Source organism: Gopherus evgoodei, chromosome 3 (assembly GCF_007399415.2).
Source record: "Gopherus evgoodei ecotype Sinaloan lineage chromosome 3, rGopEvg1_v1.p, whole genome shotgun sequence".
In the NCBI taxonomy this organism is placed as follows: domain Eukaryota; kingdom Metazoa; phylum Chordata; order Testudines; family Testudinidae; genus Gopherus; species Gopherus evgoodei.
This window is the reverse complement of record NC_044324.1, coordinates 184,117,413-184,405,465: the sequence shown is the minus strand read 5'-3', so window position 1 is coordinate 184,405,465 and position 288,053 is coordinate 184,117,413. Positions and strand designations below refer to the sequence as shown.

The 288,053-nt window shown below is 42.6% G+C and overlaps 2 protein-coding genes across 8 annotated transcripts; both read left to right on the top strand.

Annotated features, from left to right (window-relative positions):
* Positions 1-35,447: 35,447 nt before the first annotated feature.
* Positions 35,448-58,063, top strand: KCNG3 (potassium voltage-gated channel modifier subfamily G member 3). 2 transcript variants are annotated; one of them, XM_030557644.1, is made up of 2 exons: positions 35,448-36,096; positions 52,154-58,063. In XM_030557644.1, the coding sequence occupies exons 1-2, from the start codon at positions 35,492-35,494 to the stop codon at positions 52,797-52,799; spliced, it is 1,251 nt and encodes a 416-aa protein (XP_030413504.1). In that variant the 5' UTR covers positions 35,448-35,491; the 3' UTR covers positions 52,800-58,063. The 2 variants fall into 2 exon arrangements, with proteins under 2 accessions (XP_030413504.1, XP_030413503.1); XM_030557643.1 differs by having other exon boundaries at positions 35,448-36,129.
* Positions 58,064-77,985: 19,922 nt separating this feature from the next.
* On the top strand, positions 77,986-257,451 carry LOC115649077 (cytochrome c oxidase subunit 7A-related protein, mitochondrial). 6 transcript variants are annotated; one of them, XM_030557646.1, is made up of 6 exons: positions 77,986-78,309; positions 94,867-95,001; positions 115,270-115,338; positions 117,022-117,145; positions 222,501-222,611; positions 257,340-257,451. In XM_030557646.1, the coding sequence occupies exons 1-6, from the start codon at positions 78,238-78,240 to the stop codon at positions 257,441-257,443; spliced, it is 615 nt and encodes a 204-aa protein (XP_030413506.1). In that variant the 5' UTR covers positions 77,986-78,237; the 3' UTR covers positions 257,444-257,451. The 6 variants fall into 6 exon arrangements, with proteins under 6 accessions (XP_030413506.1, XP_030413507.1, XP_030413508.1 ...); XM_030557647.1 differs by lacking the exons at positions 222,501-222,611; positions 257,340-257,451 and adding an exon at positions 168,424-168,599 and having other exon boundaries at positions 77,989-78,309; XM_030557648.1 differs by lacking the exons at positions 222,501-222,611; positions 257,340-257,451 and adding an exon at positions 118,795-119,326 and having other exon boundaries at positions 77,994-78,309.
* Positions 257,452-288,053: the final 30,602 nt, after the last annotated feature.

Here is a 288,053-nt window from a genome sequence, read left to right as displayed (position 1 = left end):
AGCAACAAACTTAATAACTTCTATAAGTGTTCAGTGAGAGTGCTGAGAACAGCAGAGCAGGCATTTTGGGGTAAATTTGGAACTGGGGAGGTGTTGGAGTCACCCTGCATAAAATAACTGAGCTGTAGAAGTCAGGGTGTGACCTGTATGTTTGTAGTCTGGCTGTTGGTGTCTGGACTGTGAGCCACAATGGCATAACATAGGCACCCAGAGTTGCAGGGCAGGTGATGACACAACCCCTTACTGGTGTGGTATGAACCCTAAAGTGTCATACCATATATTCTAGATTAGGGGTCGGCAACCTATGGCATGCATGCCAAAGACGGCACATGAGCCAATTTTTAATAGCATGCTGCTGCCTGCCGGAGTCCTGGCAGGCAGCAGGGTGCCATTAAAAATCTTGCCCAGCCCAGCCCGGTCTGGCCCAGCCCAACCCACTCTTCTCCGCCCTCCACTCCCCCACCCCCCCCCGGGGGCAGGTGGCAGGGGGCAAAAGGCAGAAGCTTGGTCCTCCCAGCTCCCCTGCCTCTTCCCACAGTGTGCAGGGTTCCTGTCCGTCCTCTGCCTCTCTGTCCCTCCCTCCCTGCCAGCCGATCAGCTGATGGCCCTTGTGAGGGAAGGGGTTGGGAAGGAGCAGAGTCAGCATGCTCTCTGCTCCCAGCGAAGGCAGAGAAGAAGCAGGGACAGGGCCTTGGGGGAGAGGGGGTGGAATACGGACATATCCCCTCCAGCCCCCTGCCTAACCCCCCACACACACACCCCAGCCCTCTGCCCCGATCCCCCCTCACACACACACAGCCCTGTGCCCTGAGCCCTGTGTCCTGCACACTCCCCAGCCCCTGCCCTGAGCCCTGTACCCCCCATACACACCCAGCCCTCTGCTTGACTCCTTCACACACACACACCATGACCCCAGCCCTGACTCTGGCACCCTCACACATATCCAGCCTCCCCCCCGATATCTGCACGTCCTCACATGCCTCCAGCCCTCTGCCCTGACTCTTGCACCCACCCACATACCCAGCCCCCCACACCCGATGCACCCCCTACATCCTGACTCTTGCACCCCCCACATCCTCACCCACACCCTGAGCACCGAACAGGAGCTCCTGCCCCCCCACACACACACATTCCCACCTGAACCCCTCAAACCAAATGGGAGTTGCCCAGGTAAATGCCCCACACCCAAACCTCCTACCCCAAACCTGAGCCCCCTCCCTCATTCTAGCTCCCGGCCAGACCCTTCACCCCCATCCCTGTGCTCAGTGCACTCCCACCCTCGGCTCAGTGCAGAGAGAGGAAGAGAATGGGCCAGAACCAGGGAGAAGGTAGGTACCCACTGTATGTGGGCAGGGTCGGGACCCCAGACTGGCAGCGGGCTGAGTGGGTCCAGCAGCCGGGATCGCAGCTGGCAGGAGCCGGAGGATGGAACCCCTGAGCGGCAGTGGGCTGAGCTGCTCAGCCCACTGCCGGTCTGGGGTCCCGGCTGCCGGCCCCACACAGCCTGTTTGCTGGTCTGGGATTCTGGCTGCCGGACCCTTGCCAGACGGGGTCCCAGCTGCAGGTCCCGCTCAGCCCACTGCCGGCCTAGGTGAACAGAACCCCAGACCAGCAGCGGGCTGAGCAGGCCGGTGGCGTAAGATCAATATTTTAATTTAATTTTAAATGAAGCTTCTTAAACATTTTGAAAACCTTGTTTATTTCACAATACAACACTAGTTTAGTTATATAATATATAGACTTATCGAGAGAGATCTTCTAAAAAGCGTTAAAATGTATTACCAGCATGCAAAACCTTAAATTAAAGTGAATAAATTAAGACTTGGCACACCACTTCTGAAAGGTTGCCGGCCCCTGTTCTAGATTTTGTGAAAATAATCATACCACAGCATCAGCCACTCGGCCACTCTTTTAATTTAAAGAGAGCTGTGTATTTTATTGATGATGTATAAGCAGCTGTCATTTTATTGTTGACAATGGCTAGAAAAGAGGCCATCTCTGCTAGAAGAGGAAATTCATTAAGTGTTTGTTGACTCATTCAGGCCTTGCCTGGTTGCCTCTTTCACTAAATAAAGCAGTGGTGTCAGAAATAAATTGTATAAAGGGAATAAGTATCTGTTAAGCTATCCAGGGCAGCATAATACTCGGTCTTTATTTATTTATTTATTTATTTTAAATGCAGTAGTGAAATGTAGCCCACAAAGGCATAAAATTTTACCAAGGAAAAAGTCTCACTTTTAGAATTTCTCAATAAAAATTTTTCAAAAATTTATTTTCACATGGGGGATTGGATGTTTTAGTTGCTTGATAATGTGCTATAGAGTCTTAAAGCCGAACTCAGTTTAGCAATCGCCAAATATAGTTCCCAATCATTGGCCATTCAGTGGCCTGTATAAAATGAGTTTGGTGAGCTCAGACCAGTTCCCAAAAGTATTCATATTACAGTCAACCGCTGCCACCACCACCCTTTTTGCCATCTCAGAAGGGAGATTAAGATTTCAAAAGGCTTGAACTATCCTTTCATCCTTACAAGTGGTCAGGTATTTTATCATGGGAAAGGAGGGGAACTTTCACTTCAGCTGTCACCCTGTGTTCCATTCTGTTCTAAATACAGAGCTTCAGTCCCCAGGAATCACACTCTAGCACCTTTCATCAGCAATAAGGTCTTGAACCTGCAAACTCTTGCCCATATTTACATGAGTGATCCCATTTATTTATGCACTTCAGTAAGGGATTGCAGGATCAGACTCACAATTCACTGGCTTAAAAATGCTTTTTAGATGTCTTGTTTATAAATATTATCAGGTGTATGTTCAAAAATGGTTAACTTCGCCATATCCCACATAGTTGGGACAGTTTTTAACTACAAAAACAAAAGTCCTCCATGTGAGTGAATTTATAATCTTGAAGGCCTTGCAATTTCTTACATTCATGCCATTCTTATTAAAGAAAATGGAAGCTTTGAGCCCAAGACCCTGCAAGGTGCTGACCACCGCCTTGGAGGCATTTGGCACCTTGACTGAGATGTGATTAGCACTGTGCACGGTCAAAGTTCCTTAAAACATCCATTTACTCCAATGAGAGTTTTACATAAGTAGGAATTCACTGGTAAGGAACAAGGATACATTCCAAGAGGTACTCAGCTGTTTGCAGAATCAGATCCTGCCAGGAGAACTCATCGTTGGGGCAGTGAAAGAGGACAGGCAGCATGAGCCTCCCCTATTGTTCTAGCAAGGTCTGGGGCCACTTTGAGTTGGTGTGTCTTGGTCTGTCGGGAGCTTACTTCTGCCACAGTGCCCACTTGAGTGACTGCGACAGAGCAATTGTGTTGTATTAATTCAGATGGAATGAATGGTACAAAGGTGTTAATATAACCCAGTCATTGTTTAACATTGTTTAATGTTGTACAAAGTCCAGTGTTTTGTATAGAGACCTCACCCCACATAATACCATGGCAAACATCATTAAAAATCATTTAAACATTTTATTAAAGATAAAGGAAAACAGTTAAAGCATTTGAAATGTAAATTATTAAGGCTTTAATTTTAATAACATCCTTTCTTATCTTTCTGTTTAGCTGGAGAGAGATATTAAAAGGAAAAATCCCTTTGGTTGAAAGTCTCTTAGAAGGTAATAACTATCCATTTGGAGAAAAGAAGAAGTTAGTTGAGATGCGCTGCATCGGTTTTTGCAGCTGCTAAAGTTCGATCCTCTTTCATCCCAGGTGGTGTTTGGGATTCAGCTGGAGCTGGTAGAGGTGACGATGTCATCTGGGTCCCCCTCTCTGGCCTGAACTGGTGAGGACATTTCTTAGGACAAGGATGAAGAAGGTCCGGGGTCCCAGGAGATGGTGTGGATTGCAGCCATGATGGTGAGGTTTGCTCCAGTAGGCATGCTCTCTCTTCAAAGTCTCTTTCTTGAAGGACTCTCGAAGAGAATGGTGGACAAAAAAGTCTATCCCCTTATTATTTTGTCCATCATCAATTAGGCATAGTTTCCAACACACCAATTTTAGTTCACTAATTTTTGGTTCCACACTTCCCTTGTTTACCAGACTTGATCTTAACACAGTCCTTGAATTATATCAGTAGACCTTTTTGGTCTAATTTAGTCTTTCTGACTCCCTTTCATACCTTTTCCCATCAACATTTGTTATTATAGGTTAAGTGATATCTTATGAACTTTCATAGGCGCCTACTCCGTGGCTGCTTTGGAGTTGGAGCATCTATGGAAAAAAAAAATTGGGTGCTCAGCATCCACCAGGCTCAGCTGATCGCTGGGGGAGGGTCTTGGGGAGGCTAGAAAGCAGTGAGTGGGGGCCTTAGGAAGAGGATGAAGCAGGAGTGGGAAGAGGCGGAGCAAGGTTGGGGACTTGGGAAGGGGCAGAGTGGGGGCAGGAAGAGGCGGGGCAAGGCCTTGGGGAGGAAGTGGTGCGAGTGGACTGAGGGTGGAGCACCCCTGGGGAAAAGTGAAAGTCAGCACCTATGAATTTTCATGTACTTTTTACTGTTGAGATCACAATTAGAGTAAATTTATAGGCACAACTATCACAACAGTGACTAGGGATATGAGCTTTCAGGAAGGAGAGGTTTCTGTCACTTTAATACTAAGTTATTTCTTGTGAGATTGGAAACCTGAGTTTGAAAGTTGAAGAAAAGGGTGAAGATTTTCTGTGCCACTTAGGGCTTGCTTGCCCTAGAAAATAAAGTTGTGTTGGAACATGACCTTGGGTAGTCATGCTAGCCAACATGATGTAAAACAAGACTTAGTGGTCCCCATATAAGAGCCATTGTGTTTAACATTGTGTCAGTTAGTCATGAGTAGAATTGATTTAAAAAAAACAAACCATGTTTCATGAAGATTTTTTCCCAAAAATACACCCAATTTTTAGCTAATTAGAACATTTAATTTTTGTATATATATTTTAGTGAGAATTGTATCTTTCTTTGAAAAATCTGAAATTGTTCAATGAACTCTAGTCACAAGTAAGATTTATTTTGATAACTATCCCAGATGACAATATTAAAACACAGTTTGACCCTTTCTACACTGACTGCGAACATGTACTAATTTTCCAATGATGACAACCTGGAGGAGCATAAGATTGAGTAAAGAGTTAAGATGAGCCACTTAACATGAAGTGATAGTCAGATATTTTGCTTTCTCTAGGTTTAATCTATTGAAAAGCAATTAACTGTACAGTCTGCGAATAAAGGGATAAACAGTTGTCCACCCACAAGAATTCAAAGTCTAAAACAATAAAGTGACATCATTTCCCTTTGCTCTGGCATGAAAGGAGTGGATTTCAAAGTGAGGTGATTCTAGACTAACGAATCAGGAAAGCCAGACAGAAGGTCCCCTAAATTGGTTTGTGCTCCCCTGATTAAACAGGAAATGTGGTGTGCTCAAGATCTCTTATTTTCCAGGCGCCATGGCCTCCTTAGACACAGCAATGTAGATTGACTTTCCTGGGCAGAAGGAGGGTGTCCACAGGGTGTTGGGAAAAACAGATAAGTGAATGCTGGTACGGAAGTTTGACTTATTTGACAGAGCTACACAGAGGTGGGTTGATGCGAGAGCCTCTGGCTTAACCCCTTCCGTAGATTGGTCCCAAGCCCTATAGAACCTGTTCTGTTGGTCTGGATGATGGGAGAGAGAGAGCAATGTAAAAAAATACAGTACTTTTTTGTTGATTTAAAGTTGATTTTTCTGTACATTTTTTAAATTTACATTTTTAATACATTTTGTAAACTTTTGTATAAGTTTATAAAACTGAAAGAATATATCATTTAGGAACTTACGTCACCATTCACATCTGCACATCCTAGATCTAGATCTGAATCTCATCTCCCCTACTCATGGGAGCAGCAGTGTTGTGTAACTCATATTGTAGTTTTCTATAATAGTAGATACACATGTGGATTCGAAATCTCCAGTACCTATCATTTGCAATTGCTCTGTGTTACTGAACCAGCTATCTGTGCATCCATTACCTATTTATAGGGCCCGATCAAATTCACAGTCCATTTTGGTCAATATCACAGTCATAGGATTTTAAAAATCATAAATTTCATGATTTCAGCTATTTAAATCTGAACTTTCACAGTGTTGTAATATTAGGGGTCTTAACCCAAAAAGGAGTGGTGGGGCAGGGGGACGGAAGGTTATTGTAAGTGGGGTTACAGTACTGCAACCCTTACTTCTGCACTGCTGCTGGCGGTGGTGCTACTTTCAGAGCTGGGCAGCTGGAGAGCGGCGGCTGCTGGCTGGGAGCCCAACTCTGAAGGCAGAGTTCCTTCCTGTGGGAACTCCACAGTAGCGCAGTAGTAAGGATGGCCTGGTATGGTATTGCTACCGTTACTTCTGTGCTGTTGCCTGCAGAGCCGAGCCCTCAGTCAGCCGCCACCGCTATCCAGCTGCCCAGTTCTGAAGGCAGCAGGACAGAAGTAAGGGTGGCATGGTATGGCATTGCCACCCTTACTTCTACACTGCCTTCAGAGCTGTGCGCCCAGCCAACAACCACCGCTCTCCCACAGCCCAGCTCTGAAGGCATGCAGAAGTAAGGGTGGCAATACTGTGACCCCCCCTAAAATAATGTTGTGACCACCCTCTAACTCCCTTTTGGGTCAAGTTCCCCAATTTGAGAAATGCTGGTCTCCCCTATGAAATCTGTATAGTGTAGGGTAAAAGCATACAAAAGAACAAATTTCACAGGAGGAGACTAGATTTCACAGTCCATGATGTGTTTTTCATAGCTGTGAATTTGGTAGGGCCCTACCTATTTATGCCCATGGTTCAGAAGACAGAAACAAATAGCCTGTCCTCTTCAGAAATCAGTAAAGAAACTCCCACAGAAGAAATGCATCTTTTGTTGACAATCGACAATAATGTATTTTTTTTTACATATCTATGGGTCAGATATCTCAAAAGACTCATGGCTAAATATAATACAGATATTTTCATTAAAAATATGAAAACAGTGGTTCAGTGATGATTGAATTATTACTAGCCCATATTTAGATTTTCACATTTAAGTTGAATGCTGTAAAAATGGCACCATATGTCTCTATTTTATAGAAAACTGGTGCTTATGCCAGTAACAACGCAGGCCAATCTTTATGAATTGACAGTTTCTGTAAATATAGAAAATTGGTAATTATCACTGAGCAGTGATCTATATAGGATATTGTATAGAGATAGTTGTAGATGCCTGTACAGGCCACTTGACCAGAGGCCAAACCTTGTTCACCTTACTCACGCAGGTGCTTGCATTGAAGTCAGTGGGAATATTTGTATAAACTAAGCAGGATTTGGCCCCACAGACTGGTTGTTAGCATTGAACCATACTCCTTGCACTCACATATGTTGTCTTTCATTGACTAGTTCCATTAACAAAAAACACAGTCTATGGGCATTCATTCCTCTGCCTTAGATTAGGGGGGGAAACTGTTCATTTTTTATCTAAACTTTCAATTTTCAGTGTGCAAGAAAGCTGCTTTTTCCTCATATGAATAATCCTTACTCACATAAGTAATCCTAGTGTGAGTAAGGATTTGCTATATGCAGTGTTGTTGTAGCCATGTTGTTCCCAAGATATTATAGACACAAAGTGTGTAAGGTAATATCTTTTATTGGACCAACTTCTGTTAGAGAGAAAGATAAGCTTCTGATTTTATACTGAACTCTTCAGGTTTAAGGATTATGCTGTAAGGATTACAATATCTGTATGTTTCTTTTATCAGTCTGGTCCTCTAGAACTTTCATTACACCTGCCAAGATATTTTCAATCCCCTTCCTATGAGAATTTCAGCCCAGAACAGTAACAGCCAGAGGTTTTAGGGTGCAGACTTGCTGCCATTTTCATTTGCTGGTGGATAGAAGATGTAGGCAGGGGCGGCTCCAGGCACCAGCATGCCAAGCGCGTGCCTGGGGTGGCAAGCCATAACCACGCGAGGGCAGCAGGCAGGTTGCCTTCGGCGGCATGCCTGCGGAGGGTCCGCTGGTTCCACAGCACCGAATTTGCGGGACCAGGGACCTCCCGCAGGCAAGCCACCGAAGGCAGCCTGCCTGCCACGCTTGGGGTGGCAAAATACCTAGAGCCTGTATGTAGGGCCAGATACTGCTTCCGCTGAAATCAGTGGGAGTTTTGCTATTGACTTCAAGAGGAGCAGGATTAGGTTTCTAGACCCTCTTTTTTGTTATCTCTGATGCGAGACTGAGAATCAGGGAGATTCACAGTCATAGTATAGAGACACACCTGCAGCAGTGATAAATGAAGCCATTTTTGCTTAAACATAATTATACTGTATATGGATCGAAACACACCAGATTGATTTTACTTTTGTCTTGTTTTTCCCTCCAACTGATCTATTTTCCTACTCAACATCTGCTAAAAAGCTGTTAAAGGTGCTTAATGACACATATTTAGGTACAGTACATTCATTAAACAGAATTAATTTAACTCAAGGACTCAGCATCTGTTCATTTCTTTTTTTTTTTTCAGATTGAATGATTGCAGGAAGGGAACATTGAAATTTAATGTGTTGATCAAATGTATATCCAGTATCCGAGTACCTTGTTATATCACTAAATGGGAGCATACAGCTCTTCACCTGTTGCCTACAAGCATTGCTTCCTGTTTCCACTGAGTGCCCTTTGGTTCTAAACTGGGTTTTAGAAATTAAAATCCTAATTAAAGTTATTTATTATGTAGCTAGTTGTTTTATAGGCCAGTTTTGTCACATGACAATAGCAGATTATTCTGTTGTTATAAGAGAACATGGTCCTGAAATGGTTTGGTGAATTTCAGGTTCAAATTTATCACTAGTGTAGTTACCACTCTGAAGAGTTAAAAGGCTTTCTGATTGGATGATTGGCTGTAAAAATCAGTGTGCAAAGGGGATGGTGAGCGGGGGAGAGAATGCACAAAGAGAAAAAGGGATACCATGCTGGACAATGTCTGACATCAACCAGGTCTTTGTCTATAGACAATCACAGACTTGGTTAAAACCAATCAATGTGCTAAGCACCCTTCTTTCAGACTAAATGGAAGGAGCAATTAAGCCCTTCCAGTAAGATAGCTAGAGACAATAAAAGCCATCCCCCAAGGCAATGGGACACATAACAAGATCTGATCAGAAATGAAATCATATTGACCGAGGATTCCGGAGTTACAAATGCAAGGACTAGTTTCACAAACTGTATGTGTGTTAGAGACAGAAACACAAACCAAGGGGAAAGCCAGCAGAGAATCAGTCATGACCATGTGAGGAAGCAGAACTTCTTGAGTCACAGAACTGACTAGAAGTACAGACTTGGAAAATGAGCAAGGAAACTGCCAGCAAGCCAGGCAACTGAAAGCCCCTAGACTTTAATGGATTATACCCTCATAGGCAGCATTTGAGCAGGTCTGAAAGGGAAACCAGATATCAGAGGTAGAGCTATACTTACAAGGAACACTCCCTGCTTTTATACGCTATAAGCCCTTCCAAAAGCAAAAAGCACCCCCTAAAAATATATATATATATATATTCCCTTCTACTATGTTCAGGGAAAGAGGACTTTGTATACATTCTGTAAACAGAATTGTATCAAAGAATATAGCTGACTCTGATAGTCAGTTTCTCTTCCTAAATTCTTGAGCCAAAGGCACAATAATGATAATCATCCACAAAGGCAAGGAAACTGAGGGTTAAGATGATCAAAGTATCCCAAATATACTCTAGAATATTGTCATCTATCAGGAGATCAAGAGAGTAATTTCTTTATGCATAGTTTTTCATGTGATATGAGTTGCTCCTATTATTTACCATTTATAGAGCAGTAGTATCTAGCGGTCAAAAGGACCAGGGCCCAATTGTGCTACACACTGTAAAATATAGTAAACAAAAGCCCTTGTCCCATGATATTAAGCATATTTGTAAAGGCACCCATCACTGTGGCTGTAACCCAAGGACCTCTTATTGCCATCTGGCAGAGTTCAAAGATACACACAGAGGCATAGGATCCCACGTGTTCACCAAAACAGGTCATGTAAAATCTCTGCCAAAAGCCTATGTCAGAGTGATCATCATAAACATTGTGAGATATAAGTACAGAAAATGTGAGGAGTTGTGTATATCTACTGCAAATGACGTTCTCTTGAGACAGCTCATCCAGCTAGGGTGGGAGACACGTATCTCCATGATAGACAAATGCTAATAAAGAACTGGCAGAGATTTCAGAAGGAAATTAACAGGAAGAGGTAAACACTTGGGGTGGGGAAGACACCCTATTTTGAGGTGTACACTAAAAGTCAGTTTTGGACACCCTAGCATCCTTTGTCTAGGAAGTAAACTGACAATGTGTTTACTTCGTGAAAAAGCAATCGCATCCAGGCTGGCTGAAAATACTGAGAAGAACCTTGGGTGAGCTAAACTTCGTTAGACAGGAGGATAATTTCTTAGTTAAATTTAGGCTCAAGAATGCATGTTATGATTTTGTTTATATGTAACCATTTGTTTCCATCTCACATCATTTTTTGTTTCAGTCTCTAATTTTTCTTCAATAAGATTCCTTCTGTTGTTAAATTGAACTCAAGTATTGTTCATAACACAGGAGCGGTGGCCTAAGATAAAACTGATAACCTGTAATACACTGGACCTGTTGTTTTGGTAACAGAGGATCTAAAGATTTCCATGTACATCCAATAATCAGAAAGACATTTTGAAGAGACTCAGAGGCTGGGGAGCAAATATCTGAAAAGCAAAGATAGGGCTGGTGTAGGCCAGAGAAGAGTGCTTATGTCTCTGACAGACTGGTTATGTTAAAGAACTAATACCCAGCTAGTACAGGCAAGACTTCCTCATGCTGGAGGCTGGTGGTAAGAAAGTAATAACTCCCAGCCCTGGAAGCTCTGAGAAGTGTCACAGTGGTATTTATGTTCCCTTCATATAATTTAGGCTGGGAGGCATGCTTGCCTCCCCCAAGGCTATAAATCAGCTACCCTGAAACAAGGAATATCAGCTAGGAGAATGGCTAAGGAAAATTCCCAAGTTTACTGTTACTAAAGAATCTGAACAAAGAGTTGCCTTCTACAGCATTGTCTTTGGGATCAGGTGGATTTCCTGGTCCAGTGGATCAGCAGTGTATCCCTAAAAACACCTTGTGCCTAGTTCATACGTTCTGCTTTTGGGCAGATAGCTTAAATGTTCCTGCAAAACCAGGTGTAAGGTCTGGAGAAGGAAACTGTCTTCAGGCTTGTTTAAACAGGTTTTTTTTATTGCTTATAAGTATACAGGAATAAGCTATACTGGCATAAATTATACTGGTAAAACTGCATCTATTCCAGTGGCTTCTACTGCTTTATCTGTTTAGAAACTAGTATAGTTAGAGTGATACAAAAACTGAGCATAGACCAGCTCTTAGAGAAAACTGGACCTTTAACCATTCAGGGCTATATAGATTGTAATTAGTATCTTGAATTTCACCTAGAAATGAACTGGCATCCAGTTAATTTTATGAACTGTATTTAACTTGGCAGATGACCGCTCAGAGAGAGCAGAAATATAGTTCACCTGTTTGTTTTGCTGATTCTTTCATGCTCTGAGTGAGGAAGACAAAGACACCCAGGGCCCTTTCTCAGAATTTCTTCCAGAGCCACATCACCTTTCCTAATGAGGAGCCATAGCTCTTTGAGGGCTGGCTGAGTGTGTGAACAAACAGTAGTGCTTATCTAGACAGCATAATCATTTGGGGCCCAGTTCTGCCAGGTGCTGAATGCCATTGGAAGTCAGCTGAAGTCAAGGGAGTTGTGCATAGTGTGAAATAGAAGGCTCTTTGCACCTTGCAGAATTGGGCCCCAAATACACAAATTTAGGGTTAAATCCTTCTCTGCTTACAGATGAGACTAGTACTATCGAATTCCATGAGAAATGGCAGAAATATTAAGTTATGAGCGTTATAAAAATGTTAACAGACACTCACTAGCAGAGCTGGTTGAAAAATGTCAGAAGTTGACATTTTGATGAAGCTTTCAGTAGTAATGCCCTACATTTTAGGGTGGCAGGGGTGTTGGACTGCTCCTATCCAAAAACATTCTGTTCTGGAAGTAAGTCAAAGATGGTCTCAATATCCAACTTTTCTGTTTAGAAAACATAATATCTGAACTGGTCATATTGTAATGAGTTGGCAGTTCTATATATGCTGTTATCCTCCACTTGACGGAATCAGAACTGCTCAGCTGGGTGCCATGGACTCCATGTTGCTAATTACTAAAAGAGATTCTCATTTAGCTCAAGTAGCAGTATCTGAATTCTGTCTTGGCTCCTGCTGTAAGGCCTTGGCTACACTGGCACTTTACAGCGCTGCAACTTTCATGCTCAACAAGATACAGCTCTGTAAAACCTCAGTGTAATCAGTGCCGCAGCTACACCTGTAGAGGATGTAGTTTACGTGCAGCGCTGGGAGAGCTCTCTCCCAGCGCTGGCGCTCCGACCACACTCACACTTCAAAGCGCTGCCGCAGCAGCGCTTTGAAATTTCAGGTGTAGCCATAAAAGTTATCATCCTGGGCAGCTTAATGACACCATGACTCACAAGTGACCAGCCATTTTTACAGATCTTTGACTCCTGTATTCCCTCCCCAGCCATACATGTCACTTTAAAGGTATAAGTCAAAATTAACAATATTTAGTCATGATTTCAGCTTCTCTTTTGAGAGAAATTGCCCCATTGACTAGATTCTTCTTTAATCTCGAAATTCAGAGGCTAAAAAGTATTCTAAGGCCATGGCTACACTTACAGTTTGGAGTGGGAAAGTCGACCGTTGGAATCGTGTTGATGCAAGTTTGCAGGGCCATTAATCGCATCCTGCTAAGAAAAACCATGACTCTGGAGAACGTGCAGGACATTGTGGATGGCTTTGCACAAATGGGTTTCCCTAACTATGGAGGGGCGATAGATGGGACGCATATTCCTATTCTGGCTCCACCCCACCTAGCATCCGATTACATTAATTGGAAGGGGTATTTCTCTATGATTCTCCAGGCGCTTGTGGATCACCGTTTCATTGACATTAACACAGGTGGCCTGGAAAGATGCATGATGCACGCATCTTTCGGAACAGTGGCCTGTTCAGGAAGATGCAGGCCGGGACTTTTTTCCTAGATTGCAAAATCACAGTAGGGGATGTCGAAATGCCCATTGTGATCCTTGGAGATCCCGCTTACCCATTAATGCCTTGGCTCATGAAACCGTTTACAGGGAAGCTTGACAGGAGCAAGGACCGGTTCAACTACAGGCTGAGCCAGTGCAGAATGACAGTGGAGTGTGCTTTTGGCCGTTTAAAAGGGCGCTGGAGATCTCTGTACGGGAAGCTAGACTTGGGGGAAAGCAGCATCCCTGCGGTTATATCCGCGTGCTGTACCCTCCATAATATTTGTGAAGGGAAGGGTGAAATATTCAGTCAGGAATGGACCTCCGAGGTTCGACGCCTGGGTGCTGAATTTGCACAACCAGAGAGCAGGGCTACTAGAGAGGCCCAGCACAGGACTACAAGGATTAGGGATGCCTTGAGGGAGGAATTTGAGGATGAAAACCAACAGTAATGTTTGGTTCCTTGCATGGAAGTGAAGTGTAGTGGTTACAATGTTAGTAGGAATCTGTTTTTCCTAAAATGATTTGCAGTGCCTGTTTCTTTCCTGGGCTACGGTATCTTTCACTTTCTGCAATAATAAAGACTGTTTTCAAAGCCAAGAATTCATTTATTGAGAAGAAAATAACTTTCTTGACAGACACACAACATTTTGGGAACCTAAAAGGGCAGGGGGGTGGGGTGGTGAACTGTATAGTCAGAGGTTTGAATATGTCCTGTCTGAAGTGCTGTGCAATGACTGCTACGCTTCAGGATGAAAATACTGCATGGTGATGGGGATTGAGTGCAGAGGGTAAGAGTCGTAGTTCTCAGGGCTGGTTGATGAACTTACAGGTGTTGGGGGCAGCTGGTGGTGCTAAGAACCTGGATGCTGGGGAAGGGGGTTTGGAACTGACATTGGGGCACAAAGGAAAGAGCTTTGGGATGAGAGGGGGGGCCGGCACGGTAGTGCTCTGCCTGCATGGCTACGAGTGACTGGATAGAATCCGTTTGGTGCGCCAGGATGCTTATCAGCTGCTTTGTGCTTTTCTTCTTAGCCGCTGCGTTTCTCTGGCGGAGCATGCTTTCCCTTTCTCTCCAGTCCTGGAGTTTTTTTCTCCAGTCCTACAGTTTTTTACTCTCTCTGGCAGAGTGATCCATAACTGCTTTCAGCATGTCTTCTTTGCTTTTTCGCAGCTTCTTCCTGAGGTTTTGTAGCCTCTGCCCAGTGGATGATACGGGCAGTCCAGTAGTCAAGGACACTGTTCGAAAGACAAAAATGGCAACAGTTAACACAGGCTGCATTCTTTATAATCTCACCCAGACAGTTATTCCCACACAGTGAAGGAGTTTACAGTCTTCACTTTAGCATACCTTTCCCATACCAAACAGAGCGCATCTAACCCAGAGGAGGCAGGAAATGGTGAGTAAGGGGGAATGATTGCTTCAGGGATGTGCAGGGGTTTCTGTGCATTGGGGAAAGCAAAGTACTGCAGGGGGCATCTACACTGAACACTCTCCCAACATTTTCCACAGGAGTTAATCCTGGAAGCTATCTCGCTGCTGCGGGTCATTTGGGAAGAGTGGGAGGGTCTTCTGCAGCAATGCGGATTCCGCCCTGGCCCCTGTGCAGCTTGCCTGTGTGCAGCAGTGGTCCCCCCAACCCTCGCGGCACAGTGGCGTGGACGCGTTAGCCTGACTGGGACAAGGACCACAGTGGCTCTCCCTATGAACTTGCGCAAGTGCATTGCCCATGCTCTGGCTTAAACTTTTGAAGAGATTACCGAGGCCGATTACCGCGACATGATAGACCACATCAATGGGCTATTCCACATCTAGGCATCCTTGCATGCAGCCCTAACCCCCTCTCCTCTCCCGAAACATTTCCATCCTGAAAATAAAAGGTGCTTACCGGGAACCCGCTCCTCTGCTTGTTCTTCACCAACAAGTTCCAGCTGTTGCGACTGGCTAGCTTCCTCCTGGCTTGAGAAGAGCTCCTGGCTGCATGCCTCCTGGGACTCCGGGGTGTCTCCCCCCACCACAGTACCCTCAGTCTCGGTTTGCTCCCCCCTCTCCCTCCCACCCTTCCTCCCTCCCGCTCTGAAATGTCCATCGTGGTCATCAGATTGGCAGTGGGGTCACCCCCAAGTATTGAGTCCAGCTCCTTGTAAAAACGGCAGGTCGTAGAGGCAGCACCTGAGCGGCGGTTTCCCTTGCGGGCTTGCAATGGGCACTCCGCAGCTCCTTTACTTTAACCCTGCACTGCACCGCGTCCCGGTCATGGCCCCTTTCCAGCATGGCCCTTGAGATCTGCCCATAGGTATCGTAATTCCTACAGCTGGAGCGCAGCTGTGACTGCACAGCTTCCTCACCCCAAACACTGATGAGGTCCAGCAACTTGCCATTGCTCCATGCTGGGGCTCGTTTGGCGCTTGGAGGCATGGTCACCTGGAAAAATTCTGATTGCACTCCACACCTGGCTGAGCAAACAGGAAGGAGATTTTTAAAATTCCCAGGGCATTTAAAGGGCAGGTCACCTGAGGCCAGGTCAGTAGAGTGCGAACTTATGAGCAGAGTGGCTGAACAGGCATTCTGGGATACCTCCGAATACTCTGGAGGCCAATTACAGTGCTTTTGGTGGCCACACTTGCAGAGCAGCGCTGCATCACCAGCTCTGCAATCCTTATACCCCAGGCAGAGCAGGAGTACAGCCAGCGCTGCAGCCAGGAAGATGCAGCTCTGTATGTGCCTTGCAAGTGTGGACGGTAAGTACGTTGCAGCGCTGTAAACCCACCACCAGCGCTGCAACTCTCCAGTGTAGTCAAGGGCTAAGGAAATTTTTGCTACTGAATTAATTTTCAATGAGTTCCTGTTTCTGAAGGTAATACTGCATGGTTCAGCAACATCAGTGTTCACGGAAAACATGGCTAATAAGAAAGACACCTTACATTCAAAATTGTTTCACCAGCAAAAAGGACAGATGGAAAACTAAAATTCTTCATGTTCCTTATAAAATGGAATATTACATCCAAGTATTAGCTTTGTGCTAGAGGCTGCTGTTTTAAATGAGGAAAAAAGAAAATGTTATACTATTTTATAGATTCCAATCCTGCCAGCCTTTCATGTGCAGAACTTCTGAGCACAGAGGTCCCATTGTGTCACCATTCATTACTCTAAAGATTTCTCCATCACTATTTCCATTATCAGCCTCTATACAAAATTTTATAACTTTGCAGTAAAAGTTCATGCTGGGCTGAAATTTGTCCTAGGAGGTTTCAAGAACCCAAGAGCAATTATTTTCTTTTTTGATATAAATTATTTTTCTAGTTGTGTGAATGGAAAGTGTGGTCGTTTTTTTTGTTTTTTTTTTTATTGCCGCATAACTCAAAAAACCGTCTAATGTCTCAAAGTTTTTGCAAAGCAAAAAGTGTATCATGTTGCTTCTGTTATTCAAAATATCTGTGTCTTAGGCCATCTGGATGTTTGTGGGGATGGAGGCATTTCAGAAGGATTAAAAACATAAGAACAGCCATACTGGGTCAAACCAAAGGTCCATCTAGCCCAATATCCTATCCTTCAACAGTGGCCAATGCTAGGTGCCCTAGAGGGAATGAACAGAACAGATAATCATCAAGTGATCCAGCCGCCGTCGCCCATTTCCAGTTTCTGGCAAAAAGAGATTAGTGACACCACTTGTGCCCATCCTGGATAATAGCCATTGATGGACTTATCTTCCATGAACTTATCTAATTCTTTTTTGAACTCTATTATAGTTTTGGCCTTCATAACATCCTCTGTAAAGTTGTTCCACAGGTTAACTGTGCATTGTGTGAAAAAATACTTCCTTTTGTTTGTTTTAAATCTGATGCCTATTAATTTCATTTAGTGATCCCTAGCTCTTGTGTTATGAGTGGTAAGTAACACTTCTTTATTTACTTTCTCCACAACAGTCATGATTTTATAGACCTCTATCACATCCTCCCTTAGTCATCTCTTTTCCAAGATGAAAAGTCCCAATCTTATAAATCACTCTTCATACAGAAGCTGTTCCATACCCCTAATTTTTGTTGCCCTTTTCTGAACCTTTTCCAATTCCAATATGTCTTTTTTGAGATGTGGTGACTACATCTGCATGCAGTATTCAAGATGTGGGCATACCATAGATTTATATAGAGGCAATATGATATTTTCTGTCTTATTATCTATGGATGTTTTCAGAGATCAAATTAGAGACATAAAGGGTAACAAGAAAACATTTTACAAATACATTGGAAGCAAGAAGACGACCAAGGACAGGGTAGGCCCGTTACTCAATGAGGGGGAAAAAAATAACAGAAAATGTGGAAATGGCAGAAGTGCTTAATAACTTCTTTGTTTTGGTTTTTACCAGGAAGGTTGGGGGTGATAGGAGGTCTAACATAGTGAATGTCAGTGAAAATGAGATAGAATCAGAGAGTAAAATAGGGAAAGAACAAGTTAAAAATTACTTAGACAAATTAGATGTCTTCAAGTCACTGGGGCCTAATGAAATGCATCTTAGAATACACAAGGAGCTGACTGAGGAAATATCTGAGCCAGTAGCAAATATCTTTGAAAAGTCATGGAAGACAGGAGAGATTTCAGAGGACTGGAAAAGGGCAAATATAGTGCCAATCTATAAAAAGGGAAATAAGGACAACTCATGGAATTACAGACCAGTCAGTTTAACTTCTGTACCAGAAAGATAATGGAGCAAATAATTAAGCAATCAATTTGCGAACATCTAGAACAGGGGCAGGCAAACTGAGGGCCACATGAGGTTTCTACAATTGTCTGGAGGGCCGGTTAGGGGAGGCTGTGCCTCCTCAAACAGCCAAGCATGGCCCAGCCCCCACCCCCTATCCAATCCCCCCTGCTTCTAGCCCCATGATGGTCCCCCCGAACTCCTGCCTTATCAAACCCCCCTTGTTCCCTGTCCCCTGATGGACTCCCAGGGCACCTGCCCGAATCCACCCTTCCTTGTCCCCTGACTGCCCCCAGATCTCCCACCCCTGACTGCCCCCTGCCGCTCCATCCAACCCCTCCCATCCTTCACTGCCCCCTGGGACTCCTACCCCATCCAACCACCCCTTCTCCCTGAATGGTCCTGGAACTCCTGCCCCTGACTGCCCCCTGGCCTCCCCATCCAACCTCCCCTCCTTCATGACTGCCCCCCCGGGACCCCTGCCCCCATTCAACCTCCCTGTTCACCCTCTGACTGCCCTGACCCTTATTCACACCCCTACTCCCTGACCACAACCCCAAGCTCTCCTGCCCTCTATCCAATATCCCCACTCCCTGTCCCCTTACCATACTGCTTGGAGCACCGGTGCCTGGTGGCGATACAGCCATGACACCCAGAACACAGGAGCCAGCCATGCCGCTGCGCAGCACAGAGCACCAGGTCAGGCTGGCTCTGCAGCTGCACTGGCAAGCCCAGTCTGCTGGGCAAGAGCTCACCGCCCTGCTGCCTAGAGCATCGCGCTGGCTATGCAGTGAGCTGAGGCTGCTGGGGAGGGGCTGGGCAGGAGGGTCCTGCAGGCCGGATGTGGTCCGTGGGCCGTAGTTTGCCCACCTCTGATCTAAAAGATAATAAGGTGATAAGTAACATTCAGCATGGATTTGTCAAGAACAAATCATGTCAAACCAACCTGATAGCTTTCTTTGACAAAGTAACAAGCCTTGTGAATGGAGGAAAACAGTAGATGTGGTATATCTTGACTTTAATAAAGCTTTTGATACTGTCTCACACGACAGTCTCATAAACAAACTAGGAAAATACAACCTAGATAGAGCTACTATAAGGTGGGTGCAAAACTGGTTGGAAAACTGTTCCCAGAGAGTAATCATCTGTGGTTTACAGTCATGCTGGAAGGGCATAACAAGTGCACAGTGATCAATTCTAGGTCTGGTTCTGTGCAATATCTTCATCAGTGATTTAGATAATGGTATAGCCAGTACATTTATAAAGTTTGCAGACAATACCAAGCTGGGAGAGCTTACAAGTGCTTTGGAGGATAGGATTAAAATTCAGAATGATCTGGACAAACTGGAGAAATAGTCTGGCGTAAATAGGATGAAATTCAATAAGGACAAATGTAAAGTACTCCATTTAGGAAGTTGCACACATACAAAATGGGAAATGACTGCCTAGGAAGGAGTACTGTGGAAAGGGATCTGGGGGTCATAACGGACTATAAGCTAAATATGAGTCAACAGTGTGACACTGTTGCAAAAAAAGCAAACATCATTCAGGGATGTATTAGCAGGAGTGTTATAAGTAAGACACGAGAAGTAATTCTTCCATTCTGCTCCATGCTAATTAGGCCTCAACTGGAGTATGGTGTCCAGTTCTGGATGCCACATTTCAGGAAAGATGTGGACAAATTAGAGAAAGTCCAGAGAAGGGAGAGGGAAAAGATAAAAAACATGAACTATAAGGGAAGATTGAAAAAAGATTTGTTTAGTATGGAGAAGAGAAGACTGAGAGGGGACATGATAACAGTTTTCAAGTACATAAAAATTGTTACAAGGAGGAGGGACAAAAATGGTTTTTCTTAACCTCTGAGGATAGGACAAGAAGCAATGGGCTTATATTGCAGCAAGGAAGGTTTAGGTTGGACATTAGGAAAAACTTCCTAATCAGGTGGTTAAGCACACTGGAATAAATTGTCTAGGGAGGTTTTGAAATCTCCATCATTGGAGCAAGTTAGACAAACACCTGTCAGGAGTAGTCTAGATAACATAGTTCTGCCATGAGTGCAGGGGACAGGACTAGATGACCTCTCAAGGTCCTTTCCAGTTCTATTTCTATAACTATCTACAATGACTCCAAGATCTGTTTCTTGAGTGTTAACAGCTAATTTAGACCCCATCGTTTTATATGTATAGTTGGGATTATGTTTTCCAATGTGCATTACTTTGCATTTATCAACATTGAATTACATCTGCCATTTTCTTGCCCAGTCACCCAATTTTGTGAGATCATTTTGAAGCTCTTTGCAGTCTGCTTAACTATTTTGAGTAGTTGTGTATCCTGTGTAAATTTTTGCCACCTCACCGTTTACCCCTTTGTCCAGATGATTTATGAATATGTTGAATGTGACCGGTCCCAGTACAGACCCCAGCGGGACACCACTATTTATCTCTCTCCATTCTGAAAACTGACCATTTATTCCTACCCTTTGTTTCTTATCTTTTAACCAGTTACCAATCTATGAGAAGACCTTCCCTCTTATCCCATGACATTTTACTTTGCTTAAGAGCCTTTGGTGAGGGATCTTGTCAAAAGGCTTTCTGAAAATCTAAGGGCTTGTCTCCACTTACCGTGGGATTGACGCTATGGTGATCAATCCATCAGGGGTTGATTTAGCTGGTGTAGTGAAGACCTGCTAAATCAACTGCTGATTGCTTTTCCATCAACTCTGGTACTCCATCAGAATGAGAAGTGTACGGTAAGTCAATGGGAGAGTTTCTCCCATTGACCGAGTGCAGTATAAACACTGCAATAAGTCAACCTAAGGTTATTCACGTAGCTGAAGTTGCGTCACTTAGGTCGATTTAGCCCCATAGTGTACACTATATCTACTGGTTCCCCCTTGTCCACGTTTTTGTTGACCCTGTGACATTGCTGCCCATGGGAGCCAGCTGAGGTCACTCAGTTAGGGTGGACTGCAAACAAAACGAGGCAGACAAACCCCAGAAGCTGGTGGTTATTCCAATACTTAGATTTACCAAGCCAGCCAAAACAACTTCTATATTACCATACAAGTTACTCAGAAGTCCAAACAACGCAGTTCCCTTAAAGTATCCAGCCTCAGGCCTCCATCCGGACACACCTGTCAGATAAGATTTTCAGTAATCATCATCTTATCTCATCATACAAGAGAAAAGGTTCTTCCAATCCCAAAGGATCAGCCACATATCCAGGTCCAATTATAACTTAGATTTTACCCAGAATACACACTATTAGCCAATTCTTATTAACTAAGCTAAAATGTATTAAAAAAGAAGAGAGAATGTTGGTTAAAAGATCAATATACATACAGACTTGAATTCAATTCTTGAGGTTCAGATACATAGTAGAGGTGAGCTTGTAATTGCCAAATGTTCTTTTAGAAATAGTCCATAGGTTACAGTCCAATGTCCATATTCAGGGTGGCTCCAGTCAATGACTGGGGATCTCAATCTTTGTGGCTTAAGGTTTCCCCCTCTTGAAACCCAAAGCAGATCTGAGATGAAGTAGGGTCATGTCCCAAAGGTCTTATACATTTCCATCAGCCTTTTGGCCTGAGAAAACAATAGGCTTAACTCCTTCTCCCAAACATCCTGGCAATTAGTACAGGGTAATTTATCCATTAAACAGTTCAGATACAGGTTACCACAACCTTCAAAGAGACACATAGACAATAATACTATTTTACTCAGGTGTCTTCTTAAATGTTAATATTCCTTTTTTGATCTTCGAATCAAAGGTATAGCGATAGACAAGACTTGTTTGTTTATGTCACAAGACCTGAGCAAACATCTACCCTTCTATCTCTAACAATGCAGACTTGCTTTTCAAAGCTCTATTCATTTACATATTTTCCTAACAAGTCTCTAAAGTTCGCCCGTGGGCTAGGTCAGCCTGTGAGTTAACTAACTCTTTCTGGCCCTTTCACCTTTCAATGAAATATTACATTACACTCATAACATCACAGATCCCCTCAAAGAATTCTAGTAGATTGGTGAGGCATGATTTCCCTTTACAAAAGGGACATGTTGACTCTTCCCCAGCAAATTATGTGTCTGACAATATTGTTCTTTACTACAGTTTCAACCAGTTTGTCCAGTGCTGTACCAGCCTGTAATTGCCAGGATCAGCTCTAGAGCCCTATTTAAAAATTGATGTCACATTAGCTATCCTCCAGTCATTTGATACAGAAGCTGATTTAAAAGATAGGTTACAAACTACAGTTAGTAATTCTGCAATTTCACATTTGAGTTCCGTCAGAACTGCTGGGTGAATACCATCTAGTCCTGGTGACTTATTACTGTTTAGTTTATCAGTTTGTTCCAAAACCTCCTCTGACACCTCAATCTGCAACAGTTCCTTGGATTTGTCACCTAAAATGATCATCGTAACTTATGGTATATGTACATCACCTACCATGGCCTATATAGCCACAATTTCTGCAGTGGAGATTAATTACTGAATTTATTAGCTGCATGATAAAACAATATTTAATTACTATGAGCACTGATATGGTAGACTATCATGTAATTAACACCTATTTGGTTAAATCTCATTATGCAGTAGGCTATGCCATATTCTGCTGTTATACTGGTGTAAATCCAGAGTAATTCTATTGGTTTAAATTATTCTGGATTTGCACTGGTGTAACTGAGCAGAATTTGGTCCAATGATTATAAATTCAGGCTATAGGGCTAGATTGTGTCTTTAAGGTACATAGCTGGGATGGAACCAATGCAGAACTGCTCAACCCCAAGAGGGTCATAAGAGGCATTGGTTAGAGAGCCAAAGTGCCAACCAGAACTCCCCAGTACAATGGGAAGAATGCATACTGCTATACCTCTTTAAGGGGTGCAGCATACTCCCACCCCCATAGCTGATCAGTGTCATCTGCCAGTGGGGGTAGAAGGTGGAGCTATGACTCCACATACTCTTCTCCTTGTCTGCTTTTGAATGCTGTTCACCTGGGAATCCTAGCTCTCAGACTAAACTACTGGAAACTTGATGCAAGAAGTTAAGCAGTAAAATACTGTGAAACCTTTTTATGCATGCACTAATCTGATAAGTTTGTCAATATTACATATCTTGTCAAGCCTGTGAAATTGTTGCACTTGAGAAAAAAGGAGAGAAGTAGAGAGAAATTTCACTGGCATTCTATAGGGCCACTGAGAACAGAGGCAACTAAATCCTGCTCCATTCTTAGCAAAAATCCTGATTAGATCTATGCAATTGTGCTGGGTCAGGGTGTCAAGTCACAGAAACGATATGTTTCCTGATGGTGAGAACTCTTCCCAGCAATAGTCCTAAAAGTGCCAACGCTGCTGCTTACCCATGGGCAGAATCTGAAATTCCGTACCACTTGGATACCTGGGAATGAAACTGGGGAGGTAGCAAGCATGCACAGAGTCTCCTTGACTTGGCAAATGGTTGGTTGGAAAGAGGTTCAGCCTATTTGATTGCAGTCTGCTGCAGAGAAATATAGAGCGGCTTCAACTCTGCAGACCTGTCTACAGGCTGCAAAAACAGAGCCTACTGAGAACCACCCACCATTAAGATCACAGTCCCTTAGCCCCAGCAAGATCATTGTTTGTTAAACAGGGACCTTGCTTTGCCACTGGGCCATATTTGCCCTGGCTTATGTAAGCTTCCACCAACATAAACGGAGGGACGAGGCCCCAAAGCAGAAAGTATGCCAGATAGGGAGGTTGCGGCCATACAAAATTACCAAAGACAACATTGTGCTGGGAGGAGCGGTATCATAAACAGATGGTTAGAGGTTAATGTCTCTTTTACCTGAAAAGGGTTAAGAAGCTCTGTCATGGCATAACCCCCCACTCTGAACCTTAGCATCCAAAAGATGGGGTACCAGCATGAATTTCTCTAAGCTCAATTACCAGCTTAGAACCTGTAGTGCTGCCACCAACCAGGAATTCCAGTACCTGGTACACTCTGGTCCCCCCAAAACCTTGCCTGGGGAACCCCAAGACCCAGACCCCCTGGATCTTAACACAGGGAAAGTAAACCCTTTCCCTCATCGTTGCCTCTCCCAGGCTTCCCCTCCTTGGGTTACCCTGGAAGATCACTATGATTCAAACTCCTTGAATCTTGAAACAGAGAGGAAAATTCACCTTCCCCCCTCCTTCTCTCTCCCCCTCCCAGACTTTTCCTGCGAGAGAAAGTAATCCTTTCTCTCTTCCCCTTCCCTCCTTTCTCCCCACCAATTCCCTGGTGGCTCCAGACCCTGTCCCCTGGGGTCTCACACCAGAATAAAAAAACAAACAAACAAACAATCAGGTTCTTAAACAAGAAAAACTTTTAATTAAAAGAGAGAAAATCAGTAAAAATTATCTTTGTAAATTTAAAATGGAATAGGTACAGGGTCTTTCAGATATAGACACTGGGAATACCCTCCCAACCTAAGTATACAAGTACAAATTAAAATCCTTTCAGCAAAATACAAATTTGAACTCCTCCCAGCCAAATACACATTTGCAAATAAAGAAAACAAACATAACCTGACTCGCCTTATCTATCTAGTACTTACTATTTTGAATCTATAAGAACCTGTTTCAGGGAGATTGGAGAGAAACCTGGTTGCATATCTGGTCCCTCTGAACCCCCAGAGTGAACAACAACCAAACACTAACAGCACACACAGACTTCCTTCCCTCAAGATTTGAAAGTATCCTGCCCCCTGATTGGTCCTCTGGTCAGGTGACAGCCTGGCTCACTGATCTTGTTAACCCTTTACAGGCAAAAGAGATATGAAGTACTTCTGTTCCATTAACTCTTAACTATCCGTTTATGACAAGCTCAGTAAACCTAGCTGACACCTGACCAGAGGACCAATAGGGGGACAAGATACTTTCAAATATTGGTGGAGGGAAGTCTTTGTTTGTGCTCCATGCAACAAACCTCGATGCCAACTCTGCCCACATATCTACACCAGCGACACCATCACAGGACCTAACCAGATCAGCCACACCATCACTGGTTCATTCACCTGCACATCCACCAATGTAATATACGCCATCATATGCCAGCAATGCCCCTCTGCTATGTACATCGGCCAAACTGGACAGTCTCTACGGAAAAGGATAAATGGACACAAATCAGACATTAGGAATGGCAATATACAAAAACCTGTAGGAGAGCACTTCAACCTCCCTGGCCACACTATAGCAGACCTTAAGGTGGCCATCCTGCAGCAAAAAAACTTCAGGACCAGACTTCAAAGAGAAACTGCTGAGCTTCAGTTCATCTGCAAATTTGACACCATCAGCTCAGGATTGAACAAAGACTGTGAATGGCTTGCCAATTACAGAAGCAGTTTCTCCTCTCTTGGTTTTCACACCTCAACTGCTAGAACAGGGCCTCATCCTCCCTGATTGAACTGACCTCATTATCTCTAGCTTGCTTGCTAGCACACATATATATACCTGCCCCTGGATATTTCCATTACATGCATCTGAGGAAGTGGGTATTCACCCACGAAAGCTCATGCTCCAAAACGTCTGTTAGTCTATAAGGTGCCACAGGATTCTTTGCTGCTTTGTTTGTGCTGTTTGTTTGGTTCGTTGTTTGCTCTTGGGGCTAAGAGGGACTAGACGTACACCCAGGCTTTCTCAATCTTTCTGAATCAGTCTTTCATGCTTCAAAATAGTAAGTAATAGCCAGGCAAGGCGAGTTAGTCTTATGTTTGTTTCTTAACTTGTAAATGTGTTTTTTTGCTGGAAGGATTTTGACCTCTGTTTGCTGTAACTTTGAATCTCAGGCTGTGGGGGTGGTCCCTCTAGTCTATTTGAATCTGAGTACCCTGTAAAGCATTTTCCATCCTGATTTTACGGAGATAATTTTTACCTTTTCTTTCTTTAATTAAAAGATTTCTTTTTAAGAACCTGATTGATTTTTTTCCTTGTTTTAGAATCCAAGGGATTGAGTCTAAACTCACCAGGGATTGGTGGGGGGGAAAGGAGGGGGGATGGTTAATTCCTCCTTGTTTTAAAATCCAAGGAGTTTGGATCAGTGTGAAGCTTCCTAAGGCAACCCAGGGAGGGGAAAGTCTCGGGGGGGAAAAGGAGGTGGATGTTAATTTCTCCTTGTTTTAAGTCCCAAGGGGTTTGGGTCTTGGGTTCCCCAGGGAAGGTTTTGGGGGAACAGAAAGTGTGCCAGACAGAGACTTCTGGCTGGTGGCAGCGTACCAGATTTAAGCTAGTAATTAAGCTTAAAAGTGATCATGCAGGACCCCACTTCTTGAACTCTAAAGTTCAAAGTGGGGAAAAAACCTTCCACCAACATAAATGGAGGGACAGGGCCCCAAAGCAGAAAGTATGCCAGCTAGGGAGGTCGTGGCCATACAAAATTACCACAGACAACATTGTGCTGGGGGAAGGGGATTAGAGATACCATCCACTCTTTGGGTATCAGCCGGGGAGCAGAGAAGGCCAGGGGCTGCATTGGATCAGTGCATCTGTTTGGAAGCCTCCTCCAGCAGAGCTCCTATAAAGTCTGACTGAAACTACAGCTGCGCGCCCCAGCAGCAGCAGCTCCTACCAGTGTAAATTCCCCTTGAGTGCTTGGGATCTCACTGATGCAAAGAGGTGCAAATTGCAGCTATTTGTGCTGGGCACAGTGATTCTGGCTCTGCATCTTTACCATTCAGGTCACCTGCATGGTGTTAATCCAGAAACCATCTATTACAGGCGCTGCTTACAGACACACAAAAGAATGTTCAGAATGAACCTTTTTCAGTATTTGGCAGCATAATGGAAATCACATTTGACTGCCTGAGTTATGAAATGGGAATTAAAGGCAATTTATTGAAAAAGTGAATAATACTGATACACACTTCTTTTATAACATAAGATTTTACTACCAGAGATCTATAGAGGGGTGTGCAGGGACAATCCTACCAGGCACACAATCACCCTTATCAGATGAAAATTAACTCTCAAAAATCAGTTACCAGATTCCAGGCATCCTATGTATTGAGATTGTGAATTTTGAGCTGAGTATAATAACCGATTATTATTCCTTTACTTGAATGTAGAGCTGTATTTTATATGCATGATTATTATAGTTACGATTCGGTAAGAACATTGATTTCTTCACTTCTTCTGATCCTTCTTGATACAGTCATCAAATTATGTCATTCAGTTATGTAAAACTACTAGCAGTTATGTTGACAGTCTCGAGTGATGTCTTAAATTCCACTCTTAGATTACATACACGAAGGATATGTCTTCACTGCCAATGTTAAAGCGCTGCCAGGGTAGCGCTTTAATGTGGCTGTGCAGTTGCAGCACCAGTGCTGGGAGAGAGCTCTCCCAGCACTGTAAAAAAAAGCACCCCCACGAGGGGAGTAGCTACCAGAGTTGGGAGCACAGCTCCCAGTGCTGGTGCACTGTCTACAATGCCATTTTACAGTGCTGAAACTTGCATCACTCAGGGGGGTGTTTTTTCACATTTTATCACTCTAGGTATTAAGGACCAAATATTGTGCCCAAAGTAAATTGGAAATCTACCTCTTGCTGCAGATTTGTACTGCAGAATCTAAGCTTTCATTTTTTAAAAAAATGGTTTTAGCTCTTATGTTGGTGAAAATAACTTTGAAAATATGAACAGTGTCAACTGAGCGTGACCTTCTGAAAGCCACTTCATCTGTGCCTCAGTTTCCCCTCTGTAAAAGGGAGATATAGCATATCCATTGTAAAGAAAGGAACTATATATGAAATAACTTTGTATATTTATAATATAAAATAATGTTAATGAAACAGTGATGTCATCCTGTGTTTGGAGACAGCATGAAACAGTGGTTCTGAGAGGTGTGAACAGCCTCATTCATCTCACTGTGGGGTTAACCCTGAAACTTAAAGTTGATGATTAAAATGTCAGTACTTTCTATTACTTCACTGCTGAACATTTTGGCAGAAACATACAGCTAAAGTGATTGCTCCACAAACCAAACTGCTTCAGTGAATAGCAGCCATGAAAGGGACAAGAACGTCAATTTCACGTATTTTGTTTCAGGAACACCATATTTCTGTGTTTCCAAAAATGAAATTTTTGGGGATCTCCAATTCACTGAGAAGTTTTAGTACATTCACTTTTGTTCCAAATCAGAATGAAAGCAAATTTGGAAATACTCATGACAAATATGTTTTGTCAACAGAAACACCCGCTCCTATTCCCCACTTCAGCAAGCTCTATTCCTGTGTGCCCTTGGGCAAGTCACTTAATATCTGCTTGCCTCAGTTCTCCTTCTGTAGGAATAGGATAATAGCACTGCCCTACCTTACAGTGAGGTTGCGAGGCATTCAAACAAACAGTAATGGGGACCATGAAGTACCCAAGATAGATAGAATATTGCTCATCATATACACTGGAAAAACCAAGAGGAATTGCAACAGAATCATGTGAGCTGAAATGGAGAGAGAGTCCTCACAACAATGTCTCCCTGAGAGGGAAAAAGAAATAAAGGAGGGGGCTGGTTGGGACTTGAAGGAGAGCTGGGGTAAGGGCTGGAACTAAAGGTTTAAGAAGGAATTCTGGCTGGAAGGAAATATTACTCATTTGTGGGCTCATCAAAATATATTACTCAGGCCACTTTGCAGCTGCCAATTCTGCCCAGAAAAGATATTCTTCACGGAGCCTGTATGTGAAAAACTGGTTAAGATTTTTTTTCCTTTCTGTTGAAAGTTTACACTGCCATTTGTTCTAATTGTTCTACTGTTTCATCCATCAAAACAGGCACTTGCTAAACAGACCTAATGAGCTTCCTCCCAGTTCTTAACTCTAAAAATCTCAGATTATTTTTTCCTTTTGGAAAAGAAACCAGTTTAACTATCAGAAAATGTTAGACAAAAGGGCAAAGAAAGCCATGGATGTGCTTTAATGAATTAAAGATATGGATGTTATTTGTTAACAAGAAGGCAGGGCACTGGAAGTATATGAATCTTCTCCATTTTGTTGAGGTCTACCCAGCAGCACCAGTGTCTCAAGATGAAATTGCATTTAAAAAAAAAGTCATATACAATATCTACTGGGGGAAAAATGTACTGATCCTCTGATAACTTTCTGAAGAGTAATGTTAGGTCAGTAATTTGAGCTTGAGACCTGTAGAATTTAAAAACAGCACTATTAGCTTGTATATTAGTGGAATATACAAAAGCAGAGACACTTTCCACTAAGAAGAAAAAGCCCTTAAGAAAGCAGATCACCTGTGCTATTACTGTAGCTCCCAACCTTTTACCACTAGAAGAACATTGGATTTGTTAACGTGCAACAGCAACCCTAATGAAGGCCACGTCTACACTATGGGTGCTGTAGTGGCATATCTATGGTGCTGTAGATATGCTATTGTAACCCGGTAGCACAAATGAAAACTACAGCAACAGAAGGGGTTTTTCCAGCACTGTAGCAATGCCAAACAATGGTAGCAGGGCAACAGAAGCTAGGTCAACCCCAAGCTGCATCTGCACTGGGGATTAGGTTTGCACAGCCTCAACATTCGTGGCTGTAGATTTTTCACACTCCCTGAGCTCCGGAGGTTTTAAGGTTGATTGAGCCTGAAATTGGAGTAGGGACCTTTTCTATATCCTATCCACAGAGTTTCCTTTAACCTCAGTTTCAACATTGAAGGTCAACAATTTGCACAGACAAGCAAGGAGAGAACATCTGGCTTATGGGTCAGAAATTTTATTTGGAGCTTGAAATTTGTGACCTACTGTGTAAGTCTACTCACCACAGGCACACACCCCTCTTTTCCTTTAGCTCCCCCTGCTCACAGTCAGTCTGGCCTTACGATGGTCCGTCTCTTCCTATGACTCAACCTTCCAACCATGTTACTTTTAGTCCTGCCTCTTCCAGAGAAAACCAAGTCAACAGACCAATAGTCTGGCAGCATCATGCCAGAGCATTAGCCCAACTTCAGGCTTTGGAAGCTTTCCAGCTCTGGGGTCTTCACCCCACTATCCTGGGAAAGCCAATATGTGCACGGTGCCTCAACCTCTACCCTGGGTTCCAGCCCAGGGACTCTGTATGGAGCAGATATATTTGTGCAGACTCTTCTGTATTCCTGAGCTTCTTCCTACCATTGTCTGCAGCTGGGCCTATCTCACCATCTCTTCCCAGACTGACTTTTCTACATGTCACCCAAAAGGGAAACATTAGTTATGGGGAACAAAAGGTCCCATAGCAGGCCAACCTGCTCCAAGGAACTTTGACCCCAGCCAGCCCTTCCTTTACAGGACTAGCTCAAGAAATCCTCTCTCAGTCAACCACTAGTAAACTGAGTTCTTCCTTGTTTAACTCCTCCTTCCACACTTGACACCTAACACAGGTGTAACAGGGTGGGCCTGATTGGAATAACAGGCTCTCATTAACCCCTTTGTGGTCTGTATGCCCCATTACACCTGTCATGTTCTGACTGCTGCAATTGAAAGACACAGCTATTAGTTGGATAGGCAAGTTAAACAATTTACTGCATATTTAGAGCCAGATCCTAATCTGCTGTAATTTGGCAACTCTCCATTGAGGATCTGTTCCTCAGTCACTGTTTCCAGAAAGGACTTCTTTATCAGCAAGAGCAGGGAGATGTGGAATTCTGATGTCCTGTCTGCTGAATCCTGGTAGGATTTTGTTTCCAGCCTGATGGCGAGGTTGTTGGCAAAGTCACACTGTTCTCAGCAGTTTGTTACAACTAGGAACAAGGGAAATTATAGGAAGCTTAAGATGTTGATTTGTTCATTGGCATTTTCCCCTGCATGCACAATGGCCAATGAGGCAACAGCTGTAGTGGCCACAATGGCAATTCTGGCACTCCATTTTGTGTTCTCATGTGGTATAGTTTAACAGTTTTGAGTAGCCCGGTAATACATTGCAAAATCCACCAGCAGTGTTTTGGGAACAACCAGGTGACAGAGGAAGAAGGATATTTTAGTCTATTAGTGGCTGGCAAGGGCAAGCTGAATCTCTTGAAGTATTCAATCTATTCTTCATTTACTGCTTCTTGGCATAATTGGAGATAAACATGGCCAAGCAATATATGTAATAACCTTAATACCAAAAAGTAAGGAACTGGGTTCTTTTCCAATCTGTCATCTTACTCATTGCAAGCTCTCTGGGGCAGGGACTGTCTTTGTGTTCTGTCTTTATACAGTGGTAGCACAATGGGATCCAATCCATGACTATGGCTCCTAGTCCTGCAGTAATACAAATAAATAGTATTGGCAGAAGTCACCTCATGTTAGGCTAATCCTGTACTCCTTTATATCAATAGTGATATGCCCATTGACTTCAACAGGTGCAGAATCCAACACAAAATTATATATAAGGGACTTTTTAGTGGCAACCCCTGTAACTAGATCCATATAATCACATAAATTAATTGGGAATCCTTTTATTGAACAAACATAGCATTAAAGTCAAAACAGAACAGTGGCAGAAGCAGAAAGCCAACATGGAAGTTGTAGAAAAGATTTCAAATATATGAAATATCTTTATGATGTATTAATACAACGAGAACTGTGGAAAGAGATGCTGTGTTATAAAGAAAACCACCTTACAAAATGCCTATTCAAAGGTCCTGGGCAGTGAATGCAACAAGTGCATAACCTCAGGAAATTAAGGTCATTCCGTGAGTTAGCGTCACATTGGATACTTCCAGAGCTAAATATGATTTGCTGAATAAGCGAGAAACTCAACTGCCTGATTGAAGCAGTCTCTTTTTATTGTTTTTTAGAGCAACCTCCTTGGTCAGTAGCACTGAAGATTTATTTTAAACCTATATTGTATCTGTGATTAAAAGGATCGGTAGCACTTACCAATTTCTATGCTGACCCACTTACATTGTCTACAGTGGCTTGCTTGTTTACTTGAATTAGTACCGTCCTTCAAACTAGCACAGCTGGAACTACACAATGCACAGTTCTGTGCTGAATTTTGCTTTTTTTTTTTATTATTAAATCTCTTTCTTCTCTTATTGTGCTGGATATCTCACTTACAGCCTTACAGTTCTCAGACTCTCTGCTGACTTTCCTGAAACTAACGAATTTCTTGTATCTTACAAGTTCTAATTTCCTTTTCAAATCTCCTGAAGTTGTCACTCATGAGATACAATCTAAGGGGCTGGTCTCACTGAAATCACTGGAAGCTTTGCCATTAACTTCAGTAAGGAAAATTTGGGACACTCAGCACCTGATTCTAAATCAGTTGTAAATCCAGAATAACTCCACTGAAATCAGTCAAACTACTCTGGATTTACTACAATGAAATCGATTAAGTTACTACAGATTTATCTGGATTCAAACTTCCAAAAATCAGATCACTTACAGGACAGTTACAGCTTCTATCTATTTGATTACAGAGCATTACCTGCTGCTCCAGTTAAGATAGCTACTTAATTTACAACTCTACATTTGTTGAGGATACTGGCTAGCAGAATCAAATGTACATTCTGTTGAAAAGAGCTAAATTATTTACATTAATTTCTAGAAAGTGAAAAAACACATTTTTGACCCTTTTGCAGATTAAAGAAATTGCAGTTTTCAGATTAGTTTGCTTTCTAATATTCAGCAATATTGTCCTTATGGAGAACTCTGTATTAGGTGGCATATTAAAAATAACTGATTTTAAAATATCTCCTGTCATCAAGTGATCCACTGAGGAAAGTGAAGTTTGATTCTTGTATTCCCAATCTCTAATCCTCCTTCTGCTCCAGCAGCACATCTTGTTTGTAAAACGTATGATAAAGCCATGTTTTCCATGATATATTCTAGACTTCATATTCCTAGACATTCCTCTGTACTCATGTCTTAAAGTTGTATTATTTATATACTGCTCTATGAATTAGCAGATAAAGTGCTAAAGGAGTTAAACAATGTATTGAAGCAGCATTTAAAATTACAAAGTTAGGAATGATTGGGTAAGTCATTATCAACATGAATGTGCTAACTACTATCATTTGCGGCTCTTGAAACTATTTTTTAACCAGACCGTGAGCAGTTGCTCCTGAAAGTGTGAAATACAGAGGCATGTACCTTAAAGAAAAGGTGAAGAAGATTAGTACAGTGATTATTACTTATCAAATAAACTGCAAGCAAGGAACCTTTAACTAAAGTCAGCTTTTGATATTAAAAACCTTTCTAACTACATGAAAATTTAGTTTGTTATCCCTGAAGAAATCTAGAAAATTAATTTAGTATGGGACAATACATTGACGTGTATGCTTGACTACTTTTTTTTTTTCCACTCTGTAAATTAACAGAGAAAATTGGCTCTTACTGTGACCTCTAGTGGACATAATGCAATCAAGCATAAAAGTGACTTCTCTTACAGAAACATGGTGGGTGAGGTAATATCTTTTATTGGTACAACTTCTGTTGGTGAGAGACAAGCTGAGTTTACACTGAGCTCTTCTTCAGGTTTGGGAAACTTAATCAGTGCTGCAACTAAATACAAGATATTACATAATTCTTCCCAGTAGAAATGTGGAAATTTGACCTAATCTGTCACCTATCATATTGTAGAAAGATGACAGAAATTGAAATAAATGCTATTGATTTTAATCATGTTCTCATTGTCTTTGAAATCTTTTGTTACTGAGGACTATCCACTTCTTTTTTTAACCTTTATAGGTGTCCTACAAACATCAGCTGTCAGCGTAAACTGATAGTAACAAAACAAGATAACCCATAAAAACAAATACATATATCAGCAGCAGCAGAAAGATGCAATAGTAAATCAATGGTGTATTTTGTCCCTGCTATTCCCTTTAGAAGTACTGGATTCTGCCCAGGTCTGGCAGCAGTTCTGAAGAGAGATACCTGCCCTCCCTCTTGGACAGAAGAAGCCAGATTCAGTAATACCTGGTGTAACCTGGACGAGATGGATAGAGTTATACTTGGATGAGTTTATCCCAAGGTGCTTAAATGCTGATGAATATGTGCATCACTTAGGAAAAAATCAAGGGAGAGGAAAAATAATGACCCCCGGTACTAAATCCCAAACTAAGAAACTCAGACACGCTCATCATCATCATTGTGCTGTAACAATATGTTAAAATTATGTTCAAAAGGACAAACTCATGCTGAAGGCTGGGCAATCAAGTAAGACATGTCTTAGTAAAAACAAACATTCTATACTGGTATAACAAAAAACAAGGAAGAAAAATGAGGATAAATAAAATCAGCGCATAAATACTATCCTGAAGTGGCTATAAATAAAACAGCCAGAAAGAACTGAGGCGTTTGCACTGTTTTCTAAATTATGCCTGTGGGTCTGAAAGAGGACAGACAGAAGATAAGGGGAAGGAATGTGAGCTCTTAACCCTGGCGTGCATCGGGCACCTTAAAAAGAACAAACGCGTCAGAATTCAGAAAGAGTGAATCCAAAAAATTATTGTCCCCCTCGCACCCCAAATCTTTAAACCTGTGTAGGCGTGAGCGCGCTCTGCTCACCCAATTCCCACTCCAGCGAGGCACATCACCGCTACTAAGAATGTAAAGATATGATGAAAACAAACAGCGCTGGTCCCCAGCTGTGTTAAACAAGCAGTGGGTAATGTGGTGATCAAACGTTTCTGCTCCGGGGACTTTTAGTCACTTTGTTGACTACAGACACAGCTCTTTGCAGGCAACTTCTGCGAAGTCTTTGTACGCACAAAGCTGCCAGAAAACAAACGCGTTCTCGGTCCGAGTTTACAACCTCCCTCTCTCCGCAGGCTGCTGTGCGGAGCCTGACGGAGCCCGAGTCGTCACCTTCGCAAAAGCCACGGGCTCCCCTTAAATCCACCCACTTGTGTTTTCCACCCTGCTCCGCTGCCTGAGGAAGAAGGCGAAAATGGCATTAAAGCTCATAGGGCCGAGTGCAAGTTCTGCTCTTGTGAAATATTAATGCGCCCGTGAAATGGAGCTTTTAGCCAACTGAAGTGCAACCGTTTCGCAGGCAAGAGCCGGGGGGAATCCCAAGGGGGCTGGAGAATAAATGCCCAGTGATTCCCCGGGGGAGCCGGGCGGGGAGGGGCTGCGCCCGAGGGCGGGGAAGGAGAAGGGAAGCAGCCGCTGGGTGAAGTGCCCCTGGCGGCTGGGGATGGGGGCAGAGTCAAGGTGGGAGGCAGCTCCAGTCCCTCGCTGTGCCAGGGAGGCAGGAGGAGGCGTGTCCCCTCCCCACCGCCTCTTCCCTGGCTCCGCGGAGCCGCTCTGTCTCCAGCTCGCCTCGGAGCAGACAGCGGGCGGCGGGGAGAGCGGAGGAGGCAGCGGAGCGAGGCTCTCCAACTTGGCGGGGCTTCCCCCTTCCTCCCTGGCCCCGCGGCGGCACCATGCCGCCTGCGCGGACCAACCGCAGCAGCCCCCGGGCCCGAGGAGCCCCGACGCCCGGAGCCGCGCCCAGCGGGCTCCCGGGCTCGTCCTCCGCGCCCCGCTGAAGCGGCAGCGCCCAGCTTCGGGGCTGGCTTGAGTCTCCCTCCGCCCCGGGGCGCGGGCAGCCGCTGGCTCCGAGGGGGCGCCCGCCCTCCCGCCGCGCCCAGCCCCGGGAGCCGAATCGCAGGAGGGGCGCGGGGACCCTCCTCTCCCCGCCCGCCGGGGGCCCCGAGCCGAGGCCAGCCATCGCCCCCTCCGCCCCGCGCAAGCCATGAACTTTGGCCGGGGCCGCTCGGTGGTGTTGAACGTGGGGGGCACCCGCTACTCCTTCTCCCGCGAGGTGCTGAAGGACTTCCCGCTGCGGCGGGTGAGCCGGCTGCACGGCTGCCTCTCGGAGCAGGACGTGCTGGAGGTGTGCGACGACTACGACCGGGAGCGCAACGAGTTCTTCTTCGACCGCCACTCGGAGGCCTTCGGCTTCATCCTGCTGTACGTGCGGCACGGCCACCTGCGCTTCGCGCCGCACATGTGCGAGCTCTCCTTCTACAACGAGATGATCTACTGGGGGCTCGAGTGCTCGCACCTGGACTACTGCTGCCAGCGCCGCCTGGACGACCGCATGTCCGACACCTACACCTTCTACTCCGCCGACGAGCCCCCAGCGGGCGACGGCGCCGAGGCCCCGCCTGCCGCCGAGGGCAGGAAGTGGCTGGAGAGGATGAGGCGGACTTTCGAGGAGCCCACCTCGTCCGTGGCCGCCCAGATCCTGGCCACGGTTTCCATCCTCTTCGTCATCGTGTCCATGGTGGTGCTGTGCGCCAGCACCCTGCCCGAGTGGCGGGCGGCCGAGAACCGCAGCGTGGAGGAGCAGAGCAGGTACACAGCAGACTCAGTGAGGGAGCCCTCCGGGTAGGACGAGTCACTTATTTTCCCACTGTCTAGTCCGGTGTGTCCACTCCAGCGTGTCCTGCCGCTCATCCCGACAGTTAATGGCTATCAATTATTGAGCACTTAGTTAGCACCGTGATACTCCACCCTCTCCCCCAGGACTGACAGCCCAACACAAGAACCAGCCCTGAAACTCCTTGGGGAGGGAAACGCCTGCCCTTGTCGGGTTTGGATCAGAGCCTCCTTGTACTAGGTACTATGCTAACTCCCGAATAAAAGAGCCCCTCGCCCCCTACGCATGAGCTGACACTGTAATTAACAATTCCCTCATCTGTAAATTAGACGGGCTGAGTTTCAATATTTATTTATTATAGTGGAAACCACCTAAGTAACACAGGGGAACCTTGTAGCTATTCTTAGCCTAGAAAAAGAGGGACAGATTCTAATCTCGGTTACACTGGAGTAAAAATGGAACAACTCCATACCAGAGCAGCTGAGATCAGAATGTAGCCCATGCTCTTTATAGTTGTAGTAGTCTCTAGTAGATCCTGCAACCGTTTTGCCCACCAATAATCCTAACGCATAGGAATAATCCTTTTTAATTCTGTGAGACTCTTATGAGTAGCGATTACTCAAGCCAGGAAAGGGTGTAGGATTGGTCCTCCTAAATGGAGAAAAGCAAACCAAACTCTTAAACTTTAAGAGATTTATTTTGCCCATTTTTGAATGTTTTAAAAAATTAAATGCAATATATATTCCATAAATATACTTACAAGGTCCCAGTCCTCCAATATAAACTGTACACAAATGCCCCGCTTCTGCAAGTTCTTAAGTATGTGAGTAACTTGACAGCACTGCATCCTGGCAGGACCAGATTCTATACATAGACTCATAGAAGTTAGAGATAGAGAAGGTCTGTTAGAGAAATGATTCTGTCCCCTTACAAATGTATTATATAGTGTCCCAAAAGATATTTAAATTGATGCTATACATTACATTTGATCTTCGCTAAAACATATTTAAAAACATCAAGGTTGTGAAACAAAGACATACAAAATTGATATTGTGGCTTTAGGGCTCAATCCTGCAAGTCTTATAAATGTGAGCAGTCCTTATTGGGCTTGATTCTGATCTCACACCAGTGTTAAACTGGTGTAATTCCAAGGATGTCAGTTATTCCTGATTTAAACCAGTGGGAGAAAGGATTCAAAGGGACAGATTTTAATGGGCTCTCTCTCTCCTAGGTAAGAATTACTCATCTGAGGGAAGTTGACATATCAAAAAAAAAACCCATTTTTTTTCTGTTCCTCTTTGCTGATGGGGGTTATTTGTCTGTCAGCAGAAGTTTTTATCCTCCGCAGTTCAGCCTATCCTGCTTTTCTCTATAGTGAAGTCATCTTGTCATTATGAAATCAGTCTGTTGCCATAGAATTAATTGGTATGTGATATATTCTGCACTAATAGTCAAATTCATTCCTTGGAAGTATGTTCATGGTTTCCATTGACTTCGATATGTGTGCAGCTCCAAGTTCACTGTAACTGGGCCAAAGACTCACTGCAGGATCAAATGGGAGTGGAGATGCACTGAGCTGTTGGCTCCTGTTTAGATACAAATACCATAGGTAAAAATGAAAAGATCCATATTTAAGCTTGATATATGTGAAAGTGTCTGGCGGTTTAAAACCTGGCCTTTAAATTGTCCCTAATTATTTCAGATATCTCCAAAGAGTAGATACCTTGGGTGATTTGTATATAACACAAATTCACATAGATACCTAACGGATAGAAAAAATATGTGCTGACACACCTAGGCACTATTGACTTTATTCACAATAATTCTCAATGGTGTGCAGGTCAACTGTCAAGTTGTTGCACTTACCTAAATAAGTTTTTATTTACAGCTAAGCATTGCAAGTTTTATACTTCTTAGTACCCCTTCCACAAAAATGCCTGTATATAACATTACTCACAAGGGTAACCTTGTCACATGTATAAGTATTTGCAAGAGTGGGCCCAAGATACTAGTAACATACAGTGTTGCCAATACCTGGGGAAGAGAAGAGAAAAAAATATTGAAGAGTGATCTGTAAATACCTGGAAAAAAACAGTATCAGTGGTAGTTTGAGAACTATTTGTGCTGGTATATGAATTGCAAAGAACTAGCCTATGGGATAGGGAATCAGGGTTGTGCTTCAACAATCCCTATGCTGCTCTTCCAGGAATCTTTACTATCTAGCCAATGATGTAACTTGGTTCACTTGAGATATAACTTTATTCATATATTATTGCTGCATAGATGTAATAGTTTAACACTGAACACTTTGCAAATGGGTGCATGTTCTTCCTCTGGTAGTCACTATACTTATAGGACACTGGCTGAGGTGGCATAGTTCTATCATAAGCATGCACTTCAGTACTAAAAACCTCAGAAGCTGGAAGAATGTGAGTTTAAGGCAGAGTTGCAGCGAGTGTAAATCGTCATAGGCATGTTGACTTCAGTAAGCTTGTGACAGTTTGCACCAGTTGAGAAGCTGACCCTGAGAGCCCAATCCTGCAAACACATGAGTATTTGTTTCTTATGTATTTCCAGGATCGGGCCCCAGCACAGCTGTTATCTGGATTTACTGTCTTCCTGCTTGCTTACATTTGAATTTCCTTGCTGTCACTGGTATAGTTACAACTTAACATTATTTACATTTAGAGCCAGATTTTCAAAAGAGCTTAGCACTAAAGTTTTCCCATGAAATCCAGTATTTTTTGAAATGTAGGTATCTGCTGTGTTTTTAGTCTCTAGTATGTTCATTAATAAAAACTATTGTCCTTTATCAGTGCTCTACCTCCTCTTAAAAAGAAAAAACAAAGAACAAAAAACACAGTGGAACAAAAACTCCCATTAATTTCTTTGGTATGAGGGACAAAGAAATAGCAATGTTATATTTTTATCACAGCACTGAGCTGGTGACTATATTTCAACAATAAATTGAGATGTTATTTAAATAATTCAGAAATAAGAATCTTTTCTTCATCTTAGTGTATGCACAATGTTCCTCAAGTGGCACGTGACCAAGATATATCATGGAATGTGGTCCACTGGTTAGATCATTGTCCAGGTCAGATACCTGAAGGGGAGCGCAACATCCCTCCCTCATGCCCCATTTTCATAATGCAAAAGATCAGATGGCTGCAAAAGTCCTCAAGATTGACATGTGAAAGTTAAGGTATATCACATGACTGGCATTTAGCACAACTTTTTTTCCTCCTGGATTTCACAAAAAATTAATTGCCTCAGCCTTTAAATTCCATCAGTAAAACTAAAAAAAAAAAGGCTTAATTATTTTTAATACCTATTATAAATTAACTTTTCATTAGTTTCTAGGATTTCCTGAAATTCTACTCGACTTTTAGGGATGAGTCTTGCAGAAAAAAGTTCCCATTTCAGTTAATTGAGGAAGGACCACAGGAGTAAACCCATTGACACAGTTTTAGGACAAGCTGTGTTTTAGACTCTTTCCAGTGACTTAAGCGCACTCCTCAGGTGACAAGCTTTTCTTCCTGTGATCCCGTCTCTGTTGGACTGGATCTTTGGGTAGCAATCCCCTGTTTTACAAGTATTAACTACAGGCCCAACTGTGTTTTGGGGCTTATATAAGATAAGCCCTTTTCCTCTGGGGACCTGTGACCAGCAAACTGATTAAACAGATTTCTAAACAAATCATTATTCATCCATCAAAAAGGTACATCGCACACAGAGCAAAGGGTAAAAACAATAGAGGTCTGTATATATAGTTCTCCTTATGTACACCTAATCTTTTCTTAGAAGTTTAGTAAATTCCTTTCAGCCCAGTTAGCTCCATCTCTGGTCTCGGAGAGAGCCTGTTTGCTGCAGTTTGTGTCTTTCTCAGATCATTTGTATTAGTGTCTTCCCATAGGCAACAACTGACAACCCACCAACAGGTAAATTAAGGTGCATATGATTCTATTTATAAATTATATGCTTAATTACTTTAATCTCTACACTCATACGTTGTTAAGTGCATCATCTTGCGCAGCACTACTAAGATCTAATTGAAAGGCCAACTGAAGTAAGTTTGGATCAGGCCCCATAGTGTTTAGGATATCTAGATTAATCAGGGAGGGGGAGGTAGTTTAGCTCCTTGGATATTTCATTATATTCTGGGGGCTCTCTTGAAGATGAACAGGATAGCTAACTACCAGAGAATTTACTGCTTTTTAAAAATAAATTAACACATAAAATAATTGAAATTAACTTTAATGCCCACTCACTTGTGTCAGAACCTTGCTATTCCCCTCACGATTCTTTACCTGAACATTCCTTATACATTTTATAATGTTTCATTTTAAAATGTGCCCATCCTGATTTAGGCGTCTGTAAACTTTTTATAAAACCATCAGTTTAGAATCAATATTGTAAGAGAGAGACCCACTCTCACACATTAGTAGAATGAGCTATGATGGTTACATTTGGCCTGCATAAAGTAATTCTACAGTACAACAAAGAGATGCACTCTGTTTTCATTGGAAACCACAAAGCTTCATTACCATTTTTCCCAGGCTATTTTTCAATTAAAAAAAAAAATTATTTCTTGGAAAAGGCACCAGACTGGTCATCCTGGCAAGTGAATTGTTATCTACAGAGCAAGTAAAGTATGGACAGAAGCCGGGCAAGCTTCCCTGCTACCAATGAGCCTTGACCTCCTTCTCTAGGCAATACCACTAAGAATGATAGAGTAGTTCAGTCCACACTATTCAGTCCTCTATCTTTATGGAGACTGTTAGTAAGAGTGGTGTCTACTAGTGCCAACTGATACCAGTTTTGTGTACATGTTTGGATGTGAGCACCCATTCACAGGAAAAAAGACTGAGATCAACAAACCTTTCATGTGGTCTTCTGAACAGCCATCAGATGATTATGAGTTTTGGTCATGAACATTTGGGTCAATATGTGACCCAGTAGTAAAAAGCTCTATATTCTATCAATCCCCTGGAGTCAGGTTCCCTTAAGTTAAAGCCATGTCATATCCTCTCACTTTTGGGAGGGAGATAGAGGGCCTAGCAAACTCAGGGAGAGTCATGTAATGGTCCTCTCTTAGGGAGAGGCATGGAGTATGAGAATTCCAACTCCTGCCAATCCCAGAGATTTGCAGGGAATGGGACTTCTGGTTTGCAGAGAGGCTGCCCTCCATGAGGCTATTCCTAGGAATGAGGGAGTAGAAGTACGTAGCAGAAGTTATTACTGAAAACATTTCACACAGCAATGTATTTTGTGACCTTGCTCTCCTCCTACCTGGTACGTTCCACTCCTCAAGGGAGAAGAATTGTTCCAGGACTTCCACATGCTGCTGAGGAGCAGACAGCAGCAGCCCCAGTCTCCACTTCTGATGTTTTTGGTGATTTAAAGTCCTCCTCTTTGTTCTCTTGTGTCACACAGCAGATGGGTATTTAGGGTCCTGAAAGTTTTTTATTTGTGGACCCATCTATAAACTGATCCTGTGTATGACACTGAAATGAGAGTTGTGCAAAATCTTTTTGGGACTTCCTAAACCTTTCCATTGCAGGTCCTGTCATAGACTCACCATCCGGAGCACCTCCTCATGGCAAGACTCAGCATTGCCGCTCCTCTGCCTTACCCTCCTCCTCCAGGCTTCAGTGGTCTGTGCAGTGACTTGGCCCTCCACTAAGGTTACACTAAGAGTCTGACCAGTCCTAAGGTAACAGCATCCCATTTTGAAGGAATGAAAACTCTTCCATGTGTCCCAGATTCAGTCCTCCACAGATTCTTCTCCTTCTCCCAGACACTGTACATCTCTTCTCACTCCCTTTCTTCTCTCTGGAGGACCAGTGTCTCTTAAATCACTGATCCTTGGGGTATCTTCCCTGGAATCTCTCTTCTCCCAGGCTAGCTTCAGGAGTCTCCTTTTCCCCAGTTGTCCTCTCCATTCAGGGACAGTCCCACAACATAAGCTTTTTCCCACAGAGCAGAAACTCACACCTTCTCACATATGACTCCTCTTCCTAGTGCCCTGCAGTCCCTCCTCTGTACGCATCACCCAGTCTGGTTCTCCAGCTTGGTCTAATTCTTAATTATCTGTCTCCCCTCCAGGTGCCACAGAATGGACTAATTGGGCTTTCTGTCTCTCTTTAATCCTGCCTCTTTCAGTCCTGTTTGGAATGTACGCTATCACAGAGCCATTACAACCTGTTGTGCCAATAGGCTGTTGTGCATGCTCATCTCAGAATTATTTTTCCCAGGAAGAGATGCCCTTCTCCCGCCACCCTTTTACAAACACTGAAATCATGGTTGAATGTGTAGAATGAAACCCACAGTTAGTAAGTATGTATAACTTCTGCTTTCCTAAGCACAATAAAACAAAAATCGCTGCTTTTCTAAACACCACATATCATCAATTACCAGAGGGCATTTGTTCACATTATAAAATAGATCTCTGCAAAATTTCAGGTAAAAAACTTAAGTTGTGTTTCAATCTCAGGGGCCCAGAAAATACATTGGAAACCACTAGTGTTTAGTCTCCTACCCTCATAGAACTTCAGAACACCAAACACATTTGTTTCCCACATTTAATAAAAAGGAAGAAGAACTCCTTGCCAGGCTAAGATCCAGTTTGTCATGTTTTAGCCCCAAACACCATTTTATAGCTAAATTCTAAACTCCTTTATATGTAGAGGGCTGTGACTGGATAATGGCATAACATATATCATTTAAATATAGGGACATGAATGCCTCTTTTATAACAGACTTGTCCCATGAGACATTCATACAAAGGTACATTCAGTGCACCAGAGAAGGAGAGGGTGCCAGGATCTGACATGTCCCCTTATTTCCTCACATGGGCTGGCCATAATGGGCATTGGCAAGATCTACTCAGACTTCTACAAAGTGGGTAGGGAGGGAGGGTGAAGAGCTAGAGTTTCCTCATCCCCAGAAACAGTGGTCAGAAGACAACTGCAGAGGAAGTGCACTCTGTACTTTCTTTAGGCACAATAACTGAAGCCCTGGGAGCTCCAGAAGGCATTTTGCCTTTCTTAAGGACAGCACCTGGGAAAAGGGATCTTGTTACCACTCCTAATGTGGGGCTGTGATCATACATGAGACAGTCTAATCCGTTCAGATATACTATCACTGACAAAATGCAGAATTGAAAGATGTTGACAGGAAAGCTTTGGGAACACAGTAAGTCGAGAATTCCCAGCGACTTCACAGATTCTGGCCCATATTCTGCAATACCTGCTCAGGCAATACTCCCATTAACTCAGAAGACGTTATGTGTGGAAGTCACTGGGAGTTTGCTTGAGCAAAGACTTGACCATTGGAACCAATGCTTTGAAATTTTTCTAGTTTAATGCTGCTTTTATGTGGAAATAAGATTTTAGGAACAATGTAGGCACAAATGGATGTTGATGGACTTTAATCACATATTGTCTTGTCATCTGTTTTCTTCATGTGTCCTGTTGACTGTGTATGTTTTATTCAGAAGTTTAATAGATGATAAAGCCATTCCAGTGAATTCTTTTTTTGAGATTTCAGCTAATTTCTCGGAGAATATTACAAAGAAAAGAAAATTATCAGTTTAAAAAAAACGAAGAATTCACAACTGAAGGATGCTTTGTGACAACTCAGAATATGATTACTTTTGAGTACACCACAGTAGTCTTGTTAGTGACTTTAAAAAAAGCATTTCCAAAGCAGTCTAAGCCAGTCTATATGTAAAATAGGTTATTCTGCTAGGGAATTATCAGTCAGAACAGAAAATTAAACAAAGTGATTGGTTTAGAAAAAGAGCTGCAGAGGACTGATTTTCATTTCACAGACAAAGAACCACATTAAAAATAATGCTGAGGGTCTTATTTGAAAACTGATAAATACCTAGAGATTTAGCGTTTTTGATGAGAACTAAATTTTCATTGTGTTTAGGTACAAGCAGGGGTCATTGGCACAATAGAAGATTTTACACACCATCTGTGCTGGAATATCTAGCCACTGAATAAAAATGAGGGTTCAGCATTTTCTCTGAATTTCTCATATTTTGTGAATTTTTGAGGGAGCATTATTTTATGTTTGTTTAAAAAATATTTTCTCAATTTTTAATGGTAGGTTGTTTTAAAACTGAAATGAAGAAGAGGAAAAGCCTGCTAAAAATCTTGATTGGAAACATACGGAGTAGATGCTGGTTTGCCTAATGATATCAGCATAAAGTCTGTGTTGTAAATATGTATTTAACATACGTGTGATTTAAACAATGGACTATAACATATAGTCTGTCAGATGAACATATAGTGAGACAGTTTTAAAACGTATATGCTTTATTTATCCTCTTGCACCCTGTCTCCTCCATTAAAAAAGAAACTGGGTATTTGGCATAAGAAAATATCCCAGAGTATTTTAAGAAAAGTGAATACAGAACATGTTGTGTCCTTATTCTTCCAAGTGAATGCATCTTAGTTGGTTTTAATTTCATATTAAATGTCAAAGATAATTAGGCCATATTAAGGGCTAGTTGCTAAATCTCAGTTTTCTTAACTGATGCTATTTATCTATTAATGATACAAGTAACAAACAATGAATCATTTAAGGCAGAATTACTCAATTTGAAGCTGCAGAACTAATATGAAGCTCTGCTGAGTCCTCATATACAGGGCCGGCGCCAGCGTTTGTGCCGCCCCAAGTGGCGGGAAAAAAAAATAGGGACCGAGAGGGACTGGGGCACCCACCGCTGAATTGCTGTCAAAGAGCCGGATGTGCCACTCCTTTCCGTTGGCCACCCCAAGCACCTGCTTGCTGAGTTGGTGCCTAGAACTGGCCCTGCCTATGTAGGCCGTAGGTCTGATCATTGCATTCTTCTTACTCTGCCTGGTCTCAGGAGCACCAACTACCTGTCCCCAGTGAAACATGTGGGATAGGATGGGACAAGATGGAACGAAGCTTCTGGAATTAATCTATGAAGGGGAGGAAAGAATGGTCTTAGAGAAGAACCCCATCCTTCCCATCAATAATCAGGAAATGGGGGAAGTGAAGAGGGACAAAGAAAAGAACGGAGCCTTCTTCTCAATAGCCAGGAATTGTGTGGAGGTATGGCGGGGGGAGGCGGGAAGGGGCAGGTAAGATGGATTGATTGAAGCTATCATATTGATTAGAGGGAGTGTCAAAGCTAGAAAACATGATATTCTGATTTTACTTCATCATGCTTGTATCAGTAATACAAGATCAGATGAAATAACCAGAGCAGCACAGTATACAGCAATTATTTTGTAGCTCTGCAGTTCAATTCTGTAATAAAGTGACTCCTGTTTTTCAGGATGGAGTACCACTGATTCCCTGTGCAGCTAAAAAGCTGTTTCTGTCGCTTGTGCTCCAAGTGAGCTCCACAAGTTTCCCGGCTTTCACAATCTTGGAGTTTCTCCTTGTCTTCAGAGAAGTAGCACTCCTAGCTTCTGGATATGTAATATCTACTTCATAGGGCTGTCGATTAATCACAGTTAACTCACACGATTAATTAAAAAAACTAATCACAATTAAAAAAATTGATCGTGATCGCAGTTTTAATCACATTGTTAAACAATAGAATACCAATTGAAATCTATTACATATTTTTGGATGTTTTTCTAATTTTTCAAATATACTGATTTCAATTACAACACAGAATACACAGTGTACAGTGCTCACTTTATAAATGATGCACTGTAAAAATGATAAACAAAAGATACTGTTTTTCAGGTCACCTTACACAAGTACTGTAGTGCAATCTCTTTACTGTGAAAGTGCAATTTACAAATGTAGATTTTTTTGTTACAGAACTGCGCTCAGAAACAAAACAATGTAAAACTTTAGAGCCTACAAGTCTGCTCAGTTCTACTTCTTGTTCAGCCAATCGCTTAGACAAACAAGTTTGTTTACATTTATGGCAGATAATGCTGCCTGCTTCTTATTTACAATGTCACCTGAAAGTGAGAACAGGCATTCACATGGCACTTTTGTAGCCAGCATTGTAAGATATTTACATGCCAGATACGCCAAACATTTGTATACCCCTTCATGCTTTGGCCACCATTCTGTAGGATATGCGTCCATGCTAATGATGCTTGTTAATAATATGGAGATATACCTATCTCATAGAACTGGAAGGGACCTTGAAGGCCATTGAGTCCAGTCCCCTGCCTTCACTAGCAGGACCAAGTACTGTCCCTGACAGGTTGTTGGTTTTGTTTTTGGCACCCCAGATCCCTAAATGGCTCCCTCAAGGATTGAACTCACAAACCTAGGTTTAGCAGGCCACGTTAAAAAAAAAAGTGTTAATTAAATTTGTGACTGAACTCCTTGGGGGAGAATTGTAGGTCCCTTGATCTGTTTTTTACCTGCATTCTGCCATATATTTCATGTTATACCAGTCTTGTATGATGACCCAGCATGTTGTTCATTTTAAGAACACTTTCACTGCAGATTTGACAAAATGAAAATATACCAATGTGAGATTTCTAAAGATAGCTATAGCACTCAACCCAAGGTTTAAGAATCTGAAGTGCCTTCCAAAATCTGAGCAGGATGAGGTGTGAAGCATGCTTTCAGAAATCTTAAAAGAGCAGCACTATGATGCAGAAACTACAGAACCCAAACCACCAAAAAAGAAAATCAGCCTTCTGCTAGTGGCATCTGACTCATATGATGAAAATGAACATGAGTCGGTCTGCACTGCTTTGGATCGTTATTGAGCAGAATCTGTCATCAGCGTGGACACACGTCCCCTGGAATGGTGGTTGCAGCATGAAAGGACATATAAATCTTTAGCACATCTGACACAAATATCTTGCAACGCCGGCTACAGCAGTGCTATGCAAATGCCTGTTCTCACTTTTGGGAGACACTGTAAACAAGAAGCAGGCAGCATTGTCTCCTGCACATGTAAACAAACGTTATTGTCTGAGCGATTGGCTGAACAAGAAGTGGGACTGAGTGAACTTGTATGAAATTGTTTTATTTTTGAATGCAGTTTTTTTGTGCATAATTCTACATTTGTACGTTCAACTTTCATGATAAAGAGATTGCACTACAGCACTTGTATTAAGTGAATTAAAAATACTATTCCTTTAATTTTTACAGTGCAAATATTTATAAAAAAAAATTATAAAGTGAGCACTGTACACTTTGTATTCTGTGTTGTAATTAAAATCAATAGATTTGAAAATGTGGAAAACATCCAAAAATATTTAAATAAATAGTATTGTATTATTATTTAACAGTGCGATTAATTGTGATTAATTTTTGTTATCACAAGATTAATCACAATGTTTTTAATTGCTTGACAGCCCTACTACTTCACCATTCCTTGGCCAACTATAATTGAACTTATCCTAGGACTTCACCAAACAGGATCATCATGCAGGGCAAATGGGATCATCTAAATGACATTGAAAGGCTTAGTGGAGCCAAAGTTGCATCCTGTGATGTCCTAAGGCACCCTTGGGGTCAACCCAACTGGCTGACACAATGGCAGTGAAGTTGAAGGATAAGAATTAAGATGCTGCCTTTAGGTAAAGTCAAAAGCCAGTCTATCTCCCTGTCATAAATATAAATGGAAGGGTAACAACCTTTATGTATGCAGGAATTTGATGTTACTGCTGGCCAGAGGTACAGAATCACTTACCTGTAAGGGGTTAATCAGTTCAATTAACCTACTTGGCACCTGTCCAGAAGGACCAATGGGGGAAAGAAGATACTTTCAAATCTGGGGAGGAGGGTTGTTTGTGATCTTTGTTTTGTTCCCTCTCCGGACAAAGAGAGAGACCAAGCAGATAACCCTGCTCCTGCTGAAATGATACGTTATCTTTTGTTTTAGCATGTGAATTTTCCCTGTGCTAAGAGGGAGGTTTATTCCTGTTTTTGTAACTTTGAAGTTGAGCCTAGAGGGGAATCCTCTGTGTTTTACATCTTTTTATTACCTTGTAAAATTACCTTCCATCCTGATTTTACAGAGGTGCTTCTTTTACTTTTTTCTTTATAATAAAGTTCTTCATTTATGAACCTGATTGATTTTAGTGTCCTAAACATAAAGCATCTGGTCTGTACTTTTATTAAAGGCAATTGGTTGGTATATTATTCTCAAGCCTCTCCAGAAAAGGGGGTGAAGTGGCTTGGGGGGATATTTTGGGGTGGATAGGGCTCCAAGTGGCCCCTCCCTGAATGTTTGTTTAAATCACTTGATGGTGGCTGCAATACTGTTCAAGGACAAGGAAATTAATTTGTGCCTTGGGGAAGTTTAAACCTAAGATGGTGGAATATAAATTTAGGGGGTCTTTCATGCGGGTCCCCACATCTATACCCCAGAGTTCAGAGTGCAGAGGGAACCCTGACACTCCCCATCTAATTGTGACACACAGGGCAGTCACTCACGTCCTAGTAATGTAAAGTTTAGAGAGCTAGAAGGTAAATTCTGCAGGGGACACGTTTCCAATGGGTGCTGTCAGAACAAGAATGGGAAGTTATGGAAAATGGGAGGCAGAGAGTTCTGTTCCACATTGTAGTCATGAAAGAACCCTTGGTACATTCTGTAGGGGTTCCAGTTGAGGCCAAATTCCTGTTCAGGCAGCTACACTGTGGAAAACTCCTCATCCCTTTACGCCTCATTTTTATTCCTAGACTGGAAGAGAATAAGTTTCCTGCTTTTTCAACTCCCAATTGATTTCCCAACTTTGAATGAATTAGTCCAAATGAAGAAAATATTCCCCCTGTGCTTGCAGACGAGACTACTACTGTCAATAGCTGGTTTAGCACTTCAGCAAACTCTGGTTGCAGGTGCTTAGCTAGTGACTTCCACCAGTTCACTGGTGTGACTCTTTGCATTAAGAAATGAGCCAATCAAAGCTCAGATAGGGAGATGCTATAAAATAGGAGTATGTGACCATCTAGGCGAATTTAGTGGATGATCTTGATGTGATACATGATGGTGTCCCCTGGAGTAAGAAGCTATATCCCAAATCCTGTGATGACTGCCAGTCTCTTATGCTCAGTAGCACAGTCCCTGGGTCTCCCACGCACTCAGGCCCTTAATTATTTATAAAGTTTGACCTGAAAAGTTAGATTCTTTTCCCCTGATTGTTTCTTTATATAGAAAAGCAGCCTGTAATGTAAAGGTTTCAATAGAGGCTCATGGACTCAGCATATTTATTTTTTATTTAAATTTTTGAGAGATTATAGTGAGTTTAGGCTTCCTATAGTTTGTATTAAAATCAGATTTAATTTTAAATAGGTTTATTTTTAAAAAGAAAAACTTACTTTAATTTAAATTAAAAAAATCTGATTTAGGACCTTTCCCCAACCCTGCCCCTCCCAGCGACATGGCTGGGGCTGAGGCAAGGGAAGGGAAGTGGAGCGGGCTGGGGCCACGTCGCTCCACTTCCCGCCACAGGTGAGTGTGAGGGGCGTCCTTTCCCCAACCTCACCGGCAGTGAGAAGCGGAGCGCCGTGGCTGGGAGCTGGTGGAGTAGAGCGGGCTGGGGCCGGGTTGCTCCACTTCCCGCCACTGCCGGTGAGTGTGGGGTCACTGGGGGAAGAGATGGAATGGGGGCAGGCCGGGGGCGGAGCAGGGGGGAAGGGTAAGAGGCAGGGCAGAGGGATTTGTCCGGGGCCCCACACTCCCCTAGGAACAGCCCTGCACCTTGCAGTGGACGCTGCCCACAGGGGGGCCAGCCGAGTGATAGGGTCGGTCACCGGGGCTGGTGCCGCCACGTATGCAGCATGCAGCTGTCTAGGGCACCATGACATTTGGGGCAATTTGGTGCCTCAAATTTCGTGGGGCCCTACGCAGCTGCGTATGCTTAAGGACGGCCCTGACATTAAACTTTTCTAAGATAAATTAAGTCAATGTATTTGTGTAGGCCTTATCTCAGAGAAAGACCCCTAATTCATAAATACTTCATGGGCTTCCCTGGCTATCTATGGAGATTCAGTGGTTGCTTCTGACTGAATGGGTACTTACCTCTTGTTATGGTAGCATTTAGTTTATAAGGCAGAAATTATTCCCTTGCGATTGCCTGACCATTACTACACCCTCAATTTTTGAGGCTGGGGTGTCTCTCTTTTGTTGGGAAGAAGGACCTGCACTGAAAGCAAATCCACAGTGGCTAATGGAACCGATGAGTTTCAGAAGGCTCTGAAGAAGAATATTATCTTTCTAACAGACCATCGTCTTAGGCTTTGTCTACACTACTCAGCATTTAGCGACATGGCTGTGTGGCCACAGCCGGGCCGCTAAAAGTCATGCAATGTAGCTGCTGTTTGTCGGCTCTCCTGCCGACAAAAAAACTTCCGCCCCGAGGAGCCGGGGTAGTTTTGTCGGCAGGAGAGTGCTTCTACCAACAATGCAATATTCATGCTGTCACTTGTCATGGCAAAACTTTTGTCTTTTGGGTGGCGAAGGGGGTGGTTTAACACCTCTGAAAGACAAAAGTTTTGTCATTCAATTGCCAGTGTAGATATAACCCAAGTGGTTAAGAGAAACATCAGCATGTGGGCTAGATTCCATGCTATGCTTCTCAGCAGAACTGATTCTCTAGCAAAACAGGCAAAATCTTCTCTAGTTGCATTTCAGCCTATAATGCTTGCTAGGATTCTGAAATTTTTTGGGCACATACAGACTGTTATCTTGAATTACAGTTTGTTCTTCCTGGCTTGTTAAAGCCAATGCAGAGGTGTTGGCACCATTGTTGGGTCTGATTTCTAGTGCTTCCATGAGATGCTATCTTTTCTTAAAATAATAGTTGGATTCTTGCTTAATAAGCCATCGCTTGGCAAGGACAATCTCTCCAAATATTGCTCCATTCTGGATGTCCAGTGGTGGTGAAACAAATCCAGTAAATCTAGTTTTCAAGTCTTTTTGACTCTCATCAGTTGGGTTTTAGACCTCTTATGGTACTGAGACGGCACTGGTCTTATTGGGTTTTGGGTTTCTGAAGGCAATAGATGAAAGTGCTTGTGAGATGGGGAAAGCAATGAGAGAAAATATCAGATATTATATTAGCCCTCTTAATTAACAAGATATGCTCATGATTAATTTAATAAGAGGGCATGTTTCCACCTGCAGGCTATCATACTGGATCCCCAGCAGCTACTGGATACCCAGAAACAGCAGTTGCTATTTGTGCCTTCTGTTGGCCCAATTCAGTAAAGCATTTGAGCATGTTCTTAAGTCTCGCTGGCTTCATTGGGACTTAAACATATGCTTAAAGTTAAGCCCATGCGTAAGCACCTTTCCGGGACAGGGATACTTTCCTGCATCTGGGCTGTTTGTACTTGATAAGAAGGTTATGCCCTTCTCTTTCAGATGTGGTCCTCACCATTGACTTGGTTACTGTGAAATTAGGTTATTGCAGTTCACTGTACATTTTTAAACCCTTTAGAAATTTCAGCTAGCGCAGAATGCAGTGACCCCACTTGTAAAACAGGAGGTTGAGAGCAAACTTGCATGAGCTATTATCCCTAAAAGTAGATTTTTAACTTCTCAGTGCTCACTGTGGGGTTTAATTTTTGTGGCCCAGGTCAGCAGACATGTCTTTCTCCTTAATAGGTTGTTCTGCTAATGAGCTGCCACTCCATAGCTTTTGGTAGGTTTGATAGCTTGCGAAGTATGGAGATCTTAAGCTGGATAGGGACCTAGAGTTTTAGTTTAGATATGAATAGTTGTCTACGTTATTTTAGACATTATCCTGTAGTGTTCCTGACTTTGCAGAAGTATCCTCACATATTGGTAATGTTAACAATTTGTAATTCCAACAAAGCATTCACTAAATGAATCGCAGATATAATCAAATCCTTATCAGTAATCAGTTCTGAGTTGTACTCACTGTAGCCTGGTATTATATTTATACAAACAAGTTCAGAATAAGATAGTGTGGCTCACCATTTGGCACACCCTCCACTAAGGCTCTGAATTAATATCAATTTAGTAATGTCCACAGACAAACCTGAATTAAAATGCTCGTATAGAATTAAAATGCTCCACTTTGTTTCTTTTGACAGGATCATTGAAGCTATCTGCATAGGCTGGTTCACTGCAGAGTGCATTGTGAGGTTCATCATCTCCAAAAACAAGTGTGAGTTTGTCAAGAGACCCCTGAACATCATTGATTTGCTGGCAATCACTCCTTACTATATTTCTGTGCTAATGACAGTTTTCACAGGGGAAAATTCTCAGCTCCAAAGGGCTGGAGTCACTCTGAGAGTTCTTAGGATGATGAGGATTTTTTGGGTGATTAAACTTGCCCGTCACTTCATTGGTCTTCAAACACTTGGTCTGACTCTGAAGCGTTGTTACAGAGAGATGGTGATGCTTCTTGTCTTTATTTGTGTTGCCATGGCAATTTTTAGTGCACTTTCACAACTCCTTGAAAATGGGCTGGACTTGGGAATAAAGAATAAGGACTTTTCCAGCATCCCTGCTGCCTGTTGGTGGGTAATAATCTCGATGACCACAGTTGGTTATGGTGACATGTGCCCCATCACTGTACCTGGAAGGATTCTTGGTGGAATTTGTGTGGTTAGTGGGATTGTTTTACTAGCATTGCCTATTACTTTCATCTATCATAGCTTTGTGCAGTGTTATCATGAGGTCAAGTTCCGATCTGCTAGGTACAGCAGAAGCCTCTCTGCTGAATTCTTAAATTAATTAGTGCGCCTGCTTTTTGTAATAGTACTTGCTAAGCTTTGGTGGAAGAGATGATGGTTGCTCCCTGTGTACACCCATCTTGCTGGATGATCTAAGGAACAGCATTGTCATTAGCCTTGAAGGATGTCAGTCACCATTCTCATCTGAAGGATGACTATCTGCTCTGGGCCCTATGGTAGGGAGTGTGGGTGGGGATGTTGAGATCTGAGAGGAAGAAAATAGTAGCTTATAGAACAACAATGGGACTGGACAGTTCTCAAGACCTCATGGGGGCTGGACTTCTCTCTGCCTATCCAGACAACTACACATACAAATCATGGACTTGGTACAAAGAGAGATGAAGACCTGTGACTCAGTGGGAGTTGCAGGTACTCACCACTCCTCATACTGATATCCTAGAGCCTTTCAAGGAAAATATAACAGATGTCATTCAAATATTTTAAAATCTAAAGGTCTCTTGGAGAAGTAGAGACCTTGTTGACATGAAGCCTGCTTCAGAAGAGTTGAGGCCATTGGAGCAGAATTGCTGCTACTTTTAATTCCTCCAAGTCATGCAGCAGATGAAATAATCTGATCTTATGACTGAAGGAAGAGGAAAAAAAATATAAATACACAAGGCAGAGAGAGACTCACAGCCCAGTTCTGATCTCAATTAAAGCGACAGTGAGGTCAATGGAGTTCAGATTTTTATTGGAGGAACCAAGAGGAGTGTATGTCCCTCTCTATGTTGTCTCTATATGCTTAATCATATTTCTCTGGGAGTAAGATTTATAGTAGCAACTAATGTCATACTTTATAAAGATCAGAGTAAAATTCAGTTGTTGATAATAGGATCAATATATCAACTGCTAGCTCAATAGGAGGCAGATACTCAAATTTGACTTGTGCTCAGCTAAATTCCATCAACGTGAAGACATTTGTCTATAAGCCTTGATTTCCTGCCACCCCATTTTATTAACCATAATCATCTCATAGTGAAATAGTATTCCAAGGAATATGATATGAGTCTGTCACTTGAGAGGTTCAAAAACTTTCTAGACAAATATGGAATTAAGATGAATGAAGTTAGGTTCTCATGTTTCATACACTACATTTCTTGTATAGTACTGCTTAGTAGCATTATTAAATATGACTTTGAAAAGCTGCCATGTGCTCTTAAACATTCAAACAAATTTAGGCACAGCTAAACTAGTACTATTTACCAACCACCATTAACAGGAAACATTTTTATAAACCAGAATCACCAGTCTATTTGAATTTGGTGTGCTTGCCTGAAAGTCACTGTAAAATGTTTATTGTGTTTGTATTGTAGAAGCACCGTAGGATGTTTCGTGTACATTTGTCAGCTTAAGAAATAGAGTGACTGGCACCTACCAACAGAAGTCTTTGGTACTGATCACTCAGACTAAAAATATTAGCTGGGGTACATAACTAGTACTTGAAGGCCATGTGCTGAAAAAGAAATATGCTGCCATTTTTGCTGCTCAAGACCTAAGAAAAGTTATGGATCATGTTAAGTGGCATGCTGTTGTTTTTAGGGGAAAGGGATATGTACTGATAAAGCCACTCAAAGAGAGAAAGGAAATTGTTTCACTACCAGAAGTTGTAAAGTAACCTGAAAGAAAAGTTGCTCGATTGCAATAGCCATGAGTTTGCATTTCCCAAAACTAGTTTTCTTAAGTTTCCTTTTCCTTTTTTCTGCAATAGTTTCTTGAGTATATATTATTGTGTAGTGCCACATCCACACCTTTGAAATCTCTGTATCTTGCAGAGAGGTGAATATTCCTCGGGAAGGGGGAGAAATCATTTTTGGGGAGAGATTCTCAGCTGGTTTAAGCTGGCCAGCTTCCAGTAACTTCAGAGGATCTATGCCAGTTGAAACCAGCTGAGATTCTGCGCCTTAGCATATATAATAGAGCTGATTAGAGAAAAAAATTCCCCACAAAAATGAAAATTAGTTTTTGATAAAAGAAACTGAATTTGACTTTCATTTTCCAGCCACTGAAGACTGAAACATTTCAGCCAAAGTTAGTTTATGTTTTGGTAAAAAATTAACATTTTTTTTTGAAAAAAAATGCTCTACAAAAAATTGGCTTTGACAAAATGAAAATTTTCCAATTGTGTAATACTGAATTGCTATTATTTTCTTCTTCTGCTAGTGTTGAAAAAGCTAGCACTACACATTTAGAAACTCTTGGGTGAAATTGGTTTCCATGTAACTTTTTCAAGTCTGATGTGCCTTTAATCCACAGATTATATTTAAACAAATTAATGCCCTCTATTTGAGATCAAAATACCATATACAATTTGAACAAAGTGGGTATATCTCATAGTTTTAAACATATACAAATATGAAATATACTTACAGTAAGTTGTAGTACTTAATTCCAGAAAAAAATTAATTTGTATTTTTATCAGTATATATAAGGTCAGTTTTTTAGCTTCATGTGCAAAAAAGTAAAGTCAGTTATAAATTAATGCACACAATGACTTTCAAGTACTGATTTGTATTGTACAGGCAATTGAATACTAGACATTCCAAAGACAAACTAGTTTCTAGAATAGGTCTGACATAAGAGTACAGAAAATGTGCTATTTTATAAAGGGTTTCCAAATGTAGAGTCTTATAGAATACAAATAATAATAATCACCTACTTAAGATACTTATGTGAAGGAATGTATGTTTATGAAAAGTGGAGATCAGCTTAAATACAAACATTTAGATTGTTGTAGATCAAATTTTTATTGCAGAATGTGAACAAAAATGCCTCATGTATTTTAAATTTGCATTGCAATAGAATAATTTTGCATAGCTAAGTGGATATAAAGTAAGAATCTAGTCCATAAAAACTTGCCCTAAGTGTAAGCTAGCTACGGAGATATATTTGCTCTTTTCTTTATTTTAGTGTAGCATGGTTATTAATGTATTGACAAGAGGTTTCCTTTACTCTTTTTAGAAACCAAGTTAAAGTAGCCTTATATCAGAGGTAGCCTTAAAACAAAGAGCCTTATAGTGAAGGGATAGGATATTCTGATTTATAGTGATGCTTATTGTCTTATTTTCTATAGATTGATTTTCCTAGTGAAACTTTCTATACATAAATATTCTATAAATATTGAATTATACATGTGTATAAAGATAAGCATTTCTTTAAACTGGTTAAGTTACTTCATTAAAATGCAGCTGAGCTTTCTTTTCAGTTTTATACAAGCATTTTGGTGTAGTGTTCTCTCCACCTAATACAGCATTTCAAAAACTAAGAAAGGATAGTTGGCTAATTCTGAACCACTCCCCCAACCTTCACACCAAAATAAAATTGTGTTCCTATATATAAGGTGTACAGTAAAATCTCTAGGGATATGTTCTCAAAGAGTGTAAGACACAAACTCGTATATGTAGCCTGACAATTTAAACAAAAATAGGGAGAAAATCTGAATGCAGCAAATCTAAAAAAACAATTTGTCATAATGGTACACAAAGGCTTCTGTTCATCCAAAATGCAGCCAGTGTAAATGAATACCAAACTGGAAATTCCACCACTTGACACCAAAGGCTAATTGTCAATTAGATGTTGGCCTCAACCCCGTGGGGTGATAGTGTTTGAGAGTGCTCTGCTCCCACTGAAATCAGTAGGAGAGGAAGGGTGCCCAGCAACTTGCAGAATTGGGCCCAGAGTCTATTTTTCTCTTACTGGCCTGCACAAAGAGACACTACCCCAAAGTTTCCAGTTACGGAATATTAGTTACTATCTATCTCTTTGGATATCTGGTTGCTTCACCTGGGATACTTGATGCCTCTAAAGACACACACAAGAGGAGGAATGTAATCTTTGGCCATTTATCCTAAAAATCAGATTAAGAAACCAAACAAAACACCACAGAGACAAGCGATTGCAGTCATGGTGCCCTCTCCCAGGTGAGACCAGACCACACAATGATTGACTATTTTCAAAAACTTTGTCTAGATGAGTGCAGGTTGTCTAGGGCTTGATTATTAATTTTGAGGTTAAAAAATATCCTTGTGTCAGAGGGGCATGTTTTGAGCCTCATGAACATTGCAGAGAGCCTAGTGAATATGAAAATCCTCTTATGAGATGCATGGCCTGACTAACATTTATGTAAGGGAGGAGTGGTGGATGGGAATTTTCGTTGTGTAAACTATCTGTGGCTGTACCACAGACTTCAGCTGAAACCCGCTGTATCAGGGATAGAACTGTTGGCTTTGTGAACCAGAGGCCTCTTCCACTTCAGTTATCTTAATTACAAACACCTTAACAGATCTGAACTTCAGCCCAGGAGAGGGCATAAAGCCCTGAACATTTACACTATACCAATAATTTCTTCCCATATAAGAGGTCCATGATAAGCTTATCAATCAAGCTCTGGCTATTTGAAATTTGTATTGTCTGTATACAAAGGCCCAGATGCTTCAGTTTCATTCATCTAAGCGCAGGGATCTGTTCACAAGGAGACAGCTGTAGGATCATAGCCCAAGGCTGCGCATAATGGAATAGATTGATCATGTTGGTTTAGAGAGAGAGAGAGATTTTGTTTTCATGACTTGAAAGGGAATCTGGCTCAAAGAAACAAAAGATACATTGTTTTTAAATTAATTTTCACATTTAGATGTGGATGATGTTTGTCTACATTTTACTGGTTCTGTTCTCTCCCTGCTACATAAAAATAGCTCCTCTTTATGTTAATGGGAGTAAAGAGAGTAATGAGAGCCCCATTGAAGCTATCACGGTTTACACCAGCTGAGGATCTGCCCCAGCAGGCACGGAGGAGACAATAAATTGCTGTTCATATAATTAAGCCTTGAAAACTACCTAATATAATGTATGGTTTATGAAATAAAATTTGGAGTAAAGAATCTCGTTTGTGGACGGCATCACGGGTTAAACTTCAGGAGGAATATATTGTGCGATTGATATGTATGTTCAGTAAAATTGTTCATCTGCTCTGAATCTAAATGTTAAGGGCCAGAGATTAAATATAAACTTTGATCAAATGATTAAAGTGACAATGTTGACTGCAGCTTTTTAGAATCCATTGTTCTCTGCAAATTCAGTAATTAATAATTTTTATAGAACACTGATTTTATATTGTTTGCATATGTGTAAAAAAATTCTGTATAACATTTGACGAGTTAATAAATTTTTCTTTCCTTTACCACCTGTATACGGTATTATGTGCATGTGATCTCCAAATAAATCTGCTGGATTCACTAGCGTATTTCACTGTGCGAGGCTTAAGATAGAACACTAAAATAAAATTGTCAGACTTTTTAAATAGAAGTCTTACATTATTCTCTTTTATTTTAAGGTATGGCATTGTTTTGAAAAGTGACTTTGCAAAATTGATACCTTTCTTATGCAACAGTTCTACTCCCTGTGGTTATTCATATCTGTTTGGTGTACTGACCCCCAAAAATAAAAGTGTTTCTTAGGCCATGTCTACTCTACCACTTTTGTTGGAATAACTTATGTTGCTCCGGGGTTTGAAAAAAAACATAGCGACATAAGTTATACCAACAGAAGCGTCGGTGTGTACAGTGCCAAATCGGCGGGAGAAGCTACCGCTGCTCTGGTTTTATTATGTCGACGGGAGAGCTCTCACCCATCAGCTTAGACCAGCTACACAAGCGATTTTACAGCGGCACAGATGCATCAGTACAACTGTGCTGCTGTAAACTCACTAGCGTAGACATGGCCTAACTTTTTAACTCCCATTAGAACTGCAGGGCCAATAAACTTGTGAGAGAATGAACTGAATTCTAATCTAGCTCAGCATCGACATAATTTTACAGGATCCAATTCTGTCCTCAGATACCCCTGGGTAACTTCAGTGAAGACAATGGTTGGGGGGGAGAGGGTGTACTGGTATACAGAATTTGGCCTGTATAATCTTTTATTACTAGAGACAAAGCATGACCCAGACAGAACAATTTGAGTTTCAGAACCCAGGCTGCGTTTCAGATCTGGAAGTTAAAATGAGCCATTGTGCTTACATTTGATCGGGAAGTCACTGAAACACAATAAATAATGAACCCAAGGGTGCTGTTTTTACAGAGTCACTTTTCACAGTAAGAGCTAGATATATTTTACAGCAGCAGGGAACAGAGTAATCAGAATAATAAGTAAATCACCATGTAATGGAAATATGTAAGCCCTTGTACTGGTTCTGATGAACTCATAACCCAGAAAACAGATGGCAGCCAGATTTAACCCCACTGAATTAACTGAAATGTATTAACTTAAAAAAATACCCTACACTTAGCTCTGACTTTGTTCCGAAGTTTCAAATCAACTGAAACATTATGTAGTACAACATTTCCTGTGGAGATGATTGATATTATTACAATAGTTACTATGAGAGAAAGGTAAAAGGATGCAAGACACACTGTGGCAATGCTTTCACTGAAGCCATCTCAACTAAAAATAATCACAGCTAATGTTCTTCAGGTTTCTTTTTAAAAAGAAATTAAAAATTCATGGTTTGGACTTCAAATCAGACCAATTTTGATTTTTTGGTGTCAGAGCAATTGGATTGTGACAAAAATTAACAACACATAGATTAGAAAATAATATTTTGCCCTTTTATTTATAAGTTCAGTGAGTAAACAACAAATAGACTTCTAAGTAGGGCTGTTGATTAATCGCAGTTAACTCACGCAATTAACTCAAAAACATTTACTGCGATTAAAAAAATTAATCACGATTAATCGCACTGTTAAACAATAGAATACCGACTGACATTTATTAAATATTTTTGGATGTTTTTCTACATTTTCAAACATATTGATTTCTATTAAAACACAGAATACAAAGTGTACAGTGCTCACTTTATATTATTATTTTTATTACAAATATTTGCACTGAAAATGATAAAAGAAAAATTATTTTTCAATTCACCTCTTACAGGTACTGTAGTGCAATCTCTTTATCGTGAAAGTGTAACTTACAAATGTAGATTTTTTTTTGTTACATAACTGCACTGAATACAAAACAATGTAAAACTTTAGAGCGTACTAGTCCACTCAGTCCTACTTCTTGTTCTGCCAATTGCTAAGACAAGTTTGTTTACATTTACGGGAGATACTGCTGACTGCTTCTTATTTACAATGTCACCTGAAAGTGAGAACAGGCGCTCGCATGGCACTTTTGTAGCCAGCATTGCAAGATATTTATGTGCCAGATATGCAAAACATTCATATGCTCCTTCATGCTTCGGCCACCATTCCAGAGGACATGCTTCCATGCTGATGATGCTTGTTAAAAAAATAATGTGTTAATTAAATTGGTGACTGAACTCCTTGAGGGAGAAGTGTATGTCCCTTGTTCTATTTTACCTGCATTCTGCCATATATTTCATGATATAGCAGTCTCGGATGATGACCCAGCACGTGTGCCAAATTTAACAGCAGATTTGGCAAAACGCAAAGTAGGTACCAATGTGAGATTTCTAAGGATAGATACAGCACTAAGGTTTAAGAGTCTGAAGTGCCTTCCAAAATCTGAGAGGGACGAGATGTGGAGAATGCTTTTAGATGTCTTAAAACAGCAACTCAAACCACCAAAAAAGAAAACCAACCTTCTTCTGGTGGCATCTCAGTCAGATGATGAAAATGAACAGGCGTCAGTCCGCTCAGCTTTGGATTGTTACCGAGCAGAACCCGTCATCAGCATGGATGCATGTCCTCTGGAATGGTGGTTGAAGCATGAAGGAACAGTGCATCTGGCACGTAAATATCATGCGATGCCGGTTACAACAGTGCCATGCGAACGCCTGTGCTCACTTTCAGGTGACATTGTAAACAAGAAGCGGGCAGCATTATCTCCTGCAAATTGTAACCAAACTTGTTTGTCTGAGCGACTGGCTGAAGTAGGACTGAGTGGACTTGTAGGTTCTAAAGTTTTACATTTTTTATTTTTGAATGCAGTTATTTTTTGTACATAATTCTACATTTGTAAGTTCAACTTTCATGATAAAGAGATTGCAAATAAATATAAAGTGAGCACTGTACACTTTGTAATTCTGTGTTGTATTTGAAAATGTAGAAAACATCCAAAAAGATTTAAATAAATGGTATTCTATTATTAACAGTGCGATTAATTGCAATTTTTTGTAAATGCGTGATGAATCCCAATTAATTGTTGATAGCCCTACTTCTAAGTAGTTATATCAGTGTACCTTGTAAATGACTCATTAAGAGCTTCCAAGATTTCTGGAGAAGAAGGAAAGAAATGAGAATTAAGCTTGAACACCTTTAGTGTGCCAGCTTTTTTTGAGGCACTGAACATTTGCGGCTCCCATTAAACTGGAGTTATGGGTGCTTAGTATGCCTAAAAAAAACCTAGGCTGTTTAGGTCTCAAAAAGTATGTACATAATGCTTCATGTCACAGTAATCTTAGATACTAAACAGATTGATTAAAATGTGATAAATCAGAAAATGCATTATTAGAATCAGTCCCCAAATTACCTAAACTATCGTTTTGATTATTAATTTGCAATGTTTCTGATCACTGTCTATTATTTTTATTTATTCTCAAAATGCCAAGCACCATAGAGTCACATAATGAAGAGAAAACACTGGAGAGTCACTGACCAACAATCTTCCTCCGCATTTTGTAGTCTTCACGCAGCATTGAGAAGCACGCTATATCATGTCCTGTCCCATCAGCTACATACTCTCTGCCCCTGGTACCAGTCCCCATGAAACTCGCTTTGGCAATCATCCTCCACTCATTCACTCCATAAGCTCAAATTTTCTTCATCTGATTGTCTTGATGATATTAGGAATCACTCCAGTTATACTGTAAATTCAGATGCTTGCTTCTTCATTAGCTATATCTTGCACACAAACACTGGGCAGCAATCACTTGTAACATTTCAGTTTGAAGGCAGAAAGCTTTTAATGTCCTGTTTCCTTAGCATCCATGTCTCACATGCATATAGAAAGATGCTGAAGATGAGACTGCAGCAGTGTCACTTTACATTTCATTGTAATACCTTTGCTTCTCCAAATGGCACTAGAGCAGCAATTACTAGTCCAGGTATCTATGGAAGATACCTAAGTGATGTTTAGAGTCCCTTGAGTGATGCTACTCAGATATTTCAAGTGCTCAATGTACTCCAGTGCCTCCTCAGATTTAAGCAGGAATATCTTTGCCTTTTCAGGCTGTTGTCTTTGTAGATTCATGTGATATACTTAGACCTAACTGCACCACTTCCACTCTGCTTCCTGTTCAGCAATTTTTGCCCCTCTTCTTGCAATGATTCAATCAGGTCAATATTATCAGTGAAGCACAAATGATTAATTTTTCCTCTCTCATTCACTATCACAAATAAGTAACCATAGAATGTCAGGCTTGGAAGGGACATCAGGAGTCATCTAGTAGAAACCCGTGCTCAAAGCAGGGCTAGTCCCCAACAGATTTTTGCCTCAGATCCCTATATGGCCCCCTCAAAGAGTGAACTCACAACCCTGGGTTTAGCAGTCCAATGTTCAAACCACTGAACTATCCCTGCCCTCAAAAATAATCAGTTTAATTAGTTCCAAGACTTGGGATTGCTCCTCAAAAACCAATTCTTCTTGGTTTTAGTCTTTGTCCAATCAGATTTTTTAGGAGTTTAAGAAGAAGGGAACAGTTGGCTATATTTTGCTCTTGGCTCCCACTGACTTTAGGGCAGTTCTCCACAAATATCTGAAGGTAGAATTTGGTTTGCAAGCACATCAAAGGGATAGATTAAGTTACATAACTGAATAGGAACGGGCTACCTGATTTCTTTTCAGTTGATTCTTAAATGCTTGATACAGTCAACTAATTGAGTATTAATGTTGTGAACTGGCAAAGTATGGGTAATGCACCTCCACCCTCAATGGCTGATCTACTATAAGTTAACATCCTACTACTGCTTCCATTTAATAGCCTACGTAATTCTTTAATTCAGGTGGTGTAGGTCTATGCTACCTAGGTTAGGACCCATGTGGAGAATCATTGCATTAAGCTTTACTCCCACTCCCACTTGGTGACTTATCTGACACCTGAACTGAAAGCGTACCGTTGAGAGAACAGATGGAAGATTTATCATGGGAAAAGCAGAAAAAGAAGCTTTAAAAATTAAATGCTAATTAAATAAAAAGTCAAGTCTTGAGTAGTCACATGTGTGACAGGCACTAAGACAGTGACAAGAGATTTTGTGAGCGTGACAACTAAAAAGTCATGAAAATGAAATGTAGGCAGTTGCCAGGTGACAAATACAATGAGACTTCACTGTGCCTTTCAGTCCATCTCCCTTTCTCTGCCTTTGCTCCCTTTCCCTGTCTAGTGTTTTACTTCTTCTCCTTTCCCTTTGCTGCTCTCTCAATTCCACTTTCTTCTCTTTCCATTTGTCTTCCTTCCCCTTTCTGCCTCTTTCTCTCTATGGCCCCAATACTGCATTGTGATCCATACCAGCAGACTGTTGTGGCTGCAGAGAGTACCACTGATATCAGAGGGGCTGTGTGCCAGTGTCGCAGTCGTGGACATCACAGTGCTGGCTCAGGGTCTGTGTCTCCAACCTCTCCATTCTGCATCTTTCTCCCAGTTCTCCTGTTTTGTGCCTTGGTTCTCTCCTCTCTTCTCTGTGACACTGTGCAAAGGGTTATTTCAACCTCTCTCCCCTATCCCACTAGCCGTGATGCCAGACTCTCCAGTGGCAAGCATATGGCGCATTATGTTGGCCCATGTTGCTACAACCCAACATCCTCCTCACTTATTTCCTTGTAGCTACCGACCACACTGATCTTGTGTTGCCAGCACTCATGATATTATCACATACCTCACTATATTTGGTGTTTTTCATAATGTCCCAACTCCTGGAGTCCACAGGTAAGATGAGTGCCCCAAGATGCCTTTACCAGCCAACGCCCTGTCGTGACTAAGGGTAGCATCACAGTAATTCTGCTTCAATTTATGTTCCCACTTCTAACAGCTGATTGGCCCTGTGCCAGGCAGTCCTCTTATGACTCCAGCCAAGTTGGGAGTCTGATAGACCATGAGTCCTGTGACCCTAACAATGGGTCAACAATCTCAGTCCCATGTTGTGTCTTAACACTTTTGCTCCAAGACATTTTACTAGTCCCTTTGCTGGGGATGGTAGAGGAGTCCCGGCTGACCCACTCCTCTGGGTTCCAGCCCAGGGACCCAGCATTAAGTCACTGGGACCAGTTCCTCACATCCCTCTCTGTTTACTAACTCATCTCTATTGTAGGCCTTTTCCAGACTCACATTCTCTGATTCTCCCTCTCTGGAAGTCCAACTTACTGGGATACTTCCCTCCACTATACTGCTTAAGATTACATTTTGGTCATCTCTCTAGTAGCCACCCTCTCCTTTGATCTGCAGCCTTCCTATCCCCCAGCTGTTGCTAACCCAGCAATTAGCTCCAGATGAGGAACTAGCTCACCTACCTGTTAACCCCTTCGTGGCCATAATAGAATGGGGTCTAGACACCTTGCGACAATGAGAAGCTTTAAAAAATAAGTTTCTAACACTCATGATTGTGGGAAAAAGCTGGAAACCAGGAACCTTAAAGGCTCAAACACCAGCTGGCAAATAAGAAGAACTCAACATATATTATTTTTTTAAATCTCATGATTTCGAAGCCATTCTCACAATTTTGGGGGGATTAGTTATATTGCTTCAAGTTTTTCAGTTCCTTTCCTGATCAGTAGACTGCATAAATATCACACTTGGGACCCTGTATCAGTGGCTGTAAAATGCTTCTATTTTGATATGGTAACATTTTACACAAGTCAGCATTCTTTGTGCACAGACTATGTAAAAGTGCAAGTCGGTGCAGAATCAAGCTCTTGGCATGCACACTAAGGGTCTGATGATGCAGTTGTTATCCCAGAAAAATTCCCATTGAAGCAAATGGGAGTTTTGGCTCAGTAAGGCCTGTGGGACAGGCTCAAAGGAGATGTTATTTCCTTCCTTCTCTTTACAGCTAGTTGGGAGGAGGGTTCAGAAACTCTGTGTTGTAACATAGAACCACAGTATAGAAATATCCCTGGATATTTCCATTACATGCATCTGAGGAAGTGGGTATTCACCCACGAAAGCTCATGCTCCAAAACGTCTGTTAGTCTATAAGGTGCCACAGGATTCTTTGCTGCTAGTATAGAAATAGTTGCAAATCCCTGCCCTAGGGTTTAACCATGACTAGCTCGCACAATGCTGAACATGACCTGTCACTAGTGAAACGATCGCTAACTCGACTAGTCACAATCATGTTGCAACACAATGACATTGGTAGTGATCACAAGGCCTCAGCCTCTCTAGCTTTATGTTTAGAAGTCATGTACCAATGCTGGCAGGATGAAAGATCCCTTTACCCCAGTAGCGTAGCTGGGGGGGGGGAGCAGGGGGAGCTGCCGCTTCCCTGAGCACTCACTCAGGGGCGCTTCTCAGCATGTCTAGGTCTTCAGTGGCACTCAGGCACTCACTTCAGGGTTTCTTCAGTCGCTCTGGGTCTTTGGCGGCAATTCGGCAGTGGGTGCTTCAGTCGCTCTGGGTCTTCGCCGGCAATTAGGCGATGGGTAATTCAGCAGCAGGTTCTTCAGTCTTTGGTAACAAGACTTGGGCTTTTTTTTTAATTTCTTTTTTTTCTTTGCTGCTTTGCAGTGGGTGGCGCCCTTTTTAATGTGTTCACTCCCCCTGCTCTTAGAACCTGGCTATGCCACTGCTTTACCCATGTGCTCCCTCAAACAACACTCAAAGTGTTGCCATCCTTTTCATGCAGGATATAGGGTATGTTTACATAGGGTGTTACTCCTGCTGCCCTGAAAAATTGAACAGATGAGAAGCTCAGCTGAATCACCAAGAATTGTATTGAAGATTTGGAAATAAACATATAGTACTTAACCAAGCATTTGCTTTCTTCAACTGACAGAAAAGAAAACTGTTCACTCTGACAGAATCAGAGTTGAGAGGAATAAGACTAGTCCATTGTAACAACATGCATTTATTCACCAGAAGTTTAAAAAAAAAAAAAAGCCACATGTTTGCTGTTAGATCTTGGGTTTTTTTCCTTCTCCATCAAATGCGCAGATTGCATTTAATGAATTCTGGTTTATGTATCCACAGTTATGAACTCCTTTAGAGTTGTAGTCCCCCCAAAAGGCAGACAGTAGTAGTAAATCCAAGGAGTAATGTTGAATAAGTCTACTTTGTTTATGCATGAAACAATGTCAACTATTAGAGAACACTTAATATATACAAGGTCTTAAACTAAGGCTCTCTAATAGCATTGGGAATATGGTTCCCGTAGTTCCATCCATATATGGGACTGAAGCATCTTTGAAATGGTTGTGGATCTTATTCCTAACGCATTTCTGCCTGAAGCACTAGACACATGATTTTATAATTTAACAACCTAGAGAAAGAAGAGAAGGAAATAAATGAATTTAAATAACTAACCTTCCAGAATCCTAATATAACGCTTATTCAACTAGGTGGCGCTTAGCCAATGTATGTAAGGGGCATGGAGTTGTGGGTTGAGTGCTGCTGACCTAGTTTATAGTGTCCTCTGTTTGGTATCAACCGGATCTGGTGTAATAGTCCTGTTGGTATCCAGGAAGTGGGCGGGCTAAAGGACCTCCCCCCAGCCCAAGGGGAGGATCCACAGGTCTGTGATACCAAATAAATACGTGGGACAACTAATGAAAAAAAACGGGATCGAGAGTGAGATCATAGGGCTAAACGAAGAGAACCTGATGGGGACACCGAGCAGAGAACCCCGGACAGCACCCACTGCTCCTTGAAGGCATCAAGGGAGTCAGTGGATGCCGCCCAGAGGAACTCTGCCTGGATGCGTGAACAGACGGAGGAACAGAAATAGGCCCCACAGTCGCAGGAAATCCCGTCGGCCAACCTCCTCTCCCTGGTTTTGTAGATGGCTTGTTTAGCCAGGGCTAAGAGAAGGTTGATAAGGAGATCCCGCGACTTCGTGGGGCCACGGATGGGGAGTGCATAGATGAACACGTGAAGGGAAAAGTGCAACCAAAAACGTAATAAGAGATCTAAGAGGAGCCAGAATAGGGGCTGCAACCTGGTGCACTCTAGATAAATGTGCGCCAGGATTTCCTTCATGCTGCAAAAGGGCAGGTGTTTGGGATGGGGTAAACCGCCAAGTACACGCCCATGCTCACGGCCCCGTGAAGGAGCCACCAACTGATATCCCCAGCGGGCTTTGGAATCAGGGTGGCGTATAAGCTAGTCTGTAATAGTAAGTCCTGGCAATAGAGAACCAAAGAGAACTACAGGGTCTGTCTATGTCCAGTAGCCAGAATAAAAGAATCCTTTTATATTTATGACATCTGAATACTCTCTGCTGCACTATTTGTAGCGTAGACAGGCCACAGGCATGTTGCATCAGAGAAAGCACTTGATGGTGGCAGAGGAGTACAGGGAGTGGTCAAGGACACAAGAAGAGAGCTAAAGCAATGAAGTGAAGATAACCAGTCCAAGCATGAGCAAATCGTCAAAAACCTGGATGCCAGAGATCATTCTTGTTTGAATTAATGTTTTCTTGCCACACTATAAATGATATTTATTTTCCATTCAGTGACGTGAGGCATCCAGAATCTTGCAAGAAATTCCAAAAACTTCATCCAACTCAAACCATCTGAGTTTTCCCATCTGTAAACAGGATAAACTAGTATAATTACATCTTGTATGGGATGTCATTGAGGCTAAGCCACACTGCAGAGAAGATAATTAGCAGATCAAGTCAGTTACAAAGGAAGTTATCTCAAGGTAATTGTCTCCTGGTGCTAGAGGAATACCCTTATCGAGAATAAATTTGAAGGCACAGTTATGCATTTATTTTCGAAGCTGGAGACACTGATCTCATGCCAATACGTAGTTTATTACAGTAATGTTACTTATGTTATTCAAAATGATTCATATAGCAAATATAATTTGCTATGAGAAACATTTATGGACTAGCAGGACAGTTTCTTATAGTAATGTGGAATTTTCATTACTGACTTCAGATATGACCTGTTTTCTTTAAATTCAGCAAAATAGAAACCAACCTCAAATTTGTTGTTGGCTAAACTGGGTGAATTTGATCCTTATGAAAGCAATAGGCTAGCAACACTGGTTAGAAGCAAAGATAAACTGTATGCAGCCTTCACCTGATGAGAGCTCTGCCAGTGTTCTGAATTCCACTGTGTTCTAAGAAGATAAGAAGAGTCAATGGTCCATCTAGACCAATATCCTGTCCTCTGACAGCGGGCAGTGCCAGATGCTTCAGAGGGAATGAATAGGGCAATTACCGAATGATCCATTCCCTGTTGTCCTATCCCAGCTTCTGGCCGTGAGAGGTTTAGGGACACCTGGTTGCATCCCTGACTATCTTGGCTAATAGCCACTGATGGACCTATCCTCCATGAACTTATCTAGATCTTTTTTTGAATCCAGTCATAAGTTTGGTCTTCAATAGGTTCCACAGGTTGACTCTACATGGTATGAAGAAGTACTTCTTTGTGTTTGTTTTAAACCTGCTGCCTATTAATTTCATTGGGTGATCTCCGGTTCTTGTGTTATATGAAGAGAAAAATAACACTTCCTTATTCACTTTCTCCACACCATTCATGATTTTATAAACCTCTCTCATATCCCCCCTTAGTTATCTATTTTCTAAGATGAACAGTCCCAGTGTTTTTAATCTCTCCTCATATGGAAGCTGTGCCACACTCCCAATCATTTTTTTGCTCTTTTCTGTACCTTTTCCAATGCTGATATAGCTTTGTTGATGTACAGCAACCAGAACTGCATGCAGTATTCAAGGTGTGGGTGTACCTTGGATTTATATAGAGGCAAAATGATATTTTCTGTCTTATTATCTATCCCTTTCCTCATGGTTCCTATCATTCTTTGAGCTTTACTGCCACTGCACATTGAGCAGATTTGTTCAGAGAACGATGACTCAAAGATCTTTTTTTTTTTGAGTGGTAACAGCTAAAGACTCCCATCATTTTGTATGTATCATATGGATTATGTTTTCCAGTGTACATTACATTGCACTTATAGCATTGAATTTCATGTGCCATTTTGTCACCCAGTTTTTTAAAATTCTTTTGTAACTCTTTGTAGTCTGCTTTAGACTTAACTATCTTGAGTAATTTTGTATGGTCTGCAAACTTCGCCACCTCACTGCATACCCTTTCTTCCAGATCGCTTGTGAATATGTTGTACAGCACAGGACCCACCCACAACCACAATCCCAGAAGTGGGCCAAAAGAGTGGCATAACCAACCACATGTGGAATTATAGCTTCCTTCCTGATTGTAGATTCTGAGACTCAATGGCCACACTACCTCTACTACCTCCCACATGAAGGAAAAATTAGGTCTGAGCTACACTTAAAATTCAGGTCAACATAGCAAAAAATCCACATCCTGATAGTAGGGGAAGGGATACGTCAGTGGTTTGAGCATTGGCCTGATCAACTCAGGGTTGTGAGTTCAATTCTTGAGCAGCCACTTAGGGATCTGGGGCATAAATCAGTACTTGGTCCTGCTAGTGAAGGGAGGGGGCTGAACTTGATGACCTTTCAAGGTCCCTTCCATATCTAGGCAATTGGTATATCTCCTATTATTATCCTAACCTAACTCCCAATGTAGATGCAGCTAGGTAGATGGAAGAATGCTTCTGTTGATCTAGCTACTGTTGCTTAGGGATGTGGTGTTCCCACACCGAAAGAAAAACCCTTTCTGTTACTGTAGGCTGCATCGGCACTATGGGGTTATGGCAGCATAGGTCCTGTGCTATAGTCCCTGTAGTGCAGAAGTGACTTTTAGTTAGCCCTTTAAGCTTTCCCAGGAGGATACAATTTTTGCTCCTTACATTTAAATACCCAAATTTCCTCCCATTTCAAATAACTTCTTAGATGATTAAATCTTAGATAATTTACTTTTCATAAGGTATGCTGCTTATTTATTATTTGTGCTTCACTCAGCCTGGGCAAGAAAACAGACTCATCAGTTGAATGTCCTGGTTCTCTACACAAGCACAATGCTGCAATGTTTGTTTCAAAAACACTTCTTGTTCCGGATATTTGTCCTCCATCTGACATTACCAATAGAATGATATAGGGAAAATACTACGAGGAGCATGGCATTTTCATCCCTGGTGTCCCCTTAGGGATGTGGAGGGCAAAACTTCACAGTGCAAATGTGCAGAAGTGTGTAGAAACTTTGGGTCCAGTTCTGCTCCCATTAATGGCAAGGACACAACTCCCATTGACTTCAAAGGCAGCAAGATTAAGCTTTCTGGTACCCTATTTCCAAAGTGGCCATGTGAGAGGCAATCATATTTTAAAATGAAATTGTGTTCAATGATTTCAGGATTAGGTTAGCTTTCTGTTGAAATTCTTAAAGGTAACATATACGGAACTATGTGGCAATCAATTCAAGTCTTCACACTAATGTTTAATTGTTGGGAAAAAAATTAAATGAAAATCCACCTCTACTTTGTAGTTTAGTAATATGTAGAGAACACAAAGCAGTTATAGAAGCCCCAAAATAGTAAATGCACCGTTTCTTATAAGCTCCTGTAGTGCTGTTGGCACCTGGAACTTTAATAGTAAGTGACATTTTATTGCTAAGTGTAACCTACATATTCACAGATTTTAAATTTTCTGTTAAGCAATTAATATAATTACAGGGAAATAACCTTTTAAAAACATATTCTTTATTGTACCAGAAACATTATTCCAGTAGTAGAACAGGGAATAATGAAATTATTAAAGTCCTTAGCTCTTTAATTTACTCTTTCAGGTTCACTCCAAGAATGTGAATGGCATATTAAATATAGATTATAAAATAACAATTCCCCCAAATTAAAATTCACTGCAATTCATTTAAAAACAACTAAAACCTGTCATTTTGCCCCAGCACCATAGGAACCTGAGTTAAAAGAAAAATGTCCAGGATACAGACAATAAACAAAAGAAAAATAATTCTGAATGCATTCAATGGATATAAAGGGACACAATGGCTATTCCTCCACCCACCTCCATCCTACTCCCCCCAAATCTCCACCTAAAAACTCTGGCGGCAGGATCAGACAGAGAGTATGCATTTTCGCTGAATTTATATAATCCACTAATATGAGAATTGTATCAATTGTGTGTTTTGAACTAGTTCAAGATTAAGAACAGCATCTGGTTTTTCATCACTTTTAATGGTGCTAAGTCTGTTGAACAGAAACCTGCTCATTGACAATCACAGACTGAAGAACGTATTTCTCACTTCATCACCTGTGCCTGTGCTCTGAATATAATAGCAGTAAAGCATTAGTAAATTCAGGGGCACTTTTTAAAAACGGCTAGTCATTTGGCTGACTGTTCTGTACACAGGGCTAAATTGTTTCTTCTGACTAAATCTATGAATGTGTTGGTAGAATGTTTTAATGTTGCAGTTTTACATTTATAGAGCATATTCTTAAAGAATACCTTCTGGTTTGGTTGACATTATGTGTGAGTATGGTTCATCTCTCTCTCTCTCTCTCCCCCTTTCCTCTCCCCCCCTGCAGGCAAACATTAAAAAAGTTCCAATTTAAACCTTTAAGAAATGATTGCTGCATAAACAAAACATGAGCGCACACAGCAATTTCATGTTCTAAATCCACCCACTCATTTGTTCTCTGCAATTCAAGAACAGAGCCGCATGGGCAGATTCACAAGGTTTGAGTTACAGACATCTGTGCTGAAATACTACTCAGCATGTTAAGGTTTGGTTCATTAAGCAATTTGTTCAACAAAGAAAAAAGATCTTTTAAAAATGGTTTTATTTTACCTTTTAAAAATCAAAACAGACACAGCACTATAAAAACATGTGACACAACCTGAAGGGGTAGCCATATGTGGATGAATGAAAAAGATGATTCATCTTAAAAAGTATGATCCTAATGCTCTTTCTATATTACACCAAAATTAATGCAAATACAGGAACAGAGGAATGACCATATTAGATCAGGCTTATGGTCCATCTAGTGTAGCATACTCTCTCCTACAAGGGCCAGTACCAGATGGTTCTGAAAAAGGAGCAGAAACCAAATAGCAGGCAGATGTGGGATAATCTGTCCCCATGAATGTCTTGTCCTATCCCTAATAAAGACGGGTTTAAGGTCTGAGATTGTTGTCCTTTCTAAAACATTCTGTTTGCATTAACTACTCTAACTGTAGATATTCTTGTTATCCACATATAAACATCCAATCCAGCACTGAAACTTACTACATTTGTGGTCTCAATGAATTCCTGTGATATTGAGTTCCACAAATTCTATGAAAAAAATATTGCCTTTTATCAGGTTTGAACTTGCCACTTTTCAATATCATTCAATGTCCCCTTGTTCTTTATGTAACTGATGGAGAACAGAAGATTCTGATCTCTTGTCTATCATTCATTATGTTATATACTTTTATCATGTTGCCTCTTATGTCTCCTTCCCAGGTAAACAATCCCAATTTTTTCCAATTTATTTGAGGCTAAAATATTGAACAGACCAGAGGTAGGACATAAGACTAGTTTTCATTTCAGTAGCTTGCCTCAGGAAATGTCCCAATTTACTCTCAAACATTACTGGTGGATGTAAAGCATGGTCTCAGCCTGAGCAGAAAATGTTTTTCTCAGCCTCTACCGTGGCACAGGTTGTTATCCCTGTGCTCTGATCTTTCCCTTGGTTCCCACTCTAAGACTATTGTCAGTTTAAGGACTTGATCCTGATCTACAAATCCACCAAGTCTCTCCAATGACCATATCTCCATCCATGACTGCCTACACTGCTCTTCTCCGCTGGGACAATGCAGTTCACAAAGCCTAGGATGAAATGTGTGAGAGCAGATAAAGCATTCTTAATAAGGGAAGGTGTAAGAGCTTGCCATGCAGACTTAATTAATCTGGCAAGTACTTAAGATACTGTAGTGATGGATGCTATCGTAAACTCTATCTAAGATAAATAAACATGATGCAAGCCCCAAAGTACTTTGTAATATATGAGCTTACTTCTACTGACTTCAATGGGAGCAGGATTGGGCCACATATTTCTAGACTAGATAAATTTGAACTATAATTTGTGGCCCGAGGTAGAATTTCACTTCAAGACCATATGCTTTATTTCTTCACTTCCATTTTACATTTTAAATTTCTTCTCACCTCCTAATTTGTCACTAGCAAATGCAAATCAGTGATCAAAACAACACATTTGTAAATAATTTCTTCCTAAATTTTCTTTGAAATAACTAAAGTTACCAATGAGTCTCTCCTCTGTATTGTAAGAAAAAGTCACATCAGACACAAGATCCAGTTTCAATTCATGTTACAGGTTTGAAAACTACAATTTCACAGCCATCTCTATAATATTTAGAAAACACAGTTCCCTAATTGTTCAGATTACACATCAACTTTGGTCACTTTACCTAATGCAAAGTCAAAACATTGCATCCTGTGGAGTTACCACATGCTTATTCTACTGTGGGGTTAGAAGTTACTCTCTGGGGACCATTCCCCCAGCCACCTGACAGCATGCATGGGCACAAGCTGTGGTCTCATAGATCCATGTCTGCATATAGCTCAAAATCCTCCTGCCAAGGGGAAGGAGAGCTCAGTGTGCAGAGGGGCTTTCAGTGCTAACAGAATCAGTGTTATGTTGCAGAGTAAATCCCTGTAGGTGCGACAGGGATGGTGCCGTGGCACCATTCCTGCCATCATACCCAAAATTATGGAGCCAAAAACACAATAAAAGGGCTTCCATAGAGATCAACAGATGGGTGCATAGAGGAAACTCATCATTTGCATCTCTTCTGATAAATGAGTCACACTTTGTCTCCTAATGCATCTCCTATGGAATTATTTCTCTCTGTTTGAGTTAGACAAGTTTTTTCATATGATTGCTAGGCAACATATGATCAGATGTTTTATGGATTTTTATAACAAACATGACTGGATGGCTCCCAAGACTGATAATCAGCTAGAGAGCCTTTCACCTGTAGAAAATCATAGTGACTCTGATCCAGGTCAGTAAGTTATCAGTGATCTTTAACTGTATGATAAGAGTATATAGGGGGGTTAGTTTAGTCTTCATTATGCAAGTGTGCACGTCAACAAAAGCACAGGCCCATTTGGCACTGAGGTCCAGACCCTCAAAAGGTAATTAGGTGCTTCACAGCCACTGAAATCAATGGAAGTTGGGCACCTCTGAGTACCTTTGAGATTCTGGTCTGGAGTGCCTGATCTAAAGCCCATCCATGTTAGTGGAAAGACTCCCATTGCCTTCAATGGACTTTGGATCAGCCCCTGAATGGATCTGGAGGCTAAATTACCCTGACAGCCTTATAACACCTCTATGTCAGGCCTCAGGCATGTTCTTGGATAGTATGGGGAAGCTTGTACAGCTGTTAACTACGTTGTACCCACTCTGTGAATATACAGAGACCTTCATTTTTGAAGGCTATCACAGCTTTCAGGAGGATTAAATTCACTCAAAAGAGAGAAATCTCATCATGCTCACCTTGTCATCTTCTCAAGAAAGTGGGGCTGTCAAGCGATTAAAAAAATTGTGATTAATAACACAATTAAAAAATTAATAATGATTAATCGCACAGTTAAACAATAATAGAATACCATTTATTTACATATTTTTGGATGTTTTCTACATTTTCAAAGATATTGATTTCAATTATAACACAGAATACAAAGTGTACAGTGCTCACTTTATATTTTTTTTTATTACAAATATTTTCACTGTAGAAAACAAAAGAAATAGTATTTTTCAGTTTACCTAATACAAGTACTTTAGTGCAATTTCTTTGTCATGGAAGTTGAACTTACAAATGTAGTATTATGTACAAAAAATAACTGCATTCAAAAACAAAACAATGTGAAACTTTAGAGCCAACAAGTCCACTCAGTCCTATTTCTTGTTCGGCCAATTGCTCAGAAAAACAAGTTTGTTTACATTTGCAGGAGATAATGCTGCCCGCTTCTTGTTTACAATGTCACCTGAAAGTGAGAACTGCGTTTGCATGGCACTTTTGTAGCCAATGTCACAAGATATTTACATGTCAGATGCGCTAAAGATTCATATGTGCCTTCATGCTTCAATCACCATTCCAAAGGACATGCGTCCATAGTGATGATGAGTTCTGGTTGATAACTATTCAAAACAGTGCAGACCGACACATGTTCATCTTCTCATCTGAGTCAGATGCCACCAATAGAAGGTTGATTTTCTTTTTTGGTGATTCGGGTTCTGTAGTTCCACATCAGAGTGTTGCTCTTTTAAAACTTCTGAAAGCATGCTCCACACCTTGTCCTGCTCAGTTTTTGGAAGGCACTTCAGATTCTTAAACTTTGGGTCGAGTGCTGTAGCTTTCTTTAGAAGTCTCACATTGGTACCTTCTTTGAGTTTTGTCAAATCTGCAGCGAAAGTGTTCTGAAAATGAACATGTGCTGAGTGATTATCCAAGAATGCAGGTAAATAGAGACAGAGACACACAATTCCCCCCACCCCAGGAGTTCACTCACAAATTTAATTAACACATTTTTTTTAATGACCATCATCAGCATGGAAGTATGTACCCGGGAATGGTGGCCAAAGCATGAAGGAGCATACAAATGTTTAGCAAATCTGGCACGTAAATAGCTTGCAATGCCAGTTACAAAAGTCTCATATGAATGCCTGTTCTCACTTTCTGGTGCCATTGTAAATAAGAAGTGGGTAGAATTATCTCCCATAAATGTAAACAAACTGGTTTGTCTTAGTGATTGGCTGAAGAAGAAGTAAGACTGGGTGGACTTGTAGGCTCTAAAGTCCTACATTTGTATCAATCTACATTTGTAAGTTGCACTTTCATGATAAAGAGATTGCAGTACAGTATTGTATGAGGTGACTTGAAAAATACTGTTTCTTTTGTTTATCATTTTTATAGTGCAAACATTTGTAATAAAAATGATAATATAATGTGAGCAGTGTACACTTTGTATTCTGTGTTGTAACTGAAATCAATATATTTGAAAATGTAGAAAAACATCCAAAAATATTATTTTCAATTGGTATTCTATTGTTTAACAATATGATCAAAACTGCGATTAGCTTGTGTTTAACGTTTTTAATCACAATTAATTTTTTTTAGTTAATTGCGTGAATTAACTGCCATTAATCGAAAGCCCTACAAGAAAGGAAATCTTCACAAAACAACAGTAGTACAGATTTCATTTCCACTAAAAAGATGATGAAAGAGGTGGGGTGAGGCAGGAATTGTTTGGTAAATAGGAAAGCAAACACATATTAAACTGCAGGAAACAAAACTGTTTGTATTTCCAAGTTATTTGCAAGTTTCTGACAGGAAATTCAGTGTTAATTCTGTAAAATTAACAAAAGTAGTAAGACAGTAGCATGTCAGATGTCCATAATTAGCAAAGCATTTGTTACCATACAACAATCTGGATGCCAATATTACAGAGCACTCGTTTGGGAGGCAACAACTGTGGCAGAGCAATAAAAATGAAAAGTATAGAAGAACATATAATGACTGAGCAGGGCCACTTGAGTCCTCATTAACATATGCACGTGCAAAGATATACCCATAGGTCATTAACTTCCTGGCTGTCCCAGGTTTACAGTGGCTCCAGGGGCTCCATCAAAAAGGGCTCATGCTCAGAAAGGGCCCTAGCACTGCACCCCGAGACCCCTCTGGTTCCCCCTGCCCACCATTTGCTCCTGTTGGCCTGCCCACCTGCTGCTGCCTCGGCCCCACCTCCCTGCTCTTCTCTGCCTCCTGGTCAGACCCCAGTGCACCTCTGCTTCCCATCACCTGTGGGGCCCCACCTATCTCCCCAGAGCTGAGCCACCTGGAACTGCTGCAGAGGCCAGGGGGCTGGGGGCGGGGAAGGGGACAGTGCAGGGAGTTTGGCTAGGCCCCGCCATAGGAAGTGCATCTTAAGGGAGCCCAGCTGGGGTAGGCCCTGGTCTGGCTGATCACACCATTCCTGACCTGAGCGATTCCCCACCCCGGGGACCAGCTCTGGCTGCACTGCCGGCTCAGCCTGGCAGAAACAGTTGCCTCCCAGCAGGCTCAGTGAGTGTGGCCTGGAGGCTGGGCATGGGGAAGTGGGTTTCTTGCGGGAGCGGAGTGCTGGGCTGTGAGAGGGCAGATAAGATGTCTATGTTGGGGCACTAGGGAGTGACGGCTCTGCGGGGGGTGCTGGGCAGTTGTGGTGGGGCTATGGGCAGAGAGGTGCTGGGCAGGGGTGGCGTTGTGCAGGGCACTGTGCATTTGTGTGTGGGGGGGGGTCTGAGAGAGCACTAGGCATAGTGGATCTCGGGGGGCTTTGGTATTAGGGAGTCAGGAGGATGTGGGGTGGGGGGACTGTGTGGCATGGCATGGGCATGCCCCCGAGGGGAAGGGGCATGCCCCCGAGGGGAAGGGGCATGCTGGCAGCAGCCGGTTTGTAAACAGTGCCCTTGCATTGGGCTGGCGGAGCTGGGCTGCCCCTGCTTTGCTATGTCCCATTATCCTTCGCTGGCTCCTCCATCTGGGGACTGACCTCCCCGCACCATGTTCCATTGCTCCATGGAGGCCCACAAATAAGTTTGGCACCAGGCACACAAAAGGTTAATCCGGCCCTGGCTCCCCAGGTGAAACCTGCTGAGAAGCTCTGAAGAATCACGGACGCTCCGCTCCTTAGCGAAAGGGACGCCCTTCGCCTGCCCCCTCCTTCGCTGGTGTTCAGGTAGCGGCGCCTCCCCGCTCAGTTAGCTTCTTTCACCCCACCGGCCGCCCCTCCCTGGACACCTTGCCCTGCCGCCCTACCCGGGCCCCCACTAAGCTGCAGTCGCCTCATGAGCCCAGCGATCGTGCCCGGCCTACCCGGTCCACAGCTTCCTGCCCTTGCACGCTGCACACACGTGGCAAGGAAGCGTCCCCAGCTAGCAACAGTTGTTAGGCAAGAGGCGGGGTTTCAACAGTTCTCGGCAGCTGATTGGATGGCTCTTGGGCCTTTCTCTGAAAGCGGAGCGGCGAGGGCCTAAATCCAGCTTCCGGAGTCCAAGTGCGCAGGCGTATTAGGCTGCCCAGCTGCTGCCTGATTGGAAACTGTCGCCTAGTTAGTGCTCCCTACAGAACCCGGGGGCAGTTCGCGCTCCCGCAATCCACGAGGGACCCGCTGTTATCACTCAAGTCTCGCAGGCAGCGTTTTTGGCTGGTTTCCGAGTTTGTTCTACCGGCACTCGCCGTAGCCCCCTACAAAACTGCCTTCCTGCGCCAAGGCCCTACAGGCTGGGGAAGCACTGGGGAGGGTCGGGTCCTTCCTTGGAGCGCGTCGCGGCCGGCCGGGTGCTTGCGGGGAAGCAGCGCGGCGTGTGCGGAGAGCCCGGCGACATGTATTATAAATTCAGCGGCTTCAGCCAGAAGCTGGTCGGGGCTGTGGCGTCCGCCGCCTACGTCCCCCAGGTGAGCGCGTGGCCGGCGCCACAGAGTCGTTGACCTTCACTGTCCTCCCTGTGCCGCGCCCCGCGGGGCTTCGAGCGGGAGAATCCGCGGCAAACGCGCTGTGGTCCAGGCGGCCTGTCACGTGGCGCGGTGACCTTCAGGCGAAGGGCGGGGAGGCCTCTGTGGGTCGGTTGCCTCGCGCGCGGGGAGGTTTCCCTTCCTGCGCGGCCCGAGTCCCTGCCGCGGCCACCTTCACGGCTGTCGGGTCAGATCTTAACGTGGCGCCCGAGCCCCTCTCCAAGGGGACAGGATGTGTGTCCTTCCCTCGGGACCTGGCCTGGCGGGGCTTTTGCCGCTGTGCGGGGCGGGAAGTGATGCCCTCAGGGAGCTCTCTACGGGTCCAGGTCGTGGCCCTGCCACTGACTTGCCTTGTGACCTTGGGCAAATCACCTCATCCCTCCTGCTGCTCCGTTTATTGCCCACCTGTAAAATGGGGCTGGTTTGTCTCTCAAGCGCGGAGAGTTTTAGACCTTGTTTGTACTGGACAACGCTGCTTCCGTAACTAACCCTCAACCATCTGTTAGCCAAACATGGTGCCTACCATGTTTGTCCAGAAATTGAGACCAAAAAAACCTGTGGCTAACAGCAGTTCAGTGGGAGCCATGGGTCTTCTTTGTCTGCACAGTCAAATAAGCAATGTTGAAAGCCCTGGCTGGGATGATTTTGTTGGGGTTGGTTCTGCTTTGAGCATGGGGTTGGACTAGATGGCCTCCTGAGGTCCCTTCCAACCCTAATCTTCTGTGAGTCTGGGACAACTGACTACTGAAATAATGCTACTTCCAAGTGCAGACAAAGTCTTAGTTAAACAAAGTATGCATATTCACTATCCCCTCTCCTTCAAACCTAATGCGATAATTTCTCAGCTTCAAGCTTCCAAAGCTTTTTATTAACAGTGAAGAGCTCTGATATGTTTTTAGGTAAAAATAAGATAAAAGCAAAGGTTGAATTGGTATCCATGAATGCTTACCTTTTCCTTGGTTGGGGTCCAGTAAGATCAAAGGTCTGTGTTGAAAGCCTGAGACATTAATCCATCTATTCCTTGTTCCCTCAATTCTGGAAGACCAATCCAAATGCTAATGTCACTTGAAGTGTCATTTTTTTTGTTAAACCTTACTCTTTTCCTTAATTTACACTGTACTGGTGACATACTGTATACAAATTTTTGCATATACAGTCAAACATCACAAATAAACAGTCAACGGGAGAGTGATCAGGGATCAATCTATTGTGTCTACACTACATGTGATAAATCAGTTGCTACCTGTGAATCTGGCAGGTAGTGTAGATGTACCCTTAGTGTGTGTGGGTTTTTTTTTTTAAAGACTGTCTTGTGCTTATAGTTATAAAGAGAAACTTTCCAATTATGAGCTGAGCATAAATTGATGCATGATGGATTGATTTAAATCAAAGCTATTTAAATCACTGATTTTAATCATTTAACTCAGCAGGCAGGAAGCACTGATTTAAATAATCAATTTTAATTGTTTCTCACTTTAATTATTTTTCTAAAGAGAGAGAGACTCACTGGTTGGTAACAATTAAAATGTTTGATTTCCTGTTCTATGTAGCCTTTACGGTAAACTTGGTGCTTTTGCTAACAAGGAGGATGCACTATATCTGTGTGCATTTATTTAAGTAATTATATAGCTTACCTGTTTACTGGACGGTTTTTTGTTTTGTTTTTTTTACTTTCAATTTGTCTCATCCTGTATTTGGATGGAAAATTAAATGCACAAAACAATTTTAAACAATTAAATAAAACTACCTTAAATATTCTGGATATACAAGCAAAAAAAAAATTTTTGCTTTTAACACTGATTTTTCAAACAAAGGTGGTATCTCTAGTTAGTGAATTGAACTGATGCTATTTAATCATGTGTGCTTCAAGATTTTAGAACTAGTAGATATCATCCCCTCCCCACACACCTAGCTTTTATCCATAGAATGGAAGAAGAAAAGCTTTCATGCATAAACACACTTTCATGCTTTTTCAATTCCCAACTGATTTCTTAACTGAATGAACTAGGCATTGAATTGAACTAGTTGAATAAGCTGAAGTGAAGAAAATATTCTTTATTGCTATCAAAAATTGGCTTAGCATTTCAACAAACCCTGGTTCTAGGTTATTAGCCATTGACTTCCACCAGTCCAGTAGTTTTACTCTATTTAGACCTTGGGAGCAAACATACTGCTTAATATTTGTTGCATTTAATTTGAATTGTTAGTAGATTATAATAGCTTTAGGTTTTAACATAGGCTGTTTAAATTTTAATTTTAAATAAAAATTGATCACTGCAGAGTGGATAAAATATTTTTAAAAAATCAATCTTCAACCAAAAGAGGTTTCTGCACTAGAAAGCCAGCTCTACACTAAAAAGAGCTTGCCAGTATAACTATATCAGCAAACAAGTTCTTTTGCTAATGTAGTTTATACTAGTTTCCTTTATGAAACAAAAGAACTCTTAGAGTCTACAGTAGGGCTTCTGTTGGTTAGGAGTGTAATTCTGGTATAGGCACACACACAACTCCCAGTGTTGCTTCCGCTGTTGCAGTCATGGTGTTTATCCCCAGGCTTGTCCCTTATTGAGATAGCAAGGGAGGACCCACACAGGGCCATGTAAGTGTGCCACCTTCCATGCAAGAATATTAACTGATTTGATGTGTGTGGTGAGTGGCAGCACTAACTCATTTATTTGTATGTGGTGGAAGGGAGAAGAAGTTGGTGTGGCATTAACTGGTGTCTCTAAGTTCAACCAAGTTAGTAGGCTCTTCAGGCCCAAGCCACGAGTGGTACTTGACTACTAAGAAACCATTCACAACAGGTATTGCTTGGAAGAGGGTGTGGTGTGGAGCATTGTGTATTTACTCCTGGGTAAGTGGTTGCTGGGTTAATTTTTAAAGCCCTGCAAATAAGGTATCTCTCCTGCATCCTAATAGGCAAGTCCAAAAAGTGGGAAATATCCATCTACTTGAAAATCGAAGTAGGAAATACGTAGATTCTGCCCTGGCCCTCTACAACTGCCTCAAGGCTTGGCCATGGGAGGATTCTCCTAGCACAGGTGAATCTTCGTGTTGTTTAGAGCTGCCATAGCAGCTCTTACTGCACCCTCAGCCCCTAGGAGTGTCTTGGGCATCTTTTTGATGGATCTGGTCTCTGACAAAACTTCAGTATCTCCCAGGTCTAGCAGCCTTATAATGGGAAGATGGTTTAAAGTCATGCCTGAGCATCCTTAGTTGAATACATTTTTCCTTGTAAAATTGACTTTACTCCAAACTATAGTCTGAGCACCTCCTTCTGAATTATTTCTGATGCAACTGGTTGGGTTGGTAAGAAATATTCCCGTTCTACATTTTTATATTTATTACTTCATACAAAGGCAGAGGCAAAAAACACACTTGAGTTAAAGATAGAATTTCCTCTGTTACCTGACCCTAATGTTCATTTAGGTGTGTATTAAGCGTAGCCGTATATTCTGCAGATATCACTATTCAAGACTAATGTCCTGCTGTAATATTTTTAGAACAGAATTATAAAAGGGTTCCATTTTAATAATTTACTGTATACCTAGACAAATTTCTGTCTATTTCAATCAATAGAAGCGTCTCTGCAAACCTGTACAATTTCACAGATACTACTGCATGGAAAGAATCTAAATTTGGGGTTTAACATCTTTTTGGAGAGGGGGAATAAATATTCAGCTGGGGAAGAAACTGTTCTCCTGAATACCCTGTGTTCTCTCTGGGGTGTTAAAAAATTCCATAAAAATCATATGAAGCCCTTTGTTTAAAATCAACTCAGATCATCAAGAGCTGTTTTTTCAAAGGATATAGTTGAAAAATGGAATTTTATATGCTCAGTGCTCCCATGTTTTTTATGTAGAGCACTTGTTTGGATAAAAAGATGTCTCCTTTCAATAATGTTTGTTGCAAATATAGCATTGTATTGGTGAAGAAATACAGGCTCTTCTGTATTTGGCTTGGATTATAAAGGACCCAGTCCTCAGATATGACCTCAGTGTGTAGAGCAAAGGTGCCAATAAGACAACTTTGGCGTTTCCCTGATTCTGGGCTGGTTGTGTGCTGGAGCCTCCCTTTGTTTGTTAGAGCATCCTGCTCTAGATAGTCAATTCATGGAGTTATCACAGTAGGTAGGGATCACCAAGGAGCAGGGAACCTTGTATGGGAAAGGGAGAGTGGCACAGGAGGGTACTAGCATTACGCTACTAGAGTGATCTTGCCAGGACTTCCCATGCTGGCTTTGATGCTTTGTGCTAGAAGTGCTGCAGTGTAACTGAGAACTGAGGGGAAGGTATGGTTGTGTGACTTAGAAAACTTGTCTAAATAGTCTTAAGGCATGGAATTTATAGTTTAAAATAAGATACTTTGTGTAACACTGACGTTTATAGGGAAAGTACCTGCTATTTAAAAAATCAGAATTCACCTTTTAAAAAAGACTTGTTTTTTGCACTTATAATCTCAAACCCTCTTGAACTATATTTAATTTTCACCATTCTTTTGTCTTTATAAATGTAATGATGTGGAAGTTTTGCTTTGAAGGTGTCAGTTTTAGAACTTAAATAATTTTGATATAATTCTGAGAGATGGGTATATATTGCAGGACAGGACCCATTTTAGGGTATTGCTGGAAAATTTAAACCCACTTTTTTCTTTTCTTTGTGACTCTCCACAAAGATTCTATGGTAACTTGGTTGTACAAGTTATACAGGTGTCTCAAGGACGGTAACCTTAAAATTAGATTGTCATGCATATAGGACTGAGCCTTAGTTCTGCCTACTCCATTGTAAAACATCACAATATCATTAGTCAGTACTTTTTTGAGGCAGTGGGATTCCATTTAGTGTAGGTATTTTTCAGTACATTGTAATAGTATTGTAATATTTAATCACAATTCATTTAATCTTTAGCATTTGAAAATTGTTTGGTCTTTGTCAGGTTATGTTGGGACTTTAATGTTTACTGAAGCATAGCCATGTATGCTAGTGATTCTCAAGCTGTTTAAGGGGGCCTGCAGCTGAAGCCTGGAGCCCCGAGTCCTGGTGCCCTTAGTGGGGCTAAAGTCTGAAGCTGTGGGGCTGAAACTGAGAGCCCCGAGCCCTGGTGTCCCTGCATTGGAAGGCCCGGGAGTTGCGGGAGGAGTGGCAGCTGCTGCTCTGGCTAATGCCAGCTGGTGTTTGTGGCTGAGGCTGCTCCTCAGCTCCCAGCCCTCTTTGACTGCTTGTGCAGCCAGTAACAGCTGCCTGGGTTGGGGAGATCCTGCTCTGGGGCTGGCAGAGCCCTCAGGGAGCAGCAACCTCAGGTGGGGGCCCTTCTGGCACACCGCTTCTAGCTCTTCCTGTTCCTGCACCCTTGTCAAGGTTTTTTTCCCTCCACTTTGAACTTTAGGGTACAAAAAGTGGGGACCTGCATGAACACTTTTAAGCTTAATTACTAGCTTAAATCTGGTACGCTGCCACCAGCCAGAATTTAGTGTCTGGCACACTTTCTGTTCCCCCAAAACCTTCCCTGGGGAACCCAGACCCAAACCCCTTGGGTCTTAAAACAAGGAGAAATTAACCATCCCCCTCCTTTTCCCCCTACCAATTCCTGGTGAGTTCAGACTCAATCCCTTGGATTCTAAAACAAGGAAATATCAATCAGGTTCTTAAAAAGAAAGCTTTTAATTAAAGAAAGAAAAGGTAAAAATTATCTCTGTAAAATCAGGATAGAAAATGCTTTACAGGGTATTCAGATTCATATAGACCAGAGGGACTCTGCCCCCCCCCCCCCCCCCCAGTCTTAGATTCAAAGTTACAGCAAACAGAGGTAAAAATCTGTCCAGCAAAAAGACACATTTACAAGTTAAGAAAACAAACATAAGACTATTCCGCCTTGCCTGGCTATTACTTTGTCATAAACAGATAGTTAAGGGTTAATGTTCTTTTACCTGTAAAGGGTTAACACAAGGAACCAAACACCTGACCAGAGGACCAATCAGGAAACAAGACTTTTTCAAATCTGGGTGGAGGGAAGTTTTAAGTGTGAGTCCTTTGTTCTTGGTCTGTTCTTTTCTCGGCTCTGAGTGTGATCTTCCTATCTCCAGGCTTTCTAATCTTCTGTTTCCAAGTTGTAAGTACAAGGATAGTAAGACAATAGGTTTATATTGTTTTCTTTTGTATTTACATGTGTGTAGTTGCTGGAATGTGTTAAATTGTATTCTTTTTGGATAAGGCTGTTTGTTCATTTTTTTTCCTTTAAGCAATTGACCCTGTATATTGTCACCTTAATACAGAGACTATATTTTATGTCCTTTTTCATTCTTTTTATATAAAGCTTTCTTTTTAAGACCTGTTGGAGTTTTTCTTTAGTGGGGACTCCAGGGAATTGAGTCTGCAGCTCACCAGGGAATTGGTGGGAGGAAGAAGTCAGGGGGAAAATCTCTTTGTGTTAGATTTACTAAGCCTGACTTTGCATACCCTCTGGGTGAGGGGGAAGAGAGATTAGCTCTCTCGGTACTTGTGTTTCCAGGACTTGAAACAGGGAGGGTAGAATCCCTTTGTTTAGATTCACGGAGCTTGCTTCTGTATATCTCTCCAGGAACCCAGGGAGGGAACACCTGCAGGGGAGGAGGGGGAAGGGAAATGGTTTATTCCCCTTTGTTGTGAGACTCAAGGAATCTGAGTCTTGGGGTCCCCCAGGGAAGGTTTTGGGGAGACCACAGTGAGCTAGGCACTGTATAATTCCTGGCTGGTGGCAGCAATTACCAGGTTTAAAAGGAACCAGAGAGAAATTTTTTTTCTGTTCTCTCCTGGCAGTAGCTTGCATATTAAGCAAGGAACTATTAAGGGTCTTTTGTTAAACATAGCACTCCCATTGAGAGTCAAGTACCCAGCACAATACACATGCGAATAAACTGGTTTTTCTGGTTTACTTTACATTTAAAAGATTAGCTAGAAACAAAAAAAAGGCACCGTTGCTAGGCAGACCCCAGGAGGCAACAGAGAACCTGCATTTCAGGCAGTAAACACCAGAGGGCGCCTCTGCACAAGAAAGCAGGAACCATGAGTTCCAAGGAAAGCCTGAGACAGGAGCGAGCACGGCAACAAGCCATGGACAAAGAAAATGAACATAGGAGACGGATGGAACTAATTAATGCAGAACTAGCCAAGGAAGAGGCAGCCCACAAAAGAAAACAACAACAAGAAGAGGTGGCCCACAGAAAGAAACAAGAAAAAGAAGAGGTGGCCCACAAAATAAAACAAGCAGAAGAAGAGGCAGCCTACCGCTGAGAAATGGAAAAACAACAAAAAGAAAGTGAAGAGAGAGAAAAACAGAGAAAACATGAACTGAAGTTAGCCCAGGCTGGGCAGCATGCTCCAGCCAATCCTAACAACCCTTCGCCAATTATGGTTCCACATCCCAAGAAATTTCCCACCTACAAGGCAGGTGATGACACTGAGGCCTTCTTGGAAAATTTTGAAAGAGCCTGTCTTAGGAACAGCATCTCTGAAGACCAGTACATGATAGAGCTGAGGTCACAGCTCAGTGGACCCTTAGCAGAGGTGGCGGCTGAAATGCCAAAGGACTGAATGAACGATTATAAACTGTTTCAAAACAAGGCCAGATTAAGAATGGGGATAACCCCCCGGATCATGCCCGTCGGTGTTTCAGAACCCAAAAGTGGAAACCAGATGTCATTTCCCAAACACGCCTACTACGTTGGAAAGAATTATGAGGCCTGGATATCAGGAACCAATGTTAAATCCATAGACGAACTGCACCTCCTCATACAAATGGAACAGTTCTTGGATGGTGTTCCTGAGGACATAACACGGTACATACAAGATGGAAAACCCAAAAATCTCACCGAGGCGGGGGAGATTGGAGCCAGATGGATGGAAGTGGCAGAAAGCAAGAAAGCTACTGTCAAGGGGAACGAATACCCCAGAGGGCACACCGACAATAAACGCTACAACCAAGGGCAGCCAGAGACCCCACCTACAACCCAAGGAAAGCCACAGACACCCTATTCTTCCACCTCACCAGTCTCCAGTAACTCACCTCGACTCAGTGACCAGTCAGCTGGAAGATGCTTTAAGTGTAATGAACTGGGACATATAAAGGCCAACTGCCCAAAGAACCCAAACCGAGTGCAAGTCATTACACCACCATCACCCAAAAGATCCCCAGGCCCAGATGCCTCTCAAATACCCTTGGAGTGAAGGGAAAATTTGAGAGTGGGCGGAAGGAAGGTTACTGCATGGAGAGACACGGGGGCACAAGTGTCAACTCTCCACCAAACCTTCGTCGACCCCAAATTCATCAACCCAAAGGACCAAGTGACAATTTACCCCTTCATGTCACAAGCTGTAGACTTGCCTACAGCTGAACTGCCTGTCCAGTACAATGGCTGGTCAGGAATGTGGACTTTTGCAGTCTACGACAATTATTCCATCCCCATGCTACTGGGGAAAGACTTGGCCAACCAGGTGAAGCGGGCCAAGAGAGTGGGAATGGTTACACGTAGCCAAACCAGGCAAGCTTCCAGACCCATTCCTGTTCGTGAGCCATCCACAGGGGTCCGTCTGTGTTACCAGAGACCCAGACAGAGGTAGTGGACCCGGATCCCATGCCAACAATGGAAACAGCCACAGTGCTTCCAGTCCCAGACCAGGAACTGGGAAAGCAGTCAGAACTGTTGCCAGCACTGACGACAGTGCTTGCAAATCCATCTTCAACCCCAACGCCAGAGGCTGCCAGCGAGCCTGAACTGGAAGAACCAGCAGACAGCCATACCCAAGAGGTTCAGCCAGAGCCTGAAATAACCCCTGGCGCACCAGCGGAAAGCGGCTCACCAGCAACGGAAACAACCCCATCACCTACATCGCTTCCAGAGGGACCAAGCCCAAGTCCCCAGTCTGAGGAAGAACTGGTGTCCCCAGCCTCAAGGGAACAGTTCCAGACTGAGCAGGAAGCAGATGACAGCCTTCAGAAAGCTTGGGTGGTGGCACGGAGCACTCCACTGCCTCTCAGCTCTTCTAATCGATCCCGGTTTGTTGTAGAACAAGGACTTTTATACAAGGAGACTTTCTGGTGGACACTAGGAAGACTGGCATCCGCAAAAACAGTTGGTGATTCCAACTAAGTACCAGGGAAAGCTCTTGAGCTTAGCCCATGATCATCCCAGTGGCTATGCTGGGGTGAACAGAACCAAGGACCGGTTGGGGAAGTCCTTCCACTGGGAAGGGATGGGCAAGGACGTTGCCAAGTATGTCCTGTCTTCTGAGGTATACCAAAGAGTGGGAAAGCCCCAAGACCAGGTCAAGGCCCCTCTCCATCCACTCCCCATAATTGAGGTCCCATTTCAGCGAGTAGCTGTGGATATTCTGGGTCCTTTCCCAAAAAAGATGCCCAGAGGAAAGCAGTACGTACTGACTTTCGTGGACTTTGCTACCCCAGTAGCATAGGGATGGGATAATTGTCATAGACTGCAAAAGTCCACATTCCTGACCAGCCCTTGTACTGGACAGGCAGTTCAGCTGTAGGCAAGTCTACAGCTTGTGACATGAAGGGGTAAATTGTCACTTGGGCCTCTGGGTTGATGAATTTGGGGTCCTCCAAGGATTGATGGATAGCTGACACTTGTACCCCCGTGTCTCTCCATGCGATAACCTTTCCGCCCACTCTCAAGGTTTCCCTTCACTCAGAGGGTATTTGAGAGGCATCTGGGCCTGGGGATCTTTGGTGTGATGGTGGTGTAATGAACTGTACTCGGTTGGGGTTCTTGGGCAGTTGGCCTTTATATGTCCCAGTTCATTACATTTAAAACATTGCCCAGCTGACTGGTCACTGCGTCGAGGTGAGTTACTGGAGAGGTGGGACAATAGGGTGTCTGGTGCTTCCTTGGGGTGGTAGGTGGGGTCTTGGGTTGCCTTCGGTGATAGGGTTTATTTTCGGTTTGCTCCCTGTGATATTCACTCCCCTTGCTAGTAGCTTTTTTTTTCCTGACGCTTCCACCCATCTGGCTCCAATCTCCCCCTCCTCGGTTACAGTTTTGGGTTTCCCATCTAGGATGTACCTTTCTATTTCCTCAGGAACACCCTCTAAGAACTGCTCCATTTGCATTAAGAGGGACAGCTCTTCCAGAGAGTTAGCATTTGCTCCTGATATCCAGGCATCCCAATTCTTTCCAATGTGGTAGGCGTGTCAGGTAAATGACACATCTGGTTTCCACCTTAGGGCTCTGAACTGCCGACGGGCATGCTCAGGTGTTAGCCCCATTCTGATTCAGGCCTTGGTTTGAAAAAGTTAATAATCGTTCATGTGTTTCTTAGGCATTTCAGCTGCCATCTCTGCTAAGGGTTCACTGAGCTGTGGCCTCAGCTCTATCATGTACTGGTCTGTAGAGATGTTGTACCCATGGCAGGTCCTTTCAAAATTTTCTAAGAAGACCTCAGGATCATCACCTGCCTTGTAGGTGAGGAATTTCCTGGGATGGGGAACAGTACCTGTAGAAGGGTTGTTAGGGTTGGCTGTTCCATCCTGCTTAACCTTTGCTAATTCCAGGGCCTGCTGGTGGGCCTCCCTCTGGAGCTCCAAAGTCCTCCGGTGGTCAGCCTCTTTCTCTCTTTCATCTCCATCTTTTTCTCTTATCTCTAGCTGTCTCCTGTGATCAGCCTCTTTGGCTTTTTCTTCTGCGTCCAGCCTAGCCATTTCCTGTTTAACTGCTTTCTTGGCACTCATTTTTCTGCTTTCTTATGCTGGCCGCACCCCCCTGCAGCTTACTGACTGGGATGCTTCAGCTTGGTTAACAGAGATTTTCTAACTAGCTATATCCGAGAGGTAGAAAGAAAACAATTCAACTTGTAAATGCCTTTTGCTGGCTATCTGCTGGCTCACAGCTTGAAGCCTCCTCTTAACAAAGACTTTTGTTAAAAACTTAACACCTCTGCCCTCAGGCTGCTTTCCAAGCAGCTAGAGAGGAGAAGAAGAAAAAAATCCTACTGGCTTTTGGTTCTTAAAAATCCCAACTGCTGCTCACCATGTCAAGGTTTTTTCCCCCACTTTGAACTTTAGGGTACAAAAAGTGGGGACCTGCATGAACACTTTTAAGCTTAATTACTAGCTTAAATCCGGTACGCTGCCACCAGCCAGAATTTAGTGTCTGGCACACTCTGTTCCCCCAAAACCTTCCCTGGGGAACCCAGACCCAAACCGCTACTGTGTCCTGGAGTTTTTGTAGCTTGTTGGGGGCGGGGGGGTGGAGGGACTCTAGATTAAAAAAAAAAAAAAAAATTGAGAACCCCTGATATATACAATATGAACAGTGCTTTAACACGATACTTAGGGCTAGTCTACACTGTCAATGGTAAAGTGCTACCATTGCAGCGCTTTAACGTGGCTTGTATAGTCAGGGCACAGTGCTGGGAGAGAGCTCTACCAGCGCTCTAAAAAACCACCTCCACAAGAGACATAAGCGCTGGTGCGCTGTTTACACTGGCTCCTTACAGCGCTGAAACTTGCTGTGTTCAGAGGTTTATTTTTTTCATACCCCTGATTGAGAAAGTATCAGCGCTGTAAGTGCCAGTGTACACAAGCTCTTAGTGTCATACATACAACAAAATCTGCCTCAAGGAATGGTTGGGCAAAACTGATTTCATTTTCTCAGCTCGCCATGCCTGTAGCGCAAAGATAATCGTAGTGAAGATGTTGCTTGTGGTTCTCAGTCAGTTGTAGACACCTGACTTTCTGCCAGTGATGTGCCTTCGGTTACAGTGGACAGGTGTGCTGTTTGGCCACTTTCCATTGAGAGTTTTAATGGAGGGAAACGGAGTGACCTTTGAGATCAATAGTGGGACTATTTTCAAATAGTTTTAGGCCAGGTCTACACTTAGAAACTTTTCAGTATAACAGCGTCAAGGTTGGTGGTGGAATAGGTTCATTTTTTGAGACATTTCTATACCAGCAAACATTTCCTAGTATAAACTAGTTTTGATATTCCTGAATTTGTGACAAATGTATTTAGAAATTTTGCTGTTGATTGACATAGGCTTGATAAATGAACAAACAGCAATTAGGAATGATCCTGTCTAAAAATGCACATGCATTAACCTTGTCAGAATGTAAATGTAATCTCAGTTAATAGTTTGTGCTCAGCCTCTGGAACAAAGCTCTTTCTACAGCATAAGGAATTGTTATTTATATGATAGGTGTTAAGGGTTAGTGAATTCATAAATGCCTCTTTTTAAAAACATTCTGTAACACTTTAACTTAATTTGTTTTTTTTTTTTCAAGCATAAGCTATGAGCCATGTATCTTCTTCCCTTCCCCCTCAATCTAATTCACTTTGAGCGAGTCTCTCTCTCTCTCTCTCTGAATGTGTGGTGTCGTGTATTAAAGAAATATTCTAAACCCTTATCTGCATTGTGTTAACAAAATGCACACAGCATGAGGCTGTGGGCAAATGAGACAAAAGTTCATCCTAAAGCTGCATGTACTGACCATCTGACACCTTGACTAAATCCTAGAGTGGCAGCTTCAGCAGCTGTGCTGTAAAGACTTTCTTTGACTATATAGCAGAATGTTGAAAATAGAGAGTAATGCTGAAAAGTGGATATGATTCTGTGGCATTTGTTTTAAGTACATTATGGTTTTTATTGCTTTTTAATGTGGATATTGGAACGTGTTTTGGATATTGCTGCAATATGAAAGATCTAATCAGCCCACATATGACCACATCAGTTTGGATGTTGAGAACCCTTAATTCACTTCTCTTGTACATATTCATGATATGTGAATATATAATTACATGTATATATTTTTGCGCAGCACCCTTTCCCCACATCAACGTTCTCACTGGTTCACAGTTCCAATCTCCCTCTGTCAGCTCCTTGGTCCAGTCTTTGCCCAGCTATTCCATTTCACACTGTGCACCTGATCAGATCAGTCTCCCCTCCTTCCCCTCATCCTGTTCCAGTTTTACCCCCTGTCATAACATATTTCCCAGATTTGGACCTTAGCGTCCAAAATATGGGTGTTAGCATGAAAACCTCCAAGCTTAGTTACCAGCTTGGACCTGGTAAAGCTGCCACCACCCAAAAAATTAGTGTTTTGGGGCACTCTGGTCCCCCCCCAACAACTTTCCCTGGGGACCCCAAGACCCAAATTACTTGAGTCTTACCACAAAGGGGAATAAACCATTTCCCCCCCCCTTCTCCCTTCCAGGTGTTCCCTCCCTGGGTTCCTGGAGAGATACACAGAAGCAAGTTCCGTGAATCTAAACAGAGGGACTCCACCCTCCCTATTTCCAGTCCTGGAAACAGAAGTACCGAGATAGCTAATCTCTCTTCCCCCTTACCCAGAGGGCATGCAAAGTCAGGCTTAGTAAATCTTAGTAAATTTTTCCCCTGACTTCTTCCTCCCACGAATTCCCTGGTGAGTTACAGACTCAATTCCCTGGAGTCCCCCTCTAAAGAAAAACTCCAACAGGTCTTAAAAAGAAAGCTTTATATAAAAGAAAGAAAAATACATAAAAATGCTCTCTCTGTATTAAGGTGACAAAGACAGGGTCAATTGCTTAAAAGAAAAAAAAATGAATAAACAGCCTTATCCAAAAAGAATACAATTTAACACATTCCAGCAACTATACACATGAAAATACAAAAGAAAACAATATAAATCTATGGTCTTCCTATCTTTGTACTTACAACTTGGAAACAGAAGATTAGAAAGCTGGAGATAGAAAAATCACTCTCATAGCTGAGAGGGTCAGACACAAGACAAAGGACAAAGAACTCACACCCAAACTTCCCTCCACCCAGATTTGAAAAAATCTTGTTTCCTGATTGGTCCTCTGGTCAGGTGTTTCAGGTTACTCCTTTCCAGGTGAAAGAGACATTAACCCTTAGCTATCTGTTTATGACACCCCCCACCTCACTTAAATTCCCAGTCCTGGTTTCTCTTTCTTCTGTAAAACTGTGAAAATACCACTGACCTTGCTTTTTGATACATTCTTGACTAACTCCAATAACAAAGGCTAAGACAAATTAATCTTGTTTGTCAATATTGAGTGACTTTGTCACCACTTTTCTGATCCATGACCTTGGATTAAGTGTCATTTCAGGGGAAAGTCAGGTTTGAATTTCCTTTATTACTTGGAAATATTTTGATGTATGTCCTTATTGGTGCAATAAAAAAAGAGAACCTCAGTGCATGATGTGTCTTCAAAACTTTAACAGCTACACAGTAACTCATAGTAAGCATAGATGTCTTACTAGCCTAATCAAAACTCTATACAGTGCACAATGGGTGGCAATGGTTTAAAATGCAAGTGTTTTTTTTAAAGTGATCTACTGTGAAAGCTCTTTTTTTTTTTATTAACCAATAAAGATACATATTGGTAGATAGGCATGGGATGAAGAATTCGGGATGGATGATCACTTATTGAAATGGCTTGCAATGTACTATGACCTCAGTGCATACAGAACAATTCTGTTTTTATAGAGTAGATAATAGTAATGACAGTCTAAAATCTAAGTAGGAAAGGAGCAGATTACTTGCAGTGAGGAGGAACTGGAGGGGGTCCAGTAAGTGTGGGGAGGTGGCTTGGGGATGGCTCATTCCCAATGAAGGATAACCATCTGAATTTTAAGGTAAAATTTTAAAAAGGAAGTGCTGGAGGGAGAGAGATGAAAGTTTCCAAACTGTTAGAGCAAAGGATGGGGAGGACTGTTACAGCTGGTTAAGTCACCAGCTGGTTAAGTATGGTATAACATCACCTGTGTGGGAAGTCCATGGGAGTTCAGTTTGTTAGACTGCATCACTTGTAATAGATTGTCATCCATTTAGTTTCTAATTTGTGTAATACAGCATTTCCTTTGTGATTGGGAAGGCTCCAGAATATAAGATCGACAACTGAGAAGTAATTTGTTAATACAAGGGAGAAAGATCACAAGATGTTTTGATGTAGTAACCTATTCATTATGCAAATCTAAATGCTTTTATTACACTAAATACTTCGCATCATAGTAGAAAAAGCTCCTAAAGGTAATGGATGATAGTGAAATGGTCGTCTTAGTCATGATTAAGACCATTTCATTATCTTTAGGAGTTTTTAACCTCTGAGAATTACTGTGAGATGTCTCATGGTTGTTCTCAGGCTAAAAGATTTTTTTAGCCAGTTTTCAAAACAGTTTACTCAGTTACTTCTAAAACTTTAGATTTGCAGTTGATTTTATTCTTGAATGAAGACTAATGCCTTTCATGTAACGTAATTTGGTTTATTAACAGAGAAAATGATAAAGTCCTCCACTATATATTGTAATTTAGTATTTTACTAAATGCACTACAAAAATCTCAAGCATCTTTTAGAACTAAACCCTACGGTGAAATACTGAGCTCTGCGAAGTCAGTCGCAAAATTTCCATTGATTTCAATGGGGCCAGGACTTTGCCCACTGCATTGAATCAGTGTTTGCATTACTCTGAATTAAAAAAACTATCAAACTAAAATCTCAGCATCGCTGTTGCTTTAATGCATATTTCTCCATTTATGTGGATAAATCAGAAAACTTAGGGTTACTGCGAAAGCCATATCTTATGACACTGCACACACGAAGGCATAACTTAACTCCATGTGTAGTAATAAATATAGAGAAATATGCAAGCAGGCTGCCTTACAGTTGTTGGGGGAACCATAACTTTGAGTAGTGTACCTGGAAACCTCTCCAATAAATAGGATTTATGGTATCAAATCAGAGTACATAATTTTAAACCTTTATTTCAAATCATAGCTCAGTCAGTAGAGACTTGAGGGAATAGCAGCAGAAGCAGTACCAGCTGAGTGCTGGAGGAGGTGAGTATTCCTGCTTAACAGTGTCCTGTCTTATCCAGCAGCACCTGCTGTACCTATACAAAGTGGAGATGGTTCTAGTCATTTCCCCCAGCCTATTGCCACACCTTCATTTAAGGTGTGTGCCACTGCCTGTGGCAATCATTAGGTTGGTCTTTGTTTGTCAGTTATTTCCCCCCAGATGTCTGAGGAATTCCCCTGCTGTTCAAGCAGTGCATTGGGGTAGGATTTGGGCCTTGAGGCACTCTTCACTTTTATTTCAGGCTGACTACCATTTCAGGGAAACACTACTTTAGTTGACTTTAATTTCACATTTGGAAGGCCCTCTCTGCAATAAGGGCTAGAAACTTCTGAAAAAAAACTTGGAGAATCTCATTCACCATGGAAAGTTGTTTACTTACAAATGGTAAGTGAATTTGTCAAGTCCTGAGCCAAAGCTAGCTGAGAAATTTGACAGTCACTTCCAATATATTTGTAACTGGATGTCATTTATTTATTTATTTTATTTATTTATTTATTTATTAGGTAAGGGGGCTGTAGCCAGGTTAGCTGTCTCTCCATAATGCTTTTTCATCTTAGCTTTGGTAATTTGTTTGCTTGGAACATGATCAGCGGTACATTCTTTTCAGCTGTTAAATATCCAAGTACTCAACACTTAATCTCCATTTTCAGGGACTGAAGCCACTGGCATCCACAGAATCGCCAACTCTGATTTTTGGAACACCAACTAAACTTGCCTCCGATTCGCCAGCAGCTGTTTCTTATTTGGGCAAGAACAAGGTGCCGGACCTCCAGAAGCTATTTCAGGTAAGAAGAAAAACTTTATTAAGAGCAAATGTAAATAAAAAGGACTGAAGATAGTGGGCCATATTCTGCCCTTCATTGCACCTGTGCAATGCCATCAGTGGGTCCGCACCAGAGGGCATGCATTGATGTAATTCAAATTCTGCAACATTTGGTCCAAAGAATGTAAATATGTGAAACTTTTTTTCTGAAAGGGTTTATAGTAATTTTCATAACATCTTATAGTTGAATGTTTGTAGCTTGTTTAATTCATGGTCTCAGTACCTTGAGACCCTGCACAGGAATCCTTGTATTGGCAGGACATTTCCTAGAAAGGAGAGAGACCTCAGATCTCCTTTCTTCACACTGCTACATGTGCTTATCATATTCAGGTCAGTTGTAAATATGTTTTTTTTCTTGCAACATATGACATGCTTATGATCCAACAAAGTGTCTGAATGCAAGGAACAAACTGGATGATCTGTGATTTGTTTGGTGTTGAGTAATTTTAAATTGTTTATAAACTGCTATGTAAATGTTTATTGGTGCTCAGAACCTATGGAATAAGGGTATATGTAGTGTCCTACAGAGTCTTTGTGTTCATCTCTGTGGATTAACAACTTGTTTGGGAGGAACTGATGAGTGGAGTTCATATTTTTATAGGAGTTCTCTAATTTTAAAGAATAAAACCTCATATAACATTCTGTTTTTTATGAGAATGACAAGGGGTTGTGCTTTTTAAAATGTGCACATTTCTCTCTTGCACGCCTTTTTTTATTTGCCCGTGTAATGCTGAATTGGTGAACAACATCTGATTTATGCAAATCCTCTCCCATTCTCTAGTTACTGACACTTTTCAGTCAGGTGCCTTTTATGATAAAGGATTTTGAGAAAATATTCCAAGGCATGTGTCATAAACAGATAGCTAAGTCTCTTTCACCTGGAAAGAAGTAATCTGAACCACCTGACCAGAGGACCAATCAGGAAACAAGACTTTTTTCAAATCTGGGTGGAGGGAACTTTGTGTGGGAGTCCTTTGTTCTTGGGTCTTCTGTCTGCCTCTCTCTCAGCTATGAGAAGTGATTTCTGTTTCCTGCTTTCTAATCTTCTGTTTCCCAGTTGTAAGTACAAAAAGATCAGATAGTGAGTTATATGGTTTTTTCTTTTGTATTTACATGTCTATAGTTGCTGGAGTGCTTTGAATTGTATTCTTTTTGAATAAGGCTGTTTATTCATATTTCTTTTAAGCAATTGACCCTGTATTTGTCACCTTAATACAGAGAGACCATTTTTATGTATTTTTCTTTCTTTTATATAAAGCTTTCTTTTTAAGACCTGTTGGAGTTTTTTCTTTAGTGGGGAATTCCAGGGAATTGAGTCTGTACTCACTAGGGAATTGGTGGGAGGAAGAAGTCAGGGGGAAATCTGTGTGTGTTAGATTTACTAGCCTGACTTTGCATTCCCTCTGGGTGAGGAGGGAAGAGAGATTAACTCTCGGTACTTCTGTTTTCCAAGGCTGGGAACGGGGAGGGTGGAGTCCCTCTGTTTAGATTCACGGAGCTTGCGTCTGTGTCTCTCTCCAGGAACACCTGGAGGGGGGAAAGGAAAAGGTTTATTTCCCTTTGTTGTGAGACTCAAGGGATTTGGGTCTTGGGGGGATCAGAGTGCCCCAAAACACTCTAATTTTTTGGGTCGTGGCAGCTTTACCAGGTCCAAGCTGGTAATTAAGCTTGGAGGTTTTCATGCTCACCCCCATATTTTGGACGCTAAGGTCCAAATCTGGGACTAGGTTTTGACAGCATGTTCGTGCCTACAATTTGCAAGGTGCATATAATAAAAAGCCTGCTCTTGCCTTTGTGCAGCTACAGGAAGAAACCCTAAATTCTGTTGGAGGATTAGTTACATAGAGGTTCATGGAGGTTTTTCTTTACTCTCTCCAATTCTCTCATTATCCTTTATTTTAGTTACAGTAGCTTGTTTGTGGTGATCAGCATACACTCAACCTTTTTTCATTTGCTGTGTTTTTCTTCTCCCAAAGAAGGCTGATGGATTGCCAGTACATCTGAAACGAGGAGTTCCTGATCAGCTGCTATATCGGACCACTATGGCTCTAACGATAGGAGGGACCATCTACTGTTTGATAGCTCTCTACATGGCCTCACAACCAAAATCCAAGAAGTGAATGAACCATAACTAATGGGACTGATTCAACATTTCACTGAAGGAACAGTTGGGTACTACCCCTTTGTATTTACTACTTAATCCTGTGATTGTATGTTGTGAATTCTTCAAATAAAGACATTAAAGAAAATGTTTTGAAAATGGTTACCTTCTAATGCACTGGAAAGCAAGATAAATATCAAAGTTAATATTTAAGAGTGAAAGTCAATGTGTTTTTGCTTGTCAGGTCTCCAGTCGTCTTTCCCACCCCAATGTAAACCAGACAAACAATTGTCTTACAACAGCCTCTAAGCACTTTAGGGTGGTAAAACTTGCCACCTGCCTTTCAACCACGTTAAATTGGAAATGAAAACTTAATTGTGTCAAGCTATGCCTTAACATCCACATTCTCTCAATGGTAAGGAAAAGGGGGGTGGGGGGCATTGTAGGGTACTAAGGGTTTGCAGAAGCAATAAGTAATTTGTGTAATTTACTATTTGATGACAAGTCTATTTTTCTTTTCATTCATGCTCACTAGGAATTCACATTAGCAGGTGCAGCATAGAGATTCTTCCAAATGCTCATATAGCATTAATGATGGGAACATGGTAACTTAAATTTGTACTTTCAGTGAGTAATATGACAGGGTTATGGTGTCCAAATCTAATACCACCTAAGAACACAGCTGCTAGTAGCAATGTTGAACTTAGGCAAACTTCTGTATTGTAACAGCAACTATACTAGTTTTTGTCCTTTTTTTTTCCTTTTTGTCAAATTTATTTTAAAATTGAAGTACTGTTTATTTTTACTGTGGAATAAATACACCAATACAAACATTGAAATGTTTCAGATTTGAAAGTCTTATTTCATCTTTTATTAGAAGGCCTGGTGAAATGTTTCAAAGCATTCAGTTTCCAACCTCATCTTGTACCTTTTGAAGCAGACATCTGGTTGAACAGTCTCTAAACCTCAGAACTATGCTAATGGCCAGGTAGTAGACTTTTACAAAGAATAATCACCAATATCTGCTTTTATGAAATATGGCAACCTTTTACTACTTAATTGCGTATTAACTGCTATACTGTTTTATTTCTAATTTGTAGAAGAAGAGAATTTAAGTTAACCCTTCCTCCCCCAGTAAAACCATATTGCATGAAATGCTGGAAGCTGACAAAAAATAAAGAAATAAGTATTTGGTGATGAAATGCACCCTTTATCCTATAGGGACAGCCACTCCTGTGGACTGCAATAACAGCTGTTTTGAGTTCCCAACCATTAGAACTGCATACCTATGAATTCCCCTGTTTTTTTTCCCAATTCCTACACCTATTCAAAATCACAAAAAGTCCACTTTCCTTGTGCAGAAGAGAGATAAAGGCCCTCTTTCTCCCTCCATCTCCTCTTCCCACCACAGGATATGTCAAATTTCCTTTTCTTTCCATTTCCCCAAATTTGTTTTTCATGTACTGGTCTTAAAAAATAAAATAAAAAAAGTTCACTTGTTTTCCAATAAAATATTTCAAAGGCTCAGATGTTCCAAGAAAATCTGCCTTAGAGTCATGACTGAAGAAATGTAACAGTGTCCAGTTTTTGTATGAGAAAATGAAGCTTGAGCTTAATGTTGATATTTTAGAAATGGAGGAGAGGCCGCTGGGAATAATGGGCTGAAGCCACATAAAGAAAGAGGTAACAAAGCTCCTCAGGCGGAAGAGTTAAGAAAACAGGAGCATTTCCTTACTAGCAAAAGTTATTAACCACCAGTGATCCATATTTTCCTTAAGTCCATGTGGAAAGGATAAAACTTCCAGAACCCAAAAGAATCGTGGTGGCACTGGTGATTTTTCAGTCTCCTGCTGAGTAGTAGCCATACGCTAATGATCTAGAAGAATCCTCTAACACAGGCTGTCTATATCTGTTTCCACTAGTCTTTACAGATTTATCACAGGTAATTGGGAGACATTCTGATTATTTGTAATTATTAGAGGCTGTGTTTGGAAAGTGATGGTCTATTACTGGTTACCATGGCCGATGTGACCTATACCTAACAACGTGACAGAAAATGCAATGGCTTCTTTGTCCACTGCATTTCAGCTGGAGTGAAGATCCTTCCTCTAGAATACATTGAGAATCAGACAGTCATTCAGCTGTGGGTTTCTTATAGGAGGTATAGACTGGGAAGGGATCCTTCTAAGGCATAGCAACCTGACCACACCACATGTCTCTCTGCAGGAGTTCTGGGAGCAAGTGTAGCTCTGTTGCCATAGAAACCGTCTTCTCTGACCTGGACCATGCTGCTTTTGACTGGTGCCCCTGAGGCAAAGCCCAGGGAGCAGTTGAAAATGCTGTGGCTGCAACCAGAAAATGAAGAAGCCCATGTAACTCAGTAGACCAGCCACTGCCAAAAAGTCAGTGGCCTTCCTATGTTTCTTTGCTCCCAAGGCACGTTACAAAAACGGTTGGGTTCTTGGTTACAGTGGGATGGGTCTCTGTTTTTTATGTGAAAGGACAGCTGGCTTAGGCCCCTAATTCTAGGAGAGGCTTCACAGCTGAGAATCTTGAGCATAAAGAGGCACTTCCTTCCGGAGTATCAAGCAGGCACCTAAAGCTCATATCAATGGGACTTAGACACCTAAACACCTTTGAGACTCTAGACCTAAGCCCTGTCCTTTCTTCTTTGCATTTTGCTCCTGGGTAGCTTAGGCAGCACCTTGGGCATACTGCTCAAAATAACTTCTAGCAGGGAAAGTCTTATGCAGGAGAAAGTCTATCAGATGTTCTAAATAGGTCATTTCTGATTTGGCAGGGTTCTTCTCTGACCCTGCAGATTTCCAGGAGCCCTGAGTGGATTGAAAGGAAATACACTAAATGAGTCACTGTTATCAGTGATGATGCCAAAATGAGTCCTTTCTGTCCTGAAACCCAGTAGAACAACCTTCTCTGTAACATGAACAGCCCCTTTCTACACTGGTGGTGACCAGGTCCAAGTACAAAACCTAAAAATTAAAGTAAATCTGAGTGATTTCTCCCCAATGCCTTGTTTTGCTCTTCTTGCACTGTGAGAGCGTCTCTCTCTCTTCATTAGAACATAAAAGCCAGCTCCACGTATTTGAAAGCTCCTTTCCTTCTGACCTCTTTAACCATATGAATAGGAGGGGCAGCTCATGCCTTGTTCAGGAAACAATAAACGAACCACAGGAGGCACTTTTTGGCCATCTGATCCTACCTTCCAGTTCTGAGAGTCCAGCTTGCCCCTCTACCCTTCTTTCAAGGAAGTGATCGGAGTTTGTTGCAAGACTTAGGACCAATCCAAAAGACAAAGCTTACCCACCTTCTATACTATCATAGATAGTGGAGTATGGCTCCCAGAGGAAGGACCAGTGACTTTTCTGGCAAAAGCCACAGTTGGAAGGAGACCCTAAAAACACTCTAGCCAAAAAAGAAAAAACTACAGGGAACCCTTTGAGAGGCCTTAGAAGCGGTATCCCTAGTTGTCAATGATCTGTTTCACCCCAGCACTCATGTTCTGGTGCGATGGTCTTAAGAGCACAGACTCCTTGAAGAAGCATTGCTCGAGAAAAAGGCTATCCAACATCTGCCAACTGTCCCTCTGCTCAGCTTTCCTTTCAGAAAGAAACCAGGTAAGATCTTGCCTCCATTCTAACCATCATTCTCTTTGTTGCAGTCCCTAATTCTCACCCATTTCCTTCCACTCTTTCTCTGGTATCCAGCACACACCTTTCCATTCATTGGTTCTTTGTGGTTTACTTCTGAGAAAAGACACTGTGCCAAAGGCATGGTATCTTCTGGATCGTTCCAAAAGACATCTCAACTTTATAAGAGCAGCATGTTCTTTCTGAAGGAGCTATGCCACACTAACGCCTCAGGCTAAAGTCTCTGGTCATATACTGGAGGATACTGATGCTCCTCTTCAGAAACTAGCTGGATTCTAAGATCTACAGCTAGATGAGGAGTGTGCCAAAAGACAAAATGTCCTGGTTACACAGATGGGGAGAGGCAGTGACTGTTATCCGTGTATTCACTTCTGAGAAAATGGAAGAAATTCCAAGGCCTGGTTGTCTGCTCCACATTTACTGATTTTGCTAGAGCTATGACACTTGCTCAGAAGTGAAAGAAACTGGATTTTTGACAGTGGCAAGATAAATACTCCAAATCCTGGTGCATTACTCAGCTGAAACCCCAGTGGTGTGAGCATTGCCTTAAACAATTTAGGTCAAAGGTTTTGTAGGGCTGCTAGTCATGGGCCATATGGAGGTTTCACACAGAGGGCTTGGAGCAGCTGGTCCCAGAGAGGTAAAAAGGAGCATGTAGATACTGAGAGGCCAAGTAGGGTGACCAGATAGCAAGTGTGAAAAATTGGGACAGAGGGTCGGGGGTAATAGGTGCCTATATAAGACAAAGCCCTGAATATTGGGACTGTCCCTATAAAATCGGGGCATCTGATCACTCTACCAAGAAGGGAGAGTCCAGTGTTGTAGCCCTAAGAAATGGGCTTGAATTGCTCTGTTAATCAGAATACATTTTTCTGCCTACTTCAGGCCAAGCCTGGGTGGTGCTTAAGATAGTGCTCACTATCTGTCAATGCCCTTTTGGGAGGATTCTGAGAGGAGCAGTCAGCAGAAGGCACTTTGTTCTATGTTGCATTACTTATTGCTAAGAAGAGATGATTTTATACTTAGTAATCTTGCTACCTTGGTAACCAGTAAAAAAAGAGAGACAGCCTGTCATACTCACTCATCAGATCATTGATAAACTCCTATATTCCTGTAAATAAAGCTTTTTTCCCCTCCAGGAAAGTTGTTATCCTTAATGGTAAATGTAGCATCTGGATAGAAATTTCCAAGGGCTCTCTTAAATTAATAGGATTCGAAATGTCATCCCCTAAAACAAAGTTAGAGCTGAATTCTGTGTGAATATTAATTATATTGCATCATAAATGCACATGGTACTTTACAAACATGTAGGAAGATGAAGTCCATTGCCTCAGAAACTTACAATCTAATTCCAAGACATACTACAAACTATTAATTTATTATTAGTAATATTCATTATTTATATTATCATAGCACCCAGAGGTCCCTGACAGGTCCTGTTGGACAAAGCTTTGTACAAACAGGGACACACACAGTCCCTGCTTTTGAAAGCTTTCACTCTGAGAAAAATTGTATAGGCTTTTCTGTAGTACTGTAATCTCCAGGCGTCTCTGACATACATTAGTAACTTATCCTCACAGCACCTTATGAGGTAGGTCAGAATTATTTTCTCCACTTTACAGATGGGAAACAGAGACACCAAAAGATTGTGACTTACTAAGGAGACACCAAGTCTGTAGCAAAGTCAAAAATAATCCTATTTACATTACTTATTAAAATACTGGCGTGTTTGGACAGGAGTGGGAAGGAGACAAACTTGTAACTGGCATTATTACTTGCCTTGCATTAACATTTTGCTTTGTTTCCAAAAGAGCCTCTCAATATTATTCCAGATTTTACAGCAGAAAACCCAACACCTACACTCATGAGGACACATGAAAACAAGACGCATTTTAATTAGAATGCAAACTCTGTCTTTTAACATTTTGGCATGAATGCACACCAGAGAATGAAGTTTTAATGAAATAATCACACCCTGGGGTGTTGGGGGAAGAGGGAGGAGTAGCTAAATTCTACAATGCTCAGAAGTGTGATTATCTCAGGATAATCACCCACCTCTTTGGCATTTTCTTATTGTTGTTATAAGCCTTTAAGCTAAAACATGTTAAATGATGATCATTTACCTTCGTAGTGCTGTCACAGCCTGAATTCAGTAGTTCTATCTATGGATATGTCTACACTCGGGATTATTCTGATTTTACATAAACCTGTTTTGTAAAACAGATTGTATAAAGTCGAGCACATGCATCCACACTAAGCACATTAATTCGGCAGTGTACGTCCATGTACCGAGGCTAGTGTTGATTTCCCGAGCGTTGCATTGTGAGTAGCTATCCCATAGCTATCCCATAGTTCCCGCAGTCTCCCCCCGCCATTGGAATTCTGGGTTGAGATCCTAATGCATGATGGTGCAAAAACAGTGTCGTGGGTGATTCTGGGTAAATGTCGTCACTCAATCCTTTCTCCATGAAAGCAATGGCAGACAATCATTTCGCGCCCTTTTTCTCTGGATTGCCCTGGCAGACACCATAGCATGGTAATCATGGAGCCCGTTTAGCCTTTTTTCACTGTCACTGTATGCTGCTGACAGACGCGGTACTGCAGTGCTACACAGCAGCATTCATTTGCCTTTGCAAGATAGCAGAGATGGTTGCCAGCCCCATTGCACCGTCTGCTGCTTTGGAAATTGGCGATGACGGTTAGCAGTCATATTATACCGTCTGCTGCTGTCATGGATGCTCCTGGCTGGCCTCGCTGAGGTCAGCCAGGGGTGCATGGACAAAAATGGGAATGACTTCCCAAGTCATTCCTTTCTTTATGTTTTGTCTAAAAATAGAGTCAGTCCTGTTTAGAATATGGGGCAAGTCTACTAGAGAACCAGAGAGCACAGCCGCTCCAGGTCAGAGCCCCAGAGATCCTGCAGAAATGATAAGCTGCATGCCATTCTAGGGGGTGCCCCTGCAGCAACCCCACCTGTTGCTTCCCTCCTCCCACACCCCTCCTGGGCTACCATGGCAGTTATCCCCCCATTTGTGTGATGAAGTAATAAAGAATGCAGGAATAAGAAACACTGACTTTTTAGTGAGATAAAATGAGGGGGAGGCAGCCTCCAGCTGCTATGATATTCCAGGCAGGACATCTCCATTACTCATTAAAAGGTTGTGGGGGGGAGAGGAGCTCAGCCTCCAGCTGCTATGATGAGGACGGTTACCAGTCCTATTGCACCATCTGCCAGAACTGAATCTCCAGGACACAAAGCTTAAAGAAGGGAATGACCAGGAGTCATTCCCATTTTTGCCTAGGCACACCCGGTCGACCTCACCAAGTCCAGCCAGGAGCACTCACAGGATAATGACGAGGACGGCTATCAGTCATTTTGTACTGTACTATCTGTCACCGGGGAGGGGAGGGGAAAGGATGCTGCTGTTTAGCACTGCAGCACCCCGTCTACTAGCAGCATCCAGTAGACATACGGTGACATTGAAAAGAGGCGAGAAACATTTTTTTCCCTTTTCTTTGAGGGGAGGAGGGGGGGTAAATTGACGACATATTCCCTGAACCACTGGCAACAATGTTTTTGACCCTTCAGGCATTGGGAGCTGTTATAACCTTAGTCCCAGATTTGGACCTTAGCGTCCAAATTATGGGGGTTAGCATGAAAACCTCCAAGCTTAGCTACCAGCTTGGACCTGGTACTTGCTGCCACCACCCAAAAAATTAGAGTGTTTTGGGGCACTCTGGTCCCCCTGAAAAACCTTCCCTGGGGACCCCAAGACCCAAATCCCTTGAGTCTCACAACAAAGGGAAATAATCCTTTTTCCCTTCCCCCCCTCCAGGTGCTCCTGGAGAGATACACAGACACAAGCTCTGTGAATCCAAACAGAGTGACTCCCCCTCTCCGTTCCAAATCCTGGAAACAAAAAGAACTTTCCTATTCCCCCAGAGGGAATGCAAAATCAGGCTAGCAAATCCAACGCACACAGATTTCCCCTGATTTCTTCCTCCCACCAATTCCCTGGTGAGTACAGACTCAATTTCCCTGAAGTAAAGAAAAACTCCAATAGGTCTTAAAAGAAAGCTTTATATAAAAAGAAAGAAAAAATACATACAAATGTTCTCTCTGTATTAAGATGACACAATACAGGGCAATTTCTTAAAAGAATATTGAATAAACAGCCTTATTCAAAAAGAATACAAATCAAAGCACTCCAGCACTTATATTCATGCAAATACCAAAGAAAAGAAACCATATAACTTACTATCTGATCTCTTTGTCCTTACACTTAGAAACAGAAGACTAGAAAGTAGAAACTACTCCTCCAAAGCTCAGAGAAAGCAGGCAGCCAGAAAACAAAGACCCCAGACACACAATTCCCTCCACCCAAAGTTGAAAAAATCCGATTTCCTGATTGGTCCTCTGGTCAGGTGCTGCAGGTGAAAGAGACATTAACCCTTAGCTATCTGTTTATGACGCCCCCCAAATTGCAGACAGTGGGGAAGCTCACTGGCGGCGATTTCCTTCTAGAACTTGAAAATAAACAGATTAATACAACACATGCACCTTTACATATACTACTAAGTATATAACTAACAGACTTTTACATTTTAAGAACACTTTTTAACTACTGAATTCTGGGAAACTCTCACGGGAGAGTGCATCAGCAACTTTGTTAGAAGCTCCGGTGATGTGTTGAATTTCAAAATCAAAATCTTGGAGAGCTAAACTCCAACGAAGAAGTTTCTTGTTGTTCCCCTTGGCAGTATGAAGCCACTTTAGTGCAGCATGGTCAGTTTGTAGTTGGAACCGCCGTCCCCAAACATATGGGCGTAGCTTTTCCAGGGCGTACACAATGGCATAGCATTCCTTTTCACTGACTGACCAGTGACTTTCCCTCTCAGACAGTTTCTTGCTGAGAAACACGACAGGATGGAAGTTGTGATCTGTTGCTTCCTGCATGAGCACTGCTCCTATACCACGCTCAGATGCATCTGTGGTTACTAGGAATGGCTTGTCAAAGTCCGGGGCCCTGAGCACAGGGTCAGACATGAGCATCGCCTTAAGCTGGGTAAAGGCCTTTTGACACTCATCAGTCCACTTAACGGCATTTGGCTGGGTCTTTTTGGTCAGGTCGGTCAATGGGGCAGCGATTTGGCTGTAGAGTGGTACAAATCGCCTGTAGTATCCGGCCAAGCCTAAGAAGGATTGGACCTGTTTCTTTGACCTTGGGACAGGCCACTTTTGGATAGCATCCACCTTGGCCTGTAGGGGGTTTATGGTTCCTCGACCCACCTGGTGCCCCTGTTATAACCTTATAACCTTATTCCCAGATTTGGACCTTAGCGTCCAAAATATGGGGGTTAGCATGAAAACCTCCAAGCTTAGTCACCAGCTTGGACCTGGTACCTGCTGCCACCACCCAAAAAATTAGAGTGTTTTGGGGCACTCTGGTCCCACTGGAAAACCTTCCCTGGGGACCCCAAAACCCAAATCCCTTGAGTCTCACAACAAAGGGAAATAATCCTTTTTCCCTTCCCCCCTCCAGGTGCTCCTGGAGAGATACACAGACACAAGCTCTGTGAAACTACGCAGAGTGATTCCCCCTCTCCGTTCCCAATCCTGGAACAAAAGCACTTTCCTCTTCACCCAGAGGAAATGCCAAATCAGGCTAGCAATCCAACACACAGCTCTCCCCTTGATTTCTTCCTCCCACCAATTCCCTGGTGAGTACAGACTTAATTTCCCTGAAGTAAAGAAAAACTCCAACAGGTCTTAAAAGAAAACTTTATATAAAAAAGAAAGAAAAAATACAAATGTTCTCTCTGTATTAAGATGATACAACACAGGGTCAATTGCTTAAAAGAATATTGAATAAACAGCCTTATTCAAAAAGAATACAAATCAAAGCATTTCAGCACTTATATTCATGCAAATACCAAAGAAAAGAAACCATAGAACTTACTATCTGATCTCTTTGTCCTTACACTTAGAAACAGAAGACTAGAAAATAGAACTACTTCTCCAAAGCTCAGAGGAAACAGGCAGACAGACAAAAGACTCAGAGACACACTTCCCTCCACCCAAGGTTGAAAAAATCCGGTTTCCTGATTGGTTCTCTGGTCAGGTGTTTCAGGTGAAGAGACATTAACCCTTAGCTATCTGTTTATGACAGCCCCAGGTAAGTCACTCTGTTTTGGCCTATTTGACACTTTTTGGCCTTAACAGTTAGTCCTGCCTGCCTGATGCGCTCAAAGACCTTTTCCAGGTGTAGTAGGTGTTCTGGCCAGGAGTCTGAAAAAATGGCCACATCATCGAGGTAGGCAACTGCAAATTCTCCCAGTCCAGCTAGTAGACCATCTACCAGCCTCTGGAAGGTGGCGGGTGCATTTCGAAGGCCGAAAGGAAGGACATTGAATTCATACACCCCCGCATGGGTGACGAATGCTGACCTCTCCTTGGCAGGTTCATCTAGCGGTACTTGCCAGTACCCCTTGGTTAAGTCTATTGTAGAGATGAACTGGGCACGTCCCAACTTTTCCAATAGCTCATCGGTGCGTGGCATTGGATAGTTGTCCGGACGAGTTACAGCATTTAGCTTACGGTAGTCCACGCAAAAGCGTATTTCCCCATCTGGTTTGGGTACCAGAACCACTGGAGATGCCCATGCACTGGTAGATGGGCGGATTATACCCATCTGTAGCATGTTCTGGATCTCCCATTCTATAGCAGCTTGGGCATGAGGAGACACCCGGTAGGGTGGGGTTCTGATTGGGTGAGCATTACCTGTATCAATGGAGTGGTATGCCCTTTCAGTCCGTCCTGGGGTGGCTGAGAACAATGGGGCGAAGCTAGTGCACAGCTCCTTGATTTGTTGCCGCTGCAGACGTTCCAGGGTGGTTGAGAGGTTCAACTCTTCCACGCCACCGTCTTTTTTCCCGTCGTAGTAGACACCGCCAGGCCACTCAGCATCATCTCCCTGGACTGTAAACTGACAAACCTGTAAATCTCTGGAATAGAAAGGCTTGAGAGAATTAACATGGTACACTTTAGGCTTTAGTGAGGAATTGGGAAATGCTATGAGGTAGTTTACAGTTCCCAGGCGCTCTTGGACCGTGAATGGCCCTTCCCATGATGCTTCCATCTTATGGGCCTGTTGCGCCTTCAAGACCATAACCTGGTCTCCTACCCTGAAAGAACGTTCTCTGGCATGTCTGTCATACCAGGCCTTTTGCTCTTCCTGAGCATCCTTTAGGTTCTCTCTAGCAAGGGCTAAAGAGTGTTGGAGGGTGCTTTGTAGGTTGCTTACAAAGTCCAGAATGTTAGTTCCTGGAGAAGGCGTAAACCCCTCCCATTGCTGCTTCACCAACTGTAATGGCCCCTTAACCTCGTGACCATACACAAGTTCAAAGGGTGAAAACCCTAAACTGGGATGTGGTACAGCCCTGTAGGCAAACAGCAACTGCTGCAACACTAGGTCCCAATTATTGGAGAATTCGTTGATGAATTTTCTTATCATGGCCCCCAAAGTTCCATTGAACCTTTCCACCAGGCCATTGGTTTGATGGTGGTACGGGGTGGCAACCAAGTGATTCACCCCATGAGTTTCCCACAGTTTTTCCATGGTCCCTGCCAGGAAATTAGACCCTGAATCTGTAAGGATGTCAGAGGGCCAACCTACCCTGGCAAAGATGTCTGTTAGGGCAGTGTTAGCCCTGGTGTTGCCTAGAGCTACTGCTTCTGGCCATCGGGTAGCAAAGTCCACTAAAGTCAGTACATACTGCTTTCCTCTGGGCGTCTTTTTTGGGAAAGGGCCCAGAATATCCACAGCTACTCGCTGAAATGGGACCTCAATTATGGGGAGTGGCTGGAGAGGGGCCTTGACCTGGTCTTGAGGCATACCACTCTTTGGCATACCTCACAAGACCGGACATACTTGGCAACATCCTTGCCCATCCCCTCCCAGTGGAAGGACTTCCCCAACCGGTCCTTGGTTCTGTTCACCCCAGCATGGCCACTGGGATGATCATGGGCTAAGCTTAAGAGCTTCCCCCGGTACTTAGTTGGAACCACCAACTGTTTTTGTGGCTGCCATTCTTCCCGGTGTCCACCAGAAAGAATTTCCTTGTATAAAAGTCCTTGGTCTATAACAAACCGGGATCGATTAGAAGAGCTGAGAGGCGGTGGGGTGCTCCGTGCTGCCGCCCACGCTTTCTGAAGGCTGTCATCTGCTTCCTGCTCAGCCTGGAACTGTTCCCTTGAGGCTGGGGTCACCAGTTCTTCCTCAGACTGTGGACTTGGGCTTGGTCCCTCTGGAAGCGATGTAGTTGATGGGGTTGTTTCCGTTGCTGGTGAATCGCTCTCCGCTGGTGCACCTGAGGGTATTTCAGGCTCTGGCTGAGCCTTTTGGGTATGGCTGTCTGTTGCTTCTGCCAGTTGTGGCTCGCTGGCGCCCACTGGCGTTGAGTTTGAAGATGTGGTTGCACTTGTTGGTGCTGGTTGCTGTTCCAGTTCCGGGCCTGGGACTGGAGATGCTGTGGCTGTTTCAGTGGTAGACATGGAATCCGGGTCCACTACCTCTGTCTGAGTCTCTGGTAACACAGACGGGGCCTCTGTGGACGGCTCAGGAACAGGAATGGGTCTGGAAGCTTGCCTGGTTTGGCTACGTGTAACCATTCCCACTCTCTTGGCCCGCCTCACCTGGTTGGCCAAGTCTTCCCCCAGTAGCATGGGGATAGGATAATTGTCATAGACTGCAAAAGTCCACATTCCTGACCAGCCTTTGTACTGGACAGGCAGTTGAGCTGTAGGCAAGTCTACAGCTTGTGACATGAAGGGGTAAATTGTAACTTTGGCCTTTGGGTTGATGAATTTGGGGTCAACGAAGGATTGGTGGATAGCTGACACTTGTGCCCCTGTGTCTCTCCACGCAGTAACCTTCTTTCCGCCCACTCTCAAATTTTCCCTTCGCTCCAAGGGTATTTGAGAGGCATCCGGGCCTGGGGATCTTTGGTGTGATGGTGGTGTAATGAATTGCACTCGCATGGTGTTCTTGGGACAGTTGGCCTTGATATGTCCCAGTTCATTACACTTAAAGCATCTTCCATCTGATGGGTCACTGGGCCGAGGTGAGTTACTGGAGACTGATGAGGTGGAAGGGTAGGGTGTCTGTGGCTTTACTTGGGTGGTATGTGGGGTCTTTGGCTGTCCTCGGTTGTAGGGTTTATGGTCTGTGTGCCCCCTGTGGTAATCGTTCCCCTTGACAGTAGTTTTCTTGCTTTCTGCCAGTTCCATCCATTTGGCTCCAATCTCCCCCGCCTCAGTGAGATCTTTGGGTTTTCCATCTTGTATGTACCGTGTGATGTCTTCAGGAACACCATCCAAGAACTGCTCCATTTGTATGAGGAGGTTCAGTTCTTCCAAGGTTTGAATGTTGTTTCCTGTTATCCAGGCCTCATAGTTTTTTGCAATGTAGTAGGCGTGTTTGGGAAATGACACCTCTGGTTTCCACTTTTGGGTTCTGAAGCGCCGACAGGCATGATCTGGGGTTATCCCCATTCTGTATCTGGCCTTGGTTTGAAAAAGTTTATAGTCATTCATTTGCTGCTTAGGCATTTCAGCTGCCACCTCTGCTAAAGGTCCACTGAGTTGTGGCCTTAATTCTACCATGTACTGGTCTTCGGGGATGCTGTACCCAAGACAGGCTCTTTCAAAATTTTCCAAGAAGGCCTCGGTGTCATCCCCTGCCTTGTAGGTGGGAAATTTCCTGTGCTGTGGAGCAATAATTGGCGCCGGGTTGTTAGGATTGGCTGGCACATGCAGCCCAGCTTTTGCCAAGTCCAGTTCATGTTTTCTCTGTTTTTCCTTCTCTTCATTCTCTTTTTGTTGTTTTTCCATTTCTTTCTGTTGTTTTTCCATTTCTCGGCGGTGGGCCACCTCTTCTTCTTCTTGCTTCCTTCTGTGGGCCAACTATTCTTCTGCTTGCTTCCTTCGGTGGGCCACCTCTTCTTCTTCTAGTTTTCTTTTGTGTGCTGCCTCTAAGGCTGCCTGTTCTCTTTGGTAGGCTGCCAGTTTGATGCTTTCTTCCTTTTCTTTCAGCTCCACCTCTTTTTGTCTTTTTTCCAGTTGTCGCCTGTGTTCAGCTTCTTTGATTTGTTCTTCGGCCTCCATCTTTGTCTTGGTAGACATGGTTCCTGTTTTCTTGTGTTGGGGTGCCCTCCGGTGTTTCTCTTTTGAACTGCAGGCTCTCTGTTGCCTCCTGAAGTCTGCCTAGCAACAGTGCCTTTAGCTAATCTTCAATGTTAAGTAAACCTGAAAAACCACTTTATTTGCACTTATATAGTGCTGGTATGACTCTCAATGGGAGTGCTATTGTGTGACAAAAGACTCGTGATAGCACCTTAACGACTTCTTGCTTAACATGCAAGCCACAAACTGCCAGAGAGAGCAGAGGAAAAAAAAATTCTCTCTGGTTCCCTTTTAAAACCAAACTGTTTCTCTCTGCTAAAAAGCCCTTAGCAGAGAAAAGAAAAATATAATATTCTTACTGGCTTCTGGATTCTGTCTATATCCCACCCACTGCCACCATGTTATAACCTTAGTCCCAGATTTGGACCTTAGCGTCCAAATTATGGGGGTTAGCATGAAAACCTCCAAGCTTAGCTACCAGCTTGGACCTGGTACTTGCTGCCACCACCCAAAAAATTAGAGTGTTTTGGGGCACTCTGGTCCCCCTGAAAAACCTTCCCTGGGGACCCCAAGACCCAAATCCCTTGAGTCTCACAACAAAGGGAAATAATCCTTTTTCTCTTCCCCCCCTCCAGGTGCTCCTGGAGAGATACACAGACGCAAGCTCTGTGAATCCAAACAGAGTGACTCCCCCTCTCCGTTCCAAATCCTGGAAACAAAAAGAACTTTCCTATTCCCCCAGAGGGAATGCAAAATCAGGCTAGCAAATCCAACGCACACAGATTTCCCCTGATTTCTTCCTCCCACCAATTCCCTGGTGAGTACAGACTCAATTTCCCTGAAGTAAAGAAAAACTCCAACAGGTCTTAAAAGAAAGCTTTATATAAAAAGAAAGAAAAAATACATACAAATGTTCTCTCTGTATTAAGATGACACAATACAGGGCAATTTCTTAAAAGAATATTGAATAAACAGCCTTATTCAAAAAGAATACAAATCAAAGCACTCCAGCACTTATATTCATGCAAATACCAAAGAAAAGAAACCATATAACTTACTATCTGATCTCTTTGTCCTTACACTTAGAAACAGAAGACTAGAAAGTAGAAACTACTCCTCCAAAGCTCAGAGAAAGCAGGCAGCCAGAAAACAAAGACCCCAGACACACAATTCCCTCCACCCAAAGTTGAAAAAATCCGGTTTCCTGATTGGTCCTCTGGTCAGGTGCTCCAGGTGAAAGAGACATTAACCCTTAGCTATCTGTTTATGACAGGAGCTCAGCCAAGAATGCAAATGCTTTTTGGAGACTGCAGGAACTGTGGAATAGCTCAAGTCCTCAGTCCCCCCTCCCTTCCTCCATGAGCATCCATTTGATTCTTTGGCTTTCCGTTACGGTTGTCACATAACACTGTGTTGAGTCCCTGCTATGGCCTCTGCCTGTCATAGCCTGGAGATTTTTTCAAATGCTTTGGCATTTCATCTTCTGGAATAGAGCTCTGATAGAACAGATTTGTCTCCCCATACAGCGATCAGATCCGGTATCTCCCATACAGTCTATGGTGGAGCTCTTTTTGGATTTGGGACTGCATGGCCATTCCGTGCTGATCAGCGCTCCACGCTGGGCAAGCAGGAAATGAAATTCAAAAGTTCGCAGGGCTTTTCCTGTCTACCTGGCCAGTGCATCCAAGTTCAGATTGCTTTCCAGAGCAGTCACAATGGTGCATTGTGGGATACTGCCCGGAGGCCAATACCGTCGAATTGCGGCCACACTCACTCTAATCTGACATGGCAATACCAATTTCAGCATTACTCCCCTCGTCGGGGAGGAGTACAGAAATCGGTTTTAAGAGCCCTTTATATCGATATAAAGGGCTTCGTTGTGTGGATGGGTGCAGGGTTAAATCGGTTTAACGCTGCTAAATTCGATATAAACGCGTAGTGTAGACCAGGCCTATGTAACTAAATTCAGCAATTCTATCCATGTAATTAAATTGCTTTTGCATGTCCACATTATGCTCCTTATATTGGTGGTGCATGTCCTCACTAGGAGCATTTGCAATGCTTTAACTGTCAGTTTGGGGCATTGTGGGACAGTTCTTGAGAGGCAGCAACAGTCCATGTAAGCAATGAAGTGTTGACACTGACACTGCGTCAACCTAGCTACATTGACATAAGCATTCTGCCTCTCGCTGTCGTGCTTATTAAGGCCATGTCTACCCTAGCGAGCTTACAGCAGTGCGGCTGTACCAATATAGCTGAAAGATTGCTTGTGTAGTCGCTCTGTTCTGGTGGGAGAGAGCTCTCCTGTCGACATAATCAAACCACCTCCACAAGCGGCAATAGCTATGTTGTCAGGAGACACTCTCCCACTGACATTGTACAGTGCACGCTACCAATTATGCCGGCAAAACTTATGTTGCTCGGCGGGGGTTATGTGTGTATTATTTACACACCCCTGAGCAACATAAGTTTTGCTGATATAAGTAGGGTGACCAGATGTCCTGATTTTATTGGGACAGTCCTGATTTTTGGGTCATTTTCTTATATAAGCTCCTATTACCCCCCCACCCCGTCCCAATTTTTCACACTTGCTGTCTGGTCACCCTAGACATAAGTGGTAGTGTAGACATGGCCTTAGTGTAGCCACCTACAGAGTTAGGTCAACGTAAACTGCCTTGCATCGACTTAACTCTGTAGTATAGACCAGGCCTAATTTAAACAAGATGCTTTCTTTCTTCTATAGGTGTATTGCATAAATACAGATGCAGGGGTCAACAATTGGTAGTATGCAAGCACATCTTTCAATTGCTTTAGAAGGATGCTAACAAAGGGGTTGATTTTACAGTGCAATCAAACATTCCATTTAAATCCTGCTTTTAAATATGCTATTTCTCTAAAACAAGGATGTTTCAAAGTAAGATCCCATATGAAACTGTTCATTACTGCGTTAATATATGAATTGCTTGATCCTGCCCTAAAATGAGGTTCAGAGGAAAGATGTTCTGATTTTGCAATGATGAAAACATTGGAAGAAATGTAGGCAAGAGGAACTAAAAACAGGAATCTAAACGTACCACAGAAAGGTGTCTGCTAACAGTGGAGATAGCAATAAAGATAATCATAGGTTGCAGGTGCCATTTGCCATATACACGTCAGAGACATTGCCTTTCAAATCAGCGTGAAGTCAGAGTACAGTTTATCTCTCCAGGTTGCCTATCAATTACTGCCCCTACTAACTCCCAACACTCATTTCAGATTGTGCAAAACACATTATTTTATTAGCAAATGTTCAAAGAGAAAATCAGAAAATAAGGTAAATGTAAATTTACCTAGATGAATATCGAAAAGCATTGCTAAGCTGGCCCTAAACTTAGCTACTAAGTATTGAAATATTTACCTACACTATACTGTATGGTATTAACTTGGCTTTATCCTCTGGCCTTTGACAAAGATCAAGTGTTCTCAGGGAGCCTGATTCTGGCCTCAGTACACTGGTGTAAATCGGAAGTAACTCCACTGAATTAATACATGGGTTTTAGCATTAGGACTTAAAGAGAGTGAGACTCTGAGTATTAATTTACTTGAAGACAATGTGTTTTGTAATTAATTGGAACTGATTCCAATTAGCTACAGCATGAAAACTAGGCAGGAATTGCTAGAGATAGAAGAATGTTTGATGTGAGGACTGTGGGGAAGCTACACAATAACACAGTTGTAGAGTGGGGGCTGGGGAAGACAGGATTATGGGGTCGCTCTAGGGTGTCCCATGGTCATAGCAACTCACCTGTAAGGTGGATCTCATATTGGACCATCCCAACGCTTTTTATGAGAACCAGGATTGGTCTGCAGGTTGAGTGTGCTGCCCTAAAAGATGGCACAGGACAGAAGCAGGCCTGGATCTGGGGGTTTATGCGTGAGTCCCCCTGAAATTGGACAGAGTCTGGATCCAAGGTTTGGGAAGTTTTGCCCATCCCCAGTAGGCAACATATTTTAAATAAGCAGATCTACATCTGGTACTCTGGCTCCAAAGGAGGCTATTCCATGCTGGAAGATCCACAGACCCTGGATGCACAGAAACTCAGCAGAAAAACACCACTTTTTCACCACCAACTTTTTCTTCTTCAGAAGCTATTTAATTTATTTCAGTATTTCACAGTATTTTGAACATTCTATTCCATGCCATGAAAGGAATGAAACTGTAGGCACTGTTCGAAGAGTCTCTCTAAAATGTTCATATTAAAAGGAATACATTTGTCATGTTTATTGTCTTTCTGCCAGTTGGAGCAAGCTCTGGAATTCTCCCTTGTGAAGTACAGAACCTTGTCAACCCAGCACCACCTGCCTGCTGTGAGTATGCAAGTGTGCCTCTTCCAATATTGGCAAATCTTTGAAGAAGTTCTTATAATGATGTCCATTTGTAAAGGTAGCAAAACCTTGCTATAGTCAAGCACCCCACCGTCTGGCTCAAATAAATACTGGAGCTTTTTTCTCACCTGCAAGTTCTTACATTTACAGTTGTGTGACAAAATATACATTTATTTTACACATCTTTGTATGTTTCATGTAGTGAAGCCATACATCAATCTTACTGTAAATTGCTATCTCTATTTCCAGCTTGGTGCTGCCTCAAGACTCCTGGGTTCAATTCCTGACTCCCTCACTTTGGCTTCTAAAGTTGGGTGCTCAGACAATCTGTATACTATAATAAAGATATTGCTTGGGTGAAGCGGATGTGGGGGAGCAATTTGTAACACCCTATATAGAGTTCCATATACTGCCTCCTGCACACAGAGGGAGGCCATGGCTGTGGCACAGCATAATCACTCACGCTCCGTGTTGAGATCATCCAAGTGCTGTGGGGAGCCACAGCACCTAGAGTTGGTAGCCCTTATGTGACCACACAAGGGTATGGTGAGGGGAATCCTTACTCCCTCCTATTCACCTGCATGCCTGAGTAAAGGCTAGGCATTGTCTAGCTCATAATAGCTTGCAATGTGCTAACTTCATTTTCAGTCAGTAAAATCACAGAAGTGGTGCTGACAGCTGCCTCTACTCCCTTCCTATGCAAAGATGCCCAAGGGATACAGGAACCCAACTCCCCTTAAACTAAGCTGATCAGACAGCAAGTGTGAAAAATCAGGACAGAGGGTAGGGGGTAATAGGAGTTTATATAAGAAAAAAAACCAAATATCAGGACTGTCCCTATAAAATCAGGACATCTGGTCATCCTACCTTAAACTCTTTTGAAAATCTCAGCCTTGCTCACTACTGCTTATATTAGGGTGACCACCCATCTCAAATTGGGCGGTACAATCTCGAAATGCAGAATTCAAGTCCCAGTCCTGGAATGAATCAGGGACAGCATTTATCCCTGATTTCCTGTAGTGCTGCTCTGCGCCTGCCCCAGGTTCAGGGATGGCACTAGCTTCCTCCTGGTGGTGGTGACTGAAGTGGGCCTTAATCACTCCTCCCCCTTGCCACAAGGCCCCGCTTCCTGGCCAGCCCAAAATCTGGAGTAGTAAAAGCCACACAGGGAGCCCAGGCCTTCCACCTGCTCTTGGCAGCACACTCCAAGGGGTAGGGACATGGGCCAGAGGCTGCTCTCGGGCACTCCCAGTCCCGCACCCAGGGTCTGGAGTTCCTAGGGTTGCCAACTCTGACTGAAATTATTCCAGGAGATTTTTTTTCCAACATGATATAATGTCATTTTCTTAAAATAGTCTGTTAAAATCTCCTAGATTGCTTTCAATAGTCACTGGGAGATCGATGCTGATTCTGGGAGACTCCAGGCCAATCTTGGAGGGCTGGCAACCTTGAGGGCTCCCCGGGTGGCTCTTACTACAGCCTGGCTCTGGCTTCTGACCTGGCCAGGGGCTGGGGCCTTCAGGAGGAGAGCAGGAGCAGGGGCAGGGCCACGGAGGAGGCAGGGCTCCTGCATGTGTCCCACGTTTACTTTTTGAAAAGGTGGTCCCCCAGATATTACAGCAGTCAGTCTGATAAACTACTCTTGACTCCCTGCCCCCTTTTAAGGCCTTGGAAGGAGCAAGTAACTGCAGCACCATGGGCTTCGAATCAGGGCCCTGGCCAAAAATCTGGAGCAGGGCAATGTGGTGGAGGAGCAGCCGCAGGACACATCATCACCCTCTGACTTGCGGTGAGTAGAAGCCATTCAGGGATATATGAAGAACAGGAAGTTGTGAGTGGGTGTGCCTGAGAATGCACAGGTGGCCACAGCAGTGCCAGCAGTATTCGGTCTAATATCACAGATGGCTTAATCAGCCTGAATGAGTTCTGTAGTAGAAGCTGTCAGCATGCCTTCACTATAATAGGCTTATCTCTATTTCCTTTATGCCTAGAGTACTCAGGGAACGTTGTGAAAGGCACTTGGGATTAATATTCAGTATAAAACACAGGATCCCTTACAGGAACCTATTGTTTTCAACAAAAATGATAGTTCATCAAGAAAAAAATTGAAAGGAAAAAAAAATGTATCCTGTGCAATGAAGCTGTGCTTCATTTGTAAGGAACAAGAATCACAGATGAAGCAGAGGTGTGATTTAGTAATCATATAATAATCCTTAAGGAAGCTCCAAGCTCCTTGACTGTAGTATAAACTCCTTTCTAAATTATGCACAGTTGACCAAGGCTTAAAGAGGCAGTTCTCAGTTAATGTCAATATAAAGTTTTGGGAATCCAAGACTGACATTTTTGCAGCACAGTTCTACTCTACTCTATTAAAAAGGGAGTTGCAGGGTTCCCTGTGTGTCTCTTGATATCTTCCAGATCAAACATGCTCATGTTAGAGGTAAAAAGATGTTTTTTTTCTAACTCCCAGTTTCACAAGCTCAACCTGGCTCTGACAGTCAAGCTGGAGTCTTTTCTCCTGGTGCATCACCACCAGTAAAGATCAACAACAGCAAAACAAAACAAAGTGTCCAGCATCAAAAATTACTCTCACAAGTGCCTTTTGTATAACCCCACTGCCATCAGTGGTTTTGCCCAGGTGTAATTGGTCATCCCTGTAACTGGAATTTACTACACAAATCTGTTGACAATGCACAGCTAAGAGCACATTTAGCTTATTAGCTGTGTTGGCTGTGGAAGTCTAACAGGAGTCAAAACTTAGTCTTCCTCCCCCACACTGCCTCCAAACTAAAATAAAGCAGACAGGCCTCTGCATACACACAGGGAACTGACCTAATGTCTTCCAGAAAGATGCCGTTTTTACATAGTCATCTTCCAGAGCAGAACTGCACTTTAAAAGTTTGATTAAAGGGGCGATTTCTGGCAATTTCAAGTGTGCAGATGTGTGCTAGGAAACTTCAGGTCTATGAGGAAGGATTCCAAACCTCGTTTCCTCACAAAGCCCATGCAGAAGCATCTGCGCAGTATTGTCCATGACAGGAGCTATGGAGTGGCTTTCTAGGAGAGAGAGGCTAGTGTTCAGGGGGATGTGAGCTGCACATCTTCTGGTGTGGGTATGCCCCCAACAATGCAAAATCAGCTACACCTTCACCTTTGTGGAGATTATTTTACAGAGGGAGGGAATCTGAGCATGTGCTGCTGCCAGCTCTAATATGAAAGCAAATAACAGAATGCAGAAATGTAGGGCTGGGCTTCCATTGATTTAAATGAAACTGAGGATCTGGGCCAATACAGTAATACAGTAGTACAAAACATAGGAAAAATCTTCAGAGCATAGGATCCACCCACATTAATCTTCTCTCTTGCTTTTCTTCCTCCATCCCCTTCATCGTTTTTTTTTTAAATTCTCTTTATATATTTTCAATTTTCCTGTTTCAGGTGATGCCATCTGGTGATGCCTCCCTTCTGTTCTCCTTTCTTGGTTCCCCCTTTGTTTTTCCTCTTCCTGTCTCACTCCTTTTCTGCAGTTTGTAAACTGAGCAATGCAGTGAAAGTGATGCCATCTGGGCTTTCCTAAGCACTGTCCATCACTCCTCTACATCGGAATCAGCTTTGACACACAAAGAACTTCTGGACTGAAAAAATAAGTAACATTTTGCCCTGCGCATATCCCATTCAACTCCACTGAAAACCAATCACGGAGTTATGCTGGCTATAGTTCAGAACAGTATTGGTGCTGTTTCTGGTGCAATGTATTCTATCTCACTTCCTGGATCTGATTCTCCTTTTACTCATGCAAGTTTATTTTCACTGAGGCTGATTCTCCTTTCTTACACTGGTGTGAATAAGCAGTAATTCCATTTAAACCAGTTTTTATACGAAAGCAAAACTGGAACAAATGAGAGGAAAATCAGCCTATTAACATAATAGACTTACTCCTGATTTACACCTATTTGAGAAGAGAATCAAGCCCTTTGCCTCCCTTCTGTTCTCATTTCTTGGTTTTTCGCTTCTTGTCTCTCCTTTCCTGCAGTCTGTGAACTGAATAATACAGTGAAAGTGAAGGCCACTTTTTAACGTCTCATTTCTAAATGCAGAATTTTAATGTAATGTTCTCAAAGACTTTGGCAGACTGTGCTAGCTTTCTGCAGCTACCAGTCATTACTAGGCTAGATCTTCAGTCAGTGCATATCAGGATCAGTGCATTGACTGTCAACTGAGTAAATTAAAAAGGCTGAGATTTACAAGAGCTAAAGGCAGTTAGGTGCCCACCTTTCATTTGATATTCAATAGGAGTTTGGTGCCTCACTCTCTTAAAATATCTGAGCCTAAGTGTTTTAAAATGCCCTTCTTTGTGTCTTACTTACCAGTGACAGGTAGCATTAACATTCAAGGTAGGTGAATTGCTGGAAAGCTAAAGAAAAACCTTTGCAGAATTTCTGTAGATTTCTATAGATTATGACAGGAAATCCCCACAGATTTTTTTTTCTGTCCCTACCTGTGAAATCAAGTAGCAAGTGTGTGTTTGGGTTTTTTTATGCAGTTAGCTGTAATGGGTCAGATCTTGCTAGTGCAACGCACACAGAACTCACACTGACGTCAATGGAAGTTCTAAATTTGGATTCATGGCAGGACATATAACCCAGTTTTATGCTCTTTAGGGACTGGAAAGCAGAAACTTTAGTTAATGGGACACAATGTGTCTAGGTCTTATAAGTACAATTCTACTCTACAAAACGATCATGCCAAAATGACCTCCTGTGCTTTGTTAGCCATCAGGCTTGCTTCTGTGAGTGTTTAAAGTCCTATCTGCCCACTCTAGTGATACAAATACATTTGTACTAATTTTCACTCCTAAAGAGACAACAAGAGAGAGAGCTGGATTCTGTTCCTACAGTGCATCAGTGAAATAACTGTTTGTTAAATTACAACGAGAGGGTCTTTCATCAGTGCTGGATCCCTGACAAAGTTCCAGCAGTATCAATGAGGGCATAATATGAACACGATGGGGTACAACAAGTATCTGTGAAGGTATGATTTCACCTGCAGATTCTTCACTACTGGTGATGATGCACTGGAAGAACAGAACTTAGCTTGATTTTAGGTCTTGAGGGGTTTGTGGAGCTGGCAATTAGGGGGAAAGCTTTTTATTTATAAATGAGCACATTTGATCTGGAAGCCACTGAGAATCAATAAACATGGGGCACAGTGATGCCATTTTTATAGTCTATTTTCAAAAGTATAATCACCCTTTAATTGGTCCTACTGGTTCAGTCTATCTTCAACTTCCTTTCTGTGTACTCGGTGTTTTGTTAGACGAGGAAAAATGAGGACTATAAAAATGAGGCTGTCTTTTCATATCCTTTCAAGCCATTGAGAGAGTTTAAAGGCATTCAATACCTGACAGAAACCGGACTTAAAACAAGTTACAAGTTAAACAGAACTTTTTTTTTTAATAAATTCAAAAAGGAACAAAAGGAAGTAGCATGTTCTGTGTATTGTAATACCCTGCCTACCTTTTTGTAACCTCTCTTTTTGTTAATACCCAAACCACTCAACAGCTGTTAATGCTATAAAGCTAGTCCTGCAGTCCTCACTCAGTTCTTATTCACTGACTTTGATGGGAATTTTGTTTAAGTAAGAATTGCATGAGGACTGCAGGGTTTGGCATACAATTAATTGATAATCTGCTTTCAGTATAGCAGTAAGGGCCAGATTCTGAACAGAGTTACACTGATGTTACACTGGTGTACTCTATTAGCTTCCATGATGTTACTCCAGATCTGCACCAATATATCTCAAGCAATGCAAGTATCAGCTAGTCTGCTCTAAATTGTAAAGTCTCCCTTTTGAATACTGTAGGAACTGACAATTATAAACACAGATTAATAGCTTATAAAGCCAGAAGGGCCCATTTGATCACCTTGTCTGACCTCTGGTATAACACAGGCCATATACTTTCATCATGATGATGCACATTTGCTCTCTTCAAAGACTAAAACAAGCTTCAGCATTAATCATGATGGTTTCATTTTAGAATGGTCACAAATGCAAAATGGCCATCTTATTGTAGCCTTTTGGTTCCCAATTGTTATATCCTTGGGGGCAGCCGGTTTAGGAAGAAATCATTTGAGGCCAGACAGCAGACAGCTAACAAAACTACCATTTATTTACAGACATAGAGCTTGCCTGACCGGCTGAAGCTGGCTGGGCTATCCCCTAATAATCTAACTCAGTTGCCATAGGAACAAAAACCATGACAACCAAATACACAACATATTCTCCCCCCCCCCAATAAGAACACACACTAGACTAGAGAAGGAGGGTAGACTGCCTCCATTCCCGGCTAAACCCTGGGGATTATTTTGCTCCATAACCATGGGTTCGCCCTAGCTAAAGATCCAGCCGATGAGGAGGCCTTCTGTCTCTAGGTGGATTACGGCAAACTTCTGGTGTTGTTGCACCCGAAAGTACCATGGGCTCAGGGTTCGCAGCATGAACAGGTGAGGAGGTGATATCAGCTCGTGCTGGGCAAAGGCGTATCTCAGCCGCCGGCAGTAATGGAGGAGAACAGTCAGGAACAGGTGATTTGGTGTCTCACCGGAAGAGGTGAAGTCAGACCACTCAACTGCAGATGTGTCCTGAGGACTGGCATGACCTGGCAACAGCTGATCTACATGTTGCCGCCAGGTAAGATTCTCTGCAGTCCGGACTGTGTAGGAAACAGGTCCTGTTTGAGTTATGATCGTGGCAGGGACTCATTTAGCTCTGGAAGTATAAGTACGAGCCAAAACTGGCTGTCCCGGCTAAAGGTTCGGTCTTTTGCTCTGGGTGCCCGTCTGATGACTTAATATTGCTGCTGATGTTGCACAATTTGTCGGGGTTCAGAAGGTTTCAGCAGATCAAAACAAGTGTGCAGCTGTCGTCCCATCATTAGAAAGGCAGGGGATGCCTGGGTCATAGCACGAGGTGAGTTTCTGTAGGAAAGTAAGAAGGTATCCAGATGCTTTTGAATAGAGTGTTGTCCCCTTGCTGATTTCAAAGCGTGTTTCATTGTCTGCACAAATCTTTCAGCTAATCCATTGGTGGATGGATGATATGGTGCTGATGTGATGTGGTGTATCCCATTTGCCTTCATAAAATTTTGAAACTCCTGAGAGACGAACTGCAGTCCATTGTCGCTCACAAGTTGTTCTGGCAGACCGAAATGACTAAAGAGTCCCCGTAGTTTTTGGATAGTACTCTCTGCAGTAGTGGACTGCATTATAGAGACTTCTGGCCATTTAGAATGGGCATCTACTGCCACCAAGAACATGCTTTCTTTAAGGGGGCCAGCGAAGTCAATGTGAATACATTGCCACAGGTTTTCAGGCCAGTCCTATGGGTGTAGGGGTGCCCACTGGGGTGCATTACTCACACCCTGACATGACATACAAGCTTTTGCTTTCTCTTCAATAGCTCTGTCCAATCCAGGCCACCAAAAATAGCTTTGTGCAATTTCCTTCATGCGCACTATTCCACAGTGACCGGAATGTAGCTGTTCTAACATCTGTGATCTCAGTGGTGGTGGAATAATGACACATCTCCCCCACAACAAACAACCAGAATGGACCGATAACTCCATCCTCCTGGACATGTAGGCAACAAGGTCAGGTGAGACCGGAGAGGTTTGTCGAGATTTTCCATGCATCACCAGGTCCATAACTTGGGAGAATACTGGGTCAATGCGAGTTGCCTTCTTTATCTGAGTAGCAGTGATGGGTGTGTTCTCTACCTGTTGAAAGTAGAAGATTTCCTTCTGGGCACTATCTTGATGTTTGACTGTCAAAGGCAACCTTGAGAGGCCATCTGCATTGCCGTGCAGAGTGGATTTCCGATATTTGATTTCATATGTGTGTGCTGAAAGTAACAATGCCCAGCGTTGCATACGACTAGCAGCTAATGGGGGAATGCCTGTGTAGGGTCCAAAAATTGACGTCAGAGGTCGATGGTCTGTGAGAAGAGTAGAGTAAACTTTCGCCCAAACAGGTACTGATGAAACTTCCGAATTCCAAAAACAATTCCTAATGCCTCACGTTCAATTTGGGCGTAGTTAGTTTCTGCTTTGCTTAAGAGTGCGTGAAGCAAAAGCAATACGTCTCTCTTCTCCCGAAGGCATAATGTGTGACACGACTGCTCCCACTCCATAAGGGGACGCATCGCAGGCCAATTGTAGGGGTAAGAATGGATCAAAGTGCGTTAGAACTTCAGAATTTAGCAATGCATCTTTAGCTTTGTTAAATGCAACATCACAGGCTTCAGTCCACTTCCAGGCCTTGTTCTACCCCCGGAGCTCATGAAGTGGTTTTAGCAGTGTGGCTAACTGTGAGATGAACTTTCCATAATAGTTCAGTAGTCCTAGAAACGAGTGCAGCTGGCTTACATTTCGAGGTGGGGGAGCCTCCACATTAGCTTTAACTTTTGCAGGGGCCTTATGAAGACCTACAGAATCAATGATGTGTCCCAAATATTCAACAGAGGGCTTGAAGAATTCACACTTGTCTTTGCGAACTCATAGGCCATACTCTTCCAGTCTTTGTAGGGTAGCCTCTAAATTCTTTAAGTGATCCTCTTCATTCCTTCCAGTGACCAGGATATCATCCAGATAGCACTGAACTCCTGACAAGCCACACAAAATCTGGTCCATAGCCCTCTGGAACAGGGCGGGAGCAGACGTTATTCCGAAGGGTAGGCGACAGTATCGATAAAGCCCCTTATGAGTCACAATAGTCAACAGCTCTTGGGACTTTTCATCAATGTGCATCTGTAAATATGCTTGACTCAGATCAATCTTACTGAACTTTTGTCCCCCAGCCAGGCCTGCGAAGAGGTCATCGATGTGGGGAAGCGGGTATTGCTCTGCTCACAACACTGGGTTGACAGTGACTTTAAAATCACCGCAAACCCGGAGAGAGCCATCTTTCTTCACTATTGGAACAATAGGAGTGGCCCATGAGCTATGGGTAACTGGCATTAGGACTCCATTGGTGACCAGGCACTCCAGGTCTGCTTCAACTTTTGGCCTGATGGCATATGGCACAGTTTGGGCTTTCAGATATTTTTGTGGACGGTCAGGTTTAATGTTCAGCGTCACAGTGATTCCCTTCATACTTCCCAAATCATCTCCAAAAACAGCAGCATGTTTCCTTCGTATAGGGGTTAGACTGGTTTCTTCTTTAGTCATCCAGTGCATTTCTGCCCAGTTCAGCTGAATCTTCCCAAGCAAAACCTACCCATTAAGGCTGGGTAGTTACCTCTCACCACAAACAGTGGCAATTTAGCAGCCTGCCCATTGAGCTCCACCTTAATATCAATAGTGCCCAACATGGGCACAGCTTCTCCTGTATATGTCTTCAGAACAGTTTTTGTTGCCTTAAGCGGAAGATGCTGTACCTTTTCTTTATACACAGTCTCGGAGACCAGCGAGACGGCTGCACCGGTGTCCAGTTCCATGCGTATAAGTTTGCCTTCAACAACGGGGTTACCCAGTATTCATGTGAGCCCACTGCCAAAGACAAAACATGCATTGGCACTTCCTCTTGCGATGAGGTGTCACCTTGATCATCCTGGGTCTGCTCTAGGGTATTCAGGGTTCCTCTTTTTGTCGGCCAGACCACAGACCTCTCTTTCTTTTGTTTACAGGCACACTCAATGTGTCCCTTTTTGCCACAGTGTCGACACACCAGGTCCTTACACCAGCATTCTGATGCCTGATGACCTGGCTTACCACAGTAGTAACATTCTTGACTCTGCACAGTTTTCTATATAGGTTCTTGTGATGCTTTTTGCACCCTAGGGGATGCACCGATGTATTGCGCCTCCCTTGTAGCCAGTTCCATGGAGACAGCAATATCAACAGCCTTCTGTAATGTAAGCTGAACCTCTGTCAGTAGGCGCTTCCGTATACCTTCACTGTACAGGCCACACACTAACCTGTCACGCAGGGCATCATTTAACATCTCTTTAAATTCACAGTGTTCTGCTAGCTTTTTAAAAATTGCTACAAATTGTACAACTGTTTCATCTTCTTTTTGGTCTCTTTTGTGGAACCGATATCTTTCAGCAATTACCAGTGGTTTTGGGGAAAAATAGGACCCCAGGATTTCCACGATGTCACTGTAAGATTTAGTCTCAGGCTTAACAGGGTATAGTAAGCTGCGTAGCAGGGAGTAGGTTTTAGCCCCTACAACACTTAAGATATTGGCACCTTCTTCGCTTCTGTAATGTCATTTGCAATAACAAAAAGCTCAAAACGCTCAGTATACACATGCCACTGCTCTATTTTCTCATCAAAAGGTTCCAGTGGCCTGGTCAGAGTAGCCATGATTTTTAGTTTCACTTTCACAGTCAGTGCAAATAAGCAGTTTGTTTGTTTGTTTGTTCTTTACCTTGACTTCTGCTTCCTTCTGTTACTGGAGCAGCACCGGAATCCCACCCTCGTCACCACTTGTTATATCCTTGGGGGCAGCTGGTTTATGAAGAAATCACTTGAGGCCAGACAGCAGACAGCTAACAAAACTACCATTTATTTACAGACACAGAGCTCGCCTAACCGGCCAAAGCTGGCTGGGCTATCCCCTAATAATCTAACTCAGTTGCCATAGGAACAAAAACCATGACAACCGAATACACAACACAAATGAATAAATCAAATGTGATTTACTATGTTAATCCTTTATAAGTGGTGCTTTGTTATGGACATACTGTGCAGAGTGTGCTCTTCAAACACAACTATAAAGGTTTTGAAATCCATTTGAGATCTTGCATAAAAGGATTTAGAATAAGTACAGGGGGCCTAAATCTCCCTACCTGACACTTTGTGTACTTATTTACACCTGTGAACAAAGCCTGATGCCATTCTCATTTGGTATAGTTTTAACCTCATTTTGAACAGGTGCCAATCACCACGGATTGGTACAAGACTGTGGAAGGATTTTAGGCTAATCTAGAATAATGTAATTTAAAAAAATAATTTTTGGTTACAAATTTTGAGTCAGATACTCAGTCAGTGCAAATCAACATCTGGTAGCTCTATTGGCTTCAACAGAACTAAACCAGGGTATATCAGCTGAAGCTCTGACCTTGTATTTTAAGATCATTAGAAAAAGGTCCAACACTGACAAAACTGGAAACCATAGGCTGGTCCACATGTTGGGGTGATGTGCTACCAAGGCATGAGCACAGTGCATATTAATTCGTCCATGTAGACCCTGTTGGTGCACAATAAGGCTCTCTAATGTGCTTTAACATAGTCGCAATACATTAAATCACATGAAGGAATCTTTAGTGCACACCAGTCCAGTTTACACAGACCAATTAATGCGCAACATGTTAGCGTGCTTCAGAAATCACACTCTTGTAATGTAGACAAGCCTGTAGTCTGCAGTATTCGACAGAACAGGCCTAACTCAGGTTATGGCAGTGTGAGTTTACCCACATTGCCTCACTCACATGTCTGAGTGGCTTCTATCTGGTGTCCAAATCATTTCACTCCTTTGCCTCTCTGCTGCGGATGTGTGAGAGAATGCTAGTTATGAAATGCACGCTTGTCCTCTTGGTACAGGATGGAGAACATCAACCGTTTTCATATAGATAGCTGGGCGTGTTGCCTGAGCAGAGGAGTTTCCTAATGAAGGTGCTCAGACAGTTTCATAAAGACTGCTATAGAAAAGCTTATAAATAAACTAAATAAATAATGTCCCTTGATCACCACCATTCAGACATTTGAACCCTTAATCTAGTTTTGACAGGCCCTCTGGATAAAATTTTTCAAAAGTGCTGGAGGTTCCACGAACTTAGGATTTAGGCACCTAAGTCACTCTGGCACTTTTGAAAACATTAGTCTATAACCTATTACCAATCTCCTCAGGTGTTCAGTGCCAGCAAGGACTAAATTATTAATTCAGAATGCTACATTTCAGCACAATATTATATTCCTTCTTGCAATTAAAAATCTTTAGTAATAAAAGTTCTGCTTCATTGATCTTTTCGTGCTTTATCTCGTCTAATGAATTTTAATGTTTAGATAAAACATTCCTCTCTCCCCGTTGCTGAGGATCCGTGCATTCTTCTTCATTCAACATGTGACTAATTTCTTATTTAATGTTAAACATCGGTGAACGACCTTCATTTGAATTTGAGAAATATCTGACATTAATGTAACACAAATTACACTGATACTGACAGCTATGTTGAAGGAAACATTTATGTAGCTTTAGAGAAACCTTTCTGGACACTGAAAGGCGACATGAGACATGAAATGTAATTGGAATAGAAAAACTGATTTTTAAAGGGCTATGTGAAGAAAACACAGGAATTGTGGGAGGAGCCAATCTTCTTCCTGACTTCCTTCCATTCTAACGTTTTTGCTATTCTTAAAGGTGCGCTGAATGTTTGCAAAGTATTCTATTTCAGATTTTAATTTCAGTGACCCACACCCATGACATCAACCATTTGGTTTCTTGTAGGTGACATAGTAGAAGTGGGTATTCAGGATGTATTTGAATAAGGAGAAGGCACTGGCCTTTGCAAGCCAGCCAGGAAAGAAAATTCCACATGTAGGGAGCAGCATGGAAGAAAGGATGGAAATGTTTGTGAGAGAAGATGAAAACGTGTCACTGCATCTGGGATTATTGGCAGAGGAGAAAGATGACACCACAAAAGCTGACAAGGACATTAATAGTCTAGAAGAGTGAGAGTGCTGGTTAGTATACCTGGTGATTGTCTACGGGCTCAGAGTGGTGTGGTTAGTCTGGTTTCTGGGCTTGGCCAGAGTTGGGTCCATGGTTGTCTGACTGCATCTAGTGGAAGGTGTTGGTGACGGTCCACATTGGGCAGAACCCACACTTCAGAGTGCCCTCCCTCCTGTGTTCCTATTCAGGCTGTCTCCTAGGGCCCCACACCCCCATCCAGCTGTGCTCAAGAACCTATATTTTGCCCTACACTTTTTAAGAGCTTGTTACTTTCCTTGTGATATTTTACCAGGCTTGTTTTGATCACTTACTTACATGGAGACATTCTATTCTATCTAGAGCTGTATCCTACACCCACCACTGTGCATCTGAGTGCATTCAACATAATAGCTATTCTGAATACTCGAGTGTTTCTTGTAATTCAAACAGCAGACACAGAAAATGGATTAGATATTATTTGTGTTGCAATAGTGTCTGGAGGCCCAGCTGATTCAAAACCCCCTGCTAATTAGACACCAGACACTAAGTACACAGTAAGTAACAGTCACTGTCCCGAAGATCTTACAGTCTAAACAGAAAAGACCGACAAAGGGTGGAGGGGGAAATAACATACAGCAGCTCAGTGGCAGGGCCAAGGATAGAACTGTGCCTTCCATCCTCCTTCAGTGCTCTATCCACTGTATCACGCTGCCTCCGCAATGCTTTATTCTTGTAGTATTGTCATTATGAACTGATATTTAGAAACATTCTACTGCTGCATGGCCAGTTTTTATGAGTTATTTAGTCACAACAAGTAATGTGAACTGTCTCAGAAGATACCATGAGCTGCACCCAGCCCCAAGTGTCATTAAAGGATGCATTAGGTTCAATAAAATAATCCAAGACTTATCATAGAATATCAGGGTTGGAAGGGACCTCAGGAGATCATCTAGTCCTACCCCCTGCTCAAAGCAGGACCAATCCCCAACTAAATCATCCCAGCCAGGGCTTTGCCAAGCCTGACCTTAAAAATCTCTAAGGAAGGAGATTCCATTGCCTAGATAACCCATTCCAGTGCTTCACCACCCTCCTAGTGAAAAAGTTTTTCCTAATATCAAACCTAAACCTCCCGCACTGCAACTTGAGACCATTATTCCTTGTTCTGTCATCTGGTGCCAGTGAGAACAGTCTATATCCATCCTCTTTGGAACCCCATTTCAGGTAGTTGAAAGCAGCTATCAAATCCCCCCTCATTCTTCTCTTCTGCAGACTAAACAATCCCAGTTCCCTCAGCCTCTCCTCAAAAGTCATGTGGTCCAGCCCCCTAATAATTTTTGTTGCCCTTTTCTGGACTCTTTCCAATTTTTCCACATCCCTCTTGTAGTGTGGGGCCCAAAACTAGATACAGTATTCTAGATGAGGCCTCACCAATGCCGAATGGGGGGATATGATCACGTCTCTCAGTCTGCTGGCAATGCTCCTACTTCTACAGCCCAAAATGCCATTAGCCTTCTTGGCAACAAGGGCACACTGTTGACTCATAGCCAGCTTCTCATCCACTATAACCCCTAGGTCCTTTTCTGCAGAACTCATCATAGAAGGCAATTAGGTTAGTCAGGCATGACTTGCCCTTGGTGAACCCATGCTCACTGTTCCTGATCACTTTCCTCTCCTCTAAGTGCTTCAGAATTGATTCCTTGAGGACCTGCTCCATGATTTTTCCAGGGACTGAGGTGAGGCTGACTGGCCTTTAGTTCCCCAGATCCTCAGTTTTCCCTCTTTTAAAGATGGGCACTACATTAGCCTTTTTCCAGTCATCTGGGACATCCCCTGATCCCCATGAGTTTTCAAAGATAATGGCTAATGGCTCTGCAATCACATCAGCCAACTCCTTTAGCACCCTCGGATGCAGCACATCCAGCCCCATGGACATTTGCTCGTCCAGCTTTTCTAAATAGTCCTGAACCACTTCTTTCTCTACACAGGGCTGGTCACCTCCTCCCTGTGCTGTGTTGCCCAGTGCAGCAGTCTGAGAGCTGACTTTGTTTGTGAAGACAGAGGGAAAAAAAGCATTGAGTATTTCAGCTTTTTCCACATCTTCTGTCACTAGGTTGCCTCCCTCATTCTGTAAGGGGACCACACTTTCCTTGACTTTCTTGTTGCTAACTTATCTGAAGAAACTCTTCTTGTTACTCTTAACATCCCTTGCTAGCTGCAACTCCAGGTGTGATTTGGCCTTCCTGATTTTGCTCCTGCATGCCTGAGCAATATTTTTATACTCCTCCCTGGTTATTTGTCCAATCTTCCACTTCTTGTAAGCTTCTTTTTTGCATTTAAGATCAGCAAGGATTTCACTGTTAAGCTAAGCTGGTTGCCTGCCATATTTACTATTCTTTCTACACATTGGGATGGTTTGTTCCTGCAACTTCAATAAGAATTCTTTAAAATACAGCCAGCTATCCTGGACTCCTTTCCCCTTCATGTTATTCTCCCAGGGGATCCTGCCCATCAGTTCCCTGAGAGAGTCAAAGTCTGCTTTTCTGAAGTTCAGGGTCCGTGTTCTGCTGCCCTCCTTTCTTCCTTGTGTCAGGATCTCATGGTCACTGCCTCCCAGGTTCCCATCCACTTTTGCTTCCCCTACTAATTCTTCCCTGTTTGTGAGCAGCAGGTCAAGAAGAGCTCTGTCCCTAGTTGGTTCCTTCAGCACTTGCACCAGAAAATTGTCCCCTACACTTTCCAAAAACTTCCTGGATTGCTGTGCACTGCTGTATTGCTCTCCCAGCAGATATCGGGGTGACTGAAATCCCCTATGAGAACCAGGGCCTGCGATCTAGTAACTTCTGTTACTTGCTGGAAGCAAGCCTCATCCACCTCATCCCCCTCTGGTCTGGTGGTCTATAGCAGATTCCCACCATGACATCACCCTTGTTGCTCACACTTCTAAACTGAATCCAGAGACTCTCAGGTTTTTCTGCAGTTTCATACCAGACCTCTGAGCAGTCATACTGCTCTCTTACATACAATGCAACTCCCCCACCTTTTCTGCCCTGCCTGTCCTTCCTGAACAGTATATATCCATCCATGACAGTACTCCTCTCATGTGAGTTATCCCACCAGATCTCTGTTACTCCAATCACATCATAATTCCTTGACTATGCCAGGACTTCCAGTTCTCCCTGCTTGTTTCCCAGGCTTCTTGCATTTGTGTATAGGCACTTAAGATAACTCACTGATTGTCCTGCTTTCTCAGTATGAGGTAGGAGTCCTCCCTTCTTGCACTTTCCTGCTCGTCCTTCCTCCCGGTATCCTACTTCCCCAATTACCTCAGGGCTTTGGTCTCCTTCCCTCCAGTGAATCTAGTTTAAAGCCCTCCTCACTAGGTTAGCCAGCCTGCTTGCAAAGATGCTCTTCCCTCTCTTTGTTAGGTGGCACCCGTGTATGCCTAGCAATCCTTCTTCTTGGAACACCTTCCCGTGGTCAAAGAATCCAAAGCCTTCTCTTCAGCTTAGTGATTGCTGTCTTGCTCCAGGCATCTGTTTTCTTCATAACATCCCTCACATGTCATATAACACCATTACCCAACAATACCAACCATATTAGCAGCATATAAAGACCCATAGTCATCAATAATGTGAAGATCTTACAATACATAACACCCCCGAAGCATTTATGGCTCTAATTTGCTGTGTAGAACTTCAAACGCAATATGGTCAAACTAAAAGTCAGTGCTTTAGCATACTGTCTTAGGAGACCCCCTATGACCTGTTGCATGTTGCCTTAGAATAGTCAGTAAAATGCTGCTTACTAAGCTCTGGTAGCATTCTGACCTGCTACCGCAGCCACTGAGGGACAGAGCAATAAGAAGGGGCGGTGCACTGGGCCTTCTTCCTGTGGCAGACACTGTGCCCCTGGGAGCACAGGCCTAAGCAGCTAAAGGTGCAATGTGTGCTCCCAGTGCACAAACCACTTTGTCAGCAGGGGAGCAGGGCTATGGCCCAACACTCTTGACCTTCCCACCTTGGCCCAGCCCTCCTCACTCACTGTAGGGCAGGGGCGGGGAACCCTTTTTCTGTCAGGAGCCATTGACCCACAGAAAAAATCAACCATGGGCCACACACAGCCTGGGTGTGTGTGTGTGGGGTCAGAGGCTTGGGGCTTCCGCATGGCTCCAGGTGGGGCCAAAAATGAGGGGATCAGGGTGCGGGAGAGGGCTCAGGGCTGGGGCAGAGGGTTGGGGTGCAGGAGGGGGTGAGGGCTCTGGCTTGGGGTGTGAGCTCTGGGGTAGGGCTGGGGATGAGGGTTTTGGGGTGCAGGAGGGGGCTCCAGGTGGGGCTAAGGGGTTTGGAGTGCGGGAGCAGGCTCCGGTCTGGGGGTTGGGATGCAGAAGGAGGTTCGGGGTGCAGGCTATGGAAAGGAGTTTCGGTGTATGAGGGGGCTCAGGGCTGGGGTAGGGGGTTGGGGTGCAGGTGGGGGTTCTGACCTGGTGTGGGGGGGTTGGGGTTCGGGCTCTGACCGGGTGGTGCTTATTTCAGGCAGTTCCTGGTCAGCAGCGCAGTGGGGCTAAGGCAGGGTCCCTGCCTGCTCTGGCTCCGTGCTGCTCCTGGAAGCGGCCAGCATGTTGGCCCCTAAGTGCAGGGGCTGGTGGCTCAGCACACTGCATTCTGCCCTTGCCCACAGGCGTTGCCCCCGCTGCTCCCATTGGCCATAGTTCCCAGCCAATGGGAGCTGCAATGCCAGCACTGGGGACGGGGACAGCGTGTGGAGTTTCCCTGATCGCCCCTGCTCCTAGGGGCCACAGGGACATGCTGGTCGCTTCAGGCCGTGCACAGAGCCAACCGGATTTTTAATGGCCTGGCAACCATGGCTTCCCTTCACAGTAGGGTGAGCTGATGCTCACGGCTCCAGCGATGCAGGGCGGAGGGTGGGGGAGAATGGAGTGTGGGAGGGGGAGTGCGAGGCTTAGGCCTTCCAGCCCATGGTGCAGAAACTTGCCACAGGCTGGATGAAATGAAGCAGCGAGCCAGATCCAGCCCAGGCTCTCACCCCTGGGAGTTTAGCATCTCTGTCAGAGCTAGACTCCACCAGGACTTGGAAACAAAGCCTAGGACTGTGCCTGCACAGGGACTCAAGGGCTGAGGGGAAGGTTTTCCGTTCTCTGCTAGGCTAGTTACAAGCTAGCCCCCTCCTCACACAAACTGTTATTTAATCTATTTTGGCTTTGCTCATGCAACTCTGTCTTCATTAGCTGTTTAGAAACTAAGTTCTCTTCTCTATCGACTAATACAAATCCCATGGGAGCATGTCTCACTTTCAAAATGAAGGCAAAGAAAGGAAAGCGCATGAGTGAAGGTTTTCATGGTTTAGCTTCCCACTAGAAGTCCAACAGTGAGAAAATACCACACTGCTCTGCTCAGACGCTGCACCATGTGTTTTTACTGTCCAGACAAAGGAGAAAGTTAAGAAAGTCAACAGAACATGGTTCAGTTTCAAAGCCATTCTCCATATTAAGTTGTGGGGAGAAGCAATTCAGTTTAAGCGAAGTTGTGATTTCCAATCTCTTCTAACCAATGACAGAACTCTGGGCCCTATCCTGCGAAGTGTTGATGAGCACCCTCATCTCCTCCCAGTGAAGCAGAAGCAAATGGGAGATGAAAAGGCTCAGTACCTCATAAAATTGGCCTCTTTGTTATATGAAGTCTTGAGTAAAAGGAGAAGTTATGGCTTAATCCTCAAACTCAGCAGAGTTGAGTGGGGGAGATAAAGATGGCACTAAGACACCTTCCTCAATCTTCAAACCAAATTAGCACCTGATACAAATTAGATTCTAATTTACATCGACTTGGAGCCCTTATGCTGCTGAGGATCAGCCAGAGCACACTGCATTCTGGTGGTCCCCCTCCCGCCCCGACACACTGTAGCACCCTTACACCAGTGGTGATGGGACTCAGACTTTGGGCTTTTCTACACTTAAAAGGCTGTGGTGCTGTAGTGCTTCAGTGAAAACACTATCTACGCTGGCAAGAGAGCGTCTCCCATTGGTGTAGATAACCCACTTCCTTGAGCGGTGGTAGCTATGTTGATGGGATAAGTTCTCCCATCAATACAGTGCTGCCAACACTGGGAGTTAGGTCAGTATAACTGTGTCACTCAGGGATGTGGATTTTCCACAGCTCTGAGCGATGTAGTTATACTGACATAGGTTGGTAGAGTAGACCAAGCCTTAGAGACATTAGAAATAGGTAAATTGACTTGAGACCAGGTGTCTAAATTTGCACAGGCATCAATTTGTTGGGATAAATCAAGTAGTTTAGACATTATTGCCAAGTTTGCATATGAAACTATATCCTCACTATTGGGTGCAGACCTAATATTCCTTTGTGCACATTCAGAGACTGTCTGACAACATAGCCATAGGTCTACAACATAAAACCCCTCCTGCTCCTTGTCATCTTTCCTGGAGAGACTAGCAAAAATTCCTCCCCACACCTGACATCCATCACACACCCACCAACAGCTGCTTCTTCCTCTCCACGAGTACTGGGACCCAGAACACAGCCAAGAGGAGAAGAAGAAATTTGAGTGGCACAATTGGAGGCTGCAGGTCACTGAACCTGTGGAAGCTGGATCACTTCAACTCCTGTGAGCCAAATTGCAGGATTATGTTCACAAACTCCCTTGCAGACCAAACTTGCAGCCGTCACACAGCTCTAGTGCAAATGGAATGGCTGCTGTACACCCAGAGTATGTTTTCTTAGAGTCAGAGTCAGACATGGTGGAGCCCAGTGTAAATCCACTGATTCCACTGTTATACCAGGTCTGAATCTGACCCTTTGTCTCTATTGACCCTCAGGCTCCAATGTCAGCAACATGGACTGTAAAAGTAATTACAAACAGTTTCCATTCCCCCAGTCAGAGTCACCATGCCCAGCTCTGGAAAGTCTGCAGGCACACAGAATCCCCTAGAATGAAAATAATAGTTATGTACCATTCCACTGTTTCTTTCCTTATTCACACGATGAAATACTGCAATGCAAGCAACATAGGTTACATATGCACTCTTCTTTCATTGACTCAATATCGCATTCCTCCAGGAGTGCGAAGTAGAACTGGAGAAAAATGGCTGTGAACCTACACACATTTGGTGAAATTTTTAGAGCAGTGAAACTTTCCATAAACTCACCAGTTTTTTTCTTTTCAGAATCCCATGGCTTGCACAGTGGAGTCTAGTTAAGTTTTCAAAAAGCCAAGGGACTGTTTGTGTGCACTAACAACCACTTCCATGACCTTCAATTCTTTGTCTATTTCTCCTGTTGATTCCTGCATTGCCTTGGTGAGCTAGAAATGGTGATATAAGGCCAGATTTTCAAAAGGTATTTAGGTGCCTAAGATGCAGCAAGGTGCCCAATTGTCATTGATTTCAATGGGAGTTAGGTGCCTAGCCTGCTCAGGCACTTTTGAAAATCCTATTAGGTGCCTTGCTGCATCGTTAGGGACCGAAGTGCCTTTGAAAATATGGCCCATACATCTGCTGGTCACCATACTTATGGCTAGGCTCTGACACCCTTTCTTATGTGGAGTTGCACCTTGCTTCATAAGTGAGTCCATTGACTTCAATTAGGCTATGCCTACACTAGCACTTTTGTTGGTATAGCTTATGTAGCTTAGGGGTGTGAAAAAACCCACCGCCCCTAGTAACATAAATTACCCCAAGAGACACGCCAGTGTGGACAGTGCTATGTTGGCATGAGATGTTCTTTCACCGACATAGCTATTGTTGTTCATTGAGGAATCTTCCATCAGCATAGGGTGGCTACCTGGGAGATCCCATGCGGTGCTGCTGTAAGCTGTCTTGTGTAGACATGGCTTTAGAGTAGCTGTGGATTAAGGTACTATTCAACATGAGTAATAGTGTTAGAATTCTGCTCTTGCTCTTTATTCCTGCAGAGCAGTGATCTCCTTGAGGCCTTGAACCTCCTGTTATCTTGGGCCATGTCTACATCTAAAATTTTGCAGCGCTGGTTGTTACAGCTGTATTAGTACAGCTGTATAGGGCCAGCGCTGCAGAGTGGCCACACTTACAGCAACCAGCGCTGCAAGTGGTGTTAGATGTGGCCACACTGCAGCGCTGTTGGGCGGCTTCAAGGGGGGTTCCGGGAACGCGAGAGCAAACCGGGAAAGAAGACCAGCTTCGCCGCGGTTTGCTCTCGCGTTCCCGGAGCCACCAAGCAAACCGCAGGGAAGGAGACCTGCTTGCTCGGGGTTCCGGGAACGAGAGAGCAAACCGGGAAAGGAGACCAGCTTTGCCGCGGTTTGCTCTCGCGTTCCCCGAACCACCCTGCAAACCGCAGGGGAGGAGACCTGCTTGTTCGGGGTTCCGGGAACGAGAGAGCAAACCGGGAAAGGAGACCAGCTTCGCCGCGGTTTGCTCTCGCGTTCCCGGAGCCACCCAGCAAACCGCAGGGAAGGAGACCTGCTTGCTCGGGGTTCCGGGAACGAGAGAGCAAACCGGGAAAGGAGACCAGCTTCGCCGCGGTTTGCTCTCGCGTTCCCCGAACCACCCTGCAAACCGCAGGGAAGGAGACCTGCTTGCTCGGGGTTCCGGGAACGAGAGAGCAAACCGGGAAAGGAGACCAGCTTGATTACCAGAGGCTTCCTCCTTCCACGGAGGTCAAGAAAAGCGCTGGTAAGTGTCTACATTGGATTACCAGCGCTGGATCACCAGCGCTGGATCCTCTACACCCGAGACAAAACGGGAGTACGGCCAGCGCTGCAAACAGGGAGTTGCAGCACTGGTGGTGCCCTGCAGATGTGTACACCTTCAAAGTTGCAGCGCTGTAACTCCCTCACCAGCGCTGCAACTTTCTGATGTAGACAAGCCCTTGTACAACTCCACGTAACAGTGTTTGCCTGTTGCACACCACCTTCTTAGCAAGTATGGATCCTTTGGGGAATAGGTTAAGTGAGCGTTGCAGAAACACTGATGCGGGAGCCTGGTGGCTCTCTGGGACAGAGAAGATCTAAGATGTGGGCTGAGCAATCCTAATGCAGGAACTCTGGGAGCAGGATTTGGGAAGAAGGTTTGAGTTGATTTTTTTTTGTTAACAAAGCCAACTTCCAGAAAAGCAGTGAGTTTGCAGTGTCTGAACTGTCTGTCCTCAATGTCTGAACTGTGGTTTGCAGAGCAGGTTGGGAAAGGTGCCTGCTCAGCAGTGGAGCCAATTCAGATACTTGGTGAGGGTGGTTGGGGGTGTGTGTGATTCCAGTCCCTGCTGCCCTCCTCCCCAGTAGGGACCCCATTCCAGTGCCTGTATGTATCCTTCCCCACCCCCAGCACGGAACAGGCATCTGCCATGGCCAGGGAGTGTCCCTTTTCTCTTACCCACACACTGCATGAAACAGTGCCGCCAGAAGAGGAGTTCGCGATGGATTTCTATGTGCTCCGCCATACAGGGACTGGCTCCCTGCACACCAGATCACAACACCATTTGGCCCAGCCACCCTGCTGTCTGGACAAATTTCAGTGGCATTGCAACCAACACAGCCCGAGTGATGCTCCAGCCCACTCTAGCAATGGTCATACTCCTTAGCTGTGGTCATGGTTCCCCACACCCGGCTCAGAGACATATGGAACTCTGAGCAAGTGCAAAAATCTTGGGGGGGAGCATTATTGTGTCCCTTCTTTTGTGGCACTGAGCTCCTAGCAGCAGTCTTTAGGGGATATTTCTAAATTAACTCACAGATCTCTTTTCCAGTCAGCATGCAGCAGCAACTGTTCAATTAGCAGATATTCCCTCATTTCTGTTTGCACTCCTAGATTCATTATTCTAAATCTATCTCCAAATCAAATAGCTTTTTTCCAATCTATAATTAGGCCAGATACTAGCATGTTCTAAATCCTTCTGCATTTGACTACATTTCTCCTCATTAATTTTCTTCTTTACTTAGCATTAATATCATTATCGAAGTCATGGGTTTTACTGCCCTCGTGTGGTATTACCTTGCTCAAGCCACTTAATACCTCTGTGCCTCAGTTTCACCATCATTAGAGTGGGGATAAATATGTTTAACTACCTCTGTAAAGGTCTTTGAGATCTATCCATAAAAGTACTATGTAAGTGGAGAGCATTGTAGGCAGAACACACCTCTAGTTTTTAACTTCATGCTAACTATTTCAGGAGCATTCTGCAGATGTCCTAATCCTTCCCATTCTAACTCTGTAATCACATAAATATGCTCCTTTCACAAAGCAAGAAAATTACAAAAAATGGATTTGCATAGCTCTGTTCCTGTCCTGCACCTCCTGTCCCATGCTATCAGTCATTGCATTTTATTAATCCCTTTGTAAACTGAAAAATTCTTCACCAGCTGAGCTAGCCTGCTCTATTTAATGGTTATTTATAGTTGTGTCCCCCAGTTAACCTTTATGTGGTGGTTCATTCCATATCATTTTGTTCCTCTGATTACTAGATTGCTTCTACTGTCCTAAATAATTCCTTGACACAGCTCCTGACATCTTTTCTCAGTGCAGTCATGTCAATAGCCCATTTGGCAGGAAGATCAGCAAATTGTGTTTTACTGAATTAGACCAATTCAGCTAACTTTTATGGAAGAACACTTGAATTATTTATTAACTGGAGGCCGTTATCCTTATTACTGTATCCACATCAAAAAGGGGGAAATCTATGATTAGCTCCATCAGCACAACCCCTACATGTCCCTTTCTACACTTACAGGTCAATAGCAGTGCAGTTACATTGATCCCTGGTCACTACCTGCTGATTCAGAGCTATTCCCAAATGCAGACGAAGCCTTGAATGCTATTAACATGCTCTGTGACCACAGAGAAAACACTGCACCTCTCTGGCCCCCATTTCTCCCTGCACTTCCATTGGTTGTCTTGTCTGTTGGACTGTAAGCTCTTTGGGACAGGCACCATCTCTCATTACATGTTTGTATGATGCCCAGTACAACAAGGCCCCAGACTCTGTAGGCCATATAGGTGCTATGATAAAAGAAATAATTAATGACAGAAGTCACTTTGAGATCTATGGATGAAAAGCCCTAGGGAAGTGATAGGGGTGCCTATTAAGGGCCTTGTTTCCCAGAGTAATTTGCTAAAGTCTACTACAGCTAGGTAAAACGTTTCACAGAGCTAGTGAGAACACAAATGATGTGTTAATGAACGAGCAGCATTATAGTACTGTGTCCCTAAATGAATTTGTTATCCCCATACTAAAAAGAAGCTAAAAATGACACCTGCAGACTATGAGACTTTTTCCTGTGGGAGAAAGAAAGATTAAATAGCTTTATGAAAATGTCAAAAGGAGGATTAATTACTTGTTGATGAGGCACCAAGCCCAGATTAATTAGATGCTGGAACGTGGAAAGGAGGTAGGAAAATCCTGAGCGGAGATATTTTTGGTAGCCTGTTATGGATGGTGAAGGCCTGTGTGCTCTGTGGCAAACTAGATCAAAATCACACAGCAGGAGCCCCTAAATTATGCACAGGAACCCCAGGTTCCTGTGTGGCATTGCCCTCAGCATCTCTCCACTTTACTGCATCTTCCCCCTGTCCTGACACAGTACTGCACAATATGTGCAGTGTCCTTTGTTATTTTTCCTTTTGACATTACATTCAATTTGACACTGTCCCCAGATTTCCAATTCTCTCTGTGCCACCACTTCTCTCCCTATATTGACAGTGAATAACTTCATAGCAGAATTTGTCAGGGAAAACTGAATGTTTTGGTAGCTGTGTAGGGAATAACTGGGGCTTTTGCCCCCAAGAAATGTGGGAGCTGGTTTTGTGTTTTGCCACCCTGAAGCCCATTGAGACTGTTGGTACAGGGGAGGGGATACATCTCCTCATTCCTTCTCTATTTTGGGGAGAGGCAGAGAGGACTTAAAATACAGGGGACAGGCCCTGAATTCTTCCTTCTCCACTACAGCAATCACTGACAGCAACTAGCTGCCCCACTTCATTCCAGACCTCTGTCCAAAATGATAAAGATGCACATTAACTTGCAGCCACAACTACATAGACAGCAGCGGAATTGCATCTGGTTATGCTTGTGGCTCCATATGAATTTGGCACCACTGTAATATTACATTAAAGAAAACATGTAATGAGATCATGTGGATAACAGATTCCTATCACATCAAAACTAAGCACTGGATCTGAATTTTTAGGAGTCTTAGAACTCTACACAAGCCACCTCAAACAGTGGCAAATTAGCCACTGGGCCAACGGGGCCTATGCCCAAATGTTCCTTAGTCCCTCTAGCAGCATGATACAAACTTTTCCTTTTTTAAAACTAATATCATATGAACAGGGATTAGTACTCAGACTGGGATTTGGATGCTGAACTCCTCCAGGCTCCTTTGGAAAGCCTAGCCTAAATTTAATCACAAATAAAATACAAAGTGTTTTGGAAAAATAAAGTCTGATTTCATTTGTTAAACAAACAAATCTCAGAAAACTGTTCTGCATTTGGAGAGTTTGTTAGGGCCCAGTCCTGCAAACACTACTAGGCCCTCACAGACTTCAATGAGATTCCTCACAGTAGTAAACACTTTCAGGATCAGGCCTTTAAATCCTAGTCCTGCAAATACTTACACATGAGAGTAACCCCATTGAATTCCCCAGGTGATTTCAATGAGGCTGCTTCTCATCTCCCTAATCCTGCACCCATTGAAGTCTCATAGACTCAGAGTTCAAGGTCAGAAGGGACCATTGTGATCATCTAATCTGACCTCCTGCACATTGCAGGTCACAGAATCTCACCTGCCCACTTCTGTAATAGATCCAGAACCTCTGGCTGAGTTACTGAAGTCCTCAAATCACAGTTAATTGACTTCAAATTACAGAAAATTCTCCATTTACACTAATATAAATCTGCAAGTGTCCCAGGCCCCATGCTGCACAGGAAGGCAAAAGCACTATCTGCAGCACTAACATGCTATTTGCCACCATCACATTGCTCACTCTGCTTGTAGCTCGTATCTCATTCCCCCAGCCCCAAACTGTCTTATCTATTTAGACAGTAAGCTGTCTGAGACAGAGGTCATCTAGTACTTTGTACAGTGCCTAGCACAATGGGGCCCCATTCTTGGTTGGTCCCTAGGCACTATCGTAATACAAATAAAACAGAATAATTAATAAAAGCTGAGCATTCAGGAACCAATTAAAAAACAAACACATACAAGTAAATGAGAAGGCAGAAGCCTGCGCAATGGGAATCAGGATGATTGGATTAAAGGGATAGGCATTTTCAAGGTACAGTATTGATTTTTCTACAATCGGGGCTGTGAAAAGCTGTGTTTCACTTTTCATCAATCTTTCTGTATGTACAGGAGCTACTGGCATTACTGAAGAATAACTCAGGCCTGATCTACATCTAAAACTTAGGTCAACCTGGCCACATCATTCAGGGCTGTGAAAAATTTCACATCCTGTGTGGTGCAGTTAAGTGGAACTAACCCCCACTGTAGAGAGGTAGATTAACTACATAGATGGAAAACCCCCTTCCACTGATGTAGGAAGTGTCTATATTACAGCACTACAGCAGCATGTATCACTCAAAAAGTGACAGCTCTTAATTCCAACACAGACCTCAGAACACCACACAAGGGTGTTTTTCACTGCAATTGTTTTATTGGACCATATCCTGAAGTCCTTGCTCAAGCAAACCTCCCAGAGAAGTCCTCAAATTCAGATTTTGGTGTCCCAATGACTGTTTTTGAGTCCCTCTCCTTCTAGCTGGAAGAGTTTGAGGTTGCCCTTTGCCTCCTAGCTAACACTTTTTAGCTATGGGATTACTGGGGTGTACAGTGCCTGCTCACAGTTTTCTCACTGAAATTGACAGTCTTTAGCGTAGGATAGTATCAGGTCACAAGCTTGCTCTCTAAGTTACATTCAATATGACTCACCACTAAAAAGCCCCTTTCACTTGTCTTGGTTGTAAGGATTGTCAGGACAATTTCAAGAAGTGATAGAATGTCTCTCAAGTCTTCATGCTGTAGTCTGAGCAATACTTTCTGGAACAAAGCTGATGTCTTCAGAGGGCATAGTGTGTGCAGAATTCAATTTCCAGGCATAATGTCTGTCTTCACTGCGGAGTTAACCTGGGTGATCAGCACTCAGGTCTGAGCATCCAGTTTAGCATACCTTGGGTTTGAGTGGCCACACTGGAGTTACTGGGTCCTCACTGGTGCTGCACCCCTCACTCCCTATACGTGACTAGGACTTCTAGGGGCATAATCCATGGGACTTTGTGCTTCAATAAGCTAAGCTTAGTGGGAAGGAGATCATTCCCTGTAATTGCCCTCTTCAGTCTTGGAATTTTTCTTTTTACATTTCTATAGTTTTCTTCTATTCTGCAGTAATACAACTATAACACCGACCAGCCCGGTTTTCATCCTCAGGGATCAAACCTGGGATCTCTTAAGCTTAATGCATGAACCTCTACAGCGTGAGCTAAAAAAATGCATCTCTCTTACCCAAGCCTCTAGCAGGCTCATCAAGCTCTAGCTGGCCTAGCCACCCCAGAGGCAGGCAGAGTGCCACGCTGAGCAGGTTTATCTCAGGAGTGGATAGTAAAGACACTGGTAGAGCATGTGGCTTTAAGAAACACCCAGTACAAACTTCTGTGCACTTGGCAGTTGCGTGGGGTGGAGCTCTGTAAAGTCTGCACCTTATCCCTGGAAACTGAAAGCCAAATCCATTTGGCTGCATAAAAGGCTGCTGCTAAGCTGTCTTTCTTTAGGAAATGAGAAGAGTGTCAGTTGCCATTTTTGGTACAGCTGGAGATCAGATTCAGTAATTTGTCTCTTTCTTAAAAGGCCCTTGACTCCAGATGAATGTTAGCTACATCAGCTACCAGGGATTTACACTGTTAAGTTCGTATACCTCAACTCAGCTCTGAAGATAATGCTAAGCCTGAAATCCACATAGCTTTAGTTTCCCTTTCAAAACTGAATTCTTTGTGTTTTGCAAACATAGACTCTAGCTTTGTGAGTATCAAAGATGCCTTGGCTGTATTCATATCTCCCTTATAGACCCAGGTTCCACTCACATTTTGTCATCTTCTGTTGGGCCAGAGTGACCTGCAAGTTATATTCACCCATCCATCCAACACCTTCAGTAAGCAGTCATTTACTGCAGCTGACATTTTTAGTGGGAGGTTCTCTGCCCCCTTTCAAATTCCACGACATCATCTGATGGCTGGGCAGGTCACACATTCCTCCATTCAGCAGCAGCAGGAGGTGAGGGAAACTTTCTACTTCCCTCTTTTTACTAAGCACTGCCACAGTCTGGGGCATGAGAGGTTTCAGATTGTACTTTTATGGGTGTGGTCACCCTGACCTTAAAGGATCCTCTGGTTTTGTGCCTGAACAATTGTAAAAGCAATTAACCTAGGGTACAACTTTATGTCTAAATTTATTTGTGGGTGCAAATTATGTCGCATAGCATTTAAGCTCCTGTATGTGCTTTCAATTACTTAGATTTTTAAACAATTTAAACTGCAGGTGAAAATATGGAAGCCAATATCTAAAAGTCTGCAGTAACATTGCCCTACTGTGAACACACAAGTTTGCCAGCAGTTTCGGCTGCTCAGAACTGTCCTTTTCTTCCAAAAGCGTTGGCAATGACTCCCATAAATGACTTTCATTAAGACGAACATGCTGTATAGGTGTAGACTTTGATGGATACTTGGTTCTAAAGGTGGAAAAACCATAAAACAGAAAATTGGAGGAACACAAACAAACCTGATATGTCTGAATTAAATATAAGCAGCTGCATACTATCTTTGCAGAGAGGGCTCATCGTGTGTGTTATATAACATTAATGCTCACTGAATTGTAAAGCTCATGGGAGTCTACTGCACAGTTTAGAGAACACAAACATTTGTTTTTCAGAAAGATTCATTATCATTTGAAGTACTTGTTTACTCTAAACAGAAATCCTAAGGGGATAACACTGAAGACCCCTGTCTCTGTAAGTCAATTTTATATGTAAGTGACAAGAAATAAAATGTCTGAAAAGACTACTCTTGCTAAGCAAGGATTATTGAGCTGATACCATTCCTTTCTTGAAGGATATTTTGCCGTTCAAAACAATTATACTACAAAAAATATGATGGGTCATGCAAAGACTAGTAACTGGAGCAGATTGGAAAATGATTTTTTTTCTTTATGGAAAATTTTGACTTTTCATTGAAAGCCTAAATGTTTTTAGCCAAAAAGATTTTGGTTTTTGGCTGAAGACCAAAAACTTGGGAGTGTTTGAGTTTTTGTTTATTCAATGAAAAATTTGAATTATTCCTTGGAAGGCAGACATATTCAGTGAAAAATTTCCTTTAGTTGAAAACACAAATTTCTGTCAAAAGGTTTGGCTGGAGAATTATTGACCAGCCCTCCCAGAAAAATGCCAAAAGACAATTAACATAGTTGACAATACTGTTCAGTCATATTCTCTGCGCAGTCATCTCATCTATTAAATCTTTGTAATAAATAAAGTGAAAATCACATTCAAGTCAAGCAGCAAGAAGATTAACCTGATCAGAAATGAATGAGAGTTACGTGTCTTTAAGCTGCTCCAACTACCTCCCATATTCCTACCCAGTTTCACTCTCATCCTCACACTTAGACCTTAACTTTCTGCTTCTGTTTTTCATGCAGCCTTTTCAATTGAACAGGACAACTCACCTGTTATGTCTACATCCTACCATGCAAATACAGCCGAGGCCATTCTCAAACCCATGGCAGCCTAACTAAACTGAACAAAGGGCAAGATTATCCCTTGTCCTACACATGGGAGTAAAAGGATCAACAGCTCCTTCTTATTCCCCTCCTCAGGATATGAGCCCAGCAAGTCCAAAGCTGAGTGCAAAACAGCCTCTGGGAGCCCACTATTCCATGCCCCAGAGGTGGGCTGGGAACGCGTAGAGATTTGGCTGGGCTCCACAGGCCTTTTAATACACCAGCTGGCCTGGTGAAAGAAGTCAGACTGGAAGAAGTAATCTCCCAATGGCATATACCAGTAACAGAGGAAGCAAGAGTCACAAATCCCTCCTTGGTCTGCTTGTGGAGCAGCACAGCTACCCACAAAAGCTTATGCCCAAATAAATCTGTTAGTCTTTAAGGTGCCACCGGACTCCTTGTTATTTTTACTTAAAAACTGATAGCTCTCACTTCCAACATAGACCTCAGAACACCACACAGGGGTGTTCCCAAATTAGTGTGCAGGAGAGACTCAAAGCACTATAGGTTTTGAACCATTACCGTAGACTAGTGTCTTTTAAAAATATGTATTTAGACAATTAAAAATATTCTGTTAACTGTAGGAGACACAACGGAACTAGTGTGCTGATCTAGGAGATTATACATTGGTTATACTTTTAAAAAATTACTTCCATTTTCAGAGATCTTACTGGTCCTAATGAAATATTCCCCAGTTTAAGTAAAGGGAATGTCTCTCAAACAGGTAGAATCTTTAAAATGCATGAAACTTTTTAATGTATGAAGGCTGCACCTGTTAATGTTTTACACCATTAGCTCAAACTTGAACAAACTTTTCTCATTTTCATTACAGCTTTAGTATCAAACTGTTTTGACCAAAAGCTATATAAATCACTGTTTCAAGCATAACATCAAGTCACAATCAAACCAATACTTTTGATTGAGGGCTCAGTTGAAGAAGGTGCTGAGTGCCTTCAATTCTCATCTAACTCAGTGGGAGCCGAGGATACTCAGCATTTTCAGTAGGTGCTCAGCATCTCATAAGATCAATGGTAGAATTTGAAGACAAAGCCAGGATCTTTTTGGGACTTTTTCTGTTCATGTGCCTTTGGGTAACTAACCATATCTCCCATCACCTGAGGAATACATTAGCCAAAATTAGATAGGACTGTGCAGGAATGGACATAGGGTGAGCAGATGAGAGAAATATTGGGATGCCAGGGGGTGGTGCTGGTGGAGCAAAAAATACCACCAAGAGCTGGCAGCGGAGACAAAAACAGAAACAAAAGCAGAAAAAAAAAAGAGAGAGCCGCTGGAGCATAGGAAAAATTGGTGGGGGTTGAGCACCCACCAGCAGTTCCACGCCCCGCCCCCAGCATCAGCTCACCTCCACTCTGCCTCCACCTTCCCTAAGATGGCTGCTGCGTCCTGCTTCTCCCTGCTCTCTCCAGCGCTTGTGTGGCCATACAGCTGATTAGCGGAAGCCTGGGAGGGAGGGGTGAGGAGGAGGAATGTAGCGTGCTTGGGGAAGAGGTGGGGCCAGGGCAGGCCTGTGCACCAGAGGGCACAATACTGGGACAGTTTGCGTCCCAACCAATGTTCGGTCGGGACGCGGGACAAACAAGTAAATATCGGGTCAGTCCGAATAAAATCAGGATGTCTGGTCACCCTAAATGGACATATTCTTTATTAATCAGGCACTCATATTTGTTTTGTGTTTGATTGGACCATGTAGGCTCTTGAAGAACCTGACCATTGTACTGATTCCTTTCTAGCTCTTTCCCTGATTTTATTGTGTTAGTTTATACTATGTGTTCAGTGTCCCTTTGCAATTTCAGTTGGCAAGCCAATTTGTCCAAGAGCTGAAAGATGCTACATGAACTGATTTAACGAAGCAGTTATGTTGCAGCAAATGATAGAACATCAGACCTGTCAACCACAAACCCGTCATTCCAGAAGTGTATTGTTAGAGGCCATTTAAAACATTGGTAAAACAGGTGCTAAATATGAAAGAGAGTATTAGATGATTACAAGTTCAAAAGCTTGTGTGATATGAAAATATTACTAAGGGCCAGACTTCTAATTGCTTTATAGCCTTTCATGCTTAAAAGCCATAGGGCAGATTTAAGGACCCCTTGGAAAATACTACTATTGCAGGGCACAGAGACAGCTCTGTGTCACCCCACAGAAGACCCTGTGCAGGCATGTAGTGGGCCAGAGAAGATGGCCCACAGACAAGAGTAGATGTTCTTGTTATGGTCAAGTTTCCTGGCTGCTGCGTGGCCCACAGGAGGTATGGCAGTGAGGAGCCAGCTCCCATGGGGCTGGTCGACACTACCGTGGTAAATCAATCTAACTTATTCAACTTCAGTTATGTGAATAACGTAACTGAAGTAGACGTAGTTAGATCCACTTACCGGGGTGGCTACACTGTGCTGTGTCAATGGAAGAGCGTCTCCTGCCAACTTCCTTTATGTTTCTCGGGAAGGTAGAGTACACAAATCGATGAGAGAGTTCTCTCCCATCAATGTAGCCTGCCTTCACCAGTCCCACTAAATTGACACTCGCTGCATCATTGCAGGAGTGCCGATCTACTAGTAAGTGTAGACATGCCCTTAGTCTGTGTCAAAGTTAAACTATCTCATAATAAGAGAAGGAGCTTTCTATTCCCCTGCTGAGAAGGAGCTGTATGCTACTCATGCAAGCCAGGGAGAGGCACTCCCCCACCACTTCCCCCGTGCCTCTTACTTTAACTTAACACCTAACTGTGCTAGAAACCATTCTCTACCATCCGGAACTGAAGAAGCATAAACTGCTTCCTTTCAGTTTCTGCACTAGGCTTAGTGCCAGTATGAGGATGAATTTGCTCAAAGGTGTGTCCCACTAATAATTATATTCCATTTTCATAGTCTCCTTCGTCCTTTGCTAGGGACCATTGGAGTGAATGGAAAAGCAACATTGTATCGGGCAGTAGTTTGACCCAATATATGTCATGTTGCTGCTTCAGTGTGCAAATATGGGAAAGAAGAGAAAGAAAAAAAGCATTTTTGAACATCTTTTTATGCAGAAGAAAATGTCCATTCATTTCCCTTGATCAGGCATTTAACAAGGCACCACTTGGAAGAAAGAGGTAGACTTTGCATGGGTTCCAGCAGGATTTGGGTCACACTTCTGTTCTAAGAGATCAAATGTTTCCAAGTCCCACAGCATGTTCAACTCTGGTGTTTTGTTACCAGGAAATGTTTGATGAAATGAAGGCTCAGCTGGGTAACTTTTTACCTTTAAACATTTAAAGATAACTAATTAAAACACAGCACAAAAGTTCAGCCCCTGTAGAACCTGAGCAGTAAGTGCTTTCATCAGTGAGTCATCCCAATCCCACTTCAGCAACAGACAAACTAGTGAATGAGGGGGTAAAAATCAACACTGAAACAGTAACTGAAAATGTACAGGCTTCTCAGAGAGCTTGGCTCTTCAGTAAAAACAGCCTCCCCAAAATAAAGCACCCCAGGTCTGATCCACAGCTCAGTGCAGCCAATGAAATGACTCCCACTTTGCATTTTGGATTAGGGCAGCTCTATAAAATAGAAAGAGGCCTATAGGTAACTCTTCAAAAGCACCCAAGTGAATTAGGAGCCTAAATGCCATTTTCGAAGGCAACAGACTTGTAAAATGGGACTTACGTGCTTTTAAAAATTTTACACTACTTCTCCATTTTCGCCCACAATTTTGCATTTGGAATGAATTGCAGGTGAAATTAATTGTGGACACAGTTATTAATATTTAAGAAGGAGATTTTTAAAGGCATAAATGGGAGTTGGGCACTCAAGTATTATTGACTTTCAACGGGAACTGGGCTCCTAACTGGTCTTGTGCCTTTGAAAATCTCTCCCCTACATAGCTAATTGCCTTTTGGATTTGATCACAGAATCTACATGTTACTTGTGCCTGCAATTAACTGCAACCCCCAAGGGAGCACCTGCAATTGCTTGTGAATATAAAATTATGGGAGCAAAAAATAGAGGCTGAATACATCAGCCCCAAGTCTTTACATTAGACAGAGGCAGACTGAGCACTGTGACGTCCTCTCCCTTTGAACTGCTATAGCTTATACGCTACAACACAGACCTTGTCACTGCTTTCAGCCGAGAGAACCCTCCTTACACTGGAAGCTGCAGTCATTAGAAAAAAAAAGTCTCCTTACAGCAACCTTCATCGCACTCGCACGTGATTACTGACCACAACGCAGCTAAATGTAGAATAAAGGCGCCTGGGGACAAATGCAATTTTAGAACGGCAGTTTCCTGGGGCTGTGATGATGGGTCAAATTCTGTACATTTAGAGTAGCTCCATTATTCTGGATGTTCACCAGTGCAAGTGAAAGCAGAATTTGGCCCCCTTTCTTTTTAATGTGTGTCTTGTACAGTGTTGAGCACACTGTTGGCACAAAACAAGGAGACATCACAGACTGGCAGGATCTAATACAGGGGTAGGCAACCTTTGGCATGTGTGCTGAAAGTGGCATGCGAACTGATTTTCAGTGGCACTCACGCTGCCCGGGTCCTGGCCACCGGTCTGGGGAGCTCTGCATTTTAATTTAATTTTAAATGAAGCTTCTTAAACATTTTAAAAGCCTTGTTTACTTTATATACAACAATCGTTTAGTTATATACTATAGACTTATAGAAAGAGACCTTCCAAAAATGTTAAAATGTATTATTGGCACGTGAAACCTTAAATTAGAGTGAATAAATGAAGACTTGGCACACCACTTCTGAAAGGTTGCCAACCCCTGATCTAATATGTTGTGTAACTTCCGAGTTCTAATTTGAGTCTATGGCAAAATGTATTGCATGAGTTTGAATAAATAACTTAAACCCAGATCCACAAAGTCACATAGACACCTACCCCCCAGCCTTAGGCACCCAAGACCCATTTTCAGGCACTATTGCAACCCACAGAATTCCCACTTGGCCACTGCTGCACCCTGTAAGTACCTAAACTCACTCAACACCCTAAGTTTTTGCAGTAAAGTTCCCAAGGTGTATTGGGCCTCTGGGCATGAGTACTGCCACCCCACCTCCCCCCCCCAGGTGTCTGGGTGACTATCTCCTGCGTAAGCCCCAGTGTGATCCATGAACCAGGGGAAGATAGATAGTTGTCAGTCTAACTCATATGTGGGGCCTGATATGGTAGGTGTGCTCAGAGGCAGCCTAAGGTGCATGTGTCAGGTTAAGAAGGAGATCCCTTGTAATCTTTAGCTCAGTGGTTAGAGCACTCACCGAGGTTTAGGAGAGCATTGGCTGAGTCCATGCTCTGCCTCATGTTGAGGAGAAGGGACTTGAACAGCATCATACTGCCTAAATTCCTTTTGTGGAGTCAGGTGACTGCACTTCAGTTCCCCCTCTGTAAAGGGAGAATAACAATATGTATCTACGGGGGTGTTGCTGTTCAAGATAAATTTGTGAGCTGGGTGAGATCCAGGCACTGCTGATATCAACGGAAATTTTGCTATTGATTTCAAATGGAGCCAGGCTTTTACACCACTTCGAAAATGTAAATCACCATGCAATGATCATTTCAGATCTGGCCCTTCCCTCCCAAGCACAATTGCTTCATATGACGTATACCTGTCACATTGAAGGCACACGGGATTGTTCCATTGGAGACACAGAAGCTAGCTTTATATATCTTTGTACCTTCATGTAAAGTGTGGTATAAAAATTAGGGCTGTCAAGCGAGTTAAAAAATTAATCATGATTAAATGCACAATTAATCGCACTGTTAAACAATAATAGACTACCATGTATTTAAATATTTTGGGATGTTTTCTACATTTTCAAATATATTGATTTTAATTACAACACAGAATGCAAAGTGTACAGTGCTCACTTTATATTCATTTTTATTACAAGTATTTGAACTGTAAAAAAACCAAAAGAAATGGTATTTTTCAATTCACCTCATACAACTACAGTAATGCAATCTCTTTATCATGAAAGTTGAACTTACATATGTAGTTTTATGTGAAAAAAATGCATTCAAAAATAAAACAATGCATAATTTTAGAGGCTGCAAGTCCACTCAGTCCTACTTCTTGTTCAGCCAATCACTCAGAAAAACAAGTTTGTTTACATTTACGGGAGATAATGCTGCCTGCTTCTTGTTTACAATGTCACCTGAAAATGAGAACAGGCATTTACATGGTATTGTTGTAGCTGGTATTTCCAGATATTTACCTGCCAGATGCGCTAAAGATTCACATGTCCCTTCAAACTTCAACCACCATTCCAGTGGACATGTGTCCAGTGCAAATATTTATGATCAAAAATAATATACACTTTGATTTCAATTACAACACAGAATTAATAGATATGAAAATATAGAAAAACATCCAAAATATTTAATAAATTTTAATTGTATTCTATTGTTTAATAGTGCGATTAAAACCGTGATTAATTGTGATTAATTTTTTTCAGTTAATTATGTGGGTTATCTGTGATTAATCGACAGCCTCAATAAAAATTTATCTTCCAAGATTTACATATTTTCATTCTGAACAGTTGCCATTCAATTTAAACACAGGACAGATTGGAAGATTAACTTTTCTCCATGTCAAATCAAAAATATTTAGGGTCACAACCTAATAAGAGGATTGAAGAGTAATAGAAAGAGCTTACCATAAAATACCATGATACTTAGCGATATGTACTGCTGACATTTACTCGGGTAAGAGAGGAAGGTCATTCTCATCCACAATCATAGTACTGAGGATAATACACAGATACCAGATGAGTCTCCATTAACACTTCTCTCAGTGTTAGATAACAAGATCCTGTATGTTAGAACTACAAGACATTGCAGATTTTAAAGATAGCTCTATTGCGCTGCTAAAAACAACTGAACATACACTAACAGCACCATCTGGGCTTCTGTGTTTGTACCTATCCCACATAATGCTGTGATGAATACCTACAATATATACAAAGGGGAGACTTGCTGTTGCTCCGCACCTTGTGTAGTTAGTTATTTACACCAGAGAAAAATGGCTATAGAATGCTACCAAGTGAGAGCAGTAAGGATTTGTATCAATTTGCACTGGTGTAAGTGACTATACAAGGTGTATAACAATGCAGAACTTGGTCCATGGGCTTTGTAAAACTAGAGGATCCATTGATTCATTACCAATACATGATGCAACAGATGCAGAGTTGTAGGAAAGGGATATTTCTGAGCATGCATAGAGGTCAGTGTTACATTCTGAAAGGCCTGGCCACTAGCTTGAATGGCTGAGCTCGAGATATCACACCAAATTATGATGCTCAGAAACCTGTCCCACCCATTGTACTATATTAGTGAGGTTTGAATTTAAACTTCCATTTCAAGTGATACACACACACACGCACAAAAGGGAAAACATGAATTTGCTGAACCCTAGACTTTCATATAAGTAAGATCCTGCCCTGCAAATTAGGATATGCATCCGACGAAGTGGTCATGCTCCAAAACGTCTGTTAGTCTATAGGCTGCCACAGGATTCTTTGCTGCTTTTACATCCATCTTCTTTCCCTTGTCCTCCATTTCCTCTCTGACATTGACACTTGTGACCTAATGCACCTAATTTCTTCTGTAATGAAGGTTATGTATCGCTTGAATGAGAGCGAAAGTGGGAGAGCATGTGCTGTTTGCTCTGGTCTACACTGAACCAATTTTCGTTACAAATTGCATACATTTTCTTAAGGAACATGTCAGCAAATTCTTGCACTTAGGCTCCTGGCTGTAAGTTGTTCACCCTATCTGATACAGTACATGATTTCTTAGGTTTCTAAAGCTATGTTCCTAAATGAGAGTTTCTACAGTTAAAATCTATTTCCTATTTTGATGTAAAATTAGAGTGACCAGATGAGAGACATGAAATATTGGAATGGGGGCAGGGGGTGCCGGCGGACCAACAACAACAACAACCCCTCCCACAAGAGCTGGCAGCGGAGGAAAAAACAAAAACAAAACAAAAAAAACCCAAGAGCTGCCGGAGCATAGGAAAAATTGGTGGGGGCTGAGCACTCACCAGCAGCTCCATGCCCCGTCCCCCCGCACCAGCTCACTTTCACTCTGCCTCCACCTTTCCCTAAGCTGGCTGCCACGTCCTGCTTCTCCCCCCTCTCTCTAGTGCTTGTGCCTCCATACAGCTGATTAGTGCAAGACTGGGAGGGAGGCGTGAGGAGGAGGAATGCAGAGTGCTTGGGAAAGAGGCGGGGCCAGGATGGGGATTTGGGGAGGGATCCAATAGGGCAGTGAGGAAAGGACTGGGGGGCAGGAATTTGGGGAGGGAGGGGTGGAGTCAGGGCGGAGCCGGGGTAGAGTTGGGGCAGGGGGCACAAGCCCCTTCCGCCTGTATGCTGGAGGGCAAAATATCAGGACAATTCGTGGCCCGACCGAACATCGGTCGGGCCACGGGACAAACAAGTAAATATCGGGACAGTCCTGATTAAATTGAGATGTCTGGTCACCCTATGTAAAAGAGTGGTGAGAGATTTTGGGGTTACAGTACCTGCAGCTGAGCTGATGCATCACATAAGATATTAATGTGTGCACCAAAAGAGCAACCATTCTGCATTTGAGCTCTCACGTTAGAAAGCTAAATTTCTAAGCAGGTTAAGTGTGATTTCATAACCTAAATAATGAAGTAGATCCTCAGATACACTTTGTAGCATTCTCTGAATGAGACACTACACTTTCAAGAGGTTGGTATCATACTACAGTGGACAGACTGTTTTTCATATGTAGAAATTCACAGATATTTTCAGATTTCAAAACATCTAGCGTTCCACTTACAGCAGAATACCTGCTGCATTTTTCTAAGTCACAGATAAAATAACAACAATCTTGGGACAATCTGATTTCAGCAAAATGCACCATAGAGAGCTCAAGGTTAATTTCAGAAGCTTCTTTCAAGGAGTAGTGTCAATTAAGAAAAAACGGCTTTCCTGACGGGTGAATGAAACAGACATATCTATCTAGGAAACCGTGTAAAGATATTTGTTAGCAACCTCTTGTGCAAAATGAAAGCTGTTTCTGGCAAAACTACTTCATCGTGTTACTTTGATACCTTCAGTTTCCCAGATAACTAACTCTCTTCAAAACAATAGGGTTACCTTTTAGAAACTTGGATAGATGTTCCCATTGTTCTGAGATCCAGTTAAATACATTTGGAATGAATCAAGATTTCTGCTGAAAACAATGTATTCTTTCCTTTAATAGTTATCTATAGTGCAAGAGCCCTGTTGTGCTGACCATTATTCAAACACATACATATATATTGAGAGACAGTCCCTACACTGAAGAGCTTAAAATCTAGAGTCAAAGGTAGGCAGAAAAGTAGTGTTCAGTATTGCCAAATCCAAGCATTCAGATGTTATGATTCAGATCCCCAAAATCATGAGGATGGCTTGAAAATCTTGATTAAAAAAATAATAAATTGTGGGTTATTTTTATTTGCCTTCAGTTGTTGGAGCCTTTAGTTTACACCCAGGTCACATGCTCAAGCTTTTTCCCTGCTACCATGAAGCCTGGAAACATACTTAAAGAAAAGAAAAGAAAAGAAGCTGAGATTCTCATGACTCCAAGGAGTTGGAGCTTTAAGAAAGACTCCAAATGTCATGAGACTCATGATGAAATTTCAAGAGTGGGCATCACTGAGTGTTACTGCCCCAATTTTACGGAAGGGGAATGGAGGCACAGAGAGGTTTGGAGCCAGACTTTCAAGATTTTAAGGCAAGATTTTCAAGTGCGCAACATGTACAATTGGAGTCAGATTTTCAAAACAGATCAGCTCCCACTGGGAACCCAAATAAGACCCGGATTCTCAAGAGTGCTAAGCAGCACGCAGTAGCAACCATTGTAGCACTTACAGCCAGATTTTCAAAAGAGCTCAACATCTAACATGTTGACCACTTTTGAAAATGTATCTCTTTATTTTGGTGCCTAAATGGGAGCTGAGGTCTTTGGAAAATCCAGACCCAGTTGTGGGTCCTGAGCATTTTTGATAATCTGACTCTATGGCCCAGATCCTCAAAGGTATTTAGGTATTTAACTCCCACCAAATCAGGAGAAGCAGCTCAATTTCCAGTGAGATATGACAAAAGAAAGACAACAAAACAAGAATGGGGAATTCAGGCTAAATGTAAAGATAGAAAGAAAGTCCTTTGGACAAGATACATGAGGCTCTTATTCTGCATGCAACTTACATTGTTAGTAATAGGAGTTGCACACTAGATTCTTCTCTCTGATCTTCAGTGCTGATTTCTTTTCCATTGTACTGGTTTTGTGAGCTTATACATGCATCATGTGAGTATGGAACATACAACAGAACTACAGGCAATGTAGATGTGAGAATTTTACCTTCATGGTGGAGTTTTAAAACAAAGCCAAGTAAATGGGTGTTGCAGAACTGCTGTGCAGGCACTTAAGGAGAATGAATCCACACCAAGCTAGGGGCAAAATGACTTTCTATTGGAGTTCTTACACTGTGGTCATCACTGTTATATATGAAGGCACCTGCACCACCAGCAGGGCTTCAGCTGAAACAGGGTCTGGATTATATATATATGGATCTGGTGGAGCATATCTCTGCAACAGGTTGAGGTGGAAAGTCGGTCCTGCACAGCAGCTCCATAGCACAGCAGCTCACACCCTGCACAGTGGAAATAAGCCAGCTCTATTACATTCAGGGGCCTCCCACAGACCCTGCATTTCACCCAATGTTAATAAAAACTAGATTGTAACTCATTTATCTTTCCTGAGAGATGACTACAGTGTGGACCTGACCCACAGTCCATTGAAGCCAGTGGATGTCGTCTTGCTGGATTAGGGCCAGGTTGTGCTACCCTAAAAGGACTATTTGTGGGAGGAAATACGTGGCAGGATGTAGAGTTTGAGATTGTGCAATCTGAGGTTTACCAGCTCAAAGCAGCTTATGTTTCACCCAGGACAAAGTTGTGTCACAGTTTTTATGTAACCTGTTTCTACTTATCCTCTGTAGCTTTATTTCTGTGTGAATGGTTTAAATGATCAGTATAATCCGAAAAGAGAAAACAAGATCAAATGGGTCACAAACTGAATTTCAGAGGCTGAATTTGGAATGAAATTAACAAAAAACATCAAACTACCAATATCTCTTTGATATTGTAAAGACCTAAATAATATTAAATAAAATAAGTTTTGTTCTTTTCAAAGCTTACTGATTATGTATTAAATCAATAAAAATTTGGTTTCACACTTACTAGATAGGGAGATTTTCAAAAGAACCTAAGGAATTTAGGAGCATGAATCTTATTGAAAGATAATAGGACTGTGCTCCTAACTCCTGTAAGTACTTTTGTAAATCTCCCCCCATAGTTTTAAAATAGTGAATCTACATTAAATAGATTTTGTTCCAGCTAAATATATAGGCTTTGTGATAGACCCAGGCCCGTTGGGTACAGCAGAGTAGCAGAAGGCAGATATACTGGCCACTAGATTAACAGTTGTCTGTTCCCTGATTGACCAGAGCAGGGGCTGCTCCAGGCTAATGAGAACACCTGACTCCAATTAACCTGCAACGAGTCAGGTGAGGCCATTAAGCTAATGTGACCACTTGACTCTAATTAAGGCCCATTTGATACTATAAAAGGACTCACTCCAGTCAGGCAGAGGAGAGCTGGGGAGCCAGAAGAGAGGAAGTGCGGCTGAAGGGCTGGTTAATGAAGACACCCTCAAGTCACTGGTAAGAGTGAAGAAGGGAGAAGCAGGAGAGCTGTGGGGAAGTGAAAGGTTGGCTGCCTGCCAACAGCTGCTACTATTACGGTCCCTGGGCCGGAACCCAGAATAGAGGGCGAGCCTGGATTCCCACCAATCCACCACTACAGAAACTCCTCCTTGGAGAGGAAGTCAGGCCCCTGTCAGGACAGGAGGCTAAACTGTTCTGAAACAAGTTCCTAGGGACAACAGAGACTGTGGGAGTTCTCTCACCAACCTCCTTGCTGGCTTATGATGAAAAGGGCTCATCAGACTGTAAACCTGGCCCTAGAGAGAGAAGGGCTACGTGGAGGGTCTCAGTGAGCCTCTGAAGCTAGCATATACTGCCTAGAAGTGTAGGACCCACGGGGACAAGGTCAGAGCTCTGCCACAGCTTGTTCTAACTTCTTTTAATATATAGTACACACATCTCTCTCTCTCTCTCTCTCTCTCTCGTAAATCAACCGTAAAAAAGCAACTCTAAATAAAAAAAAATATGCAAAATTTAGAAAAACTCAAGGCAGGAAAAAACTTAAAAAACATAATCCAATTTGCACACCACATAGAAAAATAACATCTTGTAAGAAAAGTTTTATAATGCCTAAGAGCACTGAACAGACAAAGAGAGAACTGGGGGGAAATCCCTATGGCGTATCCTTTAAATAATGTGCCCTTAATTTATTCAATTTTCCTACAAGCGCTTTTAATTATTTATTTATTGAGTCTCTGGCATGTTTATGATCTTTTAGTTGAGCCATACAGTAACGCCTCCAAATATGCTCAGCTCTAATTCTCTCAGAATGAAATTCAGGACAAAAACTGAGCAACAGCTCAAGGCCTTTGCATTTATTCTTATTTAAATCACGTACTGAAAGGCTTCCACCATTATCATTTTTTTTTTAAAGATCCCATCTCAAGGCACATTGAAGAAAAAATATACTCTGCTGTAAAACAAAGTATTTTTTGAACTCTGATTTCAAATGCCTTTCAGACTTCAATTTAGCGAGCCTAGAGAAATGGACAAATCCCATGTTTTGCATGCATGTTACTCGCAAATCAGAGTTCTTCAGTGCCTGTGTATTTCTAGTTCCAGTTAAGTGAAAGTTAATGTTTCACAGTGCTGTTGATGTTGATTGCTTTGAACTGTTTTTGGTCACGGAGATGAGGCACTGCTGCTGTCTTGAATAAAGAAGAGTCTGGCCAGCAATGCATGTACTTGCCTGGGTTTTGTTTCATTATACTGCCACTTGAGAACAATGCAGCATTTTCCAGACTGCTTTCATAAAAAAATAAAAATCGAAAATAGTTTTTGAAAGATTCAAGCCTGCAAAGAATCAGTTTTAAAAGATTTAAACCATTGCTGAGAAATCAGAAACTTGTCAACATAAAATGAATTCCACTGATATTTATTCTACCAATGAGATTGCATTTCCATTTTTTTACTTTTTTCATTTTGAATGTGAAATCCTACTCCAAACTCTAATTGCATTTTTACTACAAATGTATGGCTGGACTGGCCTTAGATCCCCATGGCCTTTCAGTATTGGATTTCATTATTTCTCCTTTTTCTCTTACACCGTACGCACTGACAGTTGCCTCTCAAACAAGATATTCTTTGTGGGCCAGATTATACTCTCAGGCACACTGGTGTAAATCCAAAACAATTTCTGTGGAGTGACTCTGGATTTTCACTGGGTTAGTTGATTGCAAATAAACATGGTGTCACAGGGACAGGTTCTGCTAAGCCTAATGGATCTCAATTAATATTAACAATGTGCTGACTCTTTGTTTTCATCTTTTCCCTACTCAGACGTGTCTTGGAACCATATAATTAATGTGCTGATATTCCAAGCAAAGGAAGTTGTGTGCCATGGTGGATTTCATTGCTTTGGTTTGACTACAATAATGGAAACATAACTGTTCTAGTTTTCCTTTCAGGGTTTGCCAGGGTTATTGATCTGACATCCAAGAGCCCTCCTTCCCTTTCATTGCTATTAAAAAACACGTTTCTCATCCTGCCCTCACCAGTCAGTCAACCAATCTAACAAGAACAGAAAGCCCATTGTCATGATTCTGTTGCTCAGAGCTCAAATTACCATGCTAAAGTTTCATATGCATGCAGTAATTATGACATTTCTCAACGGTTTATAAATTGTGACTTTGCATCTGGCAGGCCTGCTGTTCTTCAGAAAATAATTATTTCCACCTATTGTATATGATGCTACTCTTTCATTTCTGGTATGATGCCAGTTCTCAGAAGGGCCTTGGCTCCTGCCATTCGACATGGAGGTTGCTAGCTTTCATCAAGGAATAGGGCAAATGATTGACTGTCACCTTTTGTTGAGAAAGCTGGCTTGTTGCTACCATCAAATGACAAAGCATCATGAAACAGCTACAAAAAAGATTTTTGATGAGAAAATAAATGATTTCATGTGTTCTAGGAACTTCTTGTTGAGGTTATAGGGTTCAAACTTGTACACAACATCATTGGGTTGCAAGTCTATCATTTGAAAGGGGCATGTTGGGCAACAATGCAGACCTTGCAGATCAAAAAAATTTCAACTTCAAAGATGCACCTGGAAGATGTTTTCCCAGTTATAACCCTTGATATTTAGAGACCCTAGCAAAAGTTGCCCTATACGCAAGCACAGTCCATGCAGTGTGCCTGTTTCCCATTGAGGGAAGCCAATATCATAATCATTAAAACAATAAAAATTATTATTTAGCACTGACAATATTGTGCTAGAACGCTTACCATTTAAAACGGAGACACAAAGAAGACAGGACAACTTGGAAAGTCCAGATGTGCAGACAGTTTAGAGCTGTTGAGTTCTTCTTTGGTCTTCTCTCCTCATAATGAATGTCGTGGGTCAATTTACAACCATTGAAGGCTCATAGCGGCCCTGTTAAAAGAAATATCAGTGTAACCAGGGTCTCATCTAGGCCATATTCCTGCAAGAGTATGCGCATATGTATCTTATTATCAGGGAAGGACATGAGTTTATAACATAAATCTATGTTGTTCATTGCCAAAGCATGTCACACAGTGTTGTCACCTATCTGACCAAAAACCTGTGATATAATACAACTCAAGTCTTCAAATATCATGATTCAGGCCCCCAGGAAAATCACAGGATAGGGTTAAAAAGCAGGAGATATTTTTAAAATAATAAATGTGAGGTTCTGGGTTTTGAGCCAAAAGGGTTCCCATTTTTAAGCTTTCCCCCTCACAAGCAATAGGGCTAGAAACATTCTGGTTTTTTTTTTAAATAAAAGCCAAGATTTTCTTGTATTCACATGAGCAGCAACAGTTAGGGCTTTAAGAAAAACAGCAAATATCAGGAGACTCACCATAAAATCTTGAGAGTTGGCAACACTGGTAATAAATTGATCGATTCAAAATAAAATGTACTGCATCAAAGAGTTTGAACAAGACAATACTCAAATGCACTCCGCCAAGTAGGGAAGGCTGAAATTCACTCATTTTGTCCTATATTACAAATTTAGCCCTAGGCAGAATAACTGCAAGCTAGTATCACCCCAGGCCACGACAACACCAAAGTAAATGAAACTTTTTTTAAATTGCATTATCTTCTTATGGGTTTTCAGAGGAAAATTCATCCCTGATTGCTCATCAGATTTGAACAGGAGCAAAAGGACATGGCAACTGAAATATTTTCTTATCCACTAGAGGGAGGTACCTCCATATTAGGATAGAGCATAAAGGCACAAATGCCCTTCAAAAAGAGAAAGCCCTGCATGCACATGAATTGCAAAGCAACATACATGTTGCACATTACCTAGCAAAAATAATAACCTGTTGGTTCATTTAATTCTCATATGTAAAAATGACACATTATGTAACAAATTAATTTTTTAAATTTAATGGCAACAGAATTTAGCTTATCTTACTACAAAGTTCATTGTTGTTTAATTAGAGTGCCACTTTACTGCTTAATAGACTCACAGGAAATTGTTCTAGAAGAATAATTAAAGAGAATAAAGGTTAGATTCAGATTTCTGGAAAAGTTGTATTGCCTTTACCTCCCTTAAAACATGAATCCCATTAACCTTTCATGAAACGTGTTAAATTGCTTTCAGCTAACTGTCATTTTAATTAAAACTGAGTCATAAAAAGAAGTCGCTTATTTAATGCCATATCTATGCCTGCACACACTCACTTATGATTTTGCATTCTTCTTCTATGCATACACTAATCACTAAGGACAATAATGTCAAAAAATAGGCTTGGTCTACACTTGCGGGGGGAGAAGAATCGATCTAAGTTACACAACTTCAGCTACGTGAATAATGTAGCTGAAGTCAACGTACATAGATCTACTTACCACGGTGTCTTCACTGTGATAGGTCAACAGCTGACGCTCCCCCGTCGACTCCACCTACGCTTCTCGCTCTGGTGGAGTACTGGAGTTGATGGAGACTGCTCGGCGGTCTATTTATCACATCTTCACTAGATGCGATATATTGACCCCTGCTTGATCGATCGCTCTGGAGATAAGTGTAGACATGCCCATATAGATGCTGATCTCTTGAAGCACTTAAGTACAGGCTTAACCTTTAAACATATGAGTAGATCCATAGACTTCAACAGAACTACTCAAATGCTTAACTTTATGCATGTTCTTAAGTTATTTCTTGTATAGGGGACTGAATCTTTAATTCACATAAAATTATAGGGACTCAAGTATGGCAGAACTGAATAGTACATGTCATTGGGCAGAGGCACTGGATTTTTAGTTTAACTCTCTTGTTAGATTCATGCTTGGCTTACTTTTTTTTTGATAAATTTTGTAAATTTAAGGATAAAAATAGTAGTTATATGCCTTTAAAAGCTCTTTATCAGGGGGAAAAAACAACTCAACTGTGCTTTGATATAGAACATTTGCACAGTGGCTTCTTACTCTAGGCAAGTGATACAGAATTTGATTTCATATTTCACTGAAACCTTCTTGTCCCAATCTTTCAAGCTGTTGTAACCACAAAACATTTTTTAAAAAAGAACTTAATGGGAAACTTGGATATAAAACTGAACTCTTCAATATTTCAAAAAGACTTGCATTTAAGCAATACGCCAGACATCACATCCAAAAAACCCGTAATAGTGCAATTTAAATATATCATAAATTAAATGAATAACCACCAGAAAGAAAAGTTTTGTTAAAGAATTACCACCAGAAAGAAAATAAACATTTTTGTGACAAGGGGTTAAGTACAATGATTCTGTTTCTCAGCTGTGTTCTAGCACTTACTGCCCATATCTCAGCTGGTTTAATCTACTGATCCTGCTGAATTGCTGAAGGCTTAAATATCCTGGATGGCATTTGAACTTCTTAAGCACTTGTTCTGGAAATCTTCCTACTGGCTGCTTTTATCAGCCAGAACACTCTAATCTATTCTCAGTGAAAGATTATTTTTTTAATATATCACAATTCTTCCACTGATAGGGACAGGGTCTGCCTCTTACAAGAGAATCCAGGGGTTCTACCCCCTCATCTGCATTTCCCCCCAGATCTGTACATGTCTCGTAGGAGCTACAGGAAGCAAGGAATATGATGTCTGTTGCCTCTGCTCTGTTACATTGCCCAAGTGGCTTCTGCTGATCCCTGGAGAGCACTGGCTCCACAGAAAGCCACATTTCCCATAGCTCCCAAGACTATGGCTGTCCCATGAGGGATAGCACAGCATGGAGGGGAAAGCAGCACCAGTTCTCTTTTCCCAAATATATTTGACTGAGATAATCTTTCTTGTGTAAAACTGACCATCACAGCTTGGAACACAAATGCCAGAGGAAAGGATTATAAAGTGTGGATGGGGTGGGAAGGGACCATGCTGGCTCAATAAAACTTCCTCTTCAGTGGGTTAACAGATGGAAACATTGGGGACTTTAGTTTTTTATGAATAGAAAATTCCTTCCAAACACAACATAAAAGGCAGAGCTGCTGAGATAAGATTGTTTAATATCTGTCTGCCTTGTAGAACTGGTAAAAAATGTTAACACTCTGTCAATTTTTAAGTTAGATTTGCTTGGTTTTAGTTCTTTTAAAAGAGAAAATGTGTTTTCAACTAAATATTTACAAAAAAATCCATGTTCATTGACAGTTTTTAGATTTTCATTAAAAAACAAAAAATGTTCACTTTGGGGCATTTTAAAAAAACAACAAAAAATAACCCTCCTCTCAATTTTGAAGAAAGATAATGTCTGAACCAGCTCCATTGTCTTGTCTGCTGCTTTCAGATAGCATAGATGCTTTTGCCAGAGTCTAAAAAATGGCCATTCTGCTTTACTCTTTATGTCCCAGTTTATTCGCAGAGAGCAGCTGAATAAATGACTTACACATTCCTTGAATACTGTTTTATTAGTTTTAAGGTGCAGGTTCTGTTCTGGGCATAAGATGAAACAGAAGATACTCACCTAATAGTAAAAAAATGTTGCAGAGGAGTTTGGAGCTGCAGAGCTGTGACTGAATGGAGATATGTAGCGCAGCAGATAGAGTTTAATGTCATAGCTTTCAGTTGAAAAGTAGAGGATTTTGACTGGTGCATAAGCCCCCACAGCCTGAAAACTGTAATTAACTTTGACTAAAATGCTGCAGGTTAATGGATTTCCTATGTAGCCTATCATTTAATTTAAAACTATAATGAAACTGAAAAGCTCCCTGTTCCAGGTTGTGGCAGCACAGCAGAAAAGAACATAAGGATTAGGTGGGTGTACTTTTAAAACATAGCAGAATCTTGCTGGAAGGAAACATTTCTTAGTAAGAATACAATGGGAATGGTGAAAATAATTGTGAAGGACATCTAAGAGTGCAAGAACAATATTTTAAACAGAATAGACCAGAAAGGATGCATTCCTGCCTGGGGATATACAGGCCATTCCTTGCTTATCCCATTTAGCAAGCCACTTTCACACCACTTCAGATGTAGAAGCAGCCTACCCAGTGCAACAGTGGGCTAAGGGATGCTGTGAGCTGCTCAGGGCTTGCTCACATCCTGCTTACTAGCCCCCTTCCTTCCTTTGCAGTGGCCACACAGTGGTGTAACTGACATACGGGATTATGCCAACATTTCCAAAAGTATTCACTAATTTAGGGATCCTCTGTGTTTGGGTGTGTAAACTGGGATACCAAGACATTCCAATGGGCCCATAAAGTCAGACTCTGCAGGGCTGAATGACCTGCATGGGATGTTCTGCATTCTAGTGTACTTACCCAGGGCCTTACATTCAGGTGACATAAACTCTAATCTTGCTCCTAACATTCAAACCATGTGGCTGCCTAATTCTGAGCCTCAGTTTCCCCATCCTTAAAATATAAATAATACCAGTATAGTATTTGCCTGCAGATGTCTCAAGATCTGGTTAAATAGTGTTTGAAAAGACCTATTAAATACAAAGTATTCATAGATTCCAGTGCCAGGAGGGACCACTGTGATTATCTTGATCAGTGGTGGGCAACCTGCGGCTTGTGGGCCGCATGAGGCCTGTCAGGGTAATCCACTGGTGAGCCACAAGACCATTTGTTTACATTGACCATCCACAGGCACGGCCACCCACAGCTCCCAGTGGTTTGCCATTCCCGTTCAATGGGAGCTGCGGGAAGCAGTGCAGGCCATAGGGACATGCTAATGTAAACAATCTGTCTTGTGGCCCACCAGCAGATTACCCAGATTACCCTGATGGGCTGCATGCGGCCTGCAGGCCGCAAGTTGCCGACCACTGATCTAGATTGACCTCCAGTATAACACAGGCCATAGAAATTCCCAAAAATAATTCCCAGAGTATATCCTTTAGGAAAATATTGCTTTAAAGATGAAGTGATGGAGATGGAGAATCCATCACAACACCTGGTAAATTGTTCCAACAATTGGTTATTCTCACATTAAAATGTATGCCTCATTTCTAGTCTGAATTTGTCTGAATTCCAGCCATTGGATCGTGTTATACCTTCCCATGCTGGATTGAAAAGCCCATTGTTAAATATTTATTCCTCAAGTAGGTACTCAGACTGTAATCGAGTCACCCCTTAACCTTCTCTTTGTTAAGCTAAATTGATTGAGGTCTTTGAGGTTGGTTTTCTAATCCTTTAATCATTCTCATGGCACTTTGCTGAACCCTCTCCCTTTTATCAACATTCATGAATTATGGGCACACAGTATTCCAGCAGTGGTTACACCAGGGTGAAATATAGAGGTAAATATAGAGATCAAATAACCACACTACTCCTATTAAATATTCCCCTTTTTATGCATCCCAGGGTCACATTAGCTCGTTTGGCCACAGAGTCACACTGGGAGTTATACTGGAGGTCAATCTAGATCAGTGGTGGGCAACTTGCAGCCCACAGGCTGCATGCAGCCTGTCAGGGTAATCTGGATAATCCACTGGTGGGCCATGAGACAGATTGTGATTTAAAAATATTTACAGTGAAGATAGCAAGCCGAATCCTTCTCTTGCAATGATTTCAGTTCTCTGTACACAGATATTGTTCTAACTCCAGGCATTTTTATATCATGCTTGGAACTTGTCTGTCATTTCCCTTCCATCCTTTTTTCTCTTGATTTTTTCAAGTAATGATAAACTTATAAAATGCATTTTTAAAAAAAATCTGTACTTGCTATAAGTAAAATTACTTCTAAAGTATTAAGCACATTTGTTCTTCCAAATGGTTCTGAATTCAAATATACTGGCTATGAATAATTTCTGAGGCCCATGTAATATTTATGGAAGAAATCTGAAACCCCATATCATGTTTGCAAAAGCAAATCACAGAAAGCAGAGATTACTTAGCCACTGAACCATAATAGGCTAATATTTCTGTTTGCAGATTGTGTGTCACCAAGCACAGGCCTGGCACAAAAGCCAGTGGCAGCAACACTCAGTTGGCCAGGCTGCCACTGTTGGGCGCTCATTTACTATGGTGACGGGGGCCATACAAGTACCTTAGATAAGCCTGCCTGATGCTGAGCTTGAGGGCAAAGGTGGCTGATGGAGCCTGGGGCAATCTAATGGCATGGTAAGACTATTAGCACCCAAATGTAAGTGTTACACTGTACTAGAGTAGGTGTAGCACTGTAATGCATATGCAGAGTGATTTACACTTCCAGGAGCCCCACACATTCACCCAGCCCGCCACAATACCATCTGAGAGTAACATGAGTCAGAAGCAGTTTATACAGAGTTAAAAGAACTTAAATACATGCTTGTTGTGCTATTCCTAAAAGGAGTTTCAATTACAAAATGTCACCCAAGTCAATGGAATGTTAGATGATGATAATTGCATAGGCATCAGGCCCTGCACACCACTTAAGACCTGTGGAGGGGTGTGCAGAGATGACTGCAGGCAGAGACGGAGGTAGGCTCCACACAGATTGTGAATAGACTAGCAAAGGGAGAATCTGGGGACAGGCTGCAGGAGGGGTGCAGAAGATCTAAGATTACATTGATTCAGTGGCCCAAAATCCCCACATTGATGATGCCTAGGAGACCCTATTCTCCTCTCTCACACAGTGGGATGGGTATACTCTGATTACTCTGGCTTTGGATAGGGAGCAGTGAATTTCACCTGAATAATACTGTTATTAAAGCAGATAAAACCTGCACTGAAAAAACAAAAACAAAACAAAAGCAAGAAAGCAGAAGAATGTCATCATGAAAGAACTCAGCTAAAATGGGTATGGTTTGGAATCAGAAGGTTGATGCATCAGATAGATGTAAAGTGTTGTGGTAGAAGAGAAACTGAATAGATGTGGAAAGAGGAGAAATACCATTCCCACAAGGTTGATTTAAAGCTAAGGGCAATGCAGAGAAAAACAGGACATGAGAATCAGGGACTGTGAAATGTCAGACATGACCAGTGAGAGAGGGTTGCTGACATGAGCCTGAATGACAAATAAAACTGACACTACCTGACAAGGGGAGTGAATGAAGGCTTTTTGATCCAGAGTCTTATTGACATCATGATTACTAGTGGGGGAAAAAATCCCTCCTGAGTATTTATAAGCAGTTTTGACAAGCTGAATTTTAGTACACTAAATAATCCTCTCCTGCTGAGAAAAGAGCAATAAAATGGCCTTTTCTTCCTCTGGAAAAGGAAGCCACAATCCCAGTCCCTGACCTACATGAGTATAAGGCTTTCAGACATAGTGTTACCAGGGGCTATATATGGGTGGGAATATGACTCTTCTCTCTTGCACTGGCTAGCAAACCACAGTGAGGGGTAGGGTCAGTGGTTATAATGCTAGCCAGAGAGCCAGATTCAATTCTCTATCCTCCTCCCTTCCTGTGTGACCATGGACAAGTCACTTAGTGTCAGTTTCCCACCTGTAAAATGTGGATAATCATATTTACCTACTGCTAGGGCAGTTGTGAAGCTAAATACATTAATGATTGTGAGGCAATCATATACTATAGTAATGGGGGGCCATACAGATACCTGTGGTAGATAATATACATTGGATTCTTCCAGTGGCTTTAGCAGAAGACACTTCATGTGCTGTCCATCAGTGCCTGAGGCTATGTCTACACTAGAGCGGCAAAGCTGTGCCAATACATGTAAAATCTCTCATGTAACCACTCTGAGCCAATGGGAGAGAGCTCTCCTGTCAACATAATTAACCCACATCCAATGTGCAGAAGAAGCTCAAAGTGGGGTGGGGTGAGGTGGTGGGGGAGGGGGAAGTGGAATATTCACACCCTTGAGCAACATAGGTTTTGCCAACATAAGTGGTAGCCTAGACATGGTCTTAGAGACATTCTGTCTTTCACAGGAAGAAAGCTTCCAGGAGCTGACAGTGTGCAGAGTTCCTCCTCAGTTTCTCATAACAGATTGTTGCTCAGCCACGATATCGCCATATTTGGGATCGGGAAGGAATTTTCCTACAGGGCAGATTGGCAGAGGCTCTGGAGGTTTTTCGCCTTCCTCTGCAGCATGGGGCATGGATCACTTGCTGGAGGATTCTCTGCAGCCTGAGGTCTTCAAACCACAATTTGAGGATTTCAATAACTCAGACATAGGTTAGGGGTTTGTTACAGGAGTGAATTGGTGAGATTCTGTGGCCTGCATTGTGTAGGAGGTCAGACTAAATGATCATAATGGTCCCTTCTGACCTTAAAGTCTGTGAGTCTGTGATATAGCCCTTACAGTCTTCATAATTCCAGATGTCAACATGTGGTTAATCCTTGTACAAGCAGAGGGCCAGAAATATCCATGTGTGATTACCATACCAGGATGCCTAACCACAACTCCTTGCTGACTGCCCAGTAGACAGAGAAATTCTCCATAGCCTTGATTTCCCTTCAACATTGATCACTCAGGTGTTTTCATATTAATGACAATATTTAAATGACTATTTTTGTTTAAAGCAGTAAAATGTACAGAACGAAATCTATGCTTACAATTGAATTTACATGCTGGCAGAGTAGGTCTTATGAACTAGGGCAATATCTTCAAGAGACTTTTTAATGAGAATTTAAAATTAGATTTTCTTTGTAATTGTCACTACATTTCTACTTCTAATATAGTTTGTTTCTTAGTGACAATCCAGAGAGCCCTCATATTGCTAATTTAATACCTGTGATGTGTCACATGTGTTATTTAGAGCAGTGAAAAAAGATCAAGCTTCACATGAAGATTTTTTTCAACCTTTCATGTTGGATGATTACATGTGCCTGAAATTTATGTTTTCAATGAAATTTCGCTATAATTTTTTTTCTAACTTTAATAAAGAGACTTGAAGAGTCTTCTGTGGTCAGGTTCATGATTGTGACAATATGGATGTAAATGACTATCATCCCTCACAAAAATGTTTTTCATGTGAATTGTAGGGGAGCAGAGAGAATATTCGGTGATGAGCAGGTGTGGCACTCTGTACTTTGAAGCAGACCCTGGAACCCCCTCATATCCACCCCTGCCATATAATTATGATATATTCCATACAAAGCATGTCATGTAAGATATCATATGAAAAGTCAAGATCTGCTGAAACCCATTGTTCTGTCCAAATATGTATATCATTCATTTGTATGAAGTTATGAGATTTCACTGTATGGTTGTTACTGAAATATGTTGTAAGTTTGAGAGTCTCTGCTGCTAGTTTCCCAGTGACAGCCTGGGTGGTGATCCACACTCAGCAAGGTGTTAAGCAACCATTATTCAGCGGAAGAGTTGTAATTAAGGGATTTACAATGCTATAAGAGGGTGCTGCAAGCACCACACAATCAGGGATTGCTCTGTAACTCAGCAAAGCCCACCAGGACATGTCTGGGTTAGTGTTTTCCAGGCACATGGACTGAGGATATAAAATAGGGGACAGTAGCATCATGTTTTGGCCTTTCTCCTCCCCCACCTACTCTGGAAGCAACAAGAATGCTGAGAAGACAAAGACTTGAATTGAGGAGATTGGTCCCAGGCTAAAAGGGGAAGCCTTTGTATTAAGAACTGTAACATTTAATGGGGTGGGATAACTGCTTGATCTGAATACTGCCTTGTCTAATAAAGTTTAAGATTTACACTGTGTGCTTACATTTTATTATCTTTGGTAACTATTTCTGACTTTTTTGCCTACTACTTATAATCACTTAAAATCTATCTTTCTATAGTTAAAATATAAAACAGATTTATTTACCTAAAATTATGTTTGTTGGTTAAAGTGCTTGGGAAATCTCAGCTTAGTTTACAAAGGCTAATGTGTGTCCTCTTCATGTTGAGGGAGGGGTGGACTGGGTAATAAACTTACACTGGTCAGGCTTCTGACCAGTACAGTTCTAGGGTGCAAGACTGGAGGCTTGGGCGCGATTGGCTGGCACCTTTCTCTGTGTGATTCTTGAATGGCTCAGGGAGCATTTATGCAATATAGCTGGGTTTGAGGCTCAACATGATGTTGTACTGAGTGATAACAGCACCTGGAGGGGTTTGCTGCTTGTCACTAGCAAAGCATTGGGAGAGACAATCCAGACTGGAGTGTTTAGGGGGCACAGCAATATCCCAGTTCCAGGCTGTACCTCAGGGATCCCATCACAGCAAGGAAGAAGATAGAGAAGTTTATTATCCTATTGTTACTTCATCTTCTCCAAATTTCCTCTTTCTAAACTGATCCAGTGACAAATCACACATATGGAGGTGGAGGTCAGACTACTGGTTCACATCTCTATTGTAAAGTGACTTGCCCACCCCACAGCTTCTTAAATCAGCAAGTTAGAATGGTGATAAAACAAATGCCAGCACTCCTACAGCTTTGCATTAAGGGCTTGATCCAAAGCCTACTGAAGTCTATGGGAGTCTTTTGGATAAAGCACCTCACTTATGTTGCAAAGGTGGCATGTTCAAAACCTAGAGCTAATTTTTAATTAGAAATTATTCTTATCTTATATGCTTTCAGTATCAAATGGATCACCATTTAATTGTGAGCTCCAGGAAGTGGACCAAGTTAATTATGTCTCATTTTTCTTTCCCATTGAAGTCCTTGCTGGGAGTTAGGCATGTGCTTTCATGTTTTTGTGAATCAGTGCACTTAGAATTTCTAAGGTGCTCATCACTGCAATATTTCGGTGCCAGGTATAAACTGTACCTCAGCTATTCTTCAGGATAAAGATCTAGTTCTAATGTGAGCTGTTTTTTTCCCAACTGTCATAATCTTGCTATAAAACATTTCTAAATCCCTGTAAATGTGCACAGTGATGGCGCGAACTACTCTTTCTCAAACTTTTTGGTTTTGATGCAAAATATTTTAAATCAGAGCCAGAATCCAGTCAGAGACACTTTCCCTTGTTCTTTTAACCTGAACTGGTGTATCCTGAAGTCAATGGGACTCCATGGGGTTCAGAGCTTCACACTGCATGCATTGGGCATTATTATTATTGGGCATGCAGGCAGCTTATTGCAACATTGGGCACTATTCTGCTTAGGGCCGACTATGATCCTTCCAGTAGTAAGCGGTTACTCACACAAGAACCCCTCACAGTGGGGGTAAGACGTTCACAATCTGGCTTTTGATGTGGTTGGATTTACTGTACTGAAAGCATGGTAATGAAAACTTGAGTGATTCCAGAGAGATTCTTTCTTTCCTTTCCACTTATAAATAGTTTCAAAATGGTTTAATACAAGGAAATTGCTCTTGCCAGTAGCAGTCTTGCCTACCTTAATGGAGAATCTGTTTATGCTGGAATGCTTCTCTCTCTATCTCTCTCTCCCCCACCCCCTTTTGGTTTTTCTTTATCTGCAAAGAATCTTCTTTTCAATGAGAGATAATAAATGCTGCCAAAAGAGAAGCTAGCCTGGTTCATTACCTTTTCACATGGCATGTCCTTATTGCTCTTTAAATTGGCAGATGAATCTTTTAGCATGGGGTCGGCAACCTTTCAGAAGCGGTGTGCCGAGTCTTCATTTATTCACTTTAATTTAAAGTTTCGTGTGCTGGTAATACATTTTAATGTTTTTTAGAAGGTCTCTCTCTGTAAGTCTATATATTATATAACTAAACTAGTGTTGTATTGTAAAATAAACAAGGTTTTCAAAATGTTTAAGAACTTCATTTAAAATTACATTAAAATGTTGATCTTACGCCGCCGGCCCGCTCAGCCTGCTGCTGGTCTGGCGTTCTGTTCACTTAGGCTGGCAGTGGGCTGAGTGGGGACTGTGGCTGGGACCTCTGCTGGCAAGGGTCTGGTATCCAGAATCCCAGACCGGCAGCGGGCTGTGTGGGGCCGGCAGCCGGGACCCCAGACCGGCAGTGGGCTGAGCAACTCAGCCCACTGCCACTCAGGGGTTCCATACACCGACTCCTGCCAGCCAGGATCCGGGCTGCCGGATCCGCTCAGCCCGCTGCCAGTCTGGGGTCCTGCCCTGCCCACATACAGTGGGTACCTACCTTCTCCCTGGTTCTGGCCCATTCTCTTCCTCTCTCTGCACTGAGCCGAGGGAGGGAGTGCACTGAGCACAGGGTTGGGGGTGAAGGGTCTGGCCAGGAGCTAGACTGAGGGAGGAGGCTCAGGATTGGGCAGGAGGTTTGGGTGTGGGGCACTTACCTGGGCAGCTCCCATTTGGTGTGAGGGATGCAGGTGGGAATGTGGGTGTGTGTGTGCAGGAGCTCCCGTTTGGTGCTCAGGGTGGGGGTGGGGATGAGTCAAGTGCAAGAGTCAGGATATGGGGGGTGCATGGAGGTGGGGGGGCTGGGTTTGTTGAGGGGTGCAAGATTCAGGGCAGATGTCTTGGGGCATGTGAGGTGGGTGCAGATGTCCAGATCGGAGGTGGAGGAGCTGTGTATGTGTGGGGGTGCCAGAGTCAGGGCTTGGGTCGTGGGAGGGGGTTGAAGGAGTCAAGTAGAGGGCTGGGGGTGTATGAGGGGGGTACAGGGCTCAGGGCACGGGCCTGGGGTGTGTGCGGGGCACAGGGCTCAGGACATGGGCTTGTAGTGTGTGCGGGGCTGCGGGGCTCAAGGCAGAGGGCTGGGTGTGTGTGAGGGGAGTCAGGGCAGAGGGCTGGGCTGTGTGTGAGGGTGGGTTGGATCAGGGCAGAAGGTTGAAGGGGATATGCCCCTATTCCACCCCCCCTTCCCCAAGGCCCTGTCCCCGCTTCTTCTCTGCCTCCGCCAGGAGCAGCGAGCACACTGACTCTGCTCCTTCCTGACCCCCTCTCTCGCAAGGCCCATCAGCTGATCGGTTGGCAGGGAGAGAGGTGGAGGAGGCGCAAGAACCCAGCACACTATGGGAAGAGGCAGGGGAGCTGGCAGTACCAAGCTTCTACCCCTTGCCCCGTGCCCCCGCAGAGGGAGGGGGCTGATGGAGCGGAGGGCGGAGAAGAGCGGGCCGAGCCAGGCAGGATTTTAATGGCACGCTGCTGCCTATTGGGACTCCAGCAGACAGCAGTGTGCCATTAAATATCGGCTTGCGTGCCATCTTTGGCATGTGTGCTATAGGTTGCCGACCTGTTTTAGCACAATGCAGCCAGACATTCACATAGCTGTTGTGCCTTGATATAAATAGTGTTTCCCATCAACACTTGCTTTCCTAGCCCTTTCCTCTTCTGTTTTGTATCTCTTTATTCATTTTCTTTCCTCTTTTCCCTTTCTGTCCTCCTGTGTTGTCCTTATTCCCTTCACTCTTTTTTTACACATAGGAACAAAAATACATGTAGTATCAGTCATTTTGTTAATCTTAAACTGCAAGTGGTGCTGGGCCTGATCCCACTGCAATCAAATAATGGGCTTAATCTACAGCAAGGGAGATTTAGGTTAGATATTAGGAAAAACAATGGGTGGTGGGTAATAGAGGTGAGGTGAGGGGCGTGGCCTTGGGAGGAAGGGGTGGAGCAGGCAACTAGCCTTCTTGAACAGGGGGTGTACGTGCTGTCCATGGGAAAGGATAGTTAAGTCTGGAATGGGCTTCCAAATATTGTGGACTCCCCATCATCAGAGGTTTAACAGGCTAGACAAATACCCGTCAAGGACGTTGTGATAAATGAAGAGGGGGGCATATCTCCCCAGCCAGCCAGTTAGCTATAAAATCCCTGTTAATAGCTGTTTTCTACTTACTTTACCTGTAAAGGGTTACAAAGTCCATAGGTAAAAGGGAGGGAGTGGGCACCTGACAAAAGAGCTAATGGGAAGGCTAGAACTTTTTAAAATTGGGAAAAAGTGTCCCCTTATTCATCAAATCATATCTAGAAACTCCTCATTTGAAACCTCAGATATGTAAGTAGATCAGAAAATGTCTAGGAAGATGCAGATAGGTTTATCTCTTTTATTTCTTTATGGCTTGTGGACTCCTCTGTGCTAGCCCCAGGTGCTTCTGTTTTGCTTGTAACCTTTAAGCTGAACCTCAAGAAGCTATCTTGATGCTTAATCTTTGTAATTCTTTTTTTTAAAAACCTAGCAAAAAACCTAAATTTTGGATGTATTTTCTTTCTTTTTGTTTTTAATAAAATTTACCTTTTTTAAGAACAGGATTGGATTTTTGTGTCCCTAAGAGGTTGGTGCGTGTTGTTTAATTAGCTGGTGGCAACAGCTGATTTCCTCTGTTTTCTTTCTCAGCTCTTCCCTTGAGGAGGGGATGGGTGCGAAAGAGCTTGAGGGAAGTAATTCCCAAGTGCACTTTCCTGGATTCGCCAAGGGGTTTTTGCATTTGGGTGGTGGCAGCATATAACCATCCAAGGTCAGAGAAAAGCTGTAACCTTGGAAGTTGAATACAAGCCTGGAGCGATCAGTATTAATTTTTAGAATCCTTCTGGGCTCCCACCTTCTGCACTCAAAGTGCCAGAGTAGGGAATCAGCCTTGACTGGTGGTCTAGGTTTAGCTGGTCTGATCTCACTGAGGGACTGGAGTTGATGACTTCTCAAGGTCCCTTTCAACTCTATGTTTTTATGATTCCACAAAATCAATAGGAACCTCCCCATTGCTTTCAATGAAAGTAGAACTGGGCCCAGGAAGAGCTAATGTATTAATTCAGCCAATCCATTGACCTTGTTCTATTGGCCAGCCATAGCTATCACAATGCAGAAAATGTTTCTCAGAAGGAGAGAGTGTTAGTTGGAAGATGGAGATCTGTGATAGGATTTTCAAAAGTGTTCAGAGTTGGCCTAGCTCTGTTCCCATTAATGTCACTGGCAGTTTTACCATTGAAAATTGAGCTCTTTGGAAAATGCCACTCCAGCTATATCAGAAATTCAACAGGACACTTAACCAGTGTGCCAATGTAACCCACTGGTCCATGTTTCTCTGACCAGTGGGTTACCCAAAATCTTAACCTGACTAGGACACTGAAACGTGTAATGATTGATTTGACACCTCCATTCCAGGGATGTTAAAATAAATAAATAATTGGAGGTATACCTGTCTCCTAGAACTGGAAGGGACCTTGAAAGGTCATCAAGTCCAGCCCCCTGCCTTCACTAGCAGGACCAGGTACTGATTTTTGCCCCAGATCCCTATATGGCTCTCTCAAGGATTGAACTAACAACCCAGGGTTTAGCAGGCCAGTGCTCAAACCACTAGAGCTATCCCTCCCTCCTCCAATAGATAAAATAGAATGTCCTTGCATTTTCACCCAAAATTCAAACTAAACCATTTTGGTTAACTCCTATTCTTTTATTTTTGATTTTTATGGTCCTTTGGACATTCTCCATTTCCATTTGGAACCATAAGCAAAAATAGCATAGCATTTCAAGCCTACCTGGAAGTATCAAGTACAAGAGCTTTCTAAGGAAAACCTGTTTCCACAAAATTTCCAGACCAGCTTTTACAGACATAACCAAGTCAAGTATCTGAATTTTTGGGTGCTTATCCCAACCAAATCTAACCCTATACCTTTTGAGGTCCTTTCCCAGGAACTTTTGCCCTGTATCACCTAGAATATTGTCACATGGAGAAAGCAGTGTATTATGGAATGCATCTATTAGCTAAATAAGGACAATTTCTCCCTTTAATTGGGCTCTAACACAAGGGTATCTGAGCACAGTTGATCTGAGAAAAATGAAGCATTAATATTCTTAATTAAAACCTGGACATATAAAAATTGGTGAGAGAAAAGATGAACATTTTAACTAGCTATTTTGAAAGATTACTCTGCTTTGGGCTTCTGAGACAGAACGAACTCTTATCTCTTACCAGTGACCTCTCAGAGACTATAGCAGCCATTTTAAAATAAAACGGTTTTCTTCATAGTAAATCCTGTCAAACATTTACATACGTGAGTAACTTTCCTCATCTGAGTAGTTGCATTGGCTGTAGTGGGATTAAAAGTTACTCCCTTAAGTGTATGTGTGCAGGTTCAGGTCACAAAAATTGTCCAGGGAGACCGTCTAAGGAGGATGATTTTTTTTAAAAAATCAGCTTTAAAAGAAAATCAGGGACTTTTGCTTTTACAATTCATAAAATTGTTCTTGTGATATAAAGACAAATGAAGGTGAGCTATTTTAAAAAAGAGTACAGAACTCCAGTCTCTATATCAAATTTATATAATGAATAATCTAAATCAAGCTAAAAAAGCATTGTGATGCATTTTATTTTAGAAAGCACACTGAAAAAGAAATAGAACCAAAAGTAGTAAAGGAAAAATCTTAATAGTAAGTTAAAGTTCCAGAGTGAAAGCCTGACTCCATTTAAGTTAATGGGAGTTTTGCCATTAACTTCAATGAGCCAACATTTTATTCTTAAATCATGAGATTTGAAATATGTAGACTCACTAGATCCTCACAGGGTGAACTCAGCCTTTTATCCTTGCAAGGCTGATAGATTGCATACTATGTAGTTTACTGTAAGTGATACCATCTGATGAGCCAAGCAAGGACTCATTTTCTCTGTATGGGCATTAAATATCTCATAATGATTTTCATACTCTGGAGACAGTGATCAAAATTCACCCCACACCTTCTGCTTTTGTGCATGGTGCCATTTTTCTTGTTGCACCCCTCCATTCAGAAGTGACTGCCTTTTACTAGTGCTGTGTGTAGTTTAGGAAGACAAGCATTCCAATAGTGCAACATTATTCTTACTGTTATTGTTAGGTCTGCTTTTTTGTCCTGGCCATGATTTCTGTGACATACACTATGACTTTTAGGATTTATTATTAAAAAACGTATGGTGGAATTTCTGAAAATACTTAGCAATGACCTAACTCTGGTAAATGGTAAGACTCTCATTGACTTCAATGGCAGCAACATAGATCAGCAATGAACATTTCAGAAAATCTTTCCCCTGGTCTTTGCCATCCCATCCCATCCCATCCCTTTGTCCTCCAGGGAATTTAACAAATATTGTTCTATACAGAAGACTCACAGGGTGAGGTTTTACATAAAAGTGTCAAATATAATTCAGTGGTTTAAAATAAATTTTTTAAATAAAATGAATGATATTTGACTTTTTTGTTGAAAGAAACTCAGAAAGTTACAGTCGATCTATCACTGGCATTTGAGCCCAGAGTCTCTCAATGTTTGCCCAAGAGAATCAATGTAGATATGGAATAGAAGAGGCAACAGACATTTTGAATTTTGTGAGAATCAGCCCAGAGCATTTATGAGGAAGAGCAGCCATTCATCCAGCTCTTCAGGATCCAAGGAGAATGAGTGAAGCCATGTGAGTGTGGGTCTTCTTGTAAGGAAGAATATGTAAAAATGGAACCATCTTACTCAACAGATCTGCTGCCTATTCTGAAACATGCCATTAATTGAAGTTGTGTGCCACCACTTTCCCTTACTATGAAGTTTACACCTATTTTTGTGACATAACCATGATTTCCCCAGGCTAAATGACCAACCAGTATTATTTCTATTAAATTCCTTTCCTGGTTCCTAGTAGGATGTAATGAAAAAAAAAAGGTTCTGTAAATAGAATGGCTGCAGGATTGGGCCTAACACCAGCTGCAAGGGACACAGGCACAATGTGCAGCAAACGTAGGCGCCAATCTCAGAAACATGTGAATAACTTTACTCACATGCATCTGACGAAGTGGGTATTCACCCATGAAAGCTCATGCTCCAATACATCTGTTAGTCTATAAGGTGCCACAGGACTCTTTGCTGCTTTTACAGATCCAGACTAACACGGCTGCCCCTCTGATACTTTACTTAGATAAATAGTCCAATTGATTTCATTGAGACTACACTACTAAGATGTGTAAGATTACATTCAAAAAGTGACTGTAGGTTTAGGGTCCAACTGGTTAAAACTGTTCACTGAACAAGAGGCTCAGGAAGGAATCTGTCATCAGCCATAGACCCAGAAGGCTGAGCAGAGAAGTCCACAAATATTCTCATGGACAAAAACTTTGTTACTTCATAAATTAATTTTATTAATCAGATCATTGTAATAAGAGGTTTGGAATTTATTACAAACAGAATACCTCTAGCTGCTATAGGCTGGTTATAAAGAATCCAATCTGCAATTTTACAGTGACCCACCTAATCTTTTAAAACCAGTTTAATGTTGTTTTAATTATTATTATTTTCCCTTTCATTTAACTTATTCAAAGCTAGTAATACATTAGCCATTAAATGGTCAAATTAAACATTAAGAAATTAGGGTTATATTCCCTGCTCCCTAACCCCAGCTCCCATCTGTACATTTATAAATCCAAGAAGAAGCCAAATTATTCTTATTTGTCTCTTGTTTAGATTGGCCATTCTAACTGGATATGAACTCAAATCTTTTAACATAATGCAGATATTTTAATCACTAGTTTACAAAACCATGGGAGTTTGCAGGTGTTAAAAATCAGCCACTGGAGGAAGCTCATTTTGTTAGATGAATGGAATAACACTGAAAATTACAAATAGAAATGGGCTTCAAAATAATTCTGATCAGAGTTACAGAGTTCAAACAAAATGTGTATTTTCCAGTTCACATCAAGTCTTGTGTCCATGCAGCAGGTTGTGATTTGTAAAGTGTTTTTCCTGAAAATATTTCAGCTACATTTAGCATATTTTTAATGACAAAAACACCTAGGGAAAGAGGCTGAGCTGGAATAAATTGACATTACTGCATCAAAAGCAGTGCAGCTGTAAAGATTTACATCAGCTGAGGACCTGGCCCTTAGGCTCTAAACAATAGTAGGGCTGGGCTATTAGGGCCTACTGAGGGCACTCAGCACCCCCCAAAGAGTGCTCAGCACTTATGGAGAACTCTGAAAAATCACAGGTGTAAGTGCTTATTTATCTCTGATTCTCTGACTGTTACAAGGTTTTTGCAATTAGCTCCATGTTCAGTTTTGTTCAAGAGAGCAAAAGTAATTGCTAAATAATAAAAACAGTATGGCAAGGCACACAAGAGGTTAAACATTTCACTCCTCCGTTCCCTTTGCACAGGTGCCCAGGAAAAGGCCTATAAATAGGTCTGATGTAGAGCGAGAAGGTGAAGAATGCCTGAGATCCACACCCAGGTAATGGAGTGACTCCTAGGGTTCTACTACACATGCCTATCACAACATATGGTGTCCAGTGCACTAAATGCCCCAATAACAACTACGTGGGTGAAATGAGGCATCACTACACACTCAAACAAACTCACACAGAAAATAAGACAAAAAACACATCACATCACCTGTGGGTGAACGCTTTTCACAAAGAGATCACTTCATATCAGACCTCGCAGTCCTCATCCTCAAAGGAAACCTGCCCAACACTTTCAAAAGACAAGCCCTGGAGCTTAAATTCATAACTTTGGCAGAGACACTAAAAATCTAGAGAGAGCCTGGATTTATGGCTTTTTACAACAATCTATAATCCACTAACTCCCTGCTCCTCCAGCCCATGACTGGAGAGGGTGTCAATAAGACATTTCACCTTGAATGGTCCCTTCAAATGTGTGTTAACTACTTATGCTAAACAACCTGTTTCACCTTGTAGTTAGCTATGGCATTCTGAGTACATTTCCCAGACCTGAAGAAGAGCTCTGTGGAAGCCAGTGGTGTAGCTAGCATGAGACATTTGGGTGGGCCCTGACTTTTGGAGGGTGGGCAATGGCAGGGGGGCAGGAGGGATCAGGGGCCTGTCTCTTCCTACCCCCTCAGCCAGCCTTGTGGGGGGTGATGGAGACGCCATTCTCCAGGGTGCATGGCTCCCAGCACCTGTCCCTGTTGCACTGTCCCATTCTGGGCCCAGCTCTCTGTGGTGGCAGGCCTATGTTTTTGATGATTGCCGCTGCCGGGCCAGCCAGCCGCCCTCCTCCTGCTGTGGCACACGTGAGTGCATGGCACACTTGTCTGGCACTCCACTGCCGTCCCTCCTCTTCCGGTCAGGCCGGGGGTTTGTGCACTGTTTTGTGGTGTTGTGTGGGCCAAAGCATAACCAGGACTGGGGGGTGGGCCTGGATGCTAAGTGGATGGGCCTTGGTATCTATGCCCCTGGTGAAAGCTCAAAAGTTTGCCTCTCACCAACAGACATTGGACCACTGAAAGATACTACCTCACCCATCTTGTCTCTGAACTTTACCGGGGCAGGCTCACACTTTCACAGATGGAAACTGGGATTGCAACTTGCCTATTCAGTGCTGTGTGGGCCAGTTTAGCCACCAGCCCAAACTAGGTCAGCTCTAAGTTGCACCCCTGCTTTAATGGCCTCTATGAATTTTTGAAGGAGCACAGAATCAATGGGGCACAGCATATGACTCTTCTATAGTTCCTCTGCACCAGCCTAGCTGACACAAAGGGATCCCAACAACAACAAAAGTTACCTTGTTTGGGAAATCTTGGGGTGTGTGTTTGTGTGTTTTGCTTCTGGGAACTTGGTTTTGATTTTTCATTCCTACTGAAAAATCTGGCTAGTCACTGCTGTTTTTTTTCTGCTGTGTCATCCCAGCAGCTTACATACACTGATATTCCATGAAAGATGATAAAGGCAGACAAAGATGACTAAGAATTTGTTTGTGAATAATCTTTCAAAATTTTAAATGATTTTGGCTTAACTATGTTTGCGCTCCTTTGATTTCCTGTGAACACAGCAGCAGATGAGTTTAACATCAGGAATGTTTGTGGAGAGAGCACATGTTACAGTATGTGCTTCCTGCAGAACAGCTGGAGAAAATTCATTCTGATTTTGTAATCATGAGGCTTTGAACTGACAAACCTAATTCTGATCTAGAAACAGAAATATACTGTCTGACCCATAAGTCTAATCACAAACACTCACACTTTAAATATTTGTAACAAATTACTTGAAAACAATCGGCAGATCATGAATTATTCGAAGTAGTTACTTGGCAAGTATATGTGAATAATGAAGGAATGTAAGAGAAGTTGCCCACGAACTTATCATGATCTAATAGAAAGACATGCAATTGTTAATTATTTGCCCAAATCTACATCCAAGTAGCTCAAAATGCTTTACAAATATCAATTAAGGGGGAGATGGATGTTCATTTTCATTAATGCCTTTGAAAAATCACCCCCTAAGCTATCAGATATCCCTGTGAGGTAGTTAATGCTCACTGTACTCTTGTTAATTATAGATAGATAAACACATCAAGTTGGTGCAGGAGTCAGAAATAAAACCTAGGTAATCTAGCTACCAGTCACTGGATGAAACCGCTAGACTGTTTCTTCTCTACTAAGGGCTTGTCCTCGGCATGCTACATTTAATTTTAAAAATCAAAACTATGTAAAAGTACAAAAGCAGTATCTACGATGAACCAGTGTTAGCATAGATGGAGGCAGGGAGGGGAGACAAGAACTGCAAAATAAAGACAAGCAGAAAGTACTTCTGAGAAGAGATCTTATATGCCTTAGTTCTTGTAGAAAGAAAACGTTTAGTTATAAACCCTTGACAAAATGAAGACTTATAGATATGGTCAGACAACCATAACTGTAGTGATGCTTCCAGGCACTCTTGAATTTAAAAGCATTTTTCATTTGGGGCAGTAGTACATCTGAGTTCTTCAGGCAGGAGCACAATTATAGTTAACACCCTCAGTTCAAAGTCGTTTGTAGCATAAGATTAATGAATCAGCTGCAGTTGCTCCATATACATGGAGTTTCATCCACTACCATTTACCAATGACAGTTTGGCTCTTCTGTTTTCATTTATGCTGTCAGAGCTACCTGAACAGCAACAACATATGGTACCTTTTGAACACTGCAAAAACCCAAAGCCTAAGAACTTGTCTACATGGGAACATCCAGGAAAATTAATCTGAATTAATTAAAGTTGTGAATATGAAGTGGAGTAGTTAAACTCTATTAAAACCCTGTGTGAACACCCTCATTTAGAACTAAGGTGTCCTTAGCTCAGCTGAATTTAATTTACTTTCAAAATGACCTCAGCTAAATCAAAAAGAAGGCCACCTCAATTCTCAACAACAGCATCCACATGGGGCTTTAATGTTGTTTAAGGAAACCACTTCAAATTCACAGCTTTAGATAATTCAGATTAATTATCCCAGATATCCCCATGTAAACAAGTCCTAAAACACCATCCTTTTGAAAACAATTAAGGTAATCCCTTTAGGAAGATAAGAATTGCCATACTGGATGAAACCCACATCTATCCAGTCCAGTATCCTGGCTCTGGCAGTAACCAGAACCGGAAGCTTCAGAGAAAGATAAAAGCCCTGCAGAAGGCTGGTGTGAAATAATCTGCCACTCCATTCTTCTTTACCAAGAAAATGTATTTTTAAACATAGAGCAGGGGGACTGTTATTTACTAAAGCTGGTCAGATAGCAGTTAAAAATATTATTAGTTGAATCTGTTGTGATAAACTTCAGTAGCATTCACTGAATAATATAGTTGCAGAATACATAAAAAGTATTTGGCAAACAAACTGCTTATTGAATACTGGTGAACTTCGCTGAATATTATATTTGCTGTATACTATAGGCCCAGAACCCTTATTCACAAATACTATTTGTCAGCCCTTATTCACTGTAATTCTGTCAGCAGACCAGATTTTTCTGAGTTCTAAGAGGTAACTGTCCACTCGGGGTGTGGGGAGGTGGGAGGAAGAGACTGTTCTTGCAATACATATTAGCAAAATAGGGAGGAAAATGGACAAAAGTTTTCAGGGTATTAGAGTCTTCAGTAATAAAACTAGAACTTTAAATGCACTTATACATTCTCTGGAGGGAGAGGAGACAGCTCAGCCAAATCAGCTTCTTGGAATGACAGTAGTTTGGAAGGCAAAAATAATAAAATGGAAGAATGTGTCAAGGCTTCAGAACTCATCAAAAAGAAAAGGGTAGATTCTGCTCCCATAATGCAAATTCAGAACCAGATGCAGGCTTCCAATTTGACAATTCTTGGGTTGCAAGAAAATTAGCAGAGGGGCAACTTAACAGCCTCCCTTGGAAAAAACAGTTGGCAGAAGCTTTACAGCTAAATGCACCTGACTGTCCCATCAGTTGGAGTCTATGGGATAACAAAGAGGAAGCAGAAACAAATGCCAAAACTCTGTCAAAATGCTATTGTTCAACTTAAGAGATAAAGTGATGTTACACAGGACACCGAAAGAGAAAACCTTGGTTCTAGTTGAACAAAAATTTATCAAGAAGAATCTGGAAGTTTACATCCCACTAACCTATAGAATTGGTAAAGAATCTCTTTTTTGATGCAGAGTTAGCTGGCAAACTGATTGGAAGCGGAAGATTTTGTGCTGAAGTATTGTTCCATTTACTTTGCTGGAGATTATTTTGATGTCTTAGTGGATGTAGGGTGTGGAAATGATGAGAAATTTCTACTGAGTAACTTAAAGGCAACACATTTAAAATGGATGAGAATTTTTGTACGACATTAATTCACTTGTGGAACTCACTGTAACAAGATACCTTTGAGTCCAAGAGCTCAGTCACCTTTTAGGGACATTTATAAAACACAAGATCAAAATGTATAATGGATAAAAATCCTCCTACTTCAGGCTGTAAGAAAACCACTAACAGAGGCGGGTTGGGGAGAAAGTGTCCTTGTTGGGATGTTATTGCTAAATTGTTCATTATGTTTGTTTTGTGGCTTCCTCTGGTACTGGCCAATGTTGCAGGCAGGATGGCAGACAAGATGGACCATTTGTCTGATCTAGTATGGCAAGTGTTGAGTTATTACAGAACATTACAGAAAGCCATGATTGGTTTTATACACTGTTTTATAAAACTGCGCTTTATCTTATTTTGCTTTTGTCTGCACTGCTCTTTCCTGGGATCTGAATAGAAGTGTCAAAAGTAGCAAAGCTGAGAGAACAAAACATATCCCTTGAAGTGCAGAAACTTCTCAATAACTCTAAAGGTATGGAGCAAGCAATTTAAGGCCACTGTTCAAAACAGTACTTAAGTATGAGGTCATTAGGACTTTAGAATACAAAACAATAGGAATATTCATGGGCTTTATTTAAGTTAAGCTGGTTCTTCAGTGTTTTGCTCAGTTGGAGTCTGCTGTCCCTTCAAGAGTCATTGAGCTGGCAATGTGCAACATAGTTAATTTAACAAATTTTACCTCTTTACTGTTCATGGAATATCAGATTGCAATTTTCACAAATTTCTTTATCTGAGTGCCTCACAATCTTTCATGCATTTATCCTCACAACACTGTTGTGGGGCACAAAAGTGCTATTGTCCTTAGGGTGACCAGACAGCAAGTGTGAAAAATCAGGAGGGGGGTGAGGGGTAATAGGAACTTATATAAGAAAAAGACCCAAAAATCAGGACTGTCCCTATAACATCGGGACATCTGGTCACCTTAATTGCCCCTTCTGAAAATGGAGAATAGAAGAACAGATATTTTAAGGCTCACTTCTTCATAGCTATTTAGGCATTTAATTCCCATTGAAGTCAATAAGAGATAAGGGTGTTTAGGAGCCTATCTTCCATTGACTTCAGTGGGAAATGAACATCTAAATACCCTTGAAGATCTGGGCCTATGTGACTTGCCCAAGGTCACACAGGCATTCTGATGCAGAGCAGAGAATTCAATCCAGATTTCCTCATTCGTAACCACTGGACCATCCCCTACCATACTTCCTCACTTTCAAATAGGTGTAAGTCATTTGACACAATTTTTGTGAGTCTGTTTATGGCCCACTATTTGAGCTATGTTGCTTAGTTGTGATTGGTCACATTAGTAACATGATACTGTTTCTTTTCCCTGATTGAATGAGCATTACTCTTATAATCAGGTTTTTGGTGTGAATGCTGTGACCCTAAGGGCTCCTCAATGGCAATTGGTAAAGGGGATGAGAAGAATAGCCTGATTCTGGTTCACCAAAGAATACCATGTGACTTCTTAAATGGAAGTCGGGGTACATACATTTCACAATGATGTTAATCACAAGCATGACCCCAACTTTCATTTAAGAGGTCACATGGTATTCTTTGGTGAACCAGAATCAGGACACACACACACACACACACACACACACACACACACACACACACACACACACACACACACACACACACACACAAATATGCTCCTAAAGTCTGTATCAAGAACTGAGAAATAGGTAAACATCCTTTGTCTGACAGAAAACCTATCTCAGTCAGCATGTAAATGAAGCATTGTAAGCTAACACAATGGAAGCACATGAGATGGTCGAGTTCAGTATCCTGACAAAAGGAAGAAAGGAGAGCAGCAGAATATGGACCCTGGACTTCAGAAAAGCAGACTTTGACTCCCTCAGGGAACTGATGGGCAAGATCCCCAGGGAGGCTAATATGAAGGGGAAAGGAGTCCAGGAGAACTGGCTGTATTTTAAAGAAGCCTTTTTGAGGGTGCAGGAACAAACAATCCCAATGTGCAGAAAGAACAGCAAATATGGCAGGCGACCAGCTTGGCTTAACAGAGAAATCTTCAGTGAGCTTAAACACAAAAAGGAAGCTTACAAGAAGTGGAAACTTGGACAGATGGCTAGGGAGGAGTATAAAATATTGCTCAAGCATGCAAGGGTGTAATCAGGAAGGCCAAAGCACAATTGGAGTTGAAGCTAGCAAGGGATATGAAGGGTAAAAAGAAGGGTTTCTACAGTAACAAGAAGAAGGTCAGGGAAAGGGTGGGCCCTTTACTGAATAGGGGAGGTAATCTAGTGACAGATGATGTAGAAAAAGCAGAAATACTCAATGCTTTTTTTGACTTGGTCTTCACAGACAAGGTCAGCTCCCAGACTGCTGCCCTGGGCAGCACAGTATGGGGAGGAGGTGAGCATCCCTCAGTGGTGGAAGAACAGGTTAAGGACTATTTAGAAAAGCTGGAAATGCACAAGTCCATGGGGCCGGACCTAATGCATCTGAGGGTGCTGAGGGAGTTGGCTGATGTGATTGCAGAGCCATTGGCCATTATCTTTGAAAACTCGTGGTGATCAGGGGAGGTTCCCTATAATTGGAAAACAGCAAATATAGTGCCCACCTTTTAAAAAGGGAAGGAGAATCTGGGGAACTACAGATCGGTAAGCCTCACCTCAGTCACTGGAAAAATCATGAAGCAGGTCCTCAAGGAGTCCATTTTGAAGCATTTGGAGGAGAGGAAGGAGATCAGGAACAGTCAACATGGATTCACCAAGGGCAAGTCATGCCTGACCAACCTGATTGCCTTCTATGTTGAGATAACTGGTTCTGTGGATATGGGGAAAGTGGTGGACACGATATAGCTTGATTTTAGCAAAGCTTATGATACGGTCTCCCACAGTATTCTTGCCAGCAATTAAAAAAATTATGGATTGGATGAATGGAGTATAAGGTGGATAGAGAGCTGGCTAGATCGTCGGGCTCAACAGGTAGTGATCAACGGCTCGATGTCTAGTTGGCAGCTGGTATCAATCAGAGTGCCCCAGGGATCTGTCCTGGGCCAGTTTTGTTCAACATCTTCATTAATGATCTGGATGATGGGATGGATTGCACCCTAAACAAGTTCACAGATGACACTAAGCTGGGGGAAGAGGTAGATATGCTGTAGGGTTGGGATAGGATCCAGAGTGACCTAGAAAAATTGGAGGATTGGGCTAAAAGAAATCTGATGAGGTTCAACATGGACAAGTGCAGGGTCCTGCATATAGGACAGAAGAATCCCATGCATTGCTACAGGGTGGGGACCAATTGGCTAAGCGGCAGTTCTGAAGAAAAGGATCTGGGGATTACAAAGCTGGATATGAGGCAACTGTGTGCTCTTGTTACCAGGAAGACTAACAGCATATTGGGCTGCATGAGTAGGAGCACTGCCAGCAGATTGAGGGAAGTGATTATTCCCCTCTATTTGGCACTGGTGAGGCCACATCTGGAATATCGCGTCCAATTTTGGACCCCCCACTACAGAAAAGATGTGGACAAATTGGAAAGAGTCCAGTGGAGGGCAATGGAAATGATTAGGGGGCTGGGGCTATGAGGAGAGGCTGAGGGAATTGGGCTTATTTAGTCTGCAGAAGAGAAGAGTGAGAGGGGGGATTTGATAGCAGCCTTCAACTAGCTGAGGGGAGGTTCCAAAGAGGAAGGAACTAGGCTGTTCACAGTGGCAGCAGATGACAGAACAAGGAGCAACGGTCTCAAGTTGCAATGGGGGAAGTCTAGGTTGAATATTAGGAAAAACTGTTTCACTAGGAGAGCTGTGAAGCACTGGAATGGGTTACCTAGGGAGGTGGTAGAATCTCCATCCTTAGAGGTTTTTAAGGCTTGGCTTGAGAAAGCTCTGGCTGGGATGATTTGTTGGGGTTGGTCCTGCTTTGAGCAGGGGGTTTGGATTAGGTGACCTTATGAGATTTCTTCCAACTCTGATATTCTATGATTCCATGATTCTAAACCCTATTTACATATGAAGTCAACATGGAGATGTGAAATCAACAAGATAGCAAAACACAGGAAAATAAGCCACAGGGGTTATCCTGACTCAGGTACACAAATGACCTTTGAGGATATAAATAGAAAGCATGGCAGACATCCATTTATTCTGTACCTAGGAAGTAATCGGCCACAATTAACTTAATGAAAACATATCTCAACTAGGTTTGGTTTAAATGCTGCAGAGCTCATTTGGGTGAGAAACTTCTTTAGACAGAAAGCTAGCCTGTTAAAGTTAAGTTTAGTCTCTAGGAATTGTGTTATAATTTTGTTTTATATGTAACCCTTTTGTTTCCTTTAATCTTACTCACTGCCTTTTACATTGTTTTATTATAAATCTCAGTGCTGTGGTATTATACAAGCAACTGATCCTGAGTTGAGTCAGCCAAGCTAGTGTGAACACTGTTCCCTTGGAGACAGGAGATCTGGTATTATGCTGAGTGTTCAGTTGAGAAGGAGCAGGACACTACAGGGAATGTTTCAAAGGGGCTCAGGAACTGGGGTACATCTATTGTTAACCTGCAAGGCAAGGGCCAGCGGAGCCCAGTGGAGTTTGTTTGGCTGCCTAACAGACAGGAGGTATCAGCGAGCTGACACCCAGTGAAGCACATGCAAGTCTCTCTTTCAGTGAGGTAGGGGTAGCAAGGGGACTCTCAGTCCTGGGAACTCAAAGAACCCTCACAAGTGAGGCCAGCTGAGACTAGGGCCCCTTTATGCTAAACACTGTACGTGGACATAGTAAGAGACAATTGTTATGGAACAGACAGTAGGCTGAAGAATATAAGTATTATCATTTCCATTTTACAGATGGGGAACTGAGGAACAAATAGATGAAGTGGTTTGCACATGCTCCTACATGGAGTCTGTTGCAGAGCCACAAACTGATCCCATATCTCCTGAGGTCTAGTCCAATGCCTTAAGGACAAGGCCACCCTTCCTCCCATCTGTTAGAGAACTCCCTCCCTGTTGGGTTTTGATATGACATTGCATTGTCTCCACAACAGTTCCAGGAGGCACTGTGCTCACAAATAGAGATGCTGGGCTTTAGCCCTGCTGAAAATTTACCTCAACTTCCTCAGTCCCTTAACTTCACTATTACAATCATAATAAAACGTATTTACCTGCATGGGTGTTGGCAAGTTATAGTTGTACAGTTATTGGATTATGTAAAGCAGTATATAAGTGCTTGTACTATTACTGCTGAACTGAGTGACTGAAAATAACAGCTTCTATATCAGTATCTCAATTGCATCAATCAAGGCAATTTCTATTTCCATGACTGTTTGGGGAATAGACTGTAAAATACTAATTAAAGAATTTCCCTCAGCACAAAGCTGAACTATGCTTAAAATTAAAAGATTGAGATGGATGGAAGAATAAAACTTTCCTGCAAATAGCTCTAGGATATAATAAAAATAAATAAGACAAGGCAAAACAATTCTAGCTCCAAATTCATTATCTGAGTGAAGACTGAAAGAGGGGGAAAAATAGAAAAAAGGTGAACTAAAGTTAAAGGTTCTCAGATCCAAAGAGTTACATTTACATGGCTAGCTGCAGTTCTGAGTGTACCCTCTCAAGAATCAGGCCATGTGTCTTTATCTCTCCTGAGTGGAACCTGGCAGTTCTCCCACTCTTAGACCAGGCTACTGCACCCTGTGGATCAACAACAGTGCTTACCCTGCAGGTCTGACTGGGTTTGGTACCTGTAGTTCTCTTTGGGAGTCTGTGACCAGTGGATTACAATTACCCAAAACAGCCTTCTTAAAACAAAAGTATTGTTCATTTAGCCAACAAAGGATACAGGAGAAAGAAGGATTTTTAAAACAACAGAAGTTCTATATGCATGTCTATCCCACATTGATTTCAACCATCCTCCTGGTAGGCAGGAGGTGGCTCTAATATTTTGCCGTCCCAAGCACAGCTGGCAGGCTGCTTTAGGCGGCTTGCCTGTGGGAGGTCCCCAATCCCATGGATTCGGCGGCATGCCTGCGGGAGGTCCCCCAAAGCCGCGGGACCAGAGGACCCTCCGCAGGCATGCCGCAGAAGGCAACCTGCCTGCTGCCCTCACAGTGACCAGAAGAGCGCCCCCCATGGCTTGCCACCCCAGGCACGTGCTTGGCTTGGTGGTGCCTGGAGCCACCCCCTGCTGGTAGGTCTCACTTTTCCCAGACCTCTACATAGTAGGCATTGGGTTGTCAGCATCAAAATCTTGTCTCTCTTGAGAGAGAGAGAGAGAGAGAGAGAGAGAGAGAGAGAGAGACTCTCTTTAAATTCCGAGTCTTTTGATTCTCACTCTGCCTCCCCCCAAACCACCAACTTCACAGGGACAGACGCACATCTGGTAAAGCCTGTCTGAAAAGACAGGACTTCAAAGTGAATGGCTCTTGCATTCTCTTGTAACAAGGAGTTTGAGGGATATTATATCTTATCTGGAGTCATTGTATGGCCTGCATGTTTGTTTCCAACAGTCTACTATTACACTAAACCAATATAGTCACACAGTAAATATCACAACAGCACAGTCAGGATATAGTATTAATCATTTAATGTAGAACTCTTCAGTAAACAGCAGCCTGATGCTCAGCTGATGTAAATCAGCATAACTCCCCAGACTCCTGTTGCCATTTGTGGAGCTATGGCCCAGCCCCACAGTTTGCAAGAAATTAAGGTTTTGAGTACGGCTTAAAAACGTTAGAAAGAAATTCTTCCTCTATCAGCGCTTAGATTTGTACATTATGTTATCACAATAGGATAAGAAAGGTGATGTATGATTTAGCAAGTGGGAATGAGGAGCTTGAATTTGATGGAGATAAAAGTAGGGTGACCAGATAGCAACTTAGAAAAAATGGGACAGAGGGTGGCGGGTAAGAGACGCCTATATTAGAAAAAGTCCCCCAAGACAGGACATCTGGTCGCCCTAGCTAAAAGACAGGAAATAGCTTCAGAGGAATGTGACTTTAACAGCAGCATTTTGGAACAGCAGTGAAGCCAGAGAGAAATTGTGGGGCTAGATTTTCCCCATGGAGGTTTGAGGTTTGAAAGAATCACTGGCCTACACCCTGTAGAGGTTCTGATCAACCACCACTCCCTCCACATTCCTCCCAGTTTTCCCAGAAATGGCACCATGGCCAGCCCAGATGCTACATTGCTGATGGATTCTGTCCATTGTTCTCTGAGCCCACTAACTGAGGTTCCCAATCAAAAGCATATCTGTTGCTCATCAGTAGGGGAACATGTTCCAATCCACATATCTGTTGCTTCATCTTTTATGTGAGTGCTTTCCCCAGCATTCAGGAAGTGCTGAGAGGGAGGGGGAGGAGTAGGGCCAGGGCTTACTTGGAGGAGGGAGTGGAACTGCACAGGAAGAGGCAGATCGAGGGTAGGGGGAGCAGGAAGAGGCAGGGTGGGCCATTATTTCTTATCGGGAAAAATTCCTGGTATCCACTGTTTCAGTATCCAACTTCCCTTTTCAGGAATGCAAACCCGATGTATATCGGGACCTCCTGTATGTTCAGCCCAGCAGCCAATCAGGAGCTCTTCCTCATTTCCCCAAACCTTGCCAGCACTGAGCTTCCATGGTTCTGCAGTCCCTTTTGGCCGGCCAGGAGCACAAACTGAACTCCTCTGGTTCCAGCAAGGAACTGACTGTTCTGAACTGCATCTCCCTTTATATGGCCCTGCAACCCTCTGATTGGCTGCTCCCTGTAGCCTTTCCCTGATTGGCTACCTCATACTCAGTCTCTCTAGGCTACTTGGAAGACTCCTTTACTGCTGTTTTTCTGTGACAGGTATGATAGGACCTGAGACCTCCAGCAGGAGGCCTCTGGGCCTAGTCAACCCCATCACATCCCCACTATGTTTTAATCCATCCTTATCTGCAAACTGGTACTAAGTATTTGAGAACATACAGTGGTATGAAAATCATTTACTATATGTTCTAAAATACTTTGGCATAGCAGAGCAAATCTTTACCTCCTTCCTTAGGCAAAACTCTCAGTCACTACAGTGAGAATTTTGCCTGAGTAAACATTGAGGATTTAACCCACTGGGACTAGTAAAATCAGGATTTCTCTTCATTTTGAATTTGTCAGTCCCTTAAAATACTTTGGAAGATTTTTGGTATTTAATACGTTTACCTCTGGACACTATAATACATGCTCTGAAGCAGAATGTTTTGTATGAAGAGCAAATAAATATTTACAGTCACCATTCAAATCAAGTGCTTTCATCCACCTTAATGATGTGGTTCCTTATATTTAAACTAGCCATACATTGTTCCATGAATAAGTCATACATTCCATTTTAGTTGCTATTGCAAAACACTAGAAACTATTAAAGTATAATACTTGTGAATAATACTGTCTTCTTACAGCAGCAATACAAAAATACTATAATTTATACCAAGAATGATTTGTTTGTTCTTTAAATAGGTTTAGGAGATTTTAAAACCCAAGGCTGTAAAACAATATTATCCTAAGATTATTAATGATAATCAGAGATAATACTGGTTTGTACACAGAATTTATACCAAAAATTTTCTTGTCTTGATGCAAGCATAGGTTAATGAGAAATCAGTTTTCTTGCATATTATTGTGTGGGGAGGATGCACTGTATAAAGCTACTTTTACATACTCTGTTACTGAAGGTCCAAATTACTTTTAAATATCCACGTTTGCTTTTTACATTTGAATGTTTTGCATTTTAACAAGCAAAGCAAGTGAAAACATTGCTTTCTATAAAAAACAACTGATTCTTTGTAATGGTAGGCAGTACTGAACCTTTGTATTTTATAGAGCTCAGTCTATCATCATAACAGCCATCACATTCTGCTTAATTACTTTTGTGTTTTATGACATTTGAATAATCCCTCCCAACCTACTCTTCTATTTACAACACTAGTCCAAATGACCCACATACTGTGTAATCATTTCTCCATCATTAATTAATCTGATTGCTGCCATTATGTAGAGACCATTATTTATGCCCTATAATAAGTGTAATCATCTAGCAAATTCTAATCTATTTTGTTTCCTGTGACAGACTGTATCCTTATGTTCACCACTTTTACAAGACAATGATACATTTTCTATAAAGTATACCTTTTGAGGTATCATTTGAAAACTCATAATGTACTGAACTTTATTGTCCTGGTAAAATGTGTATAGCAACATTATATGTATAGTTATAAATCTCTATTATATAACATTGCTGAGACTTGCTCCAAGTTTAGAAAAGCAGAACAAACCAGTTATTCAGAGACAAAAGGTTAGCCATCACCTGAGCGAGGTGTCAACAAAATCAACTGGACAGCAACCGGGGTAAACGGCCATTCTTTGGTACGAAGAAAGGTGTGAGTGAGACATTTACATCTTGGCAGACAGACTTGCTGTCACCTGAATTCCAGCTGGAGATGATTCTCAAAGAAGAGAAATACTATAAGAAGGGAGAATAGAAAACACAAATCACTTCTCTCCTCTCGTCTCTACTCACAGCATCAACAATGTTTGAAAGACAAAAGGAGCATCATTGAACTGAGGGAGGGGACCTGGTTGAAAAGTCTAGCCGGGGGGTTATGATCATGTGGTGAGAAAACCCTTGTTGTTTTAAATTCACTTGGTTTGTTAAATTGGGTATTAGTTCGCATTTTACCTTTTATTTCTTTGTAACTAATTCTTACTTTTATGCTTCATTACTTGTAATCACTTAAAATCTGTCTTTCTGTAGTTAATAAACTTGTTTGATCTAAATCAGTGTGTTTGGATTGAAGTGTCTGGAACTGCCATCTGAGATAACAGGATTTGTGCATATAATTTTCCATTAATGAAGTTATGAACTTTTTATGAGCCTGTATTGCACGGAAGGAAAGAGCTGTGCAGTGCAAGATGCACATTTCTGGGGACAAGTCTGGGATTAGGAATTTACTATTGTCATTCTACAATATAATTCAGGAGTGGTTGGCTAGAAGCACTTATATAATCTAGCTGAGAGTGATTTTTGCATGTGAGAGGCTGTGTGTAAACAGACCAGAAGTGGTTGTTCTCGCAGGAAAGCAGTGTAAAAGGCACCCCAGTTGGAAAGTTGAGGGGATACAGCTGTCCAACAGTCCAGATTGTATCTTGGGGAATGTCACATTTCCTTGTAAACAATTCCTATTTAACATGGATCTAAGAAATTCTAATAATGTATCCAGCTCAAGCTAAATCCTACAGCTCTCTCAAGTGACTAGTCTCATTGCTTGATGTTCAGCCCAAGGTTTTCATTACTCTCTGCTTATAGTTGGTTCTTATACATTGTTTCTTATCAATTATTTGCATGATCCCACCAGTGTGCTAGGTGTTTTATAGACAAGAATGAAAACGACGCACCTGATTCCTTACAGCCATGCATCTGTGCAAGGTCAGGTTAAAATAAATATCATTCTGACTGGGTAGTATTCTATACTCTATTTGCAGAAGGTGCAAAGCAGTGGATAATTGGTTCCTGCCCTGAATATACAAACTAAATGGATTTTGCATACATCTTGCTGTTTTCATGATTGTTTTGGACCTCCTCTCTCTCTTGCCCCCCAAGCCCTGCAAAAAAAGTTTGCAGATTTGTACTGATAGAAAATGTGCCAAAGCATCAGCTGGTATAAATTGACCTAGCTTTGTTATTGTAAATGGAGCTACGCCAGTTACACCAGCTGAGCATCTGGTCAAATGACTGTTATCAAGATGATGTATACGAAACAATTGACTATCCATCAGTTTGTAAGTATATTGTAGTCTGCGGCCTATGTGTGTTTGGGTAGGTCTTTGCCATTGATTTAACTCTTTTAGAAGATATGATGATTCCACATCTTGCTCAAAGTGTTTGTGCTGCACTAAAGAAAGTTTTGAAAGGATGATCTATTATTAAGGTTCTTCTCATTCTTTTATTTTCCTTATGAGCATCATGATTGTTTGGGAACTGTGTAATACGATGAGAATAATACTGCCACAATGAATGCGCTTTATTTTCTAGTTTACCGTCAAAAAAATCTGTTCAAAAACTGCAATGTGGCTAGTATGAAAGTGGAATCTCCCTGCCCTACAGGGTTGGTGATGGTGTCACTCAAAAGACAGCAATGAATTCTTCTGGCTTGCACAAAACTTGACCTGTGAATTTATAGCAGGTATAATTCAGTCTCTTATTTTTCTCAGTAGAAGTATTTCTGTAGCAATAATAAATTGCACTAAAACAATATTCAAGAGAAACTAGATGGCTCAGAGGATTGTAAGGAGAGAGCAAGCTGTTTGCCCCTCATTGGGTCACTGGTTTCTAGGTCACTTACTCTCTTTGCAGGCTTTTGTGAAATGGGTTTGGTGATCTCGGTCCAGTTCCAGATAAACATGACATCATCACAAAGGACAGTGCTCTTGGCAAACCCAGGAAAGAGGCCACAAAAGGAAGTGGCCATGGAAACAGAACTACCCTCTCAGTCTGAGGCTGAAGCACATTGTGGGAGCAGCCTAGAGAAGCTTTCACTGCAGCTGCCCACACTATACTTGTTCTACACGTAAACAGAGAAGAACCCAGTCTCCTGGATTGCCAAATGCTACTGACAAACCATTAAAAAAATAAACCCAACATATAGATGATAGTGCCCATTTTTTTCTTTGACATAGTCTCACATCTCACAGGCCACTTAGCCCTGAGTTTTAATAGAATCCCATCTCTTAAGAGAAACTGGTACTGACATAATTTAATCTCTTTTGGTCTTTTCTTGGAAACTGTTTCCCTAAAGAGAGCTCTCTGAATTTATAGTGCCCTTTTCTAGTTTAATTGAGCAGTTCTTATCACCCACAGCCCATGATTGATTACACTGCCATGACTCTATTACTATCAAACAGCAGTAATTAAGAGCCTAGAATATACAAAACATTTCCTAAAGTGTTCTCTCCACCTTCCTCCCCTGCCTTCTCTATCCAAATATTTTCTTAACTGTTGCCCAGGAATATAAAGATTCTCCAGTCGTTTTAGCTAATGCGATCACAATATGATTCTATTCCTCTTGTAGCTCACAGCTTTTAAGTAATTTCTGCTGTCATTTTATTTTTTCTTGTAATTACCCTGAGGATGCAGCTTGCTGTACATAGTCAGAGCTATGCAAATCTTTTATAACTAAATCCAAAGCTGGGTGAAACTTCTCTAGTTATGGATTTCATTGCAACCTCCCAAAACTCAGCCTAAAATGTTGCTGAGGTTTGCAACCCTTTCCCAGAAAGGCTGCATGTGGTTCGAGCATAGAACTGGGCACCAGGAACTCCAAAGCTCTGCCGCCAGCTCTGCCAATGACTAGCTGTTTAGCTTTAGACAACTTACTCCACCACTCTGTGCTTCAGTTTTCCTCCTGTAAAATGGGGATAAAAGTGCCTCTGTCACGCACAGATATGTGCATCAATTAGTGGGTCATTCACTCCTGCTGGGAGATGCATGCCCTGCTCCACCTGTGGAAGGGGCCAGGCAGTGTTTCAACTGTTGCACACTCTTGGGCGTTGTGCCAGGGGACGGAAAGTGTGATTTTCCACTGAGTGCTCCATGCAAACATCAGATGAAATGAATTGATAAAAAATGGTGCATCAATTTTCACAAAAGATCTTCCCAATCGCTGCACACCTCTGCTAAATACACCAAAGCTCTGCTTGGAGTCTCTGACTTCCTTCAGACTCCAGTCTCAAAGAGAAATTTACTGGAATGAGAATCCACATGAGCTGAAACTGCTGTGCCTCACCTGGCTGTACTTTGAATTCTGACAGTACTGTGGTCCTGGAGTCTTCCTTTTCGTATTGGTCATGGACTGAAATTCTGACTTACCCTAGGCAGCTGTCATCCTGACTTCATGCTCACTGAGCCCGAAGCAAAGCACATGAAACCGACCGCCTTCCTACCACGCCAGATAAAACACATTCTTTCAAAACCATTCACATTGCATGGACATCAAAGAGGGTTTGTCACACTGATATTTCTACCACTCTACAAGCAATAAGAGAGTAGTTTGATGTTCCTACTCTGCATACATATACTGCAGCATCATAATAGCTAGGATAATGTTTTCTAATAGAAGTTTATACTAGCAGATCCCAATGAGGTCTCAAAAGCAACAGATCTTTAGAACCGTCTCATATCATCTCCCATTTCTTTCCTTCTTAAAGTCACAGCATTTTTCCCCTCTTATGTGAATATTTTTCTATCCTGTTGCTGTAGCCCAGTACTGCTGTACTGCATCAGACACTCCATGTGGATTATGTGAACTAAAATGTACTGGACAGTTACCAGCAAGTCAAGAAATTAGAGGAGAAAGAGATTTTGTAGGTTACCATGGTCATTCCTTGTTCCCTACAGTGCATAATCTGTCGAGTCAAATTTTAGATGACTAATGATCTGCCCTCTTGTCTCCTAGGAACAGTAGGATGTTTACTGTTGGCTTTTCACAATACTGTATTGTTGCAATTTTGGGCATCTTTTAAAGTTTTACGTGGCAGATCACCAGGATTTAGAGTCTTTCCAGACCGCTGTGAGTCACAGACTTGCCCTCAGGAGATATGACCCAAATGAACTTAGCCCACGTCCAGACTACAGCCTAAAATCGATATGCTTAAAATCGATTTTATAAAGCAGGGTTTATAAAATCGATTTAGTGCATCCACACTAGAGGTACTTACATCGATGTTGAGCATCCATTTTCCCTGGCGTCCATCTTTTGCTTGAGCGTTGCACTCTGGGTACCTATCCCACAGTTCCTGCATGGGTCCCTGCCCTTTGGAATTATGGGTTACTAGCCCAGTGCATGATGGGATCAAAGTCCCCGTCGTGGGTGGTTCTGGGTACAGCCTCACCCCCCCCCTCCTGTTAGCGGCACACAGTCAGTTCGCGTGGTTTTTACTGGCTGCAGTGAGGAAAACGCCATTTTGCAGCAAGCATGGATCCAGGTCTGCTCTTGTCCTTGATCGTGAATACTGTAAATACTTCACGCATTCTCGTTCTATCAATGCTGACCCATGATGCAGAAATGCAAGAGAGAATGCTGGAATGCAGGGATGACAGCGATGACGAACTGGAGAACGAGTTTTCCGACACCTCGGGCCCCTGCACGTTGGAGCTCCTGACAGTTATGAGGGAGGTTCTACCCGTTCCACGCCGCTTTTGGGCACGGGAAACAAGCACTGACTGGTGGGACCGCATAGTCCTGCAGGTGTGGGACGATTCGCAGTGGCTGCGGAACTTTCGCATGCATAAGACCACTTTCTTTGAACTTTGTGACTCGCTTTCTCCTGTCCTGAAGCAGCATAATACCAGGATGAGACCAGCCTTCACAGTGGAAAAGCGAGTGGCAGTAGCCATATGGAAGCTTGCAACGCCAGACAGCTACCAGTCAGTCAGTAATCAATTTGGAGTGGGCAAATCTACTGTGGGGGCTGCTGTGCTGGAAGTATCCAAAGCAATCATTAAGCTGCTGCTTCGAAAGGTTGTGACTCTGGGAAACGTGCAGGCCATTGTGGATGGCTTTGCTGCAATGCGATTCCCTAACTGTGGGGGGGCCATAGATGGAACCCATATCCCTATTTTGGCACCGGAACACCAGGATGCCCAGTACATAAACCAGAAGGGGTACTTTTCGATGGTTCTGCAAGCCCTGGTGGATCACAAGGGACGTTTCACCAACATCCACGTGGGATGGCCAGGAAGGGTTCACGACGCACGTGTCTTCAGGAGCACTACACTGTTTAAACGGCTGCAGCAAGGGACCTACTTCCCTGACCAGAGAATAACAGTTGGAGATGTCCAAATTCCTATAGTTATCCTTGGGGACCCAGCCTACCCCTTGATGCCTTGGCTAATGAAGCCATACACAGGCAGCCTTGACAATGCTCAGGAGTTGTTTAATTACAGGCTGAGCAAGTGCAGAATGGTGGTAGAGTGTGCATTTGGCAGGCTTAAGGCGAGATGGTGAACGCTTCTTACTCGCTCAGATCTTAGCCAAACCAATATCCCCTTTGTCATTGCTGCTTGCTGTGTGCTCCACAATCTCTGTGAGAGCAAGGGGGAGGCCTTTATAGCAGGGTGGGAGACTGAGGTAAACCACCTGGCCGCTGATTATGCGCAGCCAGACACCAGGGCAATTAGAAGATCACACCAGGATGCTGTGCGCATCAGAGAAGCACTGAAAAGTAGCTTCCTCATGGGCCAGGGTACAGTTTGAATGCTGATTTTCCTTTCAATTGATTGCTGCCCTCCCCGTCTATGCAGTCTTGCTGCTGCAAGATACCTTCCCTGCAGCATTCCTCAACTGCTTGATTAGGTTACTTGCAAGAGCTGTCCATTGAAAAACATATAATTCTGTATTTCCCAATTATTACCTACCTCCACCATTAGCTGCTTCCGTCTGCTGCAAGGCACCGTACCTGCAACCTTCCTTAACTGCTTTTTTATTGAAAATAAAGTTACTATTATTTGTTAAAAGAATTGTGTTCTTTATTTAAAATCAGACCCTTTCAGCAATCAAGCATCATGCTTGTTGTTACAATACTGTGCATGAAATTTCATAACTCAGCGTTCTATGGGGGATGGAGCGAGGGAGGTTTGGAGGAAGGGGGAGGGAGGTTGGAAAGAAGAAAGTGCATCAGAGAAGACAGAACAAGAATTCTCATGGACCAGGGTACGGTATGGCTGCTTTCTTTGTTTTCCCTTTATTACCCATATCCCCAATTGTCAAATCCTGATGCTGATAACTAGCTTCCGTGCAGCTTTCCAAAGCTGCTTGCTTTACTTCATTACCAAACTACAGTCACACTTCCTTAATAGCATGACCTGAGAGTAAAAATAGGCAAAGGTGCCATGGGAGAAGTTTGGAGCATTAGAGGAGGGAAAAAACAGGACACAAAGGGCTTTTCAATTTAATGAAAGCCTTCTGGTTGGAGTGTCCGCAGCGGTGGAGGGGGCTGGTGCAGAGAGCCTTCCCCCACGCATTCTTACATGCCTGGTTCTGGAAGCTGTGGGACAGGGTGAGTACTGAGGGAGGTTATACACGGGCTGTAGGGGCATTCTGATACCACGGAGCTCTTGCAGCATATCGCGGAGGATGTCAGTCTGATCACGAAGAAGATCCACCGTTGCTGCTCGCCAGCGCTGATCTTCCTGCCACCTGACATCATTTTTGGCGTCCCTCCTGTCTTCGCGTTGGTCCCTCCTGTCTTCGCGTTGACTGGCAGCCTCCCTTTACTTTGCGACCAATTGTTTCCAGTCCCCCTGCTGAGCTCTCTCTGTACGGGTTACTGCCATAGTTTCGGTGAACATGTCCTCACGCGTCCTCCTTTTCCTCAGTCTTCTTATGATACCCCCCCTACGTACAGGAGAAGGGAGAGGGAGGCTGGAGAAATGTGCAGCTGTGTGTGGGGGGGTGGGGATAGGAAAGAGTGATAAAAGAATCATAAGAGACACATTTCACACAACAATGCATACAGTCTTTCTCCTCACTGACCTGTGCCTGTTACCGAACCTTGAACATGTTACTTTACCACAAGGTCGCCTTAGGATTCCTTTAATACTTATTGCTTGTGGCTGAGGACAGAGATTTCTGCTCAGACGCAGGTCAGGGGAGCACACAGACCGTGTCCGGAGAAAATGGTAAGTTAATGGCTAGTAATCCCTGTAGTCAATTGTACTGTCAGGTAGCATGAACGGAGCAAAGTGCCTTAAGGAACAACATTGCTTTCTTTTCTTAAGCCATGGACAGGGACATGCTACCACTTCCCTCCCACTTGTGCTGCACTTCACAGCCCGCATGAAATCCATGTACCTCACACCATCCCCCCTCTACCATGGCAACAAATTGCCGTGATTCATGATGGCCAAGTGCAGGAGGAATCCGCCCTGTTACAATGGAGACTTTTCTAAAAACCACCTCATGGGTCACTGTTTTAGGAAAGGTTTTTAATCTACTTGGTCAGCACAGAAGGACCGACTGTATGCGCATCTCTGTTCCCTTTTACTAAAAGTATGATAATCTGTAACAGGTGACCATGGAGGATATCACTCTCCTGAGGATAATGTTGGGTCTAAACTTTTGGTGAACTTTGGAGCCAAAACACACCCAGACTGGCCGTCTCTGCATAATCCTTTCTGAACCCTTTATCGAACAAAGCACTGACCTGCAAACTACTCATGACACCCCCTTTATCAAGTAGCCATTAGCCTTTATCTCTATGCATTTACTTGTTAAACTTGCTTTTCCTGTAAAATCTTGATTGATTATGCATGACCATTATCTTTTATTAATCACTTTGTTTACTTCTGTGTATAAATATTGATGCTCACCCCTAATAAAGGGGCCACACTTATTCTAAAGCTTTTGGGTTAGTGTGAGCCCGTTGATCAACGCATTGGTGTCTGGTCTCTGACAGAATTGTGTGCCCATACCCACTCCGCACGAACTCGGGTGCTGGAGAGGTGAGTAAGGACTTGCTTTATTACCTAACAATAACAGACAGAGAAAGAGAAATCATGCTTCTTGAATGTCAGCAGTCACCAGGGCAATTCGCAGCTAGAATTTGTCATGCGATGATTCCTGAGTATGTGCTGCAGGCATGGCATGGTAAAGTTTCCTTTTATGGCAGACGGAACAAGGCCGCCCTACCCAGAAACCTTCTGCAAAGGCTTTTGGGGTACCTCCAGGATTGCTTCATAGAGATGTCCCTGGAGGATTTTCGCTCCATCCCCAGACATGTTAACAGGCTGTTCCAGTGACTCTAACTACAGGTAGTGATTTGAAGCACCCAGTAAAAAAGGCTTACATTAAACCGAAGCTTTTATTAAAAGAAATTACACTCACCAGAGGACGGTTCCTCAGCTTCATTTTCTGGAGTACTGGCTTGAGATGGCTGGCAGGGAACCTCAGTAAGGGTGAGGAAAAGATCCTGGCTGTTTGCGGGGATAAAATGCTCTGTGCTCTCTGCTGGAGCCTCCTCCTCTTGGTCCTCATCATACTGATAATCGCCATCAAATAAATCTTCCGTAGTGGCAGGAATCACGACGTCCACCTCTGAATCCACAGACAAGGGGGGGTTCGTCGTTGCGCTGTTCCCCAATATTGCGTTAAGCTCGTCGTAGAACCGGCATGTTTTGGGGGCAGAGCCTGACCTGCCCTTTGCTGCTTTGGTCTTCTCATACGCCTGTCTGAGCTCTTTCACTTTCACTCGGCACTGTAACGAGTCCCTGGTATGCCCCCTCTCCCGCATGGCATTAGAAATTTTTTCAAAGGTTTTCTCATTTCGTCTGCTCGAGCGCAGTTCTGAAAGCACTGACTCTTCTCCCCATACAGCTATCAGATCGAGTAACTCCTGTGTGTTCCATGCTGGAGCTCTTTTCCTATTTTCAGGAGACTGCATTGTTCTCTCTGCTGCTGAGACTCCACGCTGTGCAATCAGGAAATGGAATTTCAAAGTTCCCGGGGCTTTTCCTGTTTACCTGGCCAGCAGTAGAGTTCCTTTACCTGTGTAGAGCGGCCACTAGAGCACTGTGGGATACGTCCCGGAGGCCATTAACTTCGATGTCCGTCCACACTAGCATAAAATCGATTTTAAAAAATCGATTTTGGGGTTACTCCTCTCGTTTAGATGGAGTTCCAAAATTGATTTTAGGGACCCTTAAAATCGATTTTATGCACTCTGTAGTGTGGACGGTTACAGCTTTAAATCGATTTAGAGCTCTTAAAATCGATTTAAAGCTCTAGTCTGGACCTGGCCTTAGTGGCGAAGTAGTCTGCCTGTCTGCAACCTGAAGTGGAGAAAGGGTTCTAGTTAGCCCCTGAAGTTTTACACCAGATGCCAGAGAGGGATATCAGACTGGACCACCCTACCCTTAAGAAGACCTACTTCTGGCAGTTAGAAGTACAAGTCAAGGGAGATAGTTGGAAGACAATGAGGTCCTTAGCTGGACTGCCCAAATTTTAACAGAAAGACTGAACTGCAAGAGGAGCTGATGTTTCCCTGACAGCAATATTGTTTTTTCAATTAAAATTTAAATAAGAGAAAGAGAGAGAGATGGACTTGGAGACAGAGGCTTCGCAAGCTCAGAACAAAACTAGCACATTTTAAGTTTTAAGGGTTTTCTTGGCGCGCTCACCACTGACTTTAATAAAATTTCTCTCGAGGCTCAGAACCTTGGAGAAAAGAGTGTGAGAGTGTGTATTCGCTCACTGGGTGAGCTTTCTCAAGCTTTTCATACATCTCCTGTTTTCTCATTAGTGATTTCTCATGGAGGTGTTATTGCTCAAATCTTCTACATTGCACTGCACCTTCCACACAGCAGAGAGTGGCATGTCATCACCATGTCATCACCACACATTACAGGAAGCTTGATGGGGCTCCTATTTCATGTAACAAATACCTGTTCAATCTCACTTTCCTTTCAGTTCATCCACCTACAGAAAACAAGAACTGGATTCTTTGCTGAGTTCAGCATCCAGAGGTCAGAGTAGAGTATGTGCTGTGGGGGAGGGGTGAATGGCGGTTGTCAAGAAGTTAGTTATGGTTCCCTTATTCTCTGCCCCAGTCCCAGCATGGCTCAGTGAAAAATGGTTTTGATTTACTGAGTTATGATGCCCCTTTGAAAATGACACATTGCTGATGCACTCTGTGCTTTAACAGGGATTGTTCTTAAGCTGGTAAAGTGTACAGCTAAAGAAAACTACACTGAGCCTGACCTGGTAACTTAGCTGCATACTGGAAGTTTCAGGCAAAGTGGGGTTCCTGAGCATTTTGTAATGTGTGCTGAGTTGAGGCAAGGGATCTGCAAGCCCAGAATAACTTGTAAGGCAATAAGGTGTTAAGGGAAGGCTCCTGGGTGCTTTCTGTTCTGAGGCACCTAATAGTTCTGAAGCTTTGCAGGAAAGGGGCTCTTTCTCACTAACCTCCTAAAGTGCACAGAAGAACAGCTATACCTTGTGACTCTACCCAGATGCCTGGGACAGCATGTTCTGAATGTGCCTAGTTCCAGGATGACTGGCAAGCCAGCAAGAGCTTTTAGGTCCTGGAGAGTGACTCTGCGCCTTTTTATACATTTTTCTTTTCTTTTCTTTTCAGCACTAAAAGTCTGAAAAGACAACAGCTAAGACTGTATATGTGCAACTTTAACTTGCACCCTTGTGTGTATGACTTGGCTTCAGCCTTTAATTACTTGACCCCGTACACGTCATACACTTTATGACACAATCACCTAGACCATCCCTGACAAGTGTTTTGTCTAACCTGCTCTCCAATGATGGAGATTCCACAACCTCCCTAGGCAATTTATTCCAGTGCTTAACCACTTATTGTTAGAGTGGCTGTTTGGAATGCTAAAAACAGTCAAGTTTTGGAGAATTTACGGAATCTTAATCACTGGTAATATTGAAATCAAGCCTGGATGCTTTTCTTAAAGGTATGCTAGTTCAAACAGGCAATATTTCAGGGACATTCCATGGCTTATGTTATGAAGATGGTTAGACTAGATTAATAAATGACAGAAGGTGATTGTAATGAAGATGTTGATGAGGTTTAGTCTAGCAGCAGACTGTAGCCTGGGAATGTAGATAAAGATTAATCTCCCATCAGCTGTATCTTTTCTTGGGCAAAATGGGTTTACCTCATGTCTGTTGCTAATTTGATCTGGTTATATTCATTTCTTCAGTTTATTCATTTGGAGTGCGTTCCAAAATAAATGCTTGGGTATTATGAAGGTCATAAGTATTGGTACTTTACAGCATCTAAAGAGCCAGCTAGGCCTGGTTTTGTTATTTAGGTGTAACCCTTCTGCCCTTCTGAGTTGGCAGCAACAAGGGCCGGGTTCAGTATCCAGGGGTTCCATTTCAGTAACACAATGCATAACCGGCTCGAGCCCCCACCCAGTGACCTGGGACACTCACATACCACACCCCCGTGGGCGCCTCTAGGAGGCAATACTTCCCCTCTCGCAAGCACGGAGTCTGAGTGTAGCGAAATGAGGCATCCCATTGGAGAAACACCACAAACAGGGTTATAACACAAACCATAAACAAAAACCCACCTCCAAGTACGTTTGGCACTGTCCTTTTTCCCCTTAGGGTTTTAAGTCCAATCACCCCAAAGTCCAACAACCCAAAAGTCTCTGGTCAATGCCACCCCCGAGTTCGAGAGTTTATCTGTAGAGGTCCCTCCCCCCAGCCTGGGTAGAAATGGGCACCTTATATGGTCTGGGGCCAACTGCCCTGCCTCTCCGTGGGTTCTGCTTCCACCTTCTCCACGAACTGCTCCGCTTTACCAGCCGCTCCACTCTGCTCCTCCAGCCGTCCTCAGAAACTGCTCCACTCCACCAGCTGCTCTGCTCCATGAGCTGCTCCAGTTCTCTCTGAAAAACTGCTCGGCTCCGCTCGCTCTGTGGGCCGCTCCACCCGTCCCACAGCTACTCCGCTTTGCCAGCCGCTCTGCTGCCACCAGCTGTCCCGTGATCCGCTCCAGCCGTCCCCTCAACTGCTCCACTCCACCAGCTGCTCTGTTCCACAGTATAGCTTCAGGCTCCCCCACTAGTTAGCACAGTACTCAGTGCTCTCAGCTCAGTAATTTCAGCTCTTTAGTGATTTCAACTCTTAGTGATCTCAGCTCTTAGTAGGGGAGCCCCAGTGCTAGTGCACCATTAGCCCAAAGTTCAGCTCAATAACCTGCATTTAGATTCTTGAGGGAATAAAAAAAACACAACTCTGACATTCCACAATGGAGAGAGGAGGGGGTGGAACTGGTGCTTCTGGCTCCACAAGGAGACTGCACCACCAGGCACAAATACCTGTCCCCAACATTTCTCAATTCACTGGGTTTTGGAACCCATGTCCCTTGTCTAGCAAGTACCACCCAGCTGAGGGTGAGTCATTTGTCACCAAGCAGTTCCACAGCTCAGCAGTCTGGGATAGGGTAGGCGTGCCTATGCAAATACACTCTCTGGAATTCTTTCCACTAGATGTCAGGGTAGAGCTTATCCTGACTCTGCTTACATCCTCCCCCCAGCCGAGAATTTGTCGTCCCGACAAATCACATTCCCTACTATACCAACTCATTGGTCCCCTCCAAAGGGCCTCAGATAGCCCACTTTAGCTTCCACAAACCTGTGTGCTAAATGTATAGGCTCCTCACTAATCACCCCAGGTGCATCGTACGTTAACCGTTTCACTGGCTTTATTATCCTGTCTCGCCTATTGAGAATCTCTGTTGCTGTGGTAGGGGGGACATCCTCTTGAGTGACGGATGGGGAGGTTTCTTGTGAGTTCCCCTCGGATACTGGCATAGGCCCCTGCATTTCTAGGTCGAAGGTGCTCAGGTCATCTTCCATCTGTGTGTCACCACTGTCCAAGAACCTGTGTATGTCATCACACGGGGGTTCCACCAGTGGTTCAGGAGTGTCAGGAATGGGCCTAAATACTTCTGCCAAAGGGTTTAGGGCGGAAGAGGAGGTGCTCTCTTTTGATTCAGCTGATTGAGACTGGAATCTTGTCTTCATCCCAGGATACACCCTGGTTGTGTCTTCCTCCTCAGACTCACTGTCAGATGTGACAGTAGGTGAGCTGCAGGAGGCCGGCTGTCCACGTTGGAAGGCGGCTTTGGTGTAGCACCTTCGTTCTGCCCAGTTGCCCTGTTGTGGCCCATCTCATAAGGGCTGCCTACCAATTCTCCCACAGGGAGCAAAAGGTTTCTATGCACGGTTTTGGTCTGCCCTGGACCCTCTTCAGGTTTGATCTTGTAGACCGGCAGGTTTCCTAGCTTTTCCATCACTAAGTAAGGTATTGCCTTCCATCTGTCAGCTATCTTGTGTTTGCCAGCAATACCCAAATTTCGCAGCAGGACTCTGTCCCCTGGCTGGAGCTCTTGCAGACGCACCCTAGCATCATATCGCTGTTTGTTGCGGTCTGCGTTCTTCCGAGCTGCAGACGTAGCTAAGTGATAAGCATCCCGTAGCTTTTCTCGTAGTCGGGATACATATTGCTGATGGGTTTCATAGCTATCGCCATCCTCTGATACACCAAAGCACAAATCTATGGGTAGTCTTGGTTCTCGCCCAAACATCAAGAGATATGGGGTGACCCCCGTAGCATCGTTCTTTGTGGCGTTGTAGGCGTGCACCAGAAATGTAACATGTTGGCTCCAGGTTGCCTTCTGCTCTGGCCGCAAAGTCCCTAACATATCCAATAGGGTTCGGTTGAACCTCTCTGGCTGAGGGTCACCTTGCGCGTGGTAAGGCGTTGTCCTCGACTTTTTAATACCTGCTATCCTCAGCACCTCCTTCAGAAGGTGACTCTCAAAATCTCGTCCCTGATCCGAGTGTATCCAGGCTGGGAATCCATAAACTGAGAAGTATTTTTCCCACAGTACTCGAGCGACAGTGGTGGCCCTCTGATCACGTGTGGGATATGCCTGCGCATATCGCGTGTAATGGTCGGTCACTACTAGGATGTTCCCAATATTCCTCTTGTCCACTTCTAACGACAAGAAATCAATGCAAACCAGCTCCAGAGGTTTGTTGCTGGTGATGTTCTTCAGATATGCAGCCCTCATGGGCAGAGTTTTCCTTTGAACACATCGCGCGCAGGTCTCACATTTCCTGCGAACATCTTCAGCCATCTGTGGCCAATAGAATCTACTGCGGATAAGTTCCAGGGTCCTCTCCATCCCTAAATGTCCAAAGTCATCATGCAGGGCCCTCATGGCCAGGGCTCTGTAATCTTTTGGCAGCACTACTTGATTCTGTTGCTTTTGTAGAGGGTCTGTGGTCGTGCGGTATAGCACTCCCTGAATCAGTTTTAGTTTGGTCCATTCTCTCAATAGTAGTTTGCCCTCTGGGGTAGGTGGGACAACCTCAGCTGGGCCTTGCCCCTCTCTTTTGGCAAGTAGCGTATCACGAATGTCAATATCTTGCAGCTGGGCCTCCTGCCAGTCAGCCGTATTGAGCATGGGCAAGGGAGATTGGTCCAAAGCAATATAGTTTACTGAAGCAGAAGGCACGCATTCAGGGGGTAGGCCCAAAGTTTCAGCAACGCATCCATGAAGGATCTCATGGGCCTCCGGCTCTCGGCGACTTACACTGCAAATAGCTCTCACTCCATCCGTGGGTATCACAGCAAGTCGTGGTGCCTGTGGACGCCTAGACAATGCATCTGCATCTACATTGCTTCTCCCTGATCGATATTGAATGCTGAAGTCATAGCTAGCCAAAGCGGCCACCCATCTTTGCCCTGTAGCATCCAGTTTAGCACTTGTTAACACATACATCAGTGGGTTGTTGTCTGTCCACACCTGGAACTGAGCCCCATACAAGTAGTCTTGAAATTTCTCAGTGATGGCCCATTTCAAGGCCAAGAACTCCAGCTTGTGGGTGGGATAGAGGGTTTCACTATCAGACAGTCCTCGGCTGGCAAAGGCTACAGGTTTACGCTTGCCTTCCACCTCCTGGTACAGTACTGCCCCCAGATCCTCCAAACTGGCATCAGTATGCAGGATAAATGGCTTGCTTGGGTCAGCAAATACTAGGATTGGGGCATGAGTTAGGCAAGTAATGATTTCTTGAAAAGCCCTTTCACATCTCTCATCCCACCGTGGCCCAAAGGGTTCGAAGGGGCCATAGTGTCTCTGCATGGAAGGCCCTTTTTTCTTGGTCTTAGATTTGTCCTTGCTGGACTGATATCCTTGGTAAGATCATTGAGGGGTTTTACAATTGTAGCATAGTTTTTCACAAATCTGTGGTAATAACCACTAAATCCAAGGAAGGTCTTGAGTTCTCTGTAGTTGCTTGGACGTGGCCATGTAGTGAGTGCTTCTATTTTATCAGGATCAGTACTCACACCCTCTTGGGACACGATGTGCCCCACATACTTCACCGAGGTCCTGCAGAACTGGCATTTGTCAATTGAAAGCTTCAAACCATAATCCTCCAGCCTATCAAGCACTTTAAGAAGTCTTTCTTCATGCTCCTCCAAAGTTCTTCCAAACACAATCAGGTCATCCAAATAAACTAACACTTGCAGTAAATTCATGTCTCCCACAACTTTCTCCATAAGATGTTGAAATGTGGCAGGTGCTCCAGAAATCCCTTGGGGCATGCGTTCGAACTGATAAAACCCTAATGGGCAGATGAAGGCTGTCTTCTCCTTATCTTCTTCACCCAGAGGGATCTGGTAGTATCCACTCTGAAGATCCAACACAGAGAACCACTGGCTTCCCAGCAAACAGTCTAAGGCATCTTGAACTCTAGGCATTGTGTACTGGTCAACCACAGTACGGTGGTTTAGGGTGCGGTAGTCAATACACATCCGGATTTTCCCATTCTTTTTACGGACCACCACAATGGGTGAGGCGTATGAGCTGCGGGACTCTGTAATGATGCCATTTGCATCCAGCTCTTGAAGATGTTGTCGCACATCTTCCATCTCGGAGAGAGCAAGCCTCCTACATCTCTCTCTGAAAGGTCAAGAGTCATGTAGTCTGATGTTGTGCTCTACTCCTTTTGCACATCCCACATCCCACTCATGCAATGAGAACACCTTGGATCTTTCACAAAGTTTCCTTCTTAGGCGATCTTTTCACTCCTCGGACAATGGTGAATCTCCAAAGTCAAACTTTGCTGGGTCTATTGTTGGCACTTGAGTCTCACACTGGGGTTTTACAATTGATTCAGGCTCAAAGAGGTCTGCTATCTTTTGTCCTTGCCTCACAACAACATCTCTACTTGTTTCATTAGTAATCAGTATAGTCACCTTTTCCTGGGCTTCAGCAGGTAGGGTTATGACTCCACTGGGGACCAGCACTCTTTCCGGGAGCTCTCCTTCAGCCGGCTGCTCTATCATTGCTAATGCCCCTTTACTGCCTTTCAGCCTGGTACTCATGACAAGTACTTCTTGCTCCGTCCTTGCAGGCACTACTAAGGGGGTTGTACCCATGTACTTCAGTGCCCCAATCGGTAACTCAGATGTCTCCTTTTTAGCTCTCTCAATTTTCCTATAGGCTTCAGCACAAAGTGTATGGATCATCAGGGTACTCAGGTACTGGTCCCCAGCCTGTTGTCTGCAGTAATCCGCGAGCACCTTGAAGAGGCTGGAGTTGGTCCCTATCAGCACAGACACATCAGAGGTCCCTTTCGGGTCAGGACATATTAAGGCAGCGGTGTCTACCTCTTGCTTTACCCCAGCAACCTCCTCTGGGAATTCCAGGTGCACTATGACATACCCTTGATAGGGGTATTCATCCATGCTGAGGCCACACAGACCAATGCCAGTCAGTGGCTGTATGGGCAGGTGCCTAAGCATCTGTTGGTAGAATGACTGAAATATAATAGTCACTTGAGATCCAGTGTCAAGCACGGCTTTACACTCCGCCCCTTCAATCCTCACCATGACCTCTGCTCGAGGCCCTATCAGTCCTGCAGGGATCCCAGCTGGATGTTCTCTTCTGGGGGAATCTTCAAATCTTCTAGGCCTAGGTGGTCTCCGTCCCCGGACCTTCTGGCATCTACTGGATCTCTTCCAACTAATCCTCAGCTTTTCATATACTAAGGAGGGGTTCTCTTCCTTATGGCAGTTAGCAGCACTGTGCCCATCCTGACCACACCGGTAGCAAAAGAATTGTCCTCTCACCATTCAGCGAGGTGGGACGGTGACTCTAGATACTGACTTCTCTATCATCACAGTCTGAGTCTCCTTATTCCTGGAAATCTTAGCTCGGTCAATGATGCTTTGCAGCTCAGCTATCCTTTCTGTCAGGACCTGCATTTGTTGGGCAAGTTCCTCTGTGGTGCTCACCATCAGTACATGGGCCATTGGCGGTGGCGTCGTGCTGGCTGGTTCCAATGTTTGGGCTTCCCAACACTCGCTGGCCGCCTGCCTTTCTTCTTCTTCCCTGACCTCCTTTATCAGCTGGGAGTAACTTGGGGGATGTTCCTGCCGTTCTCTTAGTCGGAGATGAAGTAGGATTGGGTTCCAATACTGAGTCCCTCTTACAACTTGAGCCAGTCTGGTCTGATCCATCTGCTCAGCAGTCACTGCTCCCCTCATAACAGCTCTCTGAAGTAGTCTCTCCAGCCTCTGTATATAGGCTGAAATTTTCTCACCCCTTTGCTGTCGGGAATTAATGAATTTACAGTAACTGTCCTCAGGGCCCTCTACGCTCCCAAAGGTATTATCAAGGGCCTCTAGGTAGTCCTTCACACTGACCTCAGGGTCAGTGAGCTTCAAGGTGCGAATTACATCTAATGCTGGGCCACTAAGGCTCTCTATTAGACATCGTCGCTTTTCTACATCGGGTACGGCCCACTCCCGCAGCATTTCAGTAGTATGCTCCAACCAGAGTTCAAACTCCTCTTCCCCATCAAATAACTTTAACTTACGACAAGAGTTCGACGTAGCATAGGCCAACACAATCTTTTCCAATATATGCCCCAGTGCTTTTGCCCAATCATAGGCTGAGTCTGCCACCCCTGAGCTAGAGGCTGCAGGACTGGGGCCCAACAAACCTGACATATTAGCCATTATACAAACAGTAGTTTCCTCAAAATATAAACACAATTATTTCCCAATACAGTGGAACACTCAACAGGTGCTTGCGAGGGGTACTGACCCAGGTATCCCGGACGAGCCCCCAAAAATGTAACCCTTCTGCCCCTCTGAGTTGGCAGCAACAAGGGCCGGGTTCAGTATCCAGGGGTTCCATTTCAGTAACACAATGCATAACCGGCTCGAGCCCCCACCCAGTGACCTGGGACACTCACATACCACACCCCCGTGGGCGCCTCTAGGAGGCAATACTTCCCCTCTCGCAAGCACGGAGTCTGAGTGTAGCGAAATCTTTTTAATAAAGGAAGGAATCAATGAGGCATCCCATTGGAGAAACACCACAAACAGGGTTATAACACAAACCATAAACAAAAACCCACCTCCAAGTACGTTTGGCACTGTCCTTTTTCCCCTTAGGGTTTTAAGTCCAATCACCCCAAAGTCCAACAACCCAAAAGTCTCTGGTCAATGCCACCCCCGAGTTCGAGAGTTTATCTGTAGAGGTCCCTCCCCCCAACCTGGGTAGAAAGGGGCACCTTACATGGTCCGGGGCCAACTGCCCTGCCTCTCCGTGGGTTCTGCTTCCGCCTTCTCCACGAACTGCTCCACTTTACCAGCCGCTCCACTCTGCTCCTCCAGCCATCCTCAGAAACTGCTCCGCTCCACCAGCTGCTCTGACCTCCCCCATTTACATAGGTAACGCTGACACTTTGCTTTCTGCTACATTTCATCTCTCATATTGGTTTTGTTTTCAGAATAATTTCTAGATCAGTCCAAGCCCAGATCAAGACACTAGCAAGCAGTATTTGACAGGATGATATGCATGGATGTTTCCAGGGGGCATATGCCAAAAAGTTGTTACATACACAAAAGGAGACAAGAGACACACTTAGTTTTGCTATGTCCAGCAAGATGTCGTTAGATGAACCACTGGAATATGAGAACAAAAGTCACAACCATTACTACAGAACTACAATGGTATTAAAAGTACTGTGAGATAAAGAGGAATGGTGAGCCTGAAGTGCCGTTTCATCCTTTGTCACAGATTGTAAACCACTTTGATCCCTGGCTATTGTGGTCTGCTGTGACACAAATGAGCAAAATTAAGTACAAGCTGCATCCTTTATACCTTTAACTTTTGATTTACCTAGATTTAACAGGCTTGCAATGTGAGAAAGACCAGCCTACATACAGGATGCTAGCCCACTACTGCTGCTGCAAAGGAGTTACTCCATTAGCTCAAGTGACAGAGGTCTATCCTTTGTTGTTGTGTGTTCAGACACTGTTGATAAATGGATGATCAGGGTCATTACATAGGGAGCTTAAAAAGCAAACATTTACTGGACATTGACACCTGGGATTCCACAGTATTTCCCTGTATTTAGAATAGGGAATGACCCCAGGACTTGTCTTCACATATAGCGGTGCAGCTGCACCAGTGCAATTGCGCCGCTGAAGCACTTTAGTGAAGACACTCTTAACTTCGTAGTTAATCCACCTCCCCAAGAAGCAGTAGTTATGTCAGCAGAAGAAGCTCTCCTGCTGGCATAGTGCTGTCTACACTGAGGGAGGTTAGGTTGATATTACTACGTTGCTCAGAGGTGTGGATTTTTCACACCCCTGAGTGATATAGTTATATACATATGTGACGTTATCTGATTAGACTATGACCATGCAAATCATTGTTGCTACCACTGTTATATAACTGCAATTAATCCTATACAAAGTGTGACACATGGCCAGAAAGGGTCAAGCATTGTGCAGGATAAATGACCCAGATCCAACCTTTAGAGACATATTAGAAAAGTATGTGAATGGTAATTAGGGCCATTCCGTGGTAGATAGGCTAGAAATTTGAAATGCAACCCTATATTGTTAGAAATTAGAGGTCACACTAATTGTATGTGTGAACTCATGTCTTGTTAGAGGTTAATAATGCAGTCAAACAGACCATGACTATGCTGTATTCTGTTAATTAAGAAATATTGTTTCTTAAATTAATTCTAGATATAGTGATATTAATGTATTCATCTGTCTTGGAAATATATAGCAAATTACCTGTAAATGGTGGAAAACAGACAATTGCCTTATGTTAATCCCTGTATCTAGTTACCAGTGATGCTTAGGAAACAGGTCTCCTTCAGAGTCTCCCTGATTGCCTATTGTTCGCCTACGGATACCAAGCCACCAAAAAAAAAGAAAAAGAAAAAAAGGAACTATATAAAAACCTTTGAGTCCTGATCCTTTTTATCTCAGATGTACTTGATGCGCCATGCAGGGGAAGCTTAAGTCATAAGACTGAGATCTCCAGTCCTATCTGGATCACCCTGAATATGAACATTGGACTATAACCTATGGGCTAATCCTGAAAGAAGTCATTGCAACTACAAAGCTCACCATCTCTACTATGAATCTGATCTCAGAACTGTACTCATGTCTGTATGTATATTGATCTTTCAACCTATACTCTCTTTTTTTTGAATAAATTATAGTTTAGTTAATAAGAATTGGCAGTAAGCATGTATTTAGGTAAGATCTGGAATATTCATTAAACTGGGAGGTAATTTGCCTGATCCTTTGGGATTGGTAGAACTTTCTTATATGATGAATAAGATTTTCAGTAATCCTCATATTTGACTCAGGTTTCTGGGTGGAGACCAGAGGCTGGGTTGTTTTAAGAGAATTGTATTGTTGGCTTCTGGGTAACCAGTACGATATTATATAAGCTGTTTTGTGCTGGTTTGGTAAATCTAAGTATTGGAATAGCCACTAGTTTTGGGGATTGTCTGCCTCAATCTTTGCAGTTCATCCTAATTGAGTAACCTCAATGTGGATCTCCTGGGATCCTAGTCACACCATATCAGTCTGTTATGTATACCTGGCCTCAGATACCACCATTGGTTAACTGCTGGTGAATGTTGATTTGATATTAGCCAATCAGTCTGCTTAGTAATTCAAATATTGATTGATTTTATATTTGCAACATGTACTTTAGGCCAAGAAGGCAGGTTAAAACCAGTGGGTGAAATCCTGTCCTCATTGCAATCAATGGAAGTTTTGCATTGATTCTAGTAAGGTCAGAATATCACTCAGTATGTCAGGAAGCTGTGGTGTTTCATCTTTAATTGTGAATATCTCTTCACTTCTCATGGTTTATATAACAGAAGTCTCAGCATTAAAACATAGACTACGTCATATGATAGGGTTTTTCAGCAAATGTAAATTGAGACCCTCCCTAGCCCAGCATTCCTTCTTCATTATAGGCCTGATTCTGCACCATTGCAGTCAATGGAAGTTTGCCGTTGACTTCAATGAGTTCAAAATTGAGTACTAAATGTAGTTTACTCCCATCTGCTTTTCCCTCACTCCTCATTCTCCATAGAAAAACCTGGCTCTCCCAAATTCAGTATGCTTGCTTTAATCACATGCTCAGGTGCTTATTAGGTTTTGCCTAAGTTCTTTGCTTAATTCTAGTTTTGTGTTATGTAGTTAGATAGCTGAACTTTTAAATGCTTTGTTCTGTTAAGAAGGCAAAGAAATAAGGCACTAAACTGAGCCCTAAAAAGATCTAATTTCTATTTCCAACTCTGCCAAAGACTTGTTGTGTAACCTTCACATGGTGCTTAATCTCTGAACCTCAATTTCTTGTCTATGAAATGGGGACAATTTTGACTCCCTTTCTAGGGAAGGTGTTTGAGATGAATTCATTAATGTTTGAGAGGTGCTCAGACACTCTGATGTAACAAAGCAAAGCCTATAAATAAACTGACCAGTGGTAATTAAAAAAAAGTCTCTTGAGAAATTTTGAAAGCATCTCATCTTATGTCACCTTGAAGTCTCCCTTTTTCCAGTGAGTATAAGCTTTTCTCCCTTGCATTCTGTGAATAGAGCATGTAGGATCATTGGTTCACTGCTGCTGGCTTGATCACCACTTATACACGCATATTCAAGGCCTCAAGTGATCAAAAGATGTAATTGTTTAATTGTGGAGTACACAGAGCTATGCATATCTAATTTAAGGAGCATTCACTTACTCTGCAAGATGACTTTCCAGTGACGGACCAGCCATTTTCAGTTAGTCAGGCTTTCAGTGTATGCTGGCCCCAGGAGAGAGAGATTATATCCTTTCTTCCATTATGAGAGCAGGTCAAATTTGATATAAAGTAAGATAGTGCATTTATATGGATACATTGAGGAATACAGTTTCCAGTTGTTTGAACAATGAATTTGTAGCCACACTCCTGCTCTAAGGCACCCCTTATATTTTTTGCACATGCAGTTGCAAAATGGTTCTGCTTCCCTGTGTAGAAATGATAGTATAACCAGTCTGTTTATAGGGAGATGAAATCAGCCCCTGCATAAATATTTTGCCAGCTAGATGGTCCATGAAAAGAAGGGATGTGGGCTGTCGATTGGGGGAAACTATTCATTCAGAGAAGGATGTTTTGTGGGTTAAAGCACTCAGCAGATCCTGGGTCTGTCAGTGATTTTCTGTGAGACTGTGGGAAGGCTGCTTAGGCCCAGATTCTTAAAAGGGTTTAGGTGATGCTCTGCTCAGCATTGTGAGGCTGGAAACTTAGGGTATGTCTACATTACGGGATAATTCCGATTTTACATAAACCGGTTTTATAAAACAGATTGTATAAAGTAGAGTGCACGCAGCCACACTAAGCACATTAATTCGGCGATATGCCTCCATGGTCCGAGGCTAGCGTCGATTTCCGGAGCGTTGCACTGTGGGTAGCTATTCCGTAGCTATTCCATAGTTCCCGCAGTCTCCCCCGCCCCTTAGAATTCTGGGTTGAGAACCCAGTGGCTGATGGGGCAAAAATCAATGTCGTGGGTGGTTCTGGGTAAATGTCATCAGTCATTCCTTCCTCCGGGAAAGCAACAGCAGACAATCATTTCGCGTCCTTTTTCCCTGGATTGCCCTGGCAGACACCATAGCACGGCAACCATGGAGCCCGTTCAGCTTTTTTTTTTTTTTTTTTTTTACAGTCACCGTATGTGTACTGGATGCCGTGGACAGAGGCAATACTCCAGCGCTACACAGTAGCATTCATTTGCTTTTGCATGATAGCAGAGATGGTTACCAGTTGTTCTGTACCATCTGCTGCCAGGGTAATTTGGCAATGAGATGACGGTTATCTGTCCTTCTGTGCTGTCTGCTGCTATCATGGGTGCCCCTGGCTGATGTTGGCCAGGGGCGCAAAAGCAAAACTGAGAATGACTCCCCGAGTCAATCCCTCCTTTATGGTTTCTAAAAATAGAGTCAGTCCTGCCTAGAATTTGGGGCAGAGAGTACAGCTGCTCTGTGTCAGATTCTGCAGAAATGATTAGCTACATGCTATTCACTGGGGGTGCCCCTGCAATAACCCCACCCGTTGCTTCCCTCCTCCCCCAACCTTCCTGGGCTACCGCTGCAGTGTCCCCCCCATTTGTGTCATGAAGTTATAAAGAATGCAGGAATAAGAAACAGTGACTTGTTAGTGAGATAAAATGAGGGAGAGGCAGCCTCCCGGTGCTATGACAGTCCAGGCAGGACATTAAGCGGTGCAGGGGAGAGGAGCCCAGCATCCCGCTGCTATGATAGTCCAGGCAGTACAGAATCTTTTCTTTACACTAGAAAGGAAGGGGACTGATGGAGCTCAGCCCCCCGTGGCTATGATGAAGACGGTTACCAGCCATTCTGTACCATCTACTGGGAATGACCAGGAATCATTCCTATTCTTACCCAGGTGCCCCTGAGGCCAGCCAGGGGTATTCAGCAGTTATCAAGCATGTACCATCTGCCACCAGGGTGGGGCGAGGAGCGGATACTGTTCTTCACTGCTGCAGCATCACTTCTACCAGCAGCATTCAGTAGACATAGGGTGACATTGAAAAAAGTCAAGAAACGATTTCTTTCCCTTTTCTTTCATGGGGGGGGGGCAAGGAGTAAATTGACGAGCTATTCCCTGAACCACACCGGACAATATGTTTGACCCTATAGGCATTGGGAGCTCAGCCAAGAATGCAAATACTTTTCAGAGACTGCTGTGGACTGTGGGATAGCTGGAGTCCTCAGTACCCCCTCCCTTCCTCCATGAGCGTCCATTTGATTCTTTGGCTTTCCATTACACTTGTCACACAGCACTGTGCTGTGGACTCTGTATTATAGCCTGGAGATTTTTTTCAAATTCTTTGGCATTTCGTCTTCTGTAACGGAGCTCTGATAGAACAGATTTGTTTCCCCATACAGTGATCGGATCCAGTATCTCCCGTACGGTCCATGCTGGAGCTCTTTTTGGATTTAGGACTGCATCGCCACCCTTGCTGATCAGAGCTCCACGCTGGGCAAACAGGAAATGCAATTCAAAAGTTCGTGGGGCTTTTCTTGTCTACCTGGCCAGTGCATCCAAGTTCAGATTGCTTTCCAGAGCAGTCACAGTGGTGCACTGTGGGATACCGCCCAGAGGCCAATACCGTCGATTTGCGGCCACACTAACCCTAATCCGATATGGTAATACCGATTTTAGTGCTACTCCTCTCGTTGGGGAGGAGTACAGAAACCGATATAAAGAGCCCTTTATATCGATATAAAGGGCCTCATAGTGTGGACGGGTACAGCGTTAAATTGGTTTAACGCTGCTAAAATCGGTTTAAACGCGTAGTGTAGACCAGGCCCTAGATGGATAAGTTCCATTTTCAAAAGTGTCACAGGTACTTAGGAGCCTAAAGGCTTGGAAACACTACAGCTGTGCCACTCTAGTGCTCAGAGTAGACACTGTCTGTGCTGACAGCAGAGGTTCTCCCATTGGTGCAATTATACCATCTCCCGAGAGGTGGTAGTTAAGTTGACAGAAATTTTTTTCTGTTGATCTAGTGTTGTCGACACCAGGGGTTAGGCTGGTTCAACTAAGGGCAAATGTACACTTAAACCGCTGAGACAGCGCAGCTGCACCACGGTAGCACTTTAATGAGACACTAAGCCAACGTGAGAGAGTTCTCCTGTCGGTGTAGTTAATTCACCTCCCCGAGAGGTGGGAGCTATGTCAGCAGAAGAAGCTCTCCCAAGCGTTGACTACATGAAGGGTTAGGTCAGTATAACTATGTCACTTAGGCATGTGGATTTTTCACAACCTTGAGAGACATACTTATGCTGATGTAACTTTTTGATGTAGACCAGCCCTAAGTCTCTAGAAGCCAATGGGACTTAGGAACCTAAGTGCTAGTGCCACAAAGGGGACATGAGTTAGTCACTGCAGTGCCTAATTCTAGGCATCCTGCTGTCCAGTGGAATTCTCAGCCTGAGTTAGGCAACCACGCTCCCCATACAATGCATAGATGCCTACGAATGTATCTATCTGAAAAAGTCAACAAGTTGATCAGGGAGCCCCTTAAGCTAGCCAATAGGAAATGCTGTGGAGATGGGTGTGACTTAAGCCCCTTCTCTTTCAGGGACTGAGGCATCAATCTTCACTTGAGATTTACAGCCATGAACCCTTGCCTGGAGTTGAGCACCTGTGTCAAGTCACTCCTTTCTCACAAAAACAGAGGCAGAAGTGGTGATTATATCAACTTTTACCCAACAGCCTACAGGCTAGAACATTCCCCTGGGATGTGCTACAGTCAGGTTCAAGTCCCTGCTCCAATGAATATTCAAGTATTTTAAGCAAAATGGAAGAGCTTCAACAGGGGAGAGACTAAGACAGACCCCAAACCCAGGATATTCCATAGCCCGAGGTTAGGGCACTCACCAGAGAAGTAGGAGATCTGAGTTCAAGTTTCTGCTCCTCTCAGAATTTGAAGTTGAGTCTCCCACATCCTGAGTGAGTGCTCTAACCACAGGCACCAGCTTCCTCCTTGCCCAGAGGTGTTAAACCCCTGCTCTCTCCCAACCCTCACCCCCACTCCACCCCTTCCTGCAAGCCCGCACTTCGCCCCACATCTTCCTGCCCTTGCTCTGCCCCAGGGCCCCTCCCACAGTCCTCACCCCACTCTACCCCTTCCCACCCAGTTCCACCCCTTCCTCTGAACACATCCTGTCCCCGCTCCTCCCTATCCCCCCAGTGCCTCCTGCATGCCATGAAACAGCTGATTGTCATGGTCAGGAGGCACTGGGAGGGAGAGGGAGGAGTTGATCAATGCTCAGGAGGTGCTGGTGGGGAGGGGGAGGAGCTGGCTGCTGTTGAGTGCTAATTTTTTTCTGTGAGTGCTCTAGGGCTGGAGCACCCATGGAGTTGGCGCCTATGGCTCTAACCACTAGCCTATAGGATGAGCGGGGGTTGGGAAGCAGAAGCATCCCCAGGAGAATGCCTACTTTGAGGATTCCAGCAAGATTTAGGTGTGAGCCAGGAATCAGGATTTAGGCAGCTGTGCACATGCTCACTGTCAGATTTTTAAGCTGCCAGGAGATTTTATCAGTGGAAACTGAGGTTCCTACTGGATTAGAAGGCAGGTGAGCAAGGGGCTTTGATAGACTAAATTTTAGATGTAGGAGCTTTGAGTGGTTGTTAGGCAGCTGTCTGAATCCCTCTGTGGATCTAGCCTTTAGTGACTTAAAGTCACTTTTGACAATGTGAATTAGAGCAGGCCTTAGGTGGCTGCACCTAAAATTTGGGTCAACTTAGCTACATTGCAGAGGGCCTGGAATTTAAGTCAAACTACCCCAGAGTGTAGGTGCAACTAGACTGACAGAAGAATTCTTCTGTTGACCTAGTTACCACCTCACAGTGGTGGATTTCTACAGTGATGGAAAAAGCCTTTGTTGCTGTAGTAAGTGTCTGCACTCGAATGCTTTCAGATGGCATTAAGTAGCCATATTATAGTAGTGCCTGGCTAATGTTGTACTACACTGAATTAACAAGAAATCCTTATCTCAGTGGCAGAACATTTACCTTAGAAACTAGAGACAAAACCACTTCAAATCCTTTCAATAAATGCTGCTGTTTACTCCGAACGCTCGTATGTATAAATATCTAGTACATTGTCAGCCTGTTACCCTCTATACAACAGTCCAAGAATGATCTACAATTTAAGTAGGGGAGAATGTAAGGAATTGTGTATGAGTATGTGAGCTGTTGTAACAGGTCTTCCTTTGTTTTCTCTCATCACTGCTGAGCTGCTTTGCACTTTGCAATCCTGGCTCAGTATTTAGTCCTGAAGTCACAATGAAGGGGGGAGAGAGGGACAGAAAGAGCATATGTGGGGCACAGTTAGCAATGAACTAACAGGTTATATAAGAAATTAGATTGGATAACTGGTGAGGATACAGCACATCTGCAAGCACTGAAACTGTCCAGATTTTGCTTGATTATAATTCAGTTTACATCCCTTAAGGCTTGGCCTTAATCCATCTATCAGAAGGGGCAATTCTTGGAACATCCGAGATTAAGAGAGTAACCTTTAGAGTGAGCCATTTATGCACTTTTATTCCTGAAGCTGAAGTGATTTGTTTTACACTCCATTAAACAACTCATGGACTGTTACCAGTCCTCAACAGACTGCAAAACAGGTCATAGTGCAAGATCAGAGCACAATAATGCACAATTCCTTTATCTGCTCTGATATGATCAGAATAGTTTTTCAGATAAAACAGAATTCATTTAAATAAACTAGGTTGTAAAGAGCTCCATGAAAAGGTTAGGTACACTGACTATTATTGACTGTAAAGAACACTAATTAAGCTATAAACTAAGCATGCATTATTAGACCAAGTAATGTATAGCACAGGCATGTTACAAGGCACATGTAGGTATTTAAGTTGCTAGACCTAACGTTACCCTATGGATTTGTTACTATAAAGAACCCAGTTCTCCATTAACTATAATATTTGTCAAGATAGATTTCAGATAGGCATGAAAAGGTGACAAATTCATTTTAGAAACAGCGTTCATGACAGCCATATTACATACTGTAGAATCACTTGAGTAACACAGGCTCTTAGGGCTGTTCCAGTAGGGAATTCGTTCCAAAGACTATCAAAAAATAGAATTAACTGATTAACTCAATTCAGATATAGAATAAATGGTTCTCTTTTGTAAGTCTTAATGGCTTTTTTAATATCACAGTTACAAAGCACCACACACCAGCACAAGGTAAAAAACACATGTTAAATGAATGTAAAAGAAGACATAATTATAAAAGTGGCTGGAATTATTTTAATAGCTGGCCACCAGCTAATGCTGCTTTTTCCTAACAGAAGATTTTGAACTGATAACAGGGGACTCTGCAGCAAAGAAGTTATCTGACTAGAAGAGTTATGACCAGTTTCCCTGTAGCAATATAGGTGCCACAAAGCAAGGTGCGTTCCATAACTTGTGCAGTTTTTTACATATCCTAAGAGCAGTATTACTGCTTTTTCAAAAACGCAGGTAAATGAGAAATTTCTAGAAAGGAAATAAAATTGGAGAGAAGGAATTTTAATCGAGTGATGCAACATAATGTAACATTCCAATATAATTATATAACAAAACCAAACTCAAACCCACATGATAGGTAAAAAGCCTGGGAAATTAAAAACGTACTATAAAAAAAGACACACAAGGCAATTACACAGGATCAGGGCTGATGAGAGCAGTAAAAGAGAGGACAATTGTACTCAAGCTTAATCTCCCACCCAGACATCTGTATAAATAAAGTGAAATGGGAGGGTGTGCGGCCCTAAACATGACTGGGGCCCCAAATCTCTCTCAGTGAGTCTGCACGCGATGTTAAGGTCTCCTTCACTGCACTGCCTCTCCCTACATGTCTGTGCAGTGCCTAATACACATAGTTAAGTGAATACACAGAATAGTAGTGAAGGAGCAAATGCACACAAGCACTAGTCAAAAGTGGCTGAAGAGCATGGCTACAGGTAGCCGCTATATGACTCATGCTTTCCTACCTCTGAACTGGCAACAGATCCACCATGTGTTTGGGGTTTCTAGCACATCCTCTTTGAGCAGGGAAAGAGAGCACAGCCATGGCCTAGGGGACCAATGGTGGTGTAGCTACTAAGCCAGCTGTGCTGCCAGAAGGAGGTCACTCCATGAGGTTAGACCTAAGGCTCCATATGAACCCTTGGGCTTAGCACCACGACAAAGCCATGCCCCTTCTTGGTCTCTGCTACTAAAGACACAGGAAGAGACAGTAGGTTTCCCCATATCCTGTAACAGAGGGCTGGTCTACACTACAAAGTGAAGTCAGCTTAATTACTACAGTGAGTAGTGATTAAGGGCTGTGAAAAATTTAATGCCTTGTGAGATGTAATTAAGTTGACTTAAGCACTGGTGTAGACACCATTAAGTGGACAGAAGAATTCTTCCATCGATCTATCTACCATCCCTCAGAGAGGTGGATTTACTATAGCAATGGAAAAATCCCTTTTGTCACTGTAGTAAGTGTCTACAGTGCAGCAGCACAGCTGCTACTGTGTTGCCAATGTCATTGCATTAGTTTCCCCCTTCTGCAGGTTTCCCCACTACCCCACCATGGGAAGGGATAATTTTGTTCAAACTTTGTAAGACATGATTGTTTGGATATTGTTATACTATCATCTTGTACATCTATTACAATTACCTGCTAAGCATTTCAGAGTAATATACAAACAGTCAGTAATTTAGCCTCACAGCAGGCCTAGGAGGTGGTAAAATGTTACTTTACCTTCCTATTTGTGTAAGTGATTTCCGCCTGGAGCAATTTTCCCTATGTTGAACTGGATCTGTAAGCAATAAAGTCAATGGAACTACATACATGCTTACACTTACTGTGACAGTTAGGAACCAGTCTATGTGCACATCTGAATTCCACCATGATGCTATGAACTCTATGTTTATATGCTCATGATTGTCTTTAACCGTATTCATTTATCATACTTCTTGTTTTAATGGTAAGGAGTCTGGCACCTGGGTATCTACTCCTGAATGGAAGCAGACATTAAGGACCATCAGTAATAAACTATGTCTTAGCAGGACAATGGGGACTTCCAGAAAGGATCATCGATTTGCTAATGTCTCTTATTAGCTCCCCTCTCTCCTGCCAACCTTCTTTGTCTGGAGGGCATGTGAATGTGGCAAGGCTGGGGCATGAGGTCTCACACAGGGACTCATGACCAAAGCTGTGCTTATAAAGCCTGAGGTCTTTTGTGTTTTCCAGAAAAGAAAGACCAGAATCAGAAGACAGGACTTGGCAGGAGGAAAAGGGGTGCAGAAGAAACCTGGACTCTCTGTCCAACAGTGACTAAGACCCAAAGGACTCTCAGTTGGGGTGAGTTTTCTATAGATCTGCTATCTCTTGTAGTTTCCCCAGGAGTAAAGTTTGTGTTTAGAAATTCCTCTAGGGAATCAGTGTTACGTGCTTGCACAGGTGCATATTCCCTGAAAAGGGAATCAGAGGGTTCACAACTTCATTGCAAGAGCAACTGGAGAGGAAGCAGTCCAAGAGGGGTGTCAGATGTGGGGTCTGCACCTGGGGTGTGCACCTAGAGGCCCATAGCCAGAGAAACAGTGCCTAAACACTGCCCAGCCTAGCAAGCCAAGAGCATGAAGGACCTAATGTTTGGGTCCAGTACAGTAGCCTGGAGAGAGTCCAGTAGGGGGAGCTTATCAGAGCTGTAACTTTTTACACGAGTGTTGAAGTACTTTGCTGAATCAGAGCCATAATGGGGCATGCTGTTAGAGCCACTGATGTTTTGTGGACTGGCAAAAAAATTAGACTTCTTTGTAACCTCACCCATTGTATCATCATCCCCCATTTTATAGATAAGCAACCTGAGGTGAGTTAAGGATCAAATTCTTCCTGGTTTCAGTGAGAGTTTTGCTCAATTCAGATCTGCAGTATGTATCCTTAACTGACGTGAACACAGAAACAGAAAAGTTGGGGATAAAACTCAGACCCCCGGAAACCAGCATCTGAATCATAATGGGTCACAAATAACATTTTAACTACATAATACCTTATTAGTATAATATCTGGGAATTACCGTACTTTATCATCAAATGCTAATTATCTTCACAGTTCTCTCTTCTAAATTATAACTGCATAATAAGATCTAAAAATTGCAAATTATGTGATAAGTAATCTATGGATTTGCTTAGTAAATTCCAGTATAATTATTTTACTAAGTAATTGTTAAAACATATAATTTACTTGTATATACACATGATTTTGCCAGAGAATTATGTATTGATTCTCTGGGTATATGTAAGTAAAAATGAAATGGTATTTAAGATAACTTAATGAGAAGAATATTGCTAGGGTATTCCCTCTCCCCCACCCCACACACACGTGGAAACCAGGTATTAAAATGTCTTTCTTTATGGATGACTGTATCATGGCAGACTTTTTAAAAACAGAACTCCCACCTTCAAATTGTTTGAAAACCGATGGCATAATATGGCCTTGAAGCACTTGATTTTCTTCAAAGTAACATTCACGGTGCTTGTAATTGTAGGGTTTCTTCTGAGTGCTCAGCTGCAAGGCCTTTTCCTAATAAATAAATAAAAGTAACATAACTGACAGCTTTCTCTGAAAATAAGAAATAAATATGTGGGTTTTGCAAACAAAGTATCAGACTCAGAATGGATGCACAATACTACTGACATTAGTCAATATAGAAATGGGCTCAATATGAACCAAGGTCTTTTAAATCCAAATTAATTAAAAGCCTATCTGTCTGTATGAAAGAAAATGTTATATTCATTGGAGACGTAGTAAATAAAGTAGTACTATTCAATGGATTTCTTTTTGACTCCTTAGTAAATGCCTGATACAAAGCCTATATAAGTCTTTGCTAAATGCTGTTTCCTGGGTGTACCTGACTGGAACAATGACATTCTGCACTTATTATCTGACTCACAGGCTCCTGAAATGTATTTGTCAGCCAAATTATTTTCCTGTTTGAAAGCAGGGATCTGAAATTAAATTGGTGGTGTGTACGTCCCTAATCTGAAAGTATAGACAAACAGAGGATTAATCTGTCAACCAACATTAATATTAACATTGATATTGAAAGAGCTCCAGAGCCAGAGATGAAGTTATTTGGAAATTTGGATCAGAAATCTGTACTTGGGGAAGATTCACTGCTAGATTGTAGCCAGCACTATTTGACTCAGGATTCCCTATTCCTCCCTAGCACATCAATGGGAACTGAAAAGAACAAAGATGTGCATGCTGGCAAATGCCATCTGAAAGTAGCACTGGTAGGAGAGCATTGGGTAGCAAAATCATACTCACCAAAGCTACCCTGGAGACACAAGAGTAGGGGTCCTTAATGTCCTTCCCAGAACAGCTCTGCCTCTCTAGAGGCATATCTAAAATGTACAGCTATCACCCCTGTATTTCTCCAGTTTTATGCTGGGTTACCCCATTAACTTTGGTGGCATTACAGAGGTGAAGTTTTAGTCAGATTTTCTAGAGCACCAGCATTGTTCTCAATGGGGTCTGTTGGGGGAAGTGCATTACTGAAAATGTGGCCAGAATTAAAGAGTAACCCTCTAGTAATTACACCAGGAGTGCAGGGTTCTGTATTTCAGAAATTGTAATATCAAACAAACACAAAACCAGGAGCAGTTAGGTATTGAGGTCCCTTTGAAAATTTAGCGTTAATGTCTTGGCCACCATCTTCTTCCAGTTGAAAGTATTTTTAACAGATTAATGGCAGAATATTTTAAAAAACCTGGTTTGAGGACTTTAAAAGTGCAGTTATTTTGGAGGAATTACTCTGAGTTACTGTGAAATATAGTTACTAAGAGCTTTTGTTCAAGTTTGATATTATAATTTCAAAGATATCAAGATCTGCTGCTGTCATTATGATAGGATTTTCTTTTTACTTCCAGCTGCATTGGGAATGTCTCTTGCATTAGGATGTTCAGAGAGTTACTTTATGGGCATCAGACAGGTCTTGGATTTTTGTTCCAATTCTAATATTTTCTGTATCTGAGTGTCACATCTGGAAAGCCATATTAGCCCCAGTGTCAGACAGTTCATTTATTGTAACCTTCTTAAAGCTCAGTCTTGTCAACAGCAAATCATGTTCTTATGTGAATTCTGTTTTCTCTTTTTTTTTTTTTGAGGGACGTTTTCAATCAAAAACTTTTTTCAAGGCTAAGCAGAGGTGAGGAATTGTTCACCTCTGTGAGAGACAGACTGTTCATTCTGTGATCTGCCCCCATTCGGAACTTTCCATCTTGTCTCTCATTTGAAAGCCTCACTCACATTATCGCCCTAAGTAAACAACACCTGTTACTCCAAATTGAATGAGGGAACAGCAGTATCTTATTGATGAACCCCAAGGGGAAAACATATCAGAAGTTTCTCTTTGAGGCTTAGCAGACCAAAATCTGGAGGTCTCTAGCCACAGCTCCTGAGTATTACTTGGAAGTTAGCTTAAATACCATTGCCTTGTGGCAATTTGCAAAATATAATCTAAAAAGAACAGGAATACTTGTGGCACCTTAGAGACTAACAAACTGAAATAAATTTGTTAGTTTCTAATGTGCCACAAATACTCCTGTTCTTTTTACTGATACAGACTAACACGGCTGCTACTCTGAAAAATGTTATCTGTAATTCTGTGTGCATCTATTGCTTATACTAAATTATACTACATTAAACAACTATAGATAATAATTCCCTCATCTTTTACCTAACTCTCTGCTACCAAATTACTTTGGGTGTCAGGTTAATATCAAGCTGTTGTTAGGTATCAGCTTTCAGCTCCCAGATTAAAGGTAAGGAAAATTCTTTATAATTGTCCCATCCTCCCTCCCAGCGGTGCTCAATGACAACCACTGACTTGGTACTCTTCTCCTCACTCCCATGGTCTGTCTTTGCAAGAAAATACTATCTAGAAGAGCCAATCTGTAGATAACATTCTGCAACAGCAAGGTATTTTAAGTGCTTTGATCCTAAGGGCTGAGATCCTGAGCTGAGTGTGGTGCAATGCATGAGTGGGTAAGAAGAAAGGTGGCATTTAGCCACCTTTATGCATCCTCCAATCCTGGGACCCCATATCCTGCCATCAGATCAGTTTCCAGTGAAGGCAGAGTGTAGGCAGGATCATAACTTCAGGTCATTATGCTAGAATAGAAGCTGTGATCTAAGGGCCACTCACTCAACTGCCACATGTCTGCCCTGCAATTGTCCTTTACCCAAACTTCCCTTCTGCAGTGTCCTAGACAGGGGTGTCATGGTACTCAACTCTGCCATATGCAGAGGATACAGAGTCTCCTAATGCATCCCGCCACACCCCAAGATGCAGAATCACTGTGAGGGCACCACGGTGTTGGAGGTCTGTGTGAATTCCTCCTCAGAAGAACATGGTCATTGCTTCCTGACAGTAACTCCCTGACATGTTTAAATCACAACTCATTAGCAATGGAACAAACAGTATAATCCAATCAACTCTTTGCCTCCATAGTATCCTCCTAAACCATCTCAACTTACTGTCCATGCAGTAATGAAGATATATTAAACTTACACTGTCCCAACATTTCACATTTACACAATGACTAAGAATGCAAGTTTTAGGGTAGCAGCCATGTTAGTCTGTATCTGTAAAAAGAACAGGAGTACTTGTGGCACCTTAGAGACTAACAAATTTATTGGAGCATAAGCTTTTGTGGATTACAGCCTACTTCATCAGATGCATAGAATGGAACATACAGTAAGAAATAGATATACATACAGAGAACATGAAAAGGTGGAAGTAGCCATACCGATTGTAAGTCCTATGATGACTGTGACTGGTCTGGAGACTGTCTGGAGACAGACCAGTCCTCACTTACAGACAGCCCCCCAACCTGAAGCAAATACTCACCAGCAACCACACACCACACAACAAAAACACTAACCCAAGAACCTATCCTTGCAACAAAGCCCGATGCCAACTCTGTCCACATATTTATTCAAATGACATTATCATAGGACCTAATCACATTAGCCAAGCCATTGGGGTTCATTCACCTGCACATCTACCAATGTGATATATGCCATCATGTGCCAGCAATGCCCCTCTGTCATGTACGAAAGAATAAATGGACACAAATTTGATATCAGGAATCATAACATTCAAAAACCAGTAAGAGAACACTTCAACCTCTCTGGTCACTCAGTAACAGACTTAAAGGTGGCAATTTTGCAACAGAAAAGCTTCAAAAACAGACTCCTGGTATCCTCACACCTTCTGGTCAGCTGTCTAAAATGGCCATCTTGATTATCATTACAATTTTTTTTTTCTCCTGCCGATAATACCTCATCTTAATTAATTAGCCTCTTACAGTTGGTATGGCTACTTCCACCTTTTCAAGTTCTCTGTATGCATATATATTTCTTACTATATGTTCCATTCTATTCATCTGATGAAGTGAGCTGTAGCCCATGAAAGCTTATGCTCCAATAAATTTGTTAGTCTCTAAGGTGCCAGAAGTACTCCTGTTCTTTTTAAGAATGCAAGTGTTCTCCCATTATGTTCTTTAAGGTAAACGCATACTGTATCAATACTGGGAGACCACACACACACACATATCAATGGCATTCAAATGATTTAATTGTCTACAACTGTTATAACACCTCCATTAGGGCTTTTTCTTAAGCAGAGCTACAGTCAATCATAAATTCCCACAGCTACATCATTGGCACTGTGACTCCAACTCTCCCCTGTCCAGATTCATCTTTCAATTGGGCAGGATATTTTACTTTCATGGGATTTTATTAAAAGTGGTTTTCATTTATACATCGTTTACAGTTACCTTTTTAGAAACATTATATATCTAATGGTTTGTGTGATTAGAGAAACTGTGCTGTTACAACGCATACGATTACAATTACACTTTTCTATCACTTGCGGAAGAACTGTTGATTCCCATCTCCGAGCTGAAGTGTTCAGCATTCAAAAACATTTATACAAAAAAGGTAAAATTAGCACATGTTGAGCCACCAGACATGCCAATAATATTTTTTGGATTCCAAAGGCATTCTTAGTGCTTTAGGTTTTATCTGATCCCAGAGCTAACAAATAAATAAACAGGATAATCACTTTCCAGGAGATAATTATGTCCCAAATATCAGCATTTTGGTATAATCATAAAGGGTAGTTCATAATGCTGCAGAATAAATCCATGCTGTATTTTATGGTGAAAATAACCCACTGTTAACACATTTCAGTTTGAACACTGCTCTGTAAATCCTGCTTCCAATCCAGACATTGACTAAGAAGCTTAAGATGCAGGAGTGAAGCTGTGCTGTAATATTTAGATACGAAGTTAAACACATCGATTTTGATTTGCCTTTGGTTCAACTTTTAACTAGAATGTGTCACAACTCTTTCTTATAGCATCAAAAATGCTTTTCATGTCTATAAATCACCTTTTGGCTTAAAAGAAAAAGTCTGTGGGGTTCTATAAATTCCAATCAGCAGTAGGTGACCTGAGCCTCAACAAAGAAAACTTTATTTGGGTTCATCAAGGAAACTTTATTAAAGCTCCACATTACAAATGGATTCCCCGAATGCATCAGTTTTAGCTCCACAGTATTAGAATTGTGAATCTAACCTAATTCTGAGACTTTCCTGTAAGGGTTACTCACCAGCCAGTGGGCCCCCTCATGGCTAAGTGTGGTGTAACAGCCTCTTCAGCTCCAACTGTGTCAGCAGCAGTCTCTCCAAGCTCTAGGGTGGCTTGCCCCTTTTTCATGACTCATCTCTCCAGCCAGGTTGCTTATAGTCCCCATCTTTACCAACGTAATAAAGTTTCCAATACATCAGAAATCTAATGACTCTGTCACAGTCCTTTAGCCTACCCTGGCTTGATAGCCCTCATCCTCCTTTGTACAAGGTACTTTTACTTTCCCTTCCTTGGGGAGTCAGTAGAGGAAAACCAGCCTCTCCCTCTTCTCTAGGGTCCAACTCAGGGACTCTGTATTAAGGAGCTAGGATCTTCGTCTGTAGACTTGCTGTTGCTTCCCTGGGCCACTTCCTTCTTCCAGGATGCTGCACAGTGCTCCTTTGGTCTCTTGAGCACCATAATAATGTCTCAGTGCTTCAGCAGAGGGCAGCATCTAAAGTATGGCTGATGGTAGTTGTAGATACATTTCACTGTCAAAGGCCAGCATACACAATGAGGAGATACACAACATTGCTTTGCTATTGGATGCACCACTAATCAGCCACCAAGAACCTAAAGGGCTCAAAGTAGGACCCCAGGAGGACAGTTTCTCCAGAGCCTTTCCCAGTTTCTTTGGGCATAGGTCTCATCTAGCTATTCCTGTTGAAGGGAAGGATATGGTTGCTCTGACTATTTGTTGCAAAATTTTGTTTCATCTTCCAAAAATATTTTTTTCAGGCGATTTCTCAAAAAGATGTTAATTAGAAATGTCAAAATTCTCCTGGCTCTACTTAGGAATGTAAGCTAGTGAACTAGTCTCTGTTCAACTTTTTAATAGTACCCCTTTAAGCTTGCCTATCCTCATAAATGTACTGTGGTGCTGATAGCAAAGCTTACCTGCTTTTATTTCAAGAAATGAGTCTTGCTGGACAGGACATACAATAATTAAATTAAGACTATAACCAAAGTAAGATTGTTATGGATCCACATCTTGCTTTTCTTAACCACACAGAAGAAGTGGATGATTTGTATTTTTGCCACTATTTAACTTAAACTGGACAACAATGATATTTGGAAATGGCAAAGATAACAAACATTTAGTGATTAACAGGAAAAAAAAACAAAAAATCATAACAAGATGACAGAATAGTAAAAATATTTACACATCTACAATAGGCAAACTGATTAATTGGCCTAGGTAACTTCCAGCATGGGAGTAGTACTGTTTAGATCAATGGCATTTTCATCAGAGTGTAAAGTTAAGCATCTAGGCATGACTTTGCAGTACTGGGGCTTGAGAAAGCATGTCTGTATTTTTAACATTTGCAGTATTGTTGTAGTCATGTTAGTCCCAGGATATGAGAGAGACAAGGTGAGTGAGGTAATATCTGTTATTGGACCCACTTGGTAATGAGACAAGCCTTTGAGCTCCACAGAGCTCTTTTTCTGGTCTGATTCTCTTTCCCAGCTTGTCTTTCACCAACAGAAGATGGTCCAAAAAAGATATTACCTCACTCACTTTTTTAAGAAACACAAACCACACACACACACACATACACACACACTATATGCAGTCTAGTCTGTACAATCAATTTATTAAATTTGTAAAGCACTTCGGAATCAATTTGAATGAGAGTCCACAGTAGTATAAGCTCAATATGGTCCATGAACAATTTTATACTTATTGTAATGCTAATATTAGGTGGTCTTGAATATTATGAATCTCTAGTGTGGAAGTATTTCCAGTCTTTGCAGTCCATCCTGACCTATTACTTCATTTTAATTAACAGCTACAACTAATCAGGAAAGAGATCTTGGAGTCATCATGGATAGTTCTCTGAAGACGTCCATGCAGAGTGCAGCAGCAGTCAAAAAAGCAAACAGGATGTTAGGAATCATTAAAAAAAGGATAGAGAATAAGATGGAAAATATCTTATTGCCCTTATATAAATCCATGGTATGCCCACATCTTGAATACTGCGTACAGATGTGGTCTCCTCATCTCAAAAAAGATATTCTGGCATTAGAAAAGGTTCAGAGAAGGGCAACTAAAATGATTAGGGGTTTGGAATAGGTCCCACATGAGGCGAGATTAAAGAGGTTAGGACCATTCATCTTGGAAAAGAGGAGACTAAGGGGGGGATATGATAGAGATATATAAAATCATGAGTGGTGTGGAGAAAGTGAATAAGGAAAAGTTATTTACTTGTTCCCATAATATAAGAATTAGGGGCCACCAAATGAAATGTATGGGCAGCAGATTTAAAACAAATAAAAGGAAGTTCTTCTTTGCACAGCACGCAGTCAACCTGTGGAACTCCTTGCCTGAGGAGGTTGTGAAAACTAGGAGTATAACAGGGTTTAAAAGAGAACTGGATAAATTCATGGAGGTTAAGTCCATTAATGGCTATTAGCCAGGGTGGGTAAGGAATGGTGTTCCTAGCCTCTGTTTGTCAGAGAGTGGAGATGGATGGCAGGAGAGAGATCACTTGATCATTACTCGTTAGGTTCAATCCCTCTGGGACACCTGGCATTGACCACTGTTGGTAAACAGGATACTGGGTTGGATGGACCTTTTGTCTGACCTGGTATGGCCGGTCTTATGTTAACTATAAATTGCTTTTATGGTTCAGATGGAAAAAATATAGGTCATTGTAATCCTTTATGAATGCTCTCTACAGCACTTGTCCACATACTGATAGTACTAAGTCTTTTATATTTAGATTGTGTTATATTTTGAAGGTAATGTTTTAAGCCACCCAAATAATAATTTTTTTAATACTTCTACCAGTTTTCTCCTGTATTGTTAGGCATGTTGCTCACTTCTGGCCTGGGTAACACACAATAATAATAATAATATTTTTGCATTACGAGCCAGTTCCAAAGCCCACTGAAATAAATGCAAAGACTCTCATTGACTTCAGTGGGCTTTGGATCAAGCCCATTGTGATGTGCTCTAGAGATAAGAATCTAGTGACTGTGCTGAGTGTTAGTGAACTTGTTTAGGTAGATTTCATGTGACTTGTCAAGTTGCTATATGCTGTTGAGTTCACATAGTACCAATATCGTACTAGCTGTTTTCTGCAACTCCTCAAGTTTGTTAAACGAAATAGAAGGCCTGAATCTGTTCTCATTAAACTATTTTTACATTAGTGTAAATCTTTTCACCAGTGTGAAATCAGAGCCAGCTCAGAAAACAAATTTAAAAAAACAACACTTTTTTAAACTGGGAACTCACTGCAACAAGATATCATTGAGACCAAGAGCCTAGCAAAAAAAAGAAATGATGAAAAACATATAAAGTCACTTTAAGGTTTGTCTACATAGGAAACTAACAAGTTAGATAAATCAGTTTAGAAAGCGATTTCATTAAATTGGTGCAACGTGCTTGTGTTGACACTCTTATCTTGGTTTAGAGATGCCTTACGTTGATTTAGTTATTAAGTCTAAATGTAGCATGTTATTGCTTTACATATATTACTATGTCTGCATCTTGGGTTATATTCCAAAAGTAAATGCCTCATAAAAGCTTATGTTTGTCGTCGACAATAAACTATTTCACCTTGCGAAAGTGATTGAGGAGGCTAGTTTTAGGCTGTTTTACCACTTTCTTGTTCATATCTTTACACGCCTGGCTAACCTGTTTTGATTCTATCAATCACCGAATCCCATGGAACCATACTGTACTGTGAGAAGCAGGAGAACTGTAATTATCTTCTTTCCTATTCTTTTGGAGCTAATATGTGATCTTATTGCCCACCTACTGAGGCCAAAAGCAAATGCTTTTAAACTGGCACAAGTTCTTAAACATTTGTAACCTCGAGGTGCTTTTAAGGATATGTTTTTGCTGTTAATATTCAAGATACTAACAGCAATTCAAGGGAATGCCATGCACAGTGGGAACCTCCATCTGTCTAATGAGGTCTCTACCCAAATAAAGTTAAAAGCCAAGACTCTGTTTAATAATACCAATTTCTTAAAAATGAAGTTTCACTAACGCCTGACCCCCTCCTCCCATAGGTCAAAGGCAGAACTAGAAGCTAGTTACTAGCTTCTCATTTTCATAGCAACCACTTTTTAAAAAAAGTTTATTGTCAAAAAGAAAGTGACTCCTTGCCTTCCAGCATGCCTGAGAGCTAACTAGACCAGACTGCAGAGGCTGTTTCAGTGATATGGTATCTGAAACACTCATTGAGCTCATCAATTTTAGAAACAGTACAGTATGTTCTAATGTTACTTACCGCAACACAAAATGAACTATTGTTTCAATTTTTTCAGAGATTTTTTTCCCTGAAAATATTATGGGTTAGATTCCCTGCTGTTGTAATTGGGCATAGCTCCATTGATTTCAATGAAGCTGCATCTAGACTAATTGGTGAACAGACATCTTCTATCCATTTAAAATCCTATTAATGGGAAAGATACAATAGTCTAAAGACTTAATTTTGTTTTGTTGATGCGTGCTTCTTTAGACGTAAGGCAAAATTTTATAAAAGTTTAAAAGACTGATAAACTAAACTAAAGTTTAACCTGAATACACTAGTCCTATAATAACTGGACAAATGACTTTTATACATATAAATGAGGTTTTTCAATGTTGCATATGTACTACACATGATTTGCAGCTTTACAATAACTTCAAGATTGGAGCTGGCAAGGAAAATCTCAAAAGATGATGTTTTTTCCAAAACTGAAATGCTTTACAAAATTGTATTGATTGCACTGAAATTCCAGTTAGCACAGAAATAATAATAATAAGACTTCCAATAATTAAACAATCTGATAAACAATCTATTTGCCCTTACTGGGGCCTTCCATCCTAGCTCTGGCTCCTTTAAATACAGTCCTTTGGGCTCCCAATTCAGTCCTGTCCCCTAAATGGGGTTTATGCCACTTTACTGGGAGTTAGTAGAGGAACCAGGGCCCACCCAGTATTCCATGTTCCAACCCAGATACCCTACATGCAGCAGCCACATACAATTTATCGTAATCCTTCACTGCAATTTCCCTGAGTCACTTCCCACCAGCCCTATCTCAGAGTCAAGAGCCTCACGTTCTTCTCTCTCGGCACACCCAGCCTTGTAAGCTTAGCGAGCAATAACTTCTGGTTAATTGTCAGGCTCCTTTGACCAGAGAGGAGCACCCTCCTTCACTCCTCATGTCCCAGCCTGGATCTGACCTACTAAGGTCCTGCAGAGCCTTTTATCTGAGCCTGCTGAGCTCTGATTGGCTGCTTCAGTGAGGCCTCTCTAGGCAGGCCCACCTTTGCTGCTCCTTTCTTGCGGCTGGTGTAGTAGCCTTTTTTTTTTTTTCATTTTGCTCCTGTGTAACTATTGATTGATCATTTTTGTGATTGGTCGAGATCTTTTAAAAACGTATTTAATGGGTTTTTACAAAATCATTTTAGAAAATGATTCCTATGAAATAAGAACAAAACAATATTTTCAAAAAAACCCAAAAATCCAACAGAGCAAAGGTGATTTCAAAATTTTCCGTGTCGTTTTTTAAAATGTTTTGATTTGATCTACAATTGTCCCAAGAATCCAGGCAGCATTGGTGGGGTGGCCCAGTGTGTATTCTAGCACTAATGATAGCACTTAAAAACATTATTTAATCAGTTGTCACAACCTCTTTTGAAGTAGGTAAGTATTATCCTCATTTTACACCTGGGGAAAACTAAGGCAGAAAGTTCAAACAGCTTGATGAAGGCCACAGACAGAACATGTGTCAGAGCCAGTGTTAGAAGATAGGAGTCCTTTGTTTTCAGTCCTGTTTAATCCACTAAACCACTGCATCTCACATTGCTCAGTTGCCCCCACCTTTGGGTACAGGTCATACTCATAAAGGAGCTGGGTCAACTGCAGGTAGGGTTTGTCAGTGAGTTCATAGCATCCCTGTGCCATCAGCAGAAGTCTTGGCCGCATTGCCCTCTCCATTCCTGGAACTGCACACTGATCTGAGGTCTTTCTGAAAATGACCCCCACTCTTTCCCCACCCCTAGGCATTGTTCTTGAAAATGGTGAAATGATGCTTTGTTGTTGTTCTTCTCTGTATAGATATTCAATACACCCTAAAGTATGTGCAGAAGTCAGACTGGGGAAATCTCCTTCCCCACAATTTAATCTTCCCTGAAGCTTTGCTCACTTGTGACATCAAGGAGGATGCCACTCCCTAAAGATTGTGCGGACTGTTATAAATGATTGCCCCTCTTCTTTCTTGCATGTTTTGATGAGTAGTGAAAGAGTTAACACATCTTACACTTAAATTACTATTATAGGCTTCAGAGTCAACGTTACATTGAGATAAACTGAGGCAATTTACATCTCTCTGAGCTACAGACTCTGGCAGGCATCACTTTCATCCAGTTCACATTTGTAAGGTTTTTCTTTGTAAACCTTTGTAAGGGCTGGAGACTTATTTTTATGAAATAAAGTTTAGATTCTGAAATGCCAGATGCAGCAACTGGGGAAAATGCTGGTTAAGTCAGCTACTGCAAGCTGATCCAATCAGACCACAGTCCAAATGTGAATTAAAACATCAATTTGCCTCAGATTAGAGCTAAAAACATTTGCTTGAACTAATTCTCTAAAAGAGTTCATGGCTGTCTCAGGTGCTCGGCCATTAGATTTCTTAGAAATCTAGTGTCCTTTAATACTTGGCACCTAGAAAAGATAAAGAGTGTGAAGAGAACAACAAAGTGCTCAGAAGCCATAGCGATCAGCTGTATATAAATGCCTAGAGAGAGAGAGAGAGAGGAACGTGTTGTCTTCAATGGGAACTTAACCCAATTGAGGACTTCATGACTGATCCAATAGTCAACATCAATAATAAAGTACAGCAGTAGTTTTCCCATCTCCAGCCCACTCTCAAAGCCTTTGAGAACAAATGTATCTTATCTGAGCCAAAGGGTGGTTTCACCTTGGGCAAGAAGGGAAGTGAAACCGCTGGCCCCTGCTTGGATTTAATTTACATTGCTATAAAAAGGAGATTTTGTTTTGGTGCTGGTTTTTAAAAAAAAACATTCTGTGCTTTAATTGAGTGCTTGTGAAAGCCAGAGACTAATTGCACTGGAGGAGGTCTGGCATTGTAGAGGCAAGAGCTAGGCAGGTTTGCCTTCCAATTCTCTGCCAGCATACATTTGTCTTTGTGGTGCAGAACAGTTGTATTCCAAAACAGCAATTTAATCATTGCCATGAAGAAGACTATGCCTGACCAAACACTCCCATCTTGTGGTAGCACGCTTCCCACCCAAACCCAGATACGCACATTAACATATTCATTTGATGAAGGGCAAATAACACTGCACAGTGCTGCTCTGATAATAACTTCCCTCTGACAAAGACTGGTCTTCTGCATAGTTCATACTGTCATCTGTAAAATATTTAAAACAAGATAACTAATATTAAGAATAACTAAAACCAGCAAGCAATCCCATGCCTCTTGGGAACACATTGAATGATTTGAGATTGGCAAAATTTTCCATCATGTTATCTCATTTTATGAGGCCATGAATCCCAGTAAATAAAGTGACACTTGAGTGATATGTAGTGAATTTTAGCTGTCTGAAAGCCTCAGGAAGAAGCAGTAATCTTTTCTCTCTTTCAGAGATAAAGATATTTCATTGTACATCTTTGCACAAAACAGGATAAAGCCCCAAGTGTTTTTCCACATGATGCAGGCCCCTTTTATCTCGTTCTTACCTCCTCTGGGACATGTCCAGTTTGATAAGAAGAAGAGTGGAGTCTGAGATGTCTGAGTTCTGTAATAGGTATGGTGTAAGTATGTATTTGCCGATCACAGCTGTTATCTTGAAGATGAAGGATGATTGACAGGCTTTCTAAATCTCTGGTGTATGTGTCATGGTGGGTTATGCTACAGGATGTGTCTTAACCCTTAAAAAACCTGGCAAAATACAGTCTTCACAATATTCTGCATTAGAAATATAAAATCAAATTTTTATGAAGGGTGATCTCTTGTTAAAGATGTACAGGAAATCTTATTCACCAACCAAGGAGGCAGTTTCTAACAGCCCTGGAATCTTTGATCTTTAATCTATAATTTGGGGTATATGTTATACTTATAAGAAGCATACAGGATCTTTATAGAGGAGAAGGCAAAAATGTTGCATTTATTGAGAATACAGCAGTTAGCATATGCTTTTCAGTTACACACACCCACCATATGCACAGTCCTGCCAGTTGATGTTTATAGTTACCAATCCAGAGTCTGGATCAATCTAGTGCTCAGCCAGATTGGTTGCAGATGGGAGCAGGTCACGATTCGATGCTCCTGGAGAGTGGCAAGATGAACCCAAAGTCCCATGGCAAAGCACCCTGTTCTTATAGACTTTTTTCTAGTTGAAGTCTGTGGATTTTGCTGTGTCAGTTTCTGACCGGTTATTTCTGAATTGGTGTTAGCTTTTGATGTAAACATTCCAATACACCTCTCAGATGATCTTCAGTTGGGATTCTGCCTATTCCTAGAGAAGGGCAACAAAGGTGTGACAAGATTATTGTGATCAACGGTGGCTCAGGCAGTGGTGCTATAAGGAGGGCTTTGAGATGTATGGTCACTGGGAGGCATTCACGAACAGAGGACTGTTCTCTTGGGATGGTCTTCACCTGAGTAGGGAGGGAAAGAGACTTTTAGGGTGGAGGCTGGCACAACTGATTAAGAGAGCTTTAAACTAGGAATTGGGGGGAGATGGTTGGGAGATGTCCAGGTAATCTCCATGCTTGATTTTAACATTGAGAGGGAAGAAAACGAAGGAAGAAAGGCTACAGCCATGGATAGGAGAACGGACATAAGGAGGAAGGGTAGTGTAGATACAATTCTAATAGGTGATACTGATGGTAAAATGTCTGGGCCTACTCAGGTAAAGAATGTGAGTGAAGCCAAACAGCAAGAATTAAGATGTTTGTACACCAATGCGAGGAGCCTAGGTAACAAAATGAAGGAACTAGAGTTGCTGGTGCAGAAAGTATCAGAGGGTAGCCGTGTTAGTCTGGATCTGTAAAAGCAGCAAAGAATCCTGTGGCACCTTATAGACTAACAGACGTTTTGGAGCATGAGCTTTCGTGGGTGAATACCCACTTCCTCAGATGCATGACATGCATCTGAGGAAGTGGGTATTCACCCACGAAAGCTCATGCTCCAAAACGTGTGTTAGTCTATAAGGTGCCACAGGATTCTTTGCTGCTGGTGCAGAAAGTGAAACCAGATATTACAGGAATAACAGAAACATGGTGGAAAATAGTCATGACTGGAGTACAGGCATTGAAGGGTATGTGCTGTTTAGGAAAGACAGAAATAATGGCAAAGGTGGTGGGGTAGCATTGTATGTCAATGATGAGGTAGACTATAAAGAAATAAGAAGGGATGGAATGGATAAGACAGAGTTTGTCTGGGCAAAAAACACATTGGGTAAGAAAGCTACTAGATCCTCCCCTGGAATAGTGCTTGGGGTGTGCTATAGACCGCCCGGATCTGATTCGGGTATGGATAGAGACTTTTTTAATGTTTTTAATGAAGTAAATACTAATGGGAATTGTGTGATCGTGGGAGACTTTAACTTCCCAGATATAGACTGGAGGACAAGTGCTAATAATAATAATAGGGCTCAGATTTTCCTAGATGTGATAGCTGATGGATTCCTTCACCAAGTAGTTGCTGAACCAACAAGAGGAGATGCCATTTTAGATTTGGTTTTGGTGAGTAGTGAGGACCTCATAGAAGAAATGGTTGTTTTGAGCGATCATGGTTTGAGCGATCATGAGCTAATTCAATTCAAACTAAATGGAAGGATAAACAAAAATAGATCTGGGACTAGGACTTTTTTATTTCAAAAGGGCTAACTTTGAAGAATTAAGGAAATTCGTTAGGGAAGTGGATTAGACTGAAGAACATGGGGATCTCAAGGTGGACGAAGCCTGGAATTACTTCAAGTCAAAGTTGCAGAAACTATCAGAAGCCTGAGTTCCAAGAAAGAGGTAAAAATTCATAGGCAGGAGTTGTAGACCACGCTGGATGAGCAAGCATCTCAGAGAGGTGATTAAGAAAAAGCAGAAAACCTACAAGGAATGGAAGATGGGAGTGATCAGCAAGGAAAGCTACCTTATTGAGGTCAGAACATGTAGGGATAAAGTGAGAAAGGCTAAAAGCAATGTAGAGTTTTCCCTTGCAAGGGGAATTACAACCAATAGTAAAAGGTTCTATAGCCATATAAATAAGAAGAAAACAAAGAAAGAAGAAGTAGGACCGCTAAACACTGAGGATGGAGTGGAGGTTAAGGATAATCTAGGCATGGCCCAATATCTAAACAAATACTTTGCCTCAGTCTTTAATGAGGCCAATGAGTAGCTTAGGGATAATGGTAGGATGACAAATGGGAATGAGGGTATGGAGGTGGATATTACCACATCCAAGGTAGAAGCCAAACTCGAACAGCTTGATGGGAAAATAAGGGTGCCCAGATAATCTTCATCCAAGAATATTAAAGGAACTGGCACATATAATTGCAAGCCCATTAGCAAGAATTTTTAATGAATCTGTAAACTCAGGAGTTGTACCGTATGACTGGAAAATTGCTAACATAGTTCATATCTTTAAGAAAGGGAAAAATGTGATCTGGGCAACTACAGGCCTGTCAGTTTGACATCTGTAGTATGCAAGGTTTTGGGAAAAATTTTGAAGGAAAATGTAGTCACGGACATTGAGATCAATGGTAATTGGAACAAAATACAACATGGTTTTTTTTACAAAAGGTCAATCATGCCAAACCAACCTGATCACCTTCTTTGAGAAGGTAACAGATTTTTTAGATAAAGGAAATGCAGTGGATCTAATTTATCTCCATTTCAGTAAGGCATTTGATACAGTTCCACATGGGGAATTATTAGTTAAATTGGAAAAGATGGGGATCAATATGAAAATTGAAAGGTGGATAAGGAACTGGTTAAAGGGGAGACTACAACAGGTCATACTGAAAGGTGAATTGTCAGGCTGGAGGGAGGTTACTAGTGGAGTTCCTCAGGGATCGGTTTTGGGACCAATCTTATTTAATCTTTTTATTACTGACCTTGGCATAAAAAGTGGGAATGTGCTAATAAAGTTTGCAGATGACACAAAACTGGAAGGTATTGCCAATACAGAGAAGGACCGGGATATCCTACAGAAAGATCTAGATGACCTTGTAAACTGGAGTAATAGTAATAGGATGAAATTTAATAGTGAAAAGTGCAAGGTCATGCATTTAGGGATTAATAACAAGAACTGTTGTTATATGCTGGGGAGACATCAGTTGGAAGTAGCAGAGGAGCAGAAGGACTTTGGAGTGTTGGTTGATCACAGGATGACTAAGAGCTGCCAATGTGATATGGCTGTGAAAAAAGCTAATGCTGTCTTGGGATGCATCAGGTGAGGTATTTCCAATAGAGATAAGGAGATGTTAGTACCGTTATACAGGCACTGGTGAGACCTCATCTGGAATACTGTGTGCAGTTCTGGTCTCCCATGTTTAAGAAAGATGAATTCAAACTGGAACAGGTACAGAGAAGGGCTGCTAGGATGATCCGAGGAATGGAAACCTGTCATATGAAAGGAGACTGAAAGAGCTTGGCTTGTTTAGCCTAACCAAAAGAAGGCTGAGGGGAGATATGATTGCTCTCTGTAAATATATCAGAGGAATAATACCAAGGAGGGAGAGCAATCATTTAAACTCAGTACCAATGTGGACACAAGAACAAATGGATATAAACTGGCTATCAGGAAGTTTAGACTTAAAATTAGACAAAGGTTTCTAACCATCAGAGGAATGAAGTTCTGGAATAGCCTTCCAAGAGGAGTAGTGGGGGCAAAAGACATATCTGGCTTCAAGACTAAGCTTGATAAGTTTATGGAGGGGATAGTGTAATGGGATAGCCTAATTTTGACAATTAATTCTTCTTTGACTACTAGTGGTAAATATGCCCAATGGCTTGTGATGGGGTGGGATCTAAGTTACTACAGAGAATTCTTTCCTGGGTTTCTGTCTGGTGAGTCTTGCCCACATGCTCAGGGTTTAGCTGATCTCCATATTTGGAGTTGGGAAGGAATTTTCTTCCAAGGCAGATTGGCAGAAGCCCTGGGGTTTTTTTGCCTTCATCTGCAGCATGGGGCATGGGTCACTTGCTGGAAGATTCTCTGTACCTTGAAGTATTTAAACCATGATTTGAGGACTTCAATGGCTCAGACACAGGTTTGATACAGAAGTGGGTGAGATTCTGTGGCCTGCATTATGTAGGAGGTCAGACTAGATGATCATAATGGTCCCTTCTGACCTTAAAGTCTATGATTCTAAGATAATCAATTGTCCTGTCCTTAGGGTGCCAGCCTTCACCTCAGGGTCGTCAATCTGCCCTTCCTTAATTATGGATGTGCATTGATGGTTCTCTAGTATCTTTAAGTCTCTTCACTCCTTCTTCCTTGACCATCTGGCTATAACCACGGCCTTCACATCTTTTTTTTCCTGATGCATACATTCCTCATTCATACAAACAGTCTTTTACAGAGATCTTTGAGAATACAAACAGCCACATTTTATATTGAGCAAAAGACATTGTAAATTAAGCCTTCGTAAATCTTATAATCAAAACAATTCACACTGGGGCCCAGGCCTCCAATGTTCCTCTAATCTCCTTAGCATAGACACAAGGATCCTGTCTCTTACTTACTAAACCTTAAAACAAAGAAATGTATATTTAACTAGAGTGCCTAATTTATAATACACATAGGAAACCATAGCAGACATTATAACTTATCCTAAAACAAAAGGGTGACCATAATCAGTCATAAGGATTGTTCTGGTTTGTCCCTGCCTTAACATCAGCACAGACACTGGCAGTCTGTCAGAGGCATTTCTACCAATGTCCTAGAGGGTCATTCCTTTCTGCTATTCAAAAAGGGAGGCTGGCAGGATGAAATTAAATCATACATTAATTCTTATAGTACAATTATACAATCCTGCGCCTACATATACACATCAGTTTTATTGTTAATTTTGCCCGTTGAATCAGTCAGATTTTTAAAACAATACAATCAAGGAAATTGTCAAACTACTATCTTGTGACTGATTAATCCCACCCTCTGACATTCTACAGCTCTGGATCAGGCTCATGAATTCTATGGTGCAGCTGTAGTTAACAGTTAACAGAAATGTTGACTTCTTGGGTGGGTCCTCAGCTGGTGTCAATCAGTGTAGCTCCACTGAAGTCAAGAGAACTACACTGATTTGCACTAGCTAAGGATCTGGTTCCTTTTACCATGGAACATTCCTTGGTAAAGAACTTCCACTTATGTGAACACAGGACACACACTACGTTCATGTAAAACTCTGGCCCTTATGTTTTGGGGCAAGACCCTCAGATGCCCCACTGAAGTTGATAGAACTATGTTGACTTATACCTGCTGAAGATCTGGTTGTTTGTTAGACAGAATCTGAGCTGAAAACAGGCATCAAAGAAGGAGTCATGGAGTTATTGGCTGTACAGCCTCTGAACCAAATCCACGTTCTGAGGTGTTTTTTTGGGCAAACACCAGTTTGTGAGATAATTTTGCTCTACTATGGTAACTTGTTTGTGCTGCTTATGGTCTAAATAAGAGTTGCCATTGTCTCACCTTTCACCAGCACAGTGAAATTTTTATGATAGAATCTGTGTATCTGAAATATGAAAAATTGCCTTAGGAAAAAAAAGCCATTTGCTTGGAAATGGACCATTTTGGAAAATATGCAGCATTGGCCAATGCCTATCTGAGATCAAAATTAGGACCCAAACTTGTGTGCTAAACCTGCTTTATAAAGCTGTTGTGGAAAAAAATTCTGGTGCATGCAGAGTACTTGACTGTATCTTTTATTTGTTTCTTCAAAATAAGAGAAGCTGCACAGACTAATTCCTTGACAAGTCTCAGTTTTACGAGGAAGTCCATTTTGAATTGTTCAAGTTAATAAAAACATCATTACAGCTTCAGCCCAGACTCGCTCTGACTGACCCTGGATCACAAAGCTGTCTGCCATGCCAGGCAGAATGTCAGTTGAATATTTACTCATAGAGTTCAAGGCCAGAAGGGACCACCAGATCATCTATACCAAAGTATTACAGCCTAAGGGAGACTAGACTATTATGTGCCACAGGCAGAAAATAGGAGGGACCGAGATGTACCAGCACCCATGGCTCCTGTAATGGCAAGGAAATGATTACATGAGTTATACTCAGATAATACTGGCAAGTGACCCACACCCACACACTGCAGAAGAAGGCGAAACCCTTTCCCAGCTGATCCAGCTGACCTGGGGAAAAAGTCTTTTCCAACCCCACACATGGTGATCAGTTAGACCCTGAGCACACAAGCAGGAACCAGCCAACCAATCATCTGAGAGAGAGAACGCTAATTGCCACCTCAGAGCCCTGGCCCACTCTGCCCCGTGTCCCATCTCCAGCCATGGCCATCTCTGATGCTTCAGAAGATGGAGAAGGAAAAAAAAAGCAACCTCAGAATACACTGGCTGGGGGAAATACCTTCCTGACCCCTGCAAATGGCTGGCTGAAATCCTGAAGCATGAGCTTTTAGAACACAAGACATAAACTGGAAATAAGCCTGGAGTCTCTTGAGTCCTGTTCTGCACCATCACAAGCAACCCCAACATACAATCACACTCATAAATCTGTCCAAATTTCTCTTAAAACTAATTAAATTGTTTGGCCTCACATCTCCTATTGGGATGCTGTTCCAGAATCTTACCCCTCTGCTGCATTGTGAGCAGATCAGGGGAAGTGACTATTCCCCTCTGTTTGGCACTGGTGAGGCCACATCTGAAGTATTGTGTCCAGTTTTGGCCCCCCCACTACAGAAAGGATGTGGACAAATTAGTGAGAATCCAGAGGAGGGCAATGAAAATGATTAGGGGGCTGGGGCACATGACTTATGAGAAGAAGCTGAGGGAACTGGGTTTATTTAGTCTGCAGAAGAGAAGAGTGAGAGGGGATTTGATAGCAGCTTTCAATTACCTGAAGGAAGGTTTCAAAGAGGGTGAAGCTCGGCTGTTCTCAGTGGTGGCAGATGACGGAACAAGGAGTAATGGTCCCAAGTTGCAGTGGGGGAGGTCTAGGTTGGCTATTAGGAAAAACTATTTTACTAGGAGGGTGGTGAAGCACTGGAATGGGTTACCTAGGGAGGTGGTGGAATCTCCATCCTTAGAGATTTTTAAGGCCTGGCTTTACAAAGCCCTGGGTGGGATGATTTAGTTGGGGTTGGTCCTGCTTTCAGCAGGGGTTTGGACTAGATGACCTCCTGAGGTCTCCTACAACACTAATCTTCTATGATTCTATGATGGTTAGAAACTTTATCTAATTTCCAGCCTGAATTTGTTCACAGGGCTGTCCAGAGCATGGCTATAGGGCCGCCCAGGTCTTGGTATTCTGGATATAAGGCACAGAAAGGATTTTCTTAAAAACAAATTTTAATCTCCATTTTTAATCTCTGAATTTCACAGTAGTGGAACATATTATTCAGACAGAGATGAGCTGTTACTTATCAAATCTCTGTGGCAAAATTCAAAATCCCTTTGGTCCTACAAAGATCTCTCAAATATGGCAGAAACACAATTCATGATAGTGCATACCTTTATTGGCACTCATTGAAGACACTTAGAATAACCCAGTTACGCCTTTACTACCTGTGAGTAATCTCACTGTTCCTAATGCACAGCAATGAAATCCTTATGTAGCACCACATACCAACATGAGCTTGCAAAATAGTCATGAAGTCCAGATGCACAATCCACTCACCCACCATTTTACTTGCACATTATAAACCCCATGACTTGTTTCCAGGGGAGTAAAACATTGCAAGGCTGGTAGTTCAATGACACCACTGAAAAGCATGTGCATCAGAGAGGCCTGGGATGTTCCCAGCCTCAAAGAACTCCAAGTAAGATTTTGTTTCATTCCTGTTTGATTTGAGAGAAGTCTGGGGAAGAGGCACATGGTTTGTCCTAACACTGTCACCTCTCCCCTGTGTTCTCCAACTGCTTTCCTTCTGGCCGTGAAACTCTCCGTCCTTTCATCTTTCATATTTTCTTACTTTTCATCTGCTTTCCATACTCTTTTGGGTCTCCCCCACATCTTTATCTATTTCCAGTTACTCTGTTTTCCCTCACATCATATTTTCTCTCTTGCCTTCCCTGGACTATCCCATAACTCTAATTTTTTAATTTCCTTTCCTGCTTAAGCCACATGCCTGGCCAATAAAAAATAAAATGGAGATTTTTTCCCTAAAGGTTAATTACTTGTTTCCCTTGAGATGGATTCCTGGGATCTCTGGGATTTATCAGAGCGATCAGCCCCCTGCATGGGCTACCCCATTCCTTTTCTCTTGCAGGTTCTGTCTCCTTCTCTCTTCCTTCTTCCATACTTCCTCTTCTCAATGTCTCCCCTTTGGGCCATGACTAGTCTTAAGATTCTCCCACTGGGGACAAGATGTGAAGATTATTTTGGGGCTTGGGAACCAAGCTACTGATTCTGTGCTGCTCAGGTCTCTCTGAGGAATACAGAGCTGAGAGCCAGGTGGAGAGAACTACTGCTGCCTTGTTCCACAGGGGATGCTGCTGTGCACAGCCTCAGGAAGGCATGCTGCTGACAGAAGCACCACGAGGGAGCTGTACATGGACAGACAGTCTGAGGGGAAGCAACCAGGGAGCTTTTAAAGTGTTGGCCAACCAAGACTAGAATTTTTGATGCAACCTGCAGTGAAGGGCCCTAGCAGATACCTTGGGAAATACTTTGGAAAAGCCCAGTCTCAGAAAATTCTACTTGCCCAATTGTCCCTGTTTGGCTAACCAGCCAATACTTTATTGAAAATTCACTGTAGTGTAAAGGGAGCTGGTTTCAAACTCATATCCCACACCTCCTTTCCTCTCTCTCTCTCTGGTGCAGTCACCAGTGAGGTTTGGGGCTAACCTTAAACACATACAATCACATAGCCACTCACCCTTCAAATGAGATTATGATGCAGTGATCTCATTCTGTGGGTTACCTTTCGGTCTCAGCTGCTCAGTGGAGATATTCACTGGGGTTCCAGCAGTTCGGGAGAGATCTAAATGAAGCCACAGGAAGCCTACCACCCTCTCGGCCTCTCCCCCAACCCCCAAGCCAAAAGGCTAGGAAAATAAAACAAAGCCTGCAATCACATTCTGGATATGGAAGTTCTCAGCAGCTGCACAATAACATCTGTTGCAGATTTAGGGAGACAACAGTAATGCAAACAGGGGAAGAATAATGTTCTTTCTTGGGAGAGGTTTAGATCAAAGTGAATTATTAAGAGATGGCTCTATCTTGCAATTTTATCTTTATCAGCGAGAATCTCATTTTGAAATTCTCTCTTCCCATCCAGCAGTAAGTCCGTCAGCACCAATTGAGTAGCTTTCCAGTCATGTTTCTATTAAAAGGCAATTTTTAAAGACATCCATAATAGATAATGGCCATGCAGTCCTTATGAGGCCACAAATTTCCCTGAGATTTTTTTCCTGCCTCCTTAGGCCCTTTTTTTATTCAGCTGAACTGAATATTATAATACCTTTCTGGGGAATTGCCAGTAGAGGGAACAGAACCTTCCCAAGGAGAGGCCATGTGAAAAGCACCTTGATTTCTATGAGCCAGGCAATGGAAGCTTTCTCCTTAGGAGTCTCTTTCCTTTGGATTCTGGCATTGAAATATTGGATTCAGAACATATTTCTAATTAATATCAGGAGGGAATGGGTTAAAAACTGTTCATTGTATGTAAAATGCAATAGATGTGATCATTTAAAGAAACGGAACCCCCAATTCAAAAAGGAGCCAGAAATTATGCACACTCCACCCTATATGAAACAAATCAGGGGGCCAAAGTTATTCAGAAAAAGGCATGTCTTTAAACCCCGCAAATCCTTACCCACTATGCATACTGTGTGATTCTTTAATCAAGCAGCATCTGTACCTAATGACAAACTCCAGTGAGTTATGTGTGGAAACTGCATCCATTCACCATCAGTGCATGGGGAAATTCAAGTAAGGGACATCTGCTGCCATCTAAAATTAATTTTTTATTTGTTGTTTTGAATGAGTGGCTTCTGTGAATCTAATATCTGTAAAACATAGATTTAAAGTCCCAGGTGACTAACCACTGCTTGCCGCTGAATTCAAAGAGGTTGCACTGAACACATTTCACAGGAAGTTATTTCCTTTGTTATTTCACAGTATGAAAGATAAATCACTCCCATGGCTTGGTGCTTTAATTTTTACTATGCTTGGAGGAACATGTTCAATTTATACCTGTCAAACATAGCCAGCATAATGTTTCATTAAAAAAGTGCTGAAATACAGCGGAGAAAGTTTATAGAAGACTAAGAAGGAGGAAGATCCTAATGTCTCTGTATATAGAAAAGCCTGTTCTCAAAGGCGTATGTTTCAGTTCAGTGCAGCACATATCTTTAAAGCAGTGTGCAGTCTCCTTAGCATTTTTCCTTTCCCTTCATTTAAGAAAGTCACAAATTATTCCAGGTTCAAGAATAAAATTCTTTGATTATTTTACAAAATTGCCTCTGTCCAACTTTAGAATTTTCACAATTTGTGCTGTGTTGTAGATTTTTTTTGGGGGGTGGGGGTTGATGGGGGTGGGATGCTTACACTTTATTCAGTTCAGATGATAAAAATAGATGTATTAGTTTCACTTTTCTTTCTTGTCACCCTTATATACGAAAGTGCTATACAACAGAATATAAAATTATTACCTCTCTACAGGTTACTTTTAGAACAGAAGGTTACTCACCCTGTGCAGTAACTGAGGTTCTTCAAAATGTGTGTCCCCGTGGGTGCTCTGCTTGTCACTCAAAGAAGAACTGCCCCATAGAATTGAATAGAGACGTGGAATGGCTAGAAAAAGTAACCTAAAGAAAGAAGCTCATTCTCTCTTACATGCTGGAAGGCTGAGGCAGTTTCACTCCAAGGGTTTTGATTAGAGCTATGTGAAATTATCTTGATGCTTCACCTGGGTAGGCAGTCCATCTGCTTTTCATTAGTTTTGGTGTCTGTCGTCTGAGTTTCTCTGGAACCAGAAACTGATATTAACAGTCAGTTTCCTCCCTACATGTTATCTATGGAGCTGCAATGTAGCCAGGGCTGGTAAAAACCTGGAATTTCACAGGAAAGTTTGAAATTTAAAAAAAAAATTGTTCTGCATTGAAATTTCCAAATTTCCTGTGAAACAGGAATTCTGAAATTTTGTTTTAAATTTTTTAAAAAAAATCTATGAGGCTCCTTGTGTTGTCTGGAGACCTGGCAGCCTTGAGAGCTCTCACTGCATGGCAGGGAGCCTGGCAGCCTGCCATGTAAGCTACTGGCAAGCTGGCAGGAAACTCGTCCAATTTCCCTAGGAAACCCTGCCTGCTTCCATCAGATTTGACAGAACCAACACATTCCCATAGAACATTTCAGATTTATTAAACTGGCATTTTCTGACAGAAAAACATTCCATTTGGAAATTTTCAATCAGCTCTAAATATACCTAACTGATCATTTGTGACAATGCTTCACAGGAACACAGGAATTGCCACACCACATCAGACCAGTGGTCCATCTACTTCTGTGTCTTGGTTTTGCCAGGCATCAGAATCAGAGGCTTCAGAGAAAGGTCAAAGAAACCCTAAAGAGAAGAATTATGAAAATCAGCTTTTTCTTACGTTTTTCTTAACTGCAGTCATTTAGAGGCTGGCTTATGTCCTGAAGCAGGTGTGTCTATATCCCTTATACTATTTTTGTATCCTACCTGATATTATATTTATTCATATACATGTCTAGCCCAGATCCTCATGAGTTTCAGAGCTTCCACTCTGTACTTAAGGGAGAAACAAGTCAGAAATCAGCTTTAATAGGACAGCTGGGGATTCCCTGGGAGCAGGGATTCCTTCCTTTAGCCTGGTATATTGCTTACAGAGTATTATATAACTAAGAATCCTATATTTCCATGCATGTTAGCAATACAAACTATCTAATATAAAATACAACCTATTTATGGTTCTATAATTATAGAGATTTGAGACGCTTGCTGTCTGCTCTCATTTGGACAAAGGTTTATTAGAAATAGTACAAAGCTTGCACTGGAAACAGCCATGTATCCTGCTATCAGACCCAGATTCAATTTCACATGCACAAAGAGAGGTACCTTTTAGTCCAGATGACTTTTATTTTAGAGTTAGGAAAACCATACACAAAGAAAGAACAAATATATGACCAGATACCTGCGTAAGGCTAAGCCATGGTTGGCACAGGACCTGAAGGTGGAGAGGGAAAAGGATGGCTCTGAGCCATCTTTCTGCTCCAACACTGCTAGGATTCACTGGCAGAGGAAAAGGGGTTGTTTGGTACCCTAAGTAAATTACGAAAACTTCCCTCCTTCTCCCAGACTGCCTTCCACACCGGGGGGAACAGCAGCAAGTGGAGCAGAGCTTTACCCCCCCTTGATATTTCTCTTCGTTGGGGGGAATCTTCCACTATCCCTTTGGGGCTGCGTTCTGGCCCCTTTCCCCTTTTGATTAGCACAAAACAGGCAGATGGATGGTGAAGGATCTGGCCCATGAAACCCTCTTAGCAGACAAAAGCTGGAAAATATGACTGGAGTGAACCCCGAATGCTCAGAAGGCAAAGGAAAAGAACCAGATGTATCATGAATTTGCATTATTTTTAAGTCAATTTCATGAAATTGGGGGAGTTGATTTATGTTTTTTGAAGATTTGGGATTGGCAATACTGGCACCACTATACAGGGGTCATACCCAGCAAGTACGTTCTCTGAGCAAAAGTTACTGGAGTGATTAAAGAATTCCTACCAGATGTAATACGTGGGATTGAACCTGAAGTTACAGGCTTTAGTATAAAGAAATTCATATTTTTCTCTGCCTCTTTAAGAAGCAGGAATGTACCTGCTGGTAGGAACTCAGTAATGTTGGTTTGGGTAGTTATAAAGAAAACTGCATGAGAGTTTGAATCTGAGATCCCTTCATGGCTTCACTGTAATTAGGGATGTCTGAACTGGTTCAGAAAAAGGAAGAGCCATCCCAAACATCGGAGTCCCAACAATGAACTGAGCTCTGCATCCCCGCCCCCCAACTCTCTTGTTAAGGATAAATACAAGACACTTGCCTGATTGACCCCCTGGCAGCTACTTCTCCTTGACCCCAGTCCTCAACAGATGCACAAACACACACACCCCTGGTGCTATCTTCGTACATCTATCACCAGGCCTCAGCGGATCCAGCAGGCTCTGTTCAGCCAGCAGCTGCCTGTAATTGTCACATGCTCCAAAGCATGTCGTCCCCCTTAACCAGACTCCTGTCACCCTCCCAACCTCAGCACTCATCTCCCCCCTGCTTCTTCCCCAACTTCAGGGATCTTCGACTTGCTCCCTCCTCCTGTCTGATTCTCTTTCCACCTTGGTTTCAGATTCCCCTTCTCCATCTGCACCCATCCACCATCACATCCATAGAATCCCTCCAGCCACGGCTCCTTTCCATTGCTCAGTTCTCTCTCTTCACTCCCCCTGCCATCTTCTCCTGCTTCTCCTTCCCCCACAATGGCTCTCAGTATTTAGAATCAGGAGTTACCGGGATCCACTGCCTGTAACCTAGCTAATTGCAAACACCACATTCATCACATCCCCTCCTTTAAATTGACCATTAATGAGCCAAAAGGCACATCCAGAGTTGGACTGCCAGTCTGAGCCAAACACTGAGAGCTGCTGAGCCCATGCTAAGCAGCTGTAGGTCTCATGGAAGCCAGTTCTTGAGCAATCCTTCATTCGTGGGAAGGGCAACTGCTTCACTCAGCACCTCTCTGGGCTTAGCCTGGCACAAACTGCCCTCTGTACACACTGCAGTATTCCATGCAGTACTATAGGTGTACTGTGTATCCTTTTGCTTTTTATTAAGACTATGGGCTACTTTGTGGGGAATGCTCCAGGCTTTCCTGAGATGTTGAATCAAAAATGTAACTCCCTCGTATAATTTAACTGTAAAATGAGCACTTTCTGCTACAGAAAAAGAAGGTTTCCAGGGAAACTACTCAGTGTGCTGCTGTTACAAAATGAAGTTTTTTATTAATGGATTCTGCTACATTTTTGGAATTTAAAAAATGTTTCTAGTTCACAGTGCTGAAGCCTCCCTGTAAACACCATTTATTATTTGTCACCAAGAAATAAACTCAGAGCATGAGACATATGACAGGCTATAGCACTGCTGTATTGCCATACAGACTGAGCCAGATTCTCAGCTTTGGCCAGGGAGCACAGAGAGCAGGGTGCAAAGAGTGATTCAGGCAGAGGGTGTGGATGTGGCATTATCGTCATCCTGTAACACTGAATAGCTGAAAGGCGCACCATCATAGGACGAGGCCTCCCAGTGTTTTCAGAAGATCTGTGGAGACATCATCTACCAGACCTGGTGCAAGCACAGTAGGCACCACCAAGGACCCACATACTGGCCCCCATATGTAATGTAAGTATAGAGAAAATGTCTCCCTATGCACTCGGTACCATCACCATGGGGGAAAAAGCCCTTCACTGAGAAAGGAGAGTGGGGCTCCCAAAAAAACTCTCTCACCAAAATGGGGTACTATCAATTCCCCCTTCCATTCATCTCTTATTAGTGGGGAAGGGGAGGCATCATCTGGGGTTGTAGTATCTCTGCTCTGCTAATTCCTACATATGTTCTGAGTCATTGAGAATGTCTGCCCAGGTCCTATTTGTCAGACCATGTCTACATTGTATCACATGGTGCTACAGAATCAGTGAGGTGCCATTGCTAATTGGTAAGACATGACTCTTCTCTCATGTTCATTGGTTTTAATCTAGTGTAATGCCATTGATTTGAGTGGAATTCCTGCTTTCCACCAGTGTGAGTGAGAGGATGATGAGGTTTTGTGCAATGTGGTCTACAGAACAGAAAGAGTCATAGAATCATAGAATATCAGGGTTGTAAGGGACCTCAGGAGGTCATCTAGTTCAACCCCTTGCTCAAAGCAGGGCCAATCCCCAACTAAATCATTACAGCCAGGGCTTTGTCAAGCCGGCCTTAAAAACCTCTAAGGAAGGAGATTCCACCACCTCCCTAGGTAACCCATTCCAGTGCTTCACCACCCTGCTAATGAAAAAGTTTTTCCTAATATCCAACCTAAACCTCCCTCACTGCAACTTGAGACGATTACTTCTTGTTCTGTCATCTGGTACCACTGAGAACAGCCTAGATTCATCATCTTTGGAACCCCCTTTCAGGTAGTTGAAAGCAGCTATCAAATTCCCCCTCATTCTTCTCTTCTGCAGACTAAATAATCCCAATTCCCTCAGTCTTTCTTCACAAATCATGTGCTCCATCTCCCTAATCATTTTTGTTGCCTTCCGCTGGACTCTTTCTGTACATTTGCCTTGATCCTTCTGTCTCAGGTTATCATGTGTGGCTGAGGAATGGTCAGAGCACTTGGAAAGAGCAGCCCAGACACACAGACTTGCATTGTCAGATATGGATTATGTGGTGATCACAGGCCATAGCCCCTTACTTGGCACTGTCAGCGTGAACTGTCTTGCAAAATGACATTCCAGCACTTCAGATGAAACCCCACCCTCTGGCATTCAGATAACAATGTACAATATGCAGAGTGAATTCTCTCTGAGAACACATGCTGGTCAAGGCCGCAGCCACTGGGACATACAGCAGCTCAGGGAATTCCTCTCATATTTGTTGGCCTGCTCTGGAGAAGTAGGATAGTGGGCTGACCTACCACATCTAGCATGAACTGACTAGTCTCATAGCCTGTGTGTACATGCATTTGGGAAGCTAGCTTGAATCCAGCCAGCCTGGGTAACAATAGCAGTGAACATAGCACAGTGCAGGTTTCAGAGTGGACTAGCCAGCCAGGTACATACTAGGGCCCCTGCCAGGCTTGTTCTGCCTGCAGTGAAGCTCGTGGTATGCTGTCTTCAGTGCCACCGTTACCCACGCCTGCTGGATTCAAGATAGCTCAGGTAGGCAGCCCATGCATAGCATCTGCTGTGTAGACATGCCTATAGACAGGTGAGGGGTGTTTGATGAGGGACATCCCTGTTCCCCTCTGCTCTAGCATCTGTCTTGTGGGATAGCAGATAGGAACTGTGCTCTAGCCATCCTTAGGTGGCTGACAGTCCCTTTGGGAGAGTTGCCAGTTGGCACAGGCTATAGCATCATGCAGGCTATTGTAACAACTGACAGGGCTGGGCCAAGAATCAGACAACCATTACCAGAGCCCCTTCCCAGCTCTGGTTTGCCAACCATAACTTGATGAAGCAGAAAATCTGGCCTGCGGTCTGTAACTTGGAAAAGACTAAGGAGACCCCTCCCACCTCATATTATAGGATGTATAGGGTGGTTATGACCCTCTGACACCTCTTTGTGACCTTCCCAAATTGAAAGCTTCTGCCTCAGAGTTATTGATTCAGGCTGTCTGCAGATTCAGGGAGGCATAACTGCCTCTGTTTATACTCATTTCATGTTTTTGAGGTTATCTCCATAGGAAGGACTAGAAAGCAAAGTCTTCTGAACAAAAGTGTAAGAAAGGGAAGGAGAGGACGGATGGTCACGATCCCAAGAAGCCTCTTCCTAATCCCCAAGTTGAGACCCATGGAACTAAGATAACTGTTATAACATAAACTGCTTTGTGAAGACAATTCCATGTCTAAGGGCTGGTCTTCACTACAGGGAGATTGCTGCTACTGCAATTGATACAACATGGGTCAATTTAGCGGGTCTATTGAAGACCCACTAAATCGATGGCAGAGAGCTTGCCAGTTGATTCCAGCTCTCCAAGAAGAGTAAGAGAGGTCAACTGAAGAGTGTCTCCCACCAACGCAGCACAGTGAAGACACTGGCATAAGTCAACCTAAACTATGTCGACTGCAGCTATGCATAACTTAGGTTGACTTACCCAGTAGTGAAGACAAGACCTAAGTGAGAAACACCACGGCATTGCCTAGTAGCTAAGCTGATAGCGTAATGTGGGGTAGGAACTCTAAGTAACCTGTCTGGCAACATCAGAAAGACCAGGAGGAAGGAAAAATCACTCTGCTAGTACACAATGGCAAGACAACCCGAAAAAGAAAAACCATACTGCCAGGGGAAGTGGTTCTCAGCAGTTACCAAACCTCACTTTAAAGAGAGAAGAGACCAACATGATGCAGTTGTAGAAAAGGCAGCTCAGTTTGATAAACATAGCCACAATTTGAGCTTTACAGACAATAATGGGCAAACAATTCAGCAAAGGATCTCAGTAAGAAACAAGAGAAAGCTGACTGCTGCTAAAACAGGTTGCTGTCTCCAGGGCCGGCTCTACAGTTTTTGCCGCCCCAAGCAGCACGCCGAATTGCCACCATGGTTGGCGGGGGCAGTCCGTGCACCTTTAGGGCGGCAGGCGCGTTTCCGCTGTGGCGGCAATTCGGCGGCAGCTTCTATGTTTAGCTGAAGAAGCCCTGGACAGCTAAACATAGAAGCTGCTGCTGAATTGCCGCGGAAACGCGCCTGCCTCCCTATGGGCGCACGGACTGCCCCCGCTGCCCGGGGCGGCAATTTGGAGCACTGCTTGGGGCCAAAACAACAGGGACTGCCGCCCCTTGCTGGTGCCTGGAGCTGGCCCTGGCTGTCTCAGACAATCGCAACAGTAGCTGAAAAGGGTTCTGAAGACACCCCTCAATAGGACAGCAGGGACCTTACAGATACAGAACCTAGACCAGGACACCACATTATTAGATCACATTGGCAATAGTCAGCAGGATAGCTCATCATAAGATAAAGACCACTCCATATACAAGAAGCAAGATGGTATTCCATTATTACACACTAAGCATATGGTAGAGAAATTTGCAATGGATAGTGTCAATCTTTATGTGCCTTTTTATATTTTTGTTCTGGAATTCATGCTCTTGGCAGGAACTGGCAACCCTTTAGTGGGTGGAGCTTCTTTAAAACAGGACAGAATATGAAAGACATTTCCTGGGATTATGCATTACAGACTCTCAAAGACAAATTTCCTTAAGTGCCTAGCACCCAGAAGCTCCAATTGCTAAATGGGGAAAAGACCTGGTTTTATTGAATGCAGATGAATTCTATAAAAAAGCATTTCTCCTCATCTTCAGATAGATGCTTATGTACTGTGGGAAGGTGATTAATGTTAAAATCTTTTGTGAAAATGACATTAGTGGGCCGAAAACCTGTGGACAAGGAGTCTAGAATCTGAGTCCATGTTTCTTTGTTACTGTTTTGCACCTTGTGTTATCATTTATACCTATACCAAACTAGAGTGATTGTAAAATGTTATCAGTTTGTGCAAAGCTAAATAACTATTCCAGGTGCAGAAAAGTGGAAAATCAGGCTTTATACATGTGCCGTGCATAGAGTTGATAAGTATAGTGGCCAGCATTGTCAAATTTGTATGCTTAAAGTGACAGAAGTCAGTGGGAGCTGCAAATACACAGCACATATGAAAATCAGGCCTCTGTTAATGATTTGACTAAATGTAGGTTTAGGTGGAGATTTTCAAAAGGAGTAAGGTGCCTCACTCTCTTAGGATCCTTTGAAAGTAACATTAGTCACTCAAGTTTGAACACTCTGGTCAATGTGTTTACTTGAATATCATCTTTCCAACTTTTCTAATTCTGTAAGTGGCTGGGCTCTTTAACCGACCTAGGAAAGGAAGCAAACACCCCACACAACTCCTTGTAAAGGCTTTGCCTTAGGGCACAGTTTTTTGTTTGAACTCAAAATAAAGCAACTCAATTGACCAGCAGGATTACAGTCCCTAAGAGGTTTTTTCAGCACTGTGAACTAGAAACATTTTTTAAATTCCAAAAATGTAGCAGAATCCATTAATAAAAAACTTCATTTTGTAACAGCAGCACCCTGTGAAGTCCTTTTGTGCTTGTATCTCTTGATTGGTGGGTGGGGAGGGGGAGATCCTATAAAATGTGCAATGGGCGTTTAAACCTGGAATCTGAGGAAAGCCTGCAAGTTAGCATTGAGAAGTCTGAGTGCATTGCTCTGGAGAGGTGCCAAAGGTAAATCCCAGCTATCAGCTGTGACAGAAAGGGGTCAGCAGTGATGGAAAACTATGGTAGATGGTGCCAGAATGGAAAAGTAAAGTAGCTCTGAGATTTATCTGACCAATATGTTTGTTACCAGCTACTGTCTGCTCTCTGCTCTGTCTCCACAATTGGGAAACTCAGCAGGAATTCATTAATGTAGTGAACAGAACATTTGATGTGGTTTAATGTCACCACCATTAGTCCTGGACAGGATTTTAATACTCCAGGGAACAGAGATAGGGCAGACACAATTTCACCGCATCCCTAAGAAGAACTAAATATATACAACATATATACTGAAAGGAGTGGGGCAGGATTCACTTCCCTCAGGTAATGCTGGCTTCTGCTGCTGTAACCCAGAGCAGAGGACTCTCAGTAGTGGGAAACCAGCAGTGGCGGGGATAAGGGTGTGTGTGTGTGAAAATACAGCAGTGTAAGGACCCCACAATCCTTGCTCTGCCAGGGCAACTGCCTCTGGTGAGCAGTCTCATGAAGCAGCCATTGCAGGCTGAAGCAGGGCTGTAGCTAGTACATCCAGGGGATGCACTGATTCCACCAACAGGTCTCCTAATGTGCCCTGACCATACATCAAGGCTGCCTTTTTCCAGTAGGACCCCCAGGGAATTTACTGATGCAAACACTGCTTGAATCCACAGCTGCACCCACTGCAACAATGGGGAGAAATCAAACTCATAGACTCTATGCACTAATAAAACACTTACAATCCTTTCATTCTCCCTCCAAGGCAGATTCCCAGATCCTGTGAGAACTTGCAGGGATGATCATGCACATCCATTAAAATGTTTCTTGCAGCTGCTATCTTGGATTCTATCCCTTAAAGAATTAGTCTTTTACAACCACTTTTGGAGCTTTGGAAGCTTCAGCTGTGACAGTAAAAGTTGGTAGTTACTCAAGCCTTAGCTCCCAAACACAATGGACTGGCAGAGTTCTTGAGCACGTACCGCAGAAGGATGCGGCAGCGGGTTTCAAATCACAGGTTGAAAAGAAAAGGAGCTCTTAGTAAATACTGATCTCACACCTTCTGTGTGTGTTTATGTATTTATTTTGCTGTCTAAAATTGTGTCCATCCAAAGATCAGGGAGCATGTATTATGCACATTTGGCTTCTGTCAGGGATGTTTATTTAGGCTAGCCAGACAGGTTGCTGTTTAGGAAAAATCTGGAAAAGAGAAAAAAGCTCTACATCTGTATCACTTTTACTTATTTTTTCAGATCTTAGCCACAAACTCTGGCTGAAGCAATGTGACTTTCCAGCCAGTAGTCCCTGCTTGCTGCACAGACCATTACATGGAAGGATGCGGGATGGCAGCCAGTGACTATTTAATGAGGAAAGATGACCCTGTTAACTATGGCACTGGACCAAGACTCAGGAGATCTGGATTAAATTAATTTTTATTACACACACTTCCCAGGTGACCTTGGGAAAATAACAATCTCTCTGTGCCTCAGTTCCCCTTCTGTAAAATGGGGATAATACTTCCTTACCTTACCTAAAAGACAGCTACTTAACCAGAAAATATATGTGGAATCGTAGCCTATATGTATGTTGTTCTTGACTTACTTTCCTACTATTCATTGCAAAGGAAGCAATGTTCTTCATTCTCTTCTGAATTTCACCACTTCTTAGCTATCTGATTGATAGGAAGGGAATGGATATTAAAAGAAGTAAACAACAGGCAAATATGTGATGATAACAGAAGATGCCATCGCTGTTATTAAAGAAATCCCACAACAACTTAGCTAATTAAATCCAGATTTCTCTCAATTTCTTACTTCCACTCTGGTATAATTGCTTTCTGCAGGACCCGAGAGGTGTTAGGGGGATGGTGGCAGTACATAGCATAAATGTAGTCTCTATCTTTGGGGCTGCTGTTGGGCACAAGATATAAGTTAGGGCAGCTTCTGCTAGCTGGTAACAACTTCCAAGGGGCCATTATGCTTAATGGCGATGAGTGGAGCAAAGCAGTATGCTGGTCAGGCTCTGACAAACCCATCCCCATGCAGCTGGTGAAGAGTGGGGAGATGTTTGCTTAGCTCCTTTTGTCTGATCTATAAGAGCCAGGGAATCCTTTTGTATGAAGGAATCCAGAGCCACCCAGTTAGGACAGCCGTATGTCTGCTATGCACTAGCTGAGCAGCACGTAGGAGATTGAATATCTGAGGTAACACCTAACTCAGGAAATATCTCTCTGAATAACTGAATCCCATAGGTTGGACAAGCACATCATTATTTTTCTTCTCACCTACATGGGGGTTGCCACTCTGTTTTTCAGTGTCATCCCTGTAGGAGTCACCTATGGAAGGTGACACTAAAGTGAAATGGCATTGCAGATCCCATTGGGTTCTTGCACCATTTGGGGATTTCTAAAGATAATGTCAGTGGCAGACATGTAACTATCCATTGAATTTGCCGCTCCTTAGCATCCACGCTCCCTGGTCTGTACAATAAGCTATTGCTTGAATGCTGGGAAGGCTTGACAAGTAGCAGTACCTAATTTTAGGAAGTGATCCCTTGTGCTTTCATTTTATGGAGCTGTTTCTTCACCTCACACTGCTGATTGGGACTGAGGATAGTTAGCACCATTATGGCAATATTATGGCACTTCAACCACACACATGCTAGATGGAGAGTTAAAATAGATTTCCTGTGATCCCCTGAATTTTACAGTTTTCAGGCCTGAAAAAAATGTTCTGCAAAAGCTATTTCTGTAACGCTGTTCAAGAAAGGCAAGAGATGGGGGGAGACTGGATTTATATCCCAGAAAACAATGGTGTCTAACTGAATTCCCCTTCTGCTGATGTGAGGAAGTCACCATCACGATGATAAACCTGAAGCTTTACTCCTGCTCATAGTATAGCTCCTCTCCTAGCAAGATATGAACTAACAACTCGTCTTTCACAATTCTCAGATAGTTGGACTCACGTGTTAAGTCAAGAGTTTTGGTTATTCAAGCTTGTCTACAGTAGGATTTCCCCCCTAACTTTGTTACTAATTCACTTTGGTAGCAACAATCGGATCACTAACGTAGATGAGCTACTGGCATTTTAATGATTGTTTCCTCCTGATGTGCTTGGGCAACCGACCTTCCAAGTATGGAGCAGGTGTGATCTTTTTCTGTAACCATATACACTGACAGCAAAAAAAGCACTGTCTGTCAGTTCTAGGACATGATAATCAGTGCTGGATTTAGGAGTTTTCAGACTTTCAGGGAGATTAATCTAGGAGGGTCCTCTAGGCCCCCACCCACCTGATCTGTGCTTTCACATATTGCAATTGTTGTGGGGGGATGACAGAGCCCACATAAGAACTGGAATTATTTCTGAGTCAGTAAACGCTACCTTCAGTGTATATTCTTCCTAAGCCAGATCCAAAGGATAAACTCTGCTTCCATCAGTTTAGGCCTCTAGTCAAAGGCACTGTGCCTCTTCCCCCAAAAAATTTCTTTGCCCCCCCTCCCATAGAAATAAAATTTGTTCCAGTTTTTTTCTCTCCGTTTCTTAGGCTAAGATCCCTCAGATGAATGATTGTAGGCCACAGGCCACAGAGCAGAAGTCACAATTCTGCTAGTCAGCAGGAGCTGAAGGGCTTGTTAGTGGCCATGTTTCAGCTAGGGGATGTGTGATGACATTACATTGCTGCTATAATAAGAGATGTGAAATCCTGGTAAGAAAGCCTCTGCAGAGAGGCTTACACAATACACAAACTAGCACAGTGGAGACACAAAGTTCTGTGCTGGAGTTTCTGTGCCCAGACCCTGCTTACCTGTCTGGAGAGAAAAGAAAAGAGTTCCTTTTGAACTGAGAGAGAGGACGAAGGAGCATGGATGGGCTGAGAAGCACTGAAATGCTCCTCTAGAGCCCAGAAGAAACCTTAGATGGAGTGTCCAAGCTCTAGGGATGCTGTGGCAGAGCCAAGGGGAACTCCTAGACCAGGGATCAGCAACCTTTGGCATGCTGCTTGCCAGGGTAAGCCTGGTTTGTTTACCTGCCGCATCTGCACGTTCGGCTGATCGTGGCTCCCACTGGTTGTGTTTCGTCACTCCAGGCCAATGGGGGTTGTGGGAAGTGGCAGCCGGCACATCCCTCAGCCCATGCCACTTCCCTCAGCCCCTATTGGCCTACAGTAGCAAACTGCGGCCAGTGGAAGCACACCTGGTGGGCTTCGGGCCAAAGGGTGCTGATCCCTGTCCTAGACTGACATGCAATAGGGTTGTGAACAGCATTTCTGTTAACGCTGATGAAGCCTTTAGTTTTCCATGTCAGATATATACTCACCCCGACTATGCTGGTGGAATGGGAGCTGATATGGTTTTTGTCAAATCTTGATTCTGCCATCGGAAAAATGCACTCTGTCAAGGCAAAGGTTTAATCAAACATGAAAACTGCTTGGTCCACTTGAACACAATGGCTAATTGGATTGCAGCAAAGAAAAGAGAAGCTACAAGTAATTTTCTGCTATTTTTATATTTCTGTGATAATCAGGTACTGTAACCTCCATATTCCTCATTTCCATATACTCGTGACCTCACATATAAAGCATGCCTTGTAAGGTATCAGGGGAAAGGTTATGATCTGCTGAAAGTCATTTCTCTATCTGTATATGTGGATCATTAATGCATATGAAGTTATGAGAATTGTGTTGTATGGTGGGCACTAAAACATGCTGTAAATTGGGAAATCAGCCAGATATTAGCTCCCTAAAGGCAACAGCAAGGAAAGTAACCAACGCCCATGCGGGGTGTCAAACAACTCATCAACAACCATTGTCCAGCAAGGGAGCTACAATGCAATGACTCACATGCATGAGGCCACACCAGGAAATCGCTCAATCTTGCTTGGAGAGACTCAGCAATGCCCCTCAGACATGCCCGGACGTGTGCTCCCCAAGCATATGGACTGAGTGTATAAAACAGACAGAGTGGATGCATACTGGACCCTTCTCTTGCCTCCACCTTTGCTGCAAGCACCTAAGACCCTGAGAAGAAGACAAGACTCCAACAGAGGAGATTGGCCCAGGTTTAAGGAACAAACCTGTATATTAAGGACTGTAATATCACTTAATCTAGATATTGCCCAGTCAAATAGGGTTGAGAGTTTAGACTATTTTATTTTATTTTGGTTACCATTCTGACTTTTTGCCTATCACTTAATATAACTTAAAATCTACCTTTTATAGTCAATATATTTGTTTAATTGTTTATCTTTACCAGTGAGTTTGTATGAAATGTGGGGGCAAATCTGCCCTAGTTTGCAAAGGCTGGTGTATGTCCACTTTCTATTGATGAAGTGGTGACCCAATTAGTAAATTTGCATTGTGCATCTTGAGCAGTGCAAGATGTTATACTTCTGGGGTACAGTGCTGGGAACTGGTGCCTTTCTCTGTGTGATTTATGAGTGGCTCTGGGAGCATTCATGCAATCTAGCTGGGTGTGGGGCTTCACATGCTGTTGTGCTGAGTGATCACAGGTCCTGGAGGGGTTGCTGCTGGTCACTAGCAAGGCATTGTGAGAGACAGCCCAGGCTGGGGAGAGTTCAAGGGACACAGTCCCAGGCAGCATCCCAGTCCCAGGCTGCACCCCGAGGGGATCCCATCACAATGGCTGTTTATCAAAACTTGATTTTGCCATTGGAAAAATGCACTCTCTCAAGACAAAGGTTTAATCAAACATGAAAACTGCTTAGTCCACTTGAACACAATGGTTGATTGGACTGCAGCAAGGAAAAGATAAGATACAGGTAATGTTTTCCTATTTTTAAATTTCTGTGATAATCAGAATCTATATATTAGAGGGAGAACGGAGAGCCCAAAAGAATATGCAATCAAAGCAACTGGCTGTATTCCATATTATTAGGTATAAATATATATAAAGTAATATCTCTTTTCAAAGTTTGTAATGTTCTGAACCTGGCAGTTATTATGAGATATATATGCAAACTGTGGTTATAAATTTATGTATTTGTGTATAGAAAACTGTGCTCATAATTTGTGCTGCAATATTCAGCTCCACTTCACTATAGGGAGGTGAAGCAATTGGACAGGGAGGGCCAGATGAGACTAGCTCCAAGTACCTTCAGTTGTATAACCCTGGAAAAGACAAGAGTTGATCATTAAAGTTAATGGAAAAACAAACAATTTGAAACTGAAAAGAAAACCCTAGTCTTGAAAAACTAAACAAGAAGGTAATTTTCTCCACCTTGAATAACCACAAGATACCACATGAGAAAAAAAAAACAAAAAAAACAAACCTCTAAAAGCAGGCTCTTCAACTTTCTATCCTGCATATTGCGGAAAGCTCCAAAACATGTGGTAGATCCAGCATATAAAAAAATTACTAATGTTATTATTTCAGTTTATTCATTTACTCAATAATATTAATGAATTATGAGTTTGATTATTATGTTTATTTAATAATAACTTTTTTCAGATGTCACAATTGTTGCTTTGGTGTCATCCTCACAAATTGAAACAAAGTGGTACTATTTAAATAAACTAGGCAAAAATTATCCAGTTTGTTACGATAAATGAGTTGCCTCTGAGAGGACATCAAGGTGTCATAAACTTCAAGGACTTAGATCTTACTCTGAATTACTTAAGTTTACTGCAGGACAAGATCCTGAATTCAAGGATGCTCTGAAAACCATTCTGAAAAATGCAAAGTACACTTCCGTTGAAATTCAGAATGAAACAATTAATATTCTGATGCAGAACCTTTTTGAAAGATATTGTTGAAGATATTCAGAAAAATTGTGATGTTAAGATATTCTGCCTGAAATGTGACTCTTCCAGGAATGCTGTTAATGTAGAAACTTTGTCCATGATTATATCCTATTCTGCTGCTGACAATGCCAAGGACAGACATACTGGAGTAGCCCAATTGCATGGCTGCACTGCTGAAGACATTACACCACAAATTTTGAAAGACTTCTGCACACTGGTTCTCTTGATCCTCAAAATACTTTATATTCCTGCTTTGGTTGCACCAAAATTATGTCAGGGTGTAAAGAAGGTGCACAATTTTTTTTCCAACAGCAATGAAACAAGCAAATATCTTACACCCACTGCTTGAATTGCCAATTACATCTGGTGGTTACTCATGTATGTGAGAAGAACTCAGCAGTGTCAGATATTTATAAATGGAGAACATCTCTATTCAAATTTTTTCGCAGGCATGAAGTGGGTGTGCTGTACAAAGGCCAGCACCTGCAAAGACTCAGAGAAACAAGGTGGACTGGTTACTGAAAACCTTGGAAATAATCCTTAATTTGGAAGCGAGTGAGAGTATTCTGTCAAATTTTGTGAATGGATATGATGATCTGTTCATTGAAACAAGCGGCCTGTTAGAAGTAACAGAATCATCCAAATTGTTGTTGTTATCTGAGATTATGAGAATGATTTTAAACGTTTTTGCTCCTGTGAACAATTACCTTCAAAAAGTAGTAATACACCTTGCTAAAGGAGTTGCACTGATTCTGTTGCCTCTGAAGAACTTCAACAAAAGAGAGAGCTTTTTGAAGATTTTTTCCTCAAAGATTTCATCCAAGCACTCTGTTCTGAAAGCTGCATGTGATGAAGCATCAGCATTAAGAAGTGCCACCAAAAGAACCAAGGTATTGTCTCAAAATTTCAATATTCAATAGTCACACAGCACTTACAGGATTCCAAAGTGTAAATGAGGATAAGTGATCCCGGTTTTATCATGAATTGATGGATGAAACCAGTAACGAACTGTAAAGGGGATTTTTTGAGACGAACTCCAAGTGATACAAAAGTTTGTCATTAATTTATTCCATCATCTCTCCAGACTTCTTGAAACTGGAATCATTGCAGGCTTTGATTCACTTGTTTGAATTAGATATTGACAAGGTGAAAGTTGAAATGGCTTTAAACTACTGAGAGAGAAGAGAAATTGCAAAGAATTTGAAGAAGTTCTAGGTGCTGTCAAAGAATTAAAGGAAGCTTTTCCAAGAATTTTTGACAAGTCTATAGTGGAGGATCAGCTGCAGCATGGGAGAATTCCTTTTCTTGTTTGAAAATAATTTTATCATGCCAAAGGGTAATCATGAGCCATGAAAGAAAGAGAAATCAAATTCTCCTGTCATATGAAAGTGATTTGACTTCAGAACTGAACCTGGATGTCTTCGAGGAAGAATTCAGATGCCACTGTTGAACAAGACTTCAACTTTAGTTTCATGAACAGTCTTCAGGTACACAGCATTTTCATGTTAAGGGCTATATTTTTATATTTCTGAATCTGAATTTTTTGAATGCACTGATATTTGGAATACTGAACAGTGACATAAAGGTGTATCTTAAGTTTTTATTATTTCATAATTAAAAAAAAAAGGCTTCTGACTGAGACTGCATTTTTCACTAGGTACATGAACTTCTGAAGGAAAGCATAATCGCCCCTCTTGTCATACAGTCTGCCCCCTTGTGTTGATGTCCTAGCTACAAGAGTCTAGATTTTCTTAGTCTCTCTGATGAATGGTTGTTTCATCCAGCATCCTCCTGCCCCTCTCTTTCTGTCACCAGTCTCACTCCCTCTGCCCTTCCTCCCCTCGCTCCTTCTGTATACTGTTTCTTTAAAACTGTAGAAGAAAGCCAGGCGAGACGTGGGGGCTGGGGAAGGCCTCGTGAGGGAATGAGCTACTGGTACAACAACATTCAGTTCAGTGCAGGAAAGATAATATAAGGGAAATAGATGAAGATGTACTGCTTACCATACCATTTATGATAGAAGTGACAGAATGAGACGAAGACTGAAAGAATAAAAATTCAAACAAAAGCAGAAGAAAATTGCATAAAGAAAATCTCTCAGTAGACTGCATTCATGCATTTTTAAATGAAGCAGTAATATAGTTTAACAACATGGTTCTAACAATTTTTTGATGGAACCCATGTAGTTTAATAACACATAGCCAGGAAATAAAGAAAATAGTTTTTGAAATGGAAAACAAACTTGATGTGATATGTGTACAAGAAACATGGTTGGAGAGAAAACTTATGTTTAGACTTCCTGGATATGATGTAATTGGACACGACAGAGAAGTAACAAGAGGAGGAGGGATCTATATATTTATAAAGGAAGGTTTTAGTTATGTTGAGATAGATGTTCAAAACTTAAGTTTTAAATACAATACTGTTGAAATTCCTCTGATATGAATGATAGCACCTTTATATGACTCTGTAATGTTTTCAACTTAAGTAAAAAACTAGACAATCTAGAATTGGAAGAGTTAGTTAAGCATGTCAAAGGCCTTTTTGGAGACCTTAATAGCCATAATGAATTATGAGGAAGCTAGAAAACTGATTATAATGGCAAATGTCTGGAACAGCTCACTGGCAAGCACAACATGGTTGCTCAATACTGGGGTACCTACTAGGTTTAATTTCATGGATTTATGTTTAAATCTGGGAATTGCAACAAGCAATATAGCATGAATATGCAGCTGGGAAATCTATAAAGATGGAAAGTGATCACTTCTCTATGCTAATTACATATCAAGGCCAAGGTAATGATAAACACACTGAAGGAATCTCTACCTGGAGCCTTAGAAAAACAAACTGGGGACTCTTTAAGAGTAAGTGTGCTGAGTATCTAAGTACCAGTTATATAAGTGATAATCTAGAGGAATTTCATGAGAATATAATAAAGGGAGTTATAGCAGCAGCCAACCTAGCTATATGTAAGAATTTAATTGCCACAAATTCAGAAATCCAGTTCCCTGGTGAAATGAAGATTATCAAGCAGCAATTAAAGGAAGAAATAAGGCATATATATTTTAAAAAAACAACCAACCAACCAAAAAAACCAAACCCGAATAACCAGTGAATAGAGGATTAATAAAGTATAAAAGATTTAAAGCAGTGGCATAAAGAATTATTAAAAAGGCAAAAGAAAAAAAAAGGTGGAGAAAGTACTGTGGGGAAATGAACAAAGATTCCAAGGGTTCAGAAATACATTAACAAGTTAAAAGAATGAATGGGGTGCAGATAAGAACACATTATTGATGCTGTACTGGGTATTAATAAGACCAGTTATAGTTTATGGATGCCAAGCCTTTAATTCAGCTTCTAAATAAACACTAAAAAAAATTAGAGTTGATGCAAGCCCAAGCTCTGAGAATTGCATATGGTGCGAATATTAGGACTCCGTTGTATGTGTTGCACGTAGCAGTTGGAGAAATGCCTATCAATTTAAGGATGAAATTGTTAGATTTAACCTTGTGAGCTAAGATTAATGGAAATAGTGAAGCTAAGAGTACTAAATGCATATATGAGGACTACTCATAGACAAGAATAACTGAGTGCCACAAATTCCCACATGGTAACAAGGTCAAAAGGTAAGTAAAATATGTGGATGAAAAGGAAGGTCTGGAAGAAATTACTACTTTTATTTATGGGAAATCAAACTATAGCTGGACAGTTGTCTCTTTAGTTGTGGATTTGAAATTATACAGATCAAACAATGGGAAAAGCAGGACCATCAAATATGACTAGTTTCTGAGTTTATACCTGGCTAATGAGGTTAGCATTGCCAGATCAATACTGATGGTTCTAGAGATGAAAACACAGGAAAAGTGGGAATGGCCTATTGTATTCCTGAATTTGGAATTAGGAGATCTATATGACTATCCAATTTTGTGGCCATTATGATGGCACTGATCTTGATAAGGGATGTACAGCCAACTATAACTGTTTTTCCTATACTTAGTCAATGAAATAATGTTCTTAACTACCGAGATAGTAAAATTAAGTATACATATAGTAATAGTATGACTTATGGTGCATTTTGGGGTATAGGGCAATGAAATGGCAGATAAAGCCATCTTAAAAATTAGATTGATATAAAGATCCTTCTGAGTAAACAGGATTTCAAAAGTTTGGTTAAGAGAGAACTTAAAAAGTATTGGCAAGAACTATGGACCAAAGACAAAAAAAAGAGACAAAGGTTCTATGAAATACTGTATGTTCTAAATTTGAGGATACTGTATCTTAATAGCTCTGCTAGAAGAAGTAAAGTCACTCTATTTAGAGTGCTGACACGTCACTGTGATCTGAATGGTCATTTATAGTTAATGAACAAACACAGCTTGTTGTGTGACATATGAAGGGTCCAAAAAGCAGCTGAGTATCTGCTGTAGCAATGCAGGGAGAATTACACAAGAAAAAAAGATTCTTTATGAAGAACTAAGATGCCTCATGGTGAAAGAATATAGTCTGCAAGGATTGGTGAGAGTTCTGGGAAAGTGGGGTAGCATTAAAGAAAGCATTTCTTGGCCTTTTTTTTTTCTTTTTAAGGATGCAAGACTGGGTGAGAGGGTACAGATATTTGCTTATGTGAAAATGGTGGTAGATGGTGGTCATATCCTCATATGCTGAGGCTGCTGTGCCATCAAAGGACAGGAAAAGAAAAAAGAAAAAGAAAGGAACTGCAGTGTGGAAGCCAGCAGTCACTCTCTAGGCTTAGAGAGGGAAAAGGAGGGTATCCAGGGAGAGGAAGGAGCCCTGGAATCCTGGCCATGAGGGAAGGGTTTACAAGGAAGGGTAGAGGAGAGATCCTGTGGGAGATGGACTAGGAAGCAGCTCAAGAAAAGAGTAAAAAGGCCAGAAGATAGAGATTTTGCAGCCCTTGCTTGCTGAGTGTAGGGTTCTGGACTGGAACCCGGAGTAGTGGGTGGGCCCAGGTTTCCCTACCAGCCACTGAGAAGTGGCTCAGGATTGTGAGAGATGCCAACCAGACAGCTGGTCCAGAGGGACTTTGATACCATGGAACGGGGTGACTATAGAGTGACCTAACCAGAGAAAACCCTGAGTTGCAGAGGGAGAGAGAGATCATAAGGTGAGAGAATGATGAAAGGGGGTGCCAGACCAAATGAGAAATGAGTCCCCAGTTGCAGCCACAAGAAGGTGCCCCAGAGGTGAGTGAACCATCTTACAGTGGCCCATAGAATCTTCTCCTAGAATTACCACTTAGCTCTCTTTAAAAAGAGGAAGATGGCACAGTGTGAAAACATTTACAATCCCTTTTATCTAAAGCCTCCTTACTACAAAGAAGATATATAAGACAGCCTAACAAAGTGGCTACCCCTTTTTGTTAAATGGAAGGATGTTTTTCCCCTCACTGATGGAAACAGCTACCTTCCAGGAGTTGAGTCAATTTATGTCTTCATAAATTAAAAATGATGTACAAGGAGCTAGTGCTTGTAAATTCCATTTCTGATATTTTATTGATCAGTGTGGGTATCTGAGTGGTGATGCCCTCTTGCTGGCTTCATGGAGTAATAACATGAGAGAGCTTTAAATATTAAATACAGTTTGAAGATTTATTTTCCATATGCAGGGAAATCCCATTGTTTTAGCTCTTGCAAGGATCTCTCTGTGACGGGTTGGATCACAGAACCCTCCCGGGAATTGCCAACTGATGTGCCAAGACTACTTCAACCCCTGCTTTCTCTGCCAGTTCAGGACCCCAGCACCCTGTCTTGCTGAGCCAGACACACCCATCTGCTCCAACAAAGACCTGGGTCTGAATTACTTACCTCAAAGCTGCAGGTTTACCTGAAAGCAGCTAACAGAGGTGTTGCTGTCTTTAACACTCAGATGCCCAACTCCCAATGGGGTCTAAACCCAAATAAATCCATTGTACCTTGTATAAAGCTTATAAAGGGTAAACTCATAAATTGTTCACCCTCTATAACACTGATAGAGAGAGAGATGCACAGTTGTTTGTTCCCCCAGGTATTTATACATACTGAGTTAATAAGTAAAAAGTGACTTTATTAAATACAGAAAGTAGGATTTAAGTGGTTCCAAGTAGTAACAGACAGAACAAAGTAAGTCACCAAGCAAAATAAAATAAAATCTGCAAATCTATGTCTAATCAAACTGAATACAGATAAGATCCTCACCAGTTCCAGAATGCTCCCTTTTACAGACTAATCTCCTTTTAGCCTGGGTCTAGCAATCACTCATACCCCTTGCAGTCACTGCCCTTTGTTCCAGTTTCTTCCAAGTATCCCGAGCAGTGGAGATGCTCTCTCTTTAGCCAGCTGAAGACAAAATGGAGGGGTTTCCAGGGGTTTAAATAGACTTTCTCTTATGGGTGGAGACTCCCTCCTCACTCCTATGCAAAGTCCAGCTCCAAGATGGAGTTTAGAAGTCACCTGGGCAAATCACATGTCCATGCATGACTCATAGTTTTTACAGGTAGCATCCATTGCTGACATGCTACCTTGAATGTCCTCAAGTAAGACTTCTTATGTGGATTGGAGCAGTCCAAGATCCATTGTCCTTTAAGTGTTTCTTGATTAGGTACTTAATTTCATCATTACTTTCTCCAGGAACTGACCAAATGCTCTACTAAGGTTAGTTAGAAATTAAGCCAGTGCATAGCCAACATTCATAACATGCATAACTTTGAATACAAAAATGATACATGCATACAAATAGGATTCATACATACAGAGGATCATAACCTTTACGGAGATGTGTTACATGGCATATGTAGCATAAAACACATTTTAAGCATATTTCCATAAAGCCTTAGATACCGTCACACTCTCTTTATGAATAATTGAAGAAGCTGAACTGAATGGTGAAAACTCCAACAACTCTCCCACAGATCTGTAAAGAGCTGGCTAAAAAAGAATTGAAAATGATCCCAAATGTGGCTGTGCCTGTTTCATTAACATTTTAAATTAATATCACCCTCATAGGTAAACTATAGTTTGTAATAAACAAATTGTGAAGGATAATTTGGAAAGATTGCACAGAATTATATCAGCAAGAATTCCAAACACTATGATTAATTTTCTTGGTACAATTCCTGGGGACGGAACCCATATGTCTAGTTATATGCTGCCTAGAATGTAGATCCATGAAGCATGCATACTCATTGCCAGAATATAAATACATCTTAAAAGAAATCTGATCTTGTAAAGTCACTAATTAAAACAATTTAAGTGAGAATAAATACATTTTGCAACCATTCCCTTTATTAACTGCTACTAGCAAAGTGCTGTCTTCATAATGCTCTGGATTACGTGTCAGTGCTTAAAATTGTTCCACTGTAACTAGGGATGGTTCTAGAATGTACTTAAAAGAAATGGATCACACAGTTTTTAGGGCCAGGTTTGCAAAAGGCATTTTCTTAAATCATGGGGATGTTTAATCCACTATTGGATATTTGCTTGGAGAAAAATACTAATTAAGTGATCTTCCTTTCTGTGCATGATTTTAAAGTGGCTAGAAAGTAGAGCTGGAGGATAATGGCTGTGGTTTAAGTTTTAGCCCATCTCTAAAAAAGAATGATTTATCTATTAAGGGGACAGCTGGTAAGGAATTTAAAAAAGACACTTGCTTCCCCTACTGTTATTTATGCAGTCTTGCTTTTGGAAGAAGCTACAGAGTTTCAATTTAGACCCATATTACAATAGTTCAATCCTTTCTTGGCTATGCATTTGACGTGGTTTTATTAGCAAAAATGCAGAATTCACTTAGTTACTACCACTCTCACCTAATGCTGGTAGTTAAACTGCTGACTCTCCCTTTTAGTTAGTTATTTTGAACATCTGACAAGTGATGGTCTCTCCTATCTCTTGAGGCCTTCAAATAGCCTATGAAGATTAGGTTACATTAGGTTAGGCTCAGGTCACTCATTCAAAAATCTGCATCTCTCCACCTATATTCTCGACAGTTAAATCATTTTGTTTAAACAAATCTTATTATAAGATATGTTTGTCATATCTTTCATGCTGAAGAATTCCTAGCGTGACTCGGAAGTGTCTTATTTGACTATATAAAAGGGTCTTTTTACCTATGACTAAAAGACAACTACCACTAAGGTGCTTAGTAGTAGCGCACAGCAAAACTATACAGGAAGCAGAATAGGGTATCATATGCAAGTGAAACTCCAAATTGAAATTTACATTGGCAGAAGCTAACCATCCATGTGGGATGTGACCTGAAGTGGTCCAAGACCACCAATGTTAATACTCCTGCTGCTTCCTTACTACAAGGGACAAAGTATGATATTCTGTGTTAGCTCCATTCCCCATCCCTGGCAGGACCAATGATCGGGCTGGCAACCTCCAGGTGTCCTCTGTGGTTTTGTGGAAAAGTCTTAGACTATGCAAGTTGTGGTAGAATTTTCTCAAGCAGCACTAACTTTCCACAGCTCTCCTATTTGAGGAGGGAGGGAGCCACATAGTGCAGCTGTTTGTAGCTCTTCCCTGCTACCTCCAGCCCCAGCCATTTTCTTTTGCAGTCCAAAGATGTGTAGATATTTTGCAGCAGGGGAAAGGTAGCTGTCCAGAGGGATGTAACATCCTCTGTAACCATTTCCTCATATGCCTGGTCCCACTGTAACTATTTCCAGGGATTTGCTTCTCCCTACACTATAGATAGGGGAGAAGCAAATGGGCCACATTTATATAGCACCTTGAATCTGGATGGATCCCAGAGTATTTTGATTTGGTTCAAGAGGCAGATGATCATAGCCTCTGAGACAAAACAGAAGTGACCACCGTTGAATGATTCAGGGGATTCTGTCTATTTCAGTTAATACAATCAGCTAATACAAATAATTTTCAGGATGCTTGTCAGAGGGGGAAGGGCACTGGGTCAGGGAACATTGTTCCTCTTTGCCTGAGTAAATAAGTCTTCTTTCCATCTTGCTGCCTGGAACACTTGATGAAATGGACCCTGCTGGCAAACTAAGCCAGTATGGTTGATATGATGCCATTATGTTAACCCTTTGCATTAGGTGTTTAAAGAGCCAGTTAATTTATTGTTTTATTCATTTGTATGAACTGGTTTCCACACAACAGCTGTTGGATACCAAGATTAACTGCTGGATTTTTTTTTCTGCTTCACAGCTTCAACGATACTAATTTAACCTTGAGGAATCTTTCACAGTTAATCTCAGCCAGGAGAAAGTAACACACTAAAAGATTGTGAGGAATTCAATTTTCTCAGACTTCCCAGGAGGTGTTATCAGACTGTATATTTGAAGCTTCTACGTCAAAAGTCTGTGATTGTTTCCCCAAAGTTATAACCTTTGTTTATTTCCTCCTGTTGACAGAGCTGATTAACTTGTTTGTGTCTAGAGCTGTTCTGTCTAAAAGAGATATCTGTTAAAGTGTGGATACATGCACTGATTTAGTGTATGCATATACTGCCCAAATACGGAATTTATTGTTAAGTGTTTGGCAGGCTAATCAGTTTTCATTTCTTGCTACATCCTTCTCCTGATCTTGGTATTGGTGATGTACCCTCTTTATAAAGGGCCAGATCCTGAACAGCCGTGCACAGGCGTGTAAGGCTCCAAACACATCATGAATGCTGCTTTTCTGCTCCAGCAGAAGCTAGCGCAGGGGCCTCCAACAGTCTACATGGTCAGCAGCACTCCCAGCTAGCTCCTGAACAGGAACGCACAGCTAAAAGTTGCAATGGCACATGCCTGACGGAACCGTGCATCCCACATGAAGCAGTAGGCCACATCCACTACATTCGCCACATCCTAAAGAAGGGTCTGTGGCTTGTCTTGGCTTTCCCAGAGTGTTTCTTCTAGACCTCCTTAATTATCAATCCTTCCTTAGGGAGTCCTTAACTTGTTAACTACTCATGGGTTTGTACTGGACCTCATTGTCCCTGAACCCAGTCCATCTCAGGAATATTCCACACTTAGCTTTTCATTTCAAACTAGGTTTTTAATTGGTTTTTAACAATACAAACTCTCACAAAATTGAAACAACAGGACAAACAGGGCATGGGTACAGTTCCAAAAGATGAATGAACTATCAGGAAATACAATCTTTAGGGTATAATTAATGTAAATATCTAGCCAACAAACATGTCCGGAGAAGTACCATGCTCTGTTGCAGATTGCACCTATTGGTTTGACGTGGTTCAAGTGGCCCAGGAAACAAAGAACTGAAAATCTGTATAACGTGGACAGCCCAAAGAGGAGGGATCGCTCTCACCCAATCCAAGAACTGAAATGTTCTTGTGATCAAGAGGCCCTGCTGAAAGGTGTCAAGGGCTTTGCAAATCTACCAAGGTCTCCATGTATAAGATGGACCTGACCTGGTAAGACACACAGGCCGCTCCTTATTGTTTTCAAGATAGGTTTTCTCTGGCATGCTTGTGTTCTAAATAAATACTTTGCTTTGTGAAGGCTGGCTGGCCACTGGTTAACCCTGTCATTGGCCCTGGGAGAGAACAGGACAGCAGGCTCTGAGCTAAACTCAGACTTGCTGAGGTGAGCACAATGAATTGCAGGAGGAATTCCCACCCAAATTTGGAGGGAGAGGAACATAGGTTCCCTAGAGGCCAGAGAACTGTTTGGGGTGCCCTTGAGGAGCCCACAAAGATGTCAGAAGAGCAGTTATCTCAGGAACTGTGATGGGGCATATTTCATAATGAAATAACGCTTGAGATTGATATTGCCCCTAAAAATTCCAAATGTTTCATAAAGGTGGGTAAATACCATTTTACATATGGGAAACTGAGGCACAGAGCAAGCTTAAGTGACTTGACAAGGTCATCGAGCAAGTCAGGGACAGAGACACAACTAAAATCCGAATTGCCTGAGACCAAGTCTCGTGCTCTAGCCTCCAGGCCGTGGAATTATATTAACGCGCTGTGCACAAGCAGATAGAAAACGTTGGATTCTATTTCATTTGAAAATAGTCTTGTATTTCTGGGGTTTGTCTGTGAGTGAGAATTAGCATCTGTGCTTCTGTGTCTGTAATTTACCTGCAAATCAGGTAGGCATGTGCACAAATGAACAAACAGAGGCATGCACAAATTAGAAGCTGACTGGCAAAATAGCCTTTTAGTACACATGCATCCCTAGTGTTGAAAGAATTTGCCTAAATGATAAAGGACATCCTGCTCATCAGTACAGTAATAAAAGAAGCATGCAAATTAGTTTTAAATTGGAAAATTCAGGCAATTACAATTCAAAGCCAGTGAAGTAGGCAGTAACAATCTGGAAAACACCTGGGAATGCTATCGTAGAGTAATAGCAGGAGAGCTGGTTAGATGATTATAGGAGCAAAAAAATATTGAAAGACACGTTTTCAAAGGGGCCTTACTCCAGCTTGCATATATGCACATCTGAAATAGAATGCAGAATCTCTGATATGGGCCAAAAAACCTCAGGAACTGAAAATAAGTGCAGAAAACTGAGGCTGCACTGGTTTATATATGCAAACTTGGAAGCTGTTTATGAAAAAGTGGAACTTGTCATGGAGGCCTAAAATAAATTAATTAACAATAATTAGTAGCAATATGCCACAATAGTTTTGTCAAGCAGTTTTGCCCAGGAAAACAGCTTTTTTTTTCATTTCAGGTGAAGCTCTTAAAAGTCTGCACCAGGATTTAATCTTCTCTGCAAAACCAACAATGCAAAACTTCTTACAAAGGTCAATTATTAAGTTCCCATAATACATTTTTAAAATATAAGCATAAAGCTTTCAATTTTTTCATTAGAAACAGTTAACAGGAACAGAAAACAAGTTTCAGAGTGGAATCTGATGGAATATGAAGTAATTCTGTTACTATATCTCAGTAAATTTAGAAGTTAATTTCTTAACATGTCATTAGATTTTATAGCCCGTGGAGTAAAAATTACAGATAATAAAAGAGAACTGAATATTGAGAAGCTGTCAGCACAACCTTGAGGGTTTTTCAAAATCCTAGTATAAAGATGCTGTCAGCAGTTATCTGAAAGAAGTGAAGGAGCAAGAAATAACTTCAGAATAATAATAGTAAAGAGAAAGATTAATCCATAATCTTGAGTTTATTTACTGATCTGACGATGCATTTGGCATCTTCTTAGCTACTATTCATAAAATAATTACATTTGAAAAATGTAGTGGAAATAGATTTTTTCCTGGCAGATATGATTTAGAGCAGGCCTGCACAACATACGGTCCGTGGGCCGCATGCCGCCCACGGAGGGGCACTGTGCAGCCCACGGGGGGATTCTAAATCCCGAGCACACGGCGCTCTGCGGGCAGCCCAGAGCCCTTTGACTCCCTGCTGCGGCTGAGATTTAAAGGGCTCTGGGCTCCCCGCAGCTGCGGGCAGCACAGAGCCCTTTGAATCCCGGCCGCAGCTCCAGCGGCCGGGCTGGGCCTGGGATTTAAAGGGCTTGGGCTCCGCTCATTGGCAGGAGCTCTGGGCCGTTTAAATCCCTGCCCCAGCCCCGCAAAGCTCTGGGTTCTCCCAGCCGCTGGAGCCCCGGGCCCTTTATTTTTCCCCGAGGGCTCCCAGCCACCTCTTCAGCTGGGAGCCCCTGGTTGATTTAAAATCAAGTGTAAGCAGAGTCAGGATAAGCTCTACCCTGACATCTGGTGGAAAGAATTTCAGAGAGTGTATTTGCATAGGCATGCCTACCCTATCCCAGACTGCTGAGCTGTGGGACTGCTTGGTGACAAATGACTCACCCTCAGTTGGGTGGTACCTGCTAGACAAGGGACATGGGTTCCAAATCTAGTGAATTGAGAGAGAGAGAGGCTGGGGACAGGTATCTGTGCCTGGTGGTGCAGTCTCCTTGTGGAGCCAGAAGCACCAGTTCCATCCCCTCCTCTCTCCACTGTGGAATGTCAGAGTTGATTTTTTTTTATTCCCTCAAGAATCTAAATACAGGTTACTGAGCTGAACTCACTTTGGGCTAATGGTGCACTAGCACTGGGGCTCCCCCACTAAGAGCTGAGATCACTAAGAGTTGAAATCACTAAAGAGCTGAAATAATTGAGCTGAGAGCACTGAGTACTGTGCTAACTAGTGGGGGAGCCTGAAGTTATACTGTGGAACAGAGCAGCTGGTGGAGTGGAGCAGTTGCGGGGATGGCTGGTGGAGCAGAGCGGCTGGCAGAGCGGAGTAGCTGTGGGACGGGTGGAGCGGCCCACAGAGCGAGCGGAGCTGAGCAGTTTGCAGAGAGAACTGGAGCAGAGCAGCTGCTGGAGTGGAGCAGTTTCTGAGGACGGCTGGAGGAGCAGAGTGGAGCAGCTCGTAAAGCGGAGCAGTTCGTGGAGAAGGCAGAAGCAGAACCCATGGAGAGGCAGGGCAGTTGGCCCTGGACCAGGTAAGGTGCCCCTTTCTACCCAGGCTGGGGGGAGGGACCTCTACAGATAAACTCTCGAACTCTGGGGTGGCATTGACCAGAGACTTTTGGGTTGTTGGACTTTGGGGTGATTGGACTTAAAACCCTAAGGGGAAAAAGGACAGTGCCAAACGTACTTGGAGGTGGGTTTTTGTTTATGGTTTGTGTTATAACCCTGTTTGTGGTGTTTCTCCAATGGGATGCCGCATTGATTCCTTCCTTTATTAAAAAGATTTTGCTACACTCAGACTCCGTGCTTGCGAGAGGGGAAGTATTGCCTCCTAGAGGCGCCCAGGGGTGTGTGGTATGTGAGTGTCCCAGGTCATTGGGTGGGGGCTCGAGCCGGTTATGCATTGTGTTATTGAAACGGAACCCCTGGATACTGAACCCGGCCCTTGTTGCTGCCAACTCAGAGGGGCAGAAGGATTACACAAGTATCACCTCCCCACCCCCAACCTTCCTTTTTGGCCCACAGCTGTTTTGGTGGGGCGGCACTGGGGAAGGAGGGTTTGTTTCTGCAGGCTGGGTGGTGCTGGGGCGGAGTGTTTCCACGGTGCCGGGAGGTGATGGGGGGAATGTTTCCGCGGGGCCAGGGGGTTTCGGCCCTCAGCTGTTTTCTTTGGAGTAATGTGGCCCTCGCTGCTTTACAAGTTGTGCAGGCCTTATTTAGAGGTAGAGGTTAGATGTTATTCTTTATGCACAGTAGATTGGCTAAAGTGTGGGATTCTTATAGTTATTCAATTAGTAGTTACTCCAGTTATTCACACTTAGTTGAATTAATGTCCATCAGCTTCTGTTCACCTCATCAGCCAGCTGAACAGATAAACAGGACACGATATGTCAGATTTAGAGGTCTGTCTAAGAGAGTCTAAACTGACCTTGCCTACAAACAGAAGTTGCACTGGTTTAATGCAAATCAATTAAAAACCTGATTTAATTAAACATGTGCAAATCTCACTATGGAGACTTATCCATTTAAAATAGGTTATATCACTTTAGCATGTGCCTGTAAATTTACCAGTGCAAACCAAATTGCTATAAACCAGATTTAAACTGTTATATGTGTGTGTGTCCGCACAGGGGTTTGCGTAGGTTTCACAAATTCAGTTTAAAGTCACAACTTTAGTAAAGTTGGCGCAAGTGATGTGGAGACCAGACTTCAAACCATTTTCTAGCCCTCTCAGCATTATACCATTAGGGCTTCTTTTAGAGTCCCTTAGACCAGTGTTTCACTCCAACTCACCAGTTGGTTACAGGAAGGTTCTAGATCAGTTGCCACATCCAAGGCTTGATTAATTTATCGCTGGGCCCCTGGCCTAGGCAAACAAACACTTCTCCCAACCCAGTGCAGAGGGAAACCCTGACTGGGGAGTTTTGGAGAGCAAGTCCACTCTCCACTTACCTGCAGCTCAGTTCTCTATTACAAGTATTGCAACCACGACCAAGGAGCAGCCAGGCCAAACCTGAGTGGCACTGTGACCTTGTGCTCCAGGTCCCAGTGCTGGGAACTAGGCCCAGTCCCTAGGCAGGAGCCACTGTTGTGGGGTGGGCTCATTCCACAAACACACATCCTCCTACCCCCAGGGCCTCCCCTCCACAGAAGGCCAGGATTAGGGTAGTGGGGGAAGGATAGGTCAGTGGTTTGAGCATTGGCCTGCTAAACTTAAGGTTATGAGTTCAATCCTTGAGGGGGCTATTTAAGGAACTGCAGTTTAAACAAAAAAAAAACCTGTGTGGGGATTTATCCTGCTTTAAGAAGGAGATTAGACTAAACAATCTCCTGAGGTTCCCTTCCAACCCTGATATTGCAGGGTGCTGGGGTAGAGGGTGCAGGTATGTAATGGTGGGTTGCAAAAAAAAGATAAAATGCAGTAGGAGAGTTGTCTCAGTAAAAAGTTTGGGAACAAGTGCCTTAGACTTTTAACTCACAATACCCATTACACATGACTCTGGATTTGCCCTACAGAGTGTGTCAGGGAGTCTAGACAAGTCTCAGCTGATGTAATCTAAAACAGAAATAAACAATAAGTTAAAGGAGGCCACCACTTTGTTTATGTATCTTTCAGTCGAGTTTCTTGGTGCATAAACTGCACCAGATTAGAATCCCTTCTGCTCACCTGCAATATGAAAATGGATGACAAAAGCCAGCTGATCAAACTCTTCACTTTTGCCAGAAACGGTGAGTGATGTAGCACTCCATATTCAATCCAAGATGAAATTAACAGCAGCACTGAGGCCTTGAAAAAGGCTGTGCACACAATTTAAGCACATTTAATTCTGCGATATCTAACTCTTGCACAGGCCATCTGTACAGGGGTGAATTCTATTAACTGAGAGCAGGCTGATGAGAAACATTTTGAGCCTTATTGATTACTCTATTACATCTATTTTATGCCCGTGAAACTCCATTACAGTGAATAACGAATAGCGAACAAACAGAATTGTTTGCAAACAGCCCACTGCAAAAAAATTATTAGTTCAAGCTATTCAGCAGATGCTGGCCTTACTTATAACAAGCACATTCAAAGAAAATCAGGGTTGGTTCAAAAATGATTTAAAATAACATCAGAGCTGTCCCCATCCTTGGAGATTTCTACAAATGGATTAAATCAACACCTGTCAGGGATGGTCTAGATGTACTCGGTCCTTCCTCAGCACAGGGGATGGACTAGACTCTTGAGGTCTCTTTCAGCCCCACATTTCTATGATTCAGAATTATTTTTATTTATTATTTGTTTTACCGTAGTGCCTAGAGGTCCATTGTGCTAGGTACTTTACATACAAACAGGAGTCAGATCTTACAATCTAACTAGACAGGACAGACAAAGGATGGAAGGGGAAAACAAAAGCCCAGAGAGGTGAAATGACTTGCCCAAAGTCACACAGGGCCAAGAACAAATTGCGGTCTCCTGCCTCCCGATGCAGGGCAGTGTTCCATGCCTTGCCAATGAATAGATTATACCAGGGACTATATGTGTACAGAGAGTGGGGCATTAACTGCCCTACACATAGTCCCACCAGGGAAGGATTGAAGACGTAATGAAGAAAAGGATGAACTGCCACTGCCTGTTCTATAGTTGGTCTGTATAATAATAAACTAGAGAGTACTAATTAGAAATGCACTGACCCTGGTCTCTGGCACCTTTGATGAACACTAAATTCAATTTAAGAAAATGTGCCAATGAAGAACATTTAGATGACTTATCTTAGTTTAGCTGGAGCTTTCTTGCCCAAGTTTTATAGTACCGACACTGTCATTAGTTGGATAATGCAAAAGAATCATTTGCTAAAAGAAGTGGAAATTGAAATATTACAACAGATAAAAATTAATAGGTCTTCTAAATGGAAATGCTAAAGTCTATTGAACATAACTGTTTGGTGGGTGATAGTGTGTTTATTTTATTTTATTTTTTTGCTTTTTGTAAAGAGGCATTGGTTATTTCCAGACAGAAAACCTAGAGCTGCATTTAAATTGATTTCATTGCAGAAGCAGTAGTCTTCACAGAAGGAGAACGAAATTTGAAAATGTGATCAGGTATTTCAGATAACCCTTCAAAGACTATGGATAATAAGTATTTAAAATATTTATCTTCCTCAAATAGCTATTAATTTTAATTTTTGCAGATAATGTGACAATCAGGGTCCAGACACCCAAAAGGGAGAACAGGGGTTCTGAACCCCAAAGAATAAGCAACTGAATCAACTGATTGTATACAATGTTACTGTGTATAAATGTATGTCAAATAAGGCCATTTATGAAAGCTTGTAATTGTCCTGTACTTGATGGTCATTAGGAGATCTTATATAGGTTATGGTTAGAAAAGTATTGATGTGCATATGTGTAGAATATTGTAACTGGGACTGTGGTGTAACTACAGCATCACCTCACAGTGGGAGGTGATGTAATCAGACTGGGAAAGGCAGTCATTTACACGAAACCAACTTCAAATACCCATCCCTTGTCCAGCCAGGAAGACACAATAGTGGCCCATTAAAGTTAATGGAAAGACATTGAAACTGAAAAGAAAACCAAAGTTTTGGAAAACTGAGGAAGGAGGACGTTTCTCGCCACTGTATGTAACCACGAATTACCACAGTCTGAGGCTGTGTCTACACTATGGACCTCACAGCGGCACAGGTGTACTGCTGCAGCTGCGCCACTGTAAGGTCTCCTGTGTAGTAGCTTTCTCCCTGGCATAATTAAATCACTCCCAATGAGTGGCGGCAGCTATGTAAGTGGGAGCGCGTCTCCCAGCACCATAGCGCTGTCCACATCGGCGCTTTTGTCAGTGAATAGCCTAACTTTGGCAATTAATTGATCTTTGATTATTAGCAGGTAAATATGCCCAATGGTCTGTGATGGGATGTTAAATGGGGTGGGATCTGAGTTGCTACAGAGAATTCTCTCCTGGGTGCTGGCTGGTGAGTCTTGCCCACATGCTCAGGGTTTAGCTGATCGCCATATTTGGGGTTAGGAAGGAATTTTCCTCCAGGGAAGGTTGGCAGAGGCCCTGGAGGTTTTTTGCCTTCCTCTGCAGTGTGGGGCACTGGTCACTTGCTGGAGGATTCTCTGCACCTTGAGATCTTTAAACCATGATTTGAGGACTTCAATGGCTCAGACACAGGTTTGATACAGGAGTGAGTGGGTGAGATTCTGTGGCCTGCATTTTGCAGGAGGTCAGACTAGATGATCATAATGGTCCCTTCTGACCTTAAGTCTATGAATCTATGAGAGGGGGAGGGTTTCACACCCCTGACTGACAAGTTTTGCCAACAAAAGTGCTAGTGTAGACAAAGCTTGAGAGAAAAGAAAAATAAACTGCAAACCCGGTTGGAAGGGAAGAGGGTTTGAAATGAAAGCAGTCCAGAAACAAAGGGCCAGCAGCCAAGCAGGGTGCTGTCTGGGAAACACTGGATCCCCTCGAGGACAGAGGACACACTGGGAAACTGAGTCCGAGGCAATAGGTAACCTGTATTAGAAATGGGAATTTAGCTAACACAGAAGTTTAAAGCCCGAGGTTGAATCTTCATGTTATTTTCTGCGTAACTTGTATGTGCTTGCTTTTCCTTACTATTTCATCTTTGAACATATGATTTTTCTATTAAATAAATGTTGTTTTTATGTTTACCCAAAGCAGGTCTCTGTGGTGCAAACTGTGTGGAATGTGTGCACCAAAGTGAGCTAGTAGCAGCGGTGGGTTTCACTCCTTGTGGCCTGCCGAACCAGAGAGGAAGAGTCTGCAAGTCTGGTAGTTATGAACTCAGGGAGATGGATTTGGAGGAACTCGGAAGGGGGTTGTTGAAGTCATCCTGCAAGAATTAACTAGGCAGGCAGAAGCCAGGATTGAGACCTTCATGGTAGTAGGCTGATTAGTGCTGTCAGAGCTCTGCACTATAGCAGCATAGCATTAAGGCACCCAAAGCTACAGGCAGTAACAGAACCCCTTGTGGGTCTGGGTAATCCCCAAAATCTCACATTAATTATTTGACAGCAACAAAGACAGCTGCATGGAGTATCAGTTAGGAAAGGATCCATAATACAATTCTCTCCTTCGTGTAAATGGGTAAGGATTCTGAAATGGAATGGAAAGACAATTCAAAGGCACAATGGCATCTATCCTAGTGCTTTTGGCAAAACTATTGCACCGTTGCTAACACTGGGCCAGCTCAGCCTTGCCTAGACAAAAACTCCCACCGTTGCTTCCTCTAGTAGAACCAGACAGTTGTTAGCAACAGTGGGAAATTTTTGCCAAGAAAATTTAGGGCCAGATCTCATCCTTGTCTCCTTGGAGAGCGACCCTAATGCCAGGGTTTCTTCTGAGACAGGAAATCCTTTAGTTTGGTAAAGCTGCTGCAGAGGACATGTTGTGGCAGGGGGAACCAGGGAGAAGGCATAAAGGTGGTTTTAGGAGACGGTGGCAGAGTGACTCCTCAGGAAGAGGTTCCTAACTGTTTACTAAGTGACCAACTGCATGTTTTTTTTATTTTATTTTATTTTTTTTTGTGATCCATCATTACATACATGCATTCTCTGTCCTGGCACCACCGTCCTAATGCCGACGCGGCGCAGCTGGAGAGAAAGCCCGCCCCAAACTCACCCTGCAGGCCTGGCTCCTGTCCCACATGACTGAGCCCAGCTCCCTACTTTGGGTGTTTTTATTATGGCGAACTACCAACATAGCAAGGTATTAGTGGGTGTCACTACAACATGAATTCCCATAAAAAACATTTACTGATTCACATGCATTGACTTTTGCAGAGAGGCAGTGAAGCTGGGCCATTCTGTCAGGACAGCTTTTAAACTAAGTTTATTGGTAATTACGTCACACTGATTTTTTCAGTTATCACTCACTATGTAAAAACGTACCTTTTGGTCCTCAGACTTTGAGCACATAAGCCCAGATTTTCCGATGGCAGCGTCCATTTTTTGCTGGCACAGTTTGCACTGGCACAAAATGCATCCACATATGCTTTCATCTAAGGGCCTGATCCAAAGTCCAGTGAAGTCAGGGAAGAGCTCTAAATGGGCTTTGGATCAGGCCCTAAATGGCTATGTACTGAATATGAATGCTAGATGTGACTCTGCAAGCAAGTGCTTAACTCTTAGGGAAGGTCTACACTACAGCCAGGATCGACGCTCTGAGATCGATCCACCTGCAGTCGATTTAGCGGGTCTAGTGAAGACCTGCCAAATCGACTGCAAATTGCTCTCTAGTTGACCCCTGTACTCTACCCTAGACGAGAAGAATAAGGTAAATTGATGGGAGGTTTTCTCCTGTTGAGCCCCCGCAGTGTAGACCCCACAGTAACATGACCTAAGGTAGGTCAATTCCAGCTACGTTTTTCACATAGCTGGAGTTGCATGGCATAGGTTGACTTACCGCGGTAGTGTAGACATAGTCTAAGCATTTAGCACTGTGGGGTCTACACTGCGGGGGGTCGACAAGAGAAAACCTCCCATCAACTTACCTTACTCTTCTCATCGGGGGAAGACGAGCACTCCATGAGAGCACTCCTAATTTAGTCCCCGCTGTAGGGATTCCATTCCGTTCATTTCCATCAATGGGAGTTAAATGCCTAAATAGCTTTGTGAATCCCATCTCATGTGCTTAAGTGTTTTAATGCATGGGGATAGCATGTTCAGCACCTTTCAGAATCAAGCCCATACCAAACTGGTTAAATGCTAAGACTTGCACTTGCAATTAATTGTGGGCATACAAAAAATGCAAGTCCAACTTTTATGAGCACAAAGTGCATCTGTGAACTAAAGAAGGCTGGGAAGAAACCTTTTAAAAAGGAGACTCAACATATCATATACTTAAATACATAATGCTTTTTGTCCCAAAGGGATATGCTATTACTGGGACTTAATTTAGCAGAGCCCACATAAGATATAACACCATTGGTTTAAATCTTAAATCAAATCTTACTGTGCTACATTTGGAGAACTAGTATGCAGACACCGAGTGACAGGCATCTAAGCAGGGCTGTCCTTAGGATTTATGGTGCCCTAGGCGAGATTATTAAACTGTGCCTTCGTGCCTGTCTTGCTCTTAGCAACACAAACATAAGCTTACAGTACTGGAAAACTTGCCACATGCATGTTATTAAAACCAATTTAACTTAATTAAGCACACTGTAATGCTGATATACTAGCACTAAAGAAGTAGCACTATAGAAAAAATTCTGATTTGACAGAATGATGCAAATAATATCATTTTATTAAATTTGTCAACATTTTATTGGAAATTTCTATGAAGAGGTATTGAAACAAGGATTACTTTTTAATTGAAAGTAATCTTTCTGGCTATTTTTGCTGCAAAATCAGCAATAATGTCATCGTATGACAAAGACAAAGCGATCTCTTGTTCGACTGCAAGAATAGCAAGGCCAGTCAAGTGTTCCTGACTCAGGGTAGAGCGGAGATAGTTTTTAATGAGCTTTAGTTTTGAAAAACTCCGTTCTGCTGATGCTACTGTTACAGGAATTGTTAGTAGAATACGAGTGGCAATGTACAGATTAGGATATATGTCAACAAGTTTGCTGGTATGAATAAACTGTACAATGTCCATCATCGATTTTGCATGTGGCAACAACTCAATTTTTCGTACAGTTCAAGTCCATTTAAATCAAAATGATCACTATGCTTCAGGAGGCTCTTTAGGTCAGGGGTCCCCAACGCAGTGCCCGCAGGTGTCCCGGCGCCCACAGGGGCCTCTCAGTGCACCCACATACTGGCAGGAGGACGAGCATCAGCCGAAATGCCGCCGAAATTCGGCATCATTTTGGCTGATTCTTGTCCGCCATCACAGTCCTTCATTTGGCGCTCGCCAGACGAAAAAGTTTGGAGATCACTGCTCTAGGCTTTTGCACTTTGTCATTAGTTGCTCTTGTTTTCCTATTTCATTGAATTTAGTCCCGTCAGCTCGCTGCCAGGTGAGTGAATGGAACCCCAGGCCGACAGTGGGTTGAGTGGCTCAGCCGGGGTCTCAGCCACCGGCCTGCTCAGCCACAGCCAGCCTGGAGCTCCTTGGGGGTACCCAGGCCAGCAGTGGGTGCTGAGTGGGGCCAGCGGCCGGGACCCTGGGTGCCAATGGGGCAGCAACCGGAACCCCAGAGCAGTGGCGGGCTGAGCCACTCAGCTCGCTGCTGCAGTGGCGGGCTGAGCCACTCAGCTCGCTGCTGCGTGCCATCAAAAATCAGCTCGTGTGCCACCTTTGGCACGTGTGCCATAGGTTGCTGACCCCTGCTCTATACATTAGTAAGGAGATGAGCATATTACAGTTGTTGGAGGGCTCTATTTAGCAGTAACAGGGCTATAGGAAAGTCAGTCAACATTTTTTGTTTCTCTGGTGAAAACTGGTCCACTCTCTTCCCCATACCAAACTTGTCACAAATAATTGTCAACAACTTAATTTTCTGTTTTTGGCTAAGATATTGATTTTTTAAAAAAAATATTGAAATTGAATTCAAGATTGTTAGCAAGCATTTTTGGCAAACAAAGTTGTTAAATGACACTTTAAAGGGCAACACAGTACTGCTTTCATGCTTGGCTCACCCCCTAGCCTGCTGGTCCAACAACTGCAGTAGAGGAGAAGATAAGTGGAAAACTGCAGGACCCCAAAATCCACCTCTTGGGGTGCAGAGTGGCAACAGCAGTGGCAAACCGTCAGGTCAATCACATGCCAATGGGCACCACTGCCAGCCCAACAGACCATGGTGAAGTTAGCACAGCATCTGATCTCAGGGATGGGGCACCCATGGAGCCACAACAGTTCATCCTGCCCTGTGCAGCTCCCCCCAGATGAGATGGATCACTGCCAGCCCAGGGGAGAGAGGCACTCCCCAGCTAGGGTGATCAGATCCAGATGTCCTGATTTTATAGGGCAAGTCCTGATATTTGGGGCTTTGTCTTATATAGGCACCAATTACCCCTATCTAGGGTGACCAGACAGCAAGTGTGAAAAATCAGGATGGGGGTGGGGAGGGAATAGGAGCCTATATAAGAAAAAGACCCAAAAACTGGGACTGGCCCTATAAAAGTGGGACATCTGCTCACCCTACCTCAATCCTCTGTCCTGATTTTTCGCACCCTACCCCAACCCTCTGTCCTGATTTTTCGCACATGATATCTGGCTATCCCCAGCCCAGCCCTGTGCGACCATTCCAATCCTGGCTGCCTGCCAAGGCAGTGAGTTACTTTCATTTTCATTCCTCAGCAGGCAGCCAGCCAGCCTCTCCTCCCTCCCAGCACCTCACCAACCCAGCCCTGATGGAGGGGAGGGGGAAGAGAGGGGTGCTCTATTGGAGGGGGAGGGAGAAACGGGGGGGGGTGCTCTGTAGGGCAGAGGGGAGAAGAATGGACGTTATGGGGGACAACAAAGGATACTGCCAGAGCCGTTGAGCCTGCCTCACCTCACGCCAGGGGAAAGAGTCACACTCACAGGTGATTTCCTTCTCCCACGCCTTCCCAGAGACATCAGCAGCCAATCCCCTCCCTCAGACTGTGCTGAATTCGGCTCTCTCTAGGACCCAGCAGCCCTGCTCTTACATGCTCCACTGCTTCCCGTCTGTTCAGGCTCTCGCAGAGCAGTGCCCCCAGACCTAGTGCTGCCCTAGGCGGCTGCCTATTCTGCCTATGGCTAAGGACAGCCCTGCATCTATGACAGACAGTCAGAATTATAAAAATATATTAAAATGTATATATATTCTGTATGTAAAATATACAACTGAAGCGACATGTTTTAGACAGTGTGATAATCATTCTCTACAATAGACCTAGAAAAAAATTAGACTGATTGATAGACTCATCTATGCAGATTGGACTGAAACGGTTATTATGTACTGAATTGCTTTCTCTTTCCAGTTTGACTGAAAATGTAATAACATTGTTTTACATGCAGGTAGAAGATCTCTTGATCTTGTACCAGATCTGAATGAATTAATTTGATTAAGTGATTTTCGTCAACTGGATATCACTCTAGAAGACTAATTAATGGCAAGTACTCTTTGTACTGTGTACTTTGTTCTATGCCAGTGAATCAAAAACACTTATGCTATATTAAAGCTATGAAACCAACTATAATCAGTTTATCAGCACCTTATTTCCGGTACAGATTAGGAAAAATTAAATAGATGTCTTTATTGATTGCTCTCTATTGAGTCTCATATGTCATAATAGTTCCTGTTTCAACATTCAAGACTAGCATGAGTGGATAAAATATTGGACTTAGGGAAAAGAAGTAATGAAGAAAGATATTGTTTTCCAGTCACAAACTTTACTACTCTTTTTAGCCACACTTGCTTATATGCCAAAGATCAGGTGCATGGAAGCATCTTACCTACAGATGAATGAAGTTTTTACTGTATTCTGAAAATTAGTTTACAAACTCTATAGTTTTCATAACACTAAAATGATCCTAAAGGCTGTCCTGAGGACTGCTGAGCTAATCAGTTACTGCAAGTGACTGTCTCTCAGAAACAGCTAAACAAGTCGATTGAGCTTTACAGATAACAAGTGTTGGGATTTTAGGTCACTGGTAGCTCTAATCATCTTAACATACACTTTTAGAATCACTTCTCAAATAACTTTCTCCTCAACATCATGGAAACAGATTTATTAACAGTAATTTCAGCCATTCCTTAGGCTAACAACCTACACATTTTAAACATCTTATCTATGGAGTCACGATTTAATATGAACAAATCTCTCTCCAAATCAATTATTTTATTCTGAAACAAGAGCAATTCTTTGCATAAAAAGTCATCAATTGCAAGAGACAATGAAATCTTATACTGAATTCTTATTTGCCTTAAAAAGTGCACTGTTTTAAGAAAAGTACTGTTGTTCTTTGGATTTGTATCTCTAAGATACAAAAGCTCATGGCAGGTGCATGCTGAGTGGCACTATGCATTCATTTTTTTTTAACATACACTATAGCCTACTTACATCATAAGTCTTTTGAGAGAATTGAAAATGATCTTTTGACATTTCTAATCTGAAGGTAAAACAGAAGGCTTCATGTTAAGCAAAATATCTATTAAAGTAACTGTCATAAAGAGATAGTTAAGGGTTAATGTCTCTTTTACCTGTAAAGGGTTAAGAAACTCAGTAAACCTGGCTGACACCTGCCCAGAGGACCAATAGGGAGACAAGATACTTTCAAATCTTGATGGAGGGAAGTGTTTTGTTTGTGCTCTCTGTTTTGGGGGTTGTTCGCTCTTGGGACTAAGGGGGACAAGACATCAATCCAGGCTCTCCAAATCTTCGTGAATCAGTCTCTCATGTTTCAAACTTGTAAGTAACAGC

Bases quoted from the DNA above. Each gene is read 5' to 3' on its own strand.
- KCNG3 (XM_030557643.1), top strand. From the start codon at position 35,492: ATGAACTTTGGCCGGGGCCGCTCGGTGGTGTTGAACGTGGGGGGCACC. The intron at 36,130-52,153 runs GTAGGACGAGTC...TTCTTTTGACAG, and splicing joins TCAGTGAGGGAGCCCTCCGG to GATCATTGAAGCTATCTGCA.
- LOC115649077 (XM_030557646.1), top strand. From the start codon at position 78,238: ATGTATTATAAATTCAGCGGCTTCAGCCAGAAGCTGGTCGGGGCTGTG. The intron at 95,002-115,269 runs GTAAGAAGAAAA...TCTTTCTGCCAG, and splicing joins ACCTCCAGAAGCTATTTCAG to TTGGAGCAAGCTCTGGAATT. The intron at 222,612-257,339 runs GTGAGTTTTCTA...TTATTTTTTCAG, and splicing joins CCAAAGGACTCTCAGTTGGG to ATCTTAGCCACAAACTCTGG.